This window comes from Mastigoproctus giganteus, chromosome 10 (assembly GCF_048544385.1).
Source record: "Mastigoproctus giganteus isolate SK-2022 chromosome 10, ASM4854438v1, whole genome shotgun sequence".
NCBI lineage: Eukaryota > Metazoa > Arthropoda > Arachnida > Uropygi > Thelyphonidae > Mastigoproctus > Mastigoproctus giganteus.
In genome coordinates, this window is record NC_143584.1 from 160,377,826 (window position 1) to 160,621,618 (window position 243,793).

The 243,793-nt window shown below is 36.4% G+C and overlaps 1 protein-coding gene across 1 annotated transcript; it reads left to right on the forward strand.

Moving 5' to 3' along the window:
• The first annotated feature begins 14,183 nt into the window (after positions 1–14,183).
• LOC150079425 (uncharacterized) lies at positions 14,184–241,953 on the forward strand. The gene is made up of 28 exons (XM_090383066.1): positions 14,184–14,345; positions 31,212–31,412; positions 35,450–35,551; positions 38,043–38,202; positions 56,485–56,645; positions 62,293–62,493; positions 75,584–75,685; positions 88,681–88,819; positions 95,440–95,507; positions 99,722–99,830; positions 102,946–103,310; positions 117,836–117,949; positions 137,266–137,401; positions 142,898–143,064; positions 146,512–146,715; positions 150,554–150,652; positions 159,505–159,814; positions 160,616–160,773; positions 170,291–170,491; positions 180,555–180,656; positions 184,487–184,637; positions 195,394–195,755; positions 202,130–202,365; positions 202,960–203,029; positions 214,951–215,307; positions 222,817–223,020; positions 237,633–237,734; positions 241,873–241,953. Exons 1-28 carry the CDS (start codon positions 14,184–14,186, stop codon positions 241,951–241,953), a joined length of 4,824 nt encoding a protein of 1,607 aa, XP_090239192.1.
• The last annotated feature ends 1,840 nt before the right edge of the window (positions 241,954–243,793 follow it).

A 243,793-nucleotide genomic window follows, 5' to 3' on the forward strand; every position in this document is an offset into this window, starting at 1 on the left:
GAAGAAAGGTTAAGTTCTGCAAGTTGCAACGTCTGGAGACTAGGCACCTGCGAGTTGTATAAGGCCTTGAATGGTTTGATCAGGCTCAATGCTGATGGGATACTTATGCTTGCTCAGATTAAGAACCTGAGGGGGCATAGATTCAAATTGAGGAAAGACAGCTGTAGAATAGATGTGTGGAAGTTTGCCTTTAGCCAGCAGGTAGTTGATTGCTGAAACAGACTTCCGTCTGATGTTGTTGAAATTGATAGCTTAAATAAATTTAAGGCTGAACTAAACAAACATTTGGAGTGATCGGATGGGTGAAATGGGAAAGGTTTTTTTTAAAATATTAACATTATCAAATAGTTTACATAACTGCAATGTACATGTTCCATGTATTCAAATACAATTTTAATGTTTTTAGTGGCGGTTTTGATTACATGAAAAACATTTTTTATCATAAACAATTTCTGAGATTTGGACTTTAACTTTTTTTTTTTTTAAATACAATCGGTATATCTGTATTTTTTGTTGTCGGGTATCTGGCTGTTCGGAGTTAAGTCCCTAATGTGTGTAGTGTGAGCAAGAGGGAGAATGCCATTAGCATTTAGCTTACTTAATCCATTCAAGACCTTAAACACCTCAATCAGATCTCCTCACAGATGCCTAGCTCCAGATGCTGATTTGCAGAACTGAAGCCTTTCTTGGTAAGGCCACACTTTTTGTTCTCTTCACACATCTATTGCCCTTTTCTACACCCATTCCAACAGATCTACTTCCTTCCTAAAATGAGGCCCCCAGACCTGTATGCAGTACTCAAGATGTAGCCTAGTCATTGCCTTGTACAATGGGATAAACATCTTATTACAGCTAGCAAAATTTCTGTATATCATTGACAAAACCCACGTGCTGTCTTGGTAACCTACCTGCCCTGCCCAGAAAACTTATCTGACTGCACAGTTACCCCAGATCTTTATAATTTTCCACTTCATTGAGTGCAGTATTGCACAGTTGGTACATTAACCTAGTATTACCATTACCCATATGCAGTACCTTTCTTTTGTTAATGTTAAACTTTAACTGCCATTTCCTAGCCCATCTGTCTAATTTTTCTAGATCTTGTTGCAGTATCTTACCTTGGTTACTGTCATTAACCACCCTGCCAACCTTTCTGTCATCTGCAAACTTAGACATTAAGCCTGATATACCTTCATCAATATCATTGACAAATACAGAAAACAACAATGGCCCAACACCGAATCCTGGGGATTCCACTAATAACATTAGTCCACGAAAAGCAGTGTCCATTGATTGCCACTCTTTGTCTTCTCCCTTTCAGTCTTCCCTTTATCTATAGCAGTAAAGCAATTGCCCTTAATGCTACACTGTTCCAGTTTGTATAGTAGTCTTATATGCAACTGTATCAAAAGTTTTCCTGAAATACAAGTATATAATATCAAAATTATTTTTTGCATCCAGTGCATTTGTTACTGCATCATAGTATCAATCTGATTGGTCAGACAAGACTCCTTAACAAATAAGCGATGAGACTGCAGTATAATTATATTTGCATCTAAATGGTCCTGCATTAATTCTTGAATTAGGATTTAAGCTAACAGGTCTATAATTACTCATATCATCCTGTGATCTGTTTTTGTGAATTGGGGATACATTTGCACATCTCCAGTCCATAAGGACTTCCCCTGAATCCAAAGATGCTCTCATAATTATGGCTAAGGGTTTGCTTGCCTCCTTTGCTACTTCCCTTAATATAATTGGATAGAGCGAACCATCCACACCAGGCACTTTTTTTATGTTTAGATTCAATAATTTCTCTTCCACTTTCCTCTCAGTTATCACAATCATTTAGTGCCCTGTTAGAGTTCGATAAACCTTTGCCATCCCTTTTCTAAAGAAATCCTCATGTGTGAATGTAGATGTAAAATGCATATTCTGTTTGTGAGCACCCTGAGCAGGTTCATCAACAGTTAAACCATCAACATCAAGTGGACCAATATGATTCAACCCCTTCCTTTTACTGTTAATATAAGTAAAGAAATCTTTGCTGGTTTTCTTTGCATTCTTTGTCAGACTTTGTAATCTGCTTTAGCTTGCCCAACCTCCTTTATGACTTGATTCCAGACTAGTTTATATCTACCATAGGCTTCTGTACCTCCTTATATGCAGCCTATGCATTTTTCTTCTCTGCCACAAGTATCATTAGTTCATCTGACATCCATTTAGGTGTGACCCTTGAACAATATTTCTTAGTTGGTATGATGAGCCTAGTAGATTCTATGATTACTTCCTTGAATGTTTCTTGTGTAGAATTTTTTTTTGGTAACATCATCAGTTGGCCTCACTGCATAGAATTTAAAAACTGTCTGAGAACCCTTATGAATGCAAAAGCCCTTCTCTTTACCCTTGACAATAGTTATTTCTTTAAGTAAATCCCACGTTAGCACAATGTGATTGCTGCCACTCAGAGGGGTGCCTTACCTGAAGATTCTTAATGCATGATGAATCACTGCTGATAATCAGATCAAGAGTATTGCTTCCTTTTTTTGCCTCTCTAACAAGCTGCTGTAGAAAACAGTCGTACAATAAATCCACAAAAATCTACCTATTGTGTGAGTGACCAACCCACAAGTTCCAGTGAATATTTGGAAAGTTAAAATCCCCCATTAAAAGACATTCTGATATACTTGCCCAGTGTATTTCTTTGTATAGATGTTTGTTATACTCATCAGAGTCATTAGGTGTGTAACACGTTGATTGGATGCACTGCCTCAGATTTAATATGCTTGTTCTTAAGAGCATAACCCTCTCCCCTGCCTTTTTGTCGTTTCAGTACACATTTGTTCTCCACATATTCAAATCCTTCATTCCCATATGTTTGAGTGACACTATGCCCCTGATATCCACTCAATGTCAACAATTTAACCTCAGGGGCTCACATCTGGCAAGTGTGGGCTTGGCACACCCAGAGTCCTGAGCTTGATATCATCATTCTTCTCTTTCTTGGTGATTCCCTTCTACTTCTGATTCTTGTTTTCTCAATCTCTCTCTCTAAATAGGTTCCATGATTACTTCATTAAATGCTTCTCATTTAGAATTTTCAGTAATAGCATCAGTTGAAGGAATTTAAAGGAATTTAAATTAAATTCCTTTAAATCACTAAAAGGAATTTAAAAACTGTCTAAGACTACTGTAGTCTCCTTTACAAATCAAAATCCCTTTGCTTTACCTTTTACAGTACTTATTTCTTTAAGTAGATCCCACATCAATATATTATGATCACTGCTGCCTAGCAGTTCCTTTATGTGGAAGTTCTTAATACATGAAGAGTCACTGCTGATAATCAGATCAAGAGTATTGCTTTTTCTTGTTGCCACTCTGATATGCAGCTGTAGAAAGCAGTCATCTAGCAAATCCATAAAATTTCTGCTACTGTGTGTGATTTACCAAGTCACAAGTTCCAGTCAATATCTAGATAGTTAAATCCACCATTATTAGAATTCTGAATTACTGGCCCACTCTATTTGTCTGTATAGTTGTTCATCTTACTGATGACAGTAATTTGGCATATATACCACACTCCTACTCTCATTTTATCTTCTTAACCGAGGTCATTCATATTGCACTGCTACCCACATCAGCTGGCTCCACTGCCTTAGATTCTTCTGTGTGCTTCTTAACCAAGTTCATAAAACATACTCCTTCCTGTCTTGTCTACCCGTCCTGTACACATTGCACTGACCATATTAAAATTCCACATTCCCTGTCTCAGTGGCATCACATTCCTGATATCCTGACAATGTTCATATTTGATGACTTATCCAGTACTTCAAATTCATAAATTCTAAAAAGAAGTATTTAAAAACGTGCGATAATATCACATTTGCCCCAAAAGTAATGGAAATTTGTTTTTCTCTACTGTTCTATGTACCAGAGAAATTACAGTAAAATCCAGCATGCAAAGACTCTGAGTTAAACTTGGAGTGATGAAAACTCTGCTAACCACATGGTCCAAATGTGGACCTGGATGCATTGTTATATGGACTGTTATGAATATCATATATTTATAGTCATAACTGACTATAAGGAAGCTAATATTAGCATGTTTTGCTTTGTTAATGTTTTACTCTCTTTTATTATTATTATTATTATCAGCCTGAGGCTTATGCTGCACCAGTAATAAAAAAAATATATATATCCCCAAGTTACCCTGAGAGAGAGAGAGAGAGAGAATCAAAAGTAGAAGGGAATCACCAAGAAAGAGAAGAATGATGATATCCAACTCAGGACCCTAAGTGTGCCAAGCCCATACTCACCAGATGTGAGCCCCTGGGGTTATGCTCTAATGTGCATGAGTTATGCACATTAGAGCTTTGTTTCATTAAAAACCATCAATATTTGTATAATAATCAAATAATGTTAAAATTCTAAAAAGGGATAGTAAAAGTGCTTTCTTTGTCCTCAAATAATCTGATAGTTTGGAAAGCAGAAATGAAGAAGCTTAGAAAGCAAAAAGTGAAGAAATAAGAAATTATATTGCCTTACTTTGTCATTCCAGGATTGCAAACTACATTCCTACTGAAGAGAGCTTTTGAGTAATTCATTGTAAATACAGGCTTTATTCCAATAAGTGAAGTTAGAGTAATACACTGTATATTAGTGTGTTCAAACACCAGGAAAGAAATTTCATTTATTTATTGAAATTTATTAATAAAATAAACAAAATATATATAAATTTATTTATTTATTAACAAATGCACAGAATAAACAAAAAGAAAACAATAATAAAAAAATCACAGGAACCATTAAAGGTTAATAAAATTATAAATGATTACAACAAATTAAGAAATACATAGGAAATTTTTGCCAACTTTCAATAACCAGTGCCAGTTACAACTCCATAAGAGATTCCAGTGCAGCTATTGGCACTGGTTGCAGTGCCAGATTAAGGTATTGGCTAGCAGGGCTCATGCCCAGAGTGCCAAAAACAGAAGAACAGTGAGGCAAAAATATATATATCCTTAGTAGAGGGCACCAAAAAATCTTTCTGCTCTCGGTGAAGAAATACCTTGGAAGTTGCCGAGTGGATGAATTACTGCCTGTGCATTTATACCCTAACAGAATTAAATACTGTATTATACATGCTGTGCAAGACAAAAAAAAAAACAATAAAGAATTATGTATTTAAAAAATAATTTGTTTTCTGGTTTGGTATATTAAAGTTTGTGCAGGTTCTCAGCATACCCTGTCTATGTCTGCTTCCCTGATATTGTTTGCGATTTCTAAATTCTCCCATGCTTCATATCTTTTAACTAATGGAAAAGCACACCTGAAAGCTGTGCATCAGGGTCTGGAAAAATTAGGCAGTGGCAATTGAAGTTTAACATTGATAAATGCAAGGCAAGATAAATGCAGTTCCAGAATAACATACCAATTGTGTGGTACCACACTCAGGGTAATGGAGGATGGGAAAGGTCTGGAATTAATCATGGAGTCAGATATGAAGTTCTCTGAGCAGTGCAGAGAGGCTGCTAGGAGAGCTCTTGGGGTTTTGTCACTGATATACAGGGATTTTGCAAACAGAGATCAAAGTGATTATCCCATTGTATAAAGCAGTAGTTAGGCAGTATGTTGAATACTGCATACAGGTCTTGAGGTCTCATTTTAGGAAGGATATGAATCTGCTGAAATGGGTGCAGAAAAAGTAATGAGATTAGTGAGGGGAACAAAAGGGTTCTCTTTACAGGAAAGGCTTCATTTCTGTTAGCATCATCTGCAGACTAAGCACCTGCGAGTAGATCTGATTGAGGTGGTTAATGCTTTAAATAAGTAAGCTTAATGCTAATGGCATCCTGCCTCTTTTACAGACTACACACATGAGGGGGCATAAATTCATACTGAAGGATGGTTGCAAGACAGATCTTGCAGCCATCAAGATCTGTCTTGAAATTTGCTTTCAGCCAGTAGGTGGTTGATTATTAGAACAAACTTCCATTTGGTGTTGTGGAAGTGGAGTTTAAATAAATTCAAGGAAGAACTAGACAAACTGTTAGTGGGGATGGACAGATGATATGAGAAGTGCTTTTTTTTTTGCTGATGCCATACAAGTTTACTTTCTTGCATCAATTGCTTCTATTAATATTAATATTATTCCACAGGATATAATATATATATGAAAAGTAACTCTTGACTGCATTGTACATGGTATGATAAAATTTTCTTAGTTATGTACTATAAATATCTTGTTATTAATGGAAATGAAATGCATATTTTATGGAAAAGAACAATTTTATTTCTTTCTTCAACAATGCTAAGTTCAGGTGTGAGGGTGCATGCATACATACCCCCCCCAAACAAAAAAAAATTGAATTTAGGATTATGAATTTTAATGTATTTCATACTAAAGTAATGTTTTTTTTTAAATATATTTTCTGTTTCACCCCTGCTCCAAACTCCTGGTTGCACTACTAACTGTATTATTATCCTGAAAAGTAAACTTTTCTTTTTTTTTTCTTTCTTTTTTTTTGTTCCTTACTTGCACAAAGTGTCGTAGCAGTATTTAAGCTGGTGCAAGAGTCTTTGCCAATATCAATGAGGAAGTTTCTTGTTTGAGTTCTCAAAAATCTGAAAGCCTTCCGATATTTGTAAGGTGCTGAGGGAGAACTATGTTTTAAATGAAGTTGAAACTAATACTAGAACAGCAAAGTTTTTTATACCCTTAAAGCAGTGTTCTCCCCAGAAAACTTTGCCAGCTGGGTGGAATTATGAAGTAGCTGGATGGGAAAGTGTAATACGTCACAATACAGTATTATAAAATTTTCTGTTATTTATAAATGTGACTTAAGCGATCCAGAGAAAAATTAATTGCATAATTATTAACAATAATTTAACATTACTCCTGTAGCATTGATCTCGATTGCATAGTATGTTCGAATTAATATTGATTGAGTTCAGTGAGCAGTACCATACAATACCACGAGAATTGCTTAAATTTTAGCTGGGCGGTGTGCCCATTTGATAGGTCCTGCTTAAAGGGTGTATTTGGTAAGTAAACAACACGAGAACAGTCTTAATTATGTCTTCAGTTGGTAGTTTTATCAACAAAATGAGTGAGTTTGAGCTCCTAGTTAGGAATACTAATGCTGCTATAATGTGGCTAACAGAAACTTGGTGCTACCTAGAAACAGGGCTTGATGAGGTTTGCTATTTTGTTTATAATGTGTTTAGGAAAGATAGGTCAAATAGGAAAGGTGGGGATCATGCTCTTTGTCCAAAGCAGCCAGAGTGCAACTAAAGCATTCCCAAATTCAGAACTTATACATGTCAGCATAGAATCTATGTGATGTGGGATAGCTGGATGCAAAAGGAGATATGAGAGTGGGAGTAATCTATACACCAGAAGACTGTGAAGATTTTGTGGAGAGCCTCAACATGCAGATGGAATGCCTTGTAAATGTGTGAATACTTTATTTTAGACAATTTAAATTTGTCTCTTATTAATTGGAATAAGTAGGAGGAAAACTCACCATAGTGAAATTTTTTTTTTTTTTTTTTTAAATCAACTAGAAAATTGTTATTTACATCAGAATGTTAGGGAAATTACTAAGGCAAGAATATTCTAGATCTGATGATCTTCCAAGATCCAGGTAGTATCTTAGGACTGACAGTGTAGGAACACTTGATAGAAAGTGATTATGCAGTTCTAATTTGGAAAATTAAGAAAAAGGTTTCAGTTGTTAAGGATAAAAGCATGGATTTTAATTTCAGATAAGGGAACTATGACAGTCTAAGATACCATATATGAAAAAAGGGTAAACTGCATCCATTATCAATCCACTGCAGGATGGAAGCCTCCTCAACCATTCACGTTGAAGGAAACGGACCAAAATCTGCCACATTTGTCCAGTGCCAGTTGGCAGATCGATCGTATTTAGCAATCAGGTGCTTGAACCCCAGTCTACTCAAAGAGCGTGTTCTACTGCACTCCTGCTCCTGATAACTTGGCTACAGAAGCCTTCTGGTTTATATTAACTGGGCAAGTGGCAGAGGGTGAATACCAGGAAACTCTGGAACACTTTCAAAGAAGTCATAGCAGGCACGAATGCATGTATACTATTAAAGGAAGCAGAAAAACAATGCACAAGCTGGATCAATACAGAGCTGGCCAGTTTAATAGAAGAGAAAAAGATGGCATGGAAAGATATAGAGTCTACAACAGATATAAGTCAATCTGAAATTGCACCACAGAAAGGATTAGGCTAGTGAAAGCTGATTATGAGAAATCACAGGCTGAGAGCAAAGTGTGCAGAGTTATTCACATATGTCAATACAAAGAAAAAAAGAATGAATCAGATTGGATCAGTCTTCCATGTGCAACAGTATCAAAAGCCTTTCTAAGATTCAAATATATGATATCAAAATTATTCTTTGCATCCAGTTCCTTTGTGACTACATCTTAATATCCAATCAAACTGGTCACACAAGACTTCCCCTTAACAAACCCATGTTGTGCCCACGCTATAACTAAAATCTTGTCTAGATGATCCTGCAGTGCATCTTTAACCAGTGCCTCCATTAATTTCCCTGGAATAGAAGTTAAACTAACAGGTCTCTAATTACCTGTGTCTCCCTTTGCTCCTCCTTTGTGGATTGGGGGTCACATTTGCACATCTCCAGTCCATGGGTACCTCCCCTAAGTCCAAGGAAGCTCTCATAATTATGACTAAGGTGTGCTTACTTTCTTTGCAGCCTACTTTAATATAACTGGATAGATTCCATCCACCCCAGGTGCCTTTCTTATGTTTATCTTCAACAATTTCTCCTCCACTTTACTCTCAGTTATTACAAGATTATCTAGCTTACTGCCAGAGTTTAATACACCTCTGGTATTCCCCTCCCTGAATAACACTTCATGTGTGATTGTAGATGCAAAATATTCATTTAGTTTGTTAGCTACCTGAGAAAGATCATCAACAGTTCAACTATTGATATCAAGGACCAATCTGATTCATCCCCTTCCTTCTAGAGTTTACATAAGTAAAGAACTTTTTGCATCCTTTGACAAAGTTTTCCAAAGATTTCTCATAATCTGCCTTTTCCTGCCTAACTGCCTTTGTGATTTAGTTGCAGACCAGCTTATATCTATCATAGTCTTCTGTGTCACCTGTTAATTCATATGCATCCCATGCATTTTTCTTCTCTGTCACATGTCTAATTAGTTTATCTGATATCCATTTAGGACTAAATCTTGAACAATATTTCTTAGTTTGTATGAAAAGCCTAGCAGCTTCCAAGATAAATTCTTTGAATGCTTCCCATTTTGAATTTGCTGTTGGTAACATCATTAGTTGGTCCCACCGTATAGCATTTAAATACTGTCTCAGACCACCTTAGTCGCCTTTACGAAAGCAAAAACCGTTCCCTTTTCCCCTGATGGTAGTTACCTCTTTGAGTAAATCCCACTTCAGCACACTGTGATCACTGCCACCTAGTGGTTCCTTTATCTGCAGATTCTTAATGCATGAAGAATCACAACTGATAATCAGATCGAGTATTACTCCATCTAGTTGCCTCCCGAACATGCTGCTGTAGAAAACAGTCATCCAATAAATCCACAAAAGCCTTGCTAGTGTGTGAGTGACCAACCCACAAATTCCAGCCAATATCTGGGAAATTAAAATCCCCCATTATAAGACACTCTGATTTACTGGCCCACTTTATTTCTCTGTACAGTTGTTTATTATACTCAATAGAGTCATTAGGCCTATAACACACTCCTACTCTCAGTTTTGCTTTCCCACTGCTTATGTCACACCAAACTGACTCTACACTGCACGGTCCAGCCATGTCGACTGGCTGTACTTCCTTGGATTTTGTGTTTTTTAATGAATAGCATAACCCCTCCTCCCTTCCTATCCTGTCTATCCTTTCTGTACACATTGTACTCCCCAAATTCCAGTTCTGCATTCCTTATATCTGTGTGAAACCATGTCTCTGTTATCCCAACAATATCTGCCTTTGAAGTTTTGACCAACACCTCGAATTCATCAAATCTATTTACCAAACTCCTAGCATTGGTGTACACATAAGTATACGTGCACCTGTTCCTATTCTTAGCTACCCTAACTCAGCCCATGTATTTACTTGTTCCACTATGACTCCCAGCTGTCCTGGAAATCCCCATTGCCTTGCTTTCCAGGCTGCTGCTCAATTGCATTTCGATAGAAGCAGTGCAAGAATTACTTTCACCTCTGTAGAAGCAGTCTCTCCTGTTAACAAGCACAGACCAGGCTGAGAAAAATTCTACCCTTCGAGCCTTGCACAATCTCTCCAAGGCCGAATTGATCGACAAGGCTCTCATCATATACTCCCTCCTATCGTGTCTGGGCAGAATTGCAGACACTTTCAAATTCAGTGCTAACTCGCGGCTTTTTTTCAACATTGACCTGTACTTGTTAAGTTATTCTGCCGGTTTCCTACTCTTAATATCATTAGTGCCAACATGTACAACAATATCAACCTTTGCCCCTGGTAGACATACCCTGGTTCTGTTCCACCTATCCTTTTTGCACAATATGTTCCCTGTTTCCCTGAAAATAGTCACCAACAACAACTAGTTCTTTTGGGATCAGCACATTCTGCCTTGGGGGTTGCCACTGTGTTGCGTGATGTTCAAGTGCAAGCTCTGGCATTGATGTGGGCAGCTGAGAGCTTGATGGGCCCCTCAATTTAAATCCTTCAAGGGCATCCACCCTCTCCTTCAAACTCTCATATGGGCTCATAACAATGCTGAGTTGGTGCCTGATTTCCTCACACTCCTTACATCATGCACACACAAAGACATTTCCCTTGGCAATATCATGTCCCATTCTTGATTGCTCCACAAACAACAAACATTTAGAGGAGTTAAGGTAGACATACACTAGGAGTGTGATTTTTGGATTACAATTCAAGCAGAAATGAAGTTCCTCATGCAGTGTAGACAGTCAATGAGGAGGGCTCATGATTGACAGTCATAAAGCCACTGCATAAGGTAATCGTGAGACTGCAGTGTAGTACTGTATTCAACTATGGAGACCACAACTAAAGAAGGATATCAGACTTCTTGAAAAGGTCAATAATGAGCAATACACTTGGTGAAATCAGCAAAAAAGGGTACTCATATGAGGAAAGACTTCAAATATATGAGCTACAGAGCTTGGTAACTAGGCACCCTAGAGGGAATGCTAAATGAATTGAGGTGACTTTTCAAGGTTATAAATGATGCTAGAAGTAAGAGACAAAATCAGATCACAAAGGGAAGCAGAATAAACTGGATTGTATGAAGTTTTCTCTTAGCAATAAACTTAAATCACTGGAATAAAATACCTTCAAAGGGTAGTTTAGGCTGACAGTTTGGGAAAATTCAAATGTTAGCTGGATCAGCATGTGATGAGTGGAATACTTAAGATGGATTTACTTTTTTATTTATTTTTAAAATTTTATTTTTTTCTGATGCATCAAAAGCCTAGGGATTCCTTGCACCTTATGGAAAATACTAATATTAATATAATTTTTTTAAATTTTAAATATGAATTTTTTTTCATATTCTTAATTCACTCAATTAACTGATAATAAAAATTTATGAATGAATTATAGGAAAGAAATATTTATTCCAGCACTTCCCATATCAATTGGAGAGGGTTTTGTAGCAACAAAAAAAACTCTACGTTTTATAAACGACTTGTATTATTATTAGCTGTATAGTGCAAGGAAGCACAGGCTTTTTCTGCATTAGGCAAAAATTATTAAAATATCTAATTAAATAAAAATAATAAAAAAGAAAATAAACAGCCTTTATGTCTCCCCCTTTACATAGGTAATATCCAGCTAACCTTTGACTTTCACCCAGCTGTCAGCCCCTCAGCTTACCCACAGAGGCAACTTAGTAATTAATAACTTGCAGACTAAAAGAAAACTTCTGATCCAGTCTAAATCTCTTTCCCCATAGTTTGATTTTAAGGGCCCCTAGTTCCAGAATCATTTATAACATTTAACATTTATTTTTTTTATCACATTCATTCATTTTATTATTCCCTCTCAGAGGCTTATAGACCTCAGTCAGGATCCTCTAAGGTGCCTAGTTGCAAAACTCTGTAGCCCATATATTCAAAATCTTTCCTCATACAGTTACCCATTTGCAGATCTCACCAAGTCTGTTATCTATCTATTGTTTTTTTTTTAGTAGTAGCTGTTCAAAATATAGTAGGGAATTATTTGATTTTTTTTATTACCAAACCACTGGTGGGTCACCTACCTAGAGGACTACACACCAGGCTACCTATTAGTGAGCCACTTTGCTCTCTCAGTAGATCAAGAGTGAGACATCGATAGTTTGGTAATAGAAAAATTCAAATATTTACATTTACTTCCCTAGTTTATGTAAACTGCAGCTTGTCTAAGGTGGGGAGTGTGATCAAATTTTTGCTTTTGCCTAGTAATCAGAAAACTTAAAAGTGGGTCATCTCATTGTGAATATCTTAAACTGAATAATGATAATCAGATAAATTGTGTGATTTCACATTTTTAAACAGAATTTGTTATAGCACATTTTCATGCACTTCTTAATCCAAAAGTCTTTTCCCCAGCTCTTTTAGACATTGTGGATAGCTTAGATAAATAAGATTAACTGGAAAGTAACTCTTCACTTACATAGATCCTTGGATGTTTTGGTTTCTTATATCTGATTCAAAAACTTTTAACCATGCTAAATAAATAATAAAAATATATAAAAAAACCTGTTTTTCTTCCTTATATAGGAAATTATCCAGCTGAGGGACTATAGGGAGTTTTATTTTAAGAAAAATCCCTACAGTCCAATCTAAATCTCCTTTCCCATAATTTCAATTCATGGCCTCTAGTTCTGGAATTGTTTATAGAGTGAAAATTTCAACTTCATTCATTTTACTATCCTCTCTCAGAGCCTTATAGACCTTAGTCGGGTTTCCTATAAGTTGGCTGGTTGCCATGCTCGCTGTAGCCCACATATTTGAAACCTTTCCCCATATGGACACCTTTTTGCATATCTCACCAAGTAGGTTTCCCACTCTATTACCTGTACTGTATACAGGTCTCTGGAGGCCTCAATTTAGGAAGGATGTAACGCTGCTGGAATGGGTATAGAGAAGGGCAATGAGATTGGTGAAGGGAACAAAGGGAGTGCTCTTACCAAGAAGGTCTGAAAATTGCAGCATCTGGAGACTAGGTGCCTGTGAGGTAATCTGATTGAGATGTATAAGGTTTCTGATTTAAGACTTTGAATAGATTAAGTTCAGTGCTGATGGGATTCTTCCTCTTGCTCAGACTACTCATGTGAGGGGCATAAATTCAAATTGAGGAAGGATGGTTGCAGAATAAATGTGCGGAAGTTTGCCTTGAGCAAGCGGGTTGTTGGAACAAACTTCCATCTGTTGTTGTGGATGTGGATAGCTTGAATAAATTCAAGGAAGAACTAGACAAACTATTGGGTGTGATGGATAGATGAAATGGGAATTTTTTTTTTTTTTGGCTTATGTTGTATAAGCTTGCTGTCTTGCATCATTTAGGCGCCTCCGTAGCCATGTGGGAAGGAGCAGCAGTGCGTAGCACACGCTTCTTGATTAGACTGGGGTTCGAGCCCGTCACCACCAAATACGGAGGATGCAGAAAGGTCAGGAATGACCACCGCATATTCACGGAGCAATATGGCCTTAGTTGCTAATGCTCCTAAAAACCAAATAACAAACATCTTGCATCATTTGCCAATACCAATAATGAAAGTCTTGCTTTCCTTTATCCATTCCAGTGGTCTCAAAAATATGCAACAATATGCAAAATACAAAAATCTTTGTATTGTATGCAGTCTAATTTTGTTTTGCATATTATGTAATATGCATATTTTTCTGATACTGTTCAAAGTTATCATAGATGATATTAACTTGTTAACATAGAATAAAAATATTATCTATAATGTTAATGTGTATAGTGCATATTTATGTATCTATATAATTTTTTTGGAGATGATTTGAATAAATATATAATTTTTGTAACATATTTATAAAAATGTAGTTACTTTATTCTTTGTTATAGTTTGGTGAACAGCCGTGGCCACTCTTTCCAGTGTAAGCCTGCCTCCTGTGAGGTCAGTACGCAATCCCCTCCCGCTAATGGCAACTGTTAGTGAGGATCCCATATCTCTATGGCTGAAACTGGGTGCTCTTGAAAAGCTAGAGCAAGTTGTGCTGGATGGTTATGGGGATCAGCTATACGGAAAGACTTCACGTATTCCTCAGGTCAATAAATTTTTGCGCCAAGTGCCTCTATTTCAAGTAAGTAATTATGATGATAGAAATTTAAACACACACACACAGCACAGAATAAGGATATATCAGAATATTGAATATATATTAAGTTTTGAAGGTTATTTAGTAATTAGAGATATCCAAACAGGATTTATTCTTGTTTGGACGTGTCTGCTACAATGGGACCAATTATAATAAAATCTGAGTTAGCATCCTGTGTGGATGACCTCGCTGTTAAGTTTACAGTATGTTCATTTCAATGCACAATATGGCAAACTCCCATTATAATGTTTCTGCTTTTAATTTTCTTGTTTCTGCAAAGGAACTGTTTAATGTTTCTGCAAAGGAAGTATTGCTTACCCTTAGCCATAATTATGAGAGCTTCCTTGGACTCAGGGGAGATACCCATGGACTGGAGATGTGCAAATGTGACCCCAATTCACAAAGGAGGATCAAAGGCTGACACAAGTAATTATAGACCTGTGAGTTTAACTTCTGTTTCCGGAAAATTAATGGAGGCACTGGTTAAAGAAGCACTGCAGGATCATCTAGACAAGACTTCAGTTATAGCTCGGACACAGCATGGTTTTGTTAAGGGGAAGTCTTGCCTGACCAATTTGATTGGATGCTATGATGCAGTCACTAAAGAACTGGATGCAGAGAATAACTTTGATATTATATACTTGGATCTTAGAAAGGCTTTTGATACTATTGCACATGGAAGACTGCTGCACAAATTGGAGCAGTGTGGCATTAGAGGCAAATTGCTGCTATGGATAAAGGGATGGCTGAGGGGGAGAAGACAGAGAATGGTAATCAATGGACACTGCTCATCGTGGACTAATGTTATTAGTGGAGTCCTCAGGGTTCAGTATTGGGTCCATTATTGTTTTCTGTATTTATAAATGATATTGATTATGCTATATCAAGCTTGCTTAATGTCCAAGTTTGCAGACAATACGAAGGTTGGCAGAGTTGTCAAGGACACTACTGACACTATGCTGCTGCAACAGGATCTGGAAAGGTTGAGCAGATGGGCTGAGAGGTGGCAAATGAAGTTTAACATTGACAAATGTAAAGTACTACATATGGGAAACAGCAACCCCAGAGCAACATATCAACTCTATGGTACTACACCAACAGTGGTAGAGAATGAAAGGGACCTGGGGGTGATTGTGCAGGCAGATATGAAGTTCTCTGAGCAGTGCAGACAGGCTGCAAGAGTAGCTCGTGGTTTATTGTCAATGGGCATAAATTCAAATTGAGGAAAGACAGATGTAGGATAGACGTGAGGAAATTTGCCTTTAGCCAGCGGGTGGTTGGAGGAACAGACTTCCATCCCTTGTCGTGGAAGTTGATAGCCTAAATAAGTTTAAGGCTCAGCTGGACAGGTATTTCGAACGAACAGAGGGGTGAAGTGGAAGTGGTTATTTTTTATTTATTTTTTTTTTTTTTTGGCTGATGCTGCATAAGCTTGCTTTCTTGCAGCAAATGCCTCTACTAATGCTAATACTCTTTACTTTTGACTCCGTGATCAATCCTCTTATGTGCCATGCTTTTTTAACATCTGTGACATCCTGCTTTTTTTTTTTTTTTTTTTTTTTTTTAAGCTCCCAAGAAGGAACAAACGTGGATGTAACTCTTCCCTCCTGGTTTTTGGTTTTGGGAAAGGGATGATAGAGAACTAAATTCTAGGAATCATGTATGATGATTCCTGAATTTTATTTCCTAAATGAAAATTCCTATATCATTTTTTATTTTGGTTTCTTATATAATATTCGACTGTAAGCTTTAAAGGTAAAAAGGCTGCTCTTTACAACTCAGTATCTAGCCATTTATCAGTACATTTGCATGCTCTCCCTAGCTTTTTTAAATTCAAAATTTGTTTATCTTCTTTCCTTGCTGGTATAGCAGTTGGCCTTTTTTTTTTTTTTGTGTGATGATCATGACAGCTCCATGATCATCACACATCATATTAATGTAGTATTATGTTATTACTACATTTATTATGTTTGTAATATATAAGATACATTTTGTTCACTTTAATAAAATATTTTTAAAAATTTTCATTCCTTTTAATAACAAGTAAGAAAAAAGGCTGAAGATATCAAGGAAGTAAAGGTAGTACATTGTGTGCAGGTTTTTGATTTACGTATAAACCACCGTTTAATAAATAATAAAATAAAAATGAAAAATTAATGTTATCTATCTTCAAGAGATAACATTTCAATAAAATATGAAAAACAGTCCCCCAAAAAACAGGAATCCCTCTTGTAGTGCTCTTTAGAGCTAGTCTTCTAGAAAGCACTATAAGAGGAGTTTAAGTATTGTAAATATCAATTAATCCTATAAGAGAAAAAAATGAGCTTTGATTCTTTGATTTATTTAAACTTTTCAATCTTGATATTGGTCATAAAATTACATTTCAAATGGACAACAGATCTGTGAGAACTGCAGAAATTTTGCAAATTACAAAAGGTACAGCTTAAATATATAAATGGAGGTGAGATAATTGTAGAATAAATGTTTTATAGTTTTCCTTTAGTCAAGTAGTGATTTGACCATTTCAATGAACTATTTGATAGCTTGAAAGCTTATTTGAATTTAAAGAGGGATTGTACAAAAACTTGAAAGTAATAGTTAATTTAAATTATCCCCCCCCATTCTACATAAGTGTGCATCTTTACATAATTTTTTCCAATACTAATACAGTACGGTAAAAATTTATTTAATCTTGTGGCAGTTGTTTATGAATGTATGAAATTGTACACAAAATATCAAAGTTATTTTGACATGTTCAGTAGAATTCCATGAATTTTCAATAGAGAAATCGTGGCAAAACATTTCCTTAGAAAGCACTGCAAAAAATTTCCGTGTGACCAGAATGATTTCCAAGGGAAAAATAATTTCAAAACAACCCTATCGCAGTGTTTATAATTAGAAATATCCTATCCATGACTTGTGGAATTAATGTATTGCAATATGTTGCAGTTGTGCAACATTGCAGAATGTAGAGAAATTGAAAAGTAGTCTTGTTGAAACGAAGTACTAGGCAGAGTTGGCCTGAAGACTGCAGGAACAGGAAAAAAGTGACAAGACTGAAGATGAATGGACTTATATAAAGGCTGCAATTCTGGGTGCAGCACATGTAACCTTGGATGAGATCTCAAGGCCAAGAAATAAGGAATGGTATGATGACGAGTGTCGAGTAGCAGTAGAATGGAAGAGACAAGCTGGGATGAAATGTTTACAGCGGAATAGCAGAGTGAATGGTGACCACTACAATTAAAAACGGATTGCTGCAGCTGGGATGTGTAGAAAGAAAAAGAGAGAAGCTTTGAGAAGGAAGGTCGACGAAATGGTGGAACGTTACAACAAGAAGGAAAGTAGAAAGTTTCATAAGAAGATTAAAGAAAGTACACAGGAATTCCGATCAAAATTTACTGCATGTAGGGATAGTGAAAGGCACTTACTGACTGAGAGAAAGTACGTTCTGAAATAATGGAAAGAGCATTTTGAGAGCATTTTGACAGGAGGTAAGATTGAAACAAAACAGCTATTGTACTATACAGTAGAACCATGCATTGAAGGCCCTATCATCAAAGAAATTCAAAAAGTTAAGTGCTTAAAGAACTTTAAAGTACCAGAAGCTGATGGAATAACTGCAGAGTTGCTCAAGAACGGTGGAGTGACACTATGGAGAAGAATACATAATCTTGTTGTTGTTGTTATTGTTGTTATTTTGGTTTTTAGGAGCATTAGCAACTAAGGCCATATTGCTCCGGGAATATTGGGGTTCTCTTACGAAGAAAGGCTTAAGTTTTGCAAATTACAGTGTCTGGAAACTAGGCACCAGCGGGGTGATCTGATAGAGGTGTACAAAGCCTTGAATGGTTTGAGCATGCTCAATGCTGATGGGATTCTTCCTCTAGCTCAGAAAAATCACCTGAGAGGGCATAATTCAAATTGAGGAAAGACAGATGTAGGATAGATGTGCGGAAATTTGCCTTTAGCCAGCGGGTGGTTGGTGGGTGGAACAGACTTCCATCCCTTGTCGTGGAAGTTGATAGCCTAAATAAGTTTAAGGCTCAGCTGGACAGGTATTTCGAACGAACAGTGGGGTGAAGTGGAAGTGGTTATTTTTATTTATTTATGTTACTTTTTTTTTTTTTTTTTTTTTTTTTTGGCTGATGCTGCATAAGCTTGCTTTCTTGCGTCAAATGCCTCTACTAATGCTAATGCTAATATGCGGTGGTCATTCCCTAACCTTTCCGCATCCTTCGTATTTGGTGGTGACGGGCCATACATAATCTAATACCATTAATATGGTCTGAGGAAAAACCCTGGATGAATGGACACTTGGAATCGTACAACCGATTCACAAGAATGGTGATAAACTGCTATAGAGGTATTACATTGCTGAGTGTTACACAAGGTTTTGTCGGGAGTTATTTATAACAGACTGGCAGCATATTCAGAGAAAATCATTGGAAAATATCAGTGTGGTTTCAGACCCAATCACTCAACAGCTAACCAGATTTTCACCTTGAAGCAGATACAGGAAAAAGCATTTGAGTATTATTATTATTATTATTAGCCATATGGTGCAAGGAAGCCTGAGGCTTATGCTGCACCAGCCAAAAAAAAAATTCCCAAGTTACCTTGAGAGAGAGAGAGAAGAAAGGAATCACCAAGAAAGAGGGGAATGATGATATCCAGCTCAGGACCCTGGGTGTGCCAAGCCCATACTCACAAGTTGTGAGCCGCTGGGTATAATATACACTTATTTAACCTATATGTAGATTTCAAACAAGATTTTGATTCACTCAACAGAGAGGAAATGATAAATGATTTCCTTCTCCTGGGCATACCCGCAAAGATTGTAAGGCTCATAAAAGCAACCCTGACTGGCTCTAAAGCAGTGGTGAGAATTGACAGTGAGTTGACAACTCCCTTTGACATTAACCCTTTAAACAGGGTTAATGTCAAAGGGCAATTATTGTTAAACAGGGCAATGCACTCTTTACTGTGTTATTTAACTTGGTTTTAGAGGTGGCTGTCAGAAAATTAGAAGTGACTGGACACATAGGCACAAAGACAGTGCAGGTCTGTGCATATGCTGATGATTGCTATTATTAGTAGGACTAAAGGAGCACTGGAGGAAACAGTGTCTAGGCTGGATAGTGAAGCACAAAGAAGAGGACTTAGGATAAATGAAGCAAAGACAAAATATATGGAAGTCCAGAGAATGACAGATAACATGGAAAATTTAAGAACCAGCAGCTTCTCGTTTGAACATGTTCAAAATTTCACCTATCTAGTTTTGCAGATAAACCAGTCCAACTCTATTACTAATGAAATTAAGTCCCGTATCCTGAGTGGAAACAGATGCTTCTATGCACATGAAAAACTAATGAAGTCTAGAGTACTGAACAGACATTTAAAATTAAGAATATACAGAAGTCTCATTAGACCAGTTGTAACATACGGTTGTAAAGCTTGGACATTAACGAGTAAAGATGAACAGTTGTTGAGAGTGTTTGAGCGTAGAATTTTGTGAAAAGTCTTTGGGCCCCCTACAAGACATTGATGGATCCTGGAGGATCAGAATGAACCATGAACGTGACAATCTTATTCAGGGTGCAGGCATAGTCAGATTTGTAAAGCACCAGAGACTTGCCTGGTTGGGACATGTTATAAGAATGGATGATAGCAGAACAACTAAGAGGATAATTAAATGGAAACCTACCAGTAGGAGGGCAAGAGGAAGACTGCGGAAAAGATGGATGGATGACGTAGAAGAGGACTTAAAGATCATGAGAATAAGAAGTTGGAGAAGTTTGACTTCTGGAAGGGCTTACTGGTGGAACGTCATCGAGAAGGCTAAGACCCACCCCAGGTTATAACACCAGAAGAAGAAGAAGAATATTCCCTTTGTTAAGGGGAAGTCTTGTCTGACTAATTTGATTGGATATTACGATGTGGTCACAAAGGAACTGGATGCAAAAAATAATTTTGATATCATATACTTGGATTTCAGGAAAGCTTTTGATGCTGTTGCACATGGAAGACTGCTGTACAAATTGGAGCGGTATGGTATTAAGGAAAAGTTACTGCAATCGATAAAGGTATGGTTGAGTGGGAGACGGCAGAGAGTGGTAATAAATGGACAATGCTCTACATGGACAAATGTTATTAGCAGAGTCCCCCATGGTTCGGTGCTGGGCCCATTGTTGTTTTGTGTATTTATCTGAAGGTATATCAGGCTTAATGTCCAAGTTTGCAAATGATATAAAGGTTGGCAGGGTTGTTAATGACAGTAAAGACAGTAATGCTACTGCAACAGGATCTAGAAAAGTTAGGCAGAGGGGCTGAGAAGTGGCAACTGCAGTTTCACATTGACAAATGAAAAGTACTCCATATAGGTAGCAGTAACCCAAGAGAAACGTACCAACTGTATGGTACTACACTCAAGGAGGTGGAGAATGTAAAAGATCTGGGGGTAATTGTGCAGTCAGATATGAAGTTCTCTGAGCAGTGCAGATGGGCTGCCAGAGCAGCTCATGGAGTTCTGTCGATGATATATATAGGAATTTTGCTAGCAGAAACAAGGTGATTATCCCTTCATATAAGGCAATGGTCAGGCCACACCTCGAGTATTGTATACAGGTCTGGAGGCCTCATTTTAGGAAGAATATAGAGTTGCTAGAACGAGTACAGAGAAGGGCAACAAGATTGGTGAGAAGAACAAAGGGGAGCACTTACAAAGAAAGGCTTAAGTTCTGCACAAGTTGCAGCATCTGGAGACTAGGCACCTGCGAGGTAATCTATTCGAGGTGTATAAGGCCTTGAATGGTTTGAGCAGGCTCAATGCTGACATGATAATTCCGCTTGCTCAGATTAAGAACCTGAGGGGGCATAGATTCAAATTGAGGAAAAACAGTTGTAGAATAGATGTGCGGAAGTTTGCCTTTAGCCAGCGAGTAGTTGATTGCTGGAACTGACTTACATCTGTTGTTGTGGAAGTTGATAGCTTAAATAAATTTTAAGTCTAAACTAGACAAACATTTGGAGTGACCGGATGGGTGAAATGGGAAGGGGTTTTTTTTTTGGCTGATGTGGTATAAGTTTGCTTTCTTGCATCATATGCCTGGGTTGCCTACCAAATCCTTCTGCTCTAATAGGTGATACTAATTACAGTGGTACCTTGGATTGCGAGTAACTTGGTCTGCGAGTGTTTTGCAAGACGAGCAAAAATTGATAAACGAGCGAGGTCTTGCAATACAAGTACAGTCAGTCCTCGTATAACACATGTTTACACTACACGAATTCGATCATACACGATTTTTATAAATAGGGGAACGATATCTTATATAACACAAACCGAATTCGCTTATGCAAAATTCGCCTTTGTGTTTACAAGAAATGGCAGTGGAACGCAGAATCACCCCAACTGAACGCAACACGATAGGAATGAAGAGAAGATTCTGAAAATGTATTTATGTTTTTTATATCAGTGAAGGGGAAACACGTTTCACCATAATAACGTAAAAAAGCAACACAATTCCAGCTATCGGTATGTAATTAGATCGAGTTTACTACCAGTTTATAACAGATTCCATTAGCAGAAACGCAACTGGAAACTGTTTTTATTGTTTTATGGTAGTAACCCCTAGAAATATGGTTTAGGAAATTGTGAGGTGTTAATAGTGTATCTCTGCCTTTATGGTGTTGTTTATTCAGTTGCTACACTCGCGCAGCTTTGTTTATGTGTATCAAGGGTGCCTCCTTATTTTGTAATTGTGCTTTATTCCCAAAAAATGTCTGCCGAGCGTCACGTGATCACGTGCTGCTCGGGATTGTGGTTAATTGTCTCACATGCTCGGTCTCAGTCGGCATACCTCATTCGTATACAGTCAACATTGTAGTGAACATTCGTGCTAACGTTGTGACCACGTGTATGTGCATAAAGCATTTTTTTTTGTGTTCAAATTTGGTGACTGTTATTTATTAACTGTGCACTACGAAAATGGCCCCAAGGAAGAAAACGGTTGAAAAGGAAGGTGGTAAGAAGAAGGAGATGATTACGGTAGAAGTTAAGAAGGAAATCATCGAGAAGCACGAACAAGGTATGAAAGTGGCCACCATCGCAAGATTTTATAAGAAGTCTATGTCAACAATTTGCACAATATTAAAGAAGAAAGAAGAACTACGGGGACTAGATGTAGCAAAAGGAGTCACGAGAATATCAAAGCAGCAGCCACGTATTCTGGAAGATGTAGAAAAGTTGCTTTTAGTGTGGATAAACGAGAAGCAACTAGCAGGTGATACTGTGACCGAGAACTTGATCTGTGAGAAGGGAAAGGCCTTGTACGCCGGCCTCGTAAGTAAACAGCCAGGTACGTCTACAGAAAACGAAGAAGGCTTCAAGGCGAGCAGGGGATGGTTTGATAACTTTAAGAGGAGAAGTGGCATCCATAGTGTTGTGAGGCACGGAGAGGCTGCGAGTTCGGACGCTAAGGCAGCTGAGGCATTCGTTGCCGAGCTCCAGAAGCTCATGGTTTCCGAGTGTTACCTGCCGCAGCAAGTTTTTAATTGCGATGAGACAGGGCTTTTTTGGAAAAAGATGCCAAAGAGGACCTACATTACAGCAGAAGAGAATGCCATGCTCGGTCACAAGCCCATGAAAGACCGTCTCACCCTCTTGCTGTGTGCTAATGCAAGCGGTGATTTCAAAGTCAAGCCCCTGCTCGTGTATCATTCTGAGAATCCACGAGCCTTCAAGAAATGCAAGGTGCAGAAGAGCCAGTTAACCGTTATGTGGAGGTCCAACAGCAAGGCTTGGGTCACTCATATCTTGTTCGTTGAGTGGATCAACGAGGTCTTCGGTCCTGCAGTGAAGAAATACCTTTTAGAAAAAAAACTGCCACTCAAAGTCTTGCTGGTTATGGATAATGCTCCTGCTCATCCTCTGGACCTTGAGAACGACTTACTGGAAGAATTCGAATTCATTAAGGTCCAGTTCCTTCCTCCCAACACTACTCCATTACTCCAGCCCATGGATCAGTAGGTCATTTCGAACTTTAAAAAGCTTTACATCAAGGCACTATTTCAGCGATGCTTCGAGGTGACCGAAGGAACTAACCTTACCCTCTGAGAGTTTTGGAAAAATCATTTCCACATCGTAAACTGCCTCAAAATCATCGATAAAGCCTGGGATGGGGTCACCAAGAGAACCCTCAATTCTGCTTGGAGAAAATTGTGGTCTGATTGCGTTGAGGGGTTTGCTCATGAACAGGAGCTGCCAGTTGTCGATGAAATTGTGTCCTTGGGGACGACCATGGGACTGGAGGTGAATAAGCACGACATTCAAGAGCTGGTGGAGGAACATGGCCAGGAGTTTACCACCAACGAACTGATGGATCTGCATCGTGAGCAACAGCAAGAGGTTATGGAGGAGATCTCGTCTGAGGAGGAGGAGAAAAAAATGGAGACATCCCTCTCTTCAAATGAGATTAGGGAGGTACGTAAAATGTGGGAAACAGTGCAAAATTTTGTAGAAAAGCACCACTCGAGTAAGGCTGTGGCAGTGTGAGCGATGAATCTGTTTAACGACAATGCAATGTCATATTTCCGTGAAATCCTCAAAAGGAGGCAAAAGCAAGTGTCATTGGATAGGTTTCTTGTTAAAGTCGCACAAAAAGAAAAAGTCAACAGATAGTAGTGATTCCGTTAGTGACAGTGAAAGTCGTCCTACCCAATAATTAATAAATTCAATCGCTTTTAAAAATATAAAAAAGGTATGTATGTATTTTGTATTAATCATTTTTACAGTATATGAATATTTTTGAGTTTTGGAACAAATCATCTGGGTTTCCATTATTTCTTATGGGGAAATTTGCTTTGATATACGAGTGCTTTGGATTACGAGCACGTTTCCGGAACGAATTATGCTCGCAAACCAAGGTACCACTGTATATCCAATCGCAAAGGACTAGGAAAGCGTATACATTGATGAAAGTATATCAGGCTTAATGTCGAAGTTTGCAGATGATACAAAGGTTGGCAGGGTTGTTAATGACAGTAATGGCAGTGTGCTACTGCAACAGGATCTAGATAATTTGGGCAGATGGGCTAAGAAGTGGCAACTGAAGTTTAACCTTGACAAAGCAAAGTACTGCATATGGGTAGAAGTAACCCCAGAGAAATGTACCAACTGTGTGGTACTACACTTAAGGTGGTAGAAAATGAAAAAGACCTGGGAGTAATCGTGCAGTCAGATATGAAGTTTTCTGAGCAATGCAGACAGGCTGCCAGGGCAGGTCATGGGGTTTTGTCAATGATATATAGGAATTTTGCTAGCAGGGAGAAGGAGGTGTATAAGGCAATGGTCAGGCCACGCCTTGAGTACTGCATACAGGTCTGGAGGCCTCATTTTAAGAAGGATGTAGATTTAATTGAGCGTGTACAGAGATGGGCAACAAGATTGGTGAGGGGAATGAAGGGATTCTCTTACCAAGAGAGGCTTAAGTTCTGCAAATTGCAGTGGCTGGAGACTAGGCACCTGCGCGGTGATCTGATTGAGGTATATAAGGCCTTGAATGGGTTCAGCACGTTGAATTCTGATGGGATCCTTCCACTTGTTCAGATTACGAACCTAAGGGGGCATAAATTCAAATTAAGAAAGGACAGATGTAGAATAGAGTGCGGAAATTTTGCCTTTAGCCAGCGGGTGGTTAATTGCTGGAACAAACTTCCATCTGTCCTTGTTGAAGTTGATAGGTTGAATAAATTTAAGGAGGAACTGGACAGGCATTTGGAGGGAATGGTGTGATTTTTTTTTTTTTTTTTTTTGGCTGATGCTGCATAAGCTCATACACTTGCTTTCTTGCATCACATGCCACTACTACTACATAGCCAAAGCCATCTCAAACATATCAAGAAATATGAGAGAGGCAGAAGATCACTGCTAGTACTTCCCAGCCATTCACATTTAGCAAAATAAAACCACACACAAATCATGTAGATTCTTTAATGAAATTATTCGACTTCAAAGCACTTTCAAATGACATAACTTATTCCACTAGTAAGCTCATAGCTAACAGTGCAGTCCATGTATTCAGAGGTAGAGGCAGTGTTGTAACTAGAAAAAGTGGACCCCAATGCAAAGTTTAGTGTGGTTCCCCCCCCCCCCCCAAATATTGGTTTTGGTAAAAATAAAAAAAAATCCTTAATTTCCCTGGAAGCAGCAGCTATGAAAAAAATTATTGTTCACAGACAATAAAAAAACCTTGCATTTTTACTCGATTAAATTTTTTTTCTGTTTTGGGCAGGAAGGCAATAGGCCTCAATGCACCACATTGGCTGCATTGGCATAGTTATGCCACTGGGTAGAGGCTTTGTCAGAACCACCCAGTTTAGAGACCATACCATGCTAAAGGTTCCCCCAGCATCAAAACAGAGATAGCACAGGAGAATGCCATGCTGGACCATCTCTGACTGCACCTTACAGGAGCTCGGCTAGATTTGCCTTTTAGGGATTTTTAAGAATGCAATTCAGGGACATCTAGACAGAAATGGCATTCTGAAGAACACACAATATGGTTTTGTTAAGGGGAAAAATGAGATTTAATTAACTTGGTTAGCTATTTTTACGCAGTTACTCATGAGTTTGATGTGCAGAATAATTTCAACATAATTTATTTTGATTTTAGCAAGGCATTTGATAGTCTCTTGTGAGAGCTTACTGTGTAAGCTCTCACAAGGGACTGTCAAATGGAACAAGTTCTCTGCAAGTTGAGGCTGACAACTTGAAGAAATTCAGTCAACTGGATAGTTACTTACGCGAGAGCACATAATTAAGTCTATTTTCTTATTTACTTTTTATATATTTTCTTTTTTTATATTTCTTTATATTTTTATTCTTTTATTATTATGTTTATTAATTTTGTTATATTTTTATTCTTTTAATATTATTATGTTTATTATTTTTATTCTTTTATTATTATTATATTTATTATTTTTGTTATATAGTAGAACCCGGATAAGAAGTTTTCGAAGGGACTGGAGGTTTAGAACTTCTTACACAGGAAAACTTCTTAGAAGGGAAAGTGACCTAAGGGTATGAAATATTAACTACAAAAAATGAAAAGATACATAAGTTAAAGATCATTTTTAAGTACTATTTCAGAATAAATATTTCACTCTGCCTATGGGAAACATTTTTAAACTGGGGATTTATAATTGCTTAACGTGCTCCTCATTACCAAGTTGGAAGGATGAGCTCCTTTGGAGTTTCAACATACCTTAAAAGGTCACAATTACAATAAGACAGAGCAACAATCCACTAAGCAATTTTGAACTGTTCATAACCATCAGAACTTAACGCTTAACATGGTATACATATCCAATTATGGATATCGAACTACCTTGAATAAGCAATGCTTTGACACTGGATTCTCGAATAGACAACACTTTGCCAGTGGATTCTCAGCGGATTACCACCACCCAGGGGTATCTGCCAAGAATAAGTAACATCAGTCTTCTCCACTTGCGAAGCTTTGCTTATTAGAGGTAGTGCAATATCAGGGCAACTCGTGATGGTATTCACAATATGAGTTACATGTATATCAAAAACGATTCCATTTCACCTACTTCGGTGACTTACTACGAACTAGAATGATGCATGGCACTAACTTGTTTGATTACAAAAATGTTTATATTGTTGTATATTTTTTTTAATATCAAAATAAAAAATTTCTATATTTAAAAAACGTTTTAAATGGGAACACGTCATTATAATAATACACTGTATTCTTTATCACAAACTTTTTTTATGCGGAAAAACTTTTTACCCAAGAAACTTCTTACGCGGGAAATTAATACATTACAATATATAGAGTTGAAACTGGGACTTAAGAAACCAAACCTACTACAGGGAAAAACTTCTTATGCAGGAATTTCTTATCTGGGTTCTACTGTATTTTTATTCTTTTATTATTATTATGTTTATTATTTTTTATTTTGGCTGGTGTAGCAAAAGCCTTTGGCTTGTTTGCACTATATGGCTAATACTGAAACTTAACAACCGTTAAATACAGATTTTTCCATACCACTGTATTCCTCATTCTTTGATGCAGTTCTTATGTTCCTTTTATCTATTTCTCTTCACTGAACCATATTTCAAGCTTCTGTTCTGTGTTTTGGTGTAATGTAAATTATATGTTTTTGTCCTATGATGTGAAAAAAAAAACAACCCCTACTTCAAAGAATTAAAAAATAAGTGTTTTGTTCTCAGTAATAGGTGGACAAATTATTATTTGTTGAGTTTATATAGGAAAAGCAATTTTCCTTGTCTACGGTTTGACCAAAAAGGAATGCTTTTGATTATGATTTTTTCATTATGATAAACTAAACGAGCCTTTCAGATTTCTTACAACAGTATTTCACATATTTCATTTTATTAATCAGCAATTAGGTAATTTAGTAGATTCACATTATCAACTCAAGGTGCAACCTTCACCACACATTTTATCATTTAGTGCAGTGTATTTTGATTAAAAAAAAATGGTTGGGGACTGCTAATCTAATATATTACTTATTTGTCAAATAACATATAAGTAAATAAATTTCATATTCATATAATCACTTATATAAAGCATATAAGGGAATAAATTTATGTTTAGATATTATGGAACTAAGAAAGATGCTTAAAATATAATTTATTTATTTTTGAAAAAACTGTATAGTTTGTAAACCACCAAATTAAGATACTCTTTTGAATAAATTGCTTCCCCAAAATTTTAGATTATGAAAATTTACAAGTAGTAATATATCTAAATGCCATTGAATGTTTGTGAAACTTTGATTTAAAAATATTGAAAGTTAACTCTGCAGATTTTGGTTTTAAAGTTTAATTATAAAATATAAACTTTTTTTTAAAAAATAATAATATGCTAGCTTATAAGACAAATACATTTTGCTATTTAGAAGCTCTTGTTTTAAAGTTATCAAATAGAAATTCTTCCAAAATATACCACAATGGCCATTCATAATGAAGAAGTTATTGTCTAATTTTATCACTGATATATTTACCCCCAGGGGCTCACATCTGGTGAGTATGGGTTTGGCACACCAGGGTCCTGAGCTGGATATCATCATTCTTCTCTTTCTTGGCAATTCCCTTCTACTTCTCTCTCTCTCTCCCTCCCTCCCTCCCTCTCCCCCCCTCCTTGGGTAACTCGGAAATTTATTTTTTGGCTGGTGCAGCATAAGCCCCAGGCTTCCTTGCACTATGTGGTTAGTAATAATAATAATAATAACAGTAATAATAATGAAAGTTGAACTTGTATTTGTATCAATGTATGTAATTTATATATGTTGAATTTATATTTATTGTAATACAATGTAAATGTATTCATTATGTGCAAAGCCATAATGGTAATTCAATGCTTATGAATGTTCTAAAAACCTTTGGGATCCTAAGGATTTTTGTCTTTAAAAATTTTTCATGGGCTCCCCATCCCCTAATATTAACAGAATTGTTTCGTTCTATGAATTTTCTAGATTTAGGCTAAAGCAAACCAAATTTCATTAAAAAAATCTTGCAAATAGAAATCCAGCAATTATTATTATTATTATTACTGTTGCTCTTATGTTATTTCTCCCTGATTGGGGGTTCCACCTTGTGATAGTTATTGCTACCAAGCACACAGGGTGGTTGTTGTTATGTCTGGCGTTACTGTTGGTCGAGGAACTCTCTGACTATCCTACAGGTGTTCAGGATTGTGACTTTCTGGAGTTCCTTGTAGGTGTTCACTGGGAGATGTATTGCTGCTAGGCTGTTATGTTTGGCACCATACAGGTGGGCGACATGATGATCGTTATGATGTTGCATATGTCACTTCTTTGATCTCCTTTCTTAGGTTCGTGTACTTCCCGAAGTACATAATAATAATTATATTAATAATTATTATAACTGTAATAATAATTATTTCTTTTTTCCATACAATGTGTGGAAAAAAGAAATTCATAGATTAAATTTAGTTTTAATACAGTAATTTTGTTAGCTTTGGATAGTCTATGCCTGATTTGCATATTGTTTTGCAAGACTCACGAACATGATGTTGTTTGTGAAGAGATACACATATACAGAGAAAAGCAGACAAAAAAAGAGTAATGTTGTTGTTGTTTGGTTTTTAGTAGCATTAGCAACTAAGGCCATATTGCTCCAGGGATATGCTGTGGTCATTCCTTGACCTTTACGTATCCTCCGTATTTGGTGGTCACAGGCCCGAACCCCAGTCTAATCAAGAAGTGTGTGCTATGCACTGCTGCTCCTGCCCACCTGGCTACGGAGGTGCCTAAAAAAAAAAAAAAAAGAGAGTAATAAATATTATACAGTTGTAATTGAACTAAATGGTTAAGTTTAGAGAACATAAATCTATAGAGTTTTAAGTGTTCTATAAAGTTATAATCTTAGAATTTAATTTATAAGGAGATAATTATATTTACTTTTCATTTCTGTTAACTACAGAAAATGCAAAAAAATCATTTAATTGCAGAAAAAAAATTTAATATGCTTGAAATGTAACTCACTGTGTACATTAATTAACTTGTTAAATATTTATATGAAATTTCTGTTATTATTTTCAAGGTTACCTCTGTGAATCCCCCAGGGATTCATAGACAGAGTTTGAGAAATACTTTTTTAGTGGAATAGCAACTTCTGTGAAATGTATTGCATAAGTTCATTATGTATTTATTTATTAACTCTTTTATATTTAGTTTTGGGGTTCTTTGTTACAAAATGGTGAGTTCAGTAACACTTATATTGATATAATGCATGATGAACCATATATGCTGTGTACTAGTCAAAAGTAGTGGATAAACCAAAAAAACTCCAAGCCTCCAGCCAACTGACTATTACTCCTAATGTTTCTCAGTTATTCAGAGAGAATTATATTATGATCACCATAGATTATATAGCTGTGGTGTTTATCTACAATGGCAAAAATGATATCTGAAGATATGTTAAAAATATATAGTTTATAATTATAAAGCAGAAATGAATTAAGTGTTAATCATTCAATAAAAATTCAGTTTTTTATCATAAAATGTAATTGCTGCTCTCTGATATATGTGATCATGCTGGATTGCCTGCCACTAAATATTTACTGAAAATATTTATGACTTAATACTTGCAGTAAAAGCCATAGATATAGCATTTATGCAAATACCTCATGTCAGATGTTGATCTATTGCCAAAAGAAAATTTATTGCTTAACTTGAATGAGTATTAAATAACAAACTATAATGAGATTTGACAAAATATGGTGATTAATTCGTGATAGGGAGAAATACAAAAAAATATATTTTGTAACAAAATTTTAGAAAAGTCTTAAGAATACTTAGTTAAAAAAAAATTGTGCACATAATACTGTTAATAATATCAAGCTTGAAAGTAGTTGTGCCCTATTGTCAGAGTAAATGAGCAAACTGAATATCCATCATGAATGTCTTTTTTTATCACTAATATCTGATGCTATCACTATTCATTGTGATGTATGGACAGAATACATTTTTGTTTGACGTGTGTGGATCGGACACACACACACACACATATATATATATATATATATATATATATATATAGAGAGAGAGAGAGAGAGAGAGAGAGAGAGAGAGAGAGAGAGAGAGAGAGAGAGAGAGAGATCTCAGTTCACTTGTGACAGCCTTGCATATTCTATTATGGGGTGCACTTTTCATTTTGATTTTGTTGAAAGTAGCCTACTAAATTCTCATCATCTTTTGTTAACTCTAAATAACTTTATACCTCTCTTTTCTGTAGTAATAGATATACATAAGTATGATTTACCAATATTGTTATTCCAGAACAAAATAGATGAAATACACAAAGCAGTTGCCCAAGGAAGACTTCGAGAAATACAGCATCTCATTGATCGTAAGAAACTGGCATTTTGTCGGGATCAAATGGGAGCAAGCCCTTTACATAAAGCAGTTCTCTTTGGTCAAAAGGAAATTATATCATATCTTTTAGATCGCTACGGAAGTGTGATTCATGCAAGAGATCATGTATGTATACAGTTCAAATAGCTATGTTCCTAGAAAATTTCATATTTTACTTTATTAAAATGTATTTATTTGTTGTTATAAAATTGGTTTTCTTTATTGATTAGGTTCAGTAATATACAGAGTATTTTTCTTCAAAACTATTGCTGAACTTCAGCTTTCATTAAGTGATTTTAAGTCAAAAATATTATATGAACATACACCGATGAGCCAAAACATTATGAACACCTACCTAATATGATGTTGATCCTCCACATACAGCCAAAACAACTCGTAGCCAGCGAGGCATGGATGCTACAAGGTTTCTAAATGTGTCTTGTGGTATCTGGTACAAACACATAACCAGCAGATCCTTTAACTCCGTAAGATCTGTGGTTGAGATGCCACAGATCAGAGTTGCTGTTCCAACACAAACCACAGATGCTTGATGGGATTGATGTCTAAGGAATTTGGAAGCCAGGGCAATACCTGGAAGTCTTCCTCATTTTCCGTGTATCAGTCTCGAACAATCCAGGTGGTGTGGCATGGCACATTATCCTGCTGAAAGATGGCACTGCCAGAGGGGAAGACCGTTGCCACGAAAGGGTGTACCTGGTGAGCAATGATGTTTAGGTAGGTGGTAGACGTCAGAATGCCTGGGACATGGATGATGGACACAGGATATCCCATCAGAACATCAGGTAAAGCATTACACCACCACCATAAGCTTGTATTTGTCCCACGGTGCATACAGGCACCATTACTTCCCCAGGTAAACGATGCACCACGTGGAACCCGGCCATCCACATGGTGCAACAGGAAACGTGATTCATTGGACCAGACAACCTTCTTCCAATCATTCAAGGTCCAGTTTCGATGCTTGTGTGCCTATTGTATGTTCTGTTGCCAGTGAACCACGGTTAGCATGGGCACTCAGAGTGGCATGTAGCTATGCAGCCCCACATTCAGCAGTGTTCGATGTACTGTGTGTTGTGACATATGCATCAAAAATGCAGTTTTGGAAGTCTGTGTAGTGATCCCTAATAACAGGTTTTGGGCACTCCTGCAAGATAGCAGTGTAGGTTTCTGCATTCACCATTCCATTTTTTTTTTTTTTTTCTTTTTTGTCCTCGCCTTTTTCCCATTATATGTATAAAGTCGGCATTTTTTACTGTTTTGGCATGAAATTTTTACGACTGGATGCCCTTCCTGATGCCAACCCTTTATCTGGGCTGGGGATATGCGGTGGTCATTCCCTGACCTTCCGCATCCTCCATATTTTGTGATCACGAGCTTGAACCCTGGTCTAATCAAGAAGCATGTGCTACGCACTGCTGCTCCTGCCCACCTGGCTATGGAGGCGCTGCATTCACCATTCCATTAATAAACTTAATTCGCCCCAACACTTTGCTTGTTATGCAGCCCCAGACCATCTGACCGGCTGGGAACTTTACAGTCTATGTTATGCAGTCAGGATGGTATGCCTCCGATTTTTGTCTTCTGACCTATCGCTTCCCATTCAAGTCAGGCAGGTTGAATTTCGATTCATCAGAAAAGATGACAGTGTCCCATTTCTCTTTTGTCCATGAAACATGCGTTTTAGCCCAAGCAAGTCGCTTCTTCTCCATTTGTTAGGTCAACAAAGGCTTCTTCTTGGGCCAATAGGCATGCAGACCACATTCTGAAAGCCATCTTTGGATAGTTCGTGCACTTGTTTCAATGCCAGAGGCCATGTCAAAGTCCAGTTTTAGATCAGGAGCACTAGCATGGCGATTACAAAGGCATAGTCGTTTCAAATATCAATCTTGGGAAGGCATAGTCACTCTCTTAACGGCCTGATCCAGGTCTTCTCTTCACATCACTGGTTTCACACTGTAATTTCAGCAGCCGGGATACTGTTGACTGGTGGCAGCTTATTTTATCAGCAATAGCACACATAGAAAGCCCCTCCTTAGACAGAGCAACAGCTACACTTTTTTTCTTAGTGTCAACAGGACGTATGGAGCCATGCTTACTCCTCCGCAAAACAGGATACTAATGTGTGTGTGTGTATACCCTTCCAACACCATATTTATAGAAACAGCTGATGCAATACCTTACAATTACTGTCTGATGCAATACCTTGCAATTACTGTCTGATGCAACAGAAGCATTATTTGACACAATACGTTTTGCTTTGCGACAAACAAAATGACTGTAGTCAAACAATATATTATACGTTTCACTACAAATGTTACTTTTTAAGGTGATGCAGTTTTTTTTTCCGCCACTGTAAGTTTGAATAGTATTCTGTAATTGTACATAAGTAGTAAATGCATCTCTATATTCATTTCTTCAACTCAGCACAAATATTCTTGTAGAAACACTTCATTTTAAGTTCAAAAAATCACAAAAATGCTAAGAAATATAAAATTCTAATATCTAGGAAGAAATCATTTGGCAGTTATTATTTCCCAAAGGTAGGAATCAATGCGATTAACTTTCTGTTCAATTATTATTATTTCAGATATTCCTTTTTCGCACTCTTAGAATAGGTATTTCCTTACTTACCAAGCTTACTAGGACTAGGGCTTAGTTACTCAGTCTGCCTTCCTTTCCATCTGGGATCTCAAACATTCTCACTGTAGTTAACAATTGGATGACTAGGGCATTGGGTATCTTCCTCTCTTAGCAGCAAATATGATCAGCTTCGTTGGCGGCTTCTTCTCTGATGACTTGGACTTACTGGACTCCTGACTCATCTGCTTCTTGTCAACTCACCTCTTGGGTCTTCTAAGGGCTCTCTTTTATGTCCGAAATTCTCCCAAAGTTTACTCAATCTCAGAATTTCGTTGGACGACGAAGTGAGGACTCGTGTCCGAAGCACTCGAACAGCACATGATCGCATTACTCCATCACACTACATGTCTGGCACATCTATTTAGGAATGCATAAAGAAATCCTCTTCATTACCTTTTTCAGAATGGAAGGGTGATACCTAATATGTCACCAAATACAGAGCATGTAGAAAGGTCAGGGAATGACCACCGCACCTGAGCAATATGGCCTTAGTTGCTAATGCTCCTAAAAAACCAAATAACAACAACAACAACAACAACCTAATATTTGTTAATGCTTGTTACATGCTAAGGGTATTTCACTTATTCGTGTGAATGGTTTCTTGCTCTCTTTGTTTATATGACCAATCTACTTTCTCTGACCTGTCTGCCCTCTCAGCAAAAGTCGCTACTTCTTGGGTAAAGAAGTAGGCTCCTAGTAACAAGCTTATGTGCATTATCATTTAGTTACAAACGGAGTTTTAAAATATTCTCTTTTATTAGCATATGATATGTTAAATAACATTTTCCTTAAAATATCTGGTTTTTCGTTAGCTTACTGGGAAAATACTAGTGAATATTGATTTGTACTGTTATTAATAAGTAGCATGGCCATTAAAAGAGAAACAAAAAAGGTGGAGTAATTAAGCAAATACAGGTTAATTTTGTAGTGGAAAAGTTAAATGGGGGTGGGAAAACTCCACTGTGTAACACCAGCACATTGCATTATTCACAGAAAATTGGGGGGGGGGGTGTAAAAGCCGATTATACTTCAGTGGCCATCAAAGCTTAAAATTCAGTTGCACGTTATCCAGTTATAATATTATTTCCATTTCGGTGTGTGTGTGTGTGTGTGTGTGTGTGTGTGTGTGTGTGTGTGTGTGTGTGTGTGTGTGTGTGTGTGTGTGTGTGTGTGTGTTTTTGTTTTTGTTATTTGGCTTTTAGGAGCATTAGCAACTAAGACCATATTGCTTTGGGGATACGTGGTGGTCATTCCCTGACCTTTCCGTATTTGGTGGTCACTGGCTCGAATCCCGGTCTAATCAAGAAGTGTGTGCTACGTACTGCTGAGCCTGCCCACCTGGCTATGGAGGCACCATGTGTGTGTGCGTGCACATGTTAAAATTATTTTTATTTTCCTTTTCTGGTAGTGATGTTTTTATATATTTTCTAAAAATATAAAAATTGTTTAATTATCTGTATTTCATATTTAATTAAAGAAACTTGTTAAATTTTGATTCATAGCGTGGCCGCACACCTCTTCATTATGCTTCAGTATTACCTGATGGAGGAGAAATTTACCATATTTTACTTGATGCAGGGGCCGATAGTAAAGCAACTGATGTTGTAAGTGCTTTTTGCTTTTCTTATGTGTTTTAGAAATTGAGGAGGTTTAAAAACTTCATGGATTTCTAAATTCTTTAGTATTAGTAGTAGTTAATGATGCAAGGAGATAAGTTTATACAGAATCAGCAAAAAAATAAATAAATAAATAATTTTTCTAATTCTTCTTTAAATTTATTCAAATACCCATTTCCATAACACCAGATGGGAGTTTTCTCCAACAATCAAAAACCATCTGAATGAAAGCAAATTTCCAGAAATCCTTCCTGAATTTAAAATTATGACTCCTCATGTGTGTTGTTACAACAAGACTAAGGATGCTATAAACACCACAATCAGATCTCCTTGCTGGTGTCTAGTTTCCAGGTTGCAGAACTGAAGTCTTTCTTGGTAAGAGTATGCTTTTGTTCCCTCACTAATCTCATTACGCTACTTTGTACCTGTTTCAATAGATCCATATCCTTTCTAAAACAAGGCTTCCAAATCTGTATTCAGTACTCAAGATGTGGACTGACCATTGCCTTATACAGCAGAATAATTATCTCTTTATCCCTGCTGGAAAAATTCTTGTATATCATTGACAGATCCTCACGAACTGCTCAAAGAACTTAATGTCAGAACTCACTGCTCATAGAACTTAATGTCAGACTGTAACATTTAGAGACCCTTAGGTCTCTTTCGTTCTTCACCACCTTGAGTGTGGTACCACCTAATTAGTATGTTATTCTAGGATTATTGATGTCCATATGCAGTACCTTTCATTTATAAATGTTAAATCTTAATTGCCACTTTTCAACCCATCTGCCTAATTTGTCCAGCTCTTGTTGCAGTCACCTCCTAGCAGATATGCCACACTTGGGCCCAAATTTTTACTTTCCTTAAACATATACAACTCTACAATGTAATCTAAACTTTGACCATTTTCATATAGAAAAACTATGCTTTTAAATTTACCATAGTTAGGCACATTATGGCCTTGTTGCCCTTGTGTCATAAGGCCCATAAACAAACATCTTGTTGCAGTAGCATACCCTGATTACTGTCATTAACCACTCTGCTAACCCATGCATCATCCTCAAAATTAGAGATTAAGCCTGGTATGCCTTCATTCATATCATTAATAAATATTGAAAACAACAACTTGCCCAGTACTGAACACTAAACCCTGGGGGAACTCCACTAATAACATCAGTCCAAGAAGCACAGTGCCCATTGATGATCACCCTCTTTTCTCTCTCACTCAACTATCTCTTTGTCCATAGCATAGCAATGACTTTGATATTACTGCTGATGCCACACTACTCCAATTTGTACAGCAGTCTTTCATAAGAAACAGTAACAAAAGCTTTTCTGAAATCTAAGTATGTGATGTCAGAATTATTTTTTGCATTCATTTCCTTTGTTATTGAGTCACAATTAATCAGATTAGTTAGGCAAGATTGCCCTTAAAAAATTCATGCTGCGATTGCCATATAACTATATTCCTGTATAGATGGTCCTGCATTACTTCTTTAACCAGTGATTGCGTTCTTAAGGTAGTATAAAAACATCCTTAAGGATCTTTTAAATTTATAATGAATATACATAGATGTACACATGTGCATAAGCTTTGCTTAATAATTATTTTATCAATGGGGATGATGAGATTAATCTGCTTAATTTATATGTGTATAAAACTTGATTCAGTACAGTTGTTACTTCCAGGAAGTGTATAACTTTTAAATAAACACTCAATTAAAATTATCAATCAACCATTCACTCTATAATTTACATATAAAAATATTGTTACTAAAATAAGATAATCCTAGGTGCTTTAGAACATTTGACTTTTTGCAAACTGTTAAACAGAAATTGGAAGTTTTTGACACATTCTCAGTTGGTTCAAAATATAACTTGTGAAATGCTTATTCATTTACAGATCAATATTAATGATACTATTGTAATACAAATTGCATGAGTGACTGCAAGTCGGTCAACAATGTATACAACATATGGCAGTGGCATCATTTGTTTCTAAATAGTTGATAGTTACCTGTCTTTTTTTTATGTCATAAGAAGAAAACAAAAAAATTATTTCTAAACATTTTCAGTGTATTCTGTAACTTATTCATATATGTTTGCATTCTTATTACTTTGCCTATCAGATTTCATTTATTTTATGAATTTTATTTTCATTTCTGCATCAACTTATTTCAATGTCTAACTATTTAGTTGATCAGACTATTAAACTTTTCAAACTGATAATGAAAATAAAGAAGTTTATGGAAGGTTATATTACTAAGCCACTTAAATAAATTATTAGTTTATTTTATTAACTTTAACTATTCATTTGTTTTGCTTTTGACTAAGTTTTTCATTAAATCTCATTTAAAATATACAATCTCTGCTTTAGTATAATGAAACATTGCTATTAATTTATAGTCCACATGTTATGCTAAACTTTTTTTCTTGTGTAATTTTTATGATTATTTTCACTTCTGGTTTTTTATTGTAGTTTGGAAATAAGCCTGAATATTATCTACAAGCTAAAGATGAGCTGAATCTACAGCAATTAAGAGATGGTGGTGCCCCTGGAAAAAATAACAAAAGAGCTAGAACACTGAAAAACAATTACCAATATAATGAAAGAAAAAAGGAGAGAGGTTATTCAGCTAGTAAGTAATCCTCCAAATATTTAATAAATAATATTCTTAGCCACTTTTATGAATATTTGTAAATTATTGTAATTTTGGTTTTAAAAAAAAATATTCCCAGATGTTTTTGTATTCCTGCTTTATAGTGATATACAAAGTATATTCAAAAAGGTAACACAATAAATCTCCCTGAGTTGGAAGAATGTCACATCACATTTGTTATTATTCTTATCTGGAAGTAGTATGCAACTTCTAACATGTTTAGATGTCAGTGGATGTATACTTTAACATGGACTGGTGTCACAGTCCATGTTAAAGTATACATTGATTTGACACAAATATCGTAACTAGTAGTGCAATGCATGATAGTGGAATTGTAATGTTTTAATTGGGGTAATTTAAGTAGTTCAAAGGTTCTAATCATGTAAGTTGGCAATTTTTTTTTTTTTTTTTTTTAGCTAAGAAATTTCATTTCTAGTAAGGTTATAACTAATTTAAAACTCTATGAATATAACGATATAGCGTAATACACATTATCGCTGCATAACTGGTGAACAGAATAATGTTATTATTGCATTTAGGTATCTATTAATAGTGTAATATTCTCAAATTAAATTGAATTTAAATGGAAATCATACCTCAGCCTAGAGCAGCAGAGCAACAGGCTCAAAGTAGCAGGAGTGCTGTGGCTCAGGGGGGGCAGTTCTTCTACAGAGATGTTGTTATTTGGTTTTTAGGAGCATTAGCAACTGAGGCCATATTGCTCTGGGGATATGCGGTGGTCAGGCCCTGACCTTTCCGCATCCTCCGTATTTGGTGGCTCACGGGCTTGAACCCCGGTCTAATCAAGAAGCATGTGCTAAGTTCTTCTACAAACCATGGTCTTACAAAATGTGTTACTTGTTCAATTTTTGTAGATCTACCTGGAACAGGACACAATATAGCCAAAGAGCCTTTGGCTATATTGTATCCTGAGTGTGTGTGTGTGTTTGCTTTCATTGCAAAGAATGTGACGAAATTAGGCATGAACTCCAATTCTGATGGATGGGCACTTATGAGATCCTGAAGAATAGGGAAAATGCCCTTGAAAAAATTAAAATGAGGGGCACATCAATCTCCCAGTTGCCCAATTCAATGCCAGAGCTTACACTTATGCATCAGGTAATGCAGTGGCAATCTCCAAGGCATAATGCACTGGTCCCACAGGAAGTGGCTTTTTGTCAAGGAAATAGGGAATATTGTGCAAAAAAAAACATAGGTGGATTAGGACCAGGATATGTCTGCTAAGGCAAAAGATGATGTTGTAGAGGAGATATCATCTTTTAAGGGCACAGACGGTAATATTGTTGTACATATTGACACTAATGATATTAAGATATTGAGGACTTGTTAACAACAATGTTCGGAAAAAGTCACAAGTTATGATTAAAATTGAAAATGTCTGCAATTCTGCCCAGGTATTATAGGAGGGATACATATTGAGAGCCTTTTCAATCAGTTCAGCCCTGGAGACTGTACGAGGCTCATGGGATAGAAATTTTTTTCAGCATGGTCTGTGCTGCTTGTTAACAGGAGAGATTCTTTTTACAGTGATGGAATAAATTTAAATAGAAGGGATGCAAGAATATTTGCTGATGTTATCAAGGCAGTGATAGGTGGGTCACAAAACTGCTAGCTTCGTGAGATACACAGACCAATAAATTAACTAGAGCAGCAGGCAGAGGTGAAAGCGATTCTTACACTGCTTCTATGGAACAGGCAGTAGCCTGGAAAGCAGGGCGTTTCAAGCCCTGCTGTGGGTCATCTTGGAACGGAACAGATAAATACATGGGCTGTGTTAAGATAACTAAGAGTGAGAACAGGTACATGTCTATTTGCATGTTGGAGCATCTTAAATAAATTTGAAGTACGATTTATTTAAGTGCAGACATTGTAGGGTTATCGGAGATGTGATATCACTCAGACATAAGGGATACAGAATTTAAATATGGGTAGTACAATGTGTACAGAAACGGCAGACAGGAGAGGATGGGGGAACAGTTATACTCTTGGTTAAGAAGCATATTAAATCTAAGCCTGTGCATCCAGTCAGAATGAGTGGCCAGTGCAATGATGAGTCATTGTGTTATAGGCATAACGACTGTGATAAGTATAACAAACAACCAGTAGATCAGGCTGTATTATAATGGGGGATTTTAACTTTCCTGATGTTGACTGGAACTTGTGGATTTGAATGCACATACAATAGCAAGACTTTTCGGGATTTATTGGATGACTGCTTTCTAAAGCAGCATTGTTAGAGAGGAAACAAGAAGCAGTACTCTTGATCTGATTATCAGAAGCGATTCTTCATGCATTAAGAATCTGCAGGTAAAAGATCCACTGGGTAGCAGTGAACACAGTATACTGATGTGGGATTTACTTAAAAACATAAATACTGTCAAAGGTAAAGATGACTTTTGTAAAGGTGACTACAGTGGTCACAGACAATTTTTAAATTTTATGCAGTGGGGTCAACTGATGATGTTACCAACAGCAAATTCTAAATACAAAGCATTAAAGAACATAATTGTAGAAGCTACCAGGCTTTTAATACCAAATAAGAAATACTGTTTGAGACTTAGACCTAATTGGATGCTGCATGAACTAATAAGACTTGTGGCTGAGAAGAAAAATGCATATAAATGATCAATTGATATAGAAGCCTATGATAGATATAAACTGCTCTGCAATCAAGTCACAAAGAAGGTTAAGCTGGTCAGGCAGATTATGAGAAGCCTCTGGCAACAAATTCAAAGAAAAGCAGCAAAGACTTCTTTACTGATATTAATAGTAGAAGGAAGAGGTTGAATCACATTCGTCCACTTGATATCGGTGGTTTAACTGTTTGTGGTTTAACACAATCCTGCTCAGTTTGCTGAAAAACTAAATAGGTATTTTGCATCTATGTTCACAATAACTGATAGGAAAGTGGAATGGTGATAGAGAAATTGTTGAAGCTAAATGTATGAAAGGCACACGTATGAAATGGAATGGATGAGATTTATCCAGTTATATTCAGGGAGGCAGAAAAGGTGGTAGACAAACTCTTAGCCATAATTATGAGAGTACCTTTGGATTTAGGAGAGGTCCCTATGGACAGGATGTGTGTAAATGTATCTCCAATTCTCAATGGGGGATTAGACGGTAAAATGAGTAATTACAGACCTGTTAGCTCAACTTCTCTTTCTGGGAAAATAGTAGAACCACTGGTTAAATAAGTAATGCAGGACCATCTAGACAGGAATGCAATTATACTACAGTCACAGCATGAATTTGTTAAGTGACAATCTTGTCTGACCAATCTGATACTGCAATGCAGTAACAGAGGAACTGGATACAAAATATAATTTTGAAATCATTTACAGTAGAACCTGGATAAGAAGTTTTTCAAGGGACTGGAGGTTTAGAACTTCTTGCGTGGGAAAACTTCTTAGAATGGAAAATGACCTAAGGGTATGAAATATTAACTACACAAATAATAAAAATGAAAAGATCATTTTTAAGTATTATTTCATAATTTATAACTATGGGAAACATTTTTAAACTGTGGATTTCTAATTGCTTAACATTCTGCTCATTACCAAATACTCATTACCAAATTGGAAGGATGAGCTCCTTTGGAGTTTCAACATACTTTAAAAGGTGACAATTACAATAAGATAGAGCAACAATCCACTAAGCAATTCTGAACTGTTCACAGCCATCAGAACTTAATGTTTAACGTGGTCTACATATCCAATTATGGATATCTATGAAAACAATTGCAATATGTTACTTCCATTATATCAAAATGTTTGTACTAAAAAGGTTTTAGCACTGAAAGCCTCAGACTACCGAAAATTCACTAATTGAACAAGTTAGTGCCAAGCATCGTTTTAGTTCATAGTAAACCACCGAAGTAGGTGAAATGGCATCATTGTTGTGAAGGCATTCACAATATGAGACAACAAAAACGATGCCATTTCACCTACTTCAGTGATTTACTTTGAACTAAAATCATGCTTCACACTAATTTGTTCGATTACCAAATGTTTCTTTTATTTAATATTTTTTAATATAAAAAAATAAATAAATTTTATATTTAAAAAATGTATTAAGTGGGAAAAGTCATTTTAATAATAGAATGCATATTCTTTATCATGAACTTTTTATGTGGAAAAACGTTTTACCCGGGAAACTTCTTACGTGGGAAAATAATACATTACAACATACAGAGTTGAAATTTGGATTTAAGAAACGAAACGTAGTACAGGGACAATCTTCTTATGCAGGAATTTCTTATCCGGGTTCTACTGTACTTTGATTTCAGGAAAGCTTTGATACTGTTGCACACATAGAAGACTGCTGTACAGATTGAAGCAGTAAGGTATTAAGAGCAAGTTTCTGCTATAGATGAAGGGATAGTTGAGTTAGAGAAGACAGAGTGTGTAATAATGGACACTGACTGCTCTTTGTAGAATAATGTTATGAGTGAAGTCCTTCTAGGGTTCAGTGCTGTGCCCATTGTTGTTTTCTATATTTATTAATAATACTTATAAAAGTAAATCAAGATTAATGTCTAATTTTGCAGATGATACGAAGGTTAGCAGGGTGGTTAATGATAATAATCGAGGTAAGTTACTGCAACAAGATCTAGAAAAATTAAGCAGATGGGCTGAGAAATGGCAATTGAAGTTTAACAATGACAAATGCAAGTTACTGCATATGGGTAGCAGTTATTCCAGATTGATGTATTGACTTTGTGGTACTACACTCAGGGTAATGGAAGATGACAAAGAGCTTACGTGTACAAACTGAAATGACAAGTTAACGTAATAGTATTATGTACTGTCAGATATGAAGTTCTGTGACCAGTGCAAACAAGCTGCCAGGACAGCTCATGAGGTTCTGTGAATTACAGTGGCATACAAAAAAACTGCATCACTTGTGAATTTTGCTAATAAAATGTTTTGTGCTGCATTGTGGGTTGCAGAAATGTTTAAAATGCATTTGTTAGATGGGATATAAATCTCCGTGAATGAAATCCAATAAAAAGACTCCTGTTATACCTAATTGTCATAAATATCTTCCCAAAGGATAAAATGTGTAATTAATGGAAATATGAGAAATCATGCAAATGGCAATCCTGACAACCAAACATACATTTTATTGCATTTACATGTACAAACTGAAATGACAAGTTAATGTAATAGTATTATGTACTGTAAATCAGAAAAATAAGTTCTCAATATTTTGTTGTACCTCCTCAAGCTGCAATCACTGCCTTCCAACGATCTGGCATAGAACTAATCAACTTCTGGATATACGACATTATGTACCAGCAATTTTCAATAGGATTCAAATATGGACTGTTGCCGGGCCAGTTCAACATTGTAATGCCAGCATTTCTGAGGTGTGACTGCACCTTAAGGGAGAAAAACGATGGAAAACATTGGTGTAAGTAGGTTTTAAGCCTTGTAAGACAAGAAGACAAACTCATCATTAAATCTAGATAGCATAAACTTACCAATTTTGCTGTGTGGCAAGGCACTGAGTCCTGTTGAAAATGCAGTTTTAGACATCTGTGTGGTGATCCCTAATAACGGGTTTCAGGCACTCCTCCACGATAGCAGTGTAGGTGTCTGCATTCACCATTCTGTTAATAAACTTAATTTTCCCCACCTCTTTGCTTGTTATGCATCTCCAGACCATCTGACCAGCTGGGAACTTTACAGTTGATGTAATGCAGTCAGGATGGTATGCCTCTGATTTTCGTCTTCTGACATATCACTTCCCATCTGAACCATGCAGGTTGAATTTCGATTTGTCAGAAAAGATTACTGTGTCCCGTTGCTCTTTTGTTCATAAAACATGCGTTTTATGTCCAAACAAGTTGCTTCTTCCTCATTTGTTGAGTTCCAAAAGCTGTCTTTGGATAGTTCATGCATTTGTTTCAACACCAGAGGCCATCTCAAAGTCCAGTTTTAGATCAGGAGCACTTGCTTGGTGATTACAAAGGCATAGCCATTTCAAATATCAATCTTGGGAAGGCATAGTCACTCTCTTATGGCCTGATCCAGGTCTTCTCTTCACATCACACTTTAATTTCAGCACCCGGGATACTGTTGACTGGTGGTAGCCTATTTTATCAGTGATGGCACACATAGAAAGCCCTTCCTGGGACAGAGCAACAGCTACACTTTTTTTTTCTTGGCGTCAACTGAACATATGGATCCATGCTTACACCTCCACAAAACAGGATACTAATGAGTGTGTATACCCTTACAATGCCATATTTATAGAAATGGCTGATGCGATACTTTGCAATAGGCTGATGCTTTGCAATTACAATAGAAGTGTTATCTGATGCAATATCTTTGCTTTGCGACAAACAAAATAACTGTAATCAAACAATATCATATACATTTCATGACAAATATTACTTTTTTTAAGGTGATGCAGTTTTTTTTGTCTGCGATAGGATAAGGAGGCAATTATCTTATTGCACAAGGCTGTGGGTAGTCTACATCTTAGGAAGAATGGAAGCCTCATTTTAGGAAGGATATAAATCTGTTAGAATGAATGCAGAGAAGGACAACAAGATTGGTGAGGGGAACAAATGTGTGCTCCTACCAAGAAAGACCCATTCTACAAATTGCACGGTCTGGAGACTAGGCACCTGCAAGGTGATTGAGGTGTTTAAGGCTTTGAATGGATTGAGCAAGCTCAGTGCTGTTGGCATTCTTCTTGTTCAGACTGTGCAAATAAAGGGACATAAATTTGAATTGAGGAAGGCTCGTTGAAGAGTAGTTGTGCGTAAGTTTGCCTTCAGGCAGCAGGAAAGTGTTTGTTGGAACAACTTCCACCTGTTATTGTGAAATTATTATTATTAGCCATATGGTGCAAGGAAGCCTGAGGCTTATGCTGCACTAGCCAAAAAAAGGAAAAAATTTCTGAATTACCCAGAGAGAGAGAGAGAGAGAGAGAGAGAGAGAGAGTACGAACGAACGAACGAACATGAGTCAGAAGTAGAAAGGAATCAATTGGATAGTTTGAATAAATTCAAGGTAGAACTAGCAAATTTTGCTGATGCTTTATGTACTTGCTTTCATGCATTATTTGCTACTACTAATGCTAAGTCACAGACATCACTGTGAGACAGGAAATTCTCTGAAGATCAGAACAAAGACAAACTAATGTTGTCAGGATTCCCCCCCCCACACACGCACACAAAAGCATTGTCCATTTCATATTAAAAAGCTGAACTGTAACTCAAATATTATACTTTATCGTGCTTTGTTTTTTGAAATATAGCATCAGAAGAAAAAGACAAGCGAAAATAAGCATAAGAACTTGGCTGTCACATTGCACCTGCACACAGATTCCTTTTGTTAAACATTAATTCACTAAACATTGAATAAAAGCATTAGATTGACCGTACTCAGTGCATTTGTTATAGGTGGATTTTTAATCCCCCCCCCCCATTTTCCTTTTCTGAAGATAAAACAATTGCTGAAAGATTTGTTTTATTCTAAGATGCAAGTGAAGTTCTAACTTCTGTGAACTGACAGAGTTGGAAAAGAATGTGATATGTGATTAAACCCAAGCATAGAATTAATTGAACAATACACTTTGTTGCTTAAAAATATGGCATATGTTTAATAGTTTTGTTTAATTGAGTCTGCTGATCTTAGTAGTTTCAGTAGAGCATCCCCTTCAGACCAGCAGAACCTACAGAAGATTACATCTGTGCAGGTCTTTCCATAGCCCTCCCACAGGATCGATAAAACCAGTTATATTGCCATCTAATAGGAACTAGCATAAGATAATGTTCACAGAAATGCTGTTATATGGCAATCACAATGCAAATTTGTTAAAGGGAGGATATTGTCTGACCAATCTTATTAGCTACTATGATGTTGCCAAAAAATAGGAACTGGGTGCAGAAAACAATCCTAACACCATATACATAAATTTCAGTGAAACTGAACTTAATTAAAAACTGTTCAAATGAAAAATCATTGTACTAATTGTAGCAATATGACATTAGGTATACAAGGTACTGCTATGGTTAAAGGAGCGATTCAGTACAGGAGATAGAGGATAATGTTAATGGCCATGAGTGGAGTCCCTCATGGTTGAATGATAGGTCTGTTACTGTTTTCAATATTTATTAATTATACGATGAAGGCATAACAAATTAATGTTTAAGTTAGCTGATGATACCTAAATTGGCAGAGTAGTTAATGACAGGAATCAAGTTATACAACTGCAACAAGACCTAGAAAATTTGGATATATGGGTGAGAAGTGACAATTGAGGGTTAACATTGATAATAGCAAGGTACTGCCTATTAGCAGTGATAATCCCAGCATAGCATTAGTAGAGGCATATGATGCAAGTAAGCAAGCTTATACATCATCAGCCAAAAAAAAAAAACTTGCTCCCGTTTCACCCCTCCGTTTGATCGAAATACCTGTCCAGCTGAGCCTTAAATTTATTTAGGCTATCAACTTCCACAACAAGGGATGGAAGTCTGTTCCACCAACCAACTACCTGCTGGCTAAAGGCAAATTTCCACACATCTATCCTACATCTGTCTTTCCTCAATTTTAATTTATGCCCTCTCAGGTGATTATTCTGAGCAAGAGGAAGAATCCCATCAGCATTGAGCATGCTCAAACCATTCAAGGTTTTATACACCTCTATCAGATCACCAAAATTTAAGCCTTTCTTCATAAGAGCAACACTTTGTTCCATTCAATAATCTTTTTGCCCTTCTTTATACTCATTCCAGCAGCTCTATATCCTTCTTGAAATGAGGCCTCCAGACCTGTATACAGTACCCAAGGTGTGGCCTGACCATTGCCTTATACAAGGGAATAATCACCTTATCCCTGCTAGAAAAATTCCTGTATATCATTGACAATATATATCATTGGCAAGACACCATGAGCTACTCTTACAGCTCGTCTGCACTGCTCAGAAAACTTCATATCTGCCTGCACAATTACCCCCAGGTCCTTTTCATTTTCTACCACTGTCAGTGTAGTACCACAGAGTTGATACGTTGCTCTGAGGTTACTGTTTCCCATATGTAGTACTTTACATTTGTCAATGTTAAACTTCATTTGCCACCTCTCAGTCCATCTGCTCAACCTTTCCAGATCCTGCTGCAGCAGCATACTGTCAGTAGTGTCCTTAACAACCCTGCCAACCTTTGTATCATCTGCAAACTTGGACATTAAGCTTGATATACCATCATCAATATCATTTATAAATACAGAAAACAACAATGGACCCAACACTGAACCCTGAGGGACTCCACTAATAACATAAGTCCACGAAGAGCAGTGTCTATTGATTATCAATCTCTGTCTTCTCCCCCTCAACCATCCCTTTATCCATAGCATCAATTTGCCTCAAATACCACACTGCTGCAATTTGTGCAGCAGTCTTCCATGTGCAACAGTATCAAAAGCCTTTCTAAGATCCAAATATATAATATCAAAGTTATTCCCTGCATCCAGTTCTTTTGTGACTGCATCATAGTATCCAATCAAATTGGCCAGGCAAGACTTTCCCTTAACAAAACCATGCTCTGTCCGAGCTATAACTGAAGTCTTGTCTAGATGATCCTGCAGTGCTTCTTTAACCAGTGCCTCCATGAATTTTCTTGGAACAGAAGTTAAACTCACAGGTCTATAATTACTTGTGTCAGCCTTTGATCCTCCTTTGTGAATTGGAGTCACATTTGCACATCTCCAGTCTATGGGTACCTTCCCTGAGTCCAAAGAAGCTCTCATAATTATGGCTAAGGGTTTGCTTACCCTTAGGCAGCCATCCACCCCGGGTGCCTTTTTTATGTTTATCCTCAACAATTTCTCCTCCACTTTCCTCTCAGTTATTACAAAATCATCTAGCTCACTGCCAGAGTTTACTTCACCTCTGGCATTCCCCTTCCTGAATAACTCCTCATGTGAATGTAGATGCAAAATACTCGTTTAGTTTGTTAGCCACCTGAGCAGGATCATCAACAGTTGAACCATCAATATCTAGTGGACCAATCTGATTCATCCCTTTCCTTGTAGAGTTTACATAGGTAAAGAATTCTATTTTTCTTTGCATCCTTTGCCAAGGATTTCTCATAATCTGCCTTTGACTGCCTAATCTTCTTTGTGACTTGGTTACAGACCAGCTTATATCTGTCATAGGCGTCCATATCATCCATTACTTTATATGTATCCCATGCATTTTTCTTCCCTGCCATATGTCTCATTAGTTCATCTGACATCCATTTAGGCCTAAACATTGAACAATATTTTTTAGTTGGTATGTAAAACTTAGTAGCTTCCAAGATAAATTCTTTGAATGCTTCCCATTTTGAATTTGCTGTTGGTAACATCATCAGTTGGTCCCACTGTATAGAATTTAAATACTGTCTCAGACCATCGTAGTCACCTTTATGAAAGCAAAAACCCTTCTCTTTACCCCTGATGGTAGTTACCTCTTTGGGTAAATCCTACTTCATCACACTGTGATCACTGCCACCTAGTGGTTCCTTTATCTGCAGATTCTTAATGCATGAAGACTCACCACTGATAATCAGATCAAGAGTATTACTCCCTCTAGTTGCCTTCTGAACATGCTGATGTAGAAAACAGTCATCCAATAAATCCACAAAATCCTTGCTAGTGTGTGAGTGACCAACCCACAAATTCCAGTCAATATCTGGGAATTTAACATCCCCCATTATAAGACTCTCTGATTTACTGGTCCACTCTGTTTCCCTGTACAGTTCCTTATTATACTCATCAGAGTCATTAGGCCTATAGCACACTCCTACTCAATTTTAATTTCCCAATACTTATGTCACACCAAACTGATTCGACACTGCACTGTCCAGCGATGTCACCTGGCTTCACTTCCTTGGATTTTATGTGTTTCTTAACTAATAGCATAATCCCTCCTCCCGTCCTATCCTGTCTATCCTTTCTGTACACATTGTACTCCCCAAATTCCAGTTCTGCATTCCTTATATCTATGTGACACCACGTCTCTGTTATCCCAACAATATCTGCCTTTGATGCTTTGAGCAATACCTCAAATTCATCAAATTTATTTACCAAACTCCTAGCACTGGTGTATAGAACAGGCGCAAGTATACGTGCACCTGTTCCCATTCTTAACTACCCTAACATAACCCATGTGTTTACTTGTACTGCAATGATTCCCAGCAGTCTCTGAAATATCCTGCATCTTGTTTTCCAGGCTGCTGCTCATTCCAATAGAAGCAGTGCAAGAATCACTTTCACCTCTGCCAGTGGCTACTGTTAATCTATTAGTCCTTGTATCCCTCCCCCAAGCTAGCAGTTTTCTGACCCACCTAACACTGACTCGATATCATCAGCAAATATTCTTGCACCCTAACATACAAGGGCTTTTCCGAAAATACGCGGACTGACAACACTGCTTCGTTATTATGGAAACGAGTGAAGAGTTTTTGTTCTAGGAATGTTCCCCTACCTTTTCTTAGTTAGTTTGTGCAAGTGTATCACATAGTATTCATTTTTGTATTCGTTATAACAGTTTGTGAAGTGTGTTTTATGATGAGAAATATATTTTGTTAATTATTAGACAAAGAATCGTGATTGAATTTTGTGTGAAGTTAGGCAAAAGTGGTCAGAATATGTTTGAGATGATTCAAGAAGCATACAGTGAAGAAGCTCACATTTGGTGAGTATGGGCTTGGCAAACCTAGGGTCCTGAGCTGGATATCATCATTCTTCTCTTTCTTGCCTTCTTGGTGATTCCCTTCTACTTCTGACTCTCTCTCTCTCTCTCTCTCTCTCTCTCTCTCTCTCTCTCTCTCGCTCTCTCTCTCTCTCTCTCTCTCTCTCTCTCTCTCTCTTTCTGAGAGTAACATGGGAAATTTTTTTTTTGGCTGGTTCAGCATAAGCCTCAGGCTTCCTTGCACAATATATGGCTAATAATAATAAGAAGCCTTGGGCAGAACGACTGTATTTAAATGGTGGAAGCATTTTAAGGATGGAAAAAATAGCGTACGAGATGAACAAAGAAGCAGGCGCCCTTCAACCTCAGTGAATGATGAAAATATTGAGGAAGTTGAAAAGTTATTGAAAGAAAATAGACATTTATTGATTTGTGATCTTGCAGTTCAGTTGAATGTTGGTGTAGCAAAATGTCACGAAATTGTAAAGATGCACCTTAACCTGTCACGTGTTTGCGCAAGATGGGTACCGTGCAATCTTTCTGCAGAACAAAAAGAACGCTGCATTGAACTTTGTCAGGCCTTTATTGACAAGATGGAAGAAGACCCTGACTTTTTGAATAAAAGGATCACGTGTGGCGAGTCCCGGATTAAACATTTTTGATCCCAAGTCCAAACAGCAGTCAAGCATATGGAAACACCATGATTCACTGCCTCCAAAAAATTTTCAAGTTTTTGGTTCATCAAAAAAATTGATGTTGATTTTGTTTTTTGACGGGGTTTCTGAGAAACAAACTGTAAATGGAGAATATTATGGTAACATGTTGTGAGTTCACCTCAAAGGAGCAATTTGCAAAAAAAGACCAGAACTGCTTAATCAAGAATGGTTTCTCCTTCAAGATAACACTAGACCACATGCTGCACAACCAACAATGCAAGCTTTAGTGAAAATTGGTGGTTGGTCAACAACTAGACCACCCTCCATACAGCCCAGACCTTGCACCATGCAATTTCTGGGGGTTTTTCGAGCCTCAAAAAAAGAGTTGAGAGGGAAAAAAATTTAACACAAATGGAGAAGTTAAATCTGCCACATCTGCTATCCTGCAACACCTTTCAGAAAATGGGCTGCAGCACGTTTCAGAAGTTAGTGAACCGCTGTAAAGGTTTATAGAATGTGAAGGACGCTATTTCGAAAAGCAGACCCATACCAACCTCCCAAGTGACTGAGACTCAGACTGTCAGAGCAGTGATCTCAGTTCCTCGTATTTTTGGAACACCCCTTGTACCAGTTGGATGGTATCATACTCAAGGTGGTGGAAAATGAAAGAGACCTTGGCATGATTATATAGTCTGACATGAAGTTCTCTGAGCTGTGCAGACAGGCTGCTAGGACAATTCTTGGTGTTCTATTAATGATACACAGGAATTTTGCTAGCAGGAAAAAGGAGGTGATTATCCTATTGTATAAGGTAATGGTTAGGCAGTAGGTTGAGTAAGTTACTGCATAAAGGTCTGGCAGCCTTCATTTAAGAACGATGCAAGTCTGTTGGAATGGATGCAGAGAAGAGTAATAAAATTGGTCAAGGGTACAAAAGACATTCTTGCTTAAAAAGACTTCAGTTCTGCAAATTGCAGCTCTTGGCAACTAAGCAGCTATAAGGAGACCTGATTGAAGTGTTTAAGGCTTTAAATGGTCTGAGTAAATTAAGGATGTCATCATGATTTACTCTTTCTCGGACAACATCCATATGGGGACATTTTTTTAAATTTAAAAAAGACAATTGCAGGATATACACTTGCCAAAACATTATGAACACATACCTAATAGCATGTTGGGCCACATTTTCTCCATGATAACTGCTTGCACACAGCATATTATTGACTCTACAAGACCACTGGAGGTGTCCTCAGCTCAGGTATCCTGGACCAGCTATATGGAAGGATGTCTTGGAGTTTGGAAAAGGCTGCATTTCACTGCATCCCACAAATGTTTGATGGGATTTGATGCTGGGAGAATTTGGCGGCCAGGGGGACACAAAAAAAAAAAACACACAAAATGCTTGGACACCATCCTCAAACTATTCCTGCACAATACAGGCCTTGTAATACAGGGAATTGTCTTGTTGAGAGAGTCCAGTGGCATCTGGATACACAATCACTGTGTAGGACAAAACTCTGTCAGAAACAGTGCGAGGTAAAACCTGGCAGTGAGCGTGTGTTCAATGGTGATGACAGGATCCAACCATGCAGTCGTTCATCTACTCACTGTTGAATAAACACCCATTCATTGGCACAGTGGACTTGGAACCTTGACTCATCAGACCAGGCAAGTCTTTTCCAGTTGTTTAATGTCCAAGAACAGTGTACCTAAGCCCACTGCAGGTGGCAGTGTCAATTTTGATTGTAGTAGTAGTGGCATGTGATACAAGAAAGCAAGTGTACGAGCTTATGCAGCATCAGCCAAAAAAAAAAAAAAAAAAATCACACCATTCCCTCCAAATGCCTGTCTAGTTCCTCCTTAAATTTATTTAACCTATCAACTTCCACAACGACAGATGGAAGTTTGTTCCAAGCAATTAACCACCCGCTGGCTAAAGCCAAATTTCTGCACATCTATTCTACACCTGTCTTTTCTTAACTTGAATTTATGCCCCCTTAGGTTCGTAATCTGAACAAGTGGAAGAATCCCATCAGAATTTAGTGTGCTCAAAAACCATTCAAGGCCCTATACACCTCAATCAGATCACTGCGCAGGTGCCTAGTCTCCAGCCGCTGCAATTTGAAGAACTTAAGCCACTCTTGGTAAGAGGATCACTTCATTCCCCTCACCAATCTTGTTGCCCTTCTCTGTACACGCTCAAGTAAATCTACATCCTTCCTAAAATGAGGCCTCCAGACCTGTACGCAGTACTCAAGGCATGGCCTGACCACTGCCTTATACAGAGGGACAATCACCTCCTTCTCCCTGCTAGCAAAATTCCTATATATCATTGACAAAACCCCATGACCTGCCCTGGCAGCCTGTCTGCATTGCTCAGAAAACTTCATATCCGACTGCACAATTACTCCCAGGTTTTTTTCATTTTCTACCACCTTAAGTGTAGTACCACACAGTTGGTATGTTTCTCTGGGGTTACTTCTACCCATATACAGTACTTTGCATTTGTCAAGGTTAAACTTCAGTTGCCACTTCTTAGCCCATCTGCCCAAATTATCTAGATCCTATTGCAGTAGCACACTGCCATTACTGTCATTAACAACCCTGCCAACCTTTGTATCATCTGCAAACTTTGACACTAAGCCTGATATTCCTTCATCAATATCATTGATAAATATACAAAACAACAGAGGACCCAACACTGAACCCTGTGGGACTCCACTAATAACATTAGTCCACAAAGAGCATCACCCATTAATTACCACCCTCTGTCTTCTCCCACTCAACCATCCTTTTATCCATTGTAGCAACTTACCCTTAATACCATTCTGCTCCAATTTGTACAATAGTCTTTCATGCACAAGTGTCAAAAGCTTCCCTGAAATCCAAATATATGATATCAAAATTATTTTTTGCATCCAGTTCCTTTGTAACCATATCATAATATCCTATCAAATTTGTCAGACAAGACTTTCCCTTAACAAACCTATGTTGTGTCTGAATTATTGCTGCAGTCTTGTCTAGATGATCCTGAAATGCATCTTTAACCAGTGACTCCATTATTTTACCCGGAACAGAAGTTAAACTAACTGGTCTGTAATTACTCATGTCACCCTTCGACCCCCCCTTTGCGAATTGGGGATACATTTGCACATCTCCAGTCTGTGGGGACCTCCCCTGAGTCCAAGGATGCTCTCATAATTATGGCTAAGGGTTTGCTTAGTTGCCTTGCCGCCTCCTTTAATATAACTGGATAGATCCCATCCACCCCAGGTGCCTTTCTTATGTTTAACTTCAACAATTTCTCCTCCACTTTGCTCTCAGTTATTACAAAATCATTAAGCACCCTGCTACAATTTTATAACCTTCTGCCATTTTCAAACCTTAATAACTCCTCTTGTGTGAATGTAGATGCAAAATACTCATTCAGTTTGTTTGCTATCTGAGCAGGATCATCAACGGTCGAACCATCAATATCAAGTGGACCAATCAGATTCATCCCCTTCCTTTTAGAGATTGGTCAGCATGGGCACGTGAACAGGTCTCCTACCCTATAGGCCTATCCACAAGAGCATCAGCTGGATTGTGTGCTTGGAAGAATTTCTCTGTGCACCCTGGTTGTAGTCTGCCATTAATTTTGGAAACATGAGCCATCTGTTATACTAGACAACAGTACATGCCAACTGCTGTTCACCTTGACTGTCAACCAATGGTAGTCTCTTCATCCCTGCGCATTGGCTGGTTGGGTGTCCCTCTTTGGACCTTTCCTATTTGGCTCATGAATGTATTAATGATTATTATTAATGACAATTTTCACCTTTATAAATCCTAAAACGTTATCACTTCAGCAGTACCAAATCGTAATTATTGGTGTATTATTAGTGAAAATTTGCTTTCAGCCAGAGAGTGATTAATTGTTGGAACAAATTTCCATGTAATGTTATGAAAGTGAGTTGTTTAAATAAATATAAGGAAGAATTAGACAAATTTTTATAAGGGATGTACAAATGAAGCGAGTTTTTTTTTTTTTTCTGCTGCAGTATAAGCTTGCTTATTTGCATTATTAATTGCCACTATTAATATTAAAAATTTTGTTTAACCAACCTGGTCGCAGTGCCAGAGGCAGAGGATTGTGATTAGTGATTACACTTCAGATTGGGTTAATGTTATACGTGGGCTCTCTCAAGTATCAGTACTTGGATTATTGTTGTTTCTAATTTTCATAAATTACAGTGGCACAGGATGTTAACTCAAAATTTGCAGATAACATTAAGATCAGGAAAGTAATTAATGATCAGTGTCCAAGCAATATTTCTTTGAGATGACTTAGAATAGGCTTCAGGGATAAGCAGTGAAATGGCAGCAATGTTTTAATAAAGCAAAATGCAAGTTCTTTTGGGGACTGTCAACTCCAGAGTAACTTATACACTTGGTCAGATTGAATTAAATAAATGAAGAAAGGGATTTGGTGGTTAAAGTATGACTTATAAACAAATGAAACACTAAACCATAATAATAATAACACTAAACTGTATTACAAATACAGCAGTTTTTGTAATACTGTTTAGTAAAGTTTTGTGAAACTTACCATGTTTTTAAGGTTACACTTGGTGAGGTACAATTCTGCACCTGTGTACCAAACCAACCTAAAATTAAATAAAATAAAGAAGGCAAAAAACAAAGAAATAACACTCACCTCTGGCAGTAAGAAGAGAAACACCTTACCATGTCTAAACTTAGAAAAAAGCAGGAATTTGCTGTATTTTAATGTGGTTTAGTGTTTATTTCATTCATAAGTCTTAGTAATATCACCACATCTGTCCCTGTAATAAGTATGGTTACAATATGGGTGAACATGAAGTTCTCCATGCAGTACAGACAGATGACAAGGAGGGCCCATGGTGTTATGTCAATGATTTATCGAATATTTGCTTGTAGAGATAGGGAGATCACAATTCAATAGTACAAAGCAGTTGTAAGATTGTACTTGGAAGACAGTGTCCAAGTATGGAGACCATACCCAAAAAAAAGATTGAGTTGTAGTGTCCAAAGAGAGGCAACACCCCTGGTAAGATTGGCAAAAGGGCAACTGTATGGGGACTTCTAATATGTGGTTTACAGAGCTTGGAAACTTGATATTTTACAGAGGGACCTGGTTGAGGTCTATAAGGCTCTGAGAGTGGATAGTAAAATGAATGATGGTGAAATTTTCACTATTATAAATGATTACAGAAACTAGAGGATATTAATTCAAATTACAGGGAAAGAGGTTTAGACTGGATTTGTAGGAAGTTTTTTTTTTTTTTTTTTTTTAAGAAGTGATTTCTTAAATACTAGAATGAGTAACTTATTCTAGTTGAGGTGTGCACCTTGTGAAATTCAAAGATCAGCTGGAGGGATACCTGCACAAGGAGGAAAACACATAGGGGTATTTTATTGCAAAACACATTTTATTGTATTTTTTGGTTTTATTTATTTTGGCTGGTGCATAAAAACATGGAGCTTCCTTGTGCCATGACTAATACTAATTACTCAAGAGAATATTGTAGGTTACTGCCTATATCAATTTTGTAAAAGCAGATTGATCTTTCCACGAGTAGCTCTTTCTTGTTTATGTATAGAAGAATTTATATTGAGGTGGGATCAGCTGTAATTTTTTTTGTCTAGCTTCTAGAATAGTCTCATACATTAAAATAGATATCAGGTTTCAACTACAGTTAGATTTTCCACAGCTCTCTGTGGGAAATCTGATTGTATGAATATATGATTTTAAATCTGTTGTTATAAGGTTTTTAAAATTTCAATTATAATTTAAAATACTGTTTTAATTGTAATTTTGTAAATATTATACCTTGTTATGAATTTTTCACGTTGTGCTGTTATTTATAATCAGAGCCATCTGGAAGCAAAGTGCAAATACGAGAATTAATTAATCGTGGTAGTTTGGAAGCTTTGGAAGAACTTGTTCTTCAAGGACATGGTGACAGGCTTTTGGGTGAAACATCATCTAATACTCTTATTCAGGATTTTTTAAACATGGTTCCTATTTATATGGTAAGTAATAAACTATGTCCATCGTTAATGTAAGTTTCAAATAGACTGACCTTGATATATCAAGTATGTTTATAGCAAGGACTTCGACAAAAAGACAAAAGATAGTAAAAGCACCATCAATTTGGTAAAATCATATACAAAAAAGTTATTGGATTGATTGTATATTACAATGAACGAGAACTTAACAAGCCTTGCCAAAGGTTTTTTTTTTTTAAGATATTAGTGTTTGTGTCTGGAAAATGGTATTTGTTGCAGTACCCAACAGCTGGCTTCTGAAGATCATTAATAAGTATGGCTATCCAGCTTATGTAGAATAGAAGCAGCAGCAGCTTTCAGATGTGAGTTACAGACCAGAATATAGTGAGGGGGGGGTTGCTACACAGAGTTCCAGGTGCACTGTTTTTTCCAACTATTTGCTTGTGATCAATAGTTCATGCATGAATAACATTAGCAATTTGTCCAGTGTACCTACGATAATGACAAAGGCTGATGATTTTGCTACTCAGTCAAACTTAAATTTTAAGTGTTCAAGCTTCACTTTTTAAAAACAAGGAAAGAAGACATAAAAGTATAAAAACTCTGACCAGATCTGAGTTAATTTTAAATTAGTCCCCCTTCTCTGCCAGGCTTTGCATTTCTAAACACCAGAAGATATCTAGTGTTAACAGCACTATACTACAGTCTGCTACCCAGTAAAATTATGTTAGGGTCCTTTCAAAGGACCCTAACATAATTTTATGAAAAAGAGAAAAGAAAATTATGTTAGGGTCCTTTCAAAGGACCCTAACATAATTTTATGAAAAAGAGAAAAAGATATACAAAGCACCTGACTATGCTACTGTACACTTAGATGGGTCAGTTAGACAAAATAACACCTTTTTTTTAAATTAGAAAATCATTTCGACCTTGATGCTTTAAAATGTAAGAGTATCTCCATATTTGTTAGGCAAACAGAAAAGCATAGATGATAAAGTTCCTTATGTAAAAATAAACCATAAAAACGGTTTTACATATGGGTCTAGGATAACAAACATGGTCAGTGTTATCCATCTTACACATCTCAAATAGATATACTGCCTCAAAAAAAATATATATAAAGGCCATTGTTAACATTCAGTTTAGCTGCTGTAACTATAAAGTTTTAAATGTCTCTGGCTTGGAATCATTGAAGAATATAAAGAAACATGTTATAGATTAGATTTTAATTTGGTGTAGGGCTATCTTTTGCATGTAATATAGCATATCATCTTTATGGAATACATTCAACCCAGGGGCTCACATCTGGTGAGTATGGGCTTGGCACACCCAGGGTCCCGAGCTGGATATCATCATTCTTCTCTTTCTTGATGATTCCTCTCTCTCAGGGTAATTCAGCATTTTTTTTTTTTTTTTTTTTTTTTTTTTGTGGCTGATGCAGTATAAACCTCAGGCTTCCTTGTACCATATGGCTAATAACAATAATAATAACATCCAGCAGAACAGTTTTTAATTGGGAATGTGATGTTGGTCTCCATGAATTAGTCTTTCCCCATACACACAAACACATTTTTCTAATTTGTCCACAGTAGTTCTTTTAGCCTCTGAGCCAGCTGGTCCATCAGTGTAACATTATTTTCAGGGAAAAAAGCCACTATACTCAAACTTTGTAACAGGGGCATCATATTGTTGAAATTTATAAGGTTCTGCACGATCAAATTGTATCAGTGCTGGAAGAATAGTTTTGTCACAATGTTGCTCTTTCTGCAAGGTATCATCTACTAAAGCTGTCATTACCAAAGCCATACCATGAAAAGGTCACACCGTCAGATTTCTACCTCTGTTCTACATAGTAGGGGGTAGTTCAGTATTTTTAAGAGCATTCTCCAGATTGGTGCTTATCCAAATTTTTCCATATGATGTAAATAGCATAAATATTTCCTCAGATTTGTTATCCAGATAATCCTTTTCTACTTCTGCAGAGGCCAGTTTCCCTGAGCATGATACGATTAAACCTGTTCTACATTAAATTTTATGATAACTTTGTTAGTGGCAGTTTTGCAAACTCCTGTTTTTTTTTTTTTTTTTTTTTTTTTTGATTTGGTAGTTGTTGGCGCATCGGCTTCTGTGGCCATATTGCACCTCCCAAGGTTTTTGCAGTACTTTGATCCAAGCCCGAGGCGGGAATCGAACCCGCGACCTTTGGGTTGCCGGGCAGGTACTTTACCCACTCGGCTAGCCCGGTCGGCGCAAACTCCTGTTGATACCACACTGTGTACAGTATATACAATGATAACTGCTCCTGTATGTTGCTGAATCTCTTGAGTGATTCTTTGGCAACTTTGTAAGTGCAATTTTTTTTCAATGAACAATATAAACTGGAGAACTGGCATAAAAAGTTGCACTCTACTTGTTAATATTCAGCTTAAGTATATCCCACTGTTTTCTGCTTATACAAATTATTCCCAATTTGAAGGCTTCAGAATGTTGAGACTTTTCCATACTCAATGCTAGCCAACTATGGCATCATACCATCTGCCAATATTCAATTTGCTGAGCTGATTTCTGTATGGCACTGTGCTGTTGCATCACCCTCTCTAGTATTTGCATAACCTCAATTTTCATAAAATAAGCTGTTCATTAATGTCCCCTTTTTTTATATAATGTATATTGAGCCAGCACTGTCTACAGGTAACTAAAAAATTCCAAATTATGGAGAAGTTTGTATCACTGATGACTAAAAAAATATTCAAGTAGACAAATGTTTAAACATTGTTGTCAAGCTTAGTTGGTCTTTAAGTGGCATGGTGCATAACATTCAGGTGTCTCCGTAGCCAGGTGAGAAGGAGCAGCAGTGCGTAGCATACGCTTCTTGATTAGACCGGGGTTCGAACCCATCACCACCAAATACAGAGGATGCGGAAAGGTCAGGGAATGACCACCCCCATATTCTGGAGCAATATGGCCTTAGTTGCTAGTGCTTCTAAAAACCAAATAACAAACAAACAAACAAACAACAAACAAGCATAACATTCAAGGTTTTTTTTTTTTTTTTTTTTTTTATCAAAATGTTTCATCAAAGTACTTGTTAATATTCAGCTTAAGTATATCCCACTGTTTTCTGCTTATACAAATTATTCCCAATTTGAAGGCTTCAGAATGTTGAGACTTTTCCAAACTCAATGCTAGCCAACTATGGCATCATACCATCTGCCAATATTCAATTTGCTGAGCTGATTTCTGTATGGCACTGTACTGTTGCATCACCCTCTCTAGTATTTGCATAACCTCAATTTTCATAAAATAAGCTGTTCATTAATGTCCCCTTTTTTTATATAATGTATATTGAGCCAGCACTGTCTACAGGTAACTAAAAAATTCCAAATTATGGAGAAGTTTGTGTCACTGATGACTAAAAAAATATTCAAGTAGACAAATGTTTAAACATTGTTGTCAAGCTTAGTTGGTCTTTAAGTGGCATGGTGCATAACATTCAGGTGTCTCCGTAGCCAGGTGAGAAGGAGCAGCAGTGCGTAGCATACGCTTCTTGATTAGACCGGGGTTCGAACCCGTCACCACCAAATACAGAGGATGCGGAAAGGTCAGGGAATGACCACCCCCATATTCTGGAGCAATATGGCCTTAGTTGCTAGTGCTTCTAAAAACCAAATAACAAACAAACAAACAACAAACAAGCATAACATTCAAGGTTTTTTTTTTTTTTTTTTTTTTTTTTTTATCAAAATGTTTCATCAAAGTGGAATCAAAGTCAGCAAAGAGTTGCTTATAAAGTGATATGGGAATGTTTGACAAAACATCTGAATAGACCAATCTGCAAACCATTTCTTTTCAACTTTTTCAGCCATTTGCTTTGAGAAATAAAGGCATATTAACCTATGTAGGGAAAATTTCTTCATTTATAATTGATGTTAAATACAGTTTTTTTTTTCTTTTGAGCAGAATATGGAAAAACCCATTTTCTGTGTGCAAGGGATAATATTATAATGCTGGTGCAATTTTAGCCTTAAACTTATGTTAGAGTATTTGAATCATAAGTAATTTGAATAGGCTTTGGATATAGTGAGTATCCATTTCAATGAGTATTTTTTTCAACTTTTATAAACTTGCTTTATATCAAGGCTGCACTGTAATAATTCCATTTATTGCTTTTTTTTATATTTGCTAATGTTTAATACTGTTATTATATTTTTTTAAATATATTTTTCATTCATATGATAACATATTTATTACTGTCATTTTTAAAAGCACTTTATGTATATATGTTTACATACATGCACAGCAAGTTATCAGTATATTAAGCATCACTATAATGAAAAGTTAAAGAAAAGATTAATAATATCTGTATGGATCTCATTGTAAACATGGGTACTTGGTTTCCCATTTATGAATTTCAGAGAACAAAATTCCAGTCTTTTTTTTTTTTTTTTTTTTTTATGAAAACCCCAAACAAGAGAGGTATTAGAACCTATAGTACTTAGTACTGTGCTTGGGTTGGAGGTTGAGAAGACAAAAGAAGATATTGTCTACCAAATAAACGTTAAGTTTCTTATTAAATTATTACCACCGAATGGAGTTGAAGGATAATTTAGCATGCACAGGTAATAACAACCTGGATATGCAACACAATTCTGTAAGAAGTTAACAGTATGTTCATTGTTGTGGCAACCATTGTTCCTTAACTGATTGAGCAAGCTCAATGCTGATGCGATTCTTCCTCTTGCTGAGACTACACACACAAGGAGACTTAAATTCAGATTAAGGAAGGATGGTTGCAGAATAGATGTGCAGAAGTTTGCCTTTAGCCAGCGGGTGATTATTTGCTGGAACATACTTCCTTCTGATGTCATGAAAGTGGATAGCTTAAATAAATTCAAGGAAGAACTAAGCAACCTGTTGGAGGAGGTAGATATGTGAAATGGGAGGTGTTGTGTTTTTTTTTTTTTTTTTTTGTTTTGCTGATGCTGTATAACCTTGATTTCTTGTATCATTTGCCACTACTAATACTAACATCATTTTTCTAGCAGAAGGCAAAATGGCGTTGATGTTTTTGGTTTTTATTTCTTGGTCATTGGTGATGAATGTTCCTCCACCTTCTTTGCGTAATACAATTTTTCTCTGCTGAACTAACATTCATATGTGAATTTCAGAGTTTCATCATCCCAAACCACTAAATTTGAATTGCCACATGTTGCTCAATAATGGTACAATCTGAAAACAGTCATGTTCAACCCATAGCAGCATGAGACATGCTGAATGTGATGTAACCCAGTGTTGTGTTTATATCTGTCTTAGCATATGATATGCTGTATGCCCAAAAGAATGTTTTCTGACATGTTATCAGTATTAAATATGCAAATTGCCTTTATTTTTTGGTTGCCCTCATAGCAGTCTTTAAAAAGATTTATTTGATGCAGTCTGCATTTTCCAGCTATGAGATTCCAATTAACTATAATTAGAAAATAATTATAGCTTTTGTTTTCATAAGGATGCATATATAGACCCTATAACTGTATAGTAGCAGTAGTGGTCTGTAAATCTATAATAGGGCAACAACATTGCTATTTTATTAGAGAAAATGACCAATGGTCATGCACATATTATATGTGATTTCATACTTTTTTTAAGAATTAAAATTATTTTGTTAAATTAGGAACGTATCCATGAAATTCATCGTGCTGTTGTTAGAGGTAGGCTTCGAGATGTCCAGACACTTCTTGATCGCAAAAGGTTGGCTATGTCAAGAGACCCATTAGGTGCCACTCCTCTTCACAAAGCAATTTTGTATGGACATTATGATATTGCCCAGTATATTGCTCAGAATTTTCCTGAAACTAAAGATGCCAAAGATTTGGTAAGTTAAATTTTAATTTTGATAATATGCTAAAAAAATTTTTTTTGTTTGTTTGTTTTTGGAAGCTAGAGTGGACCTGTGTACAGTGGTGGATCAAATATCTAAACTTGAGATGTTGAATAGTATAGTAAATATTTTTTCTACATTTTTTACTGACTGTTTATCCTAATTGTTTTATACATTTTTTTTCACCTGAATATTGTATTAAATACTGTTCCAAATTGTTTTTAATTTGAAATCTTTAGAAACACAGATAGCATATTTTGTTAATTTATTTAAGAAAAAAAGGGCTTGCAGTTTTAAGTTATGAATTAATACAAATAACAGTACATGTACTTCTGCTTTATAAATTTGATTATTACAAACAGAAATTTGATAGAAATGACTGAACTTTTTTTTTTCACAGTGGCATTGCTCTCTCATATTGTAAAGCTATTGCAATCAGTTATTCATTGCTGCTTAAAAAGTAAATAGCACTTAGATAAGAGAAGTGTAATGCTGTTTATTTGTAATATGATCCCACACCAAACAGCCATATTTATGGCACCTGTTCATTTATAATGTCTATTTGTTCTAGCAGATTTATTTGTTAACTGCAAATCTTTTAGTACCAAATAAGTTTAATTTTAACCAGTGTAAAATGAAAAAAAATTTCTGTTTATACTCTGAGATGTCTCATAAGGTCAGAAGAGTTCACAGTCAAAAGATGATTGTATTTAGTAGTTACATGATCTTAAACCATGGTTACTCAAATGTACTGATGTACTCTTGTGCTAGTGCCAGGGAACTGATATAAATAACAGATTTTTAAAATAATTAAAAATTGGTAACATTTAAGGTGAATTAGTGTTAGCATTGGCAAAATAACTATAGTGAATTATGACAGCAAATGGACATTTTGGGAATAGTGATTGTACTCTATGGATCTCAGATTCTTTCATTTCTCCAAATAAAGTTATTTTACCTAATGTAGTGCCCAGCTACTGATGTAGTTTGTAGATCCCAGTATTTTTGGATGGGCCAAATTAAATAATTGATTAAATCATTTATTTAATTTGGTTATATTCCAATACGTACAGATAATTATATTCTGCCATTCATAATAATAAGTGCTACTTATTATTTTTAAGCTTCCAAATGTCTGCAACATTTCAGCTGATGTAAAAAAAAACGACCAAAAGAAACTAATGGGGTGCTAATTATCTTTTTCTTTGGCAAGCTTATTGCTATTATAGTTATCTATATATATTTATATTATTTTATATTTCATCAAGGTATATCATTCAACTAAACAATCTGTTTCATATTGCAATAGAAACTTGGCTGAAATGGGACAAATTTATTCATATTAGTGCCTGATAAGTTGAAAGCATGGTCTTATGCACCATAAAACTTGTGATTTTGTAAACTTCTTGGAAGCAGAAAATAACTGTTTCAGCATACAATGTAAAAAGTTCATTTTTACTAAGAGGCAATAGCTGACACTTTCGTTAGGTGACTTATCACAACTTATTAAAAGAGTTAACATTCTTTGAACATTAGCATTAGTAGAGGCATATGGTGCAAGAAAGCAAGTTTATGCAGCATCAGCCAAAAAAAAAAAAAAAAACGCTCCCATTTCACCCCTCCATTAGTTCCAAATACCTGTCCAGCTCAGCCTTCAATTTCTTTAGGCTTTCAACTTCCACAACAAAGGATGGAAGTCTGTTCCACCAACCAAGTACCCACTGGCTAAAGGCAAACTTCCACACATCTATCCTACATCTGTCTTTCCTCAATTTGAAGGCACCTCCATAGCCAGGTGGGCAGGAGCAGCAGTGCGTAACACACGCTTCTTGATCAGACTGGGGTTCGAGCCCGTGACCACCAAATACGGAGGATGTGGAAAGGTCAGGGAATGACCACCGCATATCCCCGGAGCAATATGGCCTTAGTTGCTAATGCTCCTAAAAAAAAAAAAAAAACCAAACCAAACCTCGATTTGAATTTATGTCCTCTCAGGTGATTATTCTGAGCAAGAGGAAGAATCCCATCAGAGTTGAGCATGCTCAAACCATTCAAGGCTTTATACATCTCAATCAGATCATCTCGCAGGTGCCTAGTTTCCAGACACTGTAATTTGCAAAACTTAAGGTTTTCTTCGTAAGAGCAACCCTTTGTTCCATTCACTAATCTTGTTACCCTTCTCTGTACTCGTTCCAACAGCTCTACATCCTTCTTAAAATGAGGCCTCCAGACTATACAGTACTCAAGGTGTGGTCTGACCATTGCCTTATACAAGGGGATAATCACCTGCTAGAAAAATTGCTGTATTTCATTGACAAGACACCATGAGCTACTCTTGCAGACTGTGTGCACTGCTCAGAAAACTTCATATCTGCCTGCACAATTACCCCCAGGTGCATTTCGTTCTCTACCACTGTCAATAAAGTACCACAGTTCATTTCTATAATTCCCACAGAGTTTATACGTTACTCTGGGGTTACTGCTACCCATATGTAGTACTTTACATTTGTCAATGTTAAACTTCATTTGCCACCTCTCAGCCCATTGGCTCAACTTTTCTAGATCCTGTTGCAGCAGCATACTGTCATTAATGTCATTAACAACACTTCCAACCTTCATATCGACTGCAAACTTGAACATTAAGCTTGATATACGATCATCAATATCATTCATAAATACAGAAAACAACAATGGACCCTACACTGAACCCTGAGGGATTCCACTAATAACATTAGTCCACGATAAGCAGTGTCCATTGATTACCACTCTCTGTCTTCTCCCCCTCAACCATCCCTTTATCTATAGCCACAATTTGCCTCCAATGCCACACTGCTCCAATTTTTTCATCAGATTTCCATGTGCAACTGTATCAGAAGCCTTTCTAAGATCCAATATGATATCAAAGTTATTCCCTTCATCCAGTTCCTTTGTGACCACATTATAGTATCCAATCAAATTGGTCAGTCAAGACTTTCCCTTAACAAAACCATGCTGTGTCCGAGCTATAACTGAAGTCTTGTCAAGATGATCCTGCAGTGCTTCTTTAACCAGTGCCTCCATTAATTTTCCTGGAACAGAAGTTAAACAACAGGTCTATAATTACTTGTGTTGCTCTTTGATCCTCCTTTGTGAATTGGGGTCACATTTGCACATCTCCAGTCCATGGGTACCTCCCCTGAGTCCAAAGAAGCTCTCATAATTATGGCTAAGGGTTTGCTAACTTCCTCTGCTGCCTTCTTTAATATAACTGGACAGATCCATCCATCCCAGGTGCCTTTTTTATGTTTATCTTCAACAATTTCTCTTCCACTTTGCTCTCAGTTATTACAAAATCATCTAGCTCACTGGCAGAGTTTACTTCACCTCTGGCATTCCCCTTCCTGAATAACTCCTCATGTGTGAATGTAGATGCAGAATACTCATTTAGTTTGTTAGCCACCTGAGTAGGATCATCAACAGTTGAACCATCAATATTCAGTGGACCAATCTGATTCATCTCTTTCCTTCTAAAGTTTACATAGGTAATGAACTCTTTGCTGTTTTTCTTTGCATCCTTTGCCAAAGATTTCTCATAATCTGCCTTTGCCTACCTAATCTCCTTTGTGACAGACCAGCTTATATCTATCATAGGCTTCCATGTCACCCATTAATTTATATGTATCCCATGCTTCTTGAATAGACCGGGGTTTGAGCCTGTGACCACCAAATATGGAGGATTCGGAAAAGTCAGGGAATGACCACCGCATATCCCCGGTGCAATATTGCCTTAGTTGCTAATGCTCCAAAAAAAAATCCCATGCATTTTTCTTCTCTGCCATATATCTCATTAGTTCATCTGACATCCTTTTAGGCCTAAAACTTGAACAATATTTTTTAGTTTGTATATAAAGCCTAGTAGCTTCCAAGATAATTTCTTTTTAATGCTTCCCATTTTGAATTTGCTGTTGGTAACATCATCAGTTGGTCCCACCGTATAGAATTTAAATACTGTCTCAGACCACTGTAGTTGCCTTTACGAAAGAAAAAACCCTTCCCTTTACCCCTGATGTTAGTTATCTCTTTGAGTAAATCTCACTTGAGCACACTGTAATCACTACCACCTAGTGTTTCCTTTATCTGCAGATTCTTAATGCATGAAGAATCACTACTGATAATCAGATCAAGAGTATTACTCCCTCTAGTTGCCTCCCGAACATGCTGATGTTGAAAACAATCATCCAATAAATCCACAAAAGCCTTGCTAGTGTGTGAGTGACCAATCCACAAATTCCAGTCAATATCTGGGAATTTAAAATCCCCCATTATAAGACTCTCTGATTTACTGGTCCACTCTATTTCCCTGTACAGTTTCTTATTATATTCATCAGAGTCATTAGGCCTATTAACACACTCCTACTCTCAATTTTGATCTCCCAATGCTGATGTCACACCAAACTGACTCAACACTGCACTTGTCCAGCGATGTCCACTGGCTTCACTTCCTTGGATTTTATGTGTTTCTTAACTAATAGCATAACCCCTCCTCCCATCCTATCCTGTCTATCCTTCCTGTACGTATTGTACTCCCCAAATTCCAGTTCTGCATTCCTTATATCTGTGTGACACCATGTCTCTGATATCCGAACAGTATCTGCCTTTGATGTTTTGAGCAATACTCAATTCATCAAATTGAGCAATTCATCAAATTTATTTACCAAACTCCTAGAATTGGTTTATACAACAGGTGCAAGTATACATGCACCTGTTCCTATTCTTATCTACCCTAACACAACCCATGTGTTTAATTGTACCACAATGACTTCCAGCAGTCTCTGAAATACCCTGCACCTTGATTTCCAGGCTGCTGCTCATTCCAATAGAAGCAGTGCAAGAATCACTTTTACCTCTTCCTGTGGCTACTTGTTAATCTATTAGTCCTTGTATCCCCCCAAGAATAATTAATGAACTAATAGAATTAATAGAATGATTAATGAACTATAAGTTTAATTTTATATGAGATGTGAATTTCTTTTTATATTTAATTTCATATTTAGAGCTGACGTGAGATCTATTAACGAACCACATTTATGTAAATACAATCCTATCATACCATTCACACCTATCATACCTATCATAGTCAAAATAAAACAAAAAGGAAAAAAGGTGTGTTTTCTGAATTTGGGCACAGAAGAAATTAAAATGGCTTTAATAAATTGTGCTTATTTTATTTCAAAGAAAGTTTCTATACTTATTTTATGATAGCCATGTGGGTTTAAATAGGAATTACCAAAATATATAAAGAACAAAGGGAGCTTAATATTTATACAAATTACTTTTCATCAAACCTTCCAGCAAAAGCTTATTATTTCAGTACTTACCTCTGAGATCCGTATTTATGGTTTAAAATTCATAAAAAGCAAAAGTGGAGGTAATGGATTAAGTTCATTAAATTAAATAAGAACATGCCCTGAGGAAGAAATTCACTACTTTTTACTCCAGTTGTGTATAAAAGAAACTTCATAAAAAGGACTAGGACGGTGTGTCAATAACCAAGAGCCTAAACATAAGACTTTCGATGCTATCATCATCAGTTTACAACTGATGGTAGTTTTGAGAAAAAATCATCAGTTGTCATCTGACGATGATAGCATCAAGAAAAAATCATCAGTTGTCATCTGATGATGATCACATCGAAAGTCTTACACTTAGGCTCTTGGTTATTGACACTCCATCCTAGTCCTTTTTATGCAGTTTCTTTTATAGACAACAACCAGGAAAAAAGCAGTGCACTTCTTATTTAATTCAATCTAGTTAATCCATTACCTCCACTTTTGCTTTTTATGAATTTTAAAACATAAATACGGATCTTAGAGGTAAATACTGAAATAATAAGCTTTTACTGGAAGATTCGATGAATAAACGTACACTACTCCAAGCTCTAGCTGCAAAATTATATAACAAATTATATAACTGTACTGCACTGCAAACCTCAGGTTAGAAGGATATGACTTTTAGAAAATAGCCTCAGCAGGAAAATTAAATTTAGACAATTTATCTTACCTGCCAAAACTTTATAAATTTAGAACTTATCAAAGTACCAATGAAAAGCAACTTTTGGCTGCTGGGGCTACCTTATCTCTTTTGCTAGTCATGCACATTCAAAGGCTGCTAAAATTTGTAAAATGAAACTTTTGAAATAAAAAAATAAACCTAGCCAAATATAAATATCCCAAAATATTAAACAGAATATCATCCACCAGGACCCCATGTCTTTGGGATTAGAAAAGCTCTGTAAGGTGTAGAGCATTATTGAAATGCTATGTCCTTCCTTTTGTTCAGTGAGACTTTTAGTTTCTGACAAGATAGGTCCAGAAGGTAGAAATTTACTTAATAGTTTTGTATTTGTATTTGGCTTATATTTAGTTTTTAAGAGTCTTATTTTACAAGTTTTCATGTTGTTTGAAAGGATATGACTTTCAGAAAATAGTCTCAGCAGGAAAATTAAATTTAGACAATTTATCTTACCTGCCAAAACTTTATAAATTTCTATTTAAAATTCCTTTCTATATTGAGTGCCACTATGCAGGGTTTAAAAAGAAATTAGGAATTATTTCATTAAAAATCTTTAAAAAATTAAAATATCTTCCACAGTAAATCATGAAATCATCTGGTATTTATTTATTCACAAAGTTTTTCTCAATTTCTTTGTTAAAAGAAAATATGATTTATATTTCTCACGCAGAAATAGCTGTATAGGATGTGATTAGAGTTCAATATGATAACTGTGATTGCTGATTCAATTAATGGATCGTGATTACAGGAATGGACGTGTGTGTGTGTGTGTGTGTGTGTGTGTGTGTGTGTGTGTGTGTGTGTGTGTGTGTGTGTGTGTGTGTGTGTGTGTGTGTGTGAGTGAGAGAGATTGGTTTTGAAACTGTTGAAGTGATAGTATGCATGTGTATTAGATGTCTTGGAGGTGCTGAATTTTGAAAATAATTCCAAATATATGAGGTAGAACATTACTATGGAGACTTAGAATTGACAAACAAATCAGCCTACACACTGTTCAATAGATAGGTATCTGTAGTAATGTTCTACCTCATATATTCGGAATTATTAAACTCCACAAACAAGATTACCCATTAAGACTGATCATTTCTTTTAAAAATTCTGCTTTCACTAATCTTCCTACATTCCTTGTTAAAATTATATCACCTCTTATGAGGTTTTCTCAATTTAGAGTATACAACACTAAACAGCCCCATGAACGCATAACTTCTGTCTCCATTTCAGATAGTGATATTTTAGCATCATTTGATGTCATCTCCTTATACACAAATGTACACATTGAATCCACTTTACAAGCCTTGAAACAGTTACTTATCACCGATGACACTTTAATTAAATGTACAAATTTGGTTGTAAATAGCATCATAGAACTTATATTGCTCCTATTAAATGCCAAACATTTCTGTTTTCAAAACAAGGTTTATGAATGTCTATATGACCTCCCCATGGGCCTAGGAATCTCGGCCCCCCCTTATCCGAGATCTATCTAGCCTCAATTGAGGAAAAAGTACTCCAACTGTTTCCCTCAGATACAACTTATACATGAGATATGCCGATGATATATTACTGATAGGTAGTAAATCAACTATTGATTCACTTCTTAACACATTCAATACCATACATGAGAGGCATAAATACACCCTCGAAGTAGAAACAGAAAATAAAATCAACTTTCTAAACCTCACCATATACAAAACAGGAACAAGGTTAGCCACCAAAATCTATAGAAAAAGCACACATACAGGTAAATATTTACATTTTACTCATATCACCCATTAAATGTCAGAAGGGCATCTCTTTACAATCAAATTCATAATACAGTTCCACACATGAAGATTTATTTATTGAGTTACAGTATCTCACAGAGAGATTCATAGCCAGAAAATACCCACCACAATTAATTAAAGCAACCATCTCCAAAGCAGGATACAGAATTTTAACCCTTAATTGTGATAAGAAACTAGGAATTCACCTTGTCCTTCCCTTTCATAATCAGTATGCTAAATGGCTTTGTCAAGTTTTCATAATCACAGACATAATGCTGACGTTTTCAATATATAACAAATTGGGTTCCAGGTTCAATACATATAAGGAAACATACAATTATTCAACACAAGATTTTAATAACATCATATACTTAATAAGATGCCAATTGGACTGCACAGTGTGTTACATAGGAAGTACCACAGCAAAATTTGGCACCTCCAAGACATCTAATACACGTGCATACTATCACTTCAACAGTTTCAAAACCAATCAAACACACACAAAACGTCCATTCCTGTAATCATGATCCATTAATTGACTCAGCAATCACAGTTATCAAATTGAACTCTAATTACAAGATCCTTCAGCATGAAGCCCTCGTTATCGAATGGTTTTGATGTTACACTTCGTTAAACGTCTTGAACACTAAACTTCCCATAAACCTGTCCCCCATTTGGAACTTGACACACGTGACATTTCCACATGTACTGAGCTGCATCATTGGAAATAAACCCTCTTTAAATACTTTGCGTTCTCTACCACACATTGCTAACTGAAGACAAAAAAATTTGAAAGTCGCCCATTTCTTTTAAATTCAATCATAATTACAACCACGTTAACAGGCATGTTCCATTCATAGTATTCAAGTTTCTGATTCACACAACCATGTTTCTTCTTTAATTTTCATCACACCTAAGCGGATTATATGAGGTGAGTACTGTATATTTATATTAAGCCTTCAAGTAACAGTACATAAAGAATCCCTAAATTTATTATTGTAAGGAAACACAATTTTGTGAGTTTCATAATGGATCATATATATATATATATATATATTCTCTCTCTCTGCTCAGAATATTTTGTATAAGAATCAATTCCTATTAAATATTGTTATTGATAATGCAGTTGCTCACATGTACACTTTAAAAATTTGTGACTAGATGAATAACTTTTAGGACACCAAAAACAATCACTTTAGGCCAATGAAAGTTGCTTTGAAAAAAAAAAAAATCTTTCTCCACTTATAAATATACAATCCTATAAAAATAAAGGATTGTTTTCCTGCTGTAGCATCTAACACCAGACAATTTGAATAAATCAACATTCTCAGAAAAGAAACTAATATAAGGCAATTTACATTTCCAAAAAAAGTATTTTTAAAAACAAATAATTGGAACTGGCCATTTAGGAGTGAGAAAATATTCTGACCAAAAATCAATGTTTCTCTTTTATCAGACAACAGAAAAGAGAAACGGAAAGTGTATACTAAGCACATAATTGATATTCTCCATGCTGAACATAAATAGAGCCTACTGGCAGTAGCTTTTGACATTTCCCATTAATAAATAAAAACATATTCATACATTAAAAATCTTAAAAAAAAATTGATTAAATCCATAAGAAAAGAAAACTTGCTAAAAAGCTACAGAAGACGCATGAAAACCAAAATTCTTCCAGAAAATCCCAAATGTTTACAGGATTTAACATTTAAGGAATATTTTTATTTTCAAACAGATACCAAAGTATTCTCCCTGCCCCCACAATGGTGATGCAGTTTAAGTATCACCGTTGTGGAGGCAGGGCAGGGTCTCAAAAAGTTCTTTTTTTTTTTTTTTTTTAATATATTGTTGTCAGAGTATATTGTGAAATCAGTTGTATGGAGTTAAACTTTTATGAATATTGTATGAGCACAACTTACATTTCCCATTAATAAATAATTATGTGATGGTTAAAGTAAACTATGTAGGTTTGTATAATTTTTCAAGCTATCAGTCAGTTTCATGTTTTTAGTTAGTCATTTATTTGGGTAGACATATTGGGTGGTTCCCTAAGTCAGTGGTATGCAAGCTATGTGGTGTGACCATTGGAATAAATTAAAGGGGTTGTGCCAATTTTTAAATGAAATTAGTTATTGTGTACATAAACACTAAAAAACCTGTTGTTAAAATTACTTTTTCAATACTGTAGGTATAGAGATCTTACTACTTGAATGAAGTCTAAGATACTAATGAACTGTATTGCCACTCTATTTTTTAGGGTGGTTTCACATGTGATGCAGGTGGCTTTCTTACTTATTGTCCTTGTGGGTAATGCGCCTTAATTTGCTCACTAGCTATGGACACACAGAAAGCAGTTGACTGGTGAGACTTCTCAGTACTACTCAATTGCTGAACCATAATCCCTTTAGCTCTTAATTCGTGCTTCCTACAGCAAAAATTTCTGAAATTGCCTATAGGCCAGAGGTGCGAATATGTGATGGCAATAAATAGCAAGTCTGTTGCATGCACGCTTTATTCTGCTTCGCAATTCGGTGCTTTCACATCAGCTTGGATGTGTTTTTCATTCTTTTGCTACTTTTTATATTATCATTCTTTTTAAGAAGAAAAAAATATATATTTTACCATGGACAATTGGGTAATCAGAAAAAAATGGTCGAGGAGTGATGACAATAATGTTGCTACAGATACTTCAGAAGCTGAAAGGGTAAGAAATGTATCATGTGAAAATTTGGGCACTAATGTTATTTCAAGTGTAGTGCAACCACAAATTTCTGGTAGAGAGCCATCATATTCCAAATCAAGAATTGTTGATGATGTGCAGCGTCCTTTGTGCATAATATGTTACGGAAAACTGGCTAATGAAAGCACAAAACCTATTAAATGAAAAAGACACTTAGATATGAAACATCCAAAGATAATGAAAAATACTGAATCCTTTTCCAAAGACACACCGACGCCATACAAGGTGGGAAATCTTTCATAAATAAACATGTGGCAGATCGTTGGAAGTTTCATATTAAATACAAAAAAATTTGAAATCACATACTAATGCTGAATATCTTGTTCTCCCTGCTGCTATAAAAATGATTTCAGTTATGCATGGAGAAAAGAACAGCAATGATTTAAATAGCATTCCTCTATCTAGAGACAGTCTCACAGCGTATTACAGTTATCACAGACAGCATAAAATTCAGTTTATTAAATCGATTGAGAGAAAGTCCAGTTTGCAATACAGTTAGATGAATTTACAGATATTTAAAAGGCAGTTCTCAACTTACTGTATATGTGAGATACCGCTATGAGGGAGATATTTTAGAGAATTTTCTATTCTGCAAAGCTTTGGAAGGAAGAACGATGGGCGAGAAGATTTTTGATGTTATAAGTATTTTCTTTCAAACAAATAATCTAATGTGGACAACTGCTTTGTGATTTGTATTGATGGTGTGGCTGCATTAACGGGATAAAATAAAGGTTTAAAAGGCAAAGTAAGGGAAATTGCTCCAAATATAGTTTTGAATCATTGCATTACACATAGGGAAGAATTAGTAGCAAAGGAAATGCAAATTGATTTGCATGAAGTTTTGAAAGATGTGATAAGTGTGATCAACTTTATTTAAAAAGTAGAAACTTAAATAGAAGACTTTGCCCTATTGCCACTCTTTGAAATGCTTCTTTTATATATAAAAGTGAGGTGGTTGTCCAGTGGTAGAGTGTTGTGACATCTTTTTGACCTCAAACATGGTTTTATTGCTTTTATTGGATAGAAATCAGAACCTTGCTCAATTGTTTATAAATCAAAAATGGCTGGGAAAACTTAGTTCCCTTGTAGATATATTTGAAAAACTTAATGATTTAAATTTAAGTCTTCAAGGACAGAGAACAAATATATTAATACCCAGTGATAACATAGAAACTTTTAAAGGGAAGCTTAATCTTTGGAAAACTGAATTTGAGCATAATAATATTCCCATGCTTTTCTGATTTTGTTATGATAGTGACCTTTTATGATTTAGGGATACCATTGCCACCTACCTAACAATGCTAATTAAGAATTTTTCCAAATGATTTAATGTATCTCCAGAAAAAAAGTTGTATTGGATTTGTGATCCCTTTGCTTTTGAAATTTATTCATGTCCTGAAATTAGCATGCAACAAAAGGAAGATCTTATCGACTTGTCATCTGACGAAGCATTACGTGCTCTTTTTAAGACTACTTGGGAAAAATTTTGACTTTCTCTTCGAGGATAAGTATCCAGAATTATCGAAAATGGCAATACAAGCATTGCTACCTTTCGGGTCTACATATGTGAGGTTTGTTTCTCAAAATTAACAGCTATAAAAACAAAGAAGCGTTCTGGACTTGATCCAGAAGGTGACATGAGATTAGTAATTTCAAACATCGCGCCAAATATGGACCAATATTATTGGTTATCCAGGCTCATCCTTCTCATTAATAGTTTTGTTTTGTAATTGTTCATTTTTTGTTTTGTAATCTTAATTGAAGAATAAGAATTTGATTTGTTGTTTTTGCTGTATTCATTTAAAATACTAAAATTATTTTAATGTTTAAATTAAAATGGAAACAATTTTTTTATTCCTTTCTCAATACTCAACTGAGAAAGGAATTAAAGGAATTTTCTATTGCATAATTTATAAAATGCCATTTTTCTTCTCTAAAAATCTGGTCATCCTACCTCGGGGGTTTACATTGAGGGGTCGCATCAATTTTATATTTAATAAAGGGGGTTGCAATAATTTTGAAATTATTTACCCCCTTTATTAAATAAGGGAGTAAATAATTTAATAACCCCCTTTATTAAATAAGTTTGTGTGGCACTGCCCTAAATCATCATTTTAATATGCAATAAATTTGAGAAGGAAGCATATTGTGAAATCATAATATGCTTCCTTCTCAAATGATTTTCATAATGATTTTCCTATTGTTGGAACTTTCAAATAAGTAATGCTTCTCAAATAGAGAAGACTATTGTTACTTATTCTCATTAGAATGCCACCTAGGGATATCTGTACCCTCCTCAATGGAGTGGCCAGGCACATGGAAACAAAAACTTAAAAGTGAAATATTTAATTTTTTGTGCATTAAAATGATACCTTACTCCACCACCCAGTACATATTAGTAAACTCCTACAGGCAAAGGCCTTAAAGGCTGTGAATGCATTATCATTGTCTTGTTTATTTTTTTCAATTCACTTCACTTATTTTAGATTCCTTCTGAAATAAAGATATAGTATTAATTTTACTTTCTTAGGATGGCCGCACTTCCCTTCATTATGCTGCTGTTTTGAAAGATAATCATCAGATGTACAATATGTTGTTGGCATTAGGAGCAAGTACATTTATTATGGATTATGTAAGCATTAATTAATATAGAAGAATATTAGATGTTAATATATATTATAGTGGTAAATAAGTTTCAAGTTTGAATTATTAGTAGCAGTTACATTTTTCTCTGAACAAATAAATTAATGATATCAAAATAAACATTCTGATATGAATTTAAATGTTGAACCATTAAAATAGTTCTCTATAATAAAAAAAAAAATTCCGAAATTCCTTTACAAATTATGTCATTAATTTTACTTTGTATTTTATTCTCTGCTTATTCATTAGCATTGGAGATGGCTATACAAAGTTTTTTTTTTTTTTTTTTTTTCAAAAAAAAAAAAAAAAACAAATAGGCAAACCAATTGTACGGTATGATTTAAAGACATGGTAAACCAATTTCTGATTACTTGATTCCTGACATTTGTTCTAAAAAAAACTCAACCCAGTCCTTGTGGCATGGTTTAAAAATTACCAATTGATTTTTTTTAATATATATATATATATATATATATATATTTTTTTTTTTTTTTTTTTTTGTTTGGTTTTATTTATATTTTTCATGATGTATGTTTTCTAAGTTTTCACTTAAAATATCAATTTTTAAACCAAAACTTAATTTTATAATTGATACCTCCCTAACAAATATACAGGTATTTAACAACCTCACTCTATCTCCCTGCTTTGAGGAAGAGCAAGAGGGAGTGTATTGAAACATTGAGTCAGTTTGGTGTGACATAAGCACTGCGAAAGCAAAAATAAGAGTAGGAGTGTGTTATAGGCCTAATGACTCGAATGAGTACAATGAACAATTGTACAGGGAAATAGAGTGGGCTAGTAAATCGGAATGTCTTATAATGGGGGATTTCAACTTCCCAGATATTGACTGGAACTTGTGGGTTGGGCACTCGCACACTAGTCAGACATTTGTGGATTTATTGGATGATTGTTTTCTGCAGCAGCATGTTCGAGAGGCAACCAGAGAGGGTAATACTCTTGATCTGGTTATCAGCAGTGATCACTTATGTATTAGGAATTTGCAGATAAAAGAACCACTAAGTGGCAGTGATCACAGTGTACTGACGTGGGATTTACTTAAAGATTTAATTACCATCATGGGTAAAGGAAAGGGTTTTTGCTTCCGTAAAGGCGAGTACAGTGGTCTCCGACAGTTTTTAAATTCTGTATAGTGGAATCAACTGATGATGTTACCAACAGTAAATTCTAAGTGGGACGCATTCAAGGAATTAATCGTGGATGCTACTAAAAGTTTCATACCTATTAAGAAATATTGTTCAAGGTTTAAGCCTAAATGGTTGTCAAATGAACTAATGAGACTCGTAACAGAGAAGAAAAATGCATGGGATGCATACAAATTAACACGTGACACAGGTCTATGATAGCTACAAGTTGATCTGTAACCAAGTTACAAAGGAGGTTAGGCAGGCGAAGGCAGATTACGAGAAATCCTTGGCAAAAGATGCTAAGAAAAACAGCAAAGATTTCTTTACTTATATAAACTCTAAAAGGAAGGGGATGAATCTGATTGGTCCACTTGATATCGATGGTTCGACTGTTGATGATCCTGCTCAGATAGCAAACAAACTGAATGAGTATTTTGCATCTACATTCACACGTGAGGAATTATTAAGGTTTGAAAATGGGAGAAGGTTATCAAATTGTAGCAGAATACTTAATGATTTTGTAATAACTGAGAGCAAAGTGGAGGAGAAATTGTTGAAGTTAAACATAAGAAAGGCACCTGGGGTGGATTGGATCTATCCAGTTATATTAAAGGAGGCGGCAAAGCAACTAAGCAAACCCTTAGCCATAATTATGAGAGCATCCTTGGACTCAGGGGAGGTTCCCATGGACTGGAGATGTGCAGATGTATCCCCAATTCACAAAGGGGGATCGAAGGATGACATGGGTAATTACAGACCAGTTAGTTTAACTTCTGTTCCGGGTAAAATAATGGAGTCACTGGTTAAAGATGCATTGCAGGATCATCTAGACAAGACTGCAGCAATAATTCAGACACAGCATGGGTTTGTTAAGGGAAAGTCTTGTCTGACAAATTTGATAGGATATTATGATGTGGTTACAAAGGAACTGGATGCAAAAAATAATTTTGATATCATATATTTGGATTTCAGGAAAGCTTTTGACACTGTTGCGCATGGAAGACTATTGTAAAATTTGGAGCAGAATGGTATTAAGGGTAAGTTGCTACAATGGATAAAAGGATGGTTAAGTGGGAGAAGACAGAGGGTGGTAATCAATGGGTGCTGCTCTTCTTGGACTAATGTTATTAGTGGAGTCCCACAGGGTTCGGTATTGGGTCCACTGTTGTTTTGTATATTTATCAATGATATTGATGAAGGTATATCAGGCTTAGTGTCGAAGTTTGCAGATGATATAAAGGTTGGCAGGGTTGTTAATGACAGTAATGGCAGTGTGCTACTGCAACAGGATCTAGATAATTTGGGCAGATGGGCTAAGAAGTGGCAACTGAATTTTAACCTTGACAAATGCAAAGTATTGCATATGGGTAGAAGTAACCCCAGAGAAACGTACCAACTGTGTGGTACTACACTTAAGGTGGTAGAAAATGAAAAAGACCTGGGAGTAATTGTGCAGGCAGATATGAAGTTTTCTGAGCAATGCAGACAGGCTGCTAGGGCAGGTCATGGGGTTTTGTCAATGATATATAGGAATTTTGCTAGCAGGGAAAAGGAGGTGATTATCCCTCTGTATAAGGCAATGGTCAGGCCACACCTTGAGTACTGTGTACAGATCTGGAGGCCTCATTTTAGGAAGGATGTAGATTTACTTCAGCATGTACAGAGAAGGGCAACAAGATTGGTGAGGGGAATGAAAGGATCCTCTTATCAAGAGAGGCTTAAGTTCTGCAAATTGCAGTGGCTGGAGACTAGGCACCTGCGCGGTGATCTGATTGAGGTGTATAAGGCCTTGAATGGGTTCAGCACGCTGAATTCTGATGGGATCCTTCCACTTGTTCAGATTACGAACCTAAGGGGGCATAAATTCAAATTAAGAAAAGACAGATGTAGATTGGATGTGCAGAAATTTGCCTTTAGCCAGCGGGTGGTTAATTGCTGGAACAAACTTCCATCTGTCATTGTGGAAGTTGATAGGTTGAATAAATTTAAGGAGGAACTGGACAGGCATTTGGAGGGAATGGTGTGATTTTTTTTTTGTTTTTTTTTTTTTTCTTTCTTTTTGGCTGATGCTGCATAGGCTCATACATTTGCTTTCTTGCATCACATGCCACTACTACTACTACATTGAGATTAATTATGAGGGCATCTTTGGACTCAGGAGAGATTCTTTTGAATTGGAAAAATGGCAATATAGCACCAATACATAAAAACGGTTCTAAGAGTGAAGTTGATAATTACGGACCAATTAGTCTGACTTCAATGGTAGGAAAAATCTTAGAGGCAAGACTGCAATTTAGCGACATTTAGATAGATATGGCATTCTGAAGGACACAGAACATGGCTTTGTTAAGGGAAAATCATGTTTAACTAACTTAGTAGGCTATTTGGACACAGTTACTCATGAGCTCGATTTAGAGAACAATTTTGGCATAATTTATTTGAATTTTAGTAAGGCATTTAACTCGGCTCTCATGAGAGGTTACTTCATAAACTTGAACAGGTTGGGATTACTGGCAAGATTCTATGATGGATTGCTGGGCGACTGCATGGATGGCAGAAAGCAGAGGGTTATGATTAATGCTGATGGGATTCTTCCTCTTGCTCAGAAAAATCACCTGAGAGGGCATAAATTCAAATTGAGGAAAGACAGATGTAGGATAGACATGAGGAAATTTGCCTTTAGCCAGCGGGTGGTTGATTGGTGGAACAGACTTCCATCCCCTGTCATGGAAGTTGATAGCCTAAATAAGTTTAAGGCTCAGCTGGACAGGTATTTCGAACGAACAGAGGGGTGAAGTGGAAGTGGTTATTTTTTATTTATTTTTATTTTATTTTATTTTTTTTTTTTGGCTGATGCTGCATAAGCTTGCTTTCTTGCATCAAATGCCTCTACTAATGCTAATGCTTATGGATATTCTTCAGGTTGGTGTAACGTCAGGAGTGGGGTCTCTCAAGGATCGGTTTTTGGACCACTATTGTTTATCATTTTCATAAATAACATTGACAAAGGGAGAGAAGGTGTGATGTCAAAATTTGCAGATGACCTAAACATTGGCAGAATCATTAATAATCAGTGCTAAGCAGCACTCCTTCAGGAATGACTTGAATATACTTCAGAGATGGTCAGAGAAGTGCAGCTATGTTTTAATGCTGCTAAATGTAAGGTCTTAAACTTGGAGAATAGCAATCCACAAATAAATTATACACTTGTTGGGGTTGAATTAAAAACAGTGGAGGAGGAAAGGGATCTGGGAGTTGCAATACAGATAAATATGAAGTTTTGTGAACAGTGTAAACAGGCAGCCAGGGAAGCACATGGTGTCTTATCGGTGATTTATCAAATGTTATCCTGTAGAAATAGGGAGGTCATAATCCCACTTTATAAGGTGATTGTAAGACCACATTTGGAATACTGTGTTCAAGTATGGAGACCTCATCTGAAAAAAGACATTGGGCTTCTTGAAAGTGTCCAAAAATGGGCATCTCGAATGGTGAGATTGGCAAAAGGATGACCACACAAGGAGAGACTCAGATTATGTGAGCTACACAGCTTGGCAACCAGGCACTTCAGAGGTGACCTGATTGAGGTTTATAAGGCTCTGAGAGGGATTAGTAAAATGAATGAAGGTGGAATTTTTGCTGTTATAAAGAATTCCAGAACTAGGGGTCATAAATTCAAGTTACAGGAGTTGATGTTGGATTGTAGGAAGTTTTCTTTTAGTGAGAGTCATTGATTTCTGGAAAAAGTTGCCCTCATAGGTAGTTGAGGTTGACAGTTTGAATAAATTCAAAGGTCAACTGGATAGTTACCTGTATGCGGAGGGAATCAATCATATAATTTGTATTTTCTTATTTACTTGGTGGTTTTTTTTTTTTTTTTTTTTGCCATTGCAGCAAAAGCCTGTGGCTTCCTTGCACTACATGGCGAATACTATTACAGAAACGAAACAGAGCGAAATAAATAAAAAAAAACATACTGATACATTTGCAAACATTGGCTATTAGCTTTTTATGCATAATTCTGTTTGTTTAATTATTGGTTTCATCTTTGAACTAGTAAATTTGTAGTACCACTTTCTGTATATAATTCTGGTGTTTATCTCCAACTATCCATATTGCATTTTAATTTTTTCTGTCATTATAGTAATACAATATTATTTATGATTTTATTGTTCAATTAAACCCCAATTACTCTGTCGTTTTATGGCTTTTTCAGTGTTTTTCTGTAACACTGTGCTTTGCAATATTGTCATGGATATACCACTGTAACCAGTCTTTTTCACTTTGCATGAACCCTACTAGTCCCATTTCAGAGTTTTTCACACATGAACAACAATTGAGGCAAAAAGCAATAGATGGAAATGATATACAAAATTCAAAGAATTTTTAAAAAAATAGTTCTATTACTCACATCCTCATGATTTTATATATTATTCACCCACATAACACTATAGACTACTTTAACAATTAGAAATATATTTTTATTTATATAATACTACCTATAGAGCTCATTGAAATCAACTGTTTCTGCATTGTAGTGCAGTGAGATTAATTGGATAATGTATCATTATGACAGCATAAGTTTCTTTATGAGGAATGACAAAGTCGCTCTATAAGGAACAAAAATAGTTCAATGTGCCCTTTGTTGTTTTCAACACAAATTATATATTTGAACCACTGAATAGCATATAGCACATGTTATCATTCAATTTCTCAGACTCTTGCCATATTAGGGTCATCTTGTGATAGAAGTCTTAGGTTTCTGGTTGTAGATTCTATCTTTGATTATATTCCAAATTGCATAATCACAGAGTGCTATGTGACTAAGAATATAACTCCCACATTTCAGTTATCTCGTGACATCCTATTCATTTTTAAAAATTATTTTTAAGATTGCACAAATATTTCTTCTGAAATTTAGTGGAGTATTATCTGTTGCCATTTTATGTTTTCCAAGTTATGATGAAATGATAATTTCTAAGTGTGGGCAACAGTGTTCTGCAGCATTTACAGATAATTGGAAATAGTTCCCTCAGCATCTGATAAAATCCTGATTCGGACTCTAATGCCCACTACATTAAGTTCACACTTTTTCACACCCGGTAAAAGTTCTCACTTCTTTTATCTACTTGTTTGTTGAGAAACACCCAGAAACTGTCCAACAAGTTTCAATTACTATATCAGAATTCTGAATTATTTGGAACCATTTTCTGAGAAGGAAAACATGATGTGCAGTTTTTGATTATTTTATATTAAACCATAAACAGGCCAACTCATTTTTGCATGCCAGTGGCATAGTGGTTGGGAGGGGGGGGGTCAGTAGGGGACAAATGCCACTGGGTGCCCATGAGAATTTTCTCCTATCTAAGACCAAAATGGTGATTGGGGGCCAGGTGTCTCCCACCCCCTGGCTGCAAAATCGGCAGTGCCAACACTCAACATTCAACAGAACCATACACACACACTTTCACATACTGCCGGCTTTGATATATGTCTTAGAGATGAAACTGCAGCATATAGGGTGGAACTCTGGAGACCACCTGAAAAACAAACAGCCGACCGGGCTAGCTGGGTGGGTAAAGTGCCTGCCTAGCAACCCAAAGGTCGCGGGTTCGAATCCCGCCTCGGGCTTGGATCAAAGTACTGCAAAAACTTTGGGAGGTGCATTATGGCCACAGAAGCCAATACGCCAACTACCAAAAAAAAAAAAAAAAAAAAACCTGAAAAACAAAAATACTTTGAATATCTAATTAAGACCATCAGTGGAACAAGATCAGCTTAGTGATCTGGTCCTGTAAGTGTAGAAAAATAAACTCTAAAGGATTAGTGATATTATTGACTAATAGCATTAAAGGCAGGAAAATTAATCTTTAGAATATATTTTTTATTTATAGAATTTATCATTATTTATTACAATATTTCTTTCATAATGATGAATACATTGATTTTTCTTTAATCATCCAGTGTGTGACATTGTTTTATGCTTGTAAAGTGTTCTTTTGTGATTAAAACTAAATTAATATTATTTTATTTTTGTATTTAAATAATTTACATAAAGGGAGTGAAAATATACTGCATTGCACCCTGAGTGTCATATAAACTTGCTATACCTCTGCTGCACCCAACATATGAGTATTACAAATCAGTGTGGCCAAATGTAAAAATAAATATTTACATTCCTATGTAAATATTTATTTTTACATCTGTACATTATATATAACATTGTATAGTAATAATGTATTTCATGGGTAAACGATGATACCACCAGGCAATGAAGTTGTGCTTTGCTTAATTAAACAATGAAACCTGTTGCTTACTAACTAACACATAGAAACATATAAATGTATGAGAGGATCCCTTCATTCCCCTCACCAATCTTGTTGCCCTTCTCTGTACACGCTCAAGTAAATCTACATCCTTCCTAAAATGAGGCCTCCAGACCTGTACGCAGTACTCAAGGCCTGGCCTGACCACTGCCTTATACAGAGGGACAATCACCTCCTTCTCCCTGCTAGCAAAATTCCTATATATCATTGACAAAACCGTATGACCTGCCTTGGCAGCCTGTCTGCATTGCTCAGAAAACTTCATATCTGACTGCACAATTACTCCCAGGTCTTTTTCATTTTCTACCACCTTAAGTGTAGTACCACACAGTTGGTATGTTTCTCTGAGGTTACTTCTACCCATATGCAGTACTTTGCATTTGTCAAGGTTAAACTTCAGTTGCCACTTCTTAGCCCATCTGCCCAAATTATCTAGATCCTGTTGCAGTAGCACACTGCCATTACTGTCATTAACAACCCTGCCAACCTTTGTATCATCTGCAAACTTTGACACTAAGCCTGATATACCTTCATCAATATCATTGATAAATATGCAAAAGACAGTGGACCCAACACCGAACCCTGTTGGACTCCACTAATAACATTAGTCCATGAAGAGCAGCACCCATTGATTACCACCCTCTGTCTTCTACTCAACCATCCTTTTATCCATTGTAGCAACTTACCCTTAATACCATTCTGCTCCAATTTGTACAATAGTCTTTCATGCGCAACAGTGTCAAAAGCTTTCCTGAAATCCAAATATATGATATTTTTTGATGCAAAAAAATTATTTTTTGCATCCAGTTCCTTTGTAACCACATCATAATATCCTATCAAATTTGTCAGACAAGACTTTCCGTTAACAAACCCATGCTGTGTCTGAAATATTGCTGCAGTCTTGTCTAGATGATCCTGCAATGCATCTTTAACCAGTGACTCCATTATTTTACCCGGAACAGAAATTAAACTAACTGGTCTGTAATTACTCGTGTCACCCTTTGATCTCTCTTTGTGAATTGAGGATACATTTGCACATCTCCAGTCCGTGGAGATCTCCCCTGAGTCCAAGGATGCTCTTATAATTATGGCTAAAGGTTTGCTTAGTTTCTTTGCTGCCTCCTTTAATATAACTGGATAGATCCCATCCACCTTTCTTATGTTTAACTTCAACAATTTCTCCTCCACTTTGCTCCCAGTTATTACAAAATCATTAAGCACCCTGCTACGATTTGATAACCTTCTGCCATTTTCACAGAATTTAATAACTCCTCATGTGTGAATGTAGATGCAAAATACTCATTCAGTTTGTTTCCTATCTGAGCAGGATCATCAACAGTCGAACCATCGATATCAAGTGGACCAATCAGATTCATCCCCTTCCTTTTAGAGTTTATATAAGTAAATAAATCCTTGCTGTTTTTCTTAGCATCCTTTGCCAAAGATTTCTTGTAATCTGCCTTCGCCTGCCTAACCTCATTTGTGACCTTATTACAGACTAGCTTTTATCTGCCATAGGCTTCTGAGTCGCTTGATAATTTTTATGCATCCCATGCATTTTTCTTTTCTGTCACGAGTCTCATTATTTCATTTGATAACCATTTAGGCCTAAACCTTGAACAGTATTTCTTAATAGGTATGAAACTTTTAGTAGCTTCCACGATTAATTCCTTGAATGCTTCCCACTTAGAATTTACTGTTGGTAACATCGTCAGTTGAACCCACTGTACAGAATTTAAAACTGTCGGAGACCACTGTACTCACCTTTACTTAAGCAAAAACCCTTTCCTTTACCCCTGATTGTAATTAATCCTTTAAGTAAATCCCACCTCAGTACACTGTGATCACTGCCACCAAGTAGTTCCTTTATATAGGCGCCTCCGTAGCCAGGTGGGAAGGAGCAGCAGTGCGTAGCACGCGCTTCTTGATTAGACCGGGGTTCGAGCCCGTCACCACCAAATACGGAGGATGCGGAAAGGTCAAGGAATGACCACCGCATATCCCGGAGCAATATGGCCTTAGTTGCTAATGCTCCTAAAAAAAAAAAAAAAACAAACAAACAAACAGTTCCTTTATCTGCAAATTCTTAATACATGAATGATCACTGCTGATAACCAGATCAACAGTATTACCCTCTCTGGTTGCCTGTCGAACATGCTGCTGCAGAAAACAATCATCCAATAAATCCACAAAAGTCTTACTAGTGTGTGAGTGACCAATCCACAAATTCCAGTCAATATATGGGAAGTTAAAATCCTCCATTATAAAACATTCTGATTTACTAGCCCACTCTATTTCTCTGTACAATTGTTCAGTGTACTCATTCGAGTCATTAGGCCTATAACACACTCCTACTCTTATTTTTGCTTTCACAGTGCTTCTGTCACACCAAACTGACCCAACAGTGCACTGTTCATCTATATCAACTGGATGCACTTCTTTTGATTTTATGTTTTTCTTAATTAACAGCATGACACCTCCTCCCTTCCTATCTGTCTATCCTTTCTGTACACACTGTACTCCAAAAATTCCAATTCTGCATTCCTAATATCAGTGTGACACCACGTCTCTGATATCCCAACAATATCTGCCTTTGATGTCTTGACCAACACTTCAAATTTATTTACTATACTTCTAGCATTGGTATATATGCACTTATTCCTATTCCTAGTTACCCTGACACATCCCATATACCCACCTGTTTCACGATGACTGCCATCAGTCCCTGAAACCCCCGGCACCCCTCGCTCCAGGTCACTACTTATTCTAATAGAAGTTGTGCAAGAATCACCTTCACCTCTGCCTGCGGCTACTTTTAACCTTTTAGTCTGTGAATCCCCCCAAGCTAGCAGTTTTCCGACCCACCTAACACTGCCCCGATAGCATCAGCAAATATTCTTGCACTCTTTCTATTTAAGTGTATCCCATCCCTGTAGAAGCAGTCTCTCCTGTTAACAAGCACAGACCATGCTGAAAAAAATTCTACCCCTTGAGCCTTTCACATTCCCTCCAGGGCCGAATTGATTGACAAGGCTCTCATTGTGTCTGGGCAGAATTGCAGACACTTTCAAATTTAACCCTGAGTCACAACTTTTTTGCAACATTGACCTGTACTTGTTAAGTAAATCTGCAGATCTCCTACTCTTAATGTCATTGGTGCCAACGTGTACAACAATATCACCTTTTGTGCCCTTAAAAGATTATATATGCTTGTTTTATGATGTGTTTCTTGTTTGTCTTCCACTATTAAAGTCACGCGCAGATTGTATTTAAAAATTCTAATTTTTAGAATTTAAAAATTCTAATTTTTAAATTCTAAAAATTATTTTGCATTTAAAAATTCTAATTTTTAAATGCAAAATAAAAAATATTTTTAAATGAGCCAGATGAAAATGTTAACCTCAAACAAAAGTTTTGAGGTTTGTTGCGATGTTTATTTTGTCAGAGCCTAGAGAACGTTGTCAGCTATTGGAAATTGATTGATGAAAAAAGAAAGCCAACACTGTTCAAATTACTCTGTTTAAATATTTCCCTAACAAGTAGTTTCTTCATTGTGTATTTTATGCAATAAACATTTAATTCTATAATTATTTTCATTATCTGTTACATCATATACAGATAAAAAGTTATTTATAAGGTATTTTTAAAATTCTTTATGGACATTCCTGAAGGTCATGAACCAATTATAATTTTTCCTATTGATTATTATATTTGATTAACGTGTTTCCGTTTTGCACAATGTGCTCGTGGGATGAATTAATTGCATTATTCGAGGCCAGCCTGTACTACCCACTCTTCTTCAATCTTACTAGGTACTCTGAGAGTACTGGAGTAATTGGAGCACTTTTCATCTTCAGTAGAGATCTGCCTTAAGAAAATCTTTTGTGCCACGCAAACATGCCTGACTCAGTACCATTTTTTATACCTGTTGAAGCACATGCAAAGTCTCAATGACAATTTTACTCAGTACTGGCAGAATTTGATCTTCACTACTGGCAAAGGAAAATGCCTGTTCTACAGTTTATACAGTCCAAAAAAAGAATTCAGCACATTGCACTATAACACCATCCAGCAGACAAACCTGTTAAGTGTATGACACATCCATTGCACCACACATTTCCCAGTAATGTTTTTTCATGAAATCCATTATATAATATATATTAGATATTGCAGGTATGTGCTATATTTCTACAAGTATAACTGTGTGATAAATTCCCATTATAGTATAATAGATGTATCATTCAGTTTGAAAAGTTTAGTTTGGTTTTATTTATTTTTTTTTTTTTTAAATCAAATTATTCAATTTTAAGGTAGATGTGGAGGGTTTCCTGTATACTTTCAAATCCTTAACATCCTGCAAATAAAACAAACCATCCTCAGAATACATGTAATTTCATGACATGATATATATCTGGTGGTGTGAGGAATTTTGGTTGATTAACAATAGTTTTTTTCTATTTATACTTGTGAATATATACTTGTTTCTGTTTATACTTGTGAATTATGGATAAATTTACAAGTGCTGACAGCAGATTTCTAATTACTGCATTGAATGTTTATCATGAACACTGGTCCTATGCTTCTTTATAAATTCTTCAGACAGTTGTGTTAACATTAATTCTTTTGTCCTTATTTTGTTCCTTATTTTCATGATTTCTTTGTTGTATGTATTTAAGATAGGTCATTTCACTTTCTTTTGCATCTCACAGTTTCTTTGTTCCATATATCTCAGCCATTCAGCTTTGTTCACTACTGTTCTAATATTCTACCATTCCTTCTTCAATTTATTTCATAATTGTGGAGTTATCTGTAAATATTTTTCTGGTTGTTTCTGATATGGATATAAAATTATTTTCTTTATATCCTTCTATTTGTTTCTAATTCTGATACTTTTGCTTATCCTTCTAACTTTTCTGCTTGCTTGAACAGTGCTTTTATTTGTTGGATTAAATACCTGACAGTGTTATTCACTGTCAATCCTGTTTGCCTCTAGTACTGCTTTGAGTGTTTGTTTCATGGATTCAAAATACCTTTTAATAAAAGGATTGCCCACCACATCTGTTCATTGAATTTTTTCTTCAAGATTTAATTCTGTTAGCTTATTTTATGAATTTGTTTTTTATTAGTAAATACTTGAAGTTTGACGTATTTTATATTCTTCCCAAAATATATTGTAATGAGTTTTTATCATCCTTATTGATGTTGCTGTGCTTCTTGTTTTCCATCTTGGGTCATACCTAGAATCACAGTTACATCAGCACATAGTAAATCACAAGGCATTCCATAATGCGGAAAAGTCTTTATTATTTGGAGGTGCAAATATATTTAATGAATCTGGAATAATTCTCATATTTTAAAGAGCATATAAACTTATTTTATTACTTACAAGCTACTTAAACTGTATTCTCACTCATCATCCCACAATTCAGATTATTTTCTATGAGAGATTCATCTCTCTCATCATTCAGTGTAGTAAAATAATTTTTGAATATTATTGTGATTATTCTAACTAGAGAGGAAAGACTCCTGAATATTATCTCCAGTTTCCTGAACAGATGAATTTTTCTCAAATAATTAAGCAGAGTCAGAGAGCCAATGCCAATTATTTTGCAAATAATGCTAACCGAATGAAAGGTAAATCACCTAAAAGAAGTAAGTATTATTAAAAAAATAATGGTTTTAAATAAAAGCCCAGCTTACCTTGGTGTTAAGCTGTTAATTAATAAGTAATTTAATGATTTACCTATTGTATTTCATTATAAAAATAATGTGAAATTGCAAGCTTCATAGAGATAGAGAGATATGGATTAAAGTGGAAAGTCCACTGTAATAAGCCAGAAATATTCAGATTGAAATAAGTGAATGTATAACTTTATAATATCCCATTCAGAAATACCCATCATATAAAAAGTAAATTAAAATTCCTCGATATTTTTTCTGCTGTATGATACATTAAAGAATAAAATTGACCAATCCTAAAGTTAAATCAGGATTAGGTTTTCATTGTTGTTGTCAGAGAAATTGGCATGGGGAGTTGTGTTTTGAGGTATTAGGAAACATTGTCTATCATAAAGAGGAGAATAGAAAAAAGAATCATGCAAGTCATTCTTTATATATCATATTTAAAAATTATGATAGGCTGCCCTACATTAATAGAATTTACAATACTATTGGTATTATAATGGCTAAATTAGCATTAGTTGATGAGGCATATGATGCAAGAAAGCAAGCTTATACAGCATCAGCAAAAAAAACTCCTTCCCGTTTCACCCATCTGGTCACTCCAAATGTTTGTCTAGTTCAGCCTTAAATTTATTTAAGCTATCAACTTCCACAACAACAGATGAAGTCTGTTCCAGCAATCAACTACCTGCTGGCTAAAAGCAAACTTCTGCACATCTATTCTACAACTCCACATTCTTCCATTCAGAAGAATGCGGAGCAAACTTCCTCAAATTGAGGAAAGAATAGATATTAGCATATCTATTCTTTCCTTAATTTGAATCAATGCCCCCCCCCCCCTCAGGTTCTTAATATGATCAAGCATAAGTATCGCGTCAGCATTGAGCCTGCACAAACCATTCAACGCCTTATACACCCCGATCAGATCACCTCGCAGGTGCCTAGTCTCCAGATGCTGCAACATGCAGAACTTAAGACTTTCTTTGTAAGTGCATCCCTTTGTTCCTCTCACCAATCTTGTTGCCGTTCTCTGTACTCGTTCTAGCAACTCTACATCCTTCCTAAAATGAGGCCTCCAGACCTGTATACAGTACTCAAGGTGTAGCCTGACCATTGCCTTATACAAAGGGATAATCACCTCCTTGTCTCTGTTAGCAAAATTCCTATATATCATTGACAAAACCCCATGACTTGCTCTGGCAGCCCATCTGCACTGCTCAGAGAACTTCATATATAACTGCACAATTACCCCCAGGTCTTTTTTATTCTCCACCTCTCTGAGCATAGTACCACACAGTTAGTACATTTCTCTTTGGTTACTGCTACCCATATGGAGTACTTTGCATTTGTCAATGTTAAACTTCAGTTGCCACTTCTGAGCCCATCTGCCTGACTTTTCTAGATCCTGTTGCAGTAGCATACTGCCTTTAGTGTCATTAACAACCCTGCCAACCTTTGTGTCATCTGCAAACTTGGATATTAAGCCTGATATACCTTCATCGAAATCATTGATAAATGATTTCGATGGACCCAGCACCGAACACAGGGGACTCCGCTAATAACATTAGTCCATGTAGAGCAGTGTCCATTTATTACCACTCCCTGCCGTCTCCCACTCAACCCTCCCTTTTTCCTTAGCACCCCCTGTGTTAAGGAAAAGTAAAAGGTTTGTGGTGGTAGGATCCACCAGGCAAAATGTTGGGATGGGAGGTGGGAATGTGGGGAAGTAAATCATAAGATCAGAGTGCTCTGTGTGTGTGGGGAGGGGGGGTCCACTCTGTGGATACATAGTGCAGCTCTACATGAAATCCCATGCTAGCCAGACTAGCTGTAGCCAGTGTCAGTAGTTCCCACACCATGCCTCAAAATAGAGGATGCATGGCATCAGCAAGGCATGGGTGGTTCCCTGTAGGTTGCTCCCACTGCAGTCCAAGTAGGGGGAACCTGCCAGAACACTACACACACTCTTCATATGTTGAGCAGTGTCCAACTTATAGATGCACAGGTATACACATTTCTTTTTTTTTTATTATTATTACTCATTTAGGGTCAGACTGGTAGGTAAGAACGGACAACAATTACTAACTCGTATCTCTTTTCATACATCATCATACACTCAGAGAGAGGACACAGGTACCACATAAATAAACAACTATCAAGACATCCACACTTTTTTTTTTTTTTTTTTTTTTTTTGTGAGTCATCACAACTACATTCACTTGGCCCCTGCATATTTTGCACAGGTGACTTTACTTGCATTCACATTTGTACATCTTAACCTGAAAAGATACTTTTTTTTTTTTTACACAAACACGCACACCCACATGCCAGAATGCTACACACTCTTTGTATGTTCAAACCTTACAAACACCTTCCACTCTTACAGATACATAGGTATACACATTCCTTTTTTAACACACATTTTATAGAATTTTTTTTTTTTTTTTCAATGTAAGTGAACTCATTTCCTACCCAGCGAGTTACATATATCAACGCTGACTACATTATTACATACATTCACTCACACTTAACATACACTCCATCAAAGACATTTCCTTTTGTACTTGCACTGGGTGGAAAACATTCTAGCAGGCCAGTTATTATCAGTAGGTGTCACAGTTTAGGTTATCACTGCATGGTTGCTTCTCCTAGTTTCAAAAGTTTTTTGAGCAAATTCAGAAAAGGCCATGTAATGCATGTCATCAGAGATGAGAAGTTGTTCATCTCTGTGACTAATGGGTCCTATTTTTGAAACTTGAGTATTTGCTCTTGACATTTCAAAGGCTTTTGATTGTGTTTGGCATAAAGGTCTTCTAAATAAGCTTCCATCTTATGGTTTGTTAACTGTTATTTGTAATTTGGTATCTTCTCGAATATACACTACTAGTTCCTCAAATGCTGATCTTTAGGTAATTCTCCAGTGAGGTGAAAGATAACTTAGTTAATTTCAATCCTTATAAAACTCGGTCTTATATTTTACAAAAAGGAATCTTCTGCTCCTATGCTTTTCTTTGACGACACTCAGATTTCTAGACAAGATCACATATCTCTACTAGGGATTATACTGACTTCTAATATCTATTGTCATAGGTCCATCACAAATATTGCTTCCTCTGCATCTGAAAAACTGAGTTTTCCCTTTTGCTCTCAGCATTACTTTTTTTCTAAACAACTACTCACTCTGTATAAATCTCAAATCTGCCCTACCACATATCTCTGCTAGGAATATTGGTCCCACATGTGGGGTGTTGCCTCATAACTTTTCTCTCAGGCTTTTAGACTCCATTCAAAAGAGGGCACTTAGGTTAATGATCTGTTTCTTACAAAGTCTTTCCGCTCTGTCTCTTAGATGTTCTGTTTCTGATTTCATGCTTCTTCTATAGATACTTCCATGGGCACTGTTCTTTTGAATTGGCTTCTATAATTTCCCCCTTTCTTATAAGAGCCGAACATGTGCTTTTTATTTATTTTTTCCAGTCTAATGTCAGCAGGTATCTTCTTTTATCTTCTCAACCTTGAATCCACTCACAGTGCTAAGTGCAGTCAGTCCTTGTATAACACGGTAGTTGTGTTCCTAGAAACCCTCGAGCAATATAAATAACAGGCCTTATGGGAAAAATAGGGTTAAATGCTGACAACCCAAGGTTTAACACACATTTGTAACCAGAACATTACCAAACATGATAAATAATTGTAATAATATACTTATCTATTTTATTACAATTTTTACGTGATAAAATATTGCTAATGCTTTTGCTTTTATCCTGATCTCTTCTTCGTTTGATCTTCTATCCAAATAGATAAGATGTTCCATCCAATCCAATTCTTTGTGTCTTGATCTAATGTCTTTTGTTACACTTTTGAGTTGTTCCTGCTATAAAAGTTGCTTTTATTTTCTCTGCATTCTTTCTAATTGTTCTCGTCGGTTAGGTTATGCTATTTCCTAACCTAACCTTAAACTTTAAGTTAGAAAATAAGGTTTCCTAACTTCATCTGTCACATCAACATGTCAATCAATATATCATTCTTGACTTCTGTTGCCACTACTGATAACATGCACCATCTGTTTACCGATAATGCAGGGAGAAACTGCGGTAGCAGCAAACCAGTTTGTCCGGCAAGTTCCCCGTAGTTTGCCGTGGTTCTTGTGTTGTCTTTCTTTACCTTAGCCACTTTTCTTTTTCTCTCTGAACCTGCAGTAGCTTCACCTTTATGCTTCTTTTTCACACTGTTTTCAAGTATTTTACTCATTTCTAGGAAATAAAGCACAATTACGTATAAAAAGAACAAAAATGAGGAGGCATGTTTAATACACACAAACAAAGCAGTGCACATGTAGCAACTGAGTAAAACAACACAGTAAGTGTTGTGTTCAGCTCTGTTGTGATTCCGCCGTGTTCAACCGCCATTTCTTATAAATGAAAAACCTAATCATGCATAAGCAAATTTGGTTTATGTTATATGTGACGTCATTCTCCTATTTATAAATCATGTATGATTGAATTCATTTAGCATAAATACGCGTTATATGAGGACTGACTGTACTATACTTTCTAATGCCTTTTGTGTTTGGGGTTTTTCAAAAAAAAAAAAACGATTAGAGAGCATAAGTTAAATGATTAAAAAGAAAAATTCAATATTGAACATTATTTTTTCAGTATTTGTTTGAATGAAAGCTGGGCAATATATCATCTTTGCATATTGCTACAAACTGAACAAGAAATTGTACAAAGATACCATATCAGAAGTTTTTCTGAATAAATGTAGTCAAAATTGGAAATTAAATCATTCTTTAATTTCTACAATTAAAAATAAAACTATTTATTGTAGGGAAAATTAAAGAAAGTGAGCAATCAAGAAAATTAACACAAAGAAGAAACAACTCTGTCAACACTACTTCTCTAATACAAATACTGAAAAATAGCAATTTTGAACTTGTACAGCTGAAATCAGTGAATTCTAAAGAAAAATGGGCAGAGAAGAAAACATTTCTGCATTTGATAGGACACTCACATAAGTCAATACAAAACTAAAGCATTCCACAGGTATTTCCATCCATGCTTGCTTGCTTGCTGCACCGCCGTCCACAAATCCATTTCATTCCTGGGTGGAGGATCCAAAGCTCAAATGGACCTTTCCATGGCATCTTCCATGGTGATAAAATCTGCAGAATGCTCTTTGAAACATGTTCTAGTCACCACTGCTCTGTGGGGAGGTGCATTGTCCTGCTGGAAGGTTCCATTGCCCTGTGGGTGCATGATGACCATGAAGGGATGCAGATGGTCTGCAAGGATGGATACATAACCTGGATCATTCAGAATTGCATCTAAACATACCAGAGGTCCCATATAGACGTACCTGCCTGAACAGTTCCTTGTTGACATGATGGCTAGGCACCTCCATAGCCAGGTGGGCAGGAGCAGCAGTGCATAGCACACGCTTCTTGATTAGACTGGGGTTCGAGCCCATGACCACCAAATACGGAGGATGCGAAAAGGTCGGAATGACCACCGCATATCCCCGGAGCAATATGGCCTTAGTTGCTAATGCTCCTAAAAAACCAAATAAGAAATAACAAACAGACATGATGGCTGCATAGCTTCGTGTGGTTACGCACCCTCCCGTCCACTCGAAATAACTGTAAATGGGACTCATCAGACCAGGAGACCCATCTCCAATCATCCAGTGCCGATGTTCTTTCGGCCAGTTGTGGCATAGAGCCTGTGTCGTAGTGTTAATTAACAATGGGACTCTGGTGGGTCGGCAGCTCCCATAGCCTATTGCGGCTAATGATCACCTGGTGGTCTTGGTGGAGACATTTCTGGCACATCCCTCGTTGAAATCAGTGGTGATTTGTGCCCCTGTTGCTCTCCACTTGGCTGAAACAGTGTGAGCGGCACTGTTTCAGCCAGCTGGCGACATCAACAGCCACGTTCATTCACCACCTTTCTTCACCCACAGCGCTGCCCACGATGAGATGTTATTCTGGAAATGGTGTATTCCCAATACGCTCTTGATACTGTCAAACAGGGATAGTGCAATTTCTGTACCACCTCTGCGATAGAGTGACCCATGCGTCGGGCACCCACTATCATCCTTCTTTCAAAGTTGGTTAATTCATGATATTTATTGATACTGACATCAAATTACCGTCTACATGAATGCAGTGTACCAATATACGTGCCAAGTGGTGGGTTCGTCCACCAGTGAGAGGGGTGACAGCGTTGCATTGCCCAAGAACCAGGTATCCTACGAATTCTGTCATTTCAGTGTATTACATTCAGTTGTATATTTTTATTTTGAGTTATGAGGAAAATACATTAGAAATGATAGTCTTTGGATTTCAGGACGTTCAAAAGTTATTCCATTCTAAAATTATTATCTCAGTGGAAGAATGTGACAACGTAATTGATTTTTACTCATTATCTCTTACTTATATTAAGTTGGTCAAAATATGGCAGGACTGCATGTGGTCAGGACAAATTGACATGTTGGAATGTGTTATACTGATGTTTCATTGTGTGTATTCTTATATGTTTCTTATTATAGCTGCTAACATTTTTTTCTTTGCACCTCAATGTATATTTTAGAGTCACCATTAGGAATAAGAAATTATGCATCTGATGAAGAATATGAAGCAGATATAAATGAAAATGTGGTAAGATTCTTAATTGATTTTCAAAATTAAGTTTACTTAAAATTTTTGCAAAGAATGCAGTGGTACTTGTATTACAAAGCAGAATTGTTTTATTCAGAAAATTAGCTTTCCTTGATCACAAGATAAAGGAAGGTACATTTAGCTGCTATCTTTTAGCACAAAAATCACCAAAACAACAAATCATCATTAAATTAAATGAGAAGCACTCTTCCTGTATCAAATTCAATTTATTCTTCTTGGACAGAATATAAAGTTTAAATTTGGATAAATTTAAAGTTGGATCCAAATTTTTGCAGGTATATCTAAATCTGTTTCAGTGTTTACTGTAGTTTAATGCATTGCTTTCCCTATAGTAGACATTGAAGAAGTGGATGCATCCATGAAATCTTTGTTTTAATTTTGAGTTTATATATTCTGTGCAAGGAACAGTGCTTTTTTTGTAAAAAAATAGGTGCTGGTACTCATTCTTTGCTATCAGGAGAAATTGAAATTTAAAAGGATATGAAAAGTACTCTAAAAAATTTTTTCCCCTGATATTGTTACTTTCGTAGTAATGTTTTTGGAATAAGAACAACAAATTTAGTATATTAACACAGATTATTAAGTATAAATTAATTATTCAAGTATATATAGAAAAATAAGTAAAATGTGAATAAAATAAGTAAATAAATTGGTCAACTACTGAGTACCGGGTGCTCAGGATGACACGAATGGTCATTAGTGTAGTATCTCAAATAGAGTGCTTTATGGTAACTGAAAAAAGTTTCTAGTGCCCCAGCTTGGCCTAAAACTTAGGAAATAACGAAAACGTTGTCTATTTGTGTCTTTCCAGTTATTGTGAGTGCCAAGGGTGGGAGAAACAACTCTGACTTCTTCCTGGAGAAGCGAATGGCAGGTGAGGGCCGTGCAAGACCCCGCGCAGGCACCTCTCCACCACCACCGCCTCAACACTGGCTCTCTGAGTACTTCCTTGCCAGGACAATTCCAGCTTTGAAAATTGTTAAAAATACTTCTGGTCGCAAAATTTATAAATGACCTTTATAGAATTATTAACTAACTATTTAGCAACCTTTCTGTCACCAAAAGGAGAGTTACTTAATACAAAGAAGCGCGCTATCGCAATAAAAAATAGTTTTTTTAATTTTAACACAAAAATAAATGATAGAGTTCAATCGGAATAGTTTTCCCTTGATAAGCATCGATTAATGCATAGCTAATGTGATTTTTAAATTTTTAGCTCCATTAGCGACAGAAATAGAGGGAGGGGTCATGAAAATTACTCACATTTTCCTGTCTGGCACCATCATTTTTAATTTTAAAAATATTTTAAACACAATTGTTGAGCTCTTTCCAACAGTGTAGCTATAGGTTGTCGACAACATTTTTATCCCCCCACATTTTAACCCCCCCTCCATTTCTCAGACAAATTTTTGTCAACAATGATCAATATGGCGTTATGTTGGCCCACTTGATGTGCAAACCCATGCAAAATTTCTAGTAGTAGTAATAGTAGTAGTGGCATGTGATGCAAGAAAGCAAGTGTATGAGCTTATGCAGCATCAGCCAAAAAAAAAAAAAATTACAAAACAAATATCCCCTCTAAATATTTGTCCAGTTCCTCCTTAAATTTATTTAACCTATCAACTTTCACAATGACAGATGGAAGTTTGTTCCAGCAATTAACCACCCACTGGCTAAAGGCAAATTTCCGCATATCTATTCTACATCTGTCCTTCCTCAATTTCCTGGTAAGAGGATCCCTTCACCAATCTTGTTGACCTTCTCTGTACACACTCAAGCAAAGCTACATCCTTCCTAAAATGAGGCTTCCAGACTTGCACGCAGTACTCAAGGCATGGCCTGACCATTGCGTTATACAGAGGGACAATCACCTCCTTTTCCCTGCTAGCAAAATTCCTGTATATCATTGACAACAAACACCCCATGACCTGCCCTGGCAGCCTGTCTGCATTGCTCAGAAAACTTCATATCTGACTGCACAGTTACTCCCAGGTCCTTTTCATTTTCTACCACCTTAAGTGTATAGTCAATAGGTTGAGTGGTTCCAGGGATACAATGCTGTGACAAGCAGACAACTGAGTGACATTTTAAGGGTCCTTCGCTAGACTATGGTCCCTAATAATAATAAGTAAAAATAAATAACGTAAGTAAAAATAATTTTATAATAAAGTTTTTGTAGAATATTCCAAACTTTTATTAAGTTTTCATCCAACACCCTATGCTGACTTCTTCTTTTTTTCCTCTTTGTGTGTCTCTTTCTTAATGACGTTTTCGGAGCAGCCACGAATCGACATATTTTGCTGGATCAAAGCGGGTCAGTGGTGGGCATACAATTTTAAGAAACAGTAGTGAAGAAACTGTTTTTGTCATCAACGAAGCTCTGGTTGGGCTGACAATCAGATTCATTTCTGAAAATCCTCATTCACATTCACTCGGTGAAATTGGTATCGTACTCAGAGCGTCCATCAAATTTTTCAATTCTTCCGAAACCATCTTTTCAATTAGGTAACCCTGAAATCCACAAATTGCATTTAACCGTAACCTAATTGACAATTTTCTAAGTTCATTTTCACCAAATGCCAACAATTCATGTTTAGAAGGTTTAATACCTTCAATGTCCTCGTTTTCCATCTCTCGTCATCAGTATTGTCACTAGTTGTTAAATTTGAATTTTTATTTTATTTATTTTTTTTAAACTGTCAAAAATGTCAGTGTCATCCGGATATTCAGGTACTGTGACCATGTAAACAGAGATAGGGAAAATTTATGGAAAAATGTGGATAACGCACTTCCGCGAAACGTCAGATGATTATTTGTCGAGGTAAAATAAAATCACCCTCTCCTAATTCTCGAACGGGGTGCTTACATTTGATTCACGAAGGTGTCCAACCTATGGCCAGCCCGAAAAGTGAACTAAAACAGCATTTTAAATTTTGTTAATTATCAAAAAAATCTCATTAAATGTTTTGTTAAGTAAATGTAATTGTGTATTGTACTGAATAAAATTTTCGAATATTTTCAATTTTACCTGCATCAAGATATCGAAAATGTAACGCGCTAAAAAATCTAACTTTGAATTTTTTTGAATATTGCCCCTGTATGGGAAATGGTGGACCAGAGCCCATTGGGAATAGCCCTTGATCTGCTCACTGCAGACCAGCACGACTTCTCTGTACATGGGACGGGTGGTCGGATAGTTTTTACTAGGTACTGTACCACTAAGTTGTAGAATGGTAATCCCTTTAGCTCTCTTAATTCACGCAGCAGCACTAATTGCCTAAATTGCTTGAAGGCCAGAACTGCAAACAGGGCGTACCGAGTTCATCCGCTCCTAATCCGTTCGCTATATGAAAATTTTCTCACTCAACGGAAACTATTTTAAATTTAACTTCCAAGGGGAATTCAAAATAATTAAACAGAGGTCCGACTGAGTAATTTAGAATTATAAAAATGGTTATACAGTTTTATATAGAAAATATCTTAACAATAGACAGTGAAAAATGTAAATTTAGTTAAATAATTTTAAGTTTATTTGAATAGTAGATAAACATGTGAAAAAAAAATTACGGAATATTACAAATTTCAAAGTGCACTGCATCCAAATGTCACACGTCACTGTTAATAAAGGTGCCGGTACGTTGCGTACCGTCACAAAAAAAAGCACTGGCAAGAAGAATAAATTGAATTTTATATAAGGCAAGCAGTTCTTATTTATTTTTAATAAACTATTTTCCTTTTATGCACAGGAACTCCACTTAGATTGGCTTTGCTCCATCAGAAATTGATTGTATATTCGTATGAAATAGCATCTGAAAGGAAATGAAAAACTCATAATGTTAAGAAAAAGACTACAGAAAAACTTAGGTGGTATCTTGAAATACCTACTCTAAGAGTAGAAACTTTTGTCTTTGGCAACAAGAAAGCAAGCAACAATCCTAGTAATATGTATGCTGGGATTTATACAAATAGCTAAACAGATATGTGATACTTTTAGTTACATCTACAAATGCGTTCATTGTAATCAGTAGAATTTTATTTTTATATATAGTTTGGTAACTATCATTGTATCTCTTTTATAATATTCGTATGGAATTGAAATATATTATTTAGGAAAAGATCTGGGTTAATTTTTTGTTTCTGTTACTTTTTTTGCATTTTTTAAGATTTAATGCATTCATTTAATTTTATTGCAGCCTGCAGATGAAGCTCAGGATATTGCAATCAATGGAGAAAGTAGAATTCCTTTTTACAAAAAAATTCATTTTAGGAGCAAACCATCATTTCCACCCCCAAAACTAAAACGTAAGTTTCTATCCTTGATTTGATAAAACGAATAAAACTCATCCAGCTGTAATGCGTAACATGCGTTCTGAAAAACTGTACATAGTAGAAACACATTTTATAGCATGGACATTTTTAAGTATCATTCAGGGACAGGTTCCATAAAAGCTATAAATTGTTGATAATTACCTATTTACAAACTTATTTTTATCAGTACATATTACTTATGATTGGTAAATAACATATTAAAACTCCAAGACTATTAAATAAAAATTTATTGAAATAAAATATATGAGCAGTGTTGTTTTGTTTTAGGTGGCTAATTTTTCAATCCGAGGTGTGTGATGGGGGGGGGGGAATCTTCTTGGGCCAGTTTTTTAATATAATGAATGTAAGGTTAGTTGCCTAACTCGCTTTTGTTTTTCTGTTCTAAAATAAATCTGGAACCGCTCATTGGATCATCCAATTTTCTTATAAATGTGCAATTTCTTTCAATGTCTGGATCCATATCGGAAAGCCAGAACTTTAAAACTTCCATTTTTATTTCAATATTTAGTGCTTTCTATTTTTTTTTTTTTTTCACTCATTGTTTATAGTATGCATAGTAAGAATTCATATATATAGGAACTGTATATCATTTTTTTCACTCAAAGTATATAAAAAATCAAAATATGCAGCCTGTGCTCTGGGCAACCATAAATTGAAATTATGCTATTGAGAAAGAGTATAATATGGCAGTGTGTCTGTTTTGTGCATGTAATGGCAAACAAAATGTCAAATATATAAGCATGTAACCTGAAATGTTTGTCATGAAATGTTGCATTATAGTAGAATGAGTTGTAAATGTGCCTTTGAAATGTTTAGTGTGACTGCTTGAATTTTTACATTTTTCCAAACTTTTTCCATGAATTTGTTGAAAGATTAGCATTAACAAAGGTACGTGATGATGAAAGCTTATATAGCATCAGCCAAAAAAAAAAAAAAAAAAAAAAAAAAACACACTCCCTTCTCATTTCACCCATCCACTCGCTCCAAATGTTTGTCTAGTTCTGCCTTGAATCTATTTAAACTATCAACTTCTACAACAACAGATGGAAGTTTGTTCCAACAATCAACCACCCATTGGCTAAAGGCAAACTTCCGCACAAGTATTCTACAACTGTCTTTCCTCAATTTGAATTTATGCCTTCTCAGGCGATTATTCTGAGCAAGAGGAAGAATCCCGTCAGCATCGAGCATGCTCAAACCATTCATGGCTTTATACACCTCAATCAGATCACCTTGCAGGTGCCTAGTCTCCAGACATTGTAATTTGCAAAACTTAAGCCTTTCTTCGTAAGAGCAACCCTTTGTTCCATTCACTAATCTTGTTGCCCTTCAAAGTAATATATAACCAAGATTATATATTACTTTGAAGGGTAATATATAAGATAAGTAATATTAATCAAGAGGTCCTTTATGAATCAGCATTGCTGGGTTTGATGTTGGTGGCAATGCTAGACTATACTGTTATGGCTGTGAATATTGAATCGAGCCTTTGGCAAGTAGGTACATTTATGGTATACTCATGAGCCAAAACATTATGACCACTTCTATCTCCAAGATTGGACGCATCCTGCAGCACCTAGGAGTGACATCACTGACCAGCACAGCATTATATTGTGACAGCACAGGTAGTGCCTGTCAGTTCATCAGTACAAAGCCAATTTAAAAAAGGGAAGGATCTGATGGAGAAATGATTTGTGGTGCTAGAAAGGCAAGAATGCCAGCATCTCAGCAACTGCAGGCATTGTCAGCTGTTCAAGGGCTGCCATAGTGAAGGTGTGGCAAGAATGGTCTAAAGGACACACAACCACCCAATATACCAGGATGATTTACTGAGATTTTATTGTTACACTGGTAGTAATGATGATTATATTTTTTTAGTATTTTATGATTAAATAAATAGAGCAATTCCTTTAAGAACAAGTAGAAATTTTATTTTTAAAAAACCTCCCCTAAACCCCCAGCAGCTTCCATTGAAATCTGTATTTAGCTACAGTCCTTGTGGCAGTAGAAAATAGCTCTGAAAATTAGCATAAAAACTTCACCATTTAACATACAAAAGCTTAAATTGAATAAATTCCATGGAATTCTGATCTATAAGATGATGACACTGAATTCTGTGATATATAAACAAATGTAGATGATATTACTATATTAAAAAACAGTAGTAACAATGAACTTATTTATTTTTCATGTTATTTTCACAGTTTTTTTTTTTTTTTTTTTTGCTATATTTTTTTTTCTTGTTTTTGACAACAGTTTTTCTCTAATGTTGGATATTTGTCAAACTCAGAACAATGGCCTCCCAGACTTCCATCAGTATGCCACTAAAACTTGTGTCTATCTCTTAACATTTAGATGATTAATTTTCATAACAATCTGTCTGCTTTGACAAACAATTTAACTGAAATGACATTTGGCCTCAAGGCGGGGACGACTCCCCAATCTCTACCATGCGTTACTGTCCCCACCACTCTGATGTTCGACAATAAAGTCAAAGTATAAACACGTTATTATTTAAAAAGTTTTATTTACAAAAGTTAAAAATTACACAAAGAAGCTCACTTCACAGAGACTGCCAGCATTGAAAACTACTTGTAGCCCACCTGTTATAGAAAATCCATTGCCACACAAGTTCTGAGAACTCGTCTGCAGGAACCTACATGCATTACAGAGACTTTCATTGAATCAATTATCCTATAGTACATCATAATTGCAGTTTCTGCATTATATCAAAAATGGAAGAAAATCTTTTTCATTGAGAGATAAACAGTAAGTAGAAATATGCGCTCTTTAAACTTCCATCTCCATAAAATCTAACCAAATGACATTTTCATTAAAAGTACAATATTCTTTTTATTTATTTCACAATTTCATTGGTATTTATTCTACAAGATTAGCATATTTTAAATAGTGATGTAATAATTCCTTTATAACATGACATTTACTTAAGTTTTATTTGAATTATAAAATTATTCAGGAGTAGAACTAAAGATTAAAACAATTCATTATTACTTCTTACTGCTAAATAAGAATGCTTATAATTTAATAATAATAATAATTTTACAGTATGTTATAATATTTTTAATAGGGATAGAGGTAAATTCAGCTAATATTCGAAGGTGGATAAAAGAAGAAGATGTAGAAAAACTTGAAAATGCTGTTTTAGAAGGTTATGGAGACAAAGTAGCAAAAGAAAATGCAGATAGTGAAGAAATTCAGAACTATTTGAATAACACAATTCCAGATATGGTGCTGAGAATTAAAGCAATTCATAGTGCCATTTCCTGTGATGACCTTGTAGAACTTCAGAATTATCTAGATAGGAAAGATTTTGCTTTAGCTAAGGACAACTTAGGAATGACACCCATACACCGAGCTGTTCTTTTCAATCGAGGAGAAGTTGTTAAGTTTCTAATAGAGACATTTCCTGAAACTGTAAATGCTAAAGATAAGGTAAATTCTTCTGATATTTTTTTTTCTTTAATATGAAATGAAAATTTATTTTCCTAAAATTTATATTATTTTATAGTTATATAATAAAGTTCTCATTTTATTAATCTGAAATTGAAATAACCAGAAAATTTCTTTGCCAGTCACAATAAACAAAATAAGACTGCTGCACATACAATACTTTTATGTGCAGGTGGTGGATAGAATAATGTATGAAATTGATGTACTAAAACCTTCTAATGGGCATGCAAAGCAGGAGGGTATCACACACATATGACCAGCTGGTGCAACATGCAGATTGCTTTCTAGCAGTCTTTTGATCATGGATATAAAAGCAGGCTGCACCATGAATCAAGTATTATGAGTGAGCATGACTGCAAGAGAAAACAGTGAATTTGAATTGGGTGTAATTGTTGGAGCTTGGTTGGTAAGTGCATCTGTGACAAAGACAGTGAAACTTGTCATTGGGCCCTGAGGGAATTGTTTCAATGCAATAGTAGATCAAGTATGTGGAGAAAAAAAAAAACAGCAGTGTTTAATTTAGACCCTATCATTATATACTTTAAAAAAAATAAGTTTGTTGAGTCTGCTAGGGTATCTTTTTATTATTAGCTATGAATAAATTTATTGATTTCAGCATTGAGAACCTGTGAAACACAAATACCTTCTTCCACAACACAGCTCATTCAGATAATGACTGATACTTTCACACTGGTAAAAGCTAATGCCTTATTGTTAATACCAATGATGATGCAAGAAAGCAAGCTTATATAGCACTAGCCAAAAAATAAAAATAAAATCTACACAATTCACTCATCTGTACTCTCCAAAAATTTGTCTAGTTCTCCCTTGAATTTATTCAACCCATCTACTTCCTCAACAATAACAACAACAACAGATGGAAGCCTGTTCTAACAATCAACCACCCACTGTCTGAAAGCAAGCTTCCACACATCTATCCTGCAACCATCCTTCCTCAACTTGAATTTATGCCCCCTCGTGTGTGTGGTTTCAGTAAGTGGAAGAATTCCATTAACATTTAGCTTACTTAATCCGTTCAAGGCTTTAAACACCTCAATCAGATCTCCCCACAGGTGCCTAGTCTCAAGACTGCAATTTGCAGAACTGAAGCTCTTTCTAGGTAAGAGCACCCTTTTCTTCTCTTCATCAGTCTGGTTGCCCTTCCCTGCGCTCATTCCAGCAGATCTACATCCTTCCTAAATGAGACCTCTCTGTATACACCTAACCAATGGCCTTATACAAAGGGATAATCATCTCCTTATCCCTGCTAGCAAAGTTTCTGTATATCATTGACAAGATCCCGTGAGCTGTCCTGGCAGCATATCTGCACTGCTGAGAATTTCATGTCTGACTGCACTATTACCCCCAGGTCTTTTTCATTCTCCACTACCCTGAATATAGTAATTTATAATATACACGGATGAGCCAAAACATTATGACTAGTGAGTCATTATGCAAATCGAAGCAACTGCAGGTGAACTACGGCACGTGTGCAGGTTGGGATAAAAATCACCCGACCTGCGCACATGCCGTAGTTCACTTCCATGAAAATCACCTGATACTGAGCTCCATTAATCAATGTTACTCTTGTTCTTCAGATGGAAAAGGCAGCAGACTTAATTGAGTTTGACAAAGACCAAATTATAATGACTAGATGACTGGGTTAGAGCATATCCGAAATGGTATGGCTGGTGGGGTGCTCATGGTCAGCCGTGGTTAGTACCTACCAAAAGTGGTCCAAGGAGGGAAAACCCATGACCGGCCGGTGAGGTGTTGGATGACCATTGCTCATCGATGCTAGCGATGGCTCTCCCAGATGGTACGTGGCAACAGAAGGGTGGCTGTGGCGCAACTCACCGGTAAATGGAATGCTGGTGATGGGAGTAATGTGTCACAACACACAGTACATCAAACCCAGCGGAAAATGGGGCTACAAAGCCACAGGCTGCTCCGAGTGCCCATGCTAACCACGGTTCACTGGTGACAGCACCTACAATGGGCACACGAGCATCGAAGCTGGACCTTGAGTGATTGGAAGAAGGTTGTCTAGTCCGATGAATCATGTTTCCTGTTGCACCATGTGGATGGCCGGGTACGTGTGCGTCCTTTACCTGGGGAAGTGATGGCTCCTGAATGCACCATGGGACAAAAACAAGCCGGTGGCGGCGACTGTGGTGTCATGCTTTGGGCGATGTTCTACTGGGATATCCTGGATCCAGTCATTCTTGTGCCGGGCACTCTGACATCTACCACCTACCTAAACATCATTGATCGCCAAAATGGCCGCCTTACTCACACGTGCTGCTCATCACTCCGTGAAAATGTGTCTGGATTATGCGTTTTAAGTTTAGTATGGTAATTAAATTGTGTAATCAAGGATCTACCTACATCAGTGGATCACATTGGTGAGATTTGTTTTCAGTTTTATTGGGTGAGATAGTGTATTTCAACTCGTTTTTGATTCAGCGCTGGCAACAATGTGTCAGCTCACCATGGCAGCATTGTTCTAGCATTGGAGAGAGTGGCGTTCCACTTATTTCCCTGCCACCGCCGTTGAACTGCACTCTTGACTGGGGAGGGTGACCCCCTGTGTTATATATTAAATCACAATTTAACAGAAAGCTTATGAGAACTAGAACCTGTAGTGTGTGCTAAGGAAAATATGTTTAATCTAAATTTTAAGCATTCATATTCCAGTTAATTAAGAGTCGAAACCAACAGTGGGCTTAATGTTCATTCAACGCAGCTGAACCCAATGATATTCTGCTTAAGGCAACACGTCACTTAAGCTCCTGGCAAGGTCAAGTGGCGACAGGGTTAGTGATTGTTTCTTCCCCCACTCCCACCCACTCCTGCATACTTTCTCCTCTAGTCATCGAATGGAAGAAGTTCATTACCACTACAGTTACTGAACAATGATTTCTAAATTTCTAATGTGCTCCTCCCACCACCCACCTCATGTGGAACCTAAAATGTTAAAGACGTGATTGATAACCATGCACCATAGACAGAAATAACATCACCATCGTATTTGTTGACCGAAAACCTACTAAAGGTAGTCCCAGCTCCCTGGTGTTCTCCCCCCCTCCTCAGTGACCTGAAACTTTGACACGCCATATCTCGGCTTGGACTTGTGCCACGAACTTGTAGTCAACACCATTTGCAATCTTTTGAATCATTTTCCACAACGGTACGCATTACATTCGTTTATCTGGAATAGCTCGGTAATCCGAATTTTAGTTCAAGATGCCACAAGATACTGATAGCAACACCGCCCAAATAAACACTGCTCCGCAGGAAACAGCAGGCAGTACTCTATTGGAAACTGTGCAGCTTGAGTATACAGAGGAAACAAACTCCGCACTCAAGCGGAAAAGTAATAAAAAACAGGTCGTCGAACAGAGCGACAGAGAGACAAGAAGCCAGCAAGGATCAAGAGGAAGTCAGAACATCCTCTGCTCTCAAGCAGAAAATACCGACAATGTAAAGCAGGATGAAAACATAGTCGCTAGATCCGACTCTCCCAGAGGGGATGGAACTGGAAAAGACATTCTCCCTCGGAACAACGTTAGAGAACCTCTTGAAAGATACGAGCAACAGAATAACTACTGGACTTCGAGGAAAAATAGTATCCATCTGAACAAAGCTGGAGACAGTCCTACTACAAAACAACCTAGAGTGTGAAACTGCTAAAGCGAAACTGGAGGCCTTCCAACCCGTGGCAGCAGAAATCTTTGGCAAGGGATGCAAAGAAAAACAGCAAAGAGTTCTTTACTTATGTAAACTCTAGAAGGAAGGAGATGAATCATATTGGTCCACTTGATATCGATGGGTCAACTGTTGATGATCCTGCTCAGGTAGCTAACAAACTAAATGAATATTTTGCATCGACATTCACACATGAGGAGTTATTTAGCGAGGGGAAAGCCAGAGGTGTATTCAACTCTAGCAGTAAGCTAGAGAATCTTGTAATAATTGAGAGTAAAGTGGAGGAGAAATTGTTGAAGATAAACACAAGAAAGGCACCCGGGGTGGATGGGATCTATCCAGTTATATTAAAGGAGGCAGCAGAGGAAGTAAGCAAACCCTTAGCCATAATTATGAGAGCCTCCTTAGACTCAGGGGAGGTACCCACAGACTGGAGATGTGCAAATGTGACCCCAATTCACAAAGGAGGATCAAAGGCTGACACAAGTAATTATAGACCTGTGAATTTAACTTCTGTTCCAGGAAAATTAATGGAGGCACTAGTTAAAGAAGCACTGCAGGATCATTTAGACAAGTCTTCAGTTATAGCTCGGACACAGCATGGTTTTGTTAAGGGGAAGTCTTGCCTGACCAATTTGATTGGATACTATGATGCAGTCACAAAGGAACTGGATGCAGGGAATAACTTTGATATTATATACTTGGATCTTAGAAAGGCTTTTGATACTGTTGCACATGGAAGACTGCTGCACAAATTGGAGCAGTGTGACATTGGAGGCAAATTGCTGCTGTGGATAAAGGGGTGGCTGAGGGGGAGAAGACAGAGAGTGGTAATCAGTGGACACTACTCGTCGTGGACTAATGTTATTAGTGGAGTCCTTCCATCCCTTGACGAGCCTGCTTTCATTATTGTCCATTATTGTTTTCTGTATTCATAAATGATATTGATCATGGTATATCAAGCTTAATGTCGAAGTTTGCAGACGATACAAAGGTAGGCAGGGTTGTCAAGGACACTACTGACACTATGCTGCTGCAACACGATCTGGAAAGGTTGAGCAGATGGGCTGAGAGGTGGCAAATGAAGTTTAACATTGACAAATGTAAAGTACTACACATGGGAAACAGCAACCCCAGAGCAACGTATCAACTCTGTGGTACTACACTGACAGTGGTAGAGAATGAAAGGGACTTGGGGGTGGTTGTGCAGGCAGATATGAAGTTCTCTGAGCAGTGCAGATGGGCTGCAAGATTAGCTCATGGAGTATTGTCAATGATATACAGGAATTTTTCCAGCAGGGATAAGGAGGTGATTATTCCATTGTATAAGGCAATGGTCAGGCCGCACCTAGAGTACTGTATACAGGTCTGGAGGCCTCATTTCAAGAAGGATGTAGAGCTGCTGGAACGAGTACAGAGAAGGGCAACAAGATTAGTGAATGGAACAAAGGGGTGCTCTTACGAAGAAAGGCTTAAGTTTTGCAAATTACAGTGTCTGGAGACTAGGCACCAGCGAGGTGATCTGATAGAGGTGTATAAAGCCTTGAATGGTTTAAGCATGCTCAATGCTGATGGGATTGTTCCTCTCGCTCAGAATAATCACCTGAGAGGGCATAAATTCAAATTGAGGAAAGACAGATGTAGGATAGACGTGCGGAAATTTGCCTTTAGCCAGCGAGTGGTTGGTTGGTGGAACAGACTTCCATCCCTTGTCGTGGAAGTTGATAGCCTAAATAAGTTTAAGGCTCAGCTGGACAGGTATTTTGAACGAACAGAGGGGTGAAGTGGAAGTGGTTTTTTTTTTTTTTTTTTTTTTTTGGCTGATGCTGCATAAGCTTGCTTTCTTGCATCAAATGCCTCTACTAATGCTAATGCTAAATTATTTTACCCTCCTGCCAAAAGGCAGGAGGGTAAAATTGCCCACATTTGGTAATATTGTGCCCGACCTCCACAGACGAAAACAGTACCAGCGAGCAGGTCAAAAATCTAGTGGTCACAAAGTTGGCAGACTACTTCAGAGATACCAAAATAAAATCGGTAAGGAAGACCCGAAACATAGGGATTATCATCGAGATTCAAACAAAAGAGGGAGCAACAAAAATCCTACAAAATGAGAAGATTCAAACACTCGGACTTGAAGCCCAATACCCTAGACGCAAAGGACCTAGCATCAGAATATATAACCTCAACAATGATCTGACACCAACTGCTCTCCAGGAGGAACTGTATTACAGAAACCTCCAGCACGCACATCCAGAAGAAGAACCCGCCAACTTGATTATTCCCAAGTTCAAGACGAAAGCCAGAACAGGAAATACTTACCACTGGGTCGTTGAGTTGTCACCAGCGGCCTGGGTCACGCTTAGCCAGACCGACAGAGTGTTTATAAACTGGGGCAGTCACCACTTTAGGGAACACATTGCTGTCCCTAAGTGTTTCAGATGTTGCCGGTTTGGGCATACCACTCATACCTGTGCCCAAACCCAACCCACTTGTGGCCACTGTGCAGAACGTGGCCATGACTTCAACACGTGTCCGAATAAAGACAAGCCGCCGACCTGTGTAAATTGCAAATTCCATAAACTACCAGCAGAGCACTCAGTTAGGGACAGCGAATGTCCAGTGTACTGTAAAGCAAAGAGCACTTTCCAAATGAGACTAGATTATGGCCACACGCCCTAAATCCTATAACATCAACAGGGTAAAGTTCATACAACTGAACACACAATGGTCCAAAATAGTAGCGGCGCAGTTCACAAAGAAGGCGAACGAGGAAAATCTTGACATATTCCTCATCCAGGAGCCATATGCATATCACAAGGAGGTCAGGGGTTACCCACTGGCCTATAAGATAGTGCAGGATAACAGAGAAACACCCTGGGCCTGCATATTGATTCGGAATCCAAATATAACAGCAACAAAATTAACCAACTACTGCACATCCTGGGCTGCATGTGCCCATATTATCACGCCCCTGGATGAACTTTATGTGGTATCGCTATACTGTCACCCAGGTGAAGATATACTACCAGTAACCAGATATCTGAGCAGCCTCCAGACAGACTTCCCAAACAGTAAAATTGTCGTGGGAGCGGATGCGAATTGCAGGCGACCAGCGTGTTTCAGCGAGACCACGGATAGACATGGAGTACAGAACGGGCAACAACTTGAAGACTACTTAGCGAATAGTCCGTACACAGTCCTCAACTGGCCAAACAATCTGGCAACATTCTCTAGCTCGATGGGGGAGGCCACAATCAATGTCTCTCTGGCTACCAGATCCCTCGCTGGCCACTTAATATTGTGGACCGTCCAAGAAAGCTGAACCATGTTGGACCACAGGGCCATCACATTTGAGCTCCAGGGCTCCCTTAGTCGACACCAAGCAGTGAGACAGGCACAGCCAAGATATGCCATAGAGAAGGCGGATTGGCCACTCTTCCAAGCCAAGCTGACCACAGCAGCCCAATCGCTGAACATCATTGGACTCAGCCCGGATCAGCACCAGATGACGGTCACTGGTCTCATCACTGAAGCTGCCAACACCTCTATTAAGAAGAAAAACCCAACTCCAGGGGCTGTACCCTGGTGGTCTCCAGAGCTACAGAAGGCTTAGGCAGGAGGTGCACAGGAGAAGGAAACTCTTCCAGTGGGCAAGGCACTCCCAGCCGGCAGCGGAAGTAGAGGCACTAAGACAGAACTTCCGAGATGCAAGGAACCTGTACATGGCAACCATATGCCAGTGTAAGATGCGCAGTTGGGAACACCTTGTTTCTACCACTGGAAATGATAACCCCTGGGGTGTGGTATACAGAGTAACCACAAACAAACTCCCCAGGGATGAGACCATACCAGCGACGAGGACACGGCAGGGTATTTATACCCGGACCTGGCAGGAAACAATTATTAACATCATGGATACCATGTTTCAAGACCATCTTGCCCCCTCTACCCCAGAGCAGATAACCCTCTGTGCGGACAATGAAACCTACTGCACGACTGCAACAGAAAACCTTTTCACTAAACTTGAACTGGAAACAGCTGCCATGAGGATTAGAAACAAGAAGTCGTCGAAACCATTCCAGAGGTGCTTCTTAACCTATACAACCACTGCCTCAAAGAAGGCCTGTTCCCCCAGGCCTGGAAAACTGCAAACTTGTGCCTCATTCCCAAAAGTCCCAACAAACAACTGGACCTTCCAGGTTCATACAAACCCATAGCACTGTTATCAGTCCTGAGCAAGCTCTTTGAGCACTTATTAAGAAACAGAATAGGGATCCACTACACTGCAGCCAGCCTGCAGTCACTCCGACAATATGGATTTAGGAAGGGCTGCTCAACCTTGGATGTCCTGGAAAATATTACTAATGCTGCAACTACCTCAGATCAGAAATACTTTCTGGTCATAGCAATAGACTTTGCTGGGGCATTTGACACTTTATGGTGGCCAAGCGTCCTGGCCCGACTCTGGAAGGCCAACCTACCATCAAATCTGTATCAAGTCATCAAATCCTACCTGTCGAATAGGTTCGTGAAAGTCAGAGCACCATATTGTTCAGTAACAAGAAAAGTATTCAGAGGATGCCCACAGGGCTCAATCCTGGGTCCACTCCTATGGAACTTGGTTCTAGACGGCTTTTTGAACCTGGAATTCGGCGATGTCGTTCCCCCTAGCCTATGCGGATGATGTGGTTCTGATGCTGCCTGGGGGATCAAGGGCGCAACTGGAGAACACCGCCAACAGAGCAATAGAAACTCTAGAGGACTGGGCTAACAACAATAACTTGAAGATCTCATCCTTGAAGACAATATCTATATTATTAAAAGGAGCCCTAGACACCAGACGACCCCCTCAAATCAAGATACAAGGTAACACAATTAAGCTTACCATCGAATTAAAGCACCTTAGAGTCATACTAGAGAAGAAAATTAGAGGATACTCCACACTTTTTGCGAATCACGCCCAAGGAATGGGGTTTGAGAAGAAAAACCCTCAGCCTCTACTATAAAGATATTTTCCTGCCAGCGATTACATATGCTGCTGGAATATGGTATTGCAAGGCTACCACTGCAGTGAACTGGAAAAAACTGGAGACTACGCAGCGACACATACTCATAACCATCTCGAGAGCATGTAACACTGTAAGTACCCACACACTCCAGGCCCTAACAGGATCCCTCCCTCTGGACCTGGAGATTGTTAAGCATGGGCTACTCTATCAACTGACCGAAGGCAGAATGGCAACATGCCTCGACTACACCATAGATCTGTCAAATGATCCCAAAGCAGAAAGGAACCATCTCTCCGCTTACCTCCAACAAACTTGGCAGGCCCGCTGGGAAACCTCCAGCAAAGGTGCAATAACTAGGAAATTTCTATCCAACGTACAGCTGGTATACCCGAATTATCCACCGTGGCTCTCACCAGGACTCTACGCCACCTACCTGCTGACGGGACACGGGGCCATTAGAGACAAACTACAAGATTTGGATTGAGTGATACACCGTATTGCCTCTGTGGTGAACGTGAAACGTGGGAGCACCTAATGTACAGTTGTCCACTATATGAGGACCTCTATTGCAGGTTCATTACTAGAACACAGCTTAACCTCCGTAATCAAGTAGACCTCGCCATAACTGAAGTTGACACATACAAGGCATTCGCGCAGCTGGCCCAGGACCGCTTCACAAGGAGAAGGACGCTCCCACAGCCTCAACCACTGCAGTAAACAACCATGCCATGCAGACCAGCAGAATGTCTACACAACCACGGAAACCTTCCCAGATGATGAACTGACACCAGGGTGAAACAACCAAGGAATTAAACCTCACAACTCAGTCTACCTGAAGTCACAATCTCTATGACTACCGACAGATGTGTCCACTTGACGTGACAATCTCATTCAATACATGAACATGACATGAATAAGGTAACTGGACCTGACCTGACCTGACCTGGAAGTGACCAACTAAAAAAAAAAAAAATAAATAAATAAAAAAAATAAAAAAGAAATCACAGTGACAATCCGATTAGACAACCTCATCCAGCACATGCATTTGACAACCTGATCAAGGCAACAGGACTACCATGCAAGGGCTCAGAGAAATGACTGCAGCACATTGCTGCCACCTAGCCATATGGCAATCTGGGCTGGTAACCTTGACCAGCCTGCTTTCATTCCTATTCCTTGGCAGGGGGGGGGAGGGAGATGGCTCTCTGTCTTCTCCTCCTCCAGCCATTCCCCCTTTCCCTCTGGTGGGGCATGGGCATGCCCCACTGACTGCAGGGGCCATCTACCCTATCGGCCCCTTACTTCTCTTTCTTCCCCCCAGCCTTCAGTCTACCTACCCTTCTCTTTGACTATACACCGCGAAAGCCCCACGCATCCAAATTTAAATTAGCACCAAAATTATTGCCTGCCCCCATTAGGCCTTTAGAACTTGTCATTTTAGCGTACAACCCCATGGTAATTTCGGGGAACAAACTCCACATACTATCTCGTAATAGCGATTTTGCAATTATACCACCGCGATTTAAGTTTTTTTTTTTTTTTTTATCTATAGGATCTAGCCGCTGAAATCCCAGGAAATTAGGCGGCGGGACCTGCCAGAGTATAATAAATTTCTAGGTACACCTGGCCAGCCTCCTCGTTGGCATAGTACGGACAACGTCGGGTCCCATCAGGGGCTTGACGGCCAATAGGCCAGAAGAACAATGGGCACAACATACTACATAACACATGATCCACACACTTTTAAATCTCTGGTCTTGACAGTACTGTCCCTCGATACAGTGAACACTCGTGGAGATGGGAGAAATTCCTGGTGCCGTTTGACCCTCAACATACTTTGTACCTAAACATCATTGCTGACCAGGTACACTCTTTCGGGGCAACGGTCTTCCCCTCTGATGGTGCCATCTTTCAGCAGGATAATGCACCATGCCACACTGCCCAGATTGTTCAAGACTGGCTTGCGGAACATGAGGATGACTTCCAGGTATTGCCTTGGCCTCCAAATTCCCCAGACATCAATCCCATCACGCATCTGTGGTTTGTGTTGGAATAGCAACTCCAATCTGCAGCATCTCAACCAAAGACCTTACAGAGGTTAAAGGATTTGCTGGTTATGTGTTGGTACCAGATTTAGCATTAGCATTAGCATTAGTAGAGGCATATGATGCAAGAAAGCAAGCTTATTCAGCATCAGCCAAAAAAAAAAAAAAAAAACCCTCTCCCATTTCACCCCTCCGTTCGTTCGAAATACCTGTCCAGTTGAGCTTTAAATTTGTTTAGGCTATCAACTTCAACAACAAGTGATGGAAGTCGGTTCCACCAACCAACCACCCGCTGGCCAAAGGCAAATTTCCGCACATCTATCCGACATCCGTCCTTCCTCAATTTGAATTTATGCCCTCTGAGGTGATTATTCTGAGAAAGATGAAGAATCCCATTGGCATTGAGCATGCTCAAACCATTCAAAGCCTTATACACCTCTATCAGATCACCTCGCCGGTGCCTAGTCTCCAGACTCTGTAATTTGCAAAACTTAAGCCTTTCTTCGTAAGAGCAACCCTTTGTTCCATTTACTAATCTTGTTGCCCTTCTCTGTACCCGTTCCAGCAGCTCTACATCCTTCTTGAAATGAGGCCTCCAGACCTGTATACAGTACTCAAGATGTGGCCTAACCATTGCCTTATACAAGGGAATAATCACCTCCTTATCCCTGCTAGAAAAATTCCTGTATATCATTGACAAGACACCATGAGCTACTCTTGCAGCTCGTCTGCACTGCTCAGAGAACTTCATATCTGCCTGCACAATTACCCCCAGGTCCTTTTCATTCTCCACCACTGTCAGTGTAGTACCGCAGAGTTGATACATTGCTCTGGGGTTACTGTTACCCATATGTAGTACTTTACATTTGTCAATGTTAAACTTCATTTGCCACCTCTCAGCCCATCTGTTCAACCTTTCCAGATCCTGTTGCAGCAGCATCTAGACATATTTACAAGACACATTTAGAAATCTTGTAGCATTCATGCCTCACCAGGTGCAAGCTGTTTTGGCTGTACATGGAGGACCAACATCATATTAGGTAGGTGGTCATAATGTTTTGGCTCATCGGTGTAGTTGATACATTACTCTGGGGTTACTGCTACCCATGTGTAGTACCTTGCATTTGCCAATGTTAAACTTTGCCATCAGCCCATTGACCCAATTTTCCTGGATCTTGTTGCAATAGCTCACCCTGATGACTGTTGTTAACCACCCTGCCAATCTTTGTATTATCTACAAACTTAGACATTAAGCTTGATATACCTTCATAAGTATCAGTGATAAATATTGAAAACAACAATGGGCCCAGCACCGAACCCTGGTGAACTCCACTAATAACATTATTCCACGAAGGGCAGTGCCCATTGATAACTACTCTTTGTCTTCTTCCACTTAACTATCCCTTATTACAGTAACTTTTCCTTAATGCCACGTTGCTCTAGTTCATACAGCAGTCTTTTATGTTCAACAGTATTAGAATAATTAGTTGGATAGTCTGTTATCCTGGCTGTAGCTGAGGTTCGTGAAGAGGTAGACTACCCGTTTCTTATTCCAAGTGTGTTTATCAGTATTAATGATAAATTTGTTTAGATATATCAGCTGATTGCTTAATTCAAAAATCATTTCTGATAGGCAGTGAAAAACTTCCTTTTTTTTTTTTTAATTTAATTTTATTTTTTTATTATGGCATTATTGTAAACTTCAAGTGGTAGTAATTTGTTTACTACCACTTTCAAGGATACCTATTTTTTCCAGTATGTCCTCTTGATGGAATTTGCTGCCACTTGATTTACAGATACTGGCAATTTATGGTAGTGTTTATTAGTAGAAGGAATCCATGCACACAACTAATGCTTCATAATAGTAGGTCCTGAACCATACAATTATCATTTAATAATTAAATTTTGGCATGCTGTTTACCATTCAGGTTGGGGCAGTCTGGCCTGAAATAACATTATCTACACATTTTTGTTGGCTCTACTGGTATGGCAAGCATTTCACACCTTTTTCATTTGCATGGAAATTTCAAACTTCTGCACTGTGATATGGTGTTCTCTAGGTGCTACTGTTCTGTCCTGGTGTATGCAAAATTATGAATGTATTTAGATTTTTTTAGACATGAAGTTTTTTAAGATTTTCTATTTTCAAGTTTTATATCTACTTAATAAGTTCCTAGCATTCTTTACATCATTGCGTGTATACATTTTTTTATGTAGCCTTAAACAATAAATTTGATGTAAATTGCTACCTTCCCATTTTCCTGCATGGGCTGCACAGATACTTATGATTAATATGATTGCCTCAATTTTTTTTTTTTTTTTTTTTTTTACAAAGCATGAAAATGATGTGGTGCCTCCATAGCCAGGTGGGCAGGAGCAGCAGTGCGTAGCACACACTTCTTGATTAGACCAGGGTTCGAGCCCGTGACCACCAAATACAGAGGATGCGGAAAGGTCAGAGAATGACCACCACATATCTCCGTAGCAATATGGCCTTAGTTGCTATGCTCCTAAAAACCAAAATAACAACAATAACATAACAGCGTGAAAATGATATTTTCACAACAAGGTTGTGGAAATACAATTAGAAATAAATTTTCTAGAAATGAAAACTATTTCAGATGTTTTTATTTTCTCTTCTATAAAATTATTTATGCTCTTTTTTTAAAATGCCTATTTTTTTTCAAGAATGTTGGAATAATGCCCATCTTATTCTTAATGCTTAAAGGTGAGGATTTTTTAAACCTTTAGTGAATATATAAATGTCATTGCAATGAATTTTAACATAAGCTAGATCATTTTATACTATGCGAACAGATCATAATATTCTGAGATTATCAGATGTAAACAATTTAATATACAAAAAAGGGAATCAAAATTGACTAGTGCAAATGGTAACAATAAGTTGTTTAGTTTTTGTAGACATTTAAATACATAAACTGTGAAGAAGTGTTAAATTCATTGATATATAGTAATACTTAGAGAGGCTTAACTTATGCCAACGATGGCATTTCATTTAATGATTTTTTTAAAGAGTGGCAGAAGTCTACTTGCATCAGCTTAAGAAAGTTACAGGTGGAATCACAATTTCTGAGATTGATTTCAAGCAAACCTTGAATAAATTTCTGTTTTTATATTAGACCAATTCTAATCTTCAGAAATGATATGGGACATCTTTGATTTAACAGATGTCTATTATCATTTAACTTGGACTGTGTTACCTTGGACTTGGACCAAGTGGTTTGAAGAAAATCTGTTCCTTGATTTTATAAGGTGAGTGTTATATATGTATTGAAGATATAAAAACTCCCCTCATTTTAGCAACCTCTTAAGCCTCATTATGAGGTAACTCCATTGCTAATAAGGTAGAAATTATTCTGCTATTCTTGAATTTATGTAGCTATTGAAGCAAATTAGGTTTCTGATTTTTGTAGACACACTTGAATAGCATCTTACTTGAATAGACTCAGTTGAACCAAATAAACATTTTTTTCCACAGTAATGATGATAGAACAAAACAAATTGAACATAGATATAAAATTATATAAGGTAGATTGCCATAAACACAGAGATAGATAAATGCAATAATTCTGCATCCATAAAAGGAGGAAGAAGATTTATGATGATTTCCACTTTCTTGCCTACAGTATAATTAATTGGTAGTATGTTTTTGAAGTTACACAAATTTAAAATGGTTTCAGTTCAAATAGTTACTAATATACAATATATACTAATATTTCAGGAAGGAAGAACTCCCTTACATTATGCTGCAGCAATGACAAGAAGTGATGGTGGTGGTGCCAATACTTATCGATTACTTCTTGAAGCTGGTGCTGATTCAAGAATTAGAGACAGTGTAAGTGTTATGATTTATTAGACATTAAATATACCATGAAATTAAATCAGAAAATTAATTCTACAGTTAGAGCTATACTTGTCAAGGTGCAATTCCACTACCTGAATACCAAGATACCCATCAATAAAATGAAAATAAAATCTTAAAAATAGGAAACTAAAGAAACATTCATCCTCATTAGTCTATTTGTGTTCATTTTTTTTATAATAATTTTGGAAACAGTCATGTTTGTCTTTATTACAAATTTACAATTTTTTAGTTTTTGATATTTTAATAATAGTACTATAACTTGTTAACAGCAGAAATTGTTTCTACAGGGATGGGATACAATTTTAGCATTAGCATTAGTTGAGGCATATGAGGAAAGAAAGCAAGCTTATATAACGTCAGCCAAAAAAAAAAAAAAACCTTTCCATTTCACCCATCCAGACACTCCAAATGTTTGTCTAGTTCAGCTATAAATTTATTTAAGCTATCAACTTCCACAACAACAGATGGAAGTCTGTTCCAGCAATCAAATAACTGTTGGTAAAGGCAAACTTCAGCACATCTATTCTACAACTGTCTTTCCTCGATTTGAATCTATGCCCCTTCAGGTTCTTAATCTGAGCAAGTGGAAGCATCTCATCAACATTGAGCCTGCTCATACCATTAAATGCCTTATACCACTCAATCAGATCACCTCGCAGGTGCCTAGTCTCCAGATGCTGCAACTTGCGAAACTTCAGCCTCTCTTTGTAAGAGCACCCCTTTGTTCCTCTCACCAATCTTGTTGCCCTTCTCTGTACTCGTTCTAGTAACTCTACATCCTTCCAAAAATTAGGCCTCCAAACCTGTACGTAGGTGTGGCCTGACCATTGCCTTATGCAAGGGGATAATTATCTCCTTGACTCGGCTAGCAAAATTCCTATATATCATTGACAAAACTCCATGACCTGCTCTGGCAGCCCATCTGCACTGCTCAGAGAACTTCTTGTCTGACTGCACAATTACCCCAGGTTTTTTTCATTCTCCAACTCCCTGAGTACCACATGGTACGTTTCTCTTGGGTTACTGCTACCCATATGCAGTACTTTGAATTTGTCAATGTTAAACTTTAGTTGCCACTTTTCAGCCCATCTCCCTAACTTTTCTAGATCCTGTTGCAATAGCATACTGTCTTTTACTGTCATTAACTTTTTGCACCAATAAAATCAAAATCATCATCATCATCACTATCATTAATAACCCTGCCGAACTTTGTATCATCTGCAGATTTGGATACTAAGCCTGATATACCTTCATTGATAAATACAAAAAACAACAATGGGCCCAGCACTGAACTCTGGGAGACTCCACTAATAACATTAGTTCACATAGAGCAGTGTCCATTTATTACCCCTCTCTGCCATCTCCCACTCAACCATCCTTAATCAACCTCCCACTCAACCAACCATAAGGCTCAGCTGGACAGGTATTTCGAACGAATGGAGGGGTGAAATCGAAGTTGTTGTGTTTTTTTTTTTTTTTTTTTTTGGCTGATGCTGCATAAGCTTGCTTTCTGGCATCATATGCCTCTACTAATGCTAATCCCTTTAACCATTGTAGCAACTTGCCGTTAATGCCATACTGCTCCAATTTGTAAATCAGTCTTCCATGTGCACAGTATCAAAAGCTTTCCTGAAATTCAAGTATATGATATAAAAATTATTTTTTGCATCCAGTTTTTTTGTGACCACATTGTAGTATCCAAACAAACTGGTCAAACAAGAATTCCCCTTAACAAATCCATGCTCTGTCTGAACTATTACTGTAGTCTCGTCTAGATGATTGCTCTTAGATGATCGAGGGTTGCCCTAGTCTAGATAGGCGCCTCAGTAGCCAGGTGGGAAGCAGCAGCAGTACATAGCACACGCTTCTTGATTAGACCGGGTTTGAGCCCGTCACCACCAAATACGGAGGATGCGGAAAGGTCAGGGAATGACCACCGCATATTCCCGAAGCAATATGGCCTTAGTTGCTAATGCTCCTAAAAAAAAAAAAAAAAAAAAAAACCAACCAAACCAACCTAGTCTAGATGATAGAGGGTTGCTCTTACACACAAAGGCTTAAGTTTTGCAAATTACAGTGTCTGGAGACTAGGCACCGGTGAGGTGATCTGATAGAGGTGTATAAAGCCTTGAATGGTTTGAGCACACTCAATGCCGATGGGATTCTTCCTCTTGCTCAGAATAATTACCTGAGAGGGCATAAATTCAAATTGAAGAAAAACAGATGTAGGATAGAGCAACGTATCAACTCTGTGGTACTACACTGACAGTGGTAGAAAATGAAAAGGACCTTGGGGTAATTGTGCAGGCAGATATGAAGTTTTCTGAGCAGTGCAGACGGGCTGCAAGAGTAGCTCATGGTGTCTTGCCAATGATATACATTGTCAACGATATAAAGGAATTTTTCTAGCAGGGATAAGGTGATTATTCCCTTGTATAAGGCAATGGTCAGGCCACACCTTGGGTACTGTATACAGGTCTGGAGGCCTCATTTCAAAAAGGATGTAGAGCTGCTGGAACGAGTACAGAGAAGGGCAAAAAGATTAGTGAATGGAACAAAGGGTTGCTCTTATGAAGAAAGGCTTAAGTTTTGGAAATTACAGTGTTTGGAGACTAGGCATTGGCGAGGTGATCTGATAGAGGTGTATAAAGCCTTGAATGGTTTGAGCATGCTCAATGCCGATGGGATTCTTCCTCTTGCTCAGAATAATCTACCTGAGAGGGCATAAATTGAAATTGAGGAAAGACAGATGTTAGGATAAATGTGCGTAAATTTGTCTTTAGCCAGAAGGTAGTTGGTTGGTGGAACAGACTTCCATCCCTTGTTGTGGAAGTTGATAGCCTAAATAAATTTAAGGCTCAGCTGGACAGGTATTTGAAACGAATGGATGGGTGAAATGGGAGTGGGTTTTTTTTTTTTTTTTTTTTTTTTTGGCTGATGCTGCCTAAGCTTGCTTTCTTGCATCATATGCCTCTACTAATGCTAATGATCCTGCATCACTTCTTTATCCAGTGACTACATTATTTTCCCCAGAACAGAAGTTAAACTAACAAGTCTATAATTATTTGTGTCACCCTTTGAGAACCCCCTTTGTGAATACATTTACACATCTCCAGCCCATGAGGATCTTCCCTGAATCTAAGGATGCCCTCATAATTTGGCTAAGGGTTTGCTAACTTTCCTCGCTGCCTCCTTCCATATAACTGGATAGATTCCATCCACTCCAGGTGCGTTTTTTATGTTAACTTCAACAATTTCTTTTCCACTTTGCTCTCTGTTATTACAAAATGATTTAGCTCCTGTTAGAGTTTAGTAAATTTCTGTCCTCTTCTTCCTTACAAAATTTCTCATGTGTGAATGTAGATGCAAAATACTCATTCAGTTTGTCAGCTATCTGAGTAGCATTATCAATAGTTGAACCACCAACATCAAGTGGAACAATCTGATTCATCCCCTTCCTTCTAGAGTTTACATAAATAAAGAAGTATTTGTTGTTTTTCTTTGCATCCTTTGCCAAGGATTTCTCATAATCAGCCTTTGCTTGACTAACCTCCTTTGTGACTTGATTGCACACAGATTATATCTGCCTTAGGCTTCTGTGTCACCTGATGATTTATATTCATCCCACAAATTTTTCTTCTCTGCCAGAAGCCTCATTAGTTCATCTGACATCCATTTAGGTCTAAATCCTTCTTATTTTGTATGAAAAGCCTAGTAGCCTCCAAGATTAAGTCCCTGAAGGCTTCCCATTTAGAATTCACCATTGGTAACATCATCAGTTGATCCCACTGTATAGAATTCAAAAACTGTCTGATACTACTGTAGTCACCTTTACAAAAACTCTTCCCTTTACCCTTGATGGTAGTTACATCTTTAAGTAAATCCCACATCAGTACACTGTGATCATTGTCACCTAGTGATTCCTTTATCTGCAAATTCTTAATGCAGGAATAATCACAGCTTATTATTATTATTATTAGCCATATGGTGCAAGGAAGCCTGAAGCTTATGCTGCATCAGCAAAAAAAAATTCCCAAGTTACCCTGAGAGAGAGAGAGAGAGAGAGAGAGAGAGAGAGAGAGAGAGAGAGAGAGAGAGAGAGAGAGAGAGAGAGAGACAGTCAGTCAGTCAGTCAGTCAGTCAGTCAAAAGTAGAAAGGAATCATCAAGAAAGAGAAGAATGATGATATTCACCCCAGGACCCTGGGTGCCAGTAGCCCCTTGACCATGTTTCTGTAGAAAACAATCCTCAAATACATCCACAAAAAAATCTTACTAGCGTGCAAGAGACCAAATCACAAGTTCCAGTCAATATCTGGAAAGTTAAAATCCCCCATCATTCTGGTTTACTGTCCCCCACTATTTCTCTGTTTTAAGTTTACATTTGTTCGTTGTACTCATTAGAGTCATTAGGCCTATAACACACTCCTACTCTCATTTTTCCTTTCCCAGTGCTTATGTCACACCAAACTGACTCAACATTGCACTGTCCACCCATATCAACTGGATGCACTTCCTTAGATTTTGTGTTGCTTAACTTCTTTTTTTTTTTTTTTTTATGAAAATCCCAAACACGAGAGGTATTAGAACCAATAGTACTTAGTACCGTGTTTGAGTTGGAGGTTGAGAAGATGAAAGAAGATATTTGTTGAAGTTAGACTTGAACTTCTGTAGACTGTAATTTTCAGGAAATACTTATGAAGGAAGGTTGTTCCAAAAACAGCAGTTAAATGAGGAAGATAAAAAGTTGGGTCTGTGAGTTTGAAGTTGGACAGTAAATGGATGTTGGCTGGTGGCTGCACGTGTTTGGATTGTTTTGAAAGAGAGTTAACTAATTAACCTAATTAACTAACCTAACTGCCCTCTTCTGAATGGATTAATTAACCTAACTGCCCTCTTCTGAATGGAATCTTCAAGCATGAGAGAGGTTTTGGGGGCACTGCCCCAGATGTGGGAAAAATATTCCATGGTAGGGTGGATTTGTGATTTGTACAGAGTGAACAGCTGTTTGGAAGAAAAGTAACTCTGAGAGCGAAAGAGAAAACCAAGTTTTTTTAGATGCAGAGGAAGCAATATTTGTAATCTGCTTGTGCCAAGAGAAACTAGAAGTCAAGTTAATTTCCAAAAAGAATCTTGCCTAGAAAACGGAGTGTCACCAAAGATAAGCATAGGAGCTGAAGAATCCTTTTTGCGAGATATAAGACGCAACTGGGTTTTAGAAGGATTGAAATCAACTAAGTTGTCTTTGCCCCACTGGAAAATTACCTGGAGATCGGTATTTAAGGAATTGGTAGTGGACATGCAAGAAGTTGAAGCTGATTGAGCAGGACAAGATTTCTCCATTTGGAAAGTAGAAGGCAATGTGCTATCATCGGCAAAACTATGGATAGAATTTCCGGTTAATGGAAGAAGGTCATTAATATGCAAGAGGAAAAGAATGGGGGAAAGAACTGAACTTTGGGGAACACCAGCATTAGTGGAGAAGTTAGAAGACAAAGAGCCATATACCATCACCCTCAGTGAGCGATCAGAGAGAAAACTGGATAACCAATTACAAAAAACAGTTGGCAAACCATAAAATGGAAGCTTGTTTAGAAGACCTTTTTGCCAAACACGATCGAAAGCCTTTGAGATGTCAGGAGCAACTGCTTGTGTTTCACCAAATTTGTTCATAAATGGGTAACATAGCCAGAAGGTAATTGATTTTCCATTACTTTAGAAAGAGTTGACGTAATTGCAATGGGATGATAATTGGGCGGAAGGGATTTGTCACCCTTTTTAGGAACTGGCTGGATATGAGCAAATTTCCAAGCAGAAGGAAAAACACCTATGGAATAAGAAAGTGAAAACAGGCAGCAAAGAACAGGAGTAAGTTCAGAACCACAGGTTTTGAGAATAAATGGAGAAATACCATCAGGACCTAGAACTTTCTTAGCATCAAGATTCGTCTAAATCCTTCTGACCTCCTTTTGATGGAAGACCACAGCAGGCATTGAATCGAGCATGTTGGGAATGGTGGGAGGTGTTTTTCCAAAATCATTAATACACGAGTTGGAAGGAAAATGGGATCCTAGCAGGTCAGCTGTATCCTTGGCTGAAGTGACAATAGAACCATCTGGTTTTGACAGAGGTGAGCAAAAGTTGCGGCCAATAGCTTTGGCAAGAGACCAGAATGCTCGGCTACCATTAGGGCAAGAAGCAAGTTTTCTACTCTTAGCCTGTTCAAAATCTAGTTTGGACTGATTAATAACTGCTTTACAATTGTTGAGCTTTGGTGTAGGCAGAAAATTAAACTGAAATATTGGAAACAAACCAATTACAATATGCAACATTCTTCTCTTGAACAGCCTTAGCACATTTATTGGAAAAACATTGTTTAGATAAATGATGCGATTTTAAAGTTGAGTGTGGAATAAATTATTCCATTCCTACAAGAATAATTGGATTGACAACAATCTGAGCAAACGTTGACATCAGAAGTTTTGAAACCTAATCCAACCAAGGAAAAGAAGAAAAGAACTCTCACAGGCCATCCAAATTTGCATTCTTGTAATGCCAAACAACACGAGGTTGGGAATAGCCATGACATAAAGGCTCCATTGAAGAAGAGACAATCATCAAGTTGCGATCTGAGGTGCCTAAAGGACCGCTCACTTTGATTGTGTACTTAGAAGGGTTGTTTGTGAAAAAAAGATCAAGCGTGTTGGCTGTATGGTTAATGTTGTCTGGTATTCTGGTAGGGTAAATGAACAATCTGTGCGAGGTCATTAGTAATTGCAAAAGCCTCAGCATCTCGACCAGCTGGGTCTGTGTGACTAGGGAATGGAAGCCAGTTGGAGTTGTGAACATTAAAATCACCAAGGAAAATTACCTCACTGTTAGGAAAGTTAGACTAGAGAAAGTCAAGTTGCAAAGAGAGGAAGTCAAAGAGCTCCTAGTGATTAGTGGAGTTGGGAGACCAGTAGAGACAACAGTTGAATTTGACAGAATGAGATAGAGAGATTTTTAGCCAGAGAAGATCAAAAAGAGGAGATTCCAAATTACCAAGTCTTTGACAGGGAATATCAGAACAGACATATGCATAAGTACCACCTTTGAGACTAAAGGAATCATACAGCGAATAATTTTGGCAGCTGAGATGATAGTGGTTGCATCAACTGATACCTGAGATTCTGTCTGAAAAAGTACATGAGGTTTGACAGACTGCAGGTGGAAATGGGCATCGTTGAGATTAGAACTGAGACCACTTATATTTGTGAAATGGACTAGGAAGTGTTTGGGAGGTTTAAATCTTTTTGCAGATAAGCTTGCTCTATTAGTTTGACAATTCATGGTGTATTCAATTGTAAGAAAAGTGAGGGAGGACACGATGTATGAAGTAATGAAATTTTTGGATATGGCATACACATGGTAAGAATATACCCAGATCCCTGACATAACATGGCCTCGACAATGCCCCCTGCATACACACTACTCAGACTCCCTCCAGTCACTATCTGGCAGAGTAGAGGTAGCAAGATTGCAGTTGCAAATGGCCTTGCACAGATTGTTCGTTTGCCTACAGGAATACCGGACAATCCTAGGTGGTAGATGACCTTCATCAACCGGTGAAATACCACCACTTTGCTTATGTAGGCTTGAAGTGGTGAAACCCATGTTTAGTCTCTAGAGAAAAGTTTCCAGCATCCCCCTTCCCCCATACTTCTCCTTCAACCCATGCACGGTACTAAGTACTATAGGTTTTGATACCTTCGTGTTTGGGGTTTTCATAAAAAAAAAAAAAAAAAAAAAAAATTATACACTAGCTGATCCAGAAGCCTCCCAGAGAGTTACTGATAGGTTTGGTCCGTTGTACTAACTAGTGGCCAGCCTGCGAATGCAATTTTAGAGCTGTACCTCAAAATGTAAGGACGTTTGGATCTCGCCATGATGTTCATCATAACCTCAAAATACATCAGTTATATGGCATGATGGAAGAAATGGGGAAGGTTTGACTGGAACTTGGCTCTGGAGACTAAACATGGGTTCCACCACTTCAAGCCTCTAATAAGCAAAGTGGTGGTATTGCGCTGGTTGATGTCATCTACCACCTAGATAAACAGTAACTAACAGCATAACCCCTCCTCCTTCACTTAAATAAAAGGGTGCAAGAATATTTGATGATGCTATCGAGGCAGTGTTAGTTGGGTCAGAAAACTGCTAGGTTAGGGGAACCACAGACTAATAGATTGACAGTAGCCATAGACAGGTGAAAGTGATTCTTGCACTGCTTCTATTGGAATGAGCAGCAGTCTGGAAAGTGAGGTGCTGGGGATTTCAAGCGCTGCTGAGAGTCATGGAATAAGTAAATACATGAGTTGTGTTAGGGTAACTAAGAGTAAGAATAGGTGCATGTATATTTGCATGTACAGTAATGCTAGGATTATAGTAAATAAATTTGTATTATGAGGTGTGGGGATTATATCAAAGGCAGATATTGTTGAGATATCAGTGACATGGTGTCACACAGATATAAGTAATGTAGAATTGGAATTTGGGGAGTACAGTGTGTACAGAAAGGGAGGAGGGGTCATGCTGTTAGTCAATAAACACATAAAATCTAAGGAAGTGTGTCCATTTGACGTGGGTGGGCAGTGCAGCAGTGTTGATCAGTTTGGTGTGACATAAGCATTGGGAAAGCAAAGTTTAAAGCAGGGGTGTGTTATAAGCCTAATGACTCTGAGTACAACAAACAGCTGTACAGAGAAATAGAATGGGCCAGTAAATCAGATCGTCTTATAATGGAAAATTTTAACTTTCCAGATATAGACTGGAACTTGTGGTTGGCCACTCACACACTAGCAAGACTTTTGTGGATTTATTGGATGATTGTTTTCTACAGCAGCATATTAGAGAAGAAATTAAGCTGCTATTGGAATTAAAACTTACAAAATCCAAAAATAAAATAACTTACAGCAACAAACTCTATGAAATGTAAGAAATTAAATTTGCAAAATTTTACAGAAGTTCAGAAGCGAACTCTACAGAAATTAAGGACATTAACTCATTACTCATGTCTTTACCTTAACCTGGCACAATACGTGTTAAAAAAAAAAAAAAAAAAAAAAAAAAGAAAAGTGTATATGATCTGTGACTGCCAATTAAATGAAATGCAATTATTGCAAAAGAAAAAAAAAGAGTAATACTGAGCTTTTTTATTTTTTTGTGATTTTTTTTTTTACTTTTTTAAAATTCTGATTGGGTTTTTGATAATAACTTCACTCTAACATTGATCAGTCAGGTCAAAATAAGAACAAATTAATATTTAAAAACACTTGCATACAAAATTATTCAATGTTACAAAACTTCAAAATTCCACAAAGAATTAACTCCACAGAGCTCATGCCATCATTGAAAAATCTCTGTCCTATTTCCACCTGTTTGGAAAACTCACTGCTGCAAGTCTCACTGCTGAGATATGTGTTACAATATCTCATCACTACAAGCTCATCTGCATTCCACAAACTCACACATAAAAGGGGTTAAAATACCTTTCCAGAATAACATATGGTCTTCATCCTTTTACATGGAAAGTGTATAATCACACACTCTAAAGTGCACTGTGATTTTGAAGTGCAGTGGATGTTGATTAGCTGAAAGTGGATCAACCAAAATGTTGATTATCTGAACCAATTAAGGAAATAACAGATAATGCTAATGAAGTGCCGTACATGTATCAGTTTATTTTACATCAGTTAAAATATTTTATTGTTATTAGCCATATGATGCACGGAAGCCTGAGGCTTATGCTGCACCAGCCAAAAAAAATTTCTAAGTTATCCCTGAGAGAGAGAGAGAGAGAGAGAGAGAGAGAGAGAGAGAGAGAGAGAGAGAGAGAGAGAGAGAGAGAGAGAAGAATGATTATGTCCAGCTCAGGACCCTGGGTGTGCCAAGCCCATACTCACCAGATGTGAGCCCCTGGGGTTAATTTGTAACAGTAATGCAAACATAACTTGCAGTTAATGAGAAAACTAGACTTTCTTTTGTTTAGCAATATCAGTAATCAATAAAATACCAATGTGCAGTATCAACAAAAATATTGCACAACAATATGGATATAGTTTTGCCTGTTACACTATAAGTTATTTATGAGATGGAAATTACACTATATAAGGGGGGTATCAAAAAGTTCATACCCTGACCTAGATAAACATCAGCAGGAAGATGCCATTTTTATTTTTAAAGTTGTCTACATATTCAATACACCTACAGGAATGAAATTTCACTAAGTGAAATTTCATTCCTGTTGGGGATCGTACACCAGAAGTGGAGCCCGGAATCTAAAGAAGTATGCTATGGCTGAAAAAGCAGAGTATCAAGCATTGATAGAGTTCCTGCATTTGCAGGGCAAGAAAACTCAGGAAATTGATGAAGAAATGAAAGCTGTGTATGGGCAGAATTGTCCATCCTATGACACTGTAAAAAAGTGGAAACTGTAGTTCAAGTGTGGTCCTACAAGCATCTTTGACGAACCAAGAGAAGGAAGGCCATCAACATCCACAGGTGTTTTACATGACCATCTGCACATGTCTAAGGAGGTCTCCGCAAGATGGGTTCCAAGATTGCTGATGCCTTCGCAGAAGCAATGTTCTTGCCAACTGTTGGATTTGTGTAATGCGGATGTTGAGAACTTTTATGATCGGTTGGTGACAAATGACAAATGCTGGGTGTACCAGTTTGATCCAGACACTAAACACATGTCAAAGCAGTGGAAGCACACTTTCTCCCCACCTCCCAAAAAGGCAAAGACCACTCCATCTGCAAAGAAGGTGATGTCCATGTTTTGGGACAGAAAAGCAGTTATCCTGATGGATTACCTACCTTGGTAATCACACTTACCAGAGAATACTACAGAAATCTTTTGAAAAAGTTACACGATACTTTGAAGGTAAAAGGCGTGGAATGTTAATCAAAGGTGTCCGTCTTCTGGCAGACAATGCACCAGCTCACACGGCCGTTGCCATCACCACTAACTTTATTGCCCAGTGTGGCTTCAAACTACTGCAGCACCCACCCTTTCTCCTGACCTAGCACCATCAGACCTTGTTTTGAGAAATGAAGAAACCATTGTGTGGATGCCGCTTTGATTCGTCTCAGTACGCCATCAATGAAGTGGAATCATGGTTTCAGGCAAAAAGTGCAGTCTTCTATGATCAAGGCATTAAACAACTGATCCATAGATGGAAGAAATGTGTTACTCTACATGGAGAGTACATAGAAAAGGATTAAAGTTCCTGGGAAGTTTCACATTTCTAGGGCTATTATTTCTAGATAAGAGTACAAACTTTTTGATACCCCCTCGTAATTTATTTATGATATGAAAAAGTGTGTTCAGAATTCTGTTTGTTTGAAATGTGTTAAGGGCAAAAAATTTTGCTCTCATGGAAACACAGCTGATAATATTGTGAAGAATTATTATAGTGATTGCATTCAGTACAGTGAAGTGAAGAATAGCTACATTCTTATTCAGTTCTTTTTAAAATCTTTTTAAATACAATACATTATGATTGAGGCAACTAAGGTCGTCTTATAGTATATTCTGCTTTTTATACTTATGACTGAGTGAAATGTATCATATGATATCTATTCTAAAAATAATGCCCACAACACAAGCATTTAATGTTATCCATCAATGACAAAACTGGCATAACTGAAATGGATGTTAACAGATTATTAGTAGTGACAATTATACAAGGAAGCAAGCTTACTGAGCAGTTAGAGAGAAAGCAGCAGTTCTCAAATAATTAGTGATATAAGGATCCCCTTTTAGCTTGAAAAGCTTTTTGCAGATTACTTTTGGCTTGAAAATGTTTTCATGGACCCTCAACAATAATCTTTCTTTCTTATTGCTTAACGAGGATCTTTATAAATAATGCCCTACATTTTTTCAGTTTTTAAATATTGATAACTTTTAGACATTATTCATGGGCTCTGTTGAACATTATTCTGGCATCATGTGCAGATTTATCATATATTTACACTGATGAGCCAAAATAGCTTGTACCCGGTGAGGCCTGGGTGCTACAAGATTTCTAAATGTGTCTTGTGGTATCTGGTACCAACACGTAACCAGCAGATCCTTTAACTCCTGTAAGGTCCGTGTTTGAGATGCTGCAGATCAGAGTTGCTGTTCCAACACAAACCACGGATGCTCGATGGAATTGATGTCTGGGGAATTTGGAGGGCAGGGCAATACCTGGAAGTCTTCCTCATGTTCTGCAAACCAGTCTTGAACAATCCGGGTGGTGTGGCATGGCACATTATCCTGCTGAAAGATGGCACCGCCAGAGGGGAAGACCGTTGCCATGAAAGGGTGTACCTGGTCAGCAATTATGTATAGGTAGGTGGTAGACATCAGAGTGCCTGGCATATAGATGACTGGACCTAGGGTATCCCAGCAGAACATCACCCAAAGCATGACACTGCCAACACAAGCTTGTTTCGTCCCATGGTGCATCCAGGTGCCATCACTTCCCCAGGTAAACAATGCACACGTACCTGGCCATCCACATGGTGTAACAGGAAACGTGATTCCTCGGACCAGACGACCTTCTTCCAATCACTCAAGGTCCAGTTTCAATGCTCGCATGCCCATTGTAGTCGTTGTTGCTGGTGAACTGTGGTTAGTATGGGCACTCAGAACGGCTGTGGCTATGCAGCCCCATTTTCAGCAGGATTCAATGTACTGTGTGTTATGACACATTACTCCCGTCACCAGCATTCCAATTACTGGTGAGTTGTGCCACAGTCGCCCTTCTGTTGCCATGTACCATCCAAGAGAGAGAGCCTTTGCTCACCTCGAGCATTGATGAGCTGTGGTCGTCCAGAACCTCGCTGGTGGTTCGTGACTTTTCCCTTCTCAGACTACTTTCGGTAGGTACTAATCACGACTGACCATGAGCACCCCACCAGCTGTGCCGCTTTGGATGTGCTCTGACCCAGTCATCTGGCCATTACAATTTGGCCTTTTAACTCACTTAAGTCGCTAAAAAGTAACACTGATTAATGGAGCTCTGTATCAGTTGTTTTTTATACAGTGTCCTGACTCTCACACGCAGCATAGTTCACCTGCAGTTGCTTCGATTTGCATGACTCGCTAATCAAAATGTTTTGGCTCATCGGTGTATTTAAATTATATAAAAATGAAAAATGTATGTGAAAATTTATTAAATATATTAAAAAAAAAAGGAAACGTGGTTATAACGTTATCTTTAGATACAAGTATCTAACATATATTTCTATGAAAGATGTCAATATCTTATTTAACTAAGTTCAATTTTCATATTAGTACAGTAACTAAGTTAGCATTTGTAGACTCACATGATGCAAGAAAGCAAGCTTATATATAAGCATCAGCCAAAAAAAAATCCTTCCCGTTACACCCATCCATTCACTCCAAAATTGTCTAGTTCAGCTCTGAATTTATTTAAGCTGTCGACTTTCACAACAGATGGAAGTTTGTTCTAGCAATCAATCACCCGCTGGCTAAAGGCAAATTTCCACACATTTATACTACAACTGTCTTTCCTCAATTTGAATTTATGTGCCCTCAGGTTTGTAATCTGGGCAAGAGGAAGAGTCTCATCAGCGTTGAGCTTGCTCAAACCATTCAAGGCCTTATACACGTCAATCAGATTGCCTCACAGGTGCATAGTCTCCAGATGCTGCAATTTTCAGAACTTAAGCCTATCTTGCGAAGCAACTCTTTGTTCCACTCACTAATCTCATTGCCCTCCTCTGTACTCATTCTAGTAGCTCAACATCTTTCCTAAAATGAGGATTCCAGACCTGTATGCAATACTGAAGGTGTGGCCTGACCATTGCCTTGCAGAAGGTGATAATCACCTCCTTATGCCTGCTAGCAAAGTACCTACATAACATTAACAAGATCCCATGAGCTACTCTTGCACTGCTCAGAAAACTTCATATCTAACTGCACAATTACCTCCAGGTCCTTTTCGCCCTCTACCACTGTTAGTGTAGTACCACACAGTTGATATGTTACTCTGGGGTTACTGTTACCCATATGCAGTAGTTTGCATTTGTCAATGTTAAACTGAAGTTTAACATCTTCAGTTGCGACCTCTCAGTCCACCTACTCAAATTTCTAGATTCTGTTGCAGTAGTGCACTGACATTAGTGTCATTAACAAACCTGCCAACCTTCATATCGTCTGCAAACTTGGACATTAAGCCTGATATAACTTCATCAATATCATTGATAAATACAGAAAACAACAATGGGCCCAACACGTGCCCCTGGGAAACTCCACTAATAACATTTGCCTGTGAAGAGTAGTGTCCATTAATTATCACTCTGTCCTCTCCCACTCAACCATCCTTTTATCCATTGTAGCAACTTGCACTTAATGCCATATTGCTCCAATTTTAATACTGTAGTAGCCTTCCATGTGCAACAGTATCAAAAGATTTCCTGAAATCCAAGTATATGATATCAAAATTATTTTTCTTATCCAGTTCCTTTTTGACCATATCATAGTATCCAATCAAATTGGTCAGACAAGACTTCCCCTTAACAAACCCATGCTGTGTCTGAATTATTACTGCTGTCTTGTCTAGATTATCCTGCAATCCTTCATTAACCAGTGACTCCATTATTTTCCCCAGAACAGAAGTTAAACTAGCAGGTTTGTAATTACTCATGTGACCTTTCGATCCCCGTTTGTGAATTGGGGGTACAATTACACATCTCCAGTCTGTAGGGACAACCCCTGAGTCCAAGGTTGCACTCATAATCATGGCTAAGAGCCTGCTTACTTCCTTTGCTGCCTCCTTTAATATAACTGGATAGATCCCATCCATCCCAGGTGCCTTCCTTATGTTTAACTTCAGCAATTTCATTAACAAAGTTAAGAAGTAATCTTCCTAATTTCGTTAATATTTTTTAACTACTGAAATATTTTGTAAAGTTAATTCTGTAATATTTTGTAAAGTTAAATCTTACCTCAGTAATGGTTGCTTCATTTAAAATACTTTGTCTGAGGATATCATGATTCAAACAGGAATAGCTCTGGAGATTCTCCTGATCACAAGTTCATCTCTTCTACAACTGGCAGCATGTATTCCAAATTAATGTAGTAGACAGTTCTAGTTTAACTGATGACTGTCTTGTGGTTTCTGCTAGATATAAGAAATGTACCAATCAAAAACTAAACCTAACATAACACTTGGTGCATTGCTTGATGAAATTGAATTACTGAAGAAGCAGATGGATGCCTTAGAGCAGTGGTTTTCATCCAGGGTGCCACAACAACATTCCAGAGGTACCACGTAAATTGGGTTTGTTACTTAAACTTTTTTTTTTTTAACTTTGTTTTTTTTTTTTTTATTTCATTATAAAAAGGTGAACAGTGTCTTTTTAATTTTGTTGTGATCTATAATTGATGTTTATTTAGTACCTCTATATAAAGAATAAAATTATTATATGTACAGTGGCAGACAAAAAAACTGCATCACTTGTGAATTTTGCAAATAATGTGTTTTGCACTGCATTGTGGGCTGCAGAAATGTTCAAAATGCACCTGTTAGATGGGATATATATCTCTGTGAATGACATCCAATAAAAAGGCTCCACCTAGTATACCTAATTGCCATAAATACCTTCCCAAAGGGTAAAATGCATAATTAATGGAAATATAAGTAGAAATGGCAATCATGACACCCAGACAAACTGAAATGACAAGTTAATGTAATAGTATTACGTACTGTAAATCAGAAAAATAAGTTCTCAATATTTTGTTGTTCCTCCTTGAGCTGCAATTACAACCTTGCAACGATCTGGCATAGAGTTAATTAACTTCTGGATATACGATTGCCCAATTTCATGGCACCACACCCTTACAATGCTCTCCTGTAGCTGAATCCTACTTGTTGGCTTCTTCTGAGCAATTTTAGACAACATTATGTAAAAGCAATTTACAATAAAGTTCAAATTTGCACTGTTGCTGGGCCAGTCTAACAATGTAATACCAGCATTTCTGAAGTATGACTGCACCTTAAGGGAGAAAAATGAGGGAAGACATTGGTGTAAGTATGTTTTAAGCCTTATGTGACAAGGAGACAAACTCATCATTGAATCTAAATAGCATAAAACTTACCAATTTTGCTGTGTGGCAAGGCACTGAATCCTGTTGAAAAATGCAATTATGGACGTCTATGTGGTGATCCCTAATAACGGGTTTCGGGCACTCCCAAGATAGCAGTGTAGGTGTTTGCATTCACTGTTCCATTAATAAACTTAATTTTCCCCACCCCTTTGCTTGTTTTGCATCCCCAGACCATCTGACCGGCTGGGAACTTTACAGTCGATGTTATGCAGTCAGGATGGTATGCCTCCAATTTTCGTCTTCTGACCTATCGCTTCCCATCTGAGCCATGCAGGTTGAATTTCCATTCGTCAGAAAAGATGACGGTGTCCCATTGTTCTTTTGTTCATGAAACATGCATTTTAGCCCAAGCAAGTCGCTTTTTTTTCATTTGTTGGGTCAACAAAGGCTTCTTCTTGGGCCAATAGGCATGCAGACCACATTCCGAAAACATCTTTGGATAGTTTGTGCACTTGTTTCAACACCAGAGGCCATCTCAAAGTCCAGTTTTTGATCAGGAGCACTAGCTTGGCAATTACAAAGGCATAACCGTTTCAAATATCGATCTTGGGAAGGTGTAGTCACTCTCTTACAGCCTGATCCAGGTCTTCTCTTCACATCACGCTTTAATTTCAGCACCTGGGATACTTTTGACTGGTGGTAGCCTATTTTATCAGGGATAGCACATATAGAATGCTCTTCTTGGGACAGAGCAACAGCTATACTTTTTTTCCTTGGTGTCAACTGAACATATGGAGCCATGCTTACACCTCCGCAAAACAGAATACTAATACGCATGTATACCCTTCCAACGCCATGTTTATAGAAACAGCTAACGCAATACCTTGCAATTACTGTCTGATGCACTAGAAACGTTATCTGATGCAATACCTTTGCTTTGCGACAAACAAAATGACTGTAATCAAACAATATCTTATATGTTTTGCTACAAATGTTACTTTTTTTTAAGGTGATGCAGTTTTTTAGTCTGCCACCGTATATATAATTTGTATTATGAATTATAATTTTGTTTATAGTTGTATTATTGTAATAGCTATCATATAACATATTTTTTTTAATATTAGATATATATATATATATACAAACACAGAGAGAATTGGATCTAACAGGAAGAAAATTGAGTAGAGCTGCCACAAAATAAAATAAATTACTTATGGGGTGCTCTTATTAAAAAAAGGTTGAAAACCTTAGAGACTAAAACACCATGCATTTTAACAGAGATTGAAGTATCTAGTGATCTGTCAGTTGCACTCCCATTCAGGTCTCAGGGAAGAATGATCAAGTGCAGACTGCTCTAGTTCAGAAGGACACAGTGAGTGAAAAAGGTAACATTTTTTGTAATAAGGATAAGACTAGAACCAGGGTATATTTGTCAGAAGCTAAACCTGATGATGTTACGAACAGGTTGTCAGTTTTTAATAGGAGTAAAGAGAGCATTATTATTTATGTGAGACCTAATGATGTTAATTGCATGCAAACTGGCGATCTGTTGGATAAACAAAGGACCATTCTGAAAAAAATTCTGAGTTAGGTCGGGATGTACATGTGTATATATGTGTCTGTAATTCTTCTCATGCGTGATTGAAGGAACTGTATGCTGAAAGCCTTATGGATTAACTCAAGACCTGAGGAACTGTGCAATATCATACCTTTTTGAGGGGAGGGTTTATCAGTATGCTCTACACTTATAGGAAGCCTGTTTTGTAGAGATGGAATACATTTGAATTCAGGTGGTGCAAAGGTCTTTGCAATATCAGTGAGTTGACTTAAGGGTACAGGGAAACTACTTGTTATGGGTGACTAGGACTAATACATATATGCATTAATCTGATGTTAGGGTCAGAGTAGCACTTCACACAAAAGTTGTTTTGTGGCTTCAGAAGAGAAAGAGCCTTACTGCTGGTGGAAAGTTATACCAATGGCAACTATATTGTAAATGGATGGGAAGCTAAAATAGGAAATAATTTTCCTAGAGAAAGCATTGCTATAAGCAACTACATATGTATACATTAAAATCACAGCAAACATAGAAAATTAGATGCTCATGTGTTTGCACAAATAGTGCTAGGAATGTAGTTAATAAATTTGATGAATTTGGGTTACTGGTTAGGTCAGCAAATGCAGATATTGTAGGAATATCAGAAAAATGGTGTAATTCTGATTTACTGAATGCAGAATTTGAATATGGTATGTATAATGTGTACAGGAGGAATAGACTTGACAGAGGAAGATGAGGGATAATGTTTTTAATTGCCAAGCATATAGATAGAAGATAAGTGTATTCGATAGATTATTATATTGAATGAGTCTGGTTGCTTGGAAACCAAGTATCTGTAGGAAAACCTGATTGAGGTGTTTTAAGGCCTTGAAAGGTTTGAGTAAACTAAATGCTGAGGGAATTTTTATGTTTAATAACATGACATGCACAAGAAAACAAATTTAAATTAAGAGGGGATAATTGTACACTAGATGCTTAAAAATTTCCTTTAGTCAATGAGTGATTGGCTGTTGAAATAAACTCCCACCTACTCTTGTTGTGGTTGGAAGTTTATCTAAATTTTGAGGAGGGATCGGATAAATTCTTAAAAGAAATGAAATAAGGGAAGGTGACATCGGTTACTTTATATATCACTTGATTCAGTTCCATCAACTTATAGATCAGAAATCCAGAGAATTTTTAAGTCCAAATTGGATACTGAAGTGGGTATGAGCTTTACTTCTGATTTTTAGATATTTTCTTACTGTAATCTGTTATAAACAGTCTATAATTACTTGGAAATGCGGGTAAGATATGGTAGCATCTACTTGAATATTTCTAGTCAATTCATACATAAACAGGCACATTATTTGAAATTATCATAAAAAAATATGTATACTTATGTACCACAGGAAGTCCACACATGAAAATTGTGTGTTGTGTGTGTACATGCATGGATGCATGTATATATTTATAACCCCCAAATGGAAAATATGTATACTCCACTGAACCAAAAATACATGTACATGCTTACTCAAAAAATGGTTAATTAGAATTTTAATGAATTATTATTAAATAATTTTTATCCTTCTTGTCCTTTCCTAAAATAATACCAATGTATTCTTTTATTTTTATATTTATGTAGCAAGGACGGACTTCAGAATACTACAGAAATCATCATGTTCCGATACCCAATAAGTTTACTTTGCAATCTAAGAATTCTCATAAAAAAAATTTCAGAAGTAAGTCTGAGCCACCATTGCAAAGGATTAAACAAGGAAGTGAGTTCTAAATGATTTTTTGTTGTGTTAGTCAATATTCATATCTACATTTGATCACTCTATTCATTTTATTTGAATGTATTATGAAATATTATTTATTATGAAATTAATTGTGATTAATTGTTTAAAGATTCTCTTCTTTCCTTATATAAAACAGTTTAAATTTAGGCGCCTCCGTAGCCAGGTGGGCAGGAGCAGTAGTGCGTAGCACACGCTTCTTGATTAGACCGGGGTTCGAGCCCGTGACCACCAAATACGGAGGATGCGGAAAGGTCAGGGAATGACCACCGCATATCCCCGGAGCAATATGGCCTTAGTTGCTAATGCTCCTAAAATCCAAATAACAAACAAACATAACAGTTTAAATTTAGTTTTGAGTATTCCTTGTTTTAAAATTTTTTTTAAGATTGAAAGACAGCCTAAAGTTTGAGTCATTTCAGATTTGCCTTTGTTGGCAATAGTAAATCACACAACTGTTATGAAAAATCACGCCTTTATTCTTCATTCAACAATGCTTTTTTTTTTTTTTTTAATGTATTCTCTCTCTCTCTCTCTCTCTCTCACCCCCTCCCCCCATCTATAATAACACTACTCTTCATTTCGAAAAAAAATTCACTGATGTTTTCTCAGAAAAAAGATGTTTCTTCATCATTTTATAATGCTAATTTCAGAAATTACTTCCATTTGTTTCCATCATGTCAGGTTTCTTCAAAAATCACATGATTTTTCACAAATTCCTATTAATTTTGGAAAAATTTGTGCACTGAAATTCTAACAAAATGCTACTTTTACCAGATTTTTATGCAGGAAGACACCTGTATCCACAGGGGATGTATTCTAAGACCTACTGTGGATGGCTGCTGAAGCCACTGATATAAGCGAACATCTGCTGACCCCATATATAACGTGATTTTCTTGTACATGCATATGTATAATAAAGTTTAATTGATAAATTAAATACACAGTAAGACATTACCAACATTAAATATGGTAATAATAAAGTACAGCAGACTCTCAATTTACCGGAAGTGGATTAACTGGGACACTTCAAGACTCCAAATTAAAAAAAAAAACCATAAATCATAAAATTCAAATAATAACTAGAATAGGTATAAAGAGATTTTGCAAGTCATAAATAAGCAACAAGAATTGGCATTATAAGTCATTATTGGGAGATTAGTTGACTGATTATCTTTCAGTCCCTGCTGTCTACACACCTACCGCTCAAAACAAACAAAAAAAAAAAAAAAAAGAAAAGAAAGAGAGACCAAATGTTTAGTTTGATTTATAATGTTTTTGTTTATACTCCGGCATGACCACCAGGTCAGTGGAGTTTACAATAAATCATCAGTTACAAACTTTAATCGTATTTTAGTAGTCATGGACTTGAACCCTGGTCCACTCAAAATGCATGTGCTATTGCACTCACGCTCCTGACCACTCAGCTATATCAGGCTTAGTGCTTCGTGTTGATTGTTGTGTTCCGTCGCACCACAAAAGGACAAATTTTGTTTCGTTATTTATGTCAGGGATGTCAGATTTTTTTTGTTTAGAAATTGCAAAAATGATTGGCAATTGCAAGAGTTGTGTTTTCAAATTAAACAAAAACTTGAACTTATTCAAAAGTTTGAAAACAATCCATCCATTAAATCTCTAAAGAACCATTATAATGTTGGTGACCAAACCATACGCGACATTGTAAAAAATAAATTGAAGCTATTCAATTTAAAATCAACATCGTAAAAAATAAAGGGAAGCATCATATTGGACATGCGAGTAGTATGTGTTAAGTTTTTTTTCATTTTTTTTCCGTGGTTAACCGCGTTTAACTGAATCAGCGGATACAGGGACACAACTGTATTTAAATACATGTTGAAAACACCATTAAAAAGGGCAGTTTGATAAAAGTCCTCTAAACACTCGCTTTTCACTTTAAAAACTGAACTATGATGGGTCAAATTTTAGTTCCTTTGATTTTCTTGCAGATCCTTCTGCTTTACAGTTCCTCTTCAGCATCTAGCAGTAGTCAGCCATCATGTTGACATTCCATTTTCCCCTGTACCTCATCTCAGTGTCTTTAATGTCCTGGTGAAATCTCTTCCCCTGTTTTTCACTAACACTTCCTAGATTTCTGGGAAGTAGCCTGTGTGAGAGTGTAAAAAATGTCCCTTGACACTCATGTTGCAGCCCACCTTCTTAAAGTTTGCCAAGATATTTTCAACTATATTCTTGCAGTCCGGATCCTTGTTGTTCTATAAGAAGTTCTCAACAACAGACCTGAAGATAATCCATACCTGTTTTTCTCTTTTATTCATAGTTCCCTCAAAATGTCAGTCCTTCATCAGTTTGCAAATTTGAGGTCCAACAAAAATATCTTGTTTTAGCTTCTCTTGGGTGATTAATGGGAATTTAGGACAAAGGTAGTTGAAGCAGGAACCTTCTTGAGGTAAGGCTTTCACAAACTATTTCATCAAACCCAGTTTGATGTGCAAGGATAAAAGGAGAACAGTTTTGGGGTCTACCAGTGGTAGACCCCAAACGAACTGCCTCTCTTTGGCCAGACCTTGACATTCCAGTGCTTACTCCTTGCCCGACTAACACACAAAAAGCAAGGCATTTTTGTGTAGCTGGATTGCTGTCCAAGTAACATGCCTATCACTTCAAAGTATGACCAACCATGTTTGTCATACTTAATATTTGTCAACCACTTCTTCAAGTTCTCATATATTTCTTTCAAATGCACAGAGTGAGCTTCTGGTATTGACCCATATTTATTTCCCTTGTGGAGCAACACATCTTTGAGACTCTGCTTTGATGAGTCAAAACAAATAATATTTCTGAAATCAGCATAAAAAATGTAGTTAAAAACAGCTATTAGCTTACAGACATTGAAAACTATGCAGAGTGGTGTATAATTTGTTAACCTCACTCATTATTTTGACATTTCTCCTATTAATATAATATTCCTGTTAAAATGACTATCTGTAAACTCCTCCAACTGTGTGGTCATGCCAGCATATAAACAGAAATATTTATTTTTATTTATTTTATTCTTCTACAAGGAAATCACAAATTCTTGCAGATTGGATGTTGGCAGAAACCTGTGATGTGGTGACTGCTCCAGAAACTCTCACAAATGTAATTGGCAGGACCATGGAAGTTGGATTATTTCATCTTTATTATCCTGGAAGACACCTGTCTTGGACAAGCAGAAATGCTGTACTGTGGGATTCCATATTGTCATTCAGGATGACTGCTGAACTCGCCTCACATCAATGATATGACCATCTGCTGGCATGATGGGTTGTATGAAAGGGATATACCAGGTGCACATGCCCCACCCCATTACAAAACCTCTGGAACCCGCGACTATTAGACTGATATTCCCAAAGGTACATTTTTTTCAGCTATCTGCATGTACACACATCTGTTTGTCATAAAAGGGTAATTGATGAACTGCCAGACCAGACCCTCCCTGCTGTTCAAGTTGCTATTTCTGAATTTTAATCAGAATTTACCGTTCCTTATCCAGTCTGTGATCTAAGGCAAAGACACCCAAACTTTTATACCTTGAAACTTTTTTATAACTTTTATACCCCCTAAAAGTTTTCATAAATTTCACATGTCCTCCAAGTTCCAAAACAAGTGCAAATAAACAGAATTGACATAAAATTTAGTTATGAATTACATACTTTTATACATATACTTTAATACAGTTAATATCAAAGAAATGAAATACAAATAAAATATGAATAATAGAAATAAATTTTAAAAAATGCTTCTTACATGGATTAGTGGGAAAGTTTGTCCATGTTTCGTAAAAAAAGTGCTTCATGAAATCAACAAGTGTGGCTCCTACGGTTCCCCCCCCCCTAGGAGCCACACTTATAGGGTGTAATGGGGCTAACAGAAACATGGTGCCACCCAGAAATCGAATGACAAGTTCCACTATGGTATGTATAATGTATTTAGGGAAGATAGAAGAGGTGAAGGAGTCGTGCTTCTTATCAAAAGCAGACTGAGTGCAAAAAGAGCTTTTGCTTAGGCTAAAGTTGTCGGCCAGCATAGAATCTGTGTGGTGTGAGTTAGTTGGAAACAAAGGTATAATGAGGGTGGGAGTAATCTATGGAATGGAAGATTGTGAAAAGTATGACAAGTGTCTTTACATGCAGACAGAATGGCAAGTAATCATGACTGTCTTATTATGGGCGATTTAATCTACCCCAGATTGATTGGAATAAGTGGGAGGGAAACTCACCGTGGGGAGATTTTTTAAAAATAAACTAGATTATTATTATTTGTAGCAGCATGTTAGAGAAAGTACTAGGGGTGAGAATATTCTTGACCTCATCATTACTAACGAATCAGAAGACATCACAGGGCTTAAAGTACAGGAACTATTGTCAGAAAGTGATCACACAATCATTAGTTGGAATATGATGACAGTTTAACATACTATATGGCATCTATTAACTGGGAGGATTGCCAAGTGAGGATGAATACATTTGAATTATGGAATACTTTTAAAGCAAAAAATCACAGAACCATGGATACATACATACCTTCGCAGGTAGTTGAAGCTGAGTTTGAATAAATTCATGTATCAAATGGATAGTTATGTACATGAGGAGGGAAGCATATAATTTGTATTTTCTTATCTACTTGTTTTTTTTTTTTTTTCTTTGCCAGTACTGAAAAATACTGTGGCTTCCTTGCACTATATGTTGAATACTATTACTAACTCTGCTCTCTCCCTGCCAGGCACCTCCGTAGCCAGGTGGGAAGGAGCAGTAGTGCGTATCACATGCTTCTTGATTAGACCGGGGTTTGAGCCCATCACCACCAAATACGGAAGATGCGGAAAGGTCAGGGAATAGAATGACCACCACATATCCCGGAGCAATATGGCCTTAGTTGCTAATGCTCCTAAAAACCAAAACAACAACAACAACTCCCCCTGCCCTCATTTGAAAGATTGGCTGAAATGCCAAACAGGACTCATGAAACAGCATGAGAATTGGTCATGGGTGTTGCTTGGCTCTCAGGGATTACACTTCCCCCTTCTAGTAAGGTGACAAGGTTAGAGGCAGGGAGCTTTTGTAGATTTTAAGAAAGATTTGGTAAATATTTGGAAGAGGTGGATAAAGTATAACATATGGGAGATTTTTTATTTATTTATTTTGAACGCAGATGCTACTATGAGTTTTGCTTCCATACATCAGTCTACAATTTTAGTACTAATGCTAGTGAAATCTTTTCGGGATACTCTTTTCAGGTATACTTGAGCTAATTGTCATATTTCATAATGACATGAGTTCATATGTGGTACTGTCACATTATAATATACTTCTGTGCCAAATTTCATTGACTTGTATCAATTATTTTGTAAATTGTTGCACCACTTTTGTCACTTACCTTTTGTCTATCAGTGTATAAAGACACCTGAACTTTAGAGAAAATCAGGTATACTAACAATAATAAAATTGAATTATTTAGTGACTATTCCTCCATCAGTAATTGAAAAGACAACAACAGCACTCCAGCAAGGTGATATTCTTCAGTTGCAAGATCTGCTGTTAGAGGGCCATGGAAAACATTTAGTAGGAAGGACATCATGGAGTGAAGATGTTCGTCAATTTCTAAAATCAGTTCCAGCTTATTTGGTATGCAAATATTTTATAATTAATTATATTATAATTTATTATTATACATATCATTGCAAATTACATATAAAATAATTGGTCTATAGTATTGATAGAACCAATGACCCATAGACTAGTCTGGTCTTCAAAGAATTTTTGTATTCCACTTGAAAAAATAACCAAATATTTTATTTTCAGTGAGGCCTTTCTTCTACTTACTTAGCAGCATTCTAAACTACTAAACTACCTGTTCTACATGATTTTCTTGCATACCTGCTTTTTGTTTGTGGGGGGGGGGGAACACATATTTCACCACAATAGAACCACAATGGCCAGATATGGATGCTTGCGCTAGTGTAAATAATTTTTTCACTCTAATCTAGTATGACCAAAATTTAAAAATCAAAAAATGGGTCACAGCCACCAAACTGATAAAGCAATGGAACACATATTTCACCACAATAGAACCACAATGGCCAGATATGGATGCTTGCGCTAGTGTAAATAATTTTTTCACTCTAATCTAGTATGACCAAAATTTAAAAATCAAAAAATGGGTCACAGCCACCAAACTGATAAAGCAATGCATAAAACTGCCTAATACATATGTAAATTGAAAATGCATGACTGCCATATAAGTTATTTTAAAATGTATAGTCAGGAGTATGTTGGGGGGGGGGGTTGAACTGACACAAGCCCTTGTTAAAAAATTTTTTTGATGAAATTTAGAGACTATTTTCAAGAAGGGTGACCCTTAGCTAAATCTTCTTAAACGAGCTCCTTGTTAACAAAGTGGCAGCACATTCCTCTGTACAGTTCTCACACAGATGGCTGTATGACTTCAGTTATGTTTTACAGACTTGTCTATTGGGGAAAGATGTTGAATTGGTAAACATTATTTTATTGTAATTGTTTTCTTTAAATACTTTTATCTTGAAACCTTATGCATTTTTTGTTAAAACACATAAAACTCTTATGCCAGTAACATTTTAATGTTACTGACTTAAAAATTTTATAAGTGTTTTAGTCTTAAGAGTGTAACCAGTTATTTACTGTTGTGCATTTACTCTATTTACTCTTGACCAACATCTAATAAAATTGGAAAAAGTATGACTTACAAAATGCATGTGTAACATAAAATTTTAATGTTAACTTTAAATAAAAAGTGCTATTTGGATGAGGGGAACTATTTGACATCCTGTTTCATTTTTGCTGGAATAGCCACCTGACTCAAAAACAGGGCATCTAGTCATCCCACTCAAACCTAATATAAACAAAAACATGTCATTGGAAATATTTCAATACATTTTAAAATATTTTAATTATTTATTTATATTTATTAATACTTTATTAAGCATAATGATATATGGAATTATTTCAGCTGCTGATTTGTTTTATCTGCTGCATACTGTTTGTTAATAGCATGATTCTTGCACAATTCTTCACACGATTCTTGCAGAGAAATACTTCTAATGCTCATATAATATGGTCCTTGTTTCACAAACCCATCAGTACACAGAAGTAAAAAATCAGTAGAAGGAAGTATCACCCATTCTAATTTTAATAATAAATGATTTCTTGCTGTTCATTTCACAGATAATTACTGCTGAAAGACTGATAAAGACAAAAGCCATGTTTACAGCCAGCAACACCAATTAACTCTGCCACAGAGTGTAAATGGCCTGTGAAGGTTCCTTCCATCCTTAGTGGGAAGAATTTCTCAACTTTATTGATGGGAATTGAACAGGAGTCACACACTATTCACTAAGCTACCTGCAGATGTGCCAAGATTGTTTAGCATTTTTAATGAGTTAGCAAATCGTAGTGTAAGTTACTCAGTAAAATCACATAGTTGACAATGAGCAAATTGTGCAAATATATTACTATCTGCACAACCTTGTGTTGTTTTTTCTAGATAAAGAAATGCATAAAACTGCCTAATACAATTGAAAATTGAATGTAAATTGAAAATGCGTGACTGCCATATAAGTTATTTTAAAATGTATAGTCAGGGGTGTGTTGGGGGGGTGAACTGACACAAGCCCTTGTTAAAAAAATTTCAAGAAATGATATAAATTTTGATTGAAGATAACACAAAATAAAATAGACTGAGCTTCATTTAAAAGATCTACACCATGCAAATTTCTTGATAGAAGAAATCAGCAGAAAGTAGTTTATTGCAAAATGCATCATCTATTTATATGAAGGAATATTTTTTCTAATTTTTAGCTATTTTTTACAGTCTGCACTCTTTAACTCTCAGCCTTTGAAATATCAAAGAGGACATTTAACTATTTTTCTTAACTCAGATAAATATTTTTAACCATCTAGCAGGAATGCCTGAAAAGTCACACAAGCAGGGCATGCTTTTGCATTGCATTCAGCACTCAGTATTTTTGAGAAAAAAACAGTAAAAAATTGTTTGCAATGTTGGACTTTATAATTTTATTATTTGTATAGGAATGAACTATAATTAGCAATACTAATCTAAATTTGAGAACATAGCAGATTAGTGTTGCTTATTATACTCACCAGATTTCATTTGTGGACTGTAATAAGCAGGCAGTTCCCATAATATAAATACTACATAACACCCTCTTCCAATTAATTAAATTCTGTCCTTTATTCTGACAGTAAATTGGATAATAAGAATGAATATATATTCATCCATAATATAATATAAGAATGAACAACACCCTTGTTATCCATAAAATAATTTCCTGACTTTGAATACACAACGTTTCCAATTTTACTTCATTTTGCTTCCAATGCACATCAACAGAAAATGAAGTGAATACTGGAGGATGCACCACTCTCCACAAATCAGTGGACATTCATTGCATTTTGTACACAAACACTGAGAGATTGATTTATTTTTTTTTATGGCACTACTTTTCCAATTAAAATATAGTTAGTTTTTAATTAGAGAAGTAGATTTTGATATGTAATCACTGATTATACTCACTTATGTAGACTGAAATGGAAGTACATACTAGAAGAATGCTAAAATTCATACTGGTAATTTTAATATGGCAACCCAAAGGTCGCGGGTTCAAATTCCACCTCAGGCTTGGATCAGAGTAGTACAAAAACCTTGGGAGGTGCATTATGGCCACAGAAGCCGATGCACCAACAACTAACAAAAAAAAAAAAAAAAAAAAAGTAATTTTAATAGATTTTTTAATTTGGTCTGTTGTTTTGGGTTCAACAGCATTCCTGCTACAAAATTAAAATAAAGTCCTGCTGATACGTAATTTTTTTAATTTCTTTTATTATTTAGTAAGGGTTTTATAATATAATAAACTGTACAATTGAATCACTTTTTTTTTTGTATGTGATTTTATTCAGTATTTATTTGGTATTTCTACTCTAAAGTAAAAGTAAATACTGTGAGGATAATACCATCTTGTGTGATTATTAACAATTATGGTCTTCAGAAGTGTCAGATTTTTCTTTTATTTCATATAGGGCACAGTTGAAGTTGTATTTCAGGCTGTTCAAAAAGGTGATCTAGAGACTATAAAACACTTGGGTGCAGAGGATAAAAGGCTGTTAAGAACAAGATCAGAGAGTGGTGAAGCCCTTATTCACGAAGCAATTTTTCTAAATCAACCAGATATTGTGAATTATCTTGTTGAAGCTTATCCTCCAGTCATAAATCTTAAAGATAGGGTATGTTTTTATATTTTCAAAAGAATTTAAAAGCATCTTATATTTTTTGAATTTATTTGATATGCAGTGTGGATTATTTAATTAGTTAGGAATTTTTATGAATAAATTGATCTGCTTTTAAAGTTTCTTTGTGAAAGCTCTTTTTTTTTTTTTTTTTTTTTTTTTTTTACTCTATTTTAATAATTATCTCTTTATCAGCCGTTTAACTTTGTGTTTTTAATTCTATCTTAATATGGAAATCCAATTCATTGCAAACCTTTTTTTTGGATATAGTTCATATGTCTCATCTCATGTATTCTAAATTGATATAATTTAACTTCTTAAACTGTAATTCATGTTTGGTTTGTTTGTGGTGTTACCCATTCAGTGTAAAAAAAGTAAATAAATAATCATCTGTATAATTTTTCAATTAATGTGCAAGCCCACCTCTAGCACGAAACACTTCATAAATTCTTGCTGGTAGGGATTCGACTAGATCCCTTAAAAGCTTATATCAGTATTAAGCCATTCTTGAAAACAATGGAGCCTGCAATTAATTCAGATTTTGTGGATACTGTTGTTGTTTCACTTTCCATTGAAGATAGTTCCATGTGTTTTCTATAGGATTTAAATCTGGTGGCTTTTTTGGCCAATTATAATTATTCCCCTCTATTCCTTCATGTTCCTTATGCCAGTTTAAAACAGCAGAGGCCCCATGAATAGACACTTACAATCTTACAATACAGGAGTATCAGAATCATGAGTATCCCTCAGATGGTCAGCAAAAGGTGCAACCTGATCATCCAAAATATTTATACAATGTATATTTGTATTGTGAATATATATATGGTGCCAGGCTGATTCATCCTGGTTAGCGTTTCAAGTAACCACCATCAAGGTTAAAGGGAAGGGCTTTTGCTTTCGTGAAGGTGACTACAGAGGTCTCAGACAGTTTTTAAATTCTGTACAGTGGGATCAACTGATGATGTTACCAATGTTGAATTCTAAATGGGAAATCTTCAGGGACTTAATTTTGGAGGCTACTAGGCTTTTCATTCCAACTAAGAAATACTGTTCAAGGTTTAAGCCTAAATGGATGTCAGATGAATTAATGAGGCTTGTGGCAGAGAAGAAAAATGTATGGGATGCATATAAAGTATCAGGTGACACAGAAGCCTATGGCAGATATAAACTAGTCTGTAATCAAGTCACAAAGGAGGTTAGGTAGGCGAAGACAGATTACAAGAAATCTTTGGCAAAGGATGCAAAGAAAAACAGCAAAGAGTTCTTTACTTATGTAAACTCTAGAAGGAAAGGGATGAATCAGATTGGACCACTTAACATAGATGGATTGACTATTGATGATCATGCTCAGGGAGCTGATAAACTGAATGAGTATTTTGCATCTACATTCACACATGAGGAGTTATTCAATGAGGAGAGTACCAGAAGTTTATCAAATGCTAACAGGAAGCTAAGTGATTTTGTAATAACTGAGAGCAAAGTGGAGGAGAAATTGTTAAAGTTAAACATAAGGAAGGTACCTGGGATGGAAGAGATCTATCCAGTTATATTAAAGGAGGCAGCAAAGGAAGTAAGCAAACCCTTAGCCATAATTATGAGAGCTTCCTTGGACTCAGGGGAGGGCCCCATGGACTAGAGGTGTGCAAATGCATCACCAATTTGCAAAGGGGGTTCAAAAGGTGACACAAGTAACTACAGACCTGTTAGTTTAACTTGTCTTCCGGGGAAAATAATGGAATCACTTGTTAAAGAAGCATTGCAGGATCATCTAGACAAGACTGCAGTAATAGTTAAGACACAACATGGGTTTGTTAAAGGGAGGTCTTGTCTGACCAATTTGATTGGATACTATGATGTGGTCACAAAGGAACTGAATGCCAAAAATTATTTTGATATCATATACTTGGATTTCAGAAAAGCTTTTGATACTGTTGCACATGAAAGACTGCTGTACAAATTGGAGAGGTATGGCATTAAGGGTAAGTTGCTACAATGGATAAAGGGATGGTTGAGTGAGAGATGACTGAGAGTGGTAATCAATGGACACTGCTCTTTGTGGACAAATGTTATTAGTGGAGTTCCCCAGGGTTCGCCCTTGGGCCCATTGTTGTTTTCTATATTTATCAATGATATTGATGAAGATATATCAGGCTTAGTGTCGAAGTTTGCAATACAAAGGTTGGCAGGGTTGTTAATGACAGTAATGGCAGTGTGCTACTCCAACTGGATCTAGATAAGTTGGGAAAATGGGCTGAGAAGTGGCAACTGAAGTTTAACATTGACAAATGTGAAGTACTGCATATGGGTAGCAATAACCGAAGAGAAACCTACCAACTGTGTGGAACTACACTCAGGGAAGTGGAAAGTGAAAAGACCTGGAGGTAATTGTGCAGTCAAATATGAAGTTCACTGAGCAGTGCAGATGGGCTGCCAGGGCAGGTCATGGAGTCTTGTCAATGATATATAGGAATTTTGCTAGCAGGTACAGGGAGGTGATTATCCCATTATACAAGGCAATGGTCAGGCCACACCTAGAGTACTGTGTACAGGTCTGGAAGCCTAATTTTAGGAAGGATGTCGAGTTGCTAGAATGAGTACAAAGAAGAGTTAACAAGATTGGTGAGGGGAAAAAAGGAGTGCTCTTACCAAGAAAGGCTTAAGTTCCGCAAATTGCAGTGCCTGGAGAGTAGGCACCTGCGAGATGATCTGATTGAGGTGTATAAGGCTTTGAATGGGTTGAGCAAGCTGAATGCTGATGGGATTCTTCCTCTTGCTCAGACTAAGAACCAGAGGGGCACAGTTTCAAATTGAGAAAAGACAGTTGTAGAATAGATGTGCGGAAATTTGCCTTTAGCCAGCAGGTAGTTGATTGGTGGAACAGGCTTCCATCTTTTGTTCTGGAAGCTAATAGCCTAAATAAATTTAAGACTGAGCTGGACAGGCATTTGGAACTGAATGGAAGGGGTGAAATGGGAGGGGGTTTTTTTTGCTGATGCTGCATAAGCTTGCTTTCTTGCATCATATGCCTCTACTAATGCTAAAGTAGGAGACCACTTCATAATAGTTGAAACATCCCAAAGCATTATTGACCCACTTGAACAACACCTTGCACATAGATGAAATACTTTTTTGCTTCTCCTGCAAACTCAGTATCTGGCAGCAGAGCATACATTTACATATTTTTTTTTTTTTTTTTTATTAACAAGCAGCCCCTAGCCAGAAACTGGCAAATATGCTATACATATTATATAAACATGATATACAGATTCATATGATATATGGATTCAAGGTCAAACCATGAATTACAAGGTCATAAAGCAAGCTGGAAGAATTCAATTAATCAGGCTCAATCAATATAATACTGTCCAGACACTAAATCATATGACATACTCTGTATTATTTCCCATTTTAAATTTGTCAGTCCATTTATTAATAGTACTAAAATGACATAAATCTATACATATATGAAACTTATGTATCCTCAAATCAGTCAGATTCAAGACATGCAATGAAGAAAATTAATTTGTAAGATACTCTTTACTACTAATTTTATGTCTCTCAGACTATTGGTTTAGTACCTGCTTAATTTCACTGGAAATCTTTCAGAAAAGAGTGTGCAAACGGTAAAGTTTGGGAACTATTGCTGTAAGTTTATAAATGAATTTAATATTATGTACTCTCAATAATGTTTTTCTAAAGGAACATATTTTTGTATTAAATTTTCTGTTAATGTGTTTTCATATTTAGCAATGCATTTATAGGTGATATAAAACTTGTTTTATACAGCATATTTCCAAAAGAAAATAGACAATTTAATATAACATTTTGACAATAGGTAGGAAGAACACCTCTTCATATAGCAGGACAAACTCAAAATCTAGAATTGTATAGATTTCTGATAGAATCTGGAGCTGATCCAATGATCCTAGATCAGGTATATATTTAAAAGTTGCATCTGAACTTTCATAAATAGAATGTTTTATTGTTTTTACTGCTTACTTTATATTCTATTTTGTGTTTTAGCCCTGGCAGGCCTGAAAACATAATAAAAACAGTAGGTTCATAGCTGTCTTATTTCACTGATAGGTTTTTTGTGAAAAAAGGCAGGAAATAGTTTAAAATGAAAAAAATTTATTTTAATTCTAACTATACAGGCTGGCCTCGATTAACGCAATTAATTCGTCCCGCGAGCACATCGTGCAAAACGGAAACGCGTTAATCGAATATAATAATCAATAGGAAAAATTATAATTGGTCCTTGACCTTCTGGAATGTCCATAAAGAATTTTAAAAATACCTTTTAACTGTATACAATGTAAAAGATAATGAAAATAATTATGGAATTAAATGTTTATTGCATAAAACAGCGGTTCCCAAACTGTGCGCCGCGGAATATTTTAAATTTTCGAGGGAAACATAGTGATACTCGACATCTGTCAGACACCACGCGAACTACTAGCTCGAGGTAATTCACAGTTTCAACATTTCTTATTAAGTTGTTTGGACCTAACTACTAAATGGAACTGTTAGGTATTTCTTTTGGTCTGGGTGCGCCTTGAAAAAATTACTGAGACACTAAGGGCACCGTGAACCGAGAAAGTTTGGGAACCTTTGACATAAAATACACAATGAAGAAATGACTGTTGCGGAAATATTTGAACAGTGTTGACTTTCTCTTTTCATCAATCAATTTCCGATAGCCGACAACAATCTTCTCTGGGCCCTGGCGAAATAAATATTGCAGAGAACCTCAAACCTTTTGTTTGAGGTTCTATGCGATACGAAACATTTCATCTAAATCTTTTACCGTTATCTCCTTCGCGGTAACATTTTCATCTGGGACATTTAAAAATTTGAATTTTTATGCAAGTGTGCATTGACTTTATTAGCAGGAGACAAACAAGTAACATGTCTTCTTCCGATGGTTGATGGAACAAACCGAGGCGGGCAGCAGGCAAACGTTTCTTAATTGACCGTACGACTCGCGGTAAGCTTAACACATGATTCAAATCTTTTTAAACTATCACATAAAAAATCGCGTTAACTGGAAATTTGCATCGTGTAAAGTGAAAAGTGGTATAATTTTTCAAATGGCGTTAACTGAAAATCGCGTTAATCGAACTTGCGTTATGCGAGGCCTGGCTGTATTATGTAATAATATCAATTTAAATAAAAGAATTAAAATATTTTAATTCTAACTATATTATGTAATAATATCAAAAAATCTTTATTATAAAAAAACAGTCTGGTGTCCAAAAAATATATTTCCCAACCAACTGTACAGCAAAAATCATCAGGGCTGCAAGTGGCCAACAAAAAAGGAACCAAAATCCTATGCTAAATTTCCATGACAATGGTGTTTTTTGACACATATGAGCTGTAGAGAATTTTTTATGGCTATACTTTTACAATAAAAAAATAATTAATGAAGGAGATCAAGGGTGAATATCATACTGGAGGAATACATGATGATAGCCTTGTCAGTCAGTTTGGCCCAGGAGAGATTGTGCAAGGTTCATGAGGTTGAATTTTTCTTAGCATGGTCTGTGATTATTAACAGGCAAAACTGTTTTTATAGGGATATGCTTAAATAGAGGGGATGCAAGAATTCTCTGGGCAGTGCTGACAGGCTGCTAAAACAGCCCATGGAGTTCTGTGAAGTATATATCACAACTTTGCCAGATGGAACAGATAGGCAACTATCTCAGAGTACAAAGTAGCATGTTTTGAAATACTGCATGCAGGTTTGGAGACCTCATTTTAGGAATGAAATAGAGCTGTTTGAAAGGATTCAGAGAAGAGCAGCAAAATTCAGTCAGGGGCATAAAAGGGTAATCTTACCAAGAAAGATTTCAGCTCTGCAAATTGCAGCATCTCAAAACTAGGCACCTTCATGGAAATCTGATTGAAGGGTTTAAGGCTTTAAATGGATTGAATAAACTAAATGCTTTTGTATCTTTACTATTTCTCAGATGGACAAACATAAGGAGACACAAATTTAAAAAAAGATGATTAATAGATAGACATACAAAAATTTGCTTTCAGCCAGAGAGTAATTGATTGTTGGAACAAATTTCCATCTGGTGTCATGTGAATGGGTAATCTGAATAAATCTAAGAGGAAGGATTATGCAAATTATTTGAGGAGGTTGGACAGATGGTCTTTTTTTTTTTTTTTTGTTGGTGCTGTATAAGCTTACTTCCTTACATCACTTGCCAGTACTAATATTAAAATTCACAATTAAATGATTCCGATAAATATTTAAATTCATAAGTTTTACTGTTTTGGTATATCAAATACACTGACATGCTAGCTAGACAGGTAAATGTCTTTTCATTTGTAGAATAAGTTGTATAAGATATAATAAAAAAAATAAAGAAAACATGTTTTTTGATACATGTTATTTTTTTGACTTTTAAAAAATTAAGAAATTAATGTAAATTAATTTCTTAACTTTAAAATTTATGGAAAAAAATATTTACCAAATTCTAGTACAATGTTTGAAATGGTCATTCCATTATGTAAGTAACAGTATATGCTCAGCAGTTACAGTACTATTCCAAACAGGAATAGCACTGTAACTGCTACGTGTGTATGATATGTTGTAAACTTCCAATTACAAGCAACTTCAAGGAGCATGTGTACGAAAAGTATTAAGTATATGTGACCTTTAAAAGGCAGAATTTTGAACGAGAATTTTCAATTATTAAGGGTCAGTTGTTGAAGCCAGGATGAAATCTGAAGCAAGGATGTGGAAAACTTCCATTATCAAATTATGCTTCAATTATTTTGATTATGATTCCATTATCAAATTGTGCTATCAATATGCTTTCAATTTAATGCAAAAGGGTGTGATGAGGTCTGTTGCAACAAAGAAGGACAAGAGAAAGCTGTGTACTAACTTGAATGTTGACATAATTTTTTAGTGAAGACTTAAATCATATATTAGTGTAAAGTTTGTGTGAATTATTTTTAGGTTTGGGAAAAGAAATGATGGTTGTTTTTCTACTTAAGAATTTAGCATAAGATGGATGTGTTGCATGCTGCATATTTTATATTTGAAGCATTCCTTGTCTTTACTATGTAAATATTGAATGTTGTGCTAGATGATATTAGAGATTAGCAACTTCATTTTAAAATTCACTTTAAAGATTCTCATAACTGTCCTCTTTGTACTCTGGTTAAGGTTAGTATTTCTGAAGTTTAGTACTATATCCTTCATAACTTCTCATGGGTTATACTACTTCATTTCATTCTGTCTAAGAAATATATCTTGGACATATCCTAAATTCTGAGACCCACTAACAAATATATAAACAGTAACACCAGATATGGCACATATTGCCACTTCTCATACAGCTGTTTCGGTACTTATTGAGCCTCTTCTGTAAGGAGCTGAGCAGAACAGAATTATCCAAAATTCTTTGACAGTTTCACGTATCTTCTTTCCATACAAACTGGGTGCAACTATTTTTAACACTGGATAAATTGCAAACCACACAGTGTGTAAAAAAAAAGGGGGGGGGGGGAATACAAAAATGAATCAAACTCAGAATGAAAACCAAGAAAGTCACCATATTAAATGAAATATTAAAAAAAATTATACAAAGCAAATAAAGACTACTCAAACTTACATAATTGTTTTAAAAAATACTATTAAAAGGAATGTTACATGAAATTAAGTAATTAGCATTAGCATTAGTAGAGGCATTTGATGCAAGAAAGCAAGCTTATGCAGCATCAGCCAAAAAAAAAAAAATAAATAAATAAAATAAAAATAAATAAATAAAAAATAACCACTTCCACTTCACCCCTCTGTTCGTTCGAAATACCTGTCCAGCTGAGCCTTAAACTTATTTAGGCTATCAACTTCCATGACAAGGGATGGAAGTCTGTTCCACCAACCAACCACCCGCTGGCTAAAGGCAAATTTCCTCACGTCTATCCTACATCTGTCTTTCCTCAATTTGAATTTATGCCCTCTCAGGTGATTTTTCTGAGCAAGAGGAAGAATCCCATCAGCATTGAGCATGCTCAAACCATTCAAGGCTTTATACACCTCAATCAGATCACCTCACTGGTGCCTAGTCTCCAGACACTGTAATTTGCAAAACTTAAGCCTTTCTTCATAAGAGCACCCCTTTGTTCCATTCACCAATCTTGTTGCCTTTCTCTGTACTCGTTCCAGCATCCCTACATCCTTCTTGAAATGAGGCCTCCAGACCTGTATACAGTACTCTAGGTGTGGCCTGACCATTGCCTTATACAAGGGGAATAACCACCTTTCTATCCCCCCTCCAAAAAAAATTCCTGTATATCATTGACAAGACACCATGAACTACTCTTGCAGACCGTCTGCACTGCTCAGAAAACTTCATGTCTGCCTGCAAAATTATTCCCAGGTCCTTTTCATTCTCTACCACTGTCAGTGTAGTACCACACAGTTGATACGTTACTCTGTGGTTATTGCTTCCTATATGCGGTACTTTTCATTTGTCAATGTTAAACTTCAGTTGCCACCTCTCAGCCCACCTGCTCAACTTTTCTAGATCCTGTTGCAGCAGCGTACTGTCTGTTTTGTTTGTTTGTTATGTGGTTTTTAGGAGCATTAGCAACTAAGGCCATATTGTTCCGGGGATATGCGGTGGTCATTCCCTGACCTTTCTGCATCCTCTGATGATGGGGAACACAAATCTAAGGAAGTGCATCCAGCTGACATATACTGACAATGCAATTATTATTATTATTAGCTATGTGGTGCAAGGAAGCCTGAGACTTATGCTGCACCAGCCAAAAAAAAAAAAAAAATTCTGAATTACTCTGAGAGAGTGGGGGGGGGGAAGAGAAAACAAGAGTCAGAAGAAGGGAATCACAAGAGAGAAGAATGATGACACCCTGGGTATGCCAAGCCCATACTCACCAGATGTGAGCTCCTGGGGGGTTAATGTTGAATCAGTTTGGTGTAACATAAGCATTGGGAAAGCAAAAATGAGAGCAAGAGTCTGTTATAGGCCTAATGAGTACAATGATCAATTATACAGACAAATAGCAAGCCAGTAAATCATAGTGCCTTATAATGGGGGATTTTAACTTCCCAGATATTGACTGGAACTTGTGGGTTGGTCACTCCTGCACTAGCAAAGCTTTTGTGGATTTATTGGATGATTGTTTTCTACAGTAGCATGTTAGAGAGGTAACCAGAGGGAGTAACATGCTTGATCTGATTATCAGCAGTGATTATTCATGCATAAAGAATTTACAGATAAAAGAACCACTAGGTGGCAGTGATCATAGTGTACTGATGTGGGATTTACTTAAAGATGTAACTACCATCAGGGGTAAAGGGAACGGCTTTTGTGAACGTGACTACAGTGGTCTCAGAGATTTTTTAAGTTCTATACAGTGGGACCAACTGATGATGTTACCAACAACAAATTCTAAATAGGAAACATTCAAGGAAGTAACCTTGGAAGCTACTAGGCTTTTTGTTCCACTAAGAAATACTGTTATAGGTTTAGGCTGGAATGGATGTCAGATGAACAAATGAGATGAGACTTGTGGCAGAGAAGATGAATGCATGGGATGCATATAAATTATCAGGCAACACAGAAGCTTATAGTATTTATAAGCTAGTCAGTAATCAAGTCACAAATGAGGTTAGGCAAGCAAAGGCAGATTATGAGAAACCTTTGGCAATGGATGCAAAGAAAAACAGCAAAGACTTCTTTACTTATATAAACTCTAAAAGGAAGGGGATGAATCAGATTAGTCCACTTGATATCAATATTTTGACTGTAGATGATCATTCTCAGATAACTGCCAAACTAAATGAGTATTTTACATCTACATTCACACATGAGGAGTCATTCAAGGAGAAGAGGGCCAGATGTTTATCAAACTCTAACAGGGAGTTAAATGATTTTGTAATAACTGAGAGCAAAGTGGAGGAGAAATTGTTGAAGTTAAGCATAAGAAAGGCACCTGGGGGTGGATGGGATGTATCCAATTATATTAACGGAGGTGGCAAAGGAAGTAAGCAAACCTTTAGCCATAATTATGAAAGCATCCTTGGACTCAGGGGAAGTCCCCACAGATGAGAGGCGCAAATGTATCTCAAATTCATAGTGAGATCAAAGGGTGATATGAGTAATTGCAGACCTGTTAGTTTGACTTCTGTTCCTTGGAAAATAATGGAGTCACTGGTTAAAGAAGCATTGTAGGATATGTAGACAAGACAGCAGTAATAATTCACACAGCATGGGTTTTTAAGGGGAAGTCTTGTCTGACCAATTTGATCGGATACTATGACATGTTCACAAAGGAACTGGATGCAAAAAATTATTTTTATATCATATACTTGGATTTCAGGAAAGCTTTTGATACTGTTGCACATGGAAGACTACTGTTAAAATTTGAGTAATATGGCATTAAGGGCAAGTTGCTACAATGGATAAAAGGATGGTTGAGTGGGAGAAGACAAAGAATGGTAATCAGTGGATACTGCTCTTCATGGACTAATGTTATTAGTGGTGTCCCCCAGGGTTTGGTGTTTGGCCCATTGTTGTTTTGTATATTTATCAATGATATTGATGAAGGTATATCATGCTTAATGTCAAAGTTTGCAGATGATACAAAGGTTGGGAGGATTGTTAATAACAGTAATGACAATGTGCTGCTGCAACAGGATCTGGAAAAGTTGGGCAGATGGGCTGAGAAATGGCAAATGAAGTTTAACATTGACAAATGCAAAGTACTGCATATAGGCAGCAGTTACCCCAGAGTAATGTACGAACTGTTTGGTGATTCACTCAGTGTAGTGGAGAATGAAAGAGACCTGGGGGTAATCGTGCAGTCAGATATGAAGTTTTCTGAGCAGTGAAGACAGGCTGCCAGTGTAGGTCATGGAGTCTTGTCAATGATATACAGGAATTTTTCGAGCAGGGATAAGGAGTTTATTATCCCCCTTGTATAAGACAGTGTTCAGGCCCCTCTATATACAGGTCTGGGAGCTTCATTTTAGGAAGGATGTAGAGAGTTGTTAGAATGAGTACAGAGAAGGGCAACAAGGCTGGTGAGGGGAACAAAGGGGTGCTCTTGTGAAGAAAGGCTTAAGTTCTCCAAATTTCAGTGTGTTTGGGCAGATGGACCATCAGAGACTAGGCATCTGAGATGCAATCTGATTGAAGTGTATAAGGCCTTGAAAGGATTGAGCAGGCTGAATGCTGATGGGATTCTTCCTCTTGCTTGTTTTACAAAGCTGAGGGAGCATAAATTGAAATTGAGGAAAGATAGTTGTTGAATAGGTGTGCGGAAACTTTCCTTTAGCCAGTGGGTAGTTAATTGCCGGAACAAACTTCCATCTGTCATTGTGGAAGTTGATGGCTTAAATAAATTAAAGGCAAAGCCAGACAAACATTTGGAACAAATGGATGGGTGAAATGGGAAGGTTTTTTTTTTTTTTTTTTTCTGGCTGATGCTGTATAAGCTTGCTTTTTTGCTTCATATGCCTCTGACTGTCCTTTAAACCATGTAGAAATCACATCTCAGCAGCAAAGTGTTTTCCATGAAGAAAAATTTCAGGGTAGGAAAGAGGAAGCAATCTGAGGGTGCAAGGTTGGGTGGGGGGAATAAGCAGGATGCGGTAATACTTCAAACCCATATTTGTTATGCATACCTCACTAGCATTCAAGGAATGTGCAGGGGCATTATTGTGGAGCATGCACCCATCTTTTGGCAGCTTTCCCCATCTTTTTTTCTTTTATAGCAGTACATAGTTTTATGAGTAGGTTAGAGTAATACTTCATCATCACAATACAGCCCTTTTGAAATTGTTAGTGTTATACCATGCTGATCCCAAAAAACTGATAGCATCACCTTGCCAGCACTTGATTGTACCATTGCCTTTTTGGGAGTGGTGATCCTGTATGCTTCTATTGTTTTCACATTACTTTTGGAATCATAGCGATGGATCCAAGTTTCATCCATGGTGACTAGCTGTGAAAAAAAAAAAAAAAACACCTCTTGCTTTTCTTGGCATGTCAACAACATTTCATGTGCATATTTTGCCCTTTCCTTCTTCTGGTAAGAGGTCAGATGTCTGGGAACTTATCTAGCAGAACACTTTACTCATATGGAACTGTTGATGAATGATGTTCTCCACAGACCCTACGCTAATTTGGAGCACCTTCAGCCAGTTCTTTGATGCTAATATGGCAATCGTCCAGAATTAAAGCTGTGATTTTTACAATACTCTTTTCTGTTACAATAGTTGCTGGCATCCTGGGATTTCTTCATCATGCACTGAGGTTCTTCTGCATTTGAATTGTTTTTACCAATATGCGACAACACTATAACTTGGGCAGTCTTCTCCACGAACTGGAACAATTTCTTTGTTGATTGTTTTGGGTGTTTCCCCTTGCAGAAAGAGAAACCAAATGACTAATCTGTATTCCACTTTATCTGTGGTGACACTTCATTCAGTGCTGGAACAAACTTCCATCTGTGTGGTTGCTATAGAGATTTCAAGGTATCAAACAAAGAAAATTTCATCTTTTATTCTATTTATGAGGGGAGATTCAAATATTTTTGAACCCCCCCCCCATAAATATAGCTGCTTTCAAATAGCTAGCCATCAGCCATTCCCCCCCCTCCCCCAGAGAGATTGGTGAATCCATGGCTACACACTATTTTCATTTACTTTCATGTATAAATTACAACAAACTGTTTATTATGGTTTATGTATGAAATTATATAATGTATAATAATATATGCTGATGAATATTGCAGAAAGGAAGAACAGCAGAACATTATATGAATAATTCTGCAAAGAGAAAGTATTCATTCATGTTAGAAAATAATAAAGTAGAAGTTGAATCCTTAAGAAAAGAAGAGATAGAGAAAACAGCAGCTGAAGAAATAGTAGAAAGTGAAAGTTCTAACCAAAATTATGATACAAATGAAGAAAACAAACAATCTGATGAAAGTGAAGAAACTTCAGAACAGACTGATGAAAATAAAGAAAATTTGAAACAGACACCAGAAGGAAAAAATAGAGAGTCTGCCAAAATTGTTCATCAGACTCCTGTTGAAAGTACAGGTAAGACATAACTTTATATTAAATTAATCTACCACTGATGTTAATAATAATAATATTTCTTGGAACTTGATTTAATCCACTAGCCAGCCATAATTGTTCCAGAAAGTAGCCTAATATTTAAAATCTATAAACTAAATAGATTTATTTGAATATATATTTTTTTTACATTAATGAAAGTTTATAAATTTATAAGCCCTAGACATGTGTGCAGGTTCCTGGAAGGGGAGGGAGAACCACTTTTTTCCCTCCTCCAGGACAGAAAAAAAAAAGTGCCCTAATTCTCATATATTAACTGTACTTAGTTTTCAGTATTTAAGAAAGCTGGTGGCAGTGCTTTTCTTTAAACCAGATAACAAAATTCCATCTTAGGATATACTGGATGAAATGGTACCCTCTGTTGCCATTGTGATTAAAATGGATGTTTTTAAAAATATTTTCCTTGTGTTCTGCTGTATGCAAAAATGAAAAAAGAGAAATCATTGCTACTTTTGGAACATTGTTTACAATGAATGCTTATAGCTGCTATATTTTAACTTTCTAAAATTGATGTAAATATCAGCTTATGCAAAGATATTGCTAGTTTAAAGCTAGATATAGTAATACATGGACTGGCAAAATATGAAATGACAATCATTTCAGACATTTTTGATGCATTTTAGGCAACGTATATTTGTATATAATGCATGATTTATGTACTTTACCTGTAACATATATAATATTGGCATACTTACACTGAGTTATGAAAACACATTAAATAAATTATTTTAAATATTTTAATTTAATATTTTTTATTCTCTTTAGGAGATCGATTAAATGAACTAATAAACAAATGGATTGATGAGAAAGATTTATTAAGACTGGAACATGTAGTTATTGCTGGTCAAGGAGAGAGATTGATTGGTCGAACATCTGAGGAAAGACAAGTTCAAGAATTCCTTGATTTGGTTCCTACTTATATGGTAAAAAATAATAACTTATAACAAATTTGCATGGATATTTAATATATGAAATGAAAGTTTCTTGTTAAATTTGATATTTCTAAAACTAATTAGACATATCTTTTTAGCCTACTTTCAAAAAGGGAAGGGGATGCCAGAAGTTTATCAAACTCTAATGGGAAGCAAATGATTTTGTGGTAACTGAAAGGAAAGTGGAAGAGAAACAGTTGAATTAAACATAAAAAAAAAAAAAAAAGTGCCTGGTGGGGTGGAGAGGATCTATCCAATTATATTAAGTGAGGTAAAAAAAAAAAAAAAAGGTAAAGTGCAGCCATTATCAACCCACTGCAGGATGGAAGCCTCCCCAACAATTCATGTTGAGGGAAATGGACCATAATCTGCCACGCTGCTCCAGTGCGGGTTGGCAGATCGACCGTATTCAGCAGTCAGGGGCTTGAACCCCGGTCTACTCAAAGAGCATGTGCTACTGCACTCCCGCTCCTGCCCACTCGGCTACGGAAGTGGGGTAAGCAAGCCATAATTATGAGAACATCCTAGGATTCAGGAGAGGTCCCTGTTGACTGGAGATATACAAATATATCCCAAATTCACAGAGGGGGGATCAAAAAGTGACATAAGTAATTAAAGACTTGTTAGCATAACATCTATTCCAGGAAAAATAATGAGTTGTTAAAGAAATAATGCAGGACTATCTAGACAATTATACTGCGCTCACATTGTGTTCTAGGAATGCAATTATACTGCACTCACAGTGTGTACTAGGAATGCAATTATACTGCACTCACAGCATGGATTTGTTAACAGGTGGTCTTGTCTGACCAACCTGATTGGATACTGTGATGCAGTAACAGGGAAACTGGATACAAATAATACTTTTGATATACTTAGATTTCAGGAAAGCTTTTGATACTGTTGCACATGAGAGACTGCCGTACAAATTGTAGTAGTGTGCAATTAAGGGAAAGTTGCTGCTATGGATAAAGTCCCATCCGTACATAGTGGTTATCGATGGACACTGTTTCTTCTTCGTGGACTAATGTTATTAGTGGAGACTAAGGGTTCAGTGCTGGGCCCATTGTTGTTTTCAATATTTATTAATGATATTGATGAACACCTATCAGGCTTAATGTCTTAAGTTTGCAGATGATACAAAGGTTGGTAGATGGTTGATGACAGTCAACAGTAATCAAGGTAAGCTACTACAACAAGATCTAGAAAAATTAGGCTGATTGACTGAGAAATGGCAATTAAAGTTTAACATTGACAAATGCAAGATACTGTACATGGATAGCATTAATCCCACATTAACATATCAACTGTCTGGTACTACACACAGGGTAGTGGAAAATGAAAAAGGGCTGGGGTAATTGTTCATTCAGATATAAAATTCTCTGAGCAGTGCACACTGGCTGCCAGGACAGCTCATTAGGTTTTGTCAATGAGATATAGGAATACTTTGTTTTCTGCATACTTTGCTAGCAGTGATAAAGAGGTGATAATTGCTTTGTACAAGATCTTGGTTAGGCTGTACCTTGAGTACTTCATACAGGTGTGAAGGCCTCATTTTAGGAAAGATATAGATCTGCTGAAACAAGATGGATTTTAGGAAGGATGTAGATCTGAGAAGGGCAAAGAGATTAGTGATGGGAGCAAAAGGGTACTCTTACCAAGAAATGCTTCAGTTCTGCAAATTGCAGTGTCTAGAGACAAGATACCTGCTAACAGTTCTGATTGAGTTGTTTAGGGCTTTAAATGTATTGAATAAGCTCAATGCTGATGGCAATCTTCCTCTTCCTGAGACTACACATGAAGGAGCATAAATTCAAATTGAGGAAGGATGGTTGCAGAATACATCGATGAGCCAAAACATTATGACCACCTACCTAATATGATGTTGCTCCTCCACATGCAGCCAAAAAAGCTCGTACGCAGTGAGGCATGGACACTATAAGATTTCTAAATGTCTTGTGGTATCTGGTACCAACATGTATCCAGCAGATCCTTTAAATCCTGTAAGGTCTGTGGTTGAGACGCTGCAGATCGCAGTTACTGTTCCAACACAAACCACAGATGCTCGATGGGACTGATATCTGGGGAATTTGGAGGGGCAATACCTGGAAGTCTTCCTCATGTTCCACGAACCAGTCTCGAACAATCCAAGCGGTGTGACATGGCACATTATCCTACTGAAAGGCAGCACCACCAGAGGAGAAGATCCTTGCCGTGAAAGGGTGTACCTGGTCAGCAATGATGTTTAGGTAGGTGGTAGATGTCAGAGTGCCTGGAACACATGGTTTAAAAAACACATGGTGTAACAGGAAACATGATTCATCAGACCAGACGACCTTCTTCCAATCACTCAAGGTCCAGTTTTGATGCTTGCGTGCCCATTGTAGGTGCTGTCGCTGGTGAACCGTGGTTAGCATGGACACTCGGAGTGGCCTGTGGCAACGTAGCCCATTTTCAGCAGAGTTCGATGTACTGTGTGATGTGACACATTACTCTCAGCACCAGCATTCCAAATACCAGCGAGTTGTGTCACAGTCGCCCTTCTGTGCCACGTACCATCCAGGAGAGCCTTCACTCATCTCAAGCATCGATGAGCCATGGTCATCCAACACCTCGCCGGTGGTTCATGGGTTTTTCCCTCCTCAGACCACTTTTGGTAGGTACTAACCACGGCTGACCATGAGCATCCCACCAGCTGTGCCATTTCAGATATGCTCTGGCCATTACAATTTGGCCTTTGTCAAACTTGCTGAAGTCCGCTGCCTTTCCCATCTGAAGAACAAGAGTATCACTGATTAATGGAGCTCAGGATCAAGCATTTTTATACCATGTCCTGACCCATGCACATGCTGTAGTTCACCTGTAGTTGCTTCAATTTGCATAACAACTTGCTGGTCATAATGTTTTGGCTCATCAGTGTAGATGTGCAGAAGTTTGCCTTCAGCTAGTGGGTCGATTGTTGGAACAAACTTCCATCTATTGTTGTGGAAGTAATTAGTTTGAATGAATTCAAGGAAGAAGTAGACAAATTCTTGGAGGGGATGGAATGGGTGAGATGGCTAGAGTGAGGTTTTTTTTTTTTTTTTTTTTTTGCTGATGATCTGTAAGCTTTCTTTCTTGCATCATTTGCTGCTACTAATACTAAAAGAGAAGGCAAATTGAAAAGAACACTTGTGTGAGTAAATTATGGAATATTATTTTCCACTTTCTCACGAAAATGTGGATTTTATTTATGATCAAGCAATAAAAAAATTTATTGCAATTTTAAATGCAATAAAAAAGTATTTTATTGCATTTAAAATACTTTTAAATGCAATAAATCACATATTTTCAGAAAAAAGAAAATTTGAGATATGTATAACAAAATTTGTTATACATATCTCAAATTATGTGAAAGGAATTCTGCATAAGTTTCTTCTCTCTTTCACATGGTGTTATTACCAATTTCGTTCATAAATGATGGTCAAAATAATATGAAGCAAGGTAAAATTTAATATGGCTGTGTATTACGACAATCAGAATTCCAAGGAGCATTTATGAAGGATGCGGGAGAGACTTCTTAGTAAAACTGTTCAGGAGAGAGCTGCTGCTGCTGTACCTTCTTTCTGCATCCAAACATGCCTTTAACATTACTTATTGAAACCATTTTCAATCTTAAAATTCTCATTTTGGAAGAATGGCATTATTTAACTTTGAAGTTGTATCTAAATTCTTTGTTTTATCAGCATTTATTCATTCATAAATATGTGCCCCATTACTATTCACACTTCCGTGTGGTACTTTAATTGGGCATTTCAAATGTTCAATTGATCATTGAATATTTGAAAGAAACTGCTGTTTTTAAGGCAAGTTCACAAATGCATAAGTATCTATTAGCTTCACCATGTCTCTTATGACATCCAGTTCTCTGCCCACATGTACCAATTTGGCTCCTAGTGAAATGGATTTACACTGAATTTTATATTGGGCTCTTCAGAAACATGTCAAGCTGTTTATAATTCAGAAAATTTTGACAAATAATTAAACAACAAAATTTGTTATACATATCTCAAGTTTATTTATTTTTTTATTACTATTTTTAAACGTATCTTGGATTATATTCAATGGATTTTCATTAAATTCCATAATTATTAATTAAATTATTAATTCACGAAAAAAAAATTGAACGCATCTGAAATTTAATGTGTACTTCCATTATTTAATCTGATTTTAAGTATTTCTGAAATGAAAAAGAACCCAGAATCAAAACATAAACAGAAATTAAACTTGAAATAGAGCATAATAGAAAATTAACAGAATGAACTGATGTAGTAATAGGGATAATGATAAGTTGGACTACTATTTACACACACACACACACACACACACACACACACACACACACACACACACACACACACACACACACAGTCTCTAACTAAGATCATCTTCATTCACTGCAAGCTCTGGAGCCTTTTATATAGGCTCCCTTTTTTTTTTTGTCTCCTGGTGTTTCTTCAGTTTTTGAACCTCACATTCAGTTTTCTTTTGCTGATTAGTCATCTGCATCAAGTGTCATTCTACAACTAGATTACTGCTTATTTTTTTTAATGCAGAAATTATTTTGTTATCTAATAGTAGTAGCAGTAGTAATGGTAAATAATGCAAGAAAGCAAGCTTATATAGCATTAGTGATGCATCTTCAATCTGGCGACCTTCTAATTGAAACTTCTAAAACACCTCATTCAGAAAAATTGTTAAAATTAACAACATTTAACAATATTCCAGTGTTGGATATGCTCCATAACACTCTGAATGCATCTAAAGGCATTATTAGTGAATGGGACTTACTGTCTCTGAAGAAGAAATAGTACGAGCCTAGTGAACAAAAGGTGACACATGCTCGGAGAATAATGACCAAAAAAGATGGCAACCTACTACCAACCAGGTCCAATATTTTGGCATTCAGCACTCTGAATCTTCCACCTTCTGTTAAAGCAAGTTACTTAAACTACAAGATTCAACCTTACATCCCGAATCCCATTCACTGCTTTAAGTGCCAAAAGTACGGCCATACACAAATGGCATGCCGTGTGTATTTTTGGCTCCAAGGAGACTGTACAGCTTCTTCTCCTACTTGCCCAAACTGTAAAGCTTCCTTTACAGAAGCCATCCTACATTTTCTAAAGCATGTGACCTTTGGAAAACAGGAAAAAAAATCCAGAAATATAAAGTGGAGCATAAAGTCACATATCCTGAAGCAAGAAAGCAAGTGCTGTTAACCATGCCTAGCCGATCATATGCATCGATCACCAGAAGTAACTGCTCAGTTCCAATGCAAACAGATGTCTCCATAGAACTGAGCAGTTCTTTTTCTACCTGGGCAAAAACTTTGCTGACATCCAAAAAGAAACTTAGTAAATGAGACCAGCAATACGCCGATCAGTATCTCAACTGATGCTATCTCAACATTGCCCGAAACAGCAAAATCACCAATTGTTGAAGACCAGGAAAAAGTGAAACCGTGCAATAGCAAAATGGAAATTGACATTTGACCAGAGTATTGAAGACTCAGTATTAAAATTGCATGCTAATGATACCATAGAAACAGAACGACCAACCTTTTCCAGGAATGAAAAATTAAAACAAAGCAGACTGAAGCCTTCTCAGAAAAAACAGATCAATCTTCCTCGATCAAACCCAAACAATGAATAAATGCCTACAATGGAGCTGTAGAGGATTACACAGTAATTTTGATGACCTGGGTGATTTACTTATTCAAACAAATACAGTAGGTGTATGCTTACAGGAAACATTTCTATCACCAAAAATTCTCTCTCAGATTCAAAAATTACACCGTGTTTAGCATTAGCATTAGTAGAGGCATATGATGCAAGAAAGCAAGCTTATGCAGCATCAGCAAAAAAACCCCCTCCCATTTCACCCCTCCATTCGTTCCAAATGCCTGTCCAGCTCAGCATTAAATTTATTTAGGCTATGAACTTCCACAACAAAAGATGGAAGTCTGTTCCACCAATCAACTACTCGCTGGATAAAGGCGAATTTCTGCACATCTATTCTATAACTGTCTTTCCTCAATTTGAATCTGTGCCCCCTCAGGTTAGACAAAACTGCCCCTTAGCATTTTCTTACCTTCTTTACTGCCTCTCTCAATATAATTGGATAGATTCCATCCACCACAGATGCCTTTTTTATTTCCATCTTCAACAAATTCTTCTCTACTTTCCTTTCACTTATCACAAAGTTATTTAGCTCCTCGTTAGAGTTTGGTAAATTTCTGGCATCCCCTACCCTAAAGAATTCCTCATATGTGAATGTAGATTCAAAATACTGATTTGATTTGTTTGCAATCTGAACAGGATCATCAACAGTTAACCCATAGACAGCAAGTGGCTCAATGTGATTCAACCACTTCTTCTGCTGTTAATATAAGCTTAGAAGTCTGTGCTGTTTTTCTTTACATTCTTTGCCAGAGGGCAAAGAAGGCAAAAAGATATCTTCAGGGCTGTGTTCAAGTATTGAAGACCTCATCTGAAAAAAGACATTGAGCTTCTTCAAATGGTCCAAAGACAGGCAACTCATATGGTGAGATCAGCAAAAGGGTGACCATATGAGGAAAGACTCCGTATGTGTGCTACAGAGCTTGGCAACCAGTTGCTTCAGAGGTGACACGATTGGGGTTTATAAGGCTCTGAGAGGGTTAATAAAATGAATGAATGATGAATTTTCGCTGTTATAGAGAATTCCAGAACTCATGCACATAAATTCAATTACAGGGAAGAGGTTTAGACTAGATTGTAGGAAGTTTTCTTTTGGCCACCAAGTCATTGATTGCTAGAACAGGTTGCCTTCACAAGTAATTGAGACTGACAGTTTGAATAAATTCAGAGGTTAACTGGATGGTTACCTATGTGAGGAGGGAAGTAAATTATTTGTATTTTCTTATCTGTTCTTTTTTTTCTTTCTTTCTTTATTTTTTTTTCAGCTATAGCAGCAAAAGCCTGTGGCTTCCTCATACTATATAGCTATTACTGTTACTATTACTACTACTATTGTCTCTTTTGATAATGTGAAAGACAGTTACAACTGACACTAAATTTTATTGACAGTTACCATGAAAGTGCCATACTAAGATCTGGCACTTTTATTGTAACTGTCAATGAAATTTAGCACCGGTTGGAAATACCGAAAAAGTAGCTTACTAAAGTGACAGTCAAGCTTAGGTCCATTCATTTTTTGAGATATAAAACAACACTGATTATTACAAAGTTATTAGTTATTAGCTCCCCCTTTAACTTGAGCAAATTATAAATTATAAAACTAAGGTCTAATTTGTATAACTTGGTGATATATAATTGATGTTACAATGATGTATAATGTGTTATCCCTTCAAGAGAGGGTGTCTCAAAAATATTGGTACAAATGTTTAGGGGAGGGAGGTAGGTAACATCTAAAGGAATGTGAATCGCATAGGAACCCATAACCGGAAACGTCACTGTAAGTCGGTACACGGCACTGTTCGTCAGTTCGCGAGAGGGAAAATTTCTGGTTTACTCATTCAAGCAGTAGTCGCTGCACGAAGAGCATGCATCGATATACGAACTGTGAGCTGGCAGACATGCACCTAGTGTATGGATTAACAGAGGGCAATGGACAAGCCGCTCAACGAATTTATGGAGAACACTTCCCAGACCGACATGTACCGAACCACCGTTTGTTTGCATATGTGCATCAAAATTTGTGCGATTATGGGTCATTTAGAGGTAACAGGAGTAGTGCGGGCAGACCACGTTCGATGCAAACTCCCGCCATGGAAGAAGTGTGTTGAATGCCGTCCAGAATAATCCTACTACCAGCACACATGCCATTGCCTCTGCCTTAGGAGTGTCTCGTTGCAGTGTACAGCGTGTCTGGCACGACGATTCCTTACACCCCTTTCATCTCCAAAGGATTCAGTTACTGCTCCCCCAAGATCATTCTGCACGTGTGGCTTTTGCGCAGTGGTTTCTCCAAGAAAGCGTTCAAGGTTTAGGCCTAAATGGTTATCAAATAAACAGAGAAGGGCAACAAGATTTGTGAGGGGAATGAAGGGATCCTCTTACCAAGAGAGGCTTAAGTTCTGCAAATTGCAGTGGCTGGAGACTAGGCACCTGCGCGGTGATCTGATTGAGGTGTATAAGGCCTTGAATGGGTTGAGCACGCTAAATTCTGATGGGATCCTTCCACTTGTTCATATTAAGAACCTAAGGGGGCATAAATGCAAATTATGAAAAGACAGATGTAGAATAGATGTGTGGAAATTTGCCTTTAGCCAGCGGATGGTTAATTGTTGGAACAAACTTCCATCTGTCGTTGTGGAAGTTGATAGGTTGAATAAATTTTAGGAGGGACTGGACAGGCATTTGGAAGGAATGATGTGATTTTTTTTTTTTTTTTTGGCTGATGCTGCATAAGCTCATACACATGCTTTCTTGCATCACATGCCACTACTACTACTACTACTACTTGAATTTTCCAGCCTATGTTTTGTTCACGGATGAGGCTTATTTCACTCGGGAAGGCTTATTCAATCAGCACAATGCCCATGTGTGGGCTCACGACAACCCATATGGTGTGTGTGCCCCCATGCTGCACAACATCGCTTCGCAATAAATGAGTGGGCAGGTATGGTCGGTGACTGCTTAGTCGGCCCATACCTGTTACCATCCCGCATGAACTCTGCTAAATATCGGATCTTTCTTGAACAAGTTCTACCAGGGTTACCTGACGATGTTCCAGCAAATGTGAGAAGCAACATTTGGTTTCAACATGACGGGACGCCTGCCCATTATGGAAGGCATGTTTGTGACCATTTGAACAGGCGTTTTGGGCGTCGATGGATTGGCCGTGGTGGACCCGTTGCCTGGCTCCCATGCTCACCTGATTTATTGAGCCTTGATTTCTTTCTGTGGGGGGCCCTCAAATCTGTCGTGTATGAATCGCCTGTGGAGACAGAAATGGATCTTGTGGCGAGACTCGTCTGCGCTGCTGCTACTGTCAAAGAAACTCCAGGTGTGTTCGACCATGTCCACCAATCCATGCTGCATCGGTGTCATGCATGTATCACGTCTCATGTGGAACCTTCAAGCATCTGTTGTAACATCATGAAATGCATCCATCTCGTATACTCCATTGTTAATATTATGTCAAATAAATGTTTGGCACTAATTACTGTCTTGTGTCATTTCTGCTTCTTGTGCCTCTGCTACTACTTTCTGGTTATGGGTTCCTATGCGATTCACATTCCTTTAGATGTTACCTACCTCCCCTAAACGTTTGTACCAATATTTTTGAGACACCCTGTATAGTGTGCTTTTGTTAGCACACTTATGATTAATATCTAAATTTAGTATTCATTTACACAAAGAATAAAATTTTTTAATTAGTATTTTTGTACTAATTAAAATATTTTAAATTATTTTCAGGTAAAAATTTTCAGGTAATAATTATTTTCAGGATATATTTTCAGGCAAAAATTCAAGAAGTCCATGGTGCTGTAGTAGGAGGACATTTAGGAGAAGTAAAAACTATCCTCACAAGAAAAAGATTTGCATTAAGCAGAGATCATCTTGGTGCAAGTCCTCTTCACCTTGCAGTTCTTCATGGACACACTGATGTTCTTCGGTATATAATTGCCAGCTTTCCTGAGGCTTTAGATGGACCAGACAATGTAAGTAAAATTAAATTTTTTTAGTTTACCAATATTTTTCTATATATATATATATTTTTTTTAATTCTTACCATTATTATTTTTTAGTAATTGTAGACTTGTGTTTGTTAGCAGGCAAAAATATACTTTTGTTTTGCATTTTGGAGTACAGAGAAAGTCAATTTCTTTCCATATGGTTGTTAAATTTATAAATATTTTTAAGAACTGGCATGATTTCCAGATCTAAATATCTTCACTGTTTTTCAGACTAGTTTACATAACTGTATTTGTGGTTTCAAATAGAATATTTTCTTCCTGGAGCATGTTATTCCGTTCTACCCATTGGATAATTGCACGAAGTGTATAGTGAATAGTAAGCCATGACATTTGTTAACATACATTATGAATTATTTATTTCTGTGTTTTTGCATGCGAAGCTTAATTTTTCCACGAAGAGAAACTGCCTGTACTAGGTTTTTGTAATACATGATGTTTAAAAATTGAACAACATTTTATCTCTTAAATAAAAAAAAGCAACAGGTATTAAATATCAAAGAAAAATGTCACACCAGAAAGTATTTTGGTACACAAAAGTCATCTTTCATTTTTTTGGGAAAGAAGACTAGAAATAATTCAAAATTGCACATTTTGCAATTTTCTTTATTATTTTAACTTTATAAAGGATATAATTACGAAAAGTCTATATATTTTTTTATTTCAACAGCGGAACAGAGTGCTAACAACAACAATGAACTTTCTTGGATTACAAGGTATTGTGTAAGTGGGCATGCTCATGTACAATATACACCATTCAGTATAAATTTTTTTAGAAAAAGCAGTTTTAAATTAAGGGGATTGTTTTTACTTCATTAGTTTAATTTTTTTTTATTTTAACATGTTTTATGAAATTATTTTTTTATAAAGTTAGTCATGCCAAAGAAAGTTGCACAATCAGACATATTTTTGCGCTATGTACACGGACAGTGAGAAATCCAGTTTTTTATAGCCATAATTCTCAGCTTTTAACACAAATAATGATTGCAATCAGAAGTTAAAATAACAGTAAAGGAATATTAAAATTGATGTCACTTTAATGGAATTTTTTTTTTAGTTGATAAATTTTACCATTGTTCTGGTTGTTGGTTAATAACATTTCAAGGTTTTCATCCAGATTAAACATGCAGATAAGCTGTTGCCTTAAAAGTTAAAATATAAATATGTAATAACTGAATAAAAGGAATGCTAGTAAAGTATAGATTTGAAAAAAATGAAATAATAAGAAATAAATTAATAATATACCACTAATATTTTTCTTGTTTTTTATTTTAGTAAAACAAAAATTCAATTTATTTGCTTTGAATATTTTCGTGATCAGTCTATAACAATTTGAAAATTAACCTGGCAGTGGTAGTATTGCCAGTTATTACAACAATGATAGCAACTGCTGTGAAAGTCTCCAATTTTCTTTATTTCTGGGAAAATTTTTTTTTCTTTAAAATTTTGCCTGAGGTATGTATATAATTGCCTGCCCTTTTGCTAGTGAATTGCATTGCAGTTCTTCTTAAATGCATATTTTTCATAAACACAAACTATCAGTCTCTTTCATTTTGAACTTTACAAAACTGTTAAGGGCAAAAAATTCAACATTATGCATGTATTTTTTGTCAAATAAATAATAGTAATAATCAAGACAAATTATTTTGTAATAAGAATTAAATATAAAATGAAAAGTATCTAACTTCTTTAGGGTAGTGGTAACTGTCCAGTGGGAGCATATTTGTCTGTGATATACACTGAAACCAAAAATAGCAACACAAATTGAATGGCAAAATTAGTAACATAAAGTTGTTGTTCTTGTTGCTATTTGGTTTTTAGGAGCATTAGCAACTAAGGCCATATTGCTCCGGGAAAATGCGGTGGTCATTCCCTGACCTTTCTGCATCCTCCATATTTGGTGGTGACGGGCTCGAACCCCGATCTAATCAAGAAGCGTGGGCTACGCACTGCTGCTCCTTCCCACCTGGCTACGGAGGCGCCAGTAACATAAAGGGTGGAAAAATCTGCCCTGCCAAACCCTTTTCATATATAACTCTGAGTAAACATAACAAATCACTTCAAAAATAATTCAAATAAGAATGTATTCATAATTAAGATAGAGAGAAAGGGAGAGCAGCCACTAATCACAAACTAGCAGATTAACACAATAGATATTTCACTGAGGGATCTGTCATCATTGTTGCTATTGTTTATATAATGCATTTTTATCAGAGAACATATTGTCTGTGTGCATTATATCTCTACAGTTGTGTGTTCATGGGGCAGTTGCATGTTCTCTGGGCTGAAAAATCAGAATAACTCATGGGGCACCCCCCTCTCTCTCTCCCCCCTTCCATCCCCCACCTGTGATTGATTAATTACAGCCTCAGTTAAACAGACTTTTAAGAATTTAAAAGCCTCTTCATTACACTGGTGCTTGGTGTCTGACTAGGCACCAGTGTAAGGTTAAAAGAAAAAATATGTCAAGTAATGTAGGATATCATGGGTAAACCATGTATACAGAGTTAACAAGCACTATAGAGGATTTGGCAATCTATGGCACCTATACCATAGGTGACAAACAAGATTATTTCATTTATTCCAATACAAGGTGTGCCAATTAAATAATGAGACTGCGCACACTGCCACTACACACCAAACACCACCTGTAAAACAAAGGCTCAGCAGTTTACCCTGAACCTTTTCCAAGTCACATTCCAACACATTTGTTCACTTTGCAAGACATGTTTTCGATTTTGAGACAGATTTTCGTTACCTTGTATTTTTGCAGTTTGATGGAAAAATGACAGACTAAAGAATCAAATAACATCAACCTCAAATTTTTAACAAAACTAAAGAAAACACTAACTGAAAGTTATGTCAAGTTTGTGGGGAAGATACTATGTCAAGAGCTCGCATGTTTGAATGGCATCAAAGATTGTTAGAAAGAAAAGAGAATGTGGAAGACTATGAATGACCAGACCCTCTGGTATCTGTGAATGCTGATGAAAATGTGGACTGGATAAGGACATTTATTAGAAGGTGATTGTCTTTTAAGCATTAGAATGGTTGCATCAGAACTCAATATGGAAAATGGTTGCATCAGAACTCAATATGGACAAAGAAACAGACAAATTTTAACTAAAATTTAGATATGATCATGGTTGAATACTCCATCAAAACATTGCTCCAGCACACAATATGTTCTCTGTTCACCAGTTTCTGGCCTAACAAATTGATGCGTGAGCATACACTTTACTCACCAGACCTAGCCCCTTATGACTTTTTTCTCTTCCCTAAACTGAAAGAATGTACTTAAGGGAACCCATTTTTGGTCCATTGAAAACATTCATAAAAAAACAACCAAAGTGTTGAAAGGGATTACGGAAGATGACTTCCAGAAGTGTTTCTGTGCTTGGAAGAAATGTATGAAACAGTGTGTGCAACCCTAAGGCAATTATTTTGAAGGGGATAACTTGTAAAGTACAAAATATATCATTATATTTATTTTATTGCATCAGTCTTATTATTTAATAGCTACACCTTGTAAGTTATTGTTATGAAATCTGTAATGAAAATAGACATATATTTTATTAATTTTGAAGTGAAACTTCTTAAATGTACACCTGAAAACATTTAGTTACTTTTTGTGTACAGGCAACCCGCATATAACACGGTACTTCCAGAACGCGGTTTTGCTCTAACATGATTAATAAATTGTGGCAATCCTCACACAGCACAGTACCTATATAACACGGTTAGAGAATTGTGGCAAACCTCGCATAACACCCTATTTTTGAGCTTTTGTGTGGCAAAAACCCTTCAATTATGTTGGATGTAATTTTTCAATGTTTCCGTTCTTTTTTGTGAATCCAAACTGTTGACTTGCTAGTCATTATAGAAAAAACAAAAAAAAATTCGGAAATCTCCATATTTTATTTTGTTGGGAAATATTTTGTTAGGTTCTATGCTTTAAACTTGTGCTTGTTTGAACGCATAAAAAATTGTAACTTTGAAGCATGCAGTTCATGACTTAAGGTTTTTGTGAGGTTATTTTGGTTTTTATTTGATTGTTTATAAATTTTTCTGGGTATGTACTATATTACTAAACCTTGTTCTTAAGAACTGTATTTGAATAATTTCTTTGTTGTGAATTAAATTTCAACCCTAAATTATGCCTAAGGAAAGTTAAAAAAAAAAAAAAAAAAAGCACCGCTAAAAACAAACTCTATTTCTCTAGAATTAAAGATACAAATTTTTGATCATCTTAAAAAAGGCAAAAAGGTATCATAAATTGCAAAAAGTTTAAATTTAAATGAAGCAACGATCTGGACCAAAAAGAAAAATAAACCGAAAATTAGAACTGCTGTTGCTGCAGGATCTTTAACTTCTGCAAATATGACAGCTTGTTTCCAAGCACCAATAATTGAGAAAATGGAAAAAGCACTCAGTATTTCGAATGACAATAGCAGTAAAAACAGATCCAATTAAACAGCAATGTAATTAAGCAAAAGACACTAAAATTTTATAACCATTTAAAAGAAAATGGAGAATCTTCTGTTAATCCAGAGTTTGTTGTCAGTAATTTAAAAACCACTTCCCATTACCTAACATAAGAATTCAGGAGGAAAGTGCATCTGCTGATAACGGAGCTGTCAAGAAGTATGCAGAGGAATTTCAAAAAATTATTGAAAAGCATGGATACACACCACACTGTTTTCAATGCTGATGAGACAGGTCTTTGGTGAAAAAGAAATGCCCAACAGAACACTTATTTCAAAAAAAGAGAAAACTGAACTGCATCAGGTTTTAAGGCATCACAAGATCGTGTAACATTACTTATATGCAGTAACACATCAGGAGATTACATGATAAAATCTATGCTAGTTTATGGATCCTCTAATCCTCGTGCAATGAAAAGTGTAAATAAAAGCATGTTATATATTGGAAAGCAAATAAAAAAAACTTTGGTAACTGCCGATTTATTTAAAGAATGGTTTCTAAATTGTTTTGTGTCAACTGTGGAAAACCATTTAAAGCAGAAAAATCTAGATTTAAAAGTTTTATTACTGTTGGATTATGCACCAGGCCATCCAAAAGATTTAACTCATCCAAATGTTGAAGTAATGTTCCAACCACCTAATACAAGTTATTAATTCAGCCATTATAAGGCATTATATCTACCTTTAAAGCACATTACATCAGAAAATTGTTACAATGGATTTTGGAAAACATTGATTCCAAATCTATTGAAGAGGTCTGTAACCAAGTCACAAAGGAGATCAGGCAGGCAAAAAGTGAGATTATGAGAAATCTTTGGCAAATGATGCAAAGAAAAACAACAAAGAGTTCTTTACCTATGTAAACTCTAGAAGGAAAGGGATGAATCTGATTGGTCCACTGCATATTGATGGTTCAACTGTTGATGATCCTGCTTAGGTAGCTAACAAACTAAATGAGTATTTTGCATCTACATTCACCCATGAGGAGTTATTCAGGGAGGGGAATACCAGAGGTGAGTTAAACTCTAGCAGTGAGCTAGATAACTTTTTAATAACTGAGAGGAAAGTGGAAGAGAAATTGTTGAAGATAAACATAAAAAAGGCACCTGGGGTGGATGGGATCTATCTAGTTATATTAAAGGAGGCAGCAAAGGAAGTAAGCAAACCCTTAGCCATAATTATGAGAGCTTCTTTGGACTCAGGAGAGGTACCCACGGACTGGAGATGTGCAAATGTGACCCCAAATTCACAAGGGAGGATCAAAGGCGACACAAGTAATTATAGACCTGTTAGTTTAACTTCCGTTCCAGGAAACTTAATAGAGGCACTGGTAAAAGAAGCACTGCAGGATCATCTAGACAAGACTTCAGTTATAGCTTGGACACAGCATGGTTTTGTTAAGGGAAAGTCTTGACTGACCAATTTGATTGGATACTATGATGTGGTCACAAAGGAACTGGATGCAGGGAATAACTTTGATATCATATATTTGGATCTTAGAAAGACTTTTGATACTGTTGCACATGGAAGACTGCTGAACAAATTGGAGCAGTGTGGCATTGGAGGCAAATTGCTGCTATGGATAAAGGGATGGTTGAGTGGGAGAAGATAGAGAGTGGAAATCAATGGACACTGCTTTTTGTGGACTAATGTTATTAGTGGGGTCCCTTAGGGTTCAGTGTTGGGTCCATTGTTGTTTTCTGTATTTATAAATGATATTGATGATGGTATATCAAGCTTAATGTCCAAGTTTGCAGACAATACGAAGGTTAGCAGGGTTGTTAAGGACACTAATGACAGTATGCTGCTGCAACAGGATCTAGAAAAGTTTGAGCAGATGGGCTGAGAGGTGACAAATGAAGTTTAACATTGACAAATGTAAAGTACTACATATGGGAACAGCAACCCCAGAGTGACATATCAACTCTGTGGTACAACACTAACAGTGGTATAGAACGAAAAGGACCTGGGGGTAATTATTCAGGCAGATATGAAGTTCTCTGAGCAGTGCACACGGTCTGCAAGAGTAGCTCATAGGGTCGTCAATGATATACAGGAACTTTTCTAGCAGGGATAAGGAGGTGATTATCCCCTTGTATAAGGCAATGGTCAGGCCACACCTTGAGTAGTAGTAGGAGTAGTAGTGGCATGTGATGCAAGAAAGCAAGTGTCTGAGCTTATGCATCAGCCAAAAAAAAAAAAAAAAAAAAAAAAACACCATTCCCTCCAAATGCTTGTCCAGTTCCTCCTTAAATTTATTTAACCTATCAACTTCCACAACAACAGATGGAAGTTTGTTCCAACAATTAACCACCCGCTGGCTAAAGGCAAATTTCCGCACATCTATTCAACGTCTCTCTTTTCTTAATTTGAATTTATGCCCCCTTACTTTCGTAATCTGAACAAGTGGAAGGATCCCATCAGAATTCAGCGTGCTCAAACCCATTCAAGGCCTTACATACCTCAATCAGATCACCATGCAGGTGCCTAGTCTCCAGCCACTGCAATTTGCAGAACTTAAGCCTCTCTTGGTAAGAGGATCCCTTCATTCCTCTCACCAATCTTGTTGCCTTTCTCTGTACATGCTCAAGCAAATCTACATCCTTCCTAAAATGAGGCCTCCAGACCTGTATGCAGTACTCAAGGCTTTGTATCATCTGCAAACTTCGACACTTGATAAATATAGAAAACAACAGTGGACCCAACACCGAACCCTGTGGGACTCCACTAATAACATTAGTCCACGAAGAGCAGCACCCATTGGTTACCACCCTCTGTCTTCTCCCACCCAACTATCCATTGTAGCAACTTACCCTTAATACCATTCTGCTCCAATTTGTACAATAGTATTCCATTCGCAACAGTGTCAAAAGCTTTCTGAAATCCAAATATATGATATCAAAATTATTTTTTGCATCCAGTTCATTTGTAACCACATCATAATATCCTATCAAATTTGTCAGACAAGACTTTCCCTTAACAAACCCATGCTGTGTCTGAATTATTGCTGCAGTCTTGTCTAGATGATCCTGCAATGCATCTTTAACCAGTGACTCCATTATTTTACCAGGAACAGAAGTTAAACTAACTGGTCTGTAATTACTCTTGTCACCCGTCGATCTCCCTTTGTGAATTGGGGATACATTTGCACATCTCCAGTCCGTGGGGACCTCCCCTGAGTCCAAGGATGCTCTGATAATTATTGCTAAGGGTTTGCTTAGTTGCTTTGCCGCCTCCTTTAATATAACTGGATAGATCCCATCCACCTCAGGTGCCTTTCTTATGTTTAACTTCAACAATTTCTCCTCCACTTTGCTCTCAGTTATTACAAAATCATTAAGCACCCTGCTACAATTTGATAACCTTCTGCCATTTTCAAACTTTAATAACTCCTCATGTGTGAATGTAGATGCAAAATACTCATTGTTGGTTCACTCTCTGAGCAGAATCATCAACAGTCGAACCATCGATGTCAAGTGGACCAATCAGATTCATCCCCTTCCTTTTAGACTTTATATAAGTAAAGAAATCCTTGCTGTTTTTCTTAGCATCCTTTGCCAAAGATTTCTCGCGATCTGCCTTCGCCTGTCTAACCTTCTTTGTGAACTGATTATAGACTAGCTTATATCTGCGATAGGCTTCTGAGTCTCTTGATAATTTATATGCATCCCATGCATTTTTCTTCTCTGTCAAGAGTCTCATTAGTTCATTTGATAACCATTTAGGCCTAAACCTTGAACAATATTTCTTAATAGGTATGAAACTTTTAGTAGCTTTTGAGTACTGTATACAGTCTGGAGGCCTCATTTTAAGAAGCATGTAGAGCTGTTGGAACGAGTACAGAGAAGGGCAACAAGATTAGTGAATGGAACAAAGGATTGCTCTTATGAAGAAATGCTTAAGTTTTGCAAATTACAGTGTCTGGAGACGAGGAGGTGATCTGATTGAGGTGTATAAAGCCTTGAGTGGTTTGAGCATGCTCAGTGCTGATGAGATTCTTGCTCAGAATAATCACCTGAGAGGGCATAAATTCAAATTGAAGAAAGACAGATGTAGGATAGATATGTGGAAGTTTGCCTTTAGCCAGCGGGTAGTTGGTTTGTGGAACAGACTTCCATCCTTTGTTGTGGAAGTTGATAGCCTAAATAAATTTAAGGCTGAGCTGGACAGGTATTTGGAACGAACAGTGGGGTGAATTGGGAGCATTTTTTTTTTTTTTTTTTTTGGCTGATGCTGCATAAGCTTGCTTTCTTGCATCATATGCCTATGCTAATGCTAAGTGCTATGATTCTCTCAGAATCATAACTTTATCACTCAAAGAAATAACCATCAACATTAAATGCATGTTGGAAAAATGTATGACCAGAGTCAATTCATTCAGGAGATATGGTGAAACTAGCAGAAAATGGAATTGGTGCAATAGTAGAACTTGCTAAGTCGGTTGGAGGGGAAGGTTTTGAGATATGACTATTGAGGACGTTGAAGAATTACTGGTAGAAGAAGAGGCTGGCGAAGAAGATTTGGTGGAAATGGCATCACAGGTAAACCACATCATTTCAGAGGATGATAGCTCAAATGAAGCCGACTGGGCTAGCCGGGTGGGTAAAGCGCCTGCCTGGCAACCCAACAGTCGTGGGTCCGAATCCTGCCTCGGGCTTGGATCAAAGTACTGGAAAAACCTTTGGAGGTGCATTATGGCTACAGAAGCCGATGCGCCAATAACTACAAAAAAAAAAAAAAAAAAGCTCAAATGAAAATTCTGAAGTTTCAAATTTTACATTAAAAAGCATACAGGAAAGCATAAACTTAGCCGAGCAATCAGAATCTTATTTTTTAATGCCGATCCTTTGACTGAAAGGAGCACAAATTTCAAAAGCGAGCTTCAAACATACTTAGCTCAAAAATACAACAGAAAAAATGTTATCATTTGATTGTGCTTAGCATAGATGAAGAGGAAGAAAATTAAATTAACGTACATTATCGACATATATGTATCAGAGTTTGTAAGATTACTTCTAATAAAAATTAAGTTTCTGATAGTTATAATAAAAAATGGTGTATTTTTGTTGGCTTTTGGAATGTTACACCCCTTTTTGTACTTGTTCTTAATCCCTTATATCAGTTTTGCACTACACAAGATTTTATAGGGACCTAACTACTGTGTTATACGAGGGTTACCTATACTTTTTTTTGTAAAATAGTTTTTTGATAATTTGATATATATTTTTAATATATGGATTTTAAAAATTTATTACTGTTACATGAGACTGTATTTGAATAAATTTTGCACACTCGACTTTTGAAATATTGTTGAATATGTGCTAATGTTTTATCAATATTAGTGCAAGGTTCAATAATAGAGGATAGGAAAGGTGCATTCAGACATGTCTTTTTCTCATCTACCACACTGAAACAAAATGCAAATATGGTACTGATAGATTTAAGAAGCCCAGAAAAAGACCAGTTGACATGTTAAAATTATATTATGTTTTACATAAATTGTCATAAGAATATACAGTACTAATTTCAAATTTTTATTTCTTCAGGAAGGAAGAACACCTCTACATTATTCTGCAGTTATCAAGGATGGAGGGCATTATTATAAAATATTGAAAACTTCAGGAGCAGATGAGAGCATAAAGGATAAAGTAAGAACAAAAATCAAATTTAAAAACTGAAGTGCTTCTTTCTACAACTTTCTGTTGTAAGAGCATTTATTTTAATGCTCCTATCTTTCAAGAGCATTTATTTTAATGCTCCTATCTTTCAAGAGCATTTATTTTAATGCTCCTATCTTTTAAGAGCATTTATTTTAATTTAACTATATTATATTCAATGCATAACTTGAATAATGAAGAAATAAAGAGTTTCTGTACTGAGTGACTAAATTATTTATTAGAAAATACTATCTGGAAGTTAACCCTCTAGCTGGCATATTATAGTATCTTAAAAGTTTTATGACTAATTTTAGTTTTCAAGTTTCAGTCTGCATCACTAATGATTATTTATAAATCAGTACTTTATCCCTGCACCTATTATTTTCCATGGAGTTTGGTTTTCAGCTTTGTCTTTTTTCTCACTTTGTGGTCCCAAGATTTGGCCATAAGTTAGTTGAGAAAGTTTTATCTTTTTATTTTTTTGGATGACAAGATTGCTGTTACTAAAATTATTTTTTCTTATTATCCGATATACTGTCAGTATCAAGAATAAAATTTAAAGGGCTTACTTTCTTACTTCATTTTAAACTTTTTCTTGTATTTTTTTCCCAGAAAAAAACTGATTGAACTAGTATACTACACGTCTTTGAGCAAAGCTTTTTTTATGAGACTGCTGGAGGGTTAATACATCAGGAAGATCAATAATAACATATACAAGGTGCCAACAGAAAGTTCCTATATTGTATTAAAAAAATATTGTTCCTTACCAAATGTTTCCCTGTTAAGATGATACTCAGACATTTTAATAGCATATCTTCTAGTACCCAAAATGCAGAACTGTTTTGTAGAAATGTTGACTGAAGGTGTGACTCAGAAGAATAAATTCTTTTTAGAATTTTCTGTAATGACATTGCCAGTATATCTGATCACTTTGACTTTTCTTCCTGAGTTGATCATATTATGCACCTCTGCCAAACTGTGCCACCACATCCATTCCATTTGATGTAAATTGTCTCAGATTTCCTCTTATATCTCTCAGTCTTACCTACTGACCTCACAAATACCGTAAATAGTTTCAACTTTGTGCTGTTATTAGTTATAACCAACTCCCCATGCTGTGTTGTTATGGCCACTAGTGATATTCTAAACTCACTTACAGACTTGTTAACTGAATTCTTTTTTTTAAATTGCTTTCCTCCAGATTGGTTATACTTTCATATCAAATCCAGTCCAAATAACAAACAATCATGGTGCATCCAGATTTTCATCCTGCTGTCATCAGCACTGTTATACTTAAAACTTTAAAAATCCCTTCTTGAGAAGGGATTTAAATCATTTATCCTTCCCACTATGGGTTATCACTCCACCTTTATACACTATGGCATCAGTGCATGGTGATCCACCATTTGCCTATATTCCTTTACTCATCAGATTTACTAGCCCTGGCACTTAAAAAGGAACCATCCAGCTTCTTTGACATTGACATTGCCATTGCCTTTGACTCTGTCAGTATTACTTCCCTTATTTCCTTACTTCAGCAGTTACTTAGTTGGTAGTCACATACTAAAGCTTGCTATTTATCTGTTTTTACACCCCTGTCTTTACACCTGTTTTATACGTTTGTTCACCTCAAAGAGTATTTTTCACTGTATAGCTTGTCTGTTGACCCCCCCTTTCCCAGGCAACTCCTTATCCACCATGTTGATTGTTGCCACCTTTATTTCATTTTTTTCAGAATGTTTCTGACTTCATATCTTATGTTGAAAATGTTGTTTCCTTCATCTCCATGTCCTCCATCACTGATGCCAATAGTACTTAAGTCATAAATGCTGTGATCATAGAATTGATTATCTACACCAAGTTCTTTAATCTTTACCTAAACAGTCTAAAATCCAATACATAATATTCTTACTCTTTCACTCCAACAAATCATTCATATTATCTGCCACGATGATTAGTAGGTGGCAAATTATGCAAGAAAGCAAGCTTATACAACATCAGCCAAAAAAAAATGCTTCCCATTTTCTATCATCCCCTCCAGTAGTTTGTCTAGTTCTTCCTTGAATTTATTCAAATTATCTACTTCCATAACAATGGATAGAAGCTTGTTCCAACAATCAACCATCTTTTCTCAAGTTGAATTGATATCCCCTCATATGTCTGAGCAAGAGGAAGAATCTCATCAGCATTGAGTTTGCTCAAGCCATTCAAAGCCTTAAACACCTCACAGGTGTCTAGTCTCCAAATGCTGCAATTTGCAGAACTAAAGCCTTTCTTGGTGAGTGCACACCTTTGTTCCCCCTCACCAGTCTCATTGCCCCTCTCTGTACCTATTCCAGCAGCTATACATCCTTTCTAAAATGAGGCCTCCAGAACTGTATGTAGTACACAAGATGTGGCCTAACCATTTCCTTATACAATAATAATTATCTCCTTATCCTTGCTAGCAAAATTCCTGCATATCATTGACAAAGCCCCATGAGCTGTTCTGAGCATCTCTGCACTAATCAAAAAACTTCATATCTGATTGCATAATTACCCCCAGATCTTTTTCTTTTTCTACTACCCTAAATATAATACCACACAGTTGATATGTTAATATGGAATTACTGCTACCCATATGCAGTACCTTGCATTTGTCAATGTCAGACTTTAATTGCTATTTATCAGTCCATATGCCTAATTTTTCTAGATATTGTTGCAGCAGCAGCATACCTTCATTACCGTCATTAACCACCCTTCCAACCTTTGTATCATCTACAAACTTAGACATTAAGCCTGATATACCTTCATCAGTATCATTAATAAATACAGAAAATAAAAATGGACTCAGCACTGAACTCTGTGGAACTCTACTAATAACAATAGTCCATGAAGAGCAGTGCCCATTGATAACTACTCTCTGCCTTCTCTCACTCAACCATCCCTTTATCCATAGGGATGGCTGAGTGATATTCTACCTTGCTCTTAATGCCACACTGCTCCAATTTGTACAGCAATCTTTTATGTGCAACAGTATCAAAAGCCTTCCTGAAATCCAAGTATCCTGTCCTGCAATTACCACGATAGAACAATTTGTATCATCATGTCCATGTACTGAAAGGGATCAACACCAAATCTACCAAGCTTTATACAGTGTCTAGAACACAAAACGAGATAAAAAAAAATAGCACTCTGGGAATGCTCTCAACTGTGGGTAAGTCTCTGAGAAACTACTTTGGAAGTGACAGAACAGAATACCCAGTAAGCAACTTTTTTTCCTCTTTTTTTTTTTTTTTTTGATTCAGTCTTATACATGCATGCATTGAGCACAGGTTAACTGACCTCAGAATTCAAAACACATGCAGTTTACAATGATATCTACATCTCATGATCTGAGTTGACATGTAACTAATCCAGAATAGTCTGGTCACACTACAATATTCCATTTTCTTATTCAAAGGATGGGAAAATGATAGTGTGATATCTTCTGAGGGGAAGATGTATTGGGTGAGATATCCTGGAGGCATGGCTCCGCAAGGTCTTGTGGCCTGCTACTGCTTCTTATGAGGTCATGTTAAATGTCAAAATCAAGTTCCACATTGACCAGTACAGCCATTCTATCAAATCTTTTGACATAGACACAAATTACAGTATTGTAAAGATATTGTAAAGTCTACAGGATATCTGTTATTGTATGAATGTTTGATCTAAAGACAAGTATGATATGAGGATCTATTGTGTATACTTCCATTGTAATCAATTTACAAAGTAGTTATTTATAGCAATCCTGTATATTATCTGGCAATCTTTTGCATGTACATTTTTTCTTTGTTTATTAGCTAGGGAACACCGCTCATTACTATTTAAAAAATCCTGGTGTGTTGACAATTCGGGATCTTTTGGAAGGTTACAGATTGCAAAACTCAAGCAATGGGGAACCCTCTACTGTCAACATTTGGCAACGACCACCTACTGAAGAGATTGAGAAACGTAAGTCAACAACATATACATTCTTTTGAAAAGCTAATATTGTAAAGTCTAAAAATTATATCAGGCTATATTAGATTACTTTGGGTATGTTTATCAGTATTTTAAAAACAAGAAATTAATATTTCCTCTAGAAATTTCTACGAAATCTGGTAATTGAATTATTTTTAAGTAGAATAGAAACTGCAGAGTATTTTAGAATTAATAAATAATGCAAATAGAGCTTTACTAAACTTAGAACTGATACAATAAACACTGTTATATACAAATAGAATGTAATGAATTTTCATTTCAAGAATTATATTACAAAGTCTCTAGGTGAGAAAGACCATCCAATTACATCAGTGTGTAAGAATTTTTATCAGATAAGCAAAACTTCAACTGACATAGCCTATTTATTAACCAATAGATTTCAAGGCAACGTAATTCACTCTGTTGAAAAAGCCTCGTAAAAAGTTTGATAAATTATTCATTTCAAAAATTCTATAAAATGCTGATCACATGGTTAAAAATGTCAAACTTTAATAATGTACTATAAAATAACATTGAAATCTACACCGAAAGGACAGAATTCATGAGATACCTGGTTCCTGGCAAACGCGGCACTGTGATCCCTCTCGCTAGTGGACAAATCCTCCGCTTGGCAGGTATATTGGTACACTGCATTCATGTAAACAGTAATTCGATGTCAGTATAGATAAACGTTGTGAGTTAACAAACTTTGAAAGAGGGATGATAGTGGGTGCCCGATGCATGGGTCTCTATCGTGGAGGCGGTACAGAAATTGTACTATCCCCCATTCGACAGTATCAAGAGTGTATCAGGAATATGCTATTTCTAGAATAACATCTCATCATGGACAGCGTTGTGGGAGGAGAAAGGTTGTGGATAAACATGGCCATCGACATCTGTCTCGCATTGTTTCAGCCAACTGGAGAGCGACAGTGGCACAAATCACTACTGACTTCAACGAGGGAGGTGCCAGAAATATCTCTACCAAGACCATTAGACGATCATTAGCCACAATAGGTTATGGGAGCTGCCGACCTATCACAGGCCTATTGCTAACACCACAACACAGGACTCTACACCTCAACTGGGTGAAAGAACATTGGCACTGGTCCTTGGATGATTGAAGACAGGTCTCCTGGTCCATTGAGTCCCATTTCCAGTTATTTCAAGGAGACAGGAGGGTGTGCATTTGGTGGAAACCGCATGAAGTTATGCACCCGTCATGTCAACAAGGAACTGTACAGGCAAGTGAATAGTCAGTAATGGTGTGGGGCATGTTCAATTCAACAGGCACATGTTGGGACCTCTGAATGGTTCAAGTTACGTGTCCATCCTTGCAGACCATCTGCATCTCTACATGGTCATCGTGCACAGGGTAATGGACTCTTCCAGCAGGACAATGCACCTCCCCCACAAAGCCATGATGACTAGAACATGGTTCAAAGAGCATTCTGGAAAGGTCCGTTTGAGCTTTGGATCCTCCACCCAGGAAATTCCTAGCTATGTGACTGCCCTTATCTGGGCGAAATGTGGGCCTACCCATTACTAGGTAGGTATCCCGTGATTTCTGTCCACTCAGTGTACTATATGCAGTTAAATTACTAAATTTGATCACATTTAAAATCTGAAAATATATACTGAAAGATGGTTTAAATACCTAAAATCACTGCAAAGCTTTCGTTAACGTATTACCTTCCTCAGTCCAAATTTGTATGACCTGCATTAGCATTAGTAGAGGCATATGATGCAAGAAAGCAAGCTTATGCAGCATCAGCCAAAAAAAAAAAAAAAAAACTCTCCCATTTCACCCCTCCATTCATTCCAGATCTCTGTCCAGCTCAGCCTTAAATTTGTTTAGGCTATCAACTTCCACAACAAGGGATGGAAGTCTGTTCCACCAACCAACTACCCACTAGCTAAAGGCAAATTTCCGCACATCTATCCTACATCTGTCTTTCCTCAATTTGAATTTATGCCCTCTCAGGTGATTATTCTGAGCAAGAGGCAGAATCCCATCAGCATTGAGCATGCTCAAACCATTCAAGCCTTTATACACCTCTATCAGATCACCTCACCGGTGCCTAGTCTCCAGACACTGTAATTTGCAAAACTGAAGCCTTTCTCCATAAGAGTAACTCTTTGTTCCATTCACTAATCTTGTTGCCCTTCTCTGTACTCATTCCAGCAGCTCTACATCCTTGAAATGAGGCCTCCAGAGCTGTATACAGTACTCAAGGTGTGGCCTGACCATTGCCGTATACAAGGGAATATCACCTCCTTATCCCTGCTAGAAAAATTCCTGTATATCATTGACAAGACACCATGAGCTACTCTTGCAGCCCATCTGCACTGCTCAGAGAACTTCATATCTGCCTGAACAATTACCCCCAGGTCCTTTTCATTCTCTACCACTTTCAGTGTAGTACCACAGAGTTGATACTTGCCACCTCTTGACCCATCTGCTCAACCTTTCCAGACCCTTTTGCAGCAGCATAGCATCAGTAGTGTCCTTAACAAACCGTGAGGATAGACGTGAGGAAATTTGCCTTTAGCCAGCGGGTGGTTGGTTGGTGGAATAGACTTCCATCCCTTGTCGTGGAAGTTGATAGCCTAAATAAGTTTAAGGCTCAGCTGGACAGGTATCTCGAACGAACAGAGGGGTGAAGTGGAAGTGGTTATTTTTTATTTATTTATTTATTATTATTATTATTATTATTTTATTATTTTATTTTTTGGCTGATGCTGCATAAGCTTGCTTTCTTGCATCAAATGCCTCTACTAATGCTAATTCTAACCCTGCCAACTTTTGTATCGTCTGAAAACTTGGACATTAAGCTTGATATACCATCATCAATATTATTTATAAATATAGAAAACAATAATGGACCCAACACTGAACCCTGAGGGACTGCACTGATGACATTAGTCCACGATGAGCAGTGTCCATTGATTACCACTCTGTCTTCTCCCCCTCAACCACCCCTTTATCCATAGCAGCAATTTGCCTCCAATGCCACACTGCTCCAATTTGTGCAGCAGTCTTCCATGTGCAACAGTATCAAAAGCCTTTCTAAGATCATCCAAGTATATAATATCAAAGTTATTCCCTGCATCCAATTCTTTTGTGACTGCATCATAGTATTCAATCAAATTGGTCAGGCAAGACTTCCCCTTAACAAAACCATGCTGTGTCTGAGCTATAACTGAAGTCTTGTCTAGATGATCCTGCAGTGCTTCTTTAGCCAGTGCCTCCATTAATTTTCCTGGAACAGAAGTTAAACTCACAGGTCTATAATTACTTGTGTCAGCCTTTTGATCCTCCTTTGTGAATTGGGGTCACATTTGCACATCTCCAGTCCATGGGTACTTCCCCCGAGTCCAAGGAAGCTCTCATAATTATGGCTAAGGGTTTGCTTACTTCCTTTGCTGCCTCTAATATAACTGGATAGATCCCATCCACCCCAGGTGCCTTTCTTGTGTTTATCTTCAACAATTTCTCCTCACTTTACTCTCAGTTATTACAAGATTATCTATCTTACTGCCAGAGTTGAATACACCTCTGGCATTCCCCCTCACTGAATAACTCCTCATGTGTGAATGTCGATGCAAAATATTCATCTAGTTTGTTAGCTACCTGAGCAGGATCATCAACAGTTGAACTATCGATATCGAGTGGACCAATCTGATTCATCCTCTTCCTTCTAGAGTTTACATAAGAAAAGAACTCTTTACAGTTTTTCTTTGTACCCTTTGCCAAAGCTTTCTCATAATCTGCCTTCGTCTGCCTAACCTCCTTTGTAACTTGGTTACTGATCAACTTATATCTATCATAGGCTTCTGTGTCATGTGTTAATTTATATGTATCCCAAGCATTTTTCTTCTCTGTCATATGTCTCATTAGTTCATCTGACATCCATTTAGGCCTAAATCTTGAACAGTATTTCTTAGTTGGTATGTAAAGCCTAGTAGCTTCCAAGATAAGTTCTTTGAATGCTTCCCATTTTGAATTTACTGTTGGTAACATCATCAGTTGGTCCCACCATATAGAATTTAAATACTGTCTCAGACCATTGTAGTCACCTTTATGAAAGCAATAACCCTTTCCTTTACCCCTGATGGTAGTTACTTCTTTGAGTAAATCCCACTTCGGCACACTGTGATCACTTCCACCTAGTTTACCACACGCTTCTTGATTAGACCGGGGTTCGAGCCCGTCACCACCAAATACAGAAGATGTGGAAAGGTCAGGGAATGACCACTGCATATTCCGGAGCAATATGGCCTTAGTTGCTAATGCTCCTAAAAACCAAAAACAACAACTGCCACTTAGTGGTTCCTCTATCTGCAGATTCTTAATGCGTGAAGAATCACTACTGATAATCAAAACAAGAGTATTACTTCCTCTAGTTGCCTCCCGAACATGCTGATGTAGAAAACAATCATCCAATAAATCCACAAAAGCCTTGCTAGTGTGTGAGTGACTAACCCACAAATTCCAGTGAATATCTGGTAAATTAAAATCCCCCTTTATAAGACTCTCTGATCTACTGGCCCACTCTATATCCCTGTACAGTTTCTTATTATACTCATCAGAGTCATTAGGCCTATAGCACACTCCTATTCTCAATTTTGATCTCCCAGTTGTTATGTCACACCAAACTGACTCGACACTGCACTGTCCAGCGATGTCACCTGGCTTCACTTCCTTGGAGTTTATGTTTCTTAACTAATAGCATAACCCCCTCCTCCCTTCCTATCCTCTCTATCCTTTCTGTAGACATTGTACTCCCCAAATTCCAGTTCTGCATTCCTTATATCTGTATGACACCACGTCTCTGATATCCCAACAATATCTGCCTTTGATGCTTTGAGCAATACCTCAAATTTATCAAATTTATTTACCAAACTCCTAGCATTGGTGTACATGCAAGTATACATGCACCTGTTCTTTTTCTTAGCTACCCTAACACAACCCATGTGTTTACTTGTACTGCAATGACTCCCAGCAGTCTCTGAAAACACACTAGAAAAAACTACATAACCCCTATCATACACCATCTACATGTTAGTTGATCAAATCCCACCTTCAGCTGTTTACATGTAAAAGACCCAAATCTGCCCCTCCTGCTGTTGGTTTCTGTATAAATTGATATTCTAGAATGGTGTGTGCTCTTATTTCACTATTTCAATTATTATTGTTTGCTATATTCAGACATACAAGGTTTGATCAAAACATTTGTTGAATGGTCTTATAATTCTTGAAAGTGCGGCAGTAGCTAAAAGATTGAGTGGGCTTACAGTGATATCTTTTGAGCATGCACATATCAAGTTTTAACTTATGTGCCAGTCTAGTGGAAAGTTGCTTTGGGTGAACACTGTTTTTCTCATTTGTTGGATGTAGTGAAAAGTAATGAAATTTGGATAACATATGAATATTAGATTTTATAGTAAACTTGAATAATCATCTATGAAACCCATGAAATGTTGTTACAGTTTACGGAGAGATGATGCGGTGATGAAGAAAGCAGTTTTCAAGTGTTATCAACAGTTTTACGAAGGAAATTTTTTGCTTTCAGATGAAGAAAGGAACAATCACCCATTTATATTCCAAAATTACCAAAACATCAATGAAGTCTGCATGATCATTTGACCAGTTGAAAACTTTTTGTGGAGATATCTCATTTGGTTTTGTTCAGGCTATTTTGACTGAGAATTTGGACGTGGCAAGTGAATGCCAGTTTTCTTCCATGTGCATTCTCATTGAAGATGAAAGACAGCATAAACTCCTCATTTCATATGTGTTGTTGAGCAGACTGTGTTCCTGTATCATTAACAGAACTATATGAGGTGTGTGTGTGTGTGTGTGTGTGTGTGTGTGTGTGTGTGTGTGTGTGTGTGTGTGTGTGTGTGTGTGTGTGTGTGTGTGTGTGTGTGTGTGACCCAGAGACCAAGGCAGAAAGCAATGTTAGCAATCATTCTATAATATTGTAAATGTGTGTGATACAGAATGCATTTGCAGATACAGAAATATAACAAAAACTTTTTTAATAATTACTTAGTAATATTGGAGGAAAAATCATTCACCACTATGATATAATCACCATTTCTGTTTCTTATTAAATTTCAAATAAACAGAGCGGTTATCTAGATTTGTTTTCCCACCTTCATTTTTCATACAAAAAATTACTATAGTTTTTGTTACAGACATGAATTTTTTTAGCCCCCTTCACATATGCATAAAACGTATACAGCCACTCCCCAACTTATGTAAATCGGAATTTCCCTAAATGCTTATGCAGCACTTGCAAATTTGATTGAAGCAAAAAAAGAAATGTTCAAGGAACATGTAAATAGAATTATTTATTCAGTTTTTTTCTCGTGCGCAGGAAAAATGACAAAAATGTACAAAATTACAAAAATTTTAAAATTATAAAATTACAAAAAGAGAGAGGAAACAGGCATAACGTCAGCAAGTTTTACCTTTCTAGCATCGTTGCCAGAATTAACTCTCCAGCTGATAAGATGCCACTGCAGAAGTTGAGGGCTGTGGAGATTTAGAGGGGGTTTTTTCCAACACATCACAATTTCTCTGCAGCTACAGAATCGGCACTGGTGACTTCACTGCATATTTTAATGTTTTGGAAACCAGCACTATGCTTGAACCTATTAAATCACCCGTTTCTTGCGATGAACTTGGCTTGGGGTTCACTGTACTTATCCTTAATATCTTCATAAATACTTCTTGCTTTTGCTTGAATGTCCATTGGACTAGGGCACTTGCTTCGGAATCTGATTTTCCATCCATATTATTAATAGCTTTTCCAGCTTCAATATAGCACCTGAATGCTGTTTTGTGATCACTGTTGATGCATTGATCCTTTAACGTGTTTTTTTATATGTGCACTGTCCCTTAAAATAGTATTCACTGTTGAAGCAGCGAGACCTAATTCTGTGCAGTAAATGACAAATTTTGTCCTGCTTCGTACTTCATAATCATCTTCACTTCTAAATCAATTTTGTTTTGTTTCCTAGCACTGCCAGCACTTGCACTTTCTGTTGGTTGCTTTGCTTTCCCTTCACTGTTGTAATAAGTAAATAGGAATGAAGAGAAGATTCTGAAATTTTATTTGTTTTTTATATGATTGAAGATTTCAGTGAAGAGGAACTCATTTCACCATAATACCATGATGTAAAAACCCACAGAATTCCAGTTATTGGTATTATCGCAAATGCAATAAGATCAAGTTTACTATCCATATATAATAAATTGCACTAACAGAAAACCCCAATAAATCAAAGTGCAAATTGTTTTTACTGTTTAATGGTAGTGACCTCCAGAAATGTGCTTTAGAAAAATATCACAAAGTCATTAAAAATTCCATTATTAAAATGACCTTTTACAGAGATAAATAGCTTAGTTATATAGCAAAAATTTCAACTTCTAAGGTCTTGGAACAAATTACCCAAAAAAAACAAATGTGTTATTGGGTTCACATTACGATATTTTCCCGATACCTCCATTTATTCCTACAGGATGGAAAATACGTTTCCAAGATTTTTTTAAGTTTGCACTGGCCAACAATAACTTACGTAAAGTCTAGTATTATGTAAGCTGGGGAGTGGCTGTACTGTCTTCACTGTGACTGTCCACATCTAACAACTTACCACCTCCCATTGGGTGGGTTTTCATAAATTTTTATATTTGACTCTTTTAGAGAGATTGCCAAGCTATCCCAAATTTAAATAAAATCAGAAAATAGAAATCCAACAATTATTATTCCTCTTTTTTTTTCATACATATCATATAGGTTATCTGTACACTGTTATATATTGTAAATATACAGTATAACTTCAGGAATGAGTTCCTCATATGTAGACAATAAAAATATTTTATATCAATATAGTTCCGGAAATGCTTGGTTCCCGAGTTATTAACCGGAATGTCTAATCTCCAGCAGGTGATTTCCTTCAGGGCAGGAGCAGCAGTGTGTAGCACACACTTCTTGATTGGACCGGGGTTCGAGCCCGTGACCACAAATACAGAGGATGCAGAAAGGTCAGGGAATGACCACCATATATCCCCGGAGCAATATAGCCTTAGTTGCTAATGCTCCTAAAAAAAACCGAATAACAAATAACCTTCATCACAAGGTACTGACAGAATCTGGTGGTTTTCCATTCCGACCATGTACTCAAATCAGGAGCAAGCGGATATGCACTTTATGTACGGTTTGGTGGACGGCAATGCTCTGGAGGCTCGTCGTTTGTACCACAAAAGGTTCCCAGAACAAAGATGTCCAGACAGGAAAACGTTTGAAGGTATCCGTCACCGCCTTTGTGAACATGGGACCTTTACACCTGGTACTGCCAACAGAGGATGACCAAGATCTGTGACTCCTGAAGTAGAGGAGGAGATTTTGGACGTTGTGCATGCCACTCCTGGAATCAGCACATGCAGAATAGCAATGCAACTGGCTTTTCAACGTTCGACTATTTGGAGAGTGTTGCGAGAACACCAACTGATGTGGTAACTCTCTGCAATTGAATTGCTGGAGGTTGTGAGACAATATGAAACATTCCAGGAATTTGGCATCGTCTTCGTGAGTCCATGGGACATTGATGTCAGACCTGTATTCAGGCAGAAGGTGGACATTTTGAACAATTACTATAAGGTGATGTGAACAGTTGTGTCATAGACAGACCTTCAAAACTTGGAAACCAAGCATTTCTGGAACTATGTTGATATAAAATATTTTTATTGCCTACATATGATGAACTCTTTCCTGAAGTTATGCCATGTATTTTTGAGACACCCTGTATATTAGCATTAGTAGTGGTGAATGATACAAGGAAGAAAGCTATACAGCATCAGCCAAAAAAAAAAAAAAAATCTACCTCACCTCATCTTTCCATCCCCTCTAATAATTTATCTAATTCTTCCTTAAATTTATTCAAACTTCCTGCCACTTCCACAATACCAGATGGAAGTTTATTCGAAAAATTAGTCACCCTCTGTATGAAATCAAATTTTTGCACATCTGTCTTACAACCATCCTTTATCAATTTAAATTTATGGCCCCTTATATGAGTTGTCCAAGAAAGAGTAAAGATACCATCATTGTTCAGTTTTCTCAATCCATCTAAGACTCTAAGACCTTAAACACTTCAATCGGGTCTCCTCACAGGTGCCTAGTTTTGGAGAATTGCAGTTTTCAGAACAAGTCTTTAATGATGAGTACTGTTTTGCATCCTTTACTAATCTTTTTGCTCTTCTCTGCACCCAGCCCAATAGATTTACATCCTTCTTATAATGAGTGTCCTAATGTGTGTCCTAATTTATGAAATATATTTCCCATTTACCTGATGGTAGTGTCACCAACAATAGCTACTTCTTGTGGGGCCAGCACTTCCTGTACCATGGAGGATTTTGTTGTCATGTGATGCACAAGTGTAGTCTATAACTTTGTGCTTTGCAATCTTAGTGCTTGATGGGTTCCTCTTTTTAATTTCTTCAAGTGCATTAGCCTTATTCTTCAAGCTCTCGTATAAGCACATCAGAATGCTGAATTAATGCTTAATCTCCTCATACTCTGTGTCCAAAAAAGACATCTGCTTTGGCTGTGTCATGTCTCCTGCTACTCTAAGCAGCTGTGAAGGAAGGACAAGTCTCTGGTTTAGAACTGTGCACATGAAAATCATTAGTTGCTTTTTAGAAGGACTCATTTTGACTTTATTTCTTTATTATAGTAATCACAGCATAAATGTTAAATTTGTTTTGTATTTAAATTTTAGTAATGAAATACAGAAGCAAATAAATAAAATATATTAAAAAATATTAATTGCATATTATGATGTGAGGTATATGTTGCTATTTGTTTACTTTTACGAATCAGAGAAGATCCATGAAATACTTGTTGCATTTAAATTTTTATTAAAATCCAGTAGGAAATAAGTAAAGTATTAGAAACTTAAGTGAATATTATGTTAAAGTATAAAAGTGAGAAGAATTATTTTTATATATTATTAATTAATTAATTAATAATATATAAAAGAAATTAATTAGCAGTTAGGAAAGAAGTTAATTAGTTATTTACTTTTCACTTCTGTCAATCACAGAAAATGAAGGTGCCTCCGTAGCCAGGTGGGAAGGAGCAGCAGTGCGTAGCATACGCTTCTTGATTAGACCGGGGTTCGAGCCCGTCACCACCAGGTCAGGGAATGACCACCGCATATCTCGGAGCAATATGGCCTTAGTTGCTAATGCTCCTAAAAACCAAATAACTAACTAACTAACTAGCCTTCGTAGCTAGGTGGGCAGGAGCAGCAGTGCATAGCACATGCTTCTTGATTAGACCGGGGTTCGAGCCCGTGACCACTAAATATGGAGGGTGCGGAAAGGTCAGGGAATGACTACCGCATATCCCCGTAGCAATATGGCCTTAGTTGCTAATGCTCCTAAAAACCAAATAACAATAATAACAGAAAATGAAAATTCAATTATTTAAAAAAAATGAAATGCATCTGAAATGAATAAACAAGTTAAGCAATTGCATTGCTTAACTTGTTTATAAAGTCATTGTACACATTGGACGTAGCATCTTTATGTACAGAAAGAAGCTATGCCTGATGTGTATGATTACTTTATATGGTTTTCATAACTTGAGGTTTTTGCCCTAGAATGAGGATTTCAAACCATACTATAGCTTAACAACATTTTAATATTTTTATGTTTAATTTAATCCTTCAGAACTAACTCCTCCTTCACCAAATCATGAAGAGATGGTAACTACAGAGGTTACAGATATTAAAGAAGGAAGTGAGACGGATGAACCAACAGGAACAACTGATGAAACAGAAAGCAAAACTGAAAATGAGGATAATGCTATTGAAAATACCATTTATCCTATGCTCTTTGATCAGGACAGTAGAGATAGTAATTATTTAGCAAGTGTTTTAGGTGATGCTCTGATTCAAGGACTTACTGCTGTTACCCAAGAACGTCCAGCAGATCCTGTTGGTTATTTAGCTACTTGGCTTTATCATTATGCTAACAGAACATCTCGTGGAAGAACATCGTCAAGAGGACAAAGTAGTACAAGATCTCATCGTGTAAGTAATCTCTCAGATTTAAAGTTATTCTTAGTTACAAAACATGGCTTTTGTAATCAATAGCATTATTTAATTTTATCAATATATGAAGACTGTTAGCTGAATGCTTGTAATTGATTTTATTAAAATGAAAAAACCTAAAAAATTTAATTTCATTTCATTAAAATTAGAAGTAACTTTACCAATTCAGAAATGATTTTATTAGACATCAGCGACTGTTATTTGACTTGGTAATTGTGATAAATAAGCAAAAGATATTATAAGTGACATATAAATGCTTACAAGAGTTCTTTAGATCAGTGTTTCTCAAAAAATGGGTTCAGTCTCTCTAGAAAAAGAGTCACAAATGATATCTAATTAGAATAATCTTAAGAGAAAAATGGAAAAAACATTTGGGATATGAAAGGTGAAAATCCAAGTAGGAAACGAATAAACTGATCCAATAATTGAGATCACTTGTTCCTGTGAATTTTGAAACAGACTGTAATAGCATTGCCTCATTTTTAAACAATAATGCTAACCATTCAGTAATGTTATTTGTTTAAAAATAGTGCATTTAAAAGTTACCTGTGGGTAGTGAAAATCATTTTTTTGTGAGTAGCTTAAGGCAATTGGAAATGTCTCAACTGACAAACATGTTGAAAGATAAGATAGTTTACTAAAAATAATTGCAGAAAAACGGTTTTAACATAAAATAACATAAAAAAAAAAACTATTAAAGAATTAAATACAAAAGAATAAATTCTGGTTGTGAATTAAGTTTTTTGTATTCCTCCTTTAAAAAAGGAAATAAGTAAGACACATATGTATAGGATACATAGGAAGATAAATTATTTTATCTTACAGTTATATAAGATTAATTTCCAAATAATTAGTTGTTAATTTATAGGTACACCACACTCCTCCAGTGTAAGCATAATTCATACTCCTCGAGGTAGAGTAAACAGCCCTCTGTGATATCCAATTTATATCACCAGTTTTGGTGCTGTACCTTTGAAATTTGAACTAATTTTTAATAGCAACCTGTAGTTCTATGCCTAGAAAATACACAGATGAGCCAAAACATTATGACCACCTACCTAATATGATGTTGGTCCTCCACGTGCAGTCGAAAAAGCTTGTACCCGGTGAGGCACGGATGCTACAAGATTTCCAAATGTGTCTGGTGGTAAAAAAAAGGTAAAGTGCAGCCATTATCAACCCACTGCAGGATGGAAGCTTCCTCAACAATTCATGCTGAGGGAAATGGGCCATAATCTGCCACGCTGGTCCAGTGCAGGTTAGCAGATTGACCGTATTCAGCAGTCAGGTGCTTGAACCCCAGTCTATTCAAGGAGCATGTGCTACTGCACTCCCGCTCCTGACCACTCAGCTACCACATAACCTGCAGATCCGTTAACTTCTCTAAGGTCCGTGGTTGAGATGCCGCAGATTGGAGTTGCTGTTCCAACACAAACCACAGATGCTCGATGGGATTGATGTCTGGAGAATTTGGAGGTCAGGGCAATACCTGGAAGTCTTCCTCATGTTCCGCGAACCAATCTCGAACAATCTGGATGGTGTGGCATGGCGCATTATCCTGCTGACAGACGGCACTGCCAGAGGTGAAGACCATTGCCATGAAAGGATGTACCTGGTCAGCAATGATGTATAGGTAGGTGGTAGATGTCAGAGTGCCCGGCTCTTGAATGACTGGACCCAGGGCATTCCAGCAAAACATTGCCCAAAGCACGACACCACCGCCACCAGCTTGTTTTTGCCCCAAAGTTCATCCAGGCATCATCGCTTCCCCAGGTAAACGATGCACACGTACCTGGTCGTCCACAGGCAACAGGAAACGTGATTCATTGGACCAGAGGACCTACCAATCACTCGAGGTCCAGTTTTGATTCTCGCTTGCCCATTGTAGGTGCTGTTGCTGGTGAACTGTGGTTAGCATGTGCACTCGGAGCTGCCTGCTCCTACGCAGTCCCATGTTCGGCAGGGTTTAATGTACTGTGTGTGTTGTGACACATTACTCCCATCATCAGCATTTCAATTACTGGCGAGTTAATACACAGTCGCCTTTCTGTTGCCACGTACCATCCGAGAGAGCCTTCGCTCACCTCGAGCATCGATGAGCCATGGTCGTCCAGCACCTCGCTGGTGATTTGTGGGTTTCCCCTCCTTAGACCACTTTCCGTAAGTACTAACCACAGCTGATCGTGAGCATCCCAGGAGCCGTGCCATTTCAGATATGCTCTGATCCAGTTGTCTGGCCATTACAATTTGCCCTTTGTCAAACTTGCTTAAGTATGCTGCCTTTCCTGTCTGAAGAACAAGAGTAATACTCTTGTTCTTCAGATGGTGTTTTTCAAATAGGTGTTTTTATACCGTGTTCCAACCCACACATATGCCGTAGTTCACCTGCAGTTGCTTCAATTTGCATAACGACTCACTGGTCATAATGTTTTGGCTCATCAGTGTAGTTTATAACAAAGATAACTCTTCGAAAGATGATCAGATGACAGTGAATATTTTATGTATAATGGAAATTTTTGGATGGAAAGTCCAATCATAATTTTTTAAATGTATAAATTTTTCTGCAGAAAGTCAAAAATGACAAAAGTCAATTTTTTTTTGTTCTGCATTCTCAAGGAGCAAAGGGAAGAATATACATAAATATAGCCCAGTTATTGTATGAATAATTGTTTTTTTATTTGTATTGTAAACCACTTTGTTTTATTATACAGGGTGTCTCAAAAATATTGGTACAAACGTTTAGGGGAGGTAGGTAACATCTAAAGGAATGCGAATCGCATAGGAACCCATAACTGGAAACGTCATGGGAAAGTAGTAGCAGAGGCACAAGAAGCAGAAATTACACAAGACAGTAATTAGTGGCAAACATTTATTTGACATAATATTAACAGTGGAGTACAAGATGGATGCATTTCATGATGTTACAACAGATGCTCGAAGGTTCCACCATGAGACGCGATGCATGAGTGACACCGACGCAGCATGGATTGGCAGACAATGTCGAACACACCTGGAGTTTCTTTGACAGTAGCAGCAGCAGCGCGGACAAGTCTCGCCACGAGATCCACTTCCGTCTCCACAGGCGATTCATACATGATAGATTTGAGGGCCCCCACAGAAAAAAATCAAGGCTCGATAAATCAGGTGAGCGTGGGGCCAGGCAACGGGCCCACTACGGCCAATCCTTCAACGCCCAAAACGTCTGTTCAAATGGTCACGAACACACGTTCCATAACGGGCAGGCACCCCTTCATGTTGAAACCAAATGTTGCATCTCACATTTGCTGGAACATCATCAAGTAACCCTGGTAGAACTTGTCCAAGAAAGATCCGATATTTAGTGGAGTTCATGCGGGATGGTAACAGGTATGGGCCGACTAAGCAGTCACTGACCATACCTGCCCACACATTTATTGCGAAGCGATGTTGTACCGCGTGGGCCCTCTGCTAATCATAGTGCTGCAGGTCCAGATGGAGTTCATTACATTATGTTAAAGCATTTACTTGGAGAAGACTTGAGAACCCTATTAATTTTTTACAATCAGATCTTCTCTGAAAATGCCTATCCAACTTCATGGCGCCATTCGTTCATTATCGCCTTACCAAAACCAGAAAAAGATCCCTCCTGTGTTGAAAATTACAGGCCAATATCTCTTACGAGCTGCATGGGAAATTTTTTCAAAAGGATGGTTCATACTAGACTCACCTACATCCTGGAGTCAGAGAATCTACTTCCAGAACAACAATATGGCTTTCAGAAAAATAGATCAACGCTGTATGTGCTTATCAAAGCCGAATCTCATATCCGCAATGCCTTTGTCATGGTCAATTTATATTTTGAAAAGGCATTTGATACAACATGGCATCATGGTATTATTAGGGACCTTTATCATCTGGGGCTTCAGGGCCATTTGCTGGAAATAATTAAATTTCCTGCAATTGCGTTCTTTTCAGGTCCGATATAAAAACGTACAACTCACATTCAGGAAGAGGGAGTCCCGCCGGGATCAATACTTAGTCCAATACTGTTTTCAATCCAAGTTAGCAGCATGACACGAGATATCCCAAAAACTGTTCAAACTTATATGTATGCAGATGACCTTACCATTTCATGTCAATCTCAAACTATGAATACCATTGAACGGCAGCGACAACTTGCTATAACCAAAATAGAATCCTGGACTTTACGGAACGGTTACAGACTCTCAGAAAAGAAATGCACTGTCACTCACTTTTGCAAGAAGCGAGCTCTCCATCCCGAACCTGAACTACAAATAAACAATACTCCAATCCCTCTTGTTAATACTGTTAAATTTCTTGGACTAAAATTAGACAGAAAACTAAATTTCCAAGCCCATATCACTTATTTGAGAACTTCTTGTATGAAGCATTTGAATATACTTCGATTTGTCTTGTCGATGTCATGGGGAGCTGATCGATATACTTTACTGCATCTTTATAGAAGTTTAATCCGTTCACGGCTAGATTATGGATGTCCAGTGTATGACTCTGCCCGGAACACTACTTTAAAACAGCTAAATGTGATCCATCACAGTGCTCTGAGGATTGCGCTAGGAGCTTTCAGGACTTCTCCGATCCAAAGTTTTTATATTGAAGCGCATGATCCCCCATTACACCTGCACAGAAAAACGCTACTGCTTCAGTACACTGCTAAGATCCGGAGTCTACCATCGCACCCAAGTTGGGAGAATCTTTATAATACTCGTTGGGAAGCCTTCTTTGAGAGCAAGCCAAATGAAAATAGACCTGCTTCACTCAGGATCAAAGAGCTTGTTCACAGTTGGAATGTCAAATTAAATGAAATTTTTCAAGACACAACTGCACCTGTTCCACCTTGAGCATATGTGTCTGTCTCGCAAGATATACACTTCCTCCAGTGGGGGAAAAATATGATACCTGCCTGCGATAACAGACAGTTACATTCAGCTCATGCTGCTATGAATAGCTATGCCTGTAAAATTTATATAGATGGTTCAAAAACTGACAGTATGGTAGGTGCTGCTTCAATTTTTCCATTATGCACAATTTCATCTACACTACTGCTAGCTTGCAGTGTTTTCACAGCTGAATTGTATGCCATTAAGTTAGCGCTTAATAAGATTATTGAGCTTTCCATCTCATCTGTCATAATTTACACAGACTCCCTGAGTGCTGTCTCTGCCATAAGGAAGAATTTCTCATCCTACATTGAAACAGATTCATTCCCAGCTATTTTCTTGCAGTATGTCCAATCAGTCAATCAGTTTTTGCTGGATCCCTGGCCATTCAGGCATTATTGGAAATGAAAGTTCTGACTTTGCCGCTAAACATCCTCATCCTCAAGTTCCTTACACTGACTATAAGTCTGTCATATGCAAAGCTTGCTACCATAAATGGTCACAGATCTGGAAATGCGACACGAACAATAAACTTTACCAGGTAAAAGAAGATCCAAAGCTGTGGCCGTCTAGCTTCTGACGAAACATACGAGAGGAAGTGGACTCAGAATTGGACACACTCACCATACTCATCTCTTTTTATTATTGGGAGAAAACCCACCACAGTGCTCATCCTGTCAGACACAACTTACGGTCCGTCATTTTCTGGTTGATTGTCCCTTACATTCAACCATCCGGTCAAACACTTTTCAGTCACTCCACTTTGAATACATCACCTGATTTATCTCATTTCTTAGGAAATGAAGCGAATATTACAGAACTTTTATTATATTTAAAACATATTGGCTTGTACAGAAGCATATAATTTAAGCTCTCGAACGATATGCTTGTAAATTAACAATGAACAGACACAATTTGGCCTTAGTAGCCCTTGTGTCATTAAACCGAACAACAACACTCTGGTTATATATGATTTGTATGACATTTGTAGAAGACAGGCATTCCCCTTGTAGACTCCAGTGAATTCAGACAGTGTTCCTATTTGTCAAAGGCTGTAACATAACAGCCGAAGCATTACAGTATTATACAGTTTCTTTTGCACATTACTTATTTTAAGAATTAACCTAGCCTTAAATTTTTTGAATATTGTAATTATGCAGATAGATTAATATAGTGCAATTTAATACTAAAAAGAACAGTGTGTTTTCTTCTCAAATTCAAAAATTCTCTACTCAGTTTATTAAAATAGTTGATAAAGGGTCTTAGTTAAAAAAAAAAAAAAAAAATGTTAATTTCTAATATTAAAATTATTTTAAAGATTAAAAGAATTATTTTATTTTCTTAAATAATTAAATAGGCATATTTTTGAAATATAAAAATAAGCAGAAAAAAATCAGAAATAGTATTATTAAAAGGCTTGGGTGGATGATGTTGTTCCTTCTTTCTCATGAATAGGCATTAACAAATAAAACAATAGATGAAAGTGATGGAAAAAGTGAAGCTGTAGACGAAAAAAGAACACCCCTGGAAAAAACTGTTCAGGAGTCTAAACTGATTGATAATAAATCAGTAGTAGATGACAAACAAGGTATAAATGATGGTAAATTAGAATCAGGTTCAATTCAGAATGAAAATGAAGAAATTCAAAAAGATAAGGCAGATAATAAAGCAGAAACTGGGACTGGATTACGGCAAGTATAGACTTCTTACTGATTTCTTTTATGTTGGTTAGTTAGTAACGACCAGAATAGAAATTAATATTTTGTATCCTGTAATTTATTTATATTTAACAGTGAACTTTGATTCCATTTTTGAGATTCATCATATGCCCCGCTGGCATAGTATACTTTGGTATACACTGTTGACCAGTCGGTTGCATGTTGAATAGAAGATAGGTTTGAATAAGGACAAATTTAAAAATAAACTCAACACTTTCAGCTATTCAGATGAATTCCACAAAAATAATGATTCCCATTCCTATTGCTTTTCACATCTTATAGGTTTAAAAAGCAATGGGAATTCTTTAACTGGTTCTGTAAACCTCTTTTTGTTTTCTGAAGTCAGTTGCTAATTTTCTATTCCAATTGATATTCATTTTTTTTTTTTTTACTTTAATCAAGAGGAGAGAGAGTGGGATTCATTGTAAAGTTTACATTATATTTTATTTTAAAAAGATAAAATCACCAATCCAAATATGCTGGGCTTAACTGAAATACATATGCTTATCACATAATTTGTTATGTATATCTTTTGAGAAAGACTAACAAATTTTTATAAAATTTTAGAGAAATGTTACCTTCTCCTATGCCTTCCCAAGCGGGCAGTGAAATTGAATATGAGGATCACAAAATGAAGGTAAGTAATCTTAATTCCTTCTATTCAGAAAACTTGTTACTGTTATTTATCATAATGAAAAAAAAATGTATATAATTCTTGTAATTATATTTTAAGGATGTTTATTTATGATATATTACAAGAGCATAACACATACTAATTCAAGAAAATAAGAACAAAGAAATTCCACAAAGTGCAGTGCACAATAACTGTTTAAATCAAAATTCACGCAAACTATATAAAGCCAAGTAAGATATTTAAAATCTTTGAAATATAATACTTAATAATATTTATGTTACAGCAAATCCTTATTTTGAAGGTTAAAATTAAGAAATTCAAGCAAGTCCATACAGGTGTACATTTACTGTATTTCATAACAGCATCTAAAGGCACTGTTATGGTGTGTTGGAGAGGTGAAATAAAGTTGTCACTTTTTAAACACTAGATAATACAGTTTGTATAAATTCTTTATCCACTGAGGCAAGTTAGATGTAGCAGTAATAGTAACAATTTTTTTAATATTTTGTTGAGATAATTTATATGAAGAAAAGAATATTAAAAGTTTTACATTCAGTGTGAATAAATTTTTCAGATGTATTTGGATGTGTAATAAGTTTTTGTGCATATTAACATGGCAACAACAGTGAATGGAGATTCATTCCATAAATGTGTTAAGCTATGTCAAAAAATCAGGTAATTATTAATGTGTATTAATAATTATTAATATTAATTCTAGCATTCCGCTAGGGGCCAGAGAGTAAGCATGTCTACTGTATCAGCACTCTTAGAGTAAATCGGAAATCGTTGCCATTTGTAAGTTGTTTAATTCTTTCTTTTGTTATTCATTTCATGCAAGTGCATTAACAGAAACATCTTGTGTTAACTACGCCAAAGATTTACAAACATGAATCAAAATATATGCAAAAAGTGCAACCTACCGCTGCACGTGGTAGAATTGGTATGTCGTGGCTGCAACAATGGGTATCATTTTCAATGCTCATTGAAAGAAGCAACCTATAAAGGGATGGCGAAGCAGAAGAAACAACAGTGGAGGTGTATATTGTGCAGGAAAGAAGAGAGGGAAGAGAGAAGTGAAATTTCCTATTCAGCAGAAGAATTTCACGATTTGCTGAATTCAACAGCTGTAACAAACAAAGATTTAGCAAACCACAAATGCAAGCAAACACCCTAAATATAGAGGACGTACTAAGGAGACTATCCAGTAAAATCCATTTACTGGATTTACTAACAGAAATTGTACCGATAAAGAACAAAATGGAAGACCTGAAGACAGAAGTAGAAGATATCAAAAAATCAATTTCATTTGTCTCAGAATCCTTTTGACAAAATACAAAAAAGCATAAGCAAGCTGCAGGACTCCAACACAGCTATCAACAAAAGAATTGTCGATCTGGAAGCTTCATTCAATCAAAATGAGGAAAATTCCATTCTACTTAACTTAAGGATTACTTCGATAGAACAACAGTTATTAGAAAATAATGTAGAAATAGTAGGATTAACTGGATTAGCAGGCCAAATCTAGATCTTGTTATTCAGCAGCTAGCACTTGCATTGAACTTACAGCACAATAAGGAAATAGAGCACTACTACATACCTAACAATAAAAAAATAAACGATAAGCCTACTCTAATTGTGAAATTTACAAATCATGTGGAAAAGAAAAATGGATGAGAAAGGCAAAGGAAATTCGACTCACAGCAAATGATATTTTTCAGAACAACAGCAATATTCCAATCTACATAAATGAACACTTAACAACTCACCTCAAGAAATTGTTTTGGGAAACAAAACAATTAGTAAAAACTCACAATTACAAATTTTTATGGTTAAAACATGGAAGAATTTATGTGAAGAAGAATGAATCTTCAAGAGCCATCTTGAGTTCAAAGGAACTGCAGTATATAAAATAGACTCCTTTATTGTGGATAATTGTAGTTACTTGAAATCTGGTACTAAGGTAAAATTAAGACATCAGGTATGCTTTTTGAGGAATCACAAATTTTCACTTCACCTTTACATTTTTTAAATAATCCAAATGCTCAAGCTCTTTTAATTGATAAAAAAAACAGTTTTTTCTGGTAGCTCTAAATATCAGGTCATTAAGAAAAAATTGGTTTAACTTCTTACAATATATAAATGCAATGAAAGAATATATCTCATGTATAGTATTAACAGAGGTTAATATAAAAAGTGATGAAATTGCTAATTATAACATACAAGGTTATGACAAGGTCTATAAGTTGAGAGAGTTGAGAAGGGGGGAGGAATAATAATATACTACAGAACATGCTGTAAGGCAATACAAGCTTACCACTTGACTCAGTCTTGTGACTGAGTCAAGTGGTAAGCAGCTTTCTATAAACAGCTTTCTAATGGAATTAGATAACATAATTCTGCAATGGGATGACATACAAGTAGATAAGACCATACTAGTAGGAAATTCAATATCAATTTACTAACCGATGAAACAGAAAATGTAACACTCAGATACTCTGCAATCTTAAACAATTATGGATTTGAACATACCTTATTTGGAATAACTAGGCAACAAAGGATGGTGGGTGATACAACAGTAAGCTCATGCTTAGATCACATTATAACAATATAAAGTTGAAGTATGCAAATTCCTACATACTATTAAATCAACTTTCAGATCACAGAATGTGCATACTAATAATAGATATGCACTCAAAACAACATCCATGTGAAGATATAAAATTAACAAATGTTGTGAAGAAAAATTATTTATCAACAGGTAAACTGAAACAGAACATGGAAAACTTGTTAATACAAGAGCAAATATCCTACACAACAAATGTAAATGACTTTCAAATAAGATAGTACAAATGATAAACAATTCAAGGTTAAATACGGAGAGAAAAGTAAATCACTCAGATTGCAACATAAATCCTAGGAGTAACGGATTAAGCATAAGAAACCTTGGATGACAAAATAAATAGAAGAATTAATGGTACAAAGAGGTAAATACTTAAGGCAGTATAGAAATTGTCCATCAAAGATAGAACATTATCATAATTCTAAAACACTAAGAAATAAATTGACAGGTATGATTAGAAAACAAAAAAAACACTTATTACAATCAACTTTTTATGGATAAGCAGATAACTCAAAAGGAAAAATGGAACATTATAAATAACCTACTAAGTACAGGGGGGAAAAAAACAAGGGAAAATCAAATTAAAACATTATTAGAACAGATCTCTGGTACAAGCAAACAAACAATATGAGGCTGCAAATAGATTTGCCAAAGCTGTATTAGATCTCAGTAGATACAACATACACTATTGCCAAGACTCCTTTGCTCAAAAAGATAGTCCTCCTCAGATAGTGAACTCTTGTGTAGTCTTAGCTCCACAGTACATGGAAATTCTTAAGAACATAGATAGAACAGTTAAAGAACAAGAAAATTTACGGACTGGACTGCATTACAGTAATCGAAGTAAAGAGAAATAAAGAACAGTTCACTGTTCTCTTGGTGGAGCTTATAGCACGAATATTAGAATCGGGAAATTATCCTACAAATCTACTTTCCTTTAAAATACTCCCTATATAAAAAGGGACAACCTGATGACTTTTGTAATTATAGACCAATTACAATTCAGTCGGTTATAAATAAAATAATAGAAAATTATATATTTTCCCATATAAGCAAATATTTACATCAGTATGGACTGTTAAACAACTCTCTATTCTCATATCAGAAGGGCAAGAGCACACAGACATTATTAGAAAGTTTAGTAGACTCTTTTAACTTACATTTAAACAACAATAACTTCATAATGATTTTATTTATTGATTTGACCAAAGCATATGACTTAATTGATATTCCAATCTTGAAACAGAAATTACTGAAATATGGCATAAGGGGAAGAATCAATCAACTCTTAGCATCTTATTTAACCAAAAGAAAAATAACACTGGAAGTAGAGAATACAAAGGGAAAATCATATAATGTAAAGAGAGGAGTACCTCAGGGCACTCATGCAGGGCCAGTCATGTTCAACATCTATATAAATGACATATTCGAAGAAATAAAGAACTCCTTTTTAAAAATTTATGCAGATGATATAATCTTATATACAATTGGAAAGAACCTGACAAAAATGGCAAAAGATTTACAGCAGGATGTAATAAATTTACAAAATTGGTTGCATGACAATAAATTAGCACTCAGCTTTGAAAAAACAAAATTTTTGGTAATTAGACCTCCTCATCAAACCCTGGACATTCATCCCTCTATTAAATTACATGAACATAAATGCCTACATGTTCAGGATTTCCAGAATTGCAAATGTCTAACAGTGGAAGAAGTTTCAAATCACTGTTAACTTGGGTTATGGATTGACTATAGTCTAAGTTGGGCGATGCATATAACAAACTTGTACAAGAAAATGCGAATTTACGTTTACTTTTTTTATTACATTAAAAATAAGTTAAATCTAAGAACAAAAGTTACAACCTTATATTATGCATTAGTGGACTCCCAACTCAATTATTTAGTAAATGTATGGGCACGAGCAAATATAACTTGAAATAAGGGTAATAAACAACTTACTTAACAGGATTTTGAAACTTTTAATGGGGGCAAACTCTTGGAATGATCTGAATAAGAGAAGGCAATTTTTGTTGAAATATAAAATGCTTTATCCAATTCAAAAACTGAAATTAAATTTATTCTTGAAGAATCTTAACACTATTTATGAAGAGTCGAATCTTCAAAGGAACGTATCACATAACTTTAGGAACCCAAAAGCAATTGTTTTGCCTCACCCTAGGGTACTAAATAGATTTGGAGATAGGCACACAATGAACATAATAAATAACGTGTTGGCTAGTGTTGATTTCAGGCTCAGGAGAAGTTATTCTATCTCCAAATTAAAATTCCTAATAAGAAAATTCTTGATACTCAATGACACAGTAGATTAGAATTGATATGCAGATAAACTACCACCTCTGTTTACAGTGTGGAATATACTATGTGTAGTGGCTTCATAGTCTTTTCTGTAAGATAACAAATTTGTACAAAACTGTTGTAAAGGAAGAATTACAACTTGTTGTCAAGAAATTTACTTTTCTTAACAAGTTCATTTATTGTAAACGAATTCTCTTGATAAATAAAATTGTATTGTATTGTATTAATTAATAATTATTAATATTATTAATATTAAATATTAACAATTAATATGTACATTAATTATTATTAATGTACCTGTGTCACATGTGAATTTTTTCTTCCCAATGGAATAAGAGGATATCTTGATTTTTTAACCTTTGTTCAAGAGTGTATCCTGGACTGTTGAAAAAAAAATTTCCATGCGATAAATGAAACTCTGATTTTCATTCAAAATTCAATTGTAGTAATTGGTAATTATTCCTCCTAAGATTATTCCATTTGCCACTAACTGTCAGGCCCAAGGTTACAGAGCTTAACAAATTCAGCCCTTTTTTTTTTTTTTTTTACTTGACTGGTTTTTTATTTCTTAATGAAAATTTTCCAACAAACTGTAAACAACAATTTCTTTGCCACTAAAATTTCATAAACAGTGAAACCTATAAAAGTGATGGACAGTCACTTTCATCATGATAGTGATGAAAGTGACTCTTTCTATTGAACACATAGTGAAAAAGTAAGTTTGCCATAGTATATAGCAACATCACATTTTTCAGATTTTCTCAAATACAGATTTTAGTGTGTGTGTTTGTGTACTCATACATTTTGCAATGACAGTAAAGCAGTCGACTTTTATCTGACAGGCCTTTTACCTCTGTATAGTCCCTTAAATTGTGGTTTTACTCTACTAAGACCATTTGCAATATATATGCCATATTGCTATATGGCCTTTGCTTTATAAATATCATGAAGTTTACCTTCTCACTGCATAGCAGTTCACACAGAACAGCTTTTATCACTAAGTTGTTTTGGTTCACTAATTTAGATACCTGCTATCTGATGAAAGACTAGTAAATCCTTAAGTAGACTGTTGAAACACTATCTCATCTTTTTTAACTGGCAGTGGTGGTAATGATACCAGTTGTAACAATAATACTGGAACCAGGTCCAACAGGCTCCAGGTATTCTTTTTATTTCCAACAATTTTTTAATTTTTTGATTTTTTATAAAAATTTTAAAATGTTTTTTAAGGCTGTTATTTTCAGAAAAACAAAACTTAATTCTGATGGGAAAAAAAATATGTACTTAATATATAATATGACACTATCTTCTTAACTTAGAGATGAAGAAGGAGTTGAAAAGTGTTAGAATAGGAACATTGAACACTGGGACAATGAATGGAAAGAGCAGAGTGCCGACCCCATATGAACGTGGGAAGAAGGCAAGGACAAAGAAGAAGAAGTCTCTTCCATTTTCAAGTTTATAAAATCAAGTAAATTTAAGTGATCACACTGTTCAAGTCTTCACAGTGTCTACCCACCCACCGACACTATCCTGTTTGGGATCTTGTCAGTATTTTGAGTAGTGCAACATCAGGCAAAATCATGGCAAAGTGCCTCTACAATGACATTTCTAGACTAGCAAACCTAGTTTCCTCATTGATACATATAGAATGAAGGTGTGCCCTACTTGTGTAATAAGTTCTTAAAATAATTAAGTGTATTAAAATTCAGAATTATGCAAGCATATGTATTTCTGCTTAAAGTATACTTATGATATATTATTAAACTGTTCATATAAGATTGAATACACTAATTAAGAAAGTTGACAGAGTAACAACCAATGGCCTTGAACATGTGATTTACTTGCAGTAAATATTTGGTGAGGGGGTCTGTCTGATCAGTAGAAGAGTTTTTTGTTTTGTTGAAAATAACTTATAAAAGTACATTTTTAAATTTCCCAATTTTTTTCATTAAAATATTTTAATGAAAGATTGAATATCCATTGCTTAATTTAAGAAAAAGCAAATGCTTTACTTTTTTTTCCTTTTTTAAAAATTTTTTTTTTTTATTTCTGAAATAAAGAAAATTTGGAGCCTGACATATCATGCACCACCATTTGTATTACTTAAGGTGGGTACCCTGTGTACAATAAACAAGAAAACAATAATGTCCCTTCCACGTCAGACTATTCAAGTAAGACTGTATGGGTAATTATAAAGTTAAAGTTACTAACCTTGAACCAGCAAGTAATGTGCAACAGATATTTTGCTGAGGGGTCTGACAGACCAGCTACCTCCACTACCAGATTAAATAAATGTCAGACTAGCCTTTTGGTTATCCCATTTGTCTAAAAGTAATGCTATACCTAAGCAACTTGTAGTAGTAGTGTGTTCTACCGTGAGTAAATAAATGTCCGTTTATACTGTGGGTGACTTTGATAGTATGAACCAGAGCTGTAATTCTCAATACATTCTACGTTGATATCAATATTTGTAAAATAATAAGAGAAGTTTACCTCAATATAATACATAGAACACTTCTGTATGATACTCTCCAGAAATTAAAACGAAAAAAATCAAAAATCTTACATTACAGTAAAAAATAATTAAAAAACAATTGAACACAATTAAAAATAAATTCATCACAATTAATTAAGTAAAAAATTAATTAAAAGGGTTTAACGACAAAATTGCAAAACAATTTTCCTTCCTGATGCTGACAACGCTTTTCGACTGTATGCAGTGGTCACAGGAATAAAAATTACCGAAGAGGGGTGAGCATGAAACTTAAATAGTGATTATTTGTCTTCGTCATGCGCGTAAAAGCCCACGAATCAGAGATCAGATTTGGCCGGCGAACGTTCTCGTGTAATTTAATTTCCACAGTTTCTGCAATTAATAGTCGCGTATAATTATGTTGGACACTTAAGTATTTTGGCCTCATTAAATAAAAAAGTATATCTTTAATTAATGGCATGAAAGGACGCTGCTGAACGAGAAGCATGAACTGAGGCCGCGTGTTGATTAACACGAAAATTCAGAGGAAAACACGTCGAACCTTGGTAAGATGAGTCGCAATCACCAGAAGAAATGTTTTATACCAGGTCATTTATTTGTGTTGCAAATGAGGAAAGAACTGAGCGATTGTTCAGTATAGTGTGTAATTTCCATATTGGCATGGCCACAATTTTAAATTCGATATCTTTAAAGAATCTGTTAAGCTGTTTGTGCCACTGTTCAACATATGGATCAGAAATAAAGTATTTTTTGATATTACTATTGTTGGTTGGTGTAGTATTTTGTATCCTGTCCTTAGCTTGTACCCTAATTCTGTCTATTGTAGCAAGTGGGTAACCCCTGTTTAAGAATCTACTGGTTAATATTTGTATTTCTGAGCCCAAAGCAGATTCTGTCGTTGAATATTTATAGGCATTTAGAAATTGGTTAAAAATGATAGATCTTTTGTAGGTGAATGGGTGATGGCTGTTATAATGTAAAAGCATGCCGGTGTTTGTATGTTTTTAATAGATGTTAAATTGGATTTTATTCAAGTCCCAAGTAAGCATGAAATTTAGAAAATTTAAAGACTAAGTATCTGTATCCTCCCTTTACTATGTAAATTTGAGTCTAGAATGAACATTATTAAATGAATGTAAAATGTATGGGATAGTACTACTATCAGTAATAACTAGAACATCGTCTAAATACCTCCCGTAGTATGTGATATGGGATAGAAGAGGCATCAAATGTATATGCTCAATCGTTGAGAGATAGATCTCCGATATTAAGCCGCTCAGGCTCAATCCAATTGGCTCATTTAAAATTGTAGCCAGGCCAATATGGAAATTACACACTATACTGAACAATCGCTCAGTTCTTTCCTCGTTCGCAACACAAATAAAAGACCCGGTATACATTCTTACTGTGATTGCGACTTGTCTTGCCAAGGTTCGACGTGTTTTCCTCTAAATTTTCGTGTTAATCAACATGCGGCCTCAATTCGTGTTTCTTGTTCAGCAGCATCTAAATTAGCCTTTTGTGCAGTTAACCAAAAACATACTTTTTTATTTAACGAGGCCAAAATACTCAGTGTCCAACGTAATTTTGTACAACTATTAATTGCAGAAATCATTGAAATTAAATTACACGAGAATTCTGTTAATGTTCGCCGGCCATATCTGATCTCCGATTCGTGGGCTTTTACACACATGCGCGAAGACAAATAATTGCTATTTAAGTTTCATGCTCACCCCTATTTTTCATTCCTGTGATCACAACATGCGATCAAAATGCATTATCAGTTTCACGAAGAAAAATCGCTTTGCAATTTTGTCATTAAATTCTTTTAATAAATTTTTACTTAATTTTTAATTGCGGTGAATTGATTTTTAATTGTGTTCAATTGTTTCTTAATTATTTTTTACTATAATGTAATATTTTCGATTATTTTCATTTTAATTTCTGGAGAGCATCATACAGAAGTGTTCTACATATTATATTGAGGTAAACTTCTCTTATTATTTTACAAATACTGTGGATGACAGAAGCCAGAAGTGTTCAAAACTTTATTGTAACTGTTTTATTGCAGTCAAAATAATAGCATACCAACTAACAATAGGCTGTACACTTCTTACGGGAGCTTATGGGCTCTATCTTGCAGTCTGCACATGATATCCCAGGACTACAGCCATCCTTGCTAAGACCATTGCAATATTTGCTACAGTTTAAAATTGACTGTCCACAAAAATACATAAGTGAACAGAATAGTCCAAGTGCTTTTCCCTAAACATGTAGTTTCAAAACAGTTTCACAAGCTATAAATCATTTTGAAACATAGAATAAATGGTAAATTTTTAACAGTCATGTATGGCAGTATTTTGTGCTTTTGTCTCTATTTATGTCTTAATTTTAGTTGTTTGTGAAGTTTTCAATAGCATTATCATTAGTTGAGGCATATGATGCAAGAAAGCAAGCTTATACAGCATCAGCAAAAAAAAAAACCCTTCCCATTTCACTCACCCGGTCACTCAAAATGTTTGTCTAGTTCAGCCTTAAATTTATTTAAGCTGTCAACTTCCACAACAACAGATGGAAGTCTGTTCCAGCAATCAACTACCCACTGGCTAAAGGGAAACTTCTGCACATCTATTCTACAACTGTCTTTCCTCAATTTGAATCTTTGCCCCCTCAGGTTCTTAATCTGAACAAGCAGAAGTATCCCATCAGCATTGAGCCTGCTCCAAACCATTCAAGGTCTTGTACACTTCAATCAGATAACCTCACAGGTACCTAGTCTCTAGAAGCTGTAATTTGCAGAACTTAAGCCTTTCTTTGTAAGTGCACCCCTTTGTTCCTCTCACCAATCTTGTTGCACTTCTCTGTACTCATTCTAGCATCTCTACATCCTTCCTAAAATGAGGCCTCCAGACCTGTACACAGTACTCAAGATGTGGCCTGACCATTGCTTATAGAAAGGGATAATTACTTCCTTGTCTCTACTAGCAAAATTCCTATATATCATTGACAAAACTCCATGACCTGCTTTGGCAGCCCATCTGCACTGTTCAGAGAATTCATATCTGACTGCACAATTACCACAGGTCTTTTTCATTCTCCACCTGCCTGAGTTTAGTACCACACAGTTGATACGTTTCTCTTGGGTTACTGCTACCCATATGCAGTACTTTGCATTTGTCGATGTTAAACTTCAGTTGCCACTTCTTAGCCCATCTGTCTAGCTTTTCTAGATCCTTTTGCAGTAGTATACTCTCTTTAACAATCCTGCCAACCTTTGTATCACCTGCAAACTTGGACATTAAGTCTGCTATACCTGCATCAATATCATTGATAAATACACAAAATAACAATTGGCCCAGCACTGAACCCTGGGGACTCCACCAGTAACATTAGTCCATGTAGAGCAGTGGCCATTTATTACCACTCTCTGCTGTCTCTCACTCAATCATCCCTTTATCCATTGCAGCAACTTGCCCTGAATGCCGTACAGCAGTCTGCCATTTGCAACAGTATGGAGAACCCAAAGTTTTTGAAAGGTATGAATCACAGATGGGTGGATAATATGGTTGAAAAGTAAGAAAGCCTTTTATTTTAATAGTAGTTGGGCAGATTCTCATGCACCTGCTGAAGGATTAAAGTTACTTTTTTTGGCAGACCTTTTGTGTATGCATGGTAGGGGGGAATGAAGTTCAGAGGCAGAATATGGAAGCATTTCAATGAGCTGTCAGTTTCTGATAATTTCTTACATAAGTATTAAACGTTATGTGCAGCTGTTAGTATTACTTTAATTGAATTTTTAAATACTTGTGGCTTTTCAATGCTGCTCTTAGTACTTGCTCAGCTTTATTAAAAAAATAACTGATTTACATAATATAAGCTAAACATAAGCTTCTTGCTAAAGGTAATATGATACTAGTTGATACCAGACAATGAGTTCTTTCAGAAACTATCATCATTGTCTTATATCTTTCATGATATAAGATGATGATAGTATTTTCTTAAAGATGATACCAAATGATGATAATCTGTGATATGACATACAATAGACTGAACCTGATGGGACCTGGTGATTGGTTAGACATCTGTATAGTCTGTTTTTAAACATGTATTAAAGCTTATTTCAGTATTTTCTCAATACTGAAAACTATTATCGATATTATAAAATGACATATCGAAAGAGTTTAATTTATTATCAAAGTTAGCAAAAGTAAATATCGCTGAATAGCCAGAAAAAACAATCTGAGTATGCATACACAGCTGAATATAGCTTCCTTGGTGTCTGAACTTAAAAGATCAGCTGGGTTAAGAACCAATCCTGATTTATATTGTAGAATCCCATTAACAAATTTTTTTATTGTAAATGCTTGCAGTTGTAAAAATGATTTTTCCTAGTCCAGTTGCAGAGTTGTATAATAATATTTGCTCATATATATTTAAAATTATAAACATATTCTCTGTTAAATGAAACCATTACTTATATCTGTTTATTAGGATGAAGATGGACAAACAGTATTGCATTTTGCTGCTATGAGACCTCATCCAAATGGCAGTTTCTATGCACTGATAAGTCATACAGAGTTTTTGCTTGCTGAACGTGATTCAGAATATCGCACTGCACGTGATGTTGCTGAAGAATACTCCCTGAATGAAAATATTGCTGCCATTGATAGATATGTGTTAGATGCTTTCCTAAGTCAAAAATCAGCATTTTTGCAGATGATAGCACATGAGGGTTATGACCATATTCTTAACATTGCTGATTCCCAAGGACAAGATGTTACTAGTATTTTAGAAGTAGAAAAAATGGAAAGTGCACTTACATTACTGAAAGATATCTCAGACTTTCAGGTATAGTTTTATTTATTTTTTTTTTATTTCCATTATTTATAAATATAAAACTTTGTCTTAACCTTTTAGCATTTAACCCATTGTTGGTTGCATGAACTGATATGCAGCATATTTCCAACTTTGTAACATACTTTTACCCTGTTAAATTATTATCAAAGAAAGCAAAAGTAAAAATTACTGAATAACTAGAACAGCCATTCAAATTTTGAAAAGAGAAAGTGGTGCAAAAAATTAACCCATGAAGGCTGTACTGCCTTTGTTTAAAAGCTCCATGAATTATTTTCAAGTCAACGGAATGGTTTTTGTTTGAGAGTCAAATTGAAAGGACAAAAGTGGGATGGAGGAGATCCAAATGATCCTTACATGATGAACAGTGGGTTAAGTGGTACATTGAAATAAAAAAATATATTTCATAATAATGCACTAAATTTTAAAAAGTATGCTTTACTCTTTTATAAATATATTCTATCTGTAAGTGTATATGCGGTGTAGCATGCCTTATCAGCACATAGGAATAGTATATCTCTATGGAAAGATTTTCTCTACCCATAGAGATAGATCGTCCATAACAGCAACATATACTATACTCATATTTCCAAATAAATAAATTTTATATTCATATTCCAGGATAGCCACATAGTCACAGGAGTTTGAGATACAGACTACAAGAATATTAACACATTTTGTGGTATCACATGAATTCTGACATGCACTGTGAGTAATCCTGTATTTGTAGGCTGGACACTCGGCTTCTGTCAAACATGTAGTCAATCATAAATGTTCTAAAGCCATTTTCCTTTGTGCCAACTTTTTCTAGCTTTCGGATGATAGGAACTACATTCAGTGGTATTCTGTACTAATTGATTACACCACAAAATTGGCCCCAAATGCCAAGTGATAGTTTCCAAGCAATCTCTGTAGTGTGATTTTCTAAACCCTCCTCCACTTGCAATGTTACTTCCTTCCCAACTAGTGTTGTCACTGCTGTTCCCACTAACAATGTCACCTGCTGGAGATTAGACATTTCAGTTAATAACTTGGGAACCAAGCATTTCCGGAACTATGTTGATATAAAATATTTTTATTCTCTACATATGAGGTACTCATTCCTGAAGTTATGCCATGTATATTTGAGACACCCTGTATATGGACTCTGCTAGCATTTGTACATTAGTAATAACTCTAGATTCCGAGCTGTGAGGTCGTTGACTGTGCGTAAGCTGTACAAATATTTTTCGCTGTGTATATTTATTAAAGATTATTTTTTAAAAAATTACACCTTTATGTGCAAATATGGGTGGAAAGAAGGAATGTAATGACACTGAGTGTTCTTCTAAACGTAAATGGTTGACACTAGATGATAAACTAGAAATTATAAAACAATATGAACATGGTGCATCATATGCTAAGATAGCACGGGACAAGAATATGAATGAATCATCAGTATGAACGCCTCTAAAGAATAAAGATAAAATAAAAGAACATGGAATGGTAACAGCATCTTATATGTAAAAAATGATTGTTAAAAATCGTAGTTATGAAATGGATAATATGGTACATCTGTTAATGTTATGGATTGAAGACTGTAACCAGAAAAGAATTCCATTAAGTCTGATGACTATTCAAGCTAAAGCAAGCAGTCTCTATTCACTACTAACAAAAGAAAATGGAAAGGAAGAGGAAAGTTTTTGTGCAAGCCGTGGTTGGTTTTACAGGTTTAAAAAACGTATGGGGCTCCACATTGTTCAACTTAGTGGTGAGAGTGCCAGTGCTGACATTGAAGCAGCTGCAAGACTTCATGATGATCTAAAAAAACTGATTGAACCTCCACTACAAGGGATGGAAGTCTGTTCCACCAACCAACCACCCGCTGGCTAAAGGCAAATTTCCGCACGTCTATCCTACATCTGTCTTTCCTCAATTTGAATTTATGCCCTCTCAGGTGATTATTCTGAGCTAGAGGAAGAATCCCATCAGCATTGAGCATGCTCAAACCATTCAAGGCTTTATACACCTCTATCAGATCACCTCGCTGGTGCCTAGTCTCCAGACACTGTAATTTGCAAAACTTAAGCCTTTCTTCGTAAGAGCACCCCTTTGTTCCATTCACTAATCTTGTTGCCCTTCTCTGTACTCGTTCCAGCAGCTCTACATCCTTCTTGAAATGAGGCCTCCAGACCTGTATACAGTACTCTAGGTGTGGCCTGACCATTGCCTTATACAAGGGAATAATCACCTCCTTATCCCTGCTGGAAAAATTCCTGTATATCATTGACAATACTCCATGAGCTACTCTTGCAGCTCATCTACACTGCTCAGAGAACTTCATATCTGCCTGCACAACCACCCCCAAGTCCCTTTCATTCTCTACCACTGTCAGTGTAGTACCACAGAGTTGATACGTTGCTCTGGGGTTGCTGTTTCCCATGTGTAGTACTTTACATTTGTCAATGTTAAACTTCATTTGCCACCGCTCAGCCCATCTGCTCAACCTTTCCAGATCCTGTTGCAGCAGCATAGTGTCAGTAGTGTCCTTGACAACCCTGCCAACCTTTGTATCATCTGCAAACTTGGACATTAAGCTTGATATACCATCATCAATATCATTTATAAATACAGAAAACAATAATGGACCCAACACTGAGCCCTGAGGGACTCCACTAATAACATTAGTCCACGATGAGCAGTGTCCATTGATTACCACTCTCTGTCTTCTCCCCCTCAACCACCCCTTTATCCATAGCAGCAATTTGCCTCCAATGTCACACTGCTCCAGTTTGTGTAGCAGTCTTCCATGTGCAACAGTATCAAAAGCCTTTCTAAGATCCAAGTATATAATATCAAAGCTATTTCCTGCTTCCAGTTCTTTTGTGACTGCATCATAGTATCCAATCAAATTGGTCAGGCAAGACTTTCCCTTAACAAAACTATGCTGTGTCCGAGCTATAACTGAAGTCTTGTCTAAATGATCCTGCAGTGCTTCTTTAACCAGTGCCTCCATTAATTTTCCTGGAACAGAAGTTAAGCTCACAGGTCTATAATTACTTGTGTCAGCCTTTAATTATATGATATGATGAGAGCCTTGTCGATCAATTCGGCCCTGGAAATATTGTACAAGGCTCAATGGGTAGAATTTTTTTCAGCCTGGTCTGTACTTGTTAACGGGAGAGACTGCTTCTACAGGGATGCGATACACTTAAATAGAAAGGGTGCAAGAATAGCTGATGCTATCGAGGCAGTGTTAGGTGGGTCGGAAAACTGCTAGATTGAGGGGATACATGGACTAATAGATTAACAGTAGCCACTGGCAGAGGTGAAAGTGATTCTTGCACTGCTTCTATTGGAATGAGCAGAAGCCTGGAAAACAAGATGTAGGATATTTCAGAGACTGCTGGGAGTCATTGCGGTGCAGGTGAACACATGGGTTGTGTTAGGGTAGCTAAGAATAGGAACAGGTGCATGTATACTTGTGTGTACACCAATGCTAGGAGTTTGGTAAATAAATTTGATGAATTTGAGGTATTGCTCAAAGCATCAAAGGCGGATATTGTTGGGATATCAGAGATGTGGTGTCACACAGATATAAGTAATGCAGAACTGGAATTTGGGGATTACAACGTCTACAGAAAGGATAGACAGGATAGGAAGGGAGGAGGGGTTATGCTATTAGTTAAGAAACACATAATATCCAAGGAAATGAAGCCAGTCAACATCGCTGGACAGTGCAGTGTCGAGTTAGTTTGGTGTGACATAAGCATTGGGAGATCAAAATTGAGAGTAGGAGTATGCTATAGGCCTAATGACTCTGATGAGTATAATAAGAAACTGTACAGGGAAATAGTGGGCCAGTAAATCAGTCTTATAATGGGGGATTTTAATTTCACAGATATTGACTGGAATTTGTGGGTTGGTCACTCACACACTAGCAAGGCTTTTGTAGATTTATTGGATGATTGTTTTCTACATCAGTATATTCAGGAGGCAACTAGGGGAAGTAATACTCTTGATTTGATTATCAGTAGTGATTCTTCATGCATTAAGAATCTGCAGATAAAGGAACCACTAGGTGGCAGTGATCACAGTGTGCTGAAGTGGGATTTACTCAAAGAGGTAACTACCATCAGGGGTAAAGGGAAGGGTTATTGCTTTCGTAAAGGCAACTACGATGGTCTGAGACAGTATTTAAATTCTATACAGTGGGACCAACTGATGATGTTACCAACAGCAAATTCAAAATGGGAAGCATTCAAAGAACTTATCTTGGAAGCTACTAGGCTTTACATACCAACTAAGAAATATTGTTCAAGGTTTAGGCCTAAATGAATGTCAAATGAACTAATGAGACATATGGCAGAGAAGAAAAATGCATGGGATACATACAAATTAACACGTGACACAGAAGCCTATGAGAGATATAAGTTGATCTGTAACCAAGTTACAAAGGAGGTTAGGCAGACGAAGGCAGATTACGAGAAATCTTTGGAAAGGGATGTAAAGAAAAACAGCAAAGAGTTCTTTACTTATGTAAACTCTAGAAGGAAGGGGATGAATCATATTGGTCCACTTGATATCAATGGGTCAACTGTTGATGATCCTGCTCAGGTAGCTAACAAACTAAATGAATATTTTGCATCAACATTCACACATGAGGAGTTATTCGAGGAGGGGAATGCCAGAAGTGTATTCAACTCTGGCAGTAAGCTAGATAATCTTGTAATAACTGAGAGTAAAGTGGAGGAGAAATTGTTGAAGATAAACACAAGAAAGGCACCTGGGGTGGATGGGATCTATCTAGTTATAATAAAGGAGGCAGCAAAGGAAGTAAGCAAACCCTTAGCCATAATTATGAGAGCTTCCTTGGACTCAGGGGAGGTACCCATTGACTGGAGATGTGCAAATGTAACCCCAATTCACAAAGGAAGATCAAAGGCTGACACAAGTAATTATAGATCTGTGAGTTTAACTTCTGTTCCAGGAAAATTAATGGAAGCACTGGTTAAAGAAGCACTGCAGGATCATCTAGACGACTTCAGTTATAGCTCAGACACAGCATGGTTTTGTTAAGGGGAAGTCTTGCCTGACCAATTTGATTGGATACTATAATGCAGCCACAAAAGAACTGGATGCAGGGAATAACTTTGATATTATATACTTGGATCTTAGAAAAGATTTTGATGCTGTTGCACATGGAAGACTGCTGCACAAATTGGAGCAGTGTGGCATTGGAGGCAAATTGCTGCTATGGATAAAGGGGTGGTTGAGGGGAAGAAGACAGAGAGTGGTAATCAATGGACACTGCTCATTGTGGAATAATGTTATTAGTGGAGTCCCTCAGGGTTCAGCATTGTGTCCATTATTGTTTTCTGTATTTATAAATAATATTGATTATGGTATATCAAGCTTAATGTCCAAGTTTGCAGATGATACAAAGGTTGGCAGGGTTGTTAAGGACACTACTGACGCTATGCTGCTGCAACAGGATCTAGAAAGGTTGAGCAGATGGGCTGAGAGGTGGCAAATGAAGTTTAACATTGACAAATGAAAAGTACTACATATGGGAAACAGCAACCCCAGAGCAACGTATCAACTCTGTTGTACTACACTGACAATGGTAGAGAATGAAAAGGACCTGGGGGTGGTTGTGCAGGCAGATATGAAGTTCTCTGAGCAGTGCAGATGGGCTGCAAGAGTAGCTCATGGTGTCTTGTCAATGATATACAGGAATTTTTCTAGCAGGGATAAGGAGGTGATATTCCCTTGTATAAGGCAATGGTCAGGCCACACCTTGAGTACTGTATGCAGCTCTGGAGGCCTCATTTCAAGGATGTAGAGCTGCTGGAATGAGTACAGAGAAGGGCAACAAGATTAGTGAATGGAACAAAGGGTTGCTATTACGAAGAAAGGCTTAAGTTTTGCAAATTACAGTGTCTGGAGACTAGGCACCAGTGAGGTGATCTGATAGAGGTGTATAAAGCCTTGAATGGTTTGAGCATCTCAGTGCTGATGGGATTCTTCCTCTTGCTCAGAATAATCACCTGAGAGAGCATAAATTCAAATTGAGGAAAGACAGATGTAGGATAGATGTGCAGAAATTTGCCTTTAGCCAGTGGGTAGTTGGTTGGTGGAACAGACTTCCATCCCTTGTTGTGGAAGTTGATAGCCTAAACAAATTTAAGGCTTAGCTGGACAGATATTTGGAACGAATGGAAGGGTGAAATGGGAGCGTTTTTTTTTTTTTTTGGCTGATACTGCATAAGCTTGCTTTCTTGCATCATATGTCTCTACTAATGCTAATGTTCTCAAAAGTTAGTTTTTTATAAATTGTTCTGGATTTTATGTTTTAAAATTCATTTTGTCCCCAGTTGTGGCTGTCAGCATCTGGTCTGTTCTAATGTAGAACAACAGTGACTAACAGGCAAATTAAAATATAGTGATTTTGATTTGCCTGAATTTTACAATTGAGAAATTAAAATTAAACTGTTAAATGTTGATCTGATATGATCTTTGAAAGGCATCATGTGATACAAATAAATACAGAACAAAGTAGCACTCTCTTCTATGAAATGATTTCTGTTTGTAACTATGAATATGAGATATTAGAATATTATGAATAAATTGTGCATATTTTATGATTGGTTTGCATATTTCATGAGATCAAAACTCAGTTTTTTCAAAATACTGCAACTCTCACGAGTCTAACTTGACCATGATGGGGGGGGAGAAAGTCTAAGAGTTTCTTCTGTCTATACAAGATTCAAACTCAGACCTTTCCACAGTTGAAACTTACCATGAAGCGACGAGGGCCTTAAAGGTAAGTTGCAACAGATATATATTACTTACAGCAGTAATGAAAGTTTAAATCATATGTTTGCAAGCACAAATTGTGACCTCCTGTGTGATAAGAAATAAATTAAAATAAAATTTCACAAATCTCAATCTATGGCAAATAAAAGAGACTGAACATTTAATATAAATGTTTATTATCTTCTGCTCCATCATAGTTATGATGGTGAAATAACAATTGGCTCTTTGATACATGCTATAAATAGATTGTTTATACTTGTGAACAGTGTCTATACATTTCCCTGAGAAAATAAGACTGATTCTCTGTCACCCAAATAAGCATTGCTTAAAGAAATTTATGGAAATAAAGTTAAATTTGTATCATTGTTTTCATGGGCACCTCCGTAGCCACGTTGGAAGGAGCACACGCTTCTTGATTAGACCGGGGTTCGAGCCCGTCACCACCAAATACGGAGGATGCGAAAAGGTCAGGAAATGACCACTGCATATTCCCGGAGCAATATGGCCTTAGTGGCTAATGCTCCTAAAAACCAAATAACAACAACATTGTTTTCAGTAAGATCAGTGGCTGCTTCAGTGATCCGCAAAAGCAAATCACTTTGAAAAGAATCTTTTTTTTTTTGTTTTTTTTTTTTTTTTTTGTTTTTGTTTCTGCTGCACGTATCTATATATTTTGGAATTTACTGATTCTGTTTTTATTTACAGAAAACAAGAGAAGAGTTGCATACATTTATAAGGCATAACTATTTAGAAGGTGTATCAGAACTTTCCCAGAAGGATTCCTCTCTAGTTACAGCCAAGAATACAAAAGGAAGATGTTCTCTGCACATTGCAGTCTTGTTTCAAAATCTTGACTTAATCAAGGCTTTGATTGCTGCAAATACGTCTTCTGTGCATGTAACTGATAATGTAAGTATATCACCAATAATAATAAATAAAGAAAAGAAAAAAAATTTTTCACAATTGGTGAAATTTTTTTTTTTAATAGAACTAAAAAAGTCTAGCCTAATTATACAATATTGCAAAGTATGTAACATCCAATGCTGTACATTTTACAATACTGTTTTTCTCACTGATGCAGTAATCAGTATATACAGTAATTCAGTATTGTGTGTAAAATTTATCATCAATAAATTTTGTGAATGAACATTATTATATTAATACTACATTATACAATAATACTTAAGATATTTTAGTTTAATTTAACCCGTAATGGCCCCCCCTCTGTTTTGTAACACTGCAAGTCCACTTGGGTCAATTTTACCATAGTGAAATTAAATAATTAATTTTATAATTTATATTCTGTGTACAAAGTTAAAACTTGCAGATGAGAAGAGAACTGTTTTCTTTAATTTTCAAATTTCAGAAATCTCCATTAATTATTTTGCAGTCAGCAAAAGTGCATGATCAAGTATGCAAATTTAAGCCTTTGCTAATTATGCTCAATAAGAATAAGCAGGTGTTGCCCATGCTAATTGAAATGCAATATGATAGGGTTATCAAGGACACTACTGACACTATGCTGTTGCAACAGGATCTGGAAAGGTTGAGCAGATGGGCTGAGAGGTGGGAAATGAAGTTTAACATTGACAAATGTAAAGTACTACATATGGGAAACAGCAACCCCAGAGCAGTGTATCAACTTTGTGGTACTACACTGACAGTGGTAGAGAATGAAAGGGACCTGGGGATGGTTGTGCAAGCAGATATGAAGTTCTCTGAGCAGTGCAGATGGGCTGTAGGAGTAGCTCATGGTGTATTGTCAATGATATATATGAATTTTTCTAGCAGGGATAAGGAGGTGATTATTCCCTTGTATAAGGCAATGGTGAGGCCACACCTTGAGTACTGTATACAGGCCTGGAGGCCTCATTTCAAGAAGGATGTAGAGCTGCTGGAACGAGTCTGTACAGAGAAGGGCAACAAGATTAGTGAATGGAACAAAGGGGTGCTCTTACGAAGAAAGGCTTAAGTTTTGCAAATTACAGCGTCTGGAGACTAGGCACCAGCGAGGTGATCTGATAGAGGTGTATAAAGCCTTGGATGGTTTGAGCATGCTCAATGCTGATGGGATTCTTCCTCTTGCTCAGAATAATCACCTGAGAGGGCATAAATTCAAATTGAGGAAAGACAGATGTAGATAGACGTGCGGAAATTTGCCTTTAGCCAGCGGGTGGTTGGTTGGTGGAACAGACTTCCATCCCTTGTCGTGGAAGTTGATAGCCTAAATAAGTTTAAGGCTCAGCTGGACAGGTATTTCGAATGAACAGAGGGGTGAAGTGGAAGTGGTTATTTTTTATTTATTTTATTTAATTTAATTTTTTTTTTTTTTTTTTTTTGGCTGATGCTGCATAAGCTTGCTTTCTTGCATCAAATGCCTCTACTAATGCTAATGCTAATTTGCTTGAATTTCCCACGTGTGACTGCACCATGTGTGCAATTTTGAGTGATAGTGCACTACAGATCACCAGTGTGCGGATATACAGAAAAAAAATGCATCATGCAACTGTTTTTTGCCATAAGAAACATAACGAAAAATAGTGCAATGAATTGTTTTTAAAAAACAAAATGACCATACTTCCTTTCTTTGATGTGTATTGTATCTACAAACAGAAATTTGAGGAAATTCTTCTATTGGAAGCCATATTTAAAACTAAAAATTGATAACACGACATTGAGCATTTGATAAAAAAAAAAAAAAAAAAGGAAAAAAGTTCACGTTATTGTAAGTGTTTTTGAGAAACAACATCCATACAGCACGTTTTCTGGATGTATGTTTGACCTTCTGATGGAATTTCAAGAAAATATTTCACTAGTTTTGGTGTGACTCCTAGACTCCTGTTTCATGAGTTTTATTCCTTGAGAAAGATTATATTCCAGTTTGCTATTGCTTCTGTGTTATTATAATTGTGATAAACAATATTGGTACAGCATGTGGTCACCTCAGAGCATAAATAGAAGATTTATTATTTTTTTTTATTTGTTTATATTATTTCAGCAGCGGAGCTTCTTCAATGTATTTTTCTTTTCTTCACAGCAGTTTTGGTTTCACCTAGGTTTCTGTTTCACGAGTTTTATTCCTTCAAAAACAAAAAATTTGTACTTTGGGTTGCTGTTGCTTCTGCATTATTGAATGCAGAAGCAATAGCAACCCAATAGCAAGCAATTATGAACAATATCAGTAGAGCGTTTTCTGGCAAGTGTGGTGGCTCCGGAGTATAAATAGAAAAATTATTTATTTCTTTATTTATATTATTTCAGCAGCAGAGTTTCTTTGATGTTTTTTTTTTTTTTTTTTTATTCACGGCAGATTTGGTTGATGCAAATTTATGCTTCATGAGCATCATCCTGTGGGAATGTTCAGTGCAAGTTTGCATTGGTTCTTTTCCCCGCAATGGATCCAGACTTCTTGCTTCTGCACAATGCAAGAACTTTACATTGGTATATGACAACCATCAGGTTATAATTTCATACTCCACAATGGATAGGGAGCTTCTAATTGGAAAGCGACTTTTATGAAGAACTTGAACATCACAGCAGCACTGAAACTGAAGGAGATGACAAAAGTGAGGGAAATGAGTTGGAAGATGTTTATATCAGGAGGGATAAAAACACTGTGTGAGTGTGAGTAAAGTTGCCCCTTGTCCAAAAATTTAAACATCTCAAAATAACATTATCACACACACTTACCAGGTGTGACGGCTGCAAGCAAGAATGCAAAATCACCAGTTGATTGTTTTTTTATTGTTTTTCGACATAAACCATTTAGTGATACATACTAATGTGTAAATTAGTATTAGTAGAGGCATATGATGCAAGAAAGCAAGCAAGGTTTGTGGTGCTTATACAGCATCAGCAAAAAAAAAAAAAAAAAAAAAATCTCCCCATTTCACCCATCCATTCATTCCCTCCAAAAGTTTGTCCAATTCTTCCTTGAATTTATTTAAGCTATCAACTTCCATAACAACAGATGGAAGTTTGTTCCAGCAATCAACTACCTGCTGGCTAAAGGCAAATTTCCACACATCTATTCTACAATAGTCTTTTTGTAATCTCAGCAAAAGGAAGAATCTCATCAGCACTGAGCTTACTCAAACCATTCAAGGCCTTGTAGACCTCAACCAGATCACCTTGCAGGTGCCTAGTCTCCAGATGCTGCAATTTGAAAAGCTTTCCTTGGTAAGAGCACCCCTTTGTTCCCCTACTCCACAAGACTTGTGATAACACATACACAGATTACACATATAGCATCTAATTTTTGCAGGGGAAAAGGATGTTAGAAGAACAGATGAGGATGAAATGAATTCTTTTATTGGTTTATTAATCCTTTCAGGAATGTGTCGCACAGGGCAGAAAAACGTGAAAGGTTTGTGGTGTAAAGATGGACTTAGTTCTGAGATGTTTTCTATGACCATGGCCCTGAAGAGGTACTTATTTCTTCTTTGGTCCATATGGCTAGACTGCATCCATGATAGAAGCATTAAAAAAGAAACAGACCAACTTACAGCATTCCATTTTTTTGGACAGATGCTAGAGATATTCAGTTTCTAAATATGTAGATAAGCAGTTAGTGGCATTCGTGGGTAGATACTCATTCTGTCAATACATATCAAGTAAGCCATAAAAATATGGACCAAAGATTTTTATGTTATATGATGCAAGGATGTTATATGGTGCATGGAAGTTTGTGGGTAAACAACCTCCTGGGCCATATGCCTTTTCAAATGCACCCCTCAATGTGTTGATGCAGTTTGTTTGCCCAATCAAAGGAACCAGCCATAATTTGATCACAGATGGTTGGTTCTGCATTGTGCCTCTGACTTTGAAATTATGAGAAAGAAATATTACTCTGGCTGGCACACTTCAGAAATATAAATGTGAGCTACCAGCTGAACTGTTCAATGTGAAGGGATGCAAGCTAAACTAGTGTTTGTTTGTGTTCAAAGATCTGGCCACAACTGTGTGGTATGTGTCAAAAAAAACCCAAAAATGTGCTCCTAATAGCAACCATGCACTATGACAATGTGATAGATCCTGATAGTGGCAAAAACAAAAAGCCAGAAATTATTACATTTTACAATATGATGAAGGTTGGGGGTAGATGTCTTGGATGAAACGTGCGGAATGTATTCTACTTCTCGGAGAAGCAAAATGTAGCCAACGGTACTTTTCTTTAGGATTTTAGACATTGCTGGGATCAATGCATTAAACATTTTCTGTAGCAGTAATCCAGAAGTGATACTCTCTCGAACAGAGTTTGGAAAAAAAATTTTTGTGAAGCCACAGCTCTGTAAAAGAGTGGCCATGGTAACTCTTTCAAAATCACTTTGTGTGAAAGCTGCAAAACTAGGTTGTGTTCCTCCTGAAGAAATTCCAGGGCCCTCTGAGCAGTGTCTAACTAAGCAAGGAAGATCTTCTTGGTGCCCTTAGAAGATAAACTGAAAAACAATGCAATTCTGCAGAGGGTGTTTTCAGCTGATTTGTAAGGAGCACACACTGCCTCTCTGTGAAAGATGTGCTAAGAAGAAAACTAAAGAAAATGTTGGAAGTAGTGGTAGTGCTGAATAAAAGAGCATACTAATCTAATAGGTTTTTTTATTCAGCTATACTGTTTTATATTAGCATATATAAACTATGCTGTGTGTGTGTGTGTGTGTGTGTGTGTGTGTGTGTGTGTGTGTGTGTGTGTGTGTGTGTGTGTGTGTGTGTGTGTGGTTTGTAAAATATAGATAAATAGTCTGGGAAAATGGAAATGAAAAGTACACACAAGGTGCCTGAACTAAGAGAAGTTTAAGGGATAGTCGAAAATGGAAGTGAAGTAGTGGTTAAACAGGTGAAAGAATTTTAAAAACCTAGTACAAAAATGAACTGGGACTGAGAAAGAAAAAAATAATAATAACAAATAAATACATAACACTATATTCAGATATGGGAGGGCAATTTTAGCAAGAGGTCGAATCAGGGGATGGCAAATATGCAAAATCTGAATATAGTAGATGAAAACTGCATTTCCAAACTTTTCTATAGTATTAGAAAAAGGGGTGAGCAAATTCAAACATTCTCTACATTTTAATTGGTTTATTATTCATACTGTTTGCAGCCTTTATCATAATATTAATAGACAAGGTAGTCCCTACGCAGTGTAAAAATAAAGTTAATCATGTAAATTAAAATAAATACAAATTTACAAAAGTGTAAAGTGAAATATAATACAAATGTGATGTGTGGAAGGGGTGAAAGTTTGTTAAGTTAATGCAGTAGAAAATTAAAATTCAGAGAAATTTGAACGAAAAAGTTTAGACAAGCCAATGGTATAAGGAATGGTAAAATTCTTGGGGTAAGGGAAGGGAGGAAAAGATGGTCAAAAGAAGGTGAAAATAGCGATAGGATTGAGGATAGACAGAGTGTTTGTATCACCCTTGTATTACACTAATAGTGCTACGAATGGGAAAAAATAGCAAAAGACAGTACAGTTGGTCGTTGACTTACGACCGACTTCTGTTCTGACTGACAGGTCATAAGTCGATGTGGTCGTATGTCAGCCATATATTTATTAACAGTATTTTTTAACCTTACTAATCTTTTTATCATCTTTATAATTTATTTTTATCATCTTTATAATTTATTTTTATCATCTTTTATTTTTCATTTTAAATACAGTAATGTTTTATCTTTTAATTAGCGATACTGTACATACCTTCGTTTCTACGCCTAAGCTATCTCTCTCTCTATGAGGTTAAATTCAAACATTCTCTACATTTTAATTGGTTTATTATTCATACTGTTTTATAAAAGAACAAAACTACAATCTATAATTATATTGTACATAATGTAAAAAATAATACTGTACATAATGTACTGTAAACACAAAAATACAATCTAAAATTAATATAAAAATTAATACAAATGAAATTTACAAAATCTGTTTTTAATCTTTGCTTGTGCTGAGTTGTGAATCGTCAGGGTCATGTTCTTGGGTTGAGGTAGGAGATGTTTTCTCGATGAGGAACATGCTGAGCTTTGTTTGAACAGTTTGTTTTTTTTTTTCTTCATATATCTCACGATAGCAACGCACAGCATCTTGAATGATACGTTCAACCTTTGTAAATCGTTTGACATTCGGGTCTATTGCTTCAAAACTGGCGAGAGCTTTATTCAGTTGCGAAAAAGAATCTGATAAAACCTTTGCAGTGAATTTATTTTCTGGCTCTTCTTCTTCTTTCTCTTCTTCCTCTCTCGCTTTTTCTTGTGCCACTCTCTGTGCTTCCAATTCAATCAACTCTTCATTCGAAAGTTCTTTTGTCTCACAATCTAGCAACTCCTCTACATCTTCTATTTCACATTCTAACTTAAGATTTTTTGCAAGTTAAGCTATTTTTTCTGTAATCACTTCCAGCTCCTCTCCTTTTTCAGATCCTTCAAATGTAGTATTCGCATAACATTTTAGACACTTTTTCCAAATTCCCGACATACAATTCTTTGTTACACATTCCCATGCAGTCGAAATATTCTTGATACACTGAAGAATGTTGTGCTGCTTCCAAAAGTCTCGGAAAGATAAATCAGCATCAGAATCTGTCACTTCGATGGCTTGTGTGAATTTCGTTCTGAGATAGTGAGCCTTGAATGCTGAAATAGCACCCTGATCCAAGGGTTTGATAAGAACGGTTGTGTTAGGTGGCATAAAAACCACTCTTAACATCTTGATGAAGGTCATCCAGATGAGGGGAGTGGCCAGGGGCATTGTCCATAACCAATAAAATCTTGAACGGGATACCTTTCTTCGCATAATATTCACGAGCCTGGGGAATGAAGCAGTTCATGAACCAGTCTTTGAACAGTGCTTGAGTCATCCAAGCTTTAGGGTTTGAATGGTAGTAAATGGGCAGTGTGTGCTTGTTGATGTGCTTAAATTCATGAGGGTTTTCTGAATGATAAATGAGAAAAGGCTTCAGCTTAAAACCCGCGGCATTCCCACCAAGCAACAAAGTTAACCGATCCTTAAAAGCTTTGAATCCTAACATCCTTTTTGCTTCTTGGTGTACGTATGTACGATTAGGCATGCATTTCCTTGCAAGCCGGTTTCATCTACGTTGAATATTTGTTCCGGTAGACAACCTTCTTTGATTAAAGAGTCGAAACTATCAACAAATTTTTGGCTCCATCTTCATCTGCACTTCCTGCTTCTCCTGTGACACGTACATTATGCAAAGCAAATCTTTTTTTAAAACGCTTAAACCACCCAGTACTAGCCTGAAAATATTCTGCGTAATCGTCTCCGGCACGTGATTTTAAACTCTGAAACAAACTTCTAGCCTTCGCTTGCACTGTGTGAAGGCTCATGGGTGTATTTTTTTTGTATTAAATCTTCCATCCACATAAACAACAATTTCTCCATTTCATGGATGGGTCCCTGTCGTTGTTTGATTAAAATTGTAGACTTAATAGGTGCAGAACCTTTCACAACTTCCCGAATTCTTTCTTTGTCCTTAAGTATCGTCGATACCATGGAATGTGATAACTTCAAGTCACATGCTATCGTATTCACTTTCTTTCTGCCTTCATACTGCTGGATAACTTTCATTTTACACTCTAAATTAATAGTTTTCCTTGACTTCTTAGCTGGCGTATATGTAGATGAAGGCATTTTCCTTTTACTAAACATTTTATGTGTATTTCATTAGAATTTTAATTAAATACACCACATGCAACAGATGCTTGAAAGCGACTGAGTGTATGTGCCTGGTGGTGTCCTCAGACCTCCCGTCATCGATGTGCCTCCTCACCTGGGTTATGGGTGTCCTCAGTAGTGACTTCCTGATTTATTATTAATTTATTCATTTATTTATTATTTATTTATTTTTTGTGGTTGTAAGTGCAGCCAGTTGTAAGTCGACGACCAAGTGTATAAAGATAAAAAGTGTAGAAAAAGTCATTAAAAGTACTGAACTTACTGGGTGTGTAAGGCCCAACTTTAAAGAAAGGGTTCTGGTATAAGCAAGTGTTAGTAAAAATGGGTGTTAATACCACAGGCTGGTAGAGAGGAAAGGAAACCAAAACTAAAAGTGGGAGTTACCTGGAGTCATTAAGAACCCTCCCTAAGAATTTTACCATTGGCTTGTCTAAACTTTTTCGTTCAAATTTCTCTGAATTTTAATTTTCTACCATGTTAACTTAACAACCTTACACCTCTTCTGCACATGACATTTGTTTTATATTTCACTTTACACTTTTGTAAATTTGTATTTATTTTAATTTACATGATTAACTTTATTTTTACACTGTGTAGGGACTACCTTGTCTATTAATATTACGATAAAGGCTGCATATTTGCTCACCCCTTTTTCGAATACTATAGACAAGTTTGGAAACGCAGTGCCTGGTACATTGCCAGGAGTAGTCTCCTGATGAATTTCCTGACTGTGTATCATTTCTTCCTCTACTATATTCAGATTTTGCATATTTGCCATCCCCTGATTTGACCTCTTGGTAAAATTGCCCTGCCATATCTGAATATAGTGTTATTTATTTATTTATTTATTATTATTATTTTTTGCTTCCTCAGTCCCAGTTCATTTTTGTACTAGATTTTTCAAATTCTTTCCCCTGTTTAACCACTACTTCTTCCATTTTCGACTATCCTTTAAACTTCTCTTAGTTCAGGCACCTTGTATGCTTTTCATTTCCATTTTCCCAGACTATTTATTTTACAAACCACACATTATTTTATATCCTTCTGCTTTCTTTATTGCTGCACTGTGCATTTTGGAGCATTAGACATACTATAACTCTTGTTATTTTCATTTTTCTGCTTATTTTGCTTCTTAACAGTTGTATATTACTAATATATACAGCAATACCTTGCTTAGCACGGCTTCAAACAGCACGGGTTTCACTATAACACGGTTTTCAATTAAGTTTAAGTTTGTCATAGCCTAGGTACATATGCTGTGGTGCCAACTCTGTTGTCTACCATGCACATGTTTTTTTTTTTTTTTTTTTTTTTTTTGATTTGGTAGTTGTTGGCGCATCGGCTTCTGTGGCCATATTGCACCTCCCAAGGTTTTTGCAGTACTCTGATCCAAGCCCGAGGCGGGAATCGAACCCGCGACCTTTGGGTTGCCGGGCAGGTACTTTACCCACTCGGCTAGCCCGGTCGGCCCATGCACATGTGACAATAGCTCCCTTCAGGCAGTCAGCTGCAATGTGCAACAGTGTTGAGTATTCTTAATTCCATCCTGACAAGACGGCATGATAGTTTTTAAAACTTTTCATTTCAAAATTTATTTTTTACCCCTTTAAATATGATCGAAAATATATCTGCATCTTGGCTAGAAATCACTGCCAACAACATGCGTTCTGTTTGACAGAATGTTTTGCCATATTTGGTAAATGATTTCGCTGGTTTTGAATTGCAAGTTCAGATAACTGCCGAAGACATTGTGAAGGTTGGAATAGACTTGGGATTTGAAACGTTGGACACTGCCAATGTACGTGAGTGCATTGACTCACATGCAACTCTCCTTGAAATTGACGAGCAAACTGCATATGCAGAAGAGGAAAACAATTCTGAAGTGGATAACACTGAAGTGCCACCAAAACAATTTTCAATGAAAGAACTGGAGAAAGTTATTTGGGGGTTGACATGGCCTGTGAGGTGATTATGAATGGAGATCCAAATGTTGAATGTAGCATCAAGATACGGCAAATTTTACAAGATGGGATTCAATGCTAGAAAGACTTGTACGCTGAGAAAAAGAAGATGGCTTCACCGGACTTCATTATTGAAATACCTAAATAAACAACTGCTTTTTTAAAGCTTTTTTTTCTCATCTCTCATGATGTTACATCATGAGAGATGATGTTACCTTTTCATTAATAAAATTTTTGCAATATATTTTTTTTTAATTTCAAATCCTTTTAATTGGCTATCAGGTGCAAATTGTTTATAGATTTATTATGATTTGTTTATAGACTGTTTCTCTGGTATGCATTCAATTAAAACCCATTATAATTATACCTCAATCAGCACAGTTTCACATAACATGGAATAGTTTCGGTACCAATTATCAGTGCTATGTGAGGTATTGCTGTATATATATACACACTGTGTGTGTGTGTACACTCTGTAACCATATATATATATATATATATATATATATAGTTGAGATTTCTTTGCAATTATTTTGCGATTTCATTTTTTTATATGTCACTACTTCAACATTGTCAGCAGTTCACTTCTTAATAAGAAATATTTCAAGAAGTAAGATGCATATTCCTTGTAGTCACCGGATGTCATAACAAGGGTTTTTTTTTTTTTTTGACAGTGAACCAACACTGTAATATTTGACATAATGGTAGAACCAGTTATTATGAGGTCCCATTGTGATTATTTTCTTCAATAGGGCAAACAAGCTGATTCACCACATCAAGACATGTTTGAAAAGTTTTCAGGCTTTGTCTTCTTATATGAACACTCCATATTCAGTGTGTAATAAGTCATTAGATTTGCATAATGTAGTGTGAATTTCCTATTTTGCCATTTTACTGGTATGTATTTGAAAAAAAAGAATGTCTCTTGCTGAATGAAACATGAAACTAACTGTTTACCTTTGTGAACTATTTCAAAACTAAGTACTTTCTTTGGCATCTATCTAAAAACAAAAAAAAATTCTGTAAATGCTGCTAATCAGGCTATTTTTCCCCCTTTTGAGTCTGTTACTAACAGCACATTCTTATTCCACAAAATTTTCCAAGTTTTGACTTCCTATATGATACATCCCAAAAATAGTTTGTTTAAAAGTTAATTTGATCTTTATCTATTCTTCTGAAATCTGGTATGAATCACTATGTGGGTTACCATTACATTTTCAAAAGGACAATCGTATAGTGATTAGTGTCTTTGCTGCAGCCCTCATACCTAGTAGATTACTTATAATATTCTGGGCTGTGGATATTTTAGAGGCCAGCAGTTTTGCTTCATTTGGTGAGTTTATCCTTTCTGATATTCTCACCCTTTCAGTTTGTGTTGCTGTGATGTTAAAGTCTTCATAAGTCAGCTTCATCAACTGATGAAATGATGACAAATCTACAGTTCCAGATTCTATGAACTGTTGTAAGTCCATTAGAACTAAGGAACCACTCATATAATTGGTGGAAAGTGCATGGAACTGGCAAATTCTTGAAATGAACAGGTGCCTTAGTAATATGTGATTGCCTCTGGAATTGTACTATCAGATAGAAAGGGGAAGAAAAGTGTTTTTACGTTTACAAAGATACTGGTGTGAAACTTCCAATAAACAACTGAAATCAGAAGTGGTAAAAAGGGGGAAAAAACGTGATTTAGAATCATCTATTCCCAAGAGGTTGAATGGTGATGAGTGTTCTCAAGGATGGAGAAAGAGAAGAAATAAATGCAAATCCAGAATTTCCTAATTATAAAGACAAAAGAAGTGTTATGTGAAAAATGTACAGGCAGCCATCCATCGCCTCATTCACTATACCAGTTATTCTCCAAAAACTGTATATAATGTAAAAATGTATTTTCCTTGAACACTGTTACAATGCTTTTGATCATATTTATCATTTCACAAAAAAAGTACTAGTCAGCATAAAATGTTTTTTGCATGTAATTAGAATACATTTTCATTCATATCAATTCTTGCAAATTCAGTTGTAAAAATTATTATGAACAGAAATGTCAGTTATGCTTTGTTATGATTTTAGAACATTTAACATCATATTATAAAATTAAAAGTAATTATTTGAACTTCCTTCTGTTTTACTGTGTTAAAAATATGACATTAGCCAAAATTTACTGATTTTAATAGAAAATATCAATAAAAAGCAGACCTTGCAAAGTCTTCCCTTTTCAGTTAAAACTCAGTAAGAGGTGACAACCATCTGCAAGGGTGGTTGTCACCAACAAATAACTTTCACATGCAATATTGTAATTCAGTTGCACAGGAACAGAATACACTGCACACAAACCTTTCATGACAGGATTATTTATTTATAAATTACTTCAATATCATGTATATTATAATGTAATATATTATTTACTTATAAATAATTTATTCAGGGGATAACAACAGTGGTGATAGAAGAAAGTCAGAAATTTTGCAATCAAATGTGGAATAGATTCACAGTTTAGGGAAAGGAACCAGTTAGCAGAAGTAAGGTTAGTATTGGGATAGATAAATATAAGAAAGGACATCACTGCAAGGGAATGTATGCAATCCAGCAGTTAGCATAGGTGAAAGAAAGGAAGGTTAATTTTTCTGATTTGTGTGATAAATAAGAAAAGAATTCTTCCCTTGAAATTTTGTAATTACATCAAATGCATATCAAGGAAATATTTTGTAACAATGCAAATTTCAAAAACCAGTCCATTATTCATAGCATTATATGTATTGTTGCAAAATATTTCAGTATTTTGTAACAATACAAATTCCAGAAAACCATCCGCTATTCATAGCGATTGCTTTTTCCTTTTTTTTTTTCTTTTACACACAAGGTAAAATGATTGAAGTTTTTTCAATACCAGATTTCAAAGTTAATAACACAGCTATGAATAGAAATTTCATTAGAAGATAAAATATACATCCAGAAAATGTGCTGTACTGATATTGTTTCCTAAAATAATTGCAATAATGCAAACTTTTTTTTTTTCTTTTTTTTATCAAATGCACATTGTACTGTTATCAGTTTTACACCAGTTTTTTCTGTTTACAGTGTGGCTTCTAATAGATGAATTTCCTTGAATTTTTGTTTTTAGATGCAATACATATTGTACGAATGAAGTAAGGTATTTTTGATTTTGAAAACAATTCGTTGTTGCAATTCTTTTGGCTGTGTTTTCTTTGTTTCTTTCATTGCAATTCTTTCACACAACTGCAGAGTATTGCACAGCGACCACCTTTTCATGATGATGCCCAGCTGTGTAATGTGTAAACATCATTCACTATGATATGCAGAGCGGACAGAAAGTCAAACAAATCAGATAGCGCTTGTTATTAGCATAGGCAATGCGGGCTTGTTTTACTTGGGAATAATTAGAAAAAGCTTATGAATATGCATACTTTTCATACATTTTTGCTGTTTTCGGGACAATTAATAGAAATTCTGAAATTTGAAGTAGGGGAAATCAAAGAAAACAATTCTGGCAGTAACTATTGCAAGTTTCAGCTCTGTGGATAGAGTATAAATTATAAAATTTATTAGTTGTAATTAATTTGAACCAAGTTAAAAAAAAACCCAGGCACTTCTTACAGGATTAATAAAATGTTTTCAAAAAATTTATTCTTTTTAAAGCATGAAAAGAAAGGTTTAAGGTGCCAAAATATCAAGCATAGTACTTTAAGTGCTCATGATTTAAACTTATTTATAAATGCTATATTTAAACTTGCACATCATTGTGTTGTCTACCACACATCAATGAAAAATAAAAATAAAAAATCTCGAAAACAGTCTTTAGGGCCAATCCTTTCAAAAGTGTTATGAAGCTAATTGTGTTACCTGCCAGGAATTGTGTGCTGTAAGCAGCTATTTCATTGTATTATTGATTAAACCAGCTCTGTCAATAGACTAGAGTGCTTCTGGGTGTCTGTAAATGCCTCATGATTTGCAAAATCCCTTGGTTCTGATGAAAACACCTGCTTGAAAGAATTTCTTTCATCTTGAGAAAGGGATTAAGGTCACAGGAATAAATAAATTGGTTACTAGTGTGTCTCCAATTGCACCAGTCTAGAGATTCACATTTTGTCAAATATAATGAGTCAGTTAAAAAAAAAAAAAACTTCCTCTCTGTAGTACTGTTTCATTTATATCCTTGCAAGTTCAATGGTGCTACTTTTGCTTATTTTTCAAATGGTGAAGAATCCAATATAATGTGTTTTTGCACATCCTTTTAGGGTGTCATTAAATATGTGAAATACTGGTTTTGGCTCATCTTCATTGTTTAGTGCATTGTCTACCATAGGTATACTTCCAACAGAGAAGCAAAGAGTTGCATTTGTACTACTATTGCAGGTCAACAAGAAATATGGCAAAAGCTCTTCATCCATCAAGCAACAGTTAAAAATACAAAAAAAAAAAAAAAGCATTACTCTCTATATGCTTCGCTCCAGCACTATGTAGCATGACATTCTTAAATTTGATTTGCAGCTGCTTTTGATTTTGCAGTCCTTCAATTTGTTGGAGTACATTGTAGATAATTTTTAAAAGGTCTTCATGAGTTATTTCAGTGTGCTCTGATTACTCTACTTACTTTGGTTATGCACAGTAAGTAGGGTTGTCTAACATTTACAGTATGAAGTTTCTAATGATTAAATACTTACTTGGTACCATTAGCTGGATGAGGATGTAATGCAGCAAGATAATTTATGAAGTACTATATATGAAATTTTTGAAAATACTTTTTAAAAATGTGGCTATTAAACATTTTTTAAACATACAACACAAAAATTTAAAAAGAGGAATAAATTTTTGGTTGTTTTCTTAATTTGTTATTATATTCCTAGTTGGGTCGAACTCCTCTTCATTATGCGATGGCTATGGGTAATGTTGCTCAAATTGGAAAATTGTTAATCGACTCCGGAGCCTTGAGAACAGCTAGAGATGTTGTAAGTAGAAATACTTACTAATATAGACCATACTAGTTAAGTATCACCATATTTGACATCTTTGCATAATTCTAAGTTTAATTCATTAAAGAATATATCCACGAATAATCTGGAAACAAACTATATAAATACCTAGAGAAATCATTGTTTTGCGTGTTAAATATATATAAGCATATAGGCTTACTGCACAGCCCATTAATATCAACCATTTCTATAATTAAACATAGTGGTCTTTATGTGCATTGCATTATATTTGTAAAGGATAGTAATACCACCATCGCAATGTATGGTCAGTATGATTATTTTTTTTTAATTTTTAGGTATTTTTTTTAATAAATCAGCTGATTTTCTTAGATTAAAACCATGAAAATTGCAACTAAACACTCTTATGGAGGTAATATATACTGTATCATTGCAAAATAGAAATTTGTTAAAAGTATTTAGGCACCAGTTGTAGATGTATTAGTAAATGTATGAACCCACCTTTCATCTGAATGACAGTAGTGATCCTTTATGGAAGACTTTCAACCAGTTGACAATAGCAGCTAGCTGGAATTTGGCACAATTCCTCCTTCAGTGTAGTTGATATTACAGTAGTTGAAGATGAATTACATATCACAGCAGATGTACTGGTCTCAGAAGCATTCTGGTGGATTCAGATCAAGACTCTGCAATGGTTTGGTCAACTGTGGAATCTTGTTTTCCTCAAACTTGGTGCCTGCAAGTTTGATTTTACAGAATAGAGCATTATTTTGTTCTTGAGGTTCACAGACATTCTTTCGAGTATGACAAACTGGTCTTTGTTACCTGGAAGTCTAACACGCTGATGGAATTGATATTCAGGTGATACCTGAGTTGAGTGGAATGAATTTCGGTAAAGTGTGGCCATTCTTCAACACATCTGTAGGAGCAAAACACATCACACCATTTATACCTCATAATAAAAAAATACTGGATAATCATAACCCATACTGGAAGTAGTATTTGAACTTGCAACCATTATTTCTTAGGCAAGCACATTATCCACTAAACCAATACAACAGTACAGGTTAACATTTTGGTTTAATACTGGTGACTGTCATTCTGTCAGAATTATACGTACTATGTTATCTAATAAAAATAACAAATTACCCCTGAATACATAAGCTATATGCATAACCTTCAAAAAACTGGAATTTTTAAAAATCTGGCATGTGCTAGATACCAAACATGCTGGATGTATGAAGTTCTACTGTATATGATGGTATTGGGGGAGGGCCTGACATAGTCAAATGGTCAATGGAATGGGGGATATGTATTTAAGTTGACCGTGGCTCAAGCCTATCTCACTGCTAAATACTCTTTTCTTTATCTTATAATCCTCTGACCTTATGTGGCCATCCCTGAGTATAAACAGAATATTAATTTATTTGTTTGTATACTTACTTAGCACCATATTTATTTACTTAGAACAAGACATAAGAAGCAGTTCCCTCCCACACACTCTGATGCTTGTTCTTTTTATGAGCTTCATTATTTGGACAATACACATGGTAATAAGCATTCAATAGATATTCTCTAAATCTGAACTTGACTATCATACCAAAGCCTTTTGTAGCGCAATTCATTGCTTCTTAGAATCTCTTTTTCATTGTTCCAGCATCCATGAATATGGGAAACACACACCAGACAACATTTAGTGTTCTTTGATGTTATGTGTGATTTGTAATCTGCAGTTTTCCCATGAAAATCAAGTCCTCGAAATTCCCTGTAGGCAGTGCATGCACTAATTAGCCAGGTGGGCAGGAGTAGCAGTGCGTAGCACATGCTTCTGGATTAGACCGGGGTTAGAGCCCGGTCACCACCAAATACGGAGGATGCAGAAAGGTCATGGAATGACCACCGCATATCCCGGAGCAATATGGCATTAGTTGCTAATGCTCTTAAAAACCAAATAACAAACAGCATGCACTAATGGGCAGTCTCGTTGTTATGTGAAGTTTTGATATTAAGTTTTGTAGGAATGCCTTCAGGGATAATGTTACTTTGGGGTTGCCACTCCTTATCCATCTTATCCTACCAGATTGTGGCTTTGCATTATTTTCAGCATTCGAACTTTGGACAGTGTGGTTGACAGACAAACTAGTTTATTCTGCTGTAGTATGCACTGATAAATTACTGATTTGGCAACTTACAATCATACCTCTTTGGAACTCAATAAGTTCATTACTGTGGCTCATACTGGTGTTTTCTGCCTAATTTTGTACTTGTTCTTTATCTGTATATGCCTAACTTGGATCATTCGCTACTTTTGGCAGGTCTGAATACTCTTGAGAGGATAGTGTATCTGTTCTGTATAATATCCAACACAGAAAGTCACTATAAAAGAAAAGCACCTCTGAATTAAAAATATACAAGATTGTTAGTAACCTAAGAGGAATTTTAATAATCAATGGTTAGCACTATGAATAAGCTTGATAGTTATTTTTATCCAATCATTTTTCTGTTTTCTTTTATCTTGTACAGATCTATCTGACTCAATTTCTGAATAGCTGCAATTAAAGAGAAAATAAATAAACTGTCAGCTGTGATTAGCTAAACTGAAGTTTTGTGCAGCCATGAGCCACAAGATGGATACAATATAACAAAAATCACAAAAACTCTACCATCTTAACTGAAAGAAGCCAGATTAAGAAATTTAAACAGAGATTCGGTGATTCACAAACTCCATTCTGATGAACCAACTGCCAGTGAAGAGAGTATGGCATCCCTTTGAAATTCATTGTGGAAAAAGCCAGAAGGTCAACCTATTATTCTGAAGAAATTAACATTCCCTACCTCAGAAATCCTTGAGAATTTAAAAGTAAAGTTATGCTAACATCTCTACAAAATTTGGGTTCAAGATCTAAAGGACTGGAGCTAGAATTCTGGAGCTAGAATTCTAGGCAGAAGCACAAAGAATCAAAGATGATCTTAACTATTTGACAACAATTAACATTTCAGAAGCCTTTCATCTCAATGGAAAAGTTAAATTGCAAAAACTTTTGAATATGAGAAAATCATAAAACATAGGAGCCACCTCATCTCTCTGATGTAACTTGTACCATACACTAACAGTTAGTGTGTTTTCCCTTCAGTAAAATCAGATTACAGCATTGGAAAACTTCCAACACTGTAAACTGATCATAATCTGAAATATTTGGCTGAGAACAACGAACCACTATTGTTGAAACACCGTGTAGTTTTGGATGAAATATTCAAGAGCATTATTCTCCATAGATGATTATTATTTGACTAAACTGAATATGAAGTGAAACCTACAGGAACCCAAAATTGTACAGTAAGAATTAAAGTAACAATTACAGGGGCATAAAAATTGTACAATAGAAACTTTATGCAAGGAAATGCATAGACTCCACTTGAATTCAAATTTTAGGTTATTATTTCATAAAGTAGAGGATACAGATCCCACAACCTAGCAACAAAATTCTAAAGTTTGGTTTACTATTACATTTCTGGTTTTGTGGTGAATCCTATCTTCAAACCAAGAAGTGGGTTGATAATTCAGTAATTGTGCCACTCTGATTTTGTCAACATCCTGCAATAGCCCTGATGGATACTCTGATGCTGATGGTGAGTACTTTGTAGGACATTGAACTGAAACCAATTTTAATGCTCTCTCCCACTCTCTTTATAATAATTCTGTACATGAATAATATGAAATTGGAACTGCTAAATATATATATAAAAAAACTTCTGAATGTTATAAAACAAAAGCTTGTAGCTTTTGTTTATTTGTAAATATGATCTCTTTCATTTTCATATAGTGCATTAAGAAATGGAAGATGATATGAATAGCAATTTGAACTTATATTTTATATACTGTACTTCATAAAAACGAATGTTGGAAAAAATCATGCCTACAGCATGATTTTTTTCCAACATTAATTTTTGCTAAGAAATAACAGATTTCTTTACAAAATAGTAGAAATCTGTTAATTTTTTTTTAAACAAGATTTGAAATTGATGGCAAAGTATTGTAATTTAGAAGTCATGTGTTTATAAAATACCATTGCACTAAAAATTGCAAAGATAGTTTGCATTTTTACCAAAAATACAACTATAAAATTCTTGTTATATGAATACTTTTTCCTTTCAGAAAATGAGGACACCAAGTTACTTTTTCATATATCATCAAGAGATAGAAAGTATTTATGAAGATGAAACAAGTTTGGCTTGATCATGAAACCCAGTCTTTGATAAAGGTTACAGCTGAAATTTGGACATCCTCTAGCCTTCAGAGGATAGTTACACAAAGGAGAAAGCTCAATGGTCAAAACAGAGGGTCTGCAATCCATGGCCTGAAAGCCTCACAAGATCCACAGACTTTGTGCAACTTTTGCCCAATCATTAAAAAATAAAAAAGCTAAGCTGACACATGATTAGTTACTTATAGTTCTAACTTTCCTGAAAGAAGGAATTATTAACTTCAAATTTCAGAGAAATTAAGCTAACAATATACTTAAAAAAAAATAGAATTTCAACTTCGTCAAAAGGTGTTTTATTGGACTTCATGTATCTTTAAAAATTTGACTGTTTTCTATGGGGGGGGGTGTATTGATTTAGATTTCTACATTAAAGTTTAATTTTTATATTAAATTTTCTGATTTCAGCATTTAGATTAGTAACTAAGTATATTATTCAATTTTCTGTTTAAAGCTGCAACCCCAACCACACATTTGTCTTATGTGTGGTACTTGCCACACATTTGACCATTCGATATGGCCCACTAATGCAAAAAAAGGTTGGAGACCACTGATTTAAATATATGATATTGAAGAATTTACATATAGTAATAGAAGTTTGATTGTGCCTTCTGACAGCATGTATTATTTACTATCATCTGTATAAACTGATTATCTTGTTTATTTATTTACTGTCATAACTACTAATACTACTCCTTAAAATTACCTCTTACGACTTAGTAAGGTAAGTAAATCATGCGAAGCATTTAATGATTTGGTAAACCCACCGATTAAGATTTTAGGTTTTGTTTCTTTAATCGCCTGTTTAGAAATCAATACTGTATATTCTAAATTAAGATAAGGTAACATTATTTACATTGAAATAACATCACAAATTAGAATATTTAAAAAATAATTATGTAACTCTTTTCTAATTAGCATTAGTTATTAATAATAAACATTACAGAATAGTTTATGGCTAAAGCCCCAGGTTATGTAGGGAGTTAATTAGTGTACAAGTTAGTGCAATTGCATAATTTCTGTACGTAGCAGTAGTAGTAGTAGTAGTAGTGGCACTTGATGCAAGAAAGCAAGTGTAGGAGCTTATGCAGCATCAGCCAAAAAAAAAAAAAATCACACCATACCCTCCAATTGCCTGTCCAGTTCCTCCTTAAATTTATTTAACCTATCAACTTCCACAACGACAGATGGAAGTTTGTTCCAGCAATTAACCACCCACTGGCTAAAGGCAAATTTCCGCACATCTATTCTACATCTATCCTTTCTTAATTTGAACTTATGTCCCCGTAGGTTCGTATTCTGAACAAGTGGGACGATCCCATCAGAATTCAGCGTGCTCAACCCATTCAAGGCCTTATAGACCTCAATCAGATCACCGCGCAGGTGCCTAGTCTCCAGCCACTGCAATTTGCAGAACTTAAGCCTCTCTTGGTAAGAGGATCCCTTCATTCCCCTCACCAATCGTGTTGCTCTTCTCTGTACACGCTCAAGCAAATCTACATCCTTCCTAAAATGAGGCCTCCAGACCTGTACGCAGTACTCAAGGCGTGGCCTGACCATTGCCTTATACAGAGGGACAATCACCTCCTTTTCCCTGCTAGCAAAATTCCTATATATCATTGACAAAACCCCATGACCTGCCCTAGCAGCCTGTCTACATTGCTCAGAAAACTTCATATCTGACTGCACAATTACTCCCAGGTCTTTTTCATTTTCTACCACCTTAAGTGTAGTACCACACAGTTGGTACGTTTCTCTGGGGTTACTTCTACCCATATGCAGTACTTTGCATTTGTCAAGGTTAAACTTCAGTTG

What these genes read in the sequence shown, in the direction of transcription:
- LOC150079425 (XM_090383066.1), top strand. Translation starts at nt 14,184, where the DNA reads ATGGCAACTGTTAGTGAGGATCCCATATCTCTATGGCTGAAACTGGGT. An exon ending in TGATTCATGCAAGAGATCAT is followed by an intron (nt 31,413 to 35,449) that starts GTATGTATACAG and finishes TTTGATTCATAG; the next exon opens with CGTGGCCGCACACCTCTTCA. An exon ending in GGAGAGAGGTTATTCAGCTA is followed by an intron (nt 38,203 to 56,484) that starts GTAAGTAATCCT and finishes ATTTATAATCAG; the next exon opens with AGCCATCTGGAAGCAAAGTG.